Source organism: Callorhinchus milii, unplaced genomic scaffold (assembly GCF_018977255.1).
Source record: "Callorhinchus milii isolate IMCB2004 unplaced genomic scaffold, IMCB_Cmil_1.0 Scaffold1, whole genome shotgun sequence".
Lineage (NCBI taxonomy): Eukaryota > Metazoa > Chordata > Chondrichthyes > Chimaeriformes > Callorhinchidae > Callorhinchus > Callorhinchus milii.
Genome location: NW_024704742.1, coordinates 80720121 through 81008478, shown reverse-complemented (window position 1 = coordinate 81008478; position 288358 = coordinate 80720121). Strand labels below are relative to the sequence as shown.

The 288358-nt window shown below is 41.3% G+C and overlaps 2 protein-coding genes across 4 annotated transcripts; one reads left to right on the top strand and one right to left on the bottom strand.

Moving 5' to 3' along the window:
* The first annotated feature begins 57176 nt into the window (after nucleotides 1–57176).
* Nucleotides 57177–122088, top strand: plppr1 (phospholipid phosphatase related 1). 3 transcript variants are annotated; one of them, XM_007892025.2, is made up of 9 exons: nucleotides 57177–57387; nucleotides 61585–61700; nucleotides 91494–91682; nucleotides 103727–103859; nucleotides 107156–107406; nucleotides 111178–111354; nucleotides 112392–112523; nucleotides 120781–120802; nucleotides 121727–122088. In XM_007892025.2, exons 2-9 carry the CDS (start codon nucleotides 61635–61637, stop codon nucleotides 121780–121782), a joined length of 1026 nt encoding a protein of 341 aa, XP_007890216.1. In that variant the 5' UTR covers nucleotides 57177–57387; nucleotides 61585–61634; the 3' UTR covers nucleotides 121783–122088. The 3 variants fall into 3 exon arrangements, with proteins under 3 accessions (XP_007890216.1, XP_007890218.1, XP_007890217.1); XM_007892027.2 differs by lacking the exon at nucleotides 120781–120802; XM_007892026.2 differs by lacking the exons at nucleotides 57177–57387; nucleotides 61585–61700 and having other exon boundaries at nucleotides 91378–91682.
* A 14002-nt stretch (nucleotides 122089–136090) lies between these two features.
* On the bottom strand, nucleotides 136091–193992 carry LOC103177718 (glutamate receptor, ionotropic, N-methyl-D-aspartate 3A). The gene is given in 10 exon segments (XM_042345749.1): nucleotides 136091–136962; nucleotides 138301–138374; nucleotides 140720–140884; nucleotides 144920–145071; nucleotides 149508–149623; nucleotides 151228–151373; nucleotides 167238–168279; nucleotides 175967–176565; nucleotides 193445–193527; nucleotides 193530–193992. Coding segments are annotated over 10 exon segments (3177 nt in total). The 3' UTR covers nucleotides 136091–136625.
* Nucleotides 193993–288358: the final 94366 nt, after the last annotated feature.

Here is a 288358-nt window from a genome sequence, read left to right as displayed (position 1 = left end):
CCAACACTGTACAGAATGATTCAACTCTTTAGTTGATCGATATAGTATCAAGGACCGAGTTGATACAAATTGCTTTTTCAAATAAGATAGTTGCAAGTATTATATCATGGATTCAAGTACTACACCTTTTTTTGGTACAGCACCTTTCACATTAGAAGGATGTCCGAAAGAGTTTCCCAGATTATACTGTAAAGTGCAGTGACAATGTGTGTCTTTTGTGGATAGACACAGCAGCCAATCTGCATACACCAATGTCCCACACACAGCCATGAAGTGAATGATCAATTTTATTTGGGGGATTGTTGGTCAGGCCATCGGAAGAAACACCCTTTACTTTTTTGAATAGTACCATGGAATCTTTAACATCCACCTGAACAGGCAGTTGGAGCCTCAGTTTAATACCTCACCCAAAGATTGAAACCACCAAAAATTGTAATACACCCTGAGCACTGCATTGGAGTGCCAGCTTAGACAACACTGGTTCAAAGGCTGATGTGGGTCTTGAACCTGCAACCTTCCAACTCAGAGGCGAGAGTGATACCAACTGAGCCACAAAAGGAATACATGTCAGAATGTGACCCAGTAACATTTCAATGTTTATTGTGTGGAACACAAACAAGAAAAACAAAATGAAAATAAAAGCAATCAATGAAAACCAGGAGAGTCTCACTGAAAGAAAACACTCAAAGAGAAATTTGCCAAAAAAAAGTTGCTGTGCAAGCAAACACAATATAATTTTTGTCATCTATGACAGGCTGTAACTCAATCCAACTATGTGTCTTTGAAATTATTTTAATTGTAGTGCAAGACCTGTCCAACTGAATGGAGTATATTCAACCTCAACCAAGGAGAGTAATTTATGAACTTGGAAAGATAATATGGTATTAATCATGCTGCCTTGTGTGAGTGGTGAGAGTACATGAAGAAGAGACTGCTCCTGCCTGCAACATGACAACTGACAACTTAAAGAGATTGGTCAGGAAAAGAGAATTTTTTTCAGCCGATTGTCTGATGCAGAAACCCATAACCATGCTTAAAAGTATCCAAACCAAAATAGAATTCAATAAGTCTCACCTAAAAATTGAAGTTCCAAAGAGGATAGTGGTTCAAACAGCAGCTAAAACTGTGCTTGCACAGAATCTAAAAATAAATCACATTTTCTTGAATGAATCTGTTAAGATATCTGTTACTTGTTTTCATGGCTGTATGTGGGATATCGCTGTGCAAAAATGGGCTGTCATGGTCGGTTACAAATACAGTTACTCTACTTCACAGTAAATCCTGTGAAGAGCTTTGAAACATCCTCCCAATGTCAAAGGCGCTATACCAAAAGCAAGGATTGTTATTAGTAACTTTAAAGATAGTTTTCATTTGGAGCTTTATTCAATTTTTAATGAAATGTGTAACAGAGAATATCACCAGCTCAGAAAGCACTGAATATTGTATGGTAAGGTCTCTTGCCATGGGGATAGGGCTGTCTGAATTGTCGTGAAAAGCGCTATATCAAATGCAAGGATTATTATTATTATTATTATTATTATTATTATTAAATGCAGCAAGTGCAAAAAACAATGGAATAGAACCCATTTCAATGTATATAGCTTTCTAGGGCCACTGGCGAAACTGATCTAACATACTGAACTAAACGGTCAATTGCGTACTTTCATTACAAGGTTTTCTATTTATTAATTCACAAGTAATTTCCCATCTTACAATCTCAACGGGCATTTTGCTTAATTTTTCCGGTGCTGCCATGTTTCGATCTCTTAAAGAAATGGGCAAATAATTGGAACATGAAAGAAAGTATGGGTCGACTTATTAGGATTCTTTGAAATAAATCGTTACATACAAGTCAAATATTTCACTAGACAATTTAATTGGGGTCCGTGGGGTCCTGTAGCTCAGTGGTTAGAGCACTCGCTTTGCAAGCGAGAGACCTGAGTTCAATTCCAGGCAGAGGGCGAAACCTTGGGCAAGTTTCCTTACTCCACACAGAGCCTAATAATAATCCCTCCAAAACCAAAACAATAATAAATTGGTCATATTCAATCTACGACTGTTTGTGGGACATTGCTGTGCGCAATTGGCTGCCGCGTTCGCCCACAAATATACAGTCAATTCACTTTACAGTGTGTTCTGTGAAGCGCTTTGGGACGTCCTCCTGACGTGAAAAGCGCTATATCAAATGCAAGGATTATTATTATTATTATTATTATTATTATTATGTGTGAAGTCTGTATAATTAGAAATAATATTCTAGCATGTTATTCTGTTCCATTTCCATAGAATTATATGGAATGATATGGCACGGAAACAGATTTGCAAACTTTAACCTTGTGAGTAGTGAATCTTTATAAGCACAAGCATACATTGAAAGATTCCATAGATAAGTGACTGGAGCAAAGTACTCTCTTTGCTAATGACACCACTGCTCTGTGGGTTTTCTTGCTGGAAAGATGTAGAAACAGTCCAGTGTGCTTGCTGCCTGTGGTAGGATTGCTCAGTAATGTAACTAGATACTGATCCAGCACTCTAGGGACTCTGGGGTCTTACTTAGTCGTTTTGTTTGTATTCTTGCCGCTGTTTGCTCTGACAATTTTTATTTGGAGGAATGTGGGCCAGGATACTGGGAGAAATTTCCTTCTCTTTTTGAATAGTGCCAAAGAAACTTTATCAGCCACCTAAATAGGCAGACAAGATCTCAGTTTAACATCTCATCTGAAGGACGGCACCTCAGAACAATGCAACACATCCCCAGCACTTTATTGGAGGGTCAGCCTAGACTTTGAGTTCAAAGTCCTGACGTGGGACTCAGAGGTTAGTGTGTTACCAATTGAGCCAGGCTGCCCTTTGTCTGTTTGAAGGAGCTGTGATATTTCATTTAAATCAAAACAGAAAGGGCTTGTTTGTATAATGTCAGTCTGTATATATCCAAAAACAAAACCAACAGTCTTAATATCTCAACAAAATAAATGTTATTGGTGAAAATAGAAAATAATGAATGTAGAATAATGTATCCTGGGAGTGAATGATAATAATAATAATAATAATAATAATAATAATAATAATCCTTGCATTTGATATAGCGCTTTTCACGTCGGAAGGACGTCCCAAAGCGCTTCACAGAACACACTGTAAAGTGAATTGACTGTATATTTGTGGGCGAACGCGGCAGCCAATTGCGCACAGCAATGTCCCACAAACAGTCATGGATTGAAAATGACCAATTTTATTATTGTTTTTGGTTTTGGAGGGATTATTATTAGGCGTGTGGAGTAAGGAAACTTGCCCAAGGTTTCGCCCTGCCTGGAATTGAACTCAGGTCTCTCGCTTGCAAAGCGAGTGCTCTAACCACTGAGCTACAGGACTCCACCATGATAAGGTGACAGCCTAAACTGAGTAGGTAAGTGAAATTAAATCATTATGAATGACATCCAAAACTTAAGAGTAAGTGACAGCTTTTAACTTGTTCTATAGTATTGAACGTAAAGTACCTATAATAAATGTTACCTTCCCCTTATCACGGTACTCGGAACTCCGATATCTAAGCTGACATAAAGTTATGAGCTGACAGCTGTTTAATACAAAGCAAATGGAATGATTTGTGAGGTTGTGAAGTCCTGTAGCTTAGTGGTTAGCACACTCACCTCACAAGCGGGAGGACTTGGGTTCGATTCCCAGCAGGGCGAAACGTTGGGCAAGTTTCCTTACTCTACATGCCTCTGTTCACCTGGCAGTAAGTAGAAACCCAGTTGTTAGTCGATTGGCAGATCGCTTTTCCGGGGGTAATAATCCCTTCAAAATAAAAGTAAGATAATAATTTGGTCACTCAATCCACGATTATTTGTGGTACACTGCTGTGCGCAATTGGCTGCTGCATTTCGTCCATGAAATACACAGTCAATTCACTTTGCAGTATTTCTGTGAAGTGCTTTGAGACATCTTGAAGATGTGATGAGGCACTATATCAAATGCAAGGATTATTGTAATTATTCTTACCTTAAAAGAAACATCCATCCACTTTCCATTGTTATCAGAAGCATTCCAGTTCTTCAGCACTGTGTGGAACTGATTTAAAAAGATTTGCATTACTTGTGAATTAGTAACATCATGAAAATCCTAAAAATCGCAGGTTCAGATTATTTGCTGTAATACGTCTAAACCAATTCCATCCATTACCTATTCCTGAGCATTATAAACAATGGAAGTGGATAAGGAATACTGCCATATTCACCCCACTGTTTTAACTTTATAACTCTTATTTGTTCTCTTTACTGCACTAGCGCAATAGGACTGCTGATGGACATAATAAATAATAATACAACTTGCATTAAATATCATCATTATTAATGTCTGTCCTTTTGTGCCACAAAGTATTCCAAATGTAGGGATAATGCATCTTAGCTTGTGTTACTCAATATTATCAACATGTTGTTGTCTGCAGAGGAATTGATCATATCAAATGCCAATTCAAGGCAAAAATCATCAGAAATACCGAATTGAAAAAACATTTTAAAAAATGAATGGGATTTTAGAAATATTTTATCCTCAGGAATAAAAATCCTTTAACCTAACAAATGCCAAATTCTTAATTTGTATCAAGTTAAATCCCTATTTATGATCTCCAGCATAAAATTGTAGTTTTATGCCATGCAAAAGAAAAGAAAATAACAAAATAACAGAAAGGATTTTGTAGTCTCTACTTGCTGATCTTTGTTTGACAAGTTTTATGCTGTAACAGAAAGTGACAATTAATAGCAGAACATGATGAATGATGACAGTCAGGATACTCCTTATGGTAACATTATTATAGATGTCAGCTCAGCTTTCTACAGAGTTTGGCACATGTTTTCTCGCCCCTTCCCTTTTATTACAAGTCAAAACTTCTGTTGTTCTCTGATTAAGCAAAGGTCCCTGATGGGCATGCTATACGTTGTAATAGGATACGAGGCATATAGACTCAGTTGGTATCAGTGGCCCGATATTTCTGACTATAATTTATTATAATCCTTTTTTATAAATAATTAAAAATAATAAAATCTATGATGTTGCAAGCCAAGGGTAAACATTACAACAAACAGATGGTGGTGTGTGTGTGTTTTGAACCTTCACAATGCACTGTTGGATCTATGTGTAATTAGGAGCTGTCCGTGATCTCAATCCCAGGGAGCTGGATCTGTATGTTGTATTCACAGGGTTGGGGTCTGCAGCCTTGGATTTGGGGGTTGTCCTCCTCTGCACATTTGCTGCTTTGCGCGCTCTGTTAGGCAGCTGGAGCTGATTGTGTTTGATGCTGAGGAGTTGCTGAGATGGCCCTATCTGCTGTGGAGAGTAGCGCTGAGGGGCAACCTCAGGAAAGCTATACAGTTTTAGCTGGATGGACTCCAGTACCCCAACGCACACTCTGGAGTCCCCAAGCCTTAGCTCTTGCCAACCTGCGCCTAATACTTTCTGGATTTAGGTAAGCATGAAGCGTCCCTCCAGAGAGAGAGAGAGTGCGCATTCCATTCCAACGATCTATCTCTGGGATTTCTACGTGTAGGTGGGATGTATGGAAACCTTAGTTTGGTTTGGATACTCTTAAGCACGGTGATGAGTTTCTGCATGTGTCAAACACCCGGCTCTCCAAAAAAGAACTCAGGAAAAGGAACAATTCTAAAGCAACCGCTCCTGATAGGAACTGGCATTCACTCTGAACAACTGCAGATAACCTGCAAACCTCAGCAGTTTATGATGATTTAATTTTCAAGGATACAACAGTCACTTTTCCCAGTGTTGTGTGGTCGCCACCTCCAAGATACAAAACAACGGCCACTGGCCATGAATAAAAAGGGTCCTCAGCAACTTGTCACATTGCTAAGAAAGAAGAACATAAACACATTTGAAAAAATTATAATGAACTTGTTTTTTCCAGTTTAAAATGTATTTAAATTTATTAGATAATAACATTTTTTTAACTGGAAGGCTGCAGCAAGAATACAATATATTGGACATTGTTATCAACAAACACGATATCCAATGTACTACCTCACACTAACTGAATATCTACACTGGGTTCTACTGGAGTCCTGTAGCTCTGTGGTTAGAACACTGGCCTCGCAAGCGACAGACCTGGTTTTGATTTCCGGCAGGACGGACATATTTCCTTACTCCACCTGCCACTGTTTGCCTAGCAGTAAGTAGGAACCTGGTTGTTTGTCGATTGGTGGATCACTTTTCCAGGGGTAATAAGTCCTTAAAAAAAATTAGGTCACTCAATCCACGAGTGTTTGTGGGACACACCTGTGTGCAATTGACTGCCGGGTTTTACCCACAAAATATACAGTCAATTCACTTTACAGTATATTCTATGAAGCGCTTTGAGACGTCATGAAGACGTGATAAGGCGCTATATCAAATGCAAGGATTATTATTATTACTTTCAAAAGTTTATTGATGTGCTAATTGAGTTTAGTCATAACATGCACTTTTTTCCTTCTTCAGGGTTCCCCATTAGACTGAGGGGATTCTTTCACAGTTCTGAGAGAATTTATACTGGAATTATTTCACTTCAAACATTAATCTACCTTGCATTGACTTCTCTGAGGCAGAAGGAGCTGGTTTTTAAAAAATTAAGTCATGTTAGCCATGTAATATTCTCTTACCCTTCAGTGAATGTTTTATTTATTTTAGTCATGTTGTATTCCCCTTTCTTTTATTGCAATAATTGAAAGTAACAACTGCGCACACCCACTCCGCATTGGCAGAATGATTTATTATGCAAAATGGGATCTTATGAAGGGCATAATATTACACAATTGTCCTTCATCCAATGCAGAAAGTGATATTATACAGCAGAGCACAGCTCACTTGTGTACAAATCCAATTTGTTTGGGGAATTGAGGATTGGAATGCAACCATTACTTACTGTATTGTTCTGTTGTAAGTGAGTCATTTGCAAGAACATCTTATTTGTATGCAAATACATTTCCAGGCTGTTGATGCTGATTGCTGGGCCCAAATTTTTGACTTCTGTAACAATGCAACAACAACAGCAAAATTACATTTGTAAAACATCTTTCATGCTGGGAGGATGTCCCAAGGTGCTGGACAGTCAGAGTTTTGGACCTGGGCTGGGGGTCGGGATTGGGGATAGTGGAGGGCAAAGGGGGATGCAGGGTGATTGAAAGCACGGTTGAAGAGGAGGGTCTTGAGATGGTTCTTGAAGGAGGATAATATACAGTCAATTCACTTTACAGTATGTTCTGTGAAGCACTTTGAGACGTCTAAAAGATGTGAAAAGTGCTATATCAAATGCATGGATTATTATTATTATCAAGTCAGCCCTCTGTGGCAGTCTCGGTAGTCCAGTTCCTTAGCCAGTTCTCATCGACAGGACCTGAATGGGCAGATCAGTCACTGGGGGCAGGGAGTCATCCCACTCAGCTCCTGTTAAGCCTGCAAGCCAAAGTCTGAATGGGTGGGGTGGTCCGAGCTGGACAAGCAGCAGGAAAGCTTGCCAGACAGCAATATCAATGGCAAGCTATGCAGTTTTAGCTGGTTAGACTCCAGCAGTACCCACAATGCACACTCTGGGGTCCCCAAGCCTTGGCCCTTGCCAACCTGCGCCTTATACTTTCTGGATTAGGTAAGAAGGATGAATCCCTCCAGGGAGTGAGTGCGCATGCCATTCAAATGATCTATCTGGGATTTCCATGTGTAGGTTTGATGCATGGGAATCTTCAGTTTGGGTTGGATACTCTTAAGCATGGTGATGGGTTTCCTTATGTGTCAGACACGTGGCTGACAAAAACAAATGTTTTATTCTTACTGTTTGTAGTTGTTTCTTAAACCATAACCTCAGCTGATTGTTATGTGCTTAGTGAATGCATACTAGATTGGTATAGCGTCTAAACTACATGTAGAAAAGGGCAATGAAATTGAGCCTTATTGTGAAAGTGATATGCTATGAGGACCACCACCACCAACAACAACTTGCATTTATATACTGCCCTCTCGCCAGGCAGCATCCCAGGGCGCTTAACATTGGTGGAGCCCAAGCCAAGGGGAGGGTGAAGGTGACTATAGGCGCGGTCGAAGAGGAAGGTCTTCAGGCAAACCTGAAAATGAGAAAAGAGGGGACAAGTTGAAGGGATTGAGGGAGGGAGTTTCATAGCTCCGGGGCGTAGTGGCTGAAGGCACAGCTGCTGATTACGGAGCAGAAGATTCAAAGGAGAAGGAGGAGACTGGAGCCAGTAGAGCGGAGGCAGCGGGTACTGCTGTGGGGAGAGTGGAGATTGAAGAGATAAAGGGTTTACCAAGGCATAGAGAGATTTAAATACTAGAGTGAGGATCTTGAAGTTGATCCGCTCTGTGACATGGAGCCAGTGAAGTTTGGCAAGGACTGGGGTAATCAGGGTGCAGAGCTTAATACGGTTAAGAATGCTGGTGGCGGAGTTTTGGATGAGTTGAATTTTGTGAATAGTGGAGGAAGAGAGACCGATGAGGAGGAAGTTTGAGTAGTCCAGCTGAGAGGTGAGAAAGGCTTAGACAAGAATTTTGGCTTCTTGTAGAGTGAGGTATTGTTGGAGATGGACAATGTGGCGGAGGTGGAGGAAAGCACTCCTGGCTGGGACCGGATGTGGTGGAGCAAGGATAACTGGAGTTCGAACCTGATGCCTAAGTTACGCATGGGTTCAGAGAGTTTTAAGAATAGATCGGGTAGGTTGAAGAAGTTGGAACTGAAGGACAGAAGACGTCGACAGGAGCCAAAGACCATGGCTTCTGTGTGGTTGATGTTTAACTGCAAGACATTTTCACTGATCTAGGCCTTGATGTGTGTCAGACAAGCTGACAGAACATCAGAGGACTGGGAATCGCAGTTGGAGGAGCAGAAGTAGAGTTGAGTGTCATCTGCATACATTTGGAAATTAACCCCGTGTTTGCAGATGGCATCACCAAGAGGGAGCAGACCTGAAGATAGGGAAGGAAGTGACAAGGCAGAGGTTTAGAGGACGAGTGTTCCAGAGTTTCGGGGCATAGTGGCTGGGCAACAAATGGAGGGCATGAGGGAAATGCGGAAGGCCAGAGCCAGTCGAGCAGAAGCAGTGGGTTATGGGTTGGGGATAAGCAGGTTGGAGAGGTAGGGAGGTGCCAGGGCATGGGGGGATTTGAAAATGAGTGTGAGGATCTTGAAATCGATCCATTCGGTGATAAGGAGCCAGTGGAGCCTGGCTAGAACTGGTGTGATGGGGGTACAGAGTTTAGTATGGGTAAGTATGCAGGTGTCAGAGTTTGGATCAACTGGATCCTGTGCATGGTGGAGTTGGGGAAACCATCAAAGAGGGCATTTGAGAAGTTGAGTCAGGAGGTGACAAACGTATGGACAAGTGTTTCGCTGCATCTGGGGTAAGGTACGGTCGGAGGCAGGCAATGTGGTGGAGGTGGAGGAAGGCGGTCCTGGTCAGGGACTGGATGTGGGGAAGAAAGGATAGATGTGGGTTGAACCTGATGACTAGGTTGCGCACTGGTTTGGTATGCCTGAGTGATAGGCCGGGGAGGTTGAGGAGGTCAGAGCTGCAGGATAGAAGATGTTGACGTGAGCCATCACGTCAACATATAGCTTCCATCTTGCTAACATTGAGTTTGTTGGGATTTCCGATTCCGTAGTTCGAAATATGACCCGACAATCCAAAATGGTGCAATAATTCTTTTATTATGAGACAGTGGGCTGAACAGTGTGTAAAGAAAAGCATACTACCGGTTAATCTGCGTAGAACAAAAGTGGAAGAAGATTTCTTGGCTGTCGTCCCGCTCTTGCCCTGGTTTCTCTGGTGTGAAAAACCTTGCTTCCCTCCTGCCAGTCAGGCCAACTGACTTCTCTCTCTTTCTCTCCACTAACTATACCCCTTTCTGAACTCTTATCAGATACCTTTCCCCCCCTTACCGCTCGTCCTGCACATACTCATCCTAATCAATCGTTGGCCTGGCGCCAGCCCAACCGGTATTGATAAAGTGAATCTCCATTGTCTTGTCTATTCCTTATCTTCCTAGACCTAACACATGATGTTTTGCAGACCTTTCCTCCAAGTCCAGCTGGTACCCAAGGTTACAATATCACTTAGCAAAGTGCATCTGAAGAGAGGGGAGATAACGGGTACCATGGTTCCAGCCTGTGCCACATTGCATTAGTAAGAAAGCTAATTTGTCGGCCATTTTGACCTGTTAATTAAACATCTCTTAAAATGAATATATATATAAAAACTTGTTCTATTCTAAATGATTATAGGGGAATCCCTATATCCCAACAAGTTGTAGGAGGTTTTCGCTCACCCAGGCCCAGATGTCTGCCAGACAAGCCAAGAGAACAACAGAGGACCTGGAGTCCCAGCTGGATGAGGAAAAATAGATTTATGTTCATCACATACATGTGGAAGTTTATCCAATGTCTACGGATGACATTGCCAAGAGGGAGCATATTAGATGAGGAAGAGAAGGTGGAGTGGGGGGCAAGAATTGAGCCCTGAGGTACACCTGGATATGCTTGGGATTTACAAACTTGGAAAGAGATATCTCAGAGAGGACCTTATTGAAGCATAGGTGATCTTTAATAGGATATAGAAAGTAAATTAAGAATAATACTTTCAGCTACACCAAGTTGCAGACAAGACAGGACAAGAGATTTGAAATTTAGGGATGTGAAGGGCAATTTTTAGGATGGACACCCAAGATCTTTATTTATGGAAACAGTAATCATTGTCGGAACCAGGTAATAGGGTAAAGTTGAGGATGTTGGATTCATGTAAGAAAGGAAAGACGAGAAGATAGCCAGGTAGATATTCTGGAAGGATGAGATAAAATGGGTCAAAGGACTGTGTTTACCTGTGCCTCTGATATTAACTTAGGAAGTTATGTTAACTTAGGAAGCAGTTACACAGTTTAAAGGAGGATGAAGTTAAAGACAGACAAGTAAATTTACTGGTTATTCTTCTCTTGGGTAATTTTTTCAAAATTGCATATTAAAATTATTTAGAAACAAATGCAATCACTGTCCCAAGGTAAACACAAAAATGAAAGCAGCTACTAATTGTCTACACTGTCTGATAATTGCTGCTTATCACATTCACATGACACTTAACAGGAATTGCAAACCCAGGAGTTTGATTGTATAAAAAAGATGATAGTGAAAACCTGCTTAAGGGCTATGGGATATGGGCTATGGTTCGCCCACAAATATACAGTCAATTCACTTTACAGTGTGTTCTGTGAAGTGCTTTGGGACGTTCTCCCGACGTGAAAAGCGCTATATCAAATGCAAGGATTATTATTATTATTATTATTATTATTATAAGAGCAGGGGAGTAGGACTAGTTGGTAGCTCTTTCAAAGATTCAGCAAAGGCACAATGGGCCGAATGGCCTCCATTTTTATGATTCTATGAATATACTTTTCGGCATACTGCTTGTTCGTTAATAAGAGTGGCCATTATAACGTGGGTTTTACAAGTCCATGCATGGACAACGTGGCTTCAGAAATTGAGAATATCATGTAACTTATACTGTTTATCACATTTTCCTTATTAGGTAATAAAATTGCATCATCAGAGGTAGTCAACACTTTGAAAGTGATACTGCTCCAATCGTGTGTTAAGATTTGGCTGTCAGCATGTTAATGACTCATTGATTGTTCAGGTTCACTGTCCAGCTGCTAATAACTTCAAATATCTTGGTGTTTGTTTTGAGACTGAAATACCAGAGGTACACCACTAATAAAACAAGATCTACATGAACAGATCATGCTTGTGTTAATTACAAACCATCATGAATTAGAAAGGTAGTTTAGATAATATGGTGGAACCAAGCAAAACATTTGTTTACATTAAATTAACCAGCACCCCGTCCAGATGTGCATATCTTGCCTGATATACTGAGAGTACATCTGTGATACAGTAAATAACCTGCCTTGGCAGGTTGTCAATACATCATGTATTTATAGGTCAGCATGATCCATCGCTTTATGTCAAACAGTTTAAAGTCCCATCGGTTTTCCTGGTCTTCAAAAGTTTCACATTTATGTAGTTACTATTCCAACAATGTTTTAGATAAGGAAATGGGGCTCTCAAGGATTCCGGTAGGATATTGGTTAGAGCACTCACCTTGCAAGCGAGAGGACTTTGGTTAAATTCCCGGGCATGGCAAAACGTTAGGCTAATTTACTTACTCCACACCCCCTGTTTGCCTAGCAGTAAGTAGGAACCTGGTTGTTAGTCTGGAGGTAATAACCCTATCAAAAAAATAAAATAATGAATAATAATAATTTGGTCACTCAATCCACAACTCTTTGTGGGTTACTGCTGTGCGTTAATTGGCTGCTGTGTTTTGCTCACAAAATATACAATCAATTCAATTCGCATTATATTCTGCATCCCTTCAGTGAAGAGCTTTGAGACGTATTGCAGACATGATAAATTGCTACATCAAATGCAACGCTTATTATTATTATTATTATTATTATTATTGCTGCTCTTGAAGGAGGTCATTTTTTTGGTGCTGCAGGAAAAGCGTCTCGAAATATCGGAGCAATTCTGATGTAAGTCAAGTTTCCTTGTAGGCTTTTATCCCAGAGTAAATGTATTGCAGAAGAGACATTCCAGATCTTATTTCATTAGCCACCCTTCTTTCAGTCTTAACCATGATAACTATAAAATCTACTTTGGTGGTTTTGAAGTACCATTTTCACCAGTATTGCTTCACCCTATAAATTGTCTTCACCAACTAAATTAATTAAACATGAAATGATATATAATTTTTTAATTCCAAAAAATGCCAACAGCATAGATACTCGCATTTTTAGTTTGATATTGTAACATGCTACTTTCCAAAAAAATCAAACGACAAATGCAACTTGTCTTCTGAGATTTAAATTTTGTTAATTACAGAACAAATCAAAAGAAGTCCTTTTCCCTTCTTGTTTCTTATCTTAAGGCAAGGAGTTGGGTGTGGTACTTGTGTATTTGCTGGCAAAAGGGCAGCCAATTTGCACACAGCAATTTTTTGGGGGTTAGCTGAGTATCTAACACATTCAGAAACCCATCAACATGCAAGTATCCAACTCAAACTGAGATTTCCACCTATCCCACTAACACATGGAAATTCCAGACATAGATTGTTGGAAAGGAATGTGCACTCTTTCTCTGGAGGGACGCATCGTGCTTACCTAATTCCAGAAACTATTAAGCACAGGTTGGCAAGGCCAAGGCTTGGGGTCCCCAGAGTGTGCGTTGAGGTACTGCTGGAATCTAACCAGCTGAAACTGCAGAGCTTGCCATTGATATCATTGTCTGGCAAGCTTTCCCATTGCTTGTCCAGCTAGGATCACCCTACCCATTCCAGCTAGGACCACCCTACCCAGGACTTTGGCTTGTAGGGTTAACTGGAGCTGAGTGGGATGATTTGCTGCCCGCAGTGAATGGTCTGCCTGAAGCACGCAACCATGAAGTGAATGACCAATTGTATCTGTCCTTTACAAGTCAAGTCAATGGTGTTCCTCATTTAGCCATCAGGAGGTACCGTGGTGTCCATGCTGTCTTTCTTTTTTGCCACCCATCCATTGCCGTGGCTCGGCATCTTACAATGCTTGGTGCTACCCAAATTGACTTAACCAATGTTTATAACAGCAGTTCAGTAGGATTCCGATCACTGGGACGGTCTCTTGTGCTATCCTGACGCCATGCTTTTCTGCTTGCTGGCTTCGACTGTGAGTGTTAATTGATTCAGGTTAAGCCCTTTGGATAAGTGACTTTAAACAGCATTTAATGCAGTGTCATCCTACATTGTCACTAGAACTGTTACAAAGCTATCTTTGACAGCATTAGCGGCATATTGCATAGTGGCTGTTTTAGATTGGTTATCAGAGATGTTCAATAATATAACATATGTCCATTCAGAGCTTTGGAGTTAGAGACTAAATATAGTCCTGTATTAAGATTTGACATAGCATAGAGCTACTATTACTGTATTATGTTTCACCCACAAAATATACAGTGAATACCATTTGACAGAAAGCAGAAAGAGGGCTCTGGTGGGTGGGGTGGGGGGTTGTGGAGAGAATATCATAGCAAAGTTCATGCTGTCTTTATTTGGTATCTGTACACACACATTTTCATATTTTTCAACAGGATGTATTCTTGCCATTAAAGGCACTATATAAATATAAATTTGTTCTTGTTGGAAAGCGGTCAAGATTGGAAACCTTGGGTGATTTTCCACATTCCCTTACCCGACAACAACCACAACTTGAATTTATGTAGCACCCCTCATGTAAAGTAGCATCCCAGAGTGCTTGACAGTGGTGGAACATGACTCCCAGCCGAGGGGAGGTGACTGTAGGCATGGTCGAATAGGAAGGTCTTCAGGTGCAAACAGAAAATAGGGAAAGAAGGGCCAATGCAGAGGGCTAGAGGAAGAGTGTTCCAGAGTTTTGGGACATAGTGGCTGAAAGTGCATCCACCAATGGTGGAACGGAAGGCATGAGGGCCATGCAGAAGGCTGGAGCCAGTCAAGATGAGGCAGTGGGTTGTGGGTTGGGCAGTTCGGAGAAGTAGGGAGTTGCCAGGACATGAAGGAATTTGAAAACGAGTGTGAAGATCTTGAAATCATCCCATTGGGTGATGGGGAGCCAGTGGAGCTTGGATAGAACTGGTGCGATGGAGGTACAGAGTTTAGTATGGGTGTGTATGCGGGCAGCAAAGTTTTGGATAAGTTGGATCCTGTGCATGGTGGAGCTGGGAGACGGACAAAGAGGACATTTGAGAAGTCCAGTCGGGAGCTGATGAACGCATGGACGAGTGTTTTGGTTTCGTCTAGGGTAAAATACAGTCAGAGGCAGGCAATGTGGCGGAGGTGGAGGAAAGAGGTCCTGGTCAGAGACCGGATGTGGGAAGGAAGGACAGCTGACACCTAGGTTGCGCACTGTTTTGATAAGTCTGAGAGATAGACTGGGGATGTTGAGGAGGTCAGAACTGCAGAATAGGAATATGACATCCATCTTGTCAACATTGAGATGTAGGAAGTTTTTGCTTGTCCAGGCCCTGATGTACACAAAACAAGCTGAGAAAACATTGGTGACCTGGAGTTGAGGCTGGAGGAGTAGATTTGTGTGTCAGCTGCATACATATGGAAGTTTACCCCATGTCTGCGGATGACATCGCCAAGATGGAGCATATAGATGATATACTAACAAAGTTACTGAGGGCATCTTTTACTTTTCTACTGCTGCCTCAGTTGCGAACCAATAACATACAATGAAAAACAAAGGTTGAACGTGAACTTTCCTGGTCTGAATGGATCATTGTTTTGCTGGATGCAACCTGAATTTCTTCGAGTCCAAAATTGAGGGGTTCCATTCAGTTGCCCTACCAACCGCCACTCCCTCCCCATCTCCCTCCACATTCCGACCCCTACCCCTCCTTCCCTCCACATTTTCAAAACTGTTTCCCCCTCCTTTCTTATCACCACCATATCCAGCATGAAACACACCACCTGCTCCCTTGACCCCATCCCCACCCCTCTTCTTACCTCCCAGCTCCCCTTTATTGCCCCTTTAATCTCCAACACCATCAATCTCTCCCTTCCATTCCATCCTCCTCCACCGCTTCTCCTCTCACCTCAACCTTCAAGGTTCTGTCCTTGAATGGTTCAGGTCTTACCTCTCACTCCAATTTGTCTCCGTCAACGGTTTCTCTTCCAGGCTCTGCACAGTCTTGTGTGGTGTTCCTCAGGGCTCTGTTCTTGGTTCCTTCCTCTTCAACCTCTACATGGTCCCCTTGGTAACATTATCTGCAGACATAGGATCAACTTCCACATGCATGCAGATGACACCCAACTCTATCTCTCTGCCTCACCCCTCAGACCGCCAAAACCCTCATACACGCATTCGTCACCTCAAGGCTCGACTACGGAAAATTCCTCCTTGTCGGCCTCCCCAACTCTTTCCTCCACAAGATGCAGATCATCCAGAACTCTGCAGCTCATGTCCTCTACCGCCAGCCTCCATGATCCCATCATCCCCACCCTCGCCCAGCTCCACTGGCTCCCCATTCCTCAGAGAATAGAATTCAAAATCCTCGTCCTCACTTTCAAGGCCCTCCACAGCCTTGCCCCCTCCTACATCTCAGACCTGCTGAGCTCTGGCCTGCTCCAATTCTTCCACCTGACCCACCCTACCATCGGCGACTGGCCTTTCCCCACTCTTTGGAACTCTATCCCACAATCTCTTCACCGTTCTCCCTCTCTGCCTCCTTCAAGGCACGACTCAAGATCCTTCTTTATGGCCATGACTTCAGCCATCCTCCTACCCTCTCTGTCCTCCTTCATCCCAACCCTGCCCCCCACACTCGGGTCCTGATCCCTGACTGTTCAGCGCTTAGGGATGTCCTCCCAACATGATAGGCGCTTTTTACAAATGTAATTGTTGTTGTTGTTGCATAGTAGTACATCAGTTGGCATGTAGCTGAATGTAGTCAGGCATGAGCTGGAAAAATCCTGACTGCTAATAACAAACTCATCCTCTCTATACATTGGTGCTTTCGTATAAACCTCTGATACCAGCATAAACCATTTAGAAATCTAATGGCTCATTTATCAAGGTTCAATTGTCTTCATCATATTGTCATATCCTCCTTCACTACTTCCAGCAAAATGCATTCATACAGTAGATGGTTGTTTGACAGTCAGTTTTGGGCTCAAATGGCTCTTGAGTAACAAGAGAGTAAAATGATTGTGGTCATTAAAACTGAAGAGGTTACATTGACATTTTTAATAGGGATGTGCAGTGGGTAGGCATTTCCAATGAATTTCAGTGTAAATGAACTGCAACAAATTTTGCACAATCCGATTGACATTTCGTAGTCTGATGAAGCTATAAGGTTTTGTGTTAATTGTGGTATAACTTTGTGAAGCGCAGCCATTGTGGTGCACTTTAACATCATCAGATCCAGGGAAAATATTTTCAGTGCCAACCTGTGCAACATTAGGATGCCAGAGGTTTCATCTGCAAGCTTACTAAGGACCCAGCAGAAAATAGATAGCCAGAATGATTGATGCTTCGTAATGTTGAAACTGAAACATCTCAGAGCGATGGATGTTTTATAATTCACCAATCAACCTTTTTAGTGTAATTGTAAAGATTGTGTTTTGCATCTAAACAGGGAGGTTTATAATTGGTATTGGATTGCAAGAACGTCTTGGCCTCATGATCTTGATGTAATTGTTTTACACTTAGCATTCAAAACACATGCGTGTTTGCCCGTATCCACAGGATGTATCTGTTTGTAGCAGACAATTAAAGCATTTCAGCCTGTGGATGAAATCAAGCAGAGCACATTTATCTGCAAGCCTCTGTGAAGGAGTGCAGGTCTATGAAGAGGTGGGCATAGAGGTGGATATCCTTTGTGAAATGAAAGGCTGGTCAATGCTTCCCATCTGGGAGGAACAAATTACGTATTAAAAAAGAACTCCTAATAAAGGACACCACACCAATAGCCCTGGTAAATCTGTGTTATCTGATCTTTTTACAACAGATTTGATGATATATGCTGTGCAGTTTAAATTGAAATTTCACCCACAAAATACAGTCAATTCACTTTACAGTATATTCTGTGAAGCACTTTGAGACGTCTCAAGGACATGATAAGACACTATATCAAATATAATTTGATATGGCCGAATGGCCTCCTTCTGTGCCGTAACATTCTATGAATCTATAAGGATTATTATTAAATACAGTGGAGTCCTGTTTACACAGATATGCTTTTATCAGAAAAAGATGGGGTTTCACTTTAACAGCCCTCCCTTTCTCTGACTCTAAGAACTTAAACTGGCAATAGGTAAGTGGATAAATGAGGGTGGGGTTGGGTGGGTAGGAGGGAAAGATCATTTGACTGTACAGCTTAGCTCTGCCGGTTCAATGAGAGTTAGGTTGAAAGTCTTAATCATGTTATTTGGATGCTTTTAATCTGAAAGGGGAACATTTTTCCATTGGCATGTCAAATTATTATTTATAGAGTGAATATTGCTTTGTATTATGACATGCAAACAGTGAACGCTCGAGCCCTGTAGCTTTTTGTTTGAGTGAAATAACTAAATTGTTTTCTGTTACAGGCAACAACTGACTGTCTGGACCCAGAACAAAAGTGAGACAAGGCATCTCAGGGTTCAAGCAACTCAGCAAATCATTCCTACTCAATCTTTATGACAGATTCCTCTCCTCATTGAAGTTTATGACAGATTTCTCTCATCCTTCCTTCACTTGGTGGCAGATAGATCTTCTTGTGATCTCCAGTTGCTGCCTTTTTTTTCCTTTTCTGGACTGCTTCAATGTTATGCAGTCCTGATTTGATGTCTGTGCAATCCAGATTTGATCAGCCTCTTTGCTTTGGGAGAAAGCATTTACTTTCTGGCAGATCTCCAGCCCAATACTGTTACAATGAGTTGCTACTACAACCTAGATATGCCATAAAGCATTCCCTTGATGGTTGGTCTCTACTTTGTAAGGAGTTTTTTGGTGAAGATTAGTTTCTTCTTTTTTAACACTACTGCATAAAATACAGGTCGAAATTTGCAGCAGGAAAGTATGTTTTTACTCAACTTCCAGGAAGTGCAGTTTTGTGTTGGCAACAGTCTCGATCATTCTGTAATGCCTCATCTGAAAGCCATTATTATGACTGTTCCAAATTGACAGCAGCTGGTATTGTTATTTAAGCTGGATGCTCCCAGTTCTGTTCTGTTCGACCCTGAGCTGTCCTTTCTCCCTCATATCCGCGCCACAACTGGCACCGCCTTCCATCACCTCCGGAACATCGCCAGACTACGGCATTACCTCACCCCTCACGCTGCTGAAACCCTGGTTCACGCCTTTATCACCTCAAGGCTGGACTATGGGAACTCTCTCCTCGCCGGCCTTCCCGCCACCTCCCTCCACAAGCTGCAGGTCATTCAGAACTCTGCAGCTCGTGTACTGTCCCGCACCAGGCTTCGGACCACATCACTCCCACCCTCGCTCGCCTCCACTGGCTCCCCATCCCCCAGAGGATCGAATTCAAGATCCTCATCCTCACCTACAAGGCCATTCACGGCCTCGCTCCCTCCTACCTATCCGACCTACTATCCCCCTACCTACCTGCCCGTACCCTCCGTTCCTCTGGCTCCAATCTGCTCCACGTCCCCCGCCCCAACCACCCTACCATTGGTGGCCGGGCTCTCAGCCCCAAGGCTCTGGAACTCTATCCCCCAGTGCCTTCGCCGCCTCCTCCCTTTCCTCCTTCAAGGCCGGTCTCAAGACCTTTCTCTTTGACGGTGCCTTCAGCTCCCCTCTCGACTCTCTACCCCCTCCTCGCTCCCTCCCTTCCCTCCCATCACCCTGACCATTTCCCCCCTGCTCGGGTCCTGACCCAACTGTACAGCGCCTTGGGACGTCCTCCCGACGTGAAAGGCGCTCTATAAATGGAATCTTGTTGTTGTTCCTTCTTATGCATTCATTTTTTGCTCTTCCATTAGGTAATGTGCTGTTGTGCCTTTTTTCATTATAACCTTAAATCCTGGCCATCAATCCCCTGATAAATTTAGTCATTCACTTTATAACTTTTAGTGGGACATTGCCACAGTGCCAATTGGCTGCTGCGTTCACCTATAAATACACAGATACTACACTTTGAGGTAACTCCTGTGAAGTTCTTTCAAATGCTTTGATAACACGATAAAGTAGTATGTTAATGTAAGAATTATTAACCATGTTTCTTGTCGCAGAACCAGAAGATATGTGCAGGGTTGAAATAAAAGTCCCATGTAACGCAGGCCTTAAATAACACTTCATCAGACTGTAACCCACATCATCTCATCGTCCTAACAGCCAAGCATCTTGGTTACAAGCAACAACAATATCACCCCCGGAAAGAGATCCGCCAATCAAATGGCAACCGGATTCCTGCTAGGTAAACACATGTGGAGTAGGGAAACTTGCCTAAGGTTTTGCCCTGCCCAGGAATCGAACCTTGGTACTCTTGCTTGCTTTAACCAATACACTACAGGATTCCACTGTACTATTTGAACAGAGAAAAAGTTTCTCCCAGTGTTTTTGCAAAAAGGATTCCACAATGAAATTTAGCATTCAATTAATGGCTATTTGTAGGACATCATCACAAACTACATTTCACCCACAAAATATACAGTCAATTAATTTCACATTATATTCTTGAAGCGCTTTGAGATATCTTGAAGATGTGATAAGGCACGATATCAAATGCAAGTCTTATTATAATTATGATTGTGAAAATTTGTAGTTGTGTAGGCCCATAAAATACACAGTGATTACACTTTATTGTGAATTTCATTTGAGGGATTAGTTTGTCAGGACACTTGGAGAAATTCCCCCCTATTTGATTAGTGCCATAGGATCTTTAATGTCCTCCTGAACAGACAGACAAGAGCTTGGTTTATCATCTCTTCCAAATGCGGCACCTCTGGCATTGCAGCGCACTCCCAGCAATGCACTGGAGGATCAGCCTAGAGTAGCGGTGGCTGTTACAGACTAATAACAACAATAATAATCCTTGCATTTAGTATAGCGCCTTATTATGTCTTCGAGACGTCTCAAAGCGCTTCACAGAATGTATTGTAAAGTGAATTGATTGTATATTTTCCTTGCATTTGATATATAGAGCCTTATCACATCTTCGAGATGACTGAAAGTGCTTCACAGAATATACCGTAAAGTGAATATACAGTGAATATACAGTGATTGTATATTTTGTGGGCAAAACGCGGCATCCAATTGCGTACAGCAGTTCCCACAAACAGTCATAGATTGAGTGACCAAATTATTATTATAATTTTTAAAAAACAATCTGAAGGGATTATTACCCCTGGAAAAGCGATCCACCAATCAACTAACAACCGGGTTCCTACGTACTGCTAGGTAAACAGAAGCATGTGGAGTAAAGAAACTTGCCCAACGTTTCAATAGTGACTTGGGGGTATTGAAAAGGGAATTAGACAAGCCCATGCAGAGGAAGGATACTAGAAGGTATAGGGGAAAGAGCTGGGAATTGATTAAGAGGAGCAATTGGAGGAGGAAACACTGACACCAATACAGTGGTTGAATGGCCTCCTAGTGCATCATAGATTTGCATATACTGATTTACCTTTACTTTCTCTGAGCTTTGTGACTTTAAAAAAATGGTCACTCAATCCACAGCTGTTTGTGGGACACTGCTGTGTGCAATTGGCTGATGATTTCACCCACAAAGTATACAGTTAATTCACTTCACAGTATATTTTGTGAAGCGCTTTGAGACGTCTCAACAACATGATAACGCGCTGTATCAAATGCAAGGGTTATTATAATGGGATCTTTAAGGTTCACAGGACATTACAGTCAGACAGGACCTTGGTATAATGTATCATATAAAGGAAAGCACCTTTTTACAATGCAGTACTTCCTCAGCATTGAGTGTCAGCCTAGACTATGAGCTCAAAATCTCAAAACTTGACGCTTGAAACCTTCTGAGGTAAGAGTGCTGCCAACTGAGCCAGGCTGACATCATTTCCTTTGACACTCTACATTCAAAAAGATATTCATATGGAGATTCAGGCAGATTTTCAGATTATCTCAGACCTCCAGAACTACCACTTTTAATTGCAGAAAAAAAGGATTGCGATGACATATAATCCATGCCTGAAATGCAGATGTCGATTTTTGGTCAGATCAAAAATAATAAATTGGCCATTTTCAATCCACGACTGTTTGTGGGACATTGCTGTGCGCAATTGGCTGCCGCGTTTCGCCCACAAATATACAATCAATTCAGTCAACACTGTCAGATCTTACAGTATTAGAAGTATGCCGCACAAGTGAACTGTTCGTGTATTGAATAGTTATTAATGTGCAATTAATCCGAGCTTTGCCAAAGAATTCATCAATTTATTCAATCTGATGAATTATTGCCAGAAAGCCAAATGTAAATAGCAAGGTGTTGATCGAAAGGGGTCCAACAAACAGTCCTTTGCTTGCATTGGTGAGATTTACTTGCCATACTTATAACAGGAATGAGGATTGTGAAATTCAGCAGTGCTAATGAAGAGCATGTGGCTGGTCTCCAAAGAATAGGCTCCTTTGGGAAATAGTTATTTTATTATATAGGTCAATTATTTCAGAGAAGAGAAATTCTACTCCTTGTGTGTATGTAAGGGATGGGTTTTCTCATGTCCATGCTCCAATTGAAAGTACCACACTTTTGTATACAAATTCCATTCCATCACCTTTGGCAATGTTGGATTCTAATGGGATTTCTCATTATAATCACTCTGCAGAATTTTTTACCATTCTGTATTTAACAAGAACTCTCAACTGAGCATGTGCAGCTGTGGAGTCATGTAGCTCAGTGTTAGAGCATTCACCTTGCAAGCGAGACACCCGGGTTCAATTCCAGGCAAGACGAAACCTTGGGTAAGTTTCCTTACTCCACATGCCTAATAATAATCCCTCCAAAACAAAAAATAAATTGGTTATTTTCAATCCACGACTGTTTGTGGGACATTGCTGTGCGCAATTGGCTGCCGCGTTTCGCCCACAAATATACAGTCAATTCACTTTACAGCATATTCTGTGAAGCGCTTTGAGACATCTAGAAGACGTGAAAAGCGCTATATCAAATGCAAGGGATTATTATTATATTATTTAAATATCCTGTTAGAAACGGGTAAATACCTAGTACAGATGTTAGCTTTGATATTGCAAAACGTTGTCAAGAGCTTTGCTGAAATAAAGAAAAGTATTTTCAATGTAAATTTTCAAAACTTTGACCTGCGTAATAATTGGGTTGTAAATAAAATGATTTCAAAGCTATTTTAAGGTTTATCTCAAGGCTTATCTCTTTAACTGAGTTTTGGTCATCTTTGGCCTCCCACCCACTACAGCTTCCATCTCCAGCTCAGGTGCCCAGCCAGCAATGTTAGGAATTTTGAGACATCCTTCCGACGTGAAAGATGTTATATCAATGCAAATTGCATTAAGTTAATTTCTTATTGAAGACTTCAAACTGCAAATGGGAAACGGAAATAATCAGATATAACAGAAATAAAATAAACTGGTCGATAGTGTGGTTGAGAGTAGGCAGACTCCAGTCGTGTTCAAACCTCGCAAATGTTGTCTGTGCAATACAACCAATCAGGATTGGATCATGTGTTGAATTGATCTATTGACGGTTTCATTTGGTTATCTTGAGCAGTGAAGGAGAAATTAAATTTCATCTTCTTGAAGTTTCAATTGTGGCTATTCATCTTTCTCAGAAAATTAAACACTTCGGCCTGGAGATTGAAACTTGCATATGACCTATTAGAAGAAGCTGGCTCAGTGATCTTTTGATCCTTTGTTTATCCTGCTCCCCACAGACGGCTGAACATTGGACATGTTTCCAATTATTTTAATGTCAAAGATCTACTAATGTGCTTTGGAATTGCAGGTCTTTTCCTAAGTTAAACTGCCTCTAGGGTTATGCTCATGCTTGATTGCTTTTCCTATGCCGGTATTGTGGTCAGCCTCAAAATATTTTGTATATCATTTAGGACTGAATGCACATTTTCATTTCTCCATTATTCATTTTTACATTATTCTCAAAATGACTTGTTTTATTCACAAAGCCCTTTAAGACCAAGATTAGCCCAGGATAAGCCCAAGATCCATCCAAATGTGAAGGGCACTAGAAAATGTAAGCTTGTATTGGATTGTAGGATTGCCTCAGGGAGCCTGTGATGGCAGGACTTACAGCGACAGGCAATGTCTAGGTCGCACACTTATATTGAAGGCCTGCAGCAACCAGAAGTGGTTGTTTAATATTCTGTTTGCTGGTAGTCTGGAAATTACTTATGCTATAAGATGGATTGCACAGCACTGGGGATACCCTGGGAGAACTGCACCTCTGTACATTTGCAGTGTAAAGTTATTAGGCAAGCAAGGGTGAATCATAATTTAATTTGCTGTGCTTCAGTTGTAATCCCTCCACTGTTGACTAGGTGTGTGTCTAAGATCACATGAAGAATGGACATGTGCGCAAGAGGATGTTGGGTGCCAGTGGAATCACGCCCAAGGGAACATCAGCATCTTCAGGAGGGAAAGAAGGAAGAAAAGTTCTTGTGCTATATGAATGATAAACTCATCCTCCTTTCAATACAATTTTCATGCCTGGCCAGTTGGTAGCACTCTCATTTCTGAGTCAAAAGGTTGTGGTTTCAAGCCCCATGTGGGTACTTGGAATCCAGGTAGTCCATGCTGACACTCCAATGCAGTACTGTGAGTTGTGAAACATTGTTTGAAGACCCGTCCTTTGGCTGAAACATTAAATGAGGTCCTGTCTGCCTGTCCAGGTGGATGTTTAAAATCCCATGGCACTATTTAAAAAGAGAAGGGAGTTTCTCCCGATGTCCTGGCCAACAATACCCCAAATAAAAATTTGTGGGACATTGCTGTGCCCAAGATTGGCTGCCGAGTTCACCACATTACTGTATATTGTGAAGCACTTTGAGATGTCTCAACAACATGATAAGGCGCTATATCAAATGCATGGATAATTATTGTTATTGAATAATCAGTTCATTTTCTCTATAAAAGCAAAGCCATTGTCCCAAATATTTCAGTAACAGAAGTAACTAAGTATTAATTTTCTGTTAGTCATTTATCCAGCCTTTTGTGGCACACACATTTGTTAAAGGAATAAAGGTTTAATTAGAAAGGTGCAATGAGTGTGGTCATTGAGTGACGCGAAGATCTTTTGTTGGGAGAAGAAGGAGGTAGTGGACCCACTGAATCACAGAAATTTACAGGAAAAAAAGCCTTGTGGCCCTTCATGTCTGGTCTGGCTGTTTGAAAGAACAAATTATTCAGTCCCATTTAGCTGCCTATTTCCCATCGCCCTGCAATCTACTCATTTTAATACATCTGTCAAGTTCAATCTCTTTACAGATAATGTGAATCCTGCCTCAAATGTCCACAACGAGGCAGAAGCCAGAGATACAGTCAGCAGCATGTTACTGCCAAGCTGAATCTCGTTTCTGATGTTCCCCAGGAGAACAGTAGAAAATATATAACTTAAGAAGTGGTGTTAAGTTAAGCCACAAACTCAAACGTTATCATGCTGGAAGAAGCCATGAGTGATGAGTGTGCTAGGAATAAAAATACACACTGAATTCCACATTGTAATGGCAAATACCCTTAGGCCCATCATGGTGACACATCATATGTGTATTACAGAAGCTGCTGCTGTGATAATGGATTAATGTAGCATGCTGATGGAATAGTTGAGGTCCGCAGGCAATGTTTTTGCAACTGGTAGATGTGAACAACCACTGATGGTTCACAAAGTACAAAAGAGCTCTCCCTTCTCCTCTCTTGGAAGAGGTTATTGTGCAGTTGTTTTGAGAGAGAACTTAATGGGTGCATGCACTGTTGATGTCGTTGGACCCCACTGTGCTGATGGTATGCCCTACTGTACACAATGTTTTCCGGATGAAGAGAGATGTCACTGTGAATCTAAATACCTTTTATGTTAATGTATCATCGCGTCCTTGTTGGATGGGCAGCTGAATACTGAATACATGCTGGAATGTAGTTTTTGAATTTATACGTCAAAATACTTTTTGTAGATTTGAACTTTCTCCAAGAGGCTGTGGTGAAGCATGAAATGAATTATCGCCAACCCCACCCACCCAAAGCAAGCCAAAGCACCGCCATCAACGTGAACACAGATACTGGCAGATATTTGGCACATTGTATAAGGTGAATTATAGGCCATCAGTGAGTCATGAGCAGTGCTGAGTGAGTGCTGCATCTAGCAGATTAAGATGTGCTGGAATATATGTGATTTTTGAATGTACATAATGCTAAAATTGCCCATCTATTTATTTTATCCACAATTGCATCCAGATGAAAAATAAAGTAAAATCCATGCTCCATGCGACCTCCCGATTTATGTTATTATCATTTAATTGACTGCTGAATCACACATTGCCACTGAAAGATAGTTATTGGAGCTGGAACACTTTGTTGTGAGTGGCTATTGAGGCTGAGGCCACAACCACATTTAAAGGGAATTTGATAAATATTTGCAGAGGAATAAAGTATGCCCTTCACTTTTGGAACTCTCTCTCTCTACTGCTCCATCTCATCCAAGCTATTTGTGTCTTAAAGACCTGTCTCAAATCCTATGTTTCATTTGTAGCTAAGGCCACTTCCTTCCCCTTATCCATAGTCCAACTCGTCCCTGTAAAATGCTCAAAGATGTTACCCCGTGGGAACGGTGCTATATAAATGAGAACTGCTTTTGAAAAAAATAAAAAAATGTTTTGGGGGTAAGAGCAAAGAATACTTTCAGATGTAAAGTGCAAATGAGCTAACCATAGCATAGGTTCAATATGCTGAGCAATCTCTTACTACAATGTCATTTCCATGATTTATAGAGACTTTTTTTTTTCCCGGAGAATACGGCACTATTTGTGATTCTCTTGTACGGTCAATTGCTTTCGCCATTACAGCTTAAAAGAATTAGGAGAAATTATAAATTGTTAGCAGTAAGCCATTTGATTCAGAACAGAAGTTTAAAGTTGGAGCCAGTTAGGCTCTGATCTTCAGGCACTGTACAAATGAATTGATTCTTTTGTGATCTGGATAGCTTGTCAGAACGTATTGGAGAATATGGTTTTAATTACACACATAATAATAGACTGGAAAAGGTCCACGAATGTTTCATCACTCTCTTCATCTTAACCAACATTAAATTACAGCTAAAGCTTCTAATCACCAGCTGACATGTGTATGTCTTTAAAGAACACAGGTTTGGCTCATTCAAATGTCACAACTTGCGTTTCCTTTGAAATAAGTTTATCTTTTAATGGCTGACAGGCATAAAATCATAAACAATAAATTGCTTGCATTATGTGCAACAATCGCAAATGTTACTCCCCTGTACAAAAAGGGGTAGAAGGATAAACAGCCTAATATCGCTAGTGGGGAAACTTCTAAAGACTATAATTTGGAACAAAATTAATTTTCACTTAGAAAAATATGGGTTAATAAAGGATAGCCAACACGGATTTGTTAAAGACAAATCATGTCTAACAAACCTGATAGAGCTTTTTGATGAAGTAACGGAGAGGGTGGATAAAGGTAGTGCAGTTGATGTAGTTTATATGGATTTTCAAAAGGCGTTTGATAAAGTTCCACATAAGAGACTTGTAAGCAAAATAGAAGTCCACAGTATTAAAGGGACAGTGGCAGCATAGATACAGAACTGGCTGGGAGACAGAAAGCAGAGAATAGTGGTGAACGGTTGTTTCACTGGAGGGAAGTGTGCAGTGGTGTCCCCCAAGGGTCTGCTGTTTTTGATCTATATAAATTACTTGGATTTAGGTATAAGGAGTACAATTTTCAAGTTTGCAGATGATACTAAGCTAGAAAAAATAGTAAACAGTGAGGAGCATAGTAGCAGACTGCAAATGGACACAGACAGACTGGTAAAATGGGCCGACACGTGGCAGATGAAGTTTAATGTGAAGAAATGCGAAGTGATGCATTTTGGGAGGAAGAATAAGGAGAGGCAATATAAGCCGATGGTACAATCTTAAAGGGATGAAGGAACAGAGAGACCTGGGGGTCAGATGAGTAAATCTATGAAGGTAGCAGGACAGGTAGATAAAGCTGTTAAAAAAACATATGGGTTACTAGGCTTTATAAATATGAACATAGAATACAAAATCAAGAATTTATGATGAACGTTTATAAAACACTGGTAAGGCGAGAGTACTGTGTTCACTTCTGGGCACCACAGTTTAGGAAGGATGTCAAGACATTGGAGAGGTGCAACGGAGATTTACCAGGATGGTACCAGGAATGAGGGATTCAGTTATCAGGAGAGGCTCGAGAAGCTCGGATTAGTCTCCTTGGAGCAGAGAAGGTTAAGAGGCAACTTAATAGGAGTTTTCAAAATTATGAGGGGATTCAATAGGGTGAACAAGGAGAAACTATTTCCACTGGCGGGTGGGTCGGTAACCTAAGGACACCGATTTAAAATAATTGTTAAAAGAAACAGAGGGGAGGTGGGGAGAATTTTTTTTCCACAGCCAGTTGTTCGTATCTGGAATGCATTGCCTGAAAGGGTGGTGGAAGCCAATTCGATAGCAGGTTTTAAGAGAGAAGTAGATAATTATTTGGGGAGGACAAGTTCGCAGGGCTATGGGGAGAGAGCGGGGTAGTGGGATTGAATTGGATGGCTCTTTTCAAAGAGTCAGCACAGACACGATGGGCCAAATGGCCTCCTTCTATGCTGTATAATTCTATGATTCTAATCACTAATGCAAAACAATGGATTATGTAGATTTGCCACAAATCACAGTTACTCCACTTTGCAGAATATCTTGTGAAGCGCTTAAGAGGTCTTCCCAAGGTGAAACAAGCTATACCAAATGCAAAAAGTATTATTATTAAAGTGGTAGGATTATCTGAAGTATAATAATAATCTTCAACTGTAAGAATTGTTGCTCAATGTTTCCTCATTTTCATATGTTCTTCATAAATTGTTAGACACATTTATAAATTGCTTAATTCTGGGCAAATGACATGTAAGGTCCCCAAATTCTCCCAGCCTTAGCCTTAAGAGCACTGTTTTAAAATTAAACATTGGGCAGAATTTTGGAGAACTCTCAGATTGAGCCTTAATTTAGAAGCCACACACATTTTTCTAATGTGCTGTATGAAATCAGCTTCCAAATAAGACTGAATGGAAGAATTTTCAAAATGATAACAATAATAATCGTTGCATTTGATATAGTGTGTTGTCATGTCTTTGAGATGTCTCAAAGCTCTTTGCAGAATATACTGTATAATGAATTTACTGTATATTTTGTGGGCAAAACACAGCAGCCAATTACGCATAGCAGTGTCCCACATACAGTCATGGATTGAGTGATCAATTTTTTAAAATTTAATTATTATTAAAAAAATATTACCCCCCGGAAAGCAATTGACTAATAACAGGGTTCCTAATTATTGCTGGAAAAACAGAGATGTGTACAGTAAGGAAATTTGCTGAAGGTTTCCCCCTGCCTGGGATTCGAACCCAAATCCTCTCACACATGTGAGGCGAGTACTCTAAACAATACGCTACAGAATTTAAAATTTTGCAGAATCTGAATTTTGAGATAATTATCTCAAGCCTAAAGCCTAGGAGAAATTCAATGTTTAGGTGGTGTTCACATGAAGGTAGAAATTCTGTATAAAAAAATTCCGCCTGGCTCTGGATTTACAATACAATAGAGATTTATATTTATGTAGCGCCTTTCATGTCAGGAGGATGTCCCAAGGTACTGGACAATCCAGGATTTACACCCTGAACTATTTAAATAAGAATTTAGTGCACGCAAAATATGGCAAATTGTTGAATTGAATCTTAACTTTGAAGTCAGCTTTTGTCGTTCATGAAAGAACTTGGATAAAACTTAAGATTCAATTCAATAATTTGCCAAATTTGAAGCAGCTTCAAAATTGAGGACGTAATTAAGAAATTTGCAAATCCTGAGCAGTCCAAAATGGTACATAAATAGACCCAGGTGGAATTTCTCCCAACTAGTACCTAATCTACCACATTTGTGACAGTTCTACAGCTGACCTAATCATATAAATGGCTTTTCCAGATGTTTTCCTTCACAAGTCTGTCCGTGCACCTCATGCCTACATCTCAATATTTCTTTTTATCGAGTAGTTAGAACTTGAAAGAATACAATGATTACAAACAGAAGTTCAAGTACCTCGTCAAGTCCCACAGTCTATGTGGACACTCGAATTGAGTGCTGGAGTCAATGCTGTGTTGTTGGAGTTGCCGTCTTTGGATGAGACATTAAACCAACATTAGACCAGTCCTATCTGCCTGGTCAGGTGGACATTAAGGATCCCATGGCACTATTCAAAAAGAGTTTCCCTCGGCATCCAGGCACACGAACCCTGAGGTAAAAGTTTTACTCTCTTGAGAACTCCATCTAAGTATCCCTCTAATTTGTTCACTCTCTCCCTCATCTCATTCACGATCCATCTGAAAACCTAACTCTTTGACTGCGTTACTGATTATCTTTCCCCTCTCCCCTCAGCTCCCACCCACAGTTTGGGTGCCAAGCCAAATTCTTAAGCCCCTTGGGATATCCTCCTGACGTGAAAGAAGCTATATTACTTAAATATAAATTTGTTTTGTATTGTATTGTCATGTACTTCATGACTGTGGGACATTGCTGTGCACAAATTGGCTGTCGTGTTCACCTACAAGTACAGTCATTGCATTTGACTGTAGAATCCTATAAAGGGCTTTCAGACTTTCTCCCAATGTGAAAGGCACTTTATTAGACACAAGGATTTTGAAAGATTATTACTACTTTCTGAAGCTAAATATTCTGTGTGGCTACTGGTAACAATTCTTCATGATATTGTTACCAGTAGCCACCCTCATAGGAGTCATGTAGTGTAGTGGTTAGCACGCTCACTTCGCAAGAGAGACGCCCCAGATTCGATTCCCAGGCAGAACATAACCTTAGGCAAGTTTTATTATTCCACACGCCTCTGTTTGGTTCGTGGTAAATTGGAACCCAGTTGACAGTTGATAGTCGATTGGTGACTGGCATCTCATTTTCTGGGGGTAATAATCCCTTCAAAAAACAATTTGGTCACTCAACCCACGACTCTTTCCGGGACACTGCTGTGGGTGACTTGTTGCACATTTCGCCTGCAAATGCCGTGGAAGAACTCATTAGTCAAGTTACACCTAGTTATAGGGACTTGCAGTCATTAATGATTGAATACAGAGGCCACCCAGCACACTTCGCGAGGATGAGCAAGCCATATTGTGGGTGTACATATAGGGGTTAGAACCGTCTTATATACTGCTTACCTAATTCTTGGTAACCTTTTGCAAAATTACCCTTTGGGTAATGAAAAACGCCCTGGTCATAAAACAGTTGCTTGCAACCCTAAACCTTTTCCCTCTTGAATGATGCCCATGAGATTCAAGGCACATGTGATCAAAATGTCAGAGAGCTGCTGAATAAAATGGTCTGAAGGTGATAAACTGGATGAATGACGCTCAAGCCTTTTTATTGTTGTCAAAAGAATAAATTCATGGGCTTGAACTTCTTTTGACTAGGTTTTATTTTCCATAAACTGCACTCAGCTTGCGCTTACATCTGGCTATATTTTCCATGTGATTGGTGATCCCACCTGTACTAAACTCCGTACTCTCATCATCACAGGCTCCATTGGCTCCAGATTTGACTGATTTCAAGATCTTCCCACTCACTTACAAATCATTTCATGTTCTGGTCCTCTTTAACCTGCTCACACCCCACTGCTCTACCAGCCCCATCATTCTGCTAGCTCAGGCTTTCTGCACATCCCCAACCCTTCTACTCCACCACCAGTGGCTGTGCCTTCAGTCACAACCCCTTGAATTTCTGTTGCTCCCCACTCAACCCACCTTGTCACCACACTTTTGTAGGAACAGAAAATAGGAAAACAGACAGGTGTATAAAAATATTTTGTATATGGGTGTTGTGAATTCCCAGAACGACCAGCTTTGATTTATTTCAACTCTTAAATTGATTTACTGTACAACAGTCTATTAACTTCCTGCAACAACTGAGCACTGAATGTTTTTTCAGCTGCGAATGACCTTTCTTTAGTTGTTTTGAAATCAAAAAGAAATATTGAACTGTTGCAAAACCGTGGGCTCAAACTCCATCTGTCCAAGCACCATTTTGCCATGCACAATTAGGGTGTGTATGTCCATCACCATTGCTGGTAATTTACTTGCTCAAACAAATGTTTATTTGTCAGTTAAAAAATAAAGTTTGTACTTCACAAATTGATTGCAGCAATAAAGGCATAATATAATGCTACGTTTCCAGGGAGAGCTTTAGATTGTCACTTGTTCTGCTATCCATTCAGTTTATCGTTTTTGGAAAGAGGAAAACATTCCATTCTGTTCTTTGTGGTGTCCTTCTGATGTGAAAGGTGCTATATAAGTGTAAATTGTAAATCCTATTGTATAGTGCGATATTTATTATGTTGGCATACACCAAGGACACTTGTGGAGTTTTAAGGAGTCTTTCCTATGTTAAAGTGCCTCCAAACATTTTAGGATTCACCTATAAAAAACACAGCTACTATACTTTGCAGTAAATTTTGTTAAATGATTTGATATGTCCTCTGAACGTGAAAAGCGTTATTTCAAATGCAAGAATCGTTATTCATCTGAATGTCTCTAACGACCTTGGAATCCGAAATAGTGCCTACGTCATTCAAAAGGTCTCAAAGTGCTTCACAGGGAATTGCAGTGACTGTGCATTTGTAATTTTAAACAAAAAAGTAGCTTTGAAAGTGGGCATTTTTGTAAAGAATTTCAGCTTCATCCCAAAGTTGTAATGATCCTTTGGGAACCATTATGCCAACCTTACAGAACTGTAAGAATAATTTATAGACATATGCTGTTTTAAGTGCATTCTGAGATAAGCACAGGGCAGAACCTTCACCAGAACGGACCTGAAAGGATCGGGTTTCAAATTAAAATATTTTTTTTGATAGAGTTAATTCCTATATATGAATTAAACATTTAAAAGGTTTGTGTCACCGAATTTGAATAGCTAACCCAAATGAAATATTCTGGCAGAGCATGGTTTTCATTGTTAAATATTGGATTTCAAACCATTTGCCACTAGAAGGCAGACATCATTTGATTCAGGTTATTGTAACTTTCCATGAATGTACTTACAAACCTTGCCATGGTATGTTTAAAGGAAAGTTGCATCTTGTTAAAAAAAGGGATGAGATGATAAAACTACTACTGACAAGTTAGCTTCTCTAATGAATGGACTGCTTACACAAATTGCAGTATAAATGCAGAGACAAACAAACTAAAAATGCAGTGTTACTATCATTGATTCTGCTTTTCAATTCAAATACACAAAGAAAAAGTCGAATAATTTTTACATTGAACCATGCATCCTTTGATGAGTAACTTCAAAAACTACACAGCAGAAATCGTTGGGTAGTATAAAAGACCTTGATCAGGGGTTCCCAGCTCGCAACCTTTTAATCAATACTAAGTGGCCTCATTCACAGTTGGAAGCTCCCTGAAGATATTTGCCCACAGGCAAATTCTAAATGTCACCAGCTCAGTAAATGACTGTCAGTATCTTTCTAAAAGGGTAATTTCTACCATCAGTGTCCACCTATGTGTAGATTCTCTGGAATTCGCTCTGCTAGAAAATCTATTTTCAGCCTTGGAAGAAAAAACAAATATTTTCCAGACCTCATTTCAATCTTTCTAGTATTGTCGGCAGACCAATGTAATACAATTTACATTTATATATATCACCTTTCACATCGGGAGGATGTCTCAAAACATTTTAAAGTCTGATAAACTAGCTCAGTCCATCATAGCTTCACCAACAGATGTATTTAAGTGAGAATACGCATCAGGTTCAGACACATCTTCCTCATGCCACGTGATCCCTCTACCCTGGGCCTTCATTGTTCAGCCTCAGAAAAATGATTCATTTTGGTGGAATATATATAGAATCATAGATATTACAACCTACAACGAGGACATTCAGTATAGGCTAGTGCCAGTTTCCCCATTGACTTATTTACTGTGTTCTCAATTTTCTCTTATTTTTCCTATACTCTCTAATATTCTGAATAATACATTCACTATCTCTTGCAGCAAAGTCCATTGTAATTCCACAGTATATCTGTTACTACTTGTTGGGAGATATTCAACCTGGGTCAAGATGTATTCGTTATCTCAGCATTTCAAAGAAAGTCTCAAAGTGCTTCACAGGAATTAGCGCAAGTTGCAATGACTGTGGATTTTGTGACGAATGTGGCAGCTAATTTGTGCACAGCAACGTCCGACAAACAATTGTGATCTCTTTTGGGTATTTTCTGAATAAAAATTTTCTGAATAACCAAGGAAACCCACTGGTTCACAAGCTGGAATCTATTATTCAGAATGTTGGCAATAAGTGTCAAATTCAGCTTTTATTTGGAAGCCATTTTTCTACAGTTCTGTTTCCATACTGCAGAAAATCAGCTTCCAAATTGAAAACAAATTTTAAAAAATTCCACAAGATATTCAAACTTAACTCAATTGCTATTTCCATCCTTTGGTCTTGTTTCTTTCAGGCTACCATTCAAAACTCCATCCAGACAACTGTTCAACTGCATTATTTATGAAGCTACTGTACAACTTACATGTTTTTCAAGCCCAATTGTAGTTCTTAACCCTTCTTTTGCACTTCCAGCTGTCAATCCACCTCTTCTGTTCACTTTACATATCTTTACTTATTCATTCATATGTAACAAACACTCGTCAAACTGACAGCAGAAACATCAATTTAGTAATCCAAACAATCCCAATGAAAAAATGTTTAAATTTCAAACTGTGCAGGTTGAACTAGATATAAATGTTGTATGTCAGCCTGACTTAGTAGCACTCTTACTTCGAGGCAGAAAATGATGGGATCAAGCTCCCCGTGGGAACTTGAGATTTACGGTGTTGCCTTTCTTTTCCCTTGTTGCTGCCTATCGGTCTTTTTACATAACTATGTCCCCCCGCACTGTGTAAAATTACTCCAACTTTTCTTAAAACAATATAGTTGTACCCTTGCTCACTTGGTTACCAAAGCATTCGATTCAAGTAATTAACTTCGAAAACTAGATTTCTTTTGCCACTATCTAAAATCCACTTCAAAGGCCTATACACAAAACAGACATGCAGATAATTGGTATGCAGATAATCGGTATTCAAAAAGAGATGGGACTTTCTTCTGATGTACACAGAAACTATCACCCTAATAAAATTGATCATTCACTTCATGGCTGTTTGTGAGACATTGCTATATAAATTGGCCCCAATATTTTGCTTCAAATTCACAGTCACTTTATGTTACAGCAATTATCTATGAAGCAATTTGCCATTACAGGCACTAAATCAAATGCAACGATTCTAATATTATTATCCTACAAATTACAACTGATTATTTATTCCCATAATTTCACCCAAGCACAAATTTTCACTGTTAAAGATTTGTGTACATAATCTTATCTAATCACTGAGATCAGAGAAATAAATCCCTTTTTGTCTTATTTGCACTATTGTATGTATCATTGTTATTACGTTCAACACTGAACAACAATTCAGCCCTGTTATTAAACTGTGGTTTAAATATATATTTCTGTGTTGACAATTTAGGACACCTATCACTAAGAATATTTAAACCAGTCAGAGAGTTCCACATATGTTTATCCCCCACACGTGGGGATTTCCTAATGATTACTTAATTCAAACAATTGAGTGACCAAATTATTATTATAATTTAAAAAAAACAATTTGAAGGGATTATTATCCCCGGAAAAGCAATCCGCCAATAAATTAACAACCAGGTTCCTACTTACTGCTAGGTAAACAGAGACGTGTGGAGTAAGAAAACTTGCCCAACATTTCACCCTGCTGGGAATCAAACCCAGGTCTCTCACTTGTGAGACGAGCGCACTAACCACTGAGCTACAAGACTCCACAGGATTACAGGATTAATAGAAGATGGATGGGAAGAACCCTCCCCCAGTGATAGTCTGCACATCCAAATTCTGCCAGTGAGCCAGGTTGGCTGGTTTCTAGTTGGCAATGCACTGGAGGACTGTGGACACACCTGGCTCAGAAAACTAGACTGCCAAGACCACCACAGATGAATGACTTGATTCTGACGTTCCATTATCAATCATGTTAAGGGGGACAGTCACTGTGTGATCATTTGACATCCGACAAGCACGGGTTTGAGCTCTCACTAGATGGACAGCAGGAACTTCCTGTGAGCTTTCTGGTGGGAAACACAGCTTAGCATGATATACGTGAGAGAAATTCCACCATCTTCCTGCCCGCAGCTGGGACACACATCCTTTCCCATTGAGTGATGGTTCCACTAATTGGAGGTGCAGAGCTTGAGCAGCAACTACTTATTTCTCTGCAAATCAATCAAGCGAGATACCAAGCCCTGGACTCATCAACTATCTGATGGACGTCTGTCTTCAGAGTGGTTGAAGGATCATTACACAACCTTTCGGGAAGTGCTAGCCACCTTGATGTTCTAGAAGTAGCAGTCGAAGTCCAATGCCACATAGAAGGCTTACTCAACACAGGTCTAAGGGAATTGTAAAAGTTACATAGAGCTTAAGGAATCAAGGTGAAGGAGGGAGAGGGAGGGAGTGAGAAAGGGAGAAGATAAATAGAAAATAACATATTCCAGCAACATTTCAGGCATTTTTGACAGAAATAGTTTGATTAGAATATTGTTATGTAAGTATAATTTGATCACCTTGTCTCTGCTCCATCCCTGACATATAGACATCACCAAGACAGTCATCAGAGGTTTGACAAAGATCATCAGGGATTCCACCCCCCGTCTCTCAGGAACACTAATGCGTCCACCTCATTCCCAGCTGAAATCAGCTAATTCACTGACACCAGTGACTAAATTTATGAATTTGTGACCATCCTAGTCCCTGTGGTATAGCAGAACACTCAGTGGATTGGACTACAGTGATATTCTTCAATGAAGGTGTAGTATTAATGTTTAGTAGACCTTTTCTGTTGGTTACATATGACGTGCGATTGACTTGCTTCATTTGCACCTTTTGCATTACCTTTATAGGAGAATAATTACAGAAGAATAAACCATACATAGGTGAAAACTGCACTCAGCACAAGTAAAACGGAAAGCAAAATGTTATGACTCCAATGTTGATTGAGACACGGTCATTTCTCACACAAAATTGCTCAGTAGATAGGCTTTTTCCATTTGGTGTTGAGTCCAAAAGAAGAGGGCAGAAATATAAATTAGGTGGCAGTAATCTGAAAAGGAGTATTTCACACAGAGGATGGGGAAAATGTATAACTCACTGTTGGAAACTGTGGATGAAGTAAAAAGCAACTATGTTTTTAATACGAAATTTGATGCAAACTTAATAATAAAAATAATCCTTGCATTTGATATAGCGCGTTTTCACGTCTTCGAGACATCTCAAATCGCTTTACAGAGTATACTGTAAAGTGAATTGACTGTATATTTTGTGAGCGAAACATGGCAGCCAATTGCACACAGCAGTGTACCACAAAAGTCTTGAGGGAGAATGGAATAGAATAAGGGGCTTAAGAGGGGTGGAAGCACAGACTAGTTAGGCTGAATAGTCTATTTCCTTGTTGTTTGAATGCTTCACATTTTTATGGACACATTTGGAATTTTAGCTTCATTAAAAACAATATCTATTTTGGGAAAAATAAAATAGCATTTTCAGTGTAATATATTACCTTCATGTGCATCCTTCACTTCCATTAAACTGTAGCAAATACAGGGATCTATAAATACTGTGGCCTGAAGCGGTTACTATGGCAACCACATTGCTTCCACCTTCATGTGATTTATACTGATGGCATATTTTTGATGGAATGATTGAAGCTGGAAACTCCTCACTGTAAAAACATTCATGAAAAGCAAACACGACTAGGTGATTCCCAAGGATCTGACAGTGTATCTCCTTGATGTATTCTCTTGGTAACCCAGCCAATAATCCTTCAAATAAATTTGCCTTTCACTTCATGGAGTTTATGGGTTTGCCTATGAAATTATGTATTTGCCTATGAAATGCACAGTAATTACACTTCAAAGTAACAATCTATGAAGTAGTTAGAACAATTTCAATGGTAAAGGTGCCATATTAAATGCAAGGATCACTTTCTATTATTCGTAGAAGTGTCTTTCTGTGATACAATAAGAACAACAACAACAAGATTTCATTTATAGAGCGTCTTTCATGTCGGAAGGACGTCCCAAGGCGCTGGACAGTTGGGTCAGGACTCGAGCATGGGGGAAATGGTCAGGGTGAGGGGAGGGAAGGGAAGAAGCGAGGAGGGGGTAGAGAGTCGTGAAGGGAGCTGAAGTTATTTTGAGAATTGTAGGAATTCGGCTCTGTTAAACGATGGACTGTTGACTTGATGCCTTAACTTCTGGAATGTACTGAAGATTTTTTTTCCAGGTTTTCCATTAAGACGTTCACTTCAAAGTGTCAGCCTCCGGAAACAGTAATCGTCTATGAAAGTAGGCAGATAATCAATAGATGGAAAGGATCCTCAGAAACCACTTACTTTTTACCACTGGAAATTCAGATCTGTCAAGTGGTTCTTGATTGTTCATTGCATGTGTAGCTGGGCAAGCTGTGCAAGACTTCACGCTTGCCTCAATCTTCTTGTTATTGCCAGGGAACTAGTGTTTTCTCATGCAGCAATGACTTTGGCTTCACATTTCCCTGATGACCCACTATGGGGACCAATTTGGGTCCCGCATTTGTAGAGCGAATGATGGAGTCTGGAGAGTAAAATATCGCAAAACATGCCAAAAACCCAGCAAAATTCTCTAGGCGTTTATTTTCCAGCATTAAAGTTTGCTTTAGTAATGCAAAAGCTTTATTTAATGGGTGAATTGCAGACCAAACTAAAGCGCTCCGGATTGCTACCTCATATGAAGAGTGCTATATAAGTGCAAGTTGTTGTTGTTATTGATTAACCTTCATTTAATCTGGGAACTGAATTGTTTTAGATTGCTTTTAGATCAGTGTTAGTTTATGGCTGTCAAGATCTGCCACAAACATGCAACCTGCTGATACTGAGGGCCTGAACAAAGTGGTTTGGAAAGCAGGTACAATGGGTAACTTGTAATTAAAGCATTCCAGCTATTGCTGCTCCCCCTCACTTCAGCAGTGACAGAGCTCACCAACATGTCTAGATTCACGTGGAAAGATTGGCCACTTGTGTACATGAGGGTTAGCAGCACCCGTAGAATATCACAATGATAAATCCATAGCTTCAGCAGAAGAGAAGAAGAAAAACAGCAAAGAGGCACAAGATTGATTCAGATGCTTTGTTTAGCATTGTCACTGTGCAGAAATAATAATCCTTGCATTTGATATAGTGCTTTTCACATTGCGAGGACATCTCAAAGTGCTTCAGAGGATTTTCTGTAAAGTATAGTGACGAATACTTACAACTTGTTGTAGCAATGGGCACGTTTTTATTATTTAATTCTCTCAGGAGCTTTTCTTTGGAAACAATAGTCTTCAATGGTTCATTTAAACTCCAATCATTTACAATAATGCAGGTGGAATATTCCCATTAGCCTTGTATATGAGCATGCAAAGCAGTCTCTCAAGATACTGAACTACCACAGTTCAATAAACACTGAAAGGCTATTTCGGGTTTTAAAAATGATCTCTGCTAAATTGGAATCCTAAATGGTGACACCAGGGCTGAACAGCTAGATTTGAGTGGTACAATTTAAGCGTTTGTTTTGGTCAGCCAGGTGTCTGAAAAGCCATAACCAAGAATATCCAAACCAAACTGGCAGTTTGACACATGTATGCTACCTACACATGGGAATTCTATGTCTGCAATGAGATGCACACCCTCTCTGTGGAGGGATGTGCCCTGTTTACTTAATTCTGGAGTCTATTATGCATGGCTTACCTCTACCTTCTCTTCCTCACCCCTACCCTGTAGACTATCAAGGGTCATGCTATCTTTCCCCCTCACACACAGTGCATATGGGGTGCACTATGAGTCAGACTAGTGAGCACGCACAGGGAAGATGGCGATAGAAAGTGGAAACATACTACATGGTACACTGATGATAGCCACGTTGTGAGGGATTGAAATATTGCAAATATTTTAGTTTTCCTGTTTTTTATTATTAGTTAATAAAATTATTGTTGACATCTAATATGCATTTGGTTATTTTGCATGTTTATGTTTCCTTCATGGATATATTTCTCTAAAATATATTTTGAAATATATTTTGCTTTTGAGTTTACAGGGTTATAAAGAACTGCATATATGTATAATATATATTCTTGCTGTAAGGATGAAAATAATGCAATTTCCAAGGAGGGTAGAGAACCTGCTCTAAAATTGTGGAAAACTAAAATCTTTATAGTGGTTTTCACAGGGATACCATATCTCCAAGAAACAGAAGCAGTAACCTTTTGGTATTTATGATATTCAATTAACACATGCTTTATATATAGCACCACAAATAACTTCAGCCACCTTAATTTCCAAAAGTCGTGTGTTATAAAGAATTTAGAGCTCAAAATTTGTTTTGGAATATTACAATTTTGAACACATTAAACAGTATAGATAAAAGATAAAGATCATCATTGCATTTGATGATATAGTGCCTTTTGTACTGAAAGGACATTTCAATGCATTTCACAGGATTCACTGTGAACTGTAGTGCCTGTCTATTTTGTAACTGAATGTTGTAGCTAATTTGCACACATCTCTCAGACAGACATGAATTCTTGTTTTTCTCTGGGGGATTGTTGGCCATGAAACCGGGAGAAACTCTCTTCTCTTTTCGATTAGTCCCATGAGGTCGATTACGTCCTCCTGAAAAGGCAGACAAAACTAGCCATGAGGACTGTAAGACCTTGTCCCGTACAATAGTAATAATAATCCTTGCATTTGATATCATGCCTCATCATGTGTTTGAAATGTCTCAAAGCACATCACTGTAGCATGGGGATATTGTATGTGAACCCATGCACCTATTTTCCTAAGATGTTTCCTACTGCTGCTGGGTTGCAGGCAGGGTGAAACCTTGCGCAGGTTTCCTTACTCCACACGCCTAATAATAATTCCTCCAAAACAATAATAAATTGGTAATTTTCAATCCACGACTGTTTGTAGGACATTGCTGTGCGCAATTGACTGCCACGTTTCGTCCACAAATATACGGTCAATTCACTTTACAGTCTATTCTGTGAAACACTTTGAGATGTCGAGAACACGTGAAAAGCGCTATATCAAATGCAACGATTATTATTATTATTATATTATTATTATGTGTGAAGAAGGCTGGCGACAAATAATTTGTCAGTCTTCAAACGTGATGAAATAAATCTGATTGTCAATGTTTGATTAATGCTGGGAGATTGATGAGATGGTTGGAGGCTGAGATGATTGGAGGAAATGTANTTTTTACTATTCATAATCATTAAATATGCAATGTTGACTATGTTTGATTTACCATTATTCATGTCTTGGAGTTAGGCAATCTGTCAAATGCTGCACTTTTTGTCCATTGCTACAGTTGTATTGCATTGTATTGTATGTACAAGTGACTGTGCAGGGCCTCAAGGCTGACAGTGCTGCAGACTCATTCTGTGTAGCCTGCAGGATGGAGTAAACAACATGGCAGAATCATAGAAACCACTGGCTGTGTGTGAATTCACAGATCAATGGAGTTATTTCTAAAGCCATAAACTGTGGCATTTCCCAGGCTTGGATTTTCCTAGTGAATAACGAGGGTCCATTCAAGCCAGTGGCATCAATGGCCTGCATAGGTTCCTGGGAATCCTAAATGATGGAGGAAGCCAGTAGTCAGTGATTCTGGAGACAGTGTCACCACCACTAACACTGCCTCATGTATATGTTCTATTAAAGTCAAGGCTACTGTCATCAGCACCATTGTTATTTAAACACAGCATCTCTGAGCCAGCAGCATTTATCATTACTCCCACTCTGCTTTTATCAGTGTTTTCTACCTGTACTGTAGATTGGACTGTAGATAGGCACACGTTTGAGGAAGAAGAGTATAAAATGGTATAATAATAATCCTTGCATTTGATATAGTTAGTGCCTTATCAAGTCTTCAAGACGTCCCAAAATGCTTCACAGAATATACTGTAAATTGTAGTCACTGTGTATTTTGTGGGTGAAACGTGACAGCACGCAGCAGTGTCCCACAAACAGTCGCGGAGTGGATGACCAAATTATTACTTTTTTTGAAGTGATTATAAAGAAAGAGCAGGGAATCAGGGATAGAATCAATCATTCTGGTGAAAAAACTAAGACAGCAAAAATTTAAAGGGCCAAATGATCTCTTTCTATAGTTGTACTTTCTTTGATTCTTGTTACCACCATCTTGTTGTTATATGTGAAAGGTACTATACAAATGAAAGTTGTTGACATCTTTAGTATACACAATAAGAATGGGAACTGTATAGTAAACCATTGATGACAGGTAGGCAATTTTTAAAATTAATTTTATCCCACCTCAATTTTCCTCTAANTTTTTCTCCCCACCTCTCAAAAGTTCTGATCTCTACAGTGTGCAGTTCTGTTGGTTTCCACAAGCCATTCAATATCTCAGCTTGGAGTCAATCTTTTCTTTAGAGAATTTGTAATTTGCGAACATTATAGCCACACCTGGTCCTTCTGTGTGGGGACGTCTCATTTGATGTCTAGAGCAGAATCTTAGAGTATGCGCAGTAGCGTGAATGCTTGGCAATTCTACTGTGAGTTTGAACTGTTAATTTTCTCTCCAGTTCAATTTGGTCTTAAATTTAGTAGTTGGCATTTGCATTCAAAAATACTTATGCGACGGGGAGGGCAAAATAAATTCTCTGTGAAATAACATTGTAAAAGGTCACATCATTAATTGCTACTGAAATAAAGTGTCCAGTTTCAAACACATGCTGAAGAGTCTGTACCGTATTAAGCTGTTTAATTTAAGAAGTCTCCAATCTGAATCATTCAGTGTGAAATTGAACAAGTGGGTAGACTGGCATGACAGAACAGAAAACAAGATATCTGCAAGGTTAACACTGAAGGAAAATTGTGTTAGTGACTGTTCAAAAACAATTCCTAATGTTCTTGTAATCCGTTTTGATTTGTATATAAATGTATAGGTTTGTGGGTGGTGGGGGAAGGGGGAGAACTGCAGTGGATGATATGATAATTTTCACCAGCAATTATCATAGCACATATCACATTCTTCCCCCTTCCCATATCGGGCTGTTTCAATTAATGTTCCTTAATAACAACAAATATTTTCAAACAAGTGAAGTTTCTAAATTTGTTAATTGCTATTGGTATGTTTTGAATTATTATCTTTCTGTTGTGATGTTGCATTCATTCACAGTAACAATTTAAACAAATGAAGCACATGCATTTACTTGGCATCCATCGCTATTCCAATGTGAAGAATATAAGCATTCATAGGTGTTGAAGACTGTAGACAGTAACCCTCCCGATAACTCAACCCCGGCTTAACTTGTCACTGCCACTTAAGTCATCATGTTGTCAATATCCAGGCCACATTTATTTATATTTTATACATATGCCTAATTCGCCAGTCCAGATAACTTGTCACTGAGCCTTTTTCCCTTGGAGTGACCCTTTATCTGTAGTTTCCTGTAATTACAACATTCACATCTAAAATATCTATTGTGCACTGGAGCATTGTAAATTTGCACTACTTACATCAAAATATATTTTTGTACAACCAGATTAAAAGATTTTAGGAGGAAATTAAAGTTGAGGTAACTGACGTATCTGATTACATTTTTATAATCAATGTGAATGATTTACATTCTTATCAACTGTCTTGCAACATCACTGGCTTTTTTTATTGATACTATTTTTGAATACAAAAAAATGTAGCATTTAGAATGATTCATTTTAATTCTGCATATTAGGTATTTCTCTTCCACTCATTCTTCTTTCCCATAAAGACGGGACTGACAGAGGATGATGAGGAGGAGGATGCAGTCCAAGAAGCAGCTTGCTTGGCGGACGCAGTGATGCAGTTACAGAAGTGTCAGCTTTTCACCTGTCATCAAAGCCATCAAAGTTGGTTGAAGGTAACTAACAACATCATCGCTGCCAATGCCAGCAGGTGATCCTGCCTGAAGATGAGGAAGGTATTTGACAGACTGAAGAACAATGCCAAGGTAAGACCTGCACATTAAGTTGCTGTAATGTGCATCTACTTCAATTGCATGTATTTGAAATGCATTGACAGGGCTTTGTCCCCTCACAGATATGGGGGCCGACACAACGGACTACTTATGACTGTGCACTGTTTCCTTACAGAGGAAGATTGTGCCCAACATTGGCAGCAGGTGGGGATAGTTCATATCTGGCTATCAGTTGATACGGTAGTGGAGGAGATCATAAATCCTCCAATCCCCAGGTAGAAAGAGAGAAATTTGAATCAGAACCAATTCATCTTTGCAATAATCATGTTATATTAACCAATGGTGTACAGGCTATACAATGAAGTAGAATAGGAAATATACGCTTAGATACATTTCCTAGCAAATAAACTTCATGGTTGTATCTTCCAGCTTCCCACCATACCTGCCACTTGATCTCCTGAACTTAAGCCCTTAAGCTGCAGCATTAGCAGCAACGCAGGTACCATCTCACGAAGAGAATGACTTGTGGAGTCCTGTAGCGTATTAGTTAGAGCTCTCGCCTCACAAACAAGAGGACATGGGTTCAGTTCCTGGTTAGGGTAAAACCTTTGGCAAGTTTCCTTAGTCCACATGCTTCTGCTTACATAGCAGTAAGTAGGAACTCAGTTGTTGTTTGATTGGCAGATCGCTTTCCAGAGGTAATAATCCCTTCAAAAAAAAAGAATAATAATTTGGTCACTCAATCCACAACTGTTGGTGCGACATTGCTGTGGCCAATTGGCTGCCGTGAAAAGCCCACAAAGTGCACAGTCTATTCACTTTACAGTATATCTCCCTGACTGTCCAGCACCTTGGAATGTCTTCCCAACGTGAAAAGCACTATACAAATGCTATTTTGTATCATATTGTATTTTATGAAGCGCTTTGCGACATCTCAACGATGTGAGAAGGCGCTATATCAAATACAAGGATAATTATTATTATAAAGACGAGGAAAAGAGACTGATTGATTAGGTAAGTGTTCAATTCAGTGGGACACTGCTGTGGCCAATTGGCAAAACTTTATTTCCATAATGTTTGGGTGAAAGTAACCCAAACATTATGGGAATAAAGCTACTCAATCAATGCCAGATAAAGCTTTATTACCAAAGATTTAGGAAAGGATATAAACCACTGTGAGACCTTGCCCACTGAGGTTAATATAAAAGCGATTAAAATAAATCCTCTATGTTTGTAATAATCCACTGTTTGCTATATGTTGTGGTCGTCAGGCCAGTTACAACAAGAGTTAGTTGTACTCACAAACCTCAGTGCCACATTGCTGTATTTGATGTCTGATGTCTGTCCTCTCCTTGTGTGTCATGTAGCTAGAGAAATAAACTGACTCTGGTGGGATCAGCCCATTTATTGGACAGCAGTTTTGCTAGGGATATAAATGGAATAAAATTGCACATTGGGTATTCAACTCAAAGCTGGCACTCTTTCCAATTTTTAGCAGAAATAGATTAATCTGCTCAAGAGCAACATTTATATCAGGGCACAAGTGGGCTAAAGTCATTCATTTTAGGTGATAGAGCTAAACTGAATAGAATGACACAAAATATAAAGGACTGTCGCTTTTCCATTTGTCAAATGATATGGTTGAATGAACTGTTAAGGGACTATCCTTTTTCCCCACTGTGTAAAAAGAAAATATATCCAACACTGAAGACTTCATTGATTCTGTACCGTGTTAAAATCTGCTTAAAGTATTCTAAATTCAGACAGTTTGGATGAATGCTGGAAGGGAAGAAATAAATTACCATCTTTATCAGGGATGTTGTGGTCCCTGTAGAATAAGCTAATCGCCCTCTCTTTTTCAAGGTTATGAGATATTTAAATACTTATCCGCCCTATAATACAAGTTTATTTTAAGTGCTGGAGCCACAGTGCCAGATGTTTCCAAATGCTAAACTTTTATCTAAATATAGAAAAACACTATGTTTTGCTAAAATACTGTACCAATAACATTTTAAGTAGCTGGCACATAGGATTATCGAAATATGGGTTTGTTTAGACCAGAAATTCACTGAATTGTGAATTCTGGACTGATTCTAGTTTGGTTCTTGAGAGGCATCTCTGTAAGGAAGGGAACACATCAACTTTGCTCAATTGGTAACATCCTTGCTTTCAAATTAAAAAGTTGTGAGTTCATGACTCACGCCAGGACCTGGAACTCTATGCTGACACTCCATTGCAATGCCGGGGGGGTGTTACGTTGACGATGTTGCTGTCCTTTGCATAAGTACTCAAACTGAGGCATCGTCTGCCTACTGAGGTGGGGACTTTTTGAAAAGAGATGGGTGTTTCTCCCGTTGTCCTGGCCAAAAATCCCTGTTTGTCCCCACAGAGCATCCGTTATGATCTGACGCAGAAATGCTTGGTGGTACCTTGGCGAGTAACGTTGCATACTATGCACATTTAATTTTAGATGAAAGGTTATTTAAGTACTATATTTAATATGATCGTAATCGTAATGAGTACTGGTATTATTGGCACTGTAATTAGACCAAATTGTTTCTGTAAATGCCTATTTGTAATTGGAGATGAAGGTTTTTAGCATTCATCAGAAGGTTCAATCACAGCAGTTCTGTTGGACACAAGCCATGAGGCTAGATGCTGTATAATGTTTAAAATATTCCACTTAAGCACCTACAATATAAACACAGCTGTATTTGTAAACTTTGGAAGTTCATGTTTTTATGTGTTCTTGTGGCATTGCATGGAATGTAGTCAATTCATTTTTCCTTCACTTTAAAATGATCTCCTGTAAATGTGAATTCCTGTTGCTCAGTGGTTAGAGCACTCACCTCACAGGTTAGAGACCTGGATTTGATTCCCCGGCAGGGCAAAATGTTAGGCAAGTTTCCTAACTCCACACGCCTCTCTTTACCTAGGAGTCAGTAAGAACCCGGTTGTTAGTCGAATGGCAGATTGCTTTTCCAGGGGTAATAATTTCTTCAAAAAAAATTGGTCACTCAATTCACGACTGTTTATGGGACACTGCTGTGCACAGTTGGCTGCTGTGTTTCACCCACAAAATATACAATCAATTCACTTCACAGTATATTGTGTGAAGTGTTTTGAGACATCTTGGAGATGTGATAAGGCGCTATATCAAATGCAAGGATTATTATTATCTCTGTCAATGTTTGTGGCCCAGAATAGAATTTTGCTGATAAATGGCTTCCTGTGTACTGAAATGAATAAACCTCAACCTCATTCATTGCAACACAACCCCAGGAATTGTGAAGCCAAACAGGTTTCAGCGGAGATGTGGGTCTCCTATTGAATAGTAACTTTCAGTGTAAAACATCAATGCATTCAATTAAAAATTCACACAGAGTTTCGGAGATGTTGTGAGGTAGAACTCTATTTTTTTCCTGGGACTGGATTGGAATTCGGAGGGACAGGAATTCTATCCCTGGTGTGGAGAAGTTTAAGTGTAGTTAAAATGCCATCACTATTTAAAAACCCACAAACAGCCATAGCAATAAAATAATAATCATTGAATTTGAATTTAAACTCATAAAGTTAAAACATGTCCACCTAAAAAATGCACACACTCTGCATTCTGCACTAAATCCTGTGGAGCAGTTTGAAACATCCTCCTGATGTGAACGGCACTACATCAAATGCCGGGATTATAAATTACTTCTGACGTACCTTAAAGTGCTTCACACTTTATTTGTTTCAAACTCTGGTGATTATCTATTTGCAGGCAAATACAGCAGGCAATTTGCCCACAGTAGGGTCTTATAATAATAATAATAGTAATAATAATAATAATTGAGTAATAAAATAAATGACCAAATTATCTGGATGGATGTTGTCAGGATTCCAGGAGAAACTACCTTTTTTTAATTGTATCATAGGTTATTTAATGTTGAAGCAGATGGGATCTTCGTTTTTTTTATCTAAAGGACAGTAGCTCTGACATGGTAATGCCTCCCCCAGTACTGCATTGGAATGCCTAACTGGACAGGGGGCTCAAAGTCCCAACCTGAACACACATCTTCCGGATCCAGAGGCAAAAATGTTACCAAGTGACCCAAACTGATACCGGGATGCATTGTATTACATGCATAATAATAATCCTTACATTTACAATATGCATGGAGTCCCATAGAATAGTGGTTAGGGCACTCACATTGTAAGCGAGTGGACCCAGGTTCATTTCCCAGGTGGGGCAAAACCTCAGGCAAGTTTCCTTATTCCGCACGTCTCTGTTTACTTAGCAGTAAGTAAAAGTCCAGATATTAGTCGATTGGTCAATTGATTTCCTGGGTGATAATCCCTCAAAAAGCATTTGATAACTAAATCCATGACAGTTTCTGGTACACCGCTGTGCGCAATTGGTTGCTGCGTTTCGTCAATCCATTTTACAATATGTTGAGGCGATTTGAGATGTCTAAAGACATGATAAATGCGTTATATCAAATATCATAGTTCTTATTTGGCATAAGGCATTTCGCATCAGGAGGATGTTTTAAAGCTTCACAGGGTATAATGTATAGTGACTGTGTGTTTTGGTACAGTAGTGTCCCACAAACAGTCATACAATTTTATTTGAACTATGGGAAAATCTATTTCTCACTGGTTAAGTTAGTATATGAATGTAATTTATCCAAGCCTGTCAATCAGATATTTGTCCTCTTTCATTTGGTTTTCCTAAAACGTTCGTAGCACCTCTTGAATTTTCCCATATGGCTACTCAGCTCAGATGCAATTTGTGAACTTGAACTTAAAGATGCAGTAATGCAAAATGTTTCATATCCTCAGTGTCCTAACTCTAATGTCATGCTGATTTTGAGACAATGAAAAAGCCATTTAAAATAATAATAATAATCCTTGCATTTGATATAGTGCCTTATCATGTCTTAAAGTGAATTGACTGTATATTTTGTAGGTGAAACACAGTGGCCAATTGCGTAGTGTCCCACAAACAGTCGTAGATTCAGTGACTATTATTATTAGTTTTTTAAGGAATTATCACCCCCAAAAAACCAATGCGCAAATTGGCTAACAAGCGGGTCCCTACTTACTAGTAGGTAAACAGAGATGTGCGGAGTACGGAAACTTGCCCAATGTTTCTCCCTGCCTGGGGAATCGAACCCAGGTCCTCTCGCTTGCACTACAAGACTCCCACAAAATAAGTTACAAATTAATTACAGTTTCTGCAACTGAGGGTTGTGCGATGTGAAATTCTCTGCCCCAGAAGGCTATAGAGTGGGAATCAATAGGAATATTTAAAAGAGAGATAGACAGATTCTTGGGTGGTAGAGATATTAAACATTAATGGAGAAAGGGTGAGGGATTGGATTAAAAGATTTACCAGTATCAAACAATGGGCTGAATAAAACGCAAAGTACTACAGATGCTGGAAATCTGAAAGTAAAACGGAAGTCCCTGGGAGCACTCAGCAGGTCAGGCAGCACATATGGAGAAAGGAAAGTGAGTCAATGTTTCAGGTCCATGACCCTTTGTCAGAATTTCGTCAGCTGACTATTCCCAGCGACTTCTGTTAATGGACTGAATGATCCTATTTATGTTTTTCTAGGTTCCAATGAACAGTGGGAGATAAAAGAAAGGTAGGAGATCAACTTCAAAGGTAGAAAAATTAGTATTAAAGGTTCGAATAGATAGAAAAGAGGAAAAATACATTGTTAATTGTTCAAAGTAAAGTGTATAATTTTTTTTAAAAAAGAGAGAATTAGGGAAGAAAACAAAAGTACAAAATGATGACCGGGAACATTTATAATTTTCATATTTGACTAATATTGCAGTCATAATGCTATCTGATATTTGAGTAACTTAAAATAATGTTAGTATTTTGTAGCGTCAGTGTATGTGAACTGAATGTAAACAGAATTGGTCATCCCAGGAACTATAATAATAACTGAAACATTTCTGTACATATGATAGCAATATATGATAGTTAAACTATCACAAAATAATTGCTACAGAGGAAGTGACAGAATGACCTTTTACTTTATGGAAATGATATGTTTTTATTTTATAAATTATTGATGGTAGAAATACGGTGTCATTTCTTTATTGTCAATCGTGCTGATGAAATAAAGGTCGGCAGTATACATTAGCAATATACAATTAGGCACTTCAAGACGCTAATCGTGAGAAGGCTAATATATAAAAGCAAGTTGTTGTTGTTGTATTCCCAAGGAAACAAGGCTAAATGAAGAAGAGAAGAGCTTTTGTTGAAATATTAAAGGGAAATTAAAGAATGGGAAATAAGTGAGAATACATCAACATTTGTTATTTTTCTATATTCATCTCTAGGGCTTCTTTACAAACAACCCTGGACATTTCATAGATTGAAATGTGTACTGTTTACTAGCAATCATGGTGAATTAGTGACTCACTCTATTTCCATACAGAAAATACCATAGAATTCTCAGGTTTGGATACCTTTAAGCATGGTGATGGGATTCCCCATGTATCAGACGCCCAGCTGACCCCCCACCCCCCAAAAAAGAAAAAAGGCCAATATTGTAATTTTGTACATTGCTGTTTATAATAATGATCCTTGCATTTGATGTACTGTCTGTGCCTGTAATGTTAAAACGTCTCAAAATATTTCACAGATAATTGCTGTTGAGAGCAGTGATCCAAACAGATTGACTTCAAGATCTTCACTCTCAAATACAAATCCCTTGGTGCCCAAGTACCTCCCTATCTTTCTGATCTCCTTGCACACCACTTCTTTGCTCGTCCCTAATGTCCAGTTAATACAGAGCTGCTGTACTTCCCTCGCTCTTTCTGCATCATTATCAGCGGCCAAGCTTTCAGTCATTGATGCCCCCGACCTCTGGAACTCTCTGCTTCTATCCTTCTGCTTCACACCCTCTTAATCTACCTTCAAATCACACCTTAAAATCTATCTCTTTGATCAACCCCATCCTTCTCCCTTTCCTTGTAGCTCTTTGTCGAACTGCTAGGATGTGAAGCATTCTGAGATGTTATCCAATGTGAAGGGTCCTATATGAATACAGATTGTTGTAGTGAATGACTTTCTTTGTTCCTTTACTTGTCCAAATTTATGAGTTCCAGTTAACATTTCCAATTTGAGGTGATGATGGATATTTTAAAAAAATCAATTAAATATATTTTGAAAGTACATTTACTTAGATTTCTTTTTAAAAAATGAGGCAAATGAATGTATTCCAAGCTTAACCTAGTTTTTTGTTACCTCCAAATAACTTTCAATAAATAATGAAAATGAAACCTACTTTTTATCTAGAGAATAAAGCACCACTTAACCCAGAAATGTCTACTTGCCAGGGAGGCAACTTAACCAACTCAGACAATGATAGTAGATGTGCAGTTCATTCCAAGGTTACGGTACAATTGAAATGTTCAAATCACTTTACAAGCCACAAGGGATGAATTTAAATGTTTTACGAACTGCCCGTAATATCAAAGCTGTGTTACAGATTGTAAATTTAAAAACCAAATGGTGTTCAAGCTCATTGATGCTGTCAGAAAATGAGAGGAGGACATCGGACAAAGGAGGATAAGTTTCATAAAGGATGAAAGTGCTCAGCAATAGCCAGAGTTTCAAAATAGGTTTGCAACGGTAATACCAAATGTTATAATAATTTGGTATAGTGCCTCATTACGTCGTTGAGACGTCTCAAAGCGCTTCACAGAATATATTGTAAAGAAGATAGACTGTGTATTTTGTGGGCAAAACACGACAGCAAAATGTCCACAGTAGTGTCCCACAAACATGGATTGTGGATTGAATGGGTTCACAGAGCTAACTTACGGAAAGCTCTGGGTTTCCAAATGAAGAAATGGCACCTGCAATAAAGAATAATAATAATTCTTGCATTTGGTATATATAGCACCTTATCAGGTTGAAAGACTTTTCGAAGTGCTTCACAGGATTTACTGTGAAATAGAGTGACTGTATCTGGAGGCAAATGCGGCAGCACAATTGTGCACAGCATTGCCTCACAATGTCCACAAACAGCCATGAAACAAGTGACAGATTTTATTTAGTGGATTGTTGACCAGGACTCTGGTAGAAACTCTGATCTCTTTCCGAATAGTGCCATGGAATCTTTAACATCCTCCTGAACAGACACCTTGGTTCAATGTCATATCCAAAACACGGCAACTCTGACAATTAAACACACCCCAGTGATGTACTGGAGTGTCATCTTAGACGGAATGAGTTCAAATCCTGAGTTAGGATTTGAAACCCCAAACCTTCTGACTCAGAGGCAGGAGTGTCACCACTGAGCAAAGCTGGCGTATCAGGATCTCCACCTTCCATTGAAGCACTAAGATGCCTGAAATGTAATAGGGTACAAAACCAAAACGAGTGACATGTATTATCCCACCTTGTTCTGCTTCACTGGCTCCCCACGTCCCCCACCTCCACCTCCCCAGGAATTGAGAACAAGATCCTCATTCTTACATCCAAATCCCTCCATCGTCTCAGCCTCCACCTCTCCACTACCCCCCACCACCCAAAAAAAACGCTCTGCAACCTCCTCCTACCATGCCAGCCAGGCTGCTCACTTCGCTAAGTGAGTGAATATTGATCTGCTTCATTTCTCCTGCCTTATCAACACCACTATTGGTGGGCAGCCTTTCAGCCATTCTGTCCCCACCCTCAGAACTTTATCCTGGAGTCCCTCTGACTAGCTCCCTTTCGGCTGCACACTCAACCTCACTAAGCCAGTCAGAAACCTGGTATCTTGTTTGATCCTGAACTGTCCTTTCTCCCCCAATCTGCGCCATAACCGGCACTGCCTACCACCATCTCTGTAACACTGCCAAACTCCGCCACTGCCTCACCCCTCAGGCTGCCGAAACTCTCACTCACGTATTCGTCACATCAAGGCTCGATTATAGGAACTCCCTCCTCATCGGTCTTCCCAACTTTTCCCTTCACAAACTGCAAATCATCCAAAACTCTGCAGCTCGTGTACTCCCAGGCACCAGGCTCCGTGACCCCAACACTCACACCCTTGCCCGACTTCACTGGCTCCCCATCCCCCAGAGGATCGAGTTCAAGACCCTGATCCTCATCTTTAAGGCCATCCATGGCCTTGCCCCCTCCTACCTCTCTGACCTGCTGACTCCCTGCCAACCTGCCCGCTCCCTCTGTTCAGCGGGCTCCAGCTTTCAGCCTCTTTACCCCCACACACTGGAACTCCATCCCACACTCCCTTCGCCTCATTTCCTCCCTTGCCTCCTTCAAGGCTGGTATCAAGACCCTTCTCTTCGACTGTACCTTTGGTCTCCCTCCCACCTCTCTGCCTTCCCTCAACCCTACACCACCCCTCCCCCATGCTCCGTCCCTGACACCTGACTGTTCAGGACTTTGGAACATCCTCCCAACGTGAAAGGCGCTCTCTAAATGTAATTTTGTTGTTGTTGTTTCTCCCCTCTTTCAAGGCATGTCTCAAAATGTACCTCTTTAACTGCGCTTTTGGTCAGCTTTCCCCTCCCCAACCTGCTCGGATTCAACTCTCAGCTTGGGAAGCACTTTGAGAAGCCCTGCCGATGTGCAAAAGTGCTATAGAAATGTAAATTGTATTTATTCTATACATGGGGAGTGGCTTTATGATTAATGTAAAAACAATTAGTGAACCATTTCCTTTGTCTCTGTGCCCCAATGTAATCTTGATTCATTATTTAATGCATTCACAGTTGGGGTTCTGCAATGAGAAGCTGCAAATAATCTGAGCACTCTTCATTAACTCAATCTTTCTTGCAACTTTGCGACCTTGTGGTCAATTTGCCCACACTGTGCAATTTCCATTTATCCCACACTCTATCTGTAAAAGCCAGAAAATAGAGGGTGAAGGCCCCTTGTTGGGAAACTTTTGTGTGCTTCCTAACAAGAGATATCCGAATGACAACAATGATTCATTTGGATGAAGGCCCTTCAGCCTTCATTTGATCTCATCCTTCCACAACACCATAAGATTAGTTTGGATGAACGACATGAGTGTGTTACCAGCCCCAATTACCCTTTCAGCCACATATGACGCATTTAAATAAGTAATAAATAAATAATCTTTCGATTTGATACAGTGCGTTTTGACGTTGTCGAAATATATTAAATCATTTCACTGGATTTTACTGCAAAGGTAGTGACTGTGTATTTTGTAGGGGAATGCAGAAGCCAATTTGCGCACAGCAATTTCCTACAAATGATCAAGCAAATGACCAATTTTATCAGGGGAATGTTGGCCAGGACACCAGGAGAAACTCCTCTCATGCCTCCTGTGGGACAACCTCCTGATGTGAAAGGTGCTATCTAAATGTAAATTTGTATTGTTGTATTGTTCATGCATTGCTTGATGAGACCATTAGAAGCTCTGCAAGGAAAAATATTCAAGGGTTCAGGCATAAAACATTCTTTTGGAATACCCTGGTGGAAAATTTATTATGGCAATTAAATGTGCATGTGAGAATCAGTGCTAGAGCCATAGTGCTATGCCTCACTAACTGACATTTTTATTCTATGCAAACAACTAACTCTACATTATTAATTAGCCAGTGCTACATTGTCTTATTGTATATACGTGATGTAAAGCACTGCAGCTACAAGATTTCTCAGGCAGCGTTTTTTTCTTATCAGTGAGGTCTTTTTTACTCATTGAAAAATCAACAGCAAGTTATATCTATATACCACCCTTCACATAGAATAATGCATGTGCACTTTATGTCTGGAGAGCTTTACAGAGAAGGTGCCAGATTCGAAAATAGGGTTTGGGGGAGGAGGTAGGTGACTGTAGATATGGTTGAAGAGATAGGTTTAATGGCAGTATATGTGTTGGTTTTGTGCTCATCATAAATTAATAAATTCTTTCATTTGATACCTTCCTATAGCCTTGAAACATCTTGTTTGGTTCACGGGTAATTGTTGTCAAGTGTAGTGACTGCAAACTTGTTGGCAAACAGCAGTCAATTGTAAACATCAAGGTCAGGGCATAGGGTACGTGGAACTCAGAACACACGAAAAAGGAGAAAACATGGCTTGGGTGAAATGTGGCAGTTTGGTTAGAAAGGCAGCAATTTGTGTGGTTTGTAAATAAAATAAACTTTGCATGTGATGCAGCGTTTTTCATATTGAGAAGATAGCTAAAAGTGCTTCACACTGTAAAGGCAGTGACTATGTATTTTTGTAAGCGAATATGTTTCTACTAGCACTAGAGAATCCTGCTTTATCTCTTGCAAGTAACTATTCTTTGTTTGCAGGATGGACAGTAGGTCTCAGTAGACGATTTGATCTATGGGGATATCACAGCCAAGCACAGTTCAACAACAACTTGCACTTATATAGTGCCCTCCACGCAGGGTAGTGTCGCAGAGCGCTTAACAGTGGCGGAGCCTGACTCCAAGCCGGGGGGGGGGGGGGGGGGGGGAGGAGGGAGGTGACCTTAAGCACGGTCGAGAGATAGTTGCAGGATAGGAAATTGCATTGCAAGGAGAAAGAGTCAGTGAAATAAAAATGTTTGCTGATGCTTTGAATATATTTGCTGGGTATTAAGGAACACAGCAAATCCTTTCTACACTACTGTGGGAGCATTTCTGACCTGAATCCAAAAATGTAAGAAGACTGAAATATTTTAGTTCATCATTTTTAAAACTACTACAAAATCAGAAACGTTATGACATTCAATACACAAAAGATAACATTTTTTATTAGTGCTCAAAGTTTTAAAGTTACTAGAGCATAGCAGAGGTTTAATTCTTTCAATACTTTGTGTTTTCAGTCATGCTGAGACTAATTCTCTGCATATTTTTCTTTAGACTTTTTTGGAACCTAAGCTTGCTGTACTGCTGTGCAATTTCAGTACTGTTAGTGTCAGGTCTGATATATCACTTCGCATTTTCACACTTTAAACAGGTTGGACAGTGTAGAGCAATTACAGATGAGCATTTTAATAGAACCAAATCTTTTCATTTCGATAAACACTCAAGTCTGTGCCCCGTGGAGCCAGTTTGAGAAAGACACAATATTTCTAAAAGAAGAATTCTGCTGACAGAAAAGTGAGTGAAGGACATATTAGGCTTCCAGGAGTATTATTATTAATAATAATAATCCTTGCATTGATGTAACACCTAAATCCATCCAGTCTGCCTGTTCAGGTGTATATTAAAAATCTTGTTGCACCATTCAAAAAGTAATGGGAATCTCTATTGATGTCCTGGCTAACAATACCCTGGATAAAATTGGTCATTCATTTTGTGGCTGTTGGTGGGATGTTGCTGGATGCAAACTGACTGCTGCATTCACCTAAAAAATATGCAGTCAGGATACTTCACAATAAAGTTGATTGAGACAAACTCCTGATGTGAAAGGCATTATATAAATGTTATTTATATTTTATGGTAAATCCTGAGAAGCACTTTGAGGCATCCTTCTGGCATGAAAGAAGCTATCTCAAATGTAAGGATTGTTCTAATTATATTATAGAGGCTAAACTGTTATTAAAATCCAAGTGTTGTTGCCTTTCTTTAGATGTTACGGTGTAATGTTCATCCTAGTTACCAGCTATTCCTGGATTTGTACAAACATTGTATAAATTAACTTAAATTGCTAAAATTCATCACGAAACAAAAATGCAGGAATAGCTTTGAAATCTATCAAACGTAAGATGCAAGTCGAACGATACCAAAAATTGTTACATAATAATAATAATCCTTGCATTTGATATAGCGCTTTTCACGTCGGGAGGATGTCCCAAAGCGCTTCACAGAACACACTGTAAAGTGAATTGACTGTATATTTGTGGGCGAACGCGGCAGCCAATTGCGCACAGCAATGCCCCACAAACAGTCGTAGATTGAAAATGACCAATTTATTATTGCTTTGTTTTGGAGGATTATTATTAGGCTCTGTGTGGAGTAAGGAAACTTGCCCAAGGTTTCGCCCTGCCGGGAAATGAACTCAGGTCTCTCGCTTGCAAAGCGAGTGCTCTAACCACTGAGCTACAGGACATGCCTTTTTACATCAATTTAAAAAGAAACGAAATGCCTAAGTCTGATCGGGATCGTCTAACGGGATCAGAGAGCAGGGACTCGCTCCCTTTTATCGAAGCACAATGCAAGGAATAATTCTATCTTCAGCAACTTCTGCAGACTGGCTGTTTGGCAACTCCACCTCTTTTTCTCTCTCTCTCTCTCTACCACCCCCACCCCCCCCCCCCCCCCACCCCCTGCCTCCCCTCTCCCACAGGAAGTGAGACGTGAGTGGCAGGAGAGAGAGAGAGAGAGAGAGAGAAAGGGGAGGGGAGAGGAGAGGGCAGATGTGTGCATGGTGCCCTGACTGCTCTGGATGGTGATGGTGGTGCTGAGGATGAGCTGCTGGTGGCATCAGCAAAGGGAAAGGGAGTCCTCCTCCTCTTTGCTGGGGCTGTGGGCTGCCTGATGGTGCTGCTCCTGGCAGGGCACTGGCAGGGTTGTGGCAGCAAGACGGTTGCACAGACACAGGTAGGGATGATGGGGCTGTCCTGGCCGCTGTTCCTTTTGTGTGTTGGGAGCTGGTGTCCTCCTCCTTTAAACCAGACCCAGGTCCCCCCCCTCTGTGTGCAGAGCTGAGCACTGGGATCTGACACTGGGATCCCTTCTCCCTCCATTGTGTTCCCCAGGAATCAGCCTCTTACCATTTCTCTCTGGGTTTTTTTTTCTTTCTTTCTTTCCTCTTTTTCTTTCTTTCCTCTTTTTCTTTCTTTCTTTCTTTCTTTCTTTCTTTCTTTCTTTCTTTCTTTCTTTCTTTCTTTCTTTCTTTCTTTCTTTCTTTCTTTCTTTCTTTCCTTCTTTCTTTCTTTCTTTCTTTCTTTTCTTTCTTTCTTTCTTTCTTTCTTTCTTTCTTTCTTTCTTTCTCTCTTTCTTTCTCTCTTTCTCTCTTTCTTTGAACACGTATGTGTATTTTTTGTTGACTTTATCTTTTTGTTATCTGTTTATAATTATTGTTATTATTTGGTGATGTTCAACGCGGTTTATTTAGCTGTGTAACTCGAGTCCACCGGTTGTTGCCCAGAACAATGTATGTATTGTTTGTGAAGGACCATTTCTGCTCCCAATCTCCCCCCGAAAAAGCCTTTAGGAATTGCCTTCCCCTTGTTTTCTTTGTAATGTTCAGCCAATAAATCAAGTAGCAATGTTCCCCTCCATTAGGGTGGGGGGTTAACTGAGAACCCAACCAGTTTTTCTTTTAAGTTCGTGAGAAACTTATCGTCTCTCTTCACACTCATAGCTTCCACCTCCCTGAAATAATGGTGAAAGTAATATTATTGGCCCCAGTTCGCAGTTGGCTTTGGACTTGGAGTCGATCATTATCAGCCGAGCTCCACGTTTGTAATTCCTAAAGACTGAATCGTGCAAGTGATGGTCAGTCGTGCCTTTCTGGGTTTAACCTCATGCTTTTTTCTCTATCTCCCCACCCCTAACATCAAGAGATTGCAGAGATGAGAAGTGTCAGATGCCATCACATCTTTAGCAAGTCAGTTTCAATCCCCCATGAAGATCAGATCAGGGATGGCAGATAAACAATAGGGTGGGTGGGTGGTGAGTGCTTTTACCCATTGATTTCACCTACACTTTGTTCGATGGGTTTCCTCTATTTCAGAAATGGAGGCTGTGTGTGTGTGTGTCTGTGTCACTAGAATCTCCCAGGGCTGTGTGTATGTTATGTGCGTGAGGGATTCTCTCGCAGAAATGGACAATAAACCAAACGGGAGGGTAGAAATAGTACATCATCTCTTTGCACAACAGTTCAAGCTCTGCAATCCTGCATTTTGTTACTCCGTGGATTTAAAAGATGAATTCAAATCATGTTTTCTCAATACATGTGTATCAGATCTTCTCTTCTAACAGAAGATCTGCCGTTTTGAAAACAATACTAGATTTTAGAACAATGAAACACAAATCCTATTTATTGAAAACATTGTTTTTAAACAAATTATTTTCTTCCTCAAATGTAATTTTGTTGTTTTGTACTGTAGGTAGGGTGAGTGACTGGGTACCAGCTCAGTGGGAATGTTGATGTTGAGAGCAGTTATTAAATTAAGCAATCGCTTAATCAGTCACATTATTGAGTTATACATGTGAACGTTTAGTTGTTGGTGTATTTGACTGGCTCATATCTGCTAAGTCTATAGATAAAGGAGGGGAGGAGGGTGTGATTCTCATTTAAACAATTAACTGATTTAATTACCAAAAAAAAATTCTGATTCAAAGACAGGCTCCTAAAATAAAAGAAGGTATCACATGGGTTTGAATTCAGGTTCAGCAGACNAAAAAAAGTGTGTTTAGCTTTCAGGATCCCAGTCAGTTTAACTTGATTCTATGATTAATTATTCACAAATGCCTGCTTCCACACTTCCAGGTTTTTTTGTTTTCACATTCAGTAAATCACTTCTTCTGATTTTTTTTTGTAGAATAACAAATGTGTTTGGGTATGGAAAGCTGTAGCGGATGCTGTGAGCTCAAAGAATTTTCTTAGACACACCTCTTACTACGACTTGTACAATACCCACGGTTTGCTGAGGCACGGATTTGAATAATTTAGTTCATGTACCTTGAGTGTATGTAATGGATGGGAATAGATATGGAACACTTTCAATTTATTTAGAGGGTAGTGGAGACTTCATTTTAACTCTTTTAACTCTGTTACTGGGCAGTGCGTGCAATAGTCCACAGAATTTCAATTTACAAGAGATAACTGGTCTTGAGCACCAGCAAAACAAATGAGCACTGATAAATGAATTTTGGATGAAACATGATTTATTGTGTCCCTTTCTGATCGTAAGTGGCAAACACATCATCCCGGACACTCATTCTATTTCCTTTACCGTAATAAAGTGTCCCAAGACATTATTGGACGTGTAGGATGCATCATAAATGTTGCGGGATTAACAGTGACTGGTCTGCCCTTCCACGTCCTGCTGATGAGCCAGGTTGGCTGCGCTGTCATCAGCAGAGCCCTGGGGTCTCCTAGGAGCTGAACTGGCTCCAAGGTGACATGCTTGGCAACGGAATGGAGTCAACCCTCTGTGGCGGTCTCGGTAAGCCGGTTCCTGAACCAGGCGGATCCTCAGTATTCCAGGGCACTGCTGATGACAGCACAGCCGGCCTGGCTCATTGACAGGACCTGGGAGGGCAGACCAATCACTTGGGTCAGGGCGTCAAACCACTCAGCTACTGTTAACTCTGCAAGCCAAAGCACTAACGGGTGGGGTGGTCCGAGCTGGACAAGCAGATGGAAAGCTTACCAAACAGCAATATCAATAACAAGCCATGCGGTTTCAGCTGGTTAGACTCCAATGCCCACTCTGGACTCCCCAAGCCTTGACCCTTGTCAACCTGCGCCTAATAATTTCCAAAATTAGGTAAGCAGGATGCATTCCTCCAGGGAGAGAGTGCACATTCCTTTCCAACAATCTATCTCTGTGATTTCCATGTGTAGGTGAAATGCATGGAAATCTCAGATGGTTTGGATGCTCTTAAGCATGGTGATGGGTTTCCTCTTGTGTCAGACACCCACCTGGCTGACCAAAATAACCCCCCCTCAAAACAAATTGTTGTTGAAATGAAAACCATCACACTGTCTCCATTTCAGTGGTGATTTTACATTCTTCTTTGGGGATGAACTCTCTTCTGAAGGAAAAGCCCAATATAAATGGCTGGTTGTCCCGGTGCCAATCTTTCCCCTAACCCCGATTGGAGTCAAAACACCCGTTGCCTCTTCACATACAAGTTCCAGTTCCACAATGAAAAACTCACTGGAACACTGAATCCATTGATATACTAGGCATGAATAGTTGTCTCGACATCATTGTGTCAGTATTGCAATGCTCTCAGACTTTCATACTTACAAACCTTGTGAAGCTCTTTGAGACATCTCAATGACTTGATAATGCACTATAGCAATTGTACGTATTATTATCACCCTTATAACAGCAGCAGAAATTGTGAATAGGACCAAGAGTAAAGTTATCCAGTATTCAGACACATCTCCCGATCTCCACTGCCATGATTTGGTCAGTGGAAGTTACAAATATAAATTTTGAATGGCCGATTGCACACATGTGACAGTCTGCTTGGAACCTCGTAGTGGCATAAAGATATTTGTGCATCAAACATCAGTTGTCACAAGAGCCCTCCAGAAATTGGGAGACACATTTCAGAACAGAAGAGACATTAAATGTAGCACTTTGTTCCAGTTTGTTGCTGCATTTTGAGTCTCTGGATTAATGATATAAAGTGATCCTCACTAGGGTTGACAAATTGTCAAATTCCTTACTTTTTCTGCTTTCTCTGCATCACGTAATCCATAGTTTTTACAACCCAAACCTGGCTTCATCTAATCATCATTTGATTCATCCTATCCACTCTCTTGTTCTTTTCAGCCTTGTTGGTGCCTGCTTTCTGGAATTTGCATCTTCAGTGCCTTAAAAAAATGCAAGCACTGTAGACTGAACAATTAAACTTTACATTTCCACTTAGGCCTCTCTATCCTAAAGGTTGTATAACAAATTAAGTAGTGGGATATGGAGGCATACTTGTTGTAAAAGTACCAAGGACAATTGTTTTTTTTCTCCCTTGGGTTATCATACTTAGAATTAGTTTGGATCCGTATAAAGGAACTAAAATAATGTATTTAGTAATAGACGTTCTTTTTTGCAGGTCTGTAAGACGTTTAAACCTTTCTTGGAAGAGTGATCTGATGAATCAGAATGGCAACAGAAGTGAACAATATTCAGAGGAGTTACTCCATCATCCCATGCTTCATATTCGTGGAGGTGAGTGGGTGACTCCAGATGGAACATTGGTACTCTAGTCATTTAAAGTACTTGTGTTTTTATTCTGCTCATACAGTAAGCTAAGACTGGGTGGAAATTGAGGCATATAATGCTCATAATGCACTCCCTAGGCCACCAATTAATGCACAGTTTTACTCCCAACATCTGTTGAAAGCATGGATTTTGCTAGGTGTTTAATTTCCTCTTTCTTCCCAGGTGTTCTTTACCACATGTCACTTCCCAGCTGAGTCAATGTGCCAATGACCTGCTGCTTCCCCTCAGGCAGCTGGTAGCACATAATAGTGACCTGGAGCAAGTCACAAGTCTCTTTCTGACTTTTCTGCTCTTCATTTTCAATGCATTGGGCCTTTTTCCAGAAGTCACCTATCCACTGAGTGTAGCAGCTATACTTTTGCTGCATTACCCACATTTAGTACCTTATAATAACCCATGTGTTCGATGTGACACCTTTCATATTGGTGTGTGTGTAGGGAGGTTTGTCTCAGGGCATCTTGTATCACTGCAAACTGCAGTAGCTGTGTATTTTCTATGTCAATCTTTTCAGCTGAGAAAGTCCATTCTTAAAATACCATTTAAATGTGACGTTGACAAAGGAAAGATAATGGTTTAAAGAAAAGCTATCTAGGGTTGGTCAAAGTGCCAATCAAAGTGCCAGCATAATATGCAGTCAATTCACTTTACAGTATATTCTGTGAAGCGCTTTGAGACGTCTAGAAGACGTGAAAAGCGCTATATCAAAATGTAAGGATTATTATTATATTATTAGTAATAGTACTGGAGGGTAGGTGGGTGGCCGAAGGCACGATCGAAGAGGAGGGTCTTGAGACGTGCCTTGAAGGAGCAAGGGAGGGATTGAGGCGAAGGGAGTGTGGGATAGAGTTCCAGAGGGTGGGAGCAGAGAAGCTGAAGGCCTGACCGCCGATGGTGGGGCGGGCCGGGCGGGGGACATGGACCAGGCTGGAGCCTGCTGAGCGGAGGGAGCGGACAGGTTGCAAAGGTGTTAACAGGTTATTTAAAGCAGGCTGTTTTGTTTATGAAGGGTTAGCACAGGAAGAGCTTGTCATGGTGATATGCAAAGTTAATACCCACATGCTTTCGAGGTCAGAGCATGTCTGTGTTTAAGCTTTGGTTTAGTCATTGGGGACATTGTTAACCTGTGTGTTGTCTGAACCATTCTTTCTTTTGAGCTGACATGATTCTTGGTAATGAAAGTGCTAACAGTGGTTAGTTGCTTAGATTTTCTTCATGTCTTTTTATAAGGATGAGCCAATTTTATGGTTGTAGAATAAGATTAATGGACTAACCTCGTCATCAAACTGAGCCCCTTTACCTTTATTGGGCATTCGATATGGAGCTATGCTGTAAACTAATAATCCTTACATTTGATGCATCGTCTTTCGCATCAGGAACATGTCTCAAAGTGCTTCATCCAATTTATTGTAAAGTGTAGTGATAGTGTAACTGCTGGCAAATGCAATAACCAACTTGCACACAGCAGTGTCCCACAAACAGCTATGGAGCGAGTGACCAATTTTATTTAGGTGATTATTGGCCTGGATACCAGGAGAAACTCCTGGCATTTTTCAAATACTGCCATGGGATCTTTTACGTCCACCTGAACAGGCAGACGGGGCTTTGGTTTAATCTTTCATCCAAGGGACATCAGCTCCAATAGTGGTAGTGCTCCCCCAGTCATCCTAATGTCAGCCTAGTCTGTGAGTTCAAGTTTTGGAACAAGTTTGTTGGGCTTAATGGCCTCCTCTTGCTGCTTTGTTCTTGAGTCTGTGTAAGTTTAGTGGTTGGCGTTTCTGTTTCTTATAGATCTCTGATATATTTACTAAATGGAGTTACATAGAGTGATACGGCCATTCAGCCCAACTTGTCTGCGCTGCTGTTAATACTCCACATGAGCCTCCGCTCTACCTATTCCACTCTCAGTCCAACCTCAAAAAAGCATCCGCTACTGTGACATTATCTTTCCCCACACCGATGCGGGTTGTTAAAAGCCACTTGCTAGTGTGACAGCTGTCTGGGCTCAGGAGGATTCATGCGTCTAATCGCTGTTCAATGACACCTCCTGAAAATGTGCATGTGCTTCAACCTTAATTGAGGACATAATCAGTCTCCACTGTGATGCCTTACCATAGTCAAATAACCTCTTCACACTACTTGGACAGACATGTAATTTGCTGATGGAGCCAGCTGTCTTTTTGCACGAAGGAGCAGTAAATGCAAAAGCACCGATCGCCGATTGTGCCCCTATTAGAATGCTGGTTGGGATTTTATGGACCCCAACTTCCAGGTTGTAACGGGGCTCCACTGTTTTGTGTCAGTACATTGATCCAAATTGCTGCTGGAGTATTGCACTTTTTTGGATGAAGCTAAAAAGTTCAGAAGCTGTAACATTGCTGCCATCTGCTGGCTGCTGAAGCTCACGATTCCTCATGCTAAGGAGTCGAGGGACAATTCATTTCATATTAATGGTTGCGCAGAATTTTGGAAAATCCTTTAATTCAGAAGCTGAGTTTTTGCAATTTCTAAATGGAACTGATGACAACTCGATTTCAAATTAAGACTCAATTTAAAGTTTTTTTAAAAAAAATTCTGCACAATCTTAAATTTTAAGACAACTGTCTTGAGGCTAAAATGATAAGAAAAATGGGTGCTCTGAAACATAGGTTGTACAGAGACTCATTTAATGAAAGTGTCTGAATGTATGAGTGTGTGTGTATGTAAATGTATGTGTGTGCATGCATATGTGGCTGTCTGTGTTTGTGTTTGCATTTGTGTTGTATACCTATGTGTGTCTACAACTGAAGTGTGTTGTATGTGTATATAAATTAATATGTGTAAATGTATGTGTATTTTTGTGTGTCTGTGTTTGGGGGAAAGGGAGCACAAGGTTTTGCCCATGGATGTGAATGTGTGTGTGTCTGTATGGATGTGTGCATTTGTAAATGTATGTGTGTAATGCATGTATGTATATATGTGCATTTCTATGTATGGGAGAGGAAAGTACACAGTTTTAGTCAGTGGATGCACTGCATTTTCTCTCCACTCTAGTACAATCTGCAGACAATCAGGTTTCTATATTTGTAACCGTTTATTACAGTAAAGGATGGGATACACAGCAGTGCAGCCACAGCTCAGACACATTTTACCTTTGTAATTAGTGCCTTCAATTATCTCCATTCAACATCATTGGTTCATGCACCCCTTGACCTACACTGCTAGGACATATGATTAATTTTTTCACAATCCTGCTATCAATCCTGCTCCACTTTACTGTAAATGTGCAACCTCGACTGTGTGACAACACATTGTACCATCAGTGACATGCTAAGATCATACTTCCACCCCCTTTAAGGATCTTGTGCAATATTCACTGTTTTGTTATGGGAAGATACTGGGAACAGATTTCTTTAATGGGGGGGGCGGGGGGCATATATAGGAATATACGAAACAGGAAAAGATCTTTGGTATCTGCCTAGTTCTACCTTAAACAACGTTCTATTGTCCATTAACATTAACTTTCATCCTTTATTTTTCAAATCAAATTCTCTTTCCTGAATTTGTTGACCGAATCTGTATGCACTGCCTCCCTAGGTAGTCAATTACACATATTCATCTGTTTCTGTGTAAAATAATTACATCTGAACTGTTAGTTTTCCTTTCTCTGATTATGATCTTGAGTCTGTAACTCTGTTCAATACAGTCAAAAGCAAAAAATAATTTACATTATTAGGGTTCAGTTTATAATAATAATCCTTGCATTTGATGTAGTACCTTTAAGAATAGAGATAGAAACATATGAAACAATTTATGTTTTGATGATTCCTAACAGATTCACTGAAACATTTGATAATTCTTGTAACTATTATGAAACATTGTATTTCCACCCAAAATCAATTGACTGGTAAAAGTTTTTTAAGGAGATATTTGTTGGAAGAAAATATTTTTCTCTTCATTCCAATTGCCCACAAGGTACAGTCATTACAAGTTACAGTATATCTTGTGAAGTGCTTTGAGACATCCTCCCAATATGAGTGGCACAACATCAAATTGCAATGATTATTTTAAATAATGTATATTCTAGCACACAATTCAATATAGTGGTCCCATGTCCAAAGAAATCAGATTCAAACCTCAATTCAGTTCATGACTGTATGGAACCTTGATTTGGACAACTGGCTACTGTGTTTGCCTACAAATGGCACCAATTATTCTTGAAGCTCATGAGCTGCAAGGGTTATTATTATTAAATCAGTCCATTGCATTGCTTGTCCCCTTCGCTCCACCGTTGTTGGCTGTGCTTTCAGTCACAACAACCCAAAACTCTGACACGTTTAGCCTCTGCCTTGATCCCTCCTTACTTTTCAGAAAAATACATCTGACGACCTTCCTCTTTGACCGTGCCTACAGTCACCTCCTCTGTCCTCCAGGTACAGCATCAAAGTCCGCCACTGATAAGTGCTCCAAGACCCTGCCCTGAAGACATGCAGCATGTCACCCACAGTTAGCAGCCTGAAAACACTCTGCTGAAAGGCTGGTAGTTGAGGCAATGAGATTGTAAAGCAGAAATGTTCTATCTCGGGTTTTTGTCCTGTAGATGGCATGCCATCACAAAGAGACATAATGCATCTCCAATGTCCCACTCTTCCATGGAGTAGCTAATATTTCCTTTACTTTTACGGCTGTATTACTGGGTAGAACAGTCTGCCCTGTAGTGATCCTCCTTATATTCCCATCCTCTCAGATGGGTACGTTCAGGTCAATATTCAAGCTTAGAAGCTGCAGCAAATTTTGCGCTTTGTGTTGATAACAAGTTAGCCTTTGAAAGGGGAAGCAAACAGAAGAGACCCAAAAAGAGAAAGACGAACCTTTATATTTTCCAGTCACAGGTTCTGCTTTCAGGCTTCTGTTCAGAAGATTGTGGGTTTCAGCCCGATGTTTTTTGAACTCATCATCTATGCGCTTCCCGTCAACATCTTCATTCCTGTGGCTCTGAACTCCTCAACCTCTCTGGGCTCTCCCTCAGACTCACTGAACCATTGCACAATCTCAGCATCCGGTTCGATTTCCCGCTGTCCTTCCTCCCCCACATCCGGTCCCTGACCATGACCACCTTCCTTCACTTCTGCCACATTGCCCACCTCTGACTGTCCCTTACCCCAAATGCATCCAAAACCCACATGCATGCATTTGTCACCTCCTGCTTGGATTACTCCAGCAAACCCCTCACCTGTCTCCCCAGCTTCACCATTCACAAGATCCAGCTCATTCAAAACTCTGCCGCCCACATACTGACCCAGACCCAGACCAAACTCCGTACCCACATCTCACCAGTTCTTCTTCTTGTTGTTCTGGTCAGGCTCCACTGGCTCCCCATCACCAAACGGATCGACTTCAAGATCCTCACACTTGTGTTCAAATCCCTTCACTGCCTAACACCTCCCTACCTTTCTGACGTCCTCACTCCCCAATCCACCACCCGGTGCCTGCGTTCGACTGCCATCGGCCTCCTGCTCGTCCCTCGCACACTCCGCCCCACCATCGGAGGTCGCGCTTTCAGCCACTATGCCCCAAAATTCTGGAACACTCTCCCTGAATCCCTCCGCCTTTCCACCTATCTCCCCTTTTTCAAGACCCGTCTGAAAACCTTTTCGACCGTGCTTACGGTCCCACACCCCACTCCCAGCCCCCCACGACTCAGAGTCAGGCTCCGCCATTGTTAAGCGATCTGAGATGCTACACTGCTATATAGATGCTATATAAGTGCAAATTGTTTTTGTTTGTTGTAGGCTCCAACACTGTGCTAAGAGTGAATGGTATTGTTGGAGGAGCCATTTTTCGGTTGAGACATTAAACCGAGGATCCATCTACATGTTAAAGATGGATAGCAACAACTGAAAAGGAAAGGAAATTTCTCCCAGTGTCTAAGCGATTAATCCCGCAGATAAAATTGGTTGTTTGCTCATGGCTGTTGGCTGTGCACAAATTCCATGCAAATACAGTCCCTGAACCCTTCGGTGAGCAACCAATTTTATTTGGGGGATTGATCACTTAGCCACTGCAGAGCACTTTGAGGGGTTTTGAATGACATGACGAAGTGCTGTATCAAATACAAGGATTATTATTATTAAAATCCACCACCTCTCACCATCATTGGATGAGAAAACCCAGGGAGAAAACACGTAAAAGTATATTTCCATTGGGTTGCCCTTGCCACCTGTCAGGGAAAAGGGAGTTTCTTCTCTAGATGGTTCAATTGAAGAAACAACTAGGATTGGAGTGGAGAACCTACACATCTCAGAAATTGGTGCAGATTAATAATAATAATCCTTTATTTACTTTCACGATGGGTAGTTGTCTCGAAGCGCTTCACAGGATTTTACTGTAAAGTGCAGTGACTGTGTATTTTGCAGGATGCATGAAAAAGAAAAAAAATAATCTTTATTAAACTAATGCGAGCAGGGGAGTATTTGATTCTTTGCTGGGATCTTTATTATGGGATTTTCCCATTGTTAGTTCAACGCACCCAAGGTCAGTAAATTTACTCACGCTTGGAGAATTTTCTCCAGCATTGTCGTATGTGTTTTTGATGAGGGCATATTTTAGAGTGCCATTGGCGCTCAAAAACAGTTAGACAAATACTTGAAAAGAAAAATCCCGAGAAAGGTATGGGGAAAAGGCAGAGAAACGAGGCAGACGGCTCTTAATACAGAGAATCGGCACAGGCACGATTGGCCAAATCGCCTTCTTCGGTGCTGAAAAATGCCTTGGTTCGTTGATGTTCAAAGCGACCTAGCTGTCATATAATATGCTGCCTGAGGTGTAAAAAATTTTTTTTTCACATGTCCTTCTTTTAACCTTTGATTGAGCTCCAATAAATTCCCAAGAAGATAAATGCTTGGCCGTGCAATGAGCTGCCTATTCAGAAAGATGGTGGCTCCTCTCTGTCACAAGAGCAGCTACACTCAAAGCACTGACATCTGGAAACAGCAGCTTGACCATGTATAGGAATGAGACAAATACTATATTTATCACAGCCTTGTCTCATGTGTTGCTGAAGAGCTGCTTTGTTATGTGTTGTATTTGCTGGAGGATTTAGTCTGAGCTCTGATCTCTTACATTTCACACTGTGCTATGGACGAGGTATGTGCTCAAGACCATTGACGTTTCGTTATTTTTGGAGATAAAACCTTGTTTATTTGTCAGTGATCCACTGCAGTAATGTTACTGTATAACCATGGCAGTTTTGGGGGTTTGATGCGAGTGTGGGTTTGGCAGTGTGAGGAAGTGTGCATATTTGTGCTTGACATTGTGTACAAGCATTTGTGTGAATTTGTATGTGTGCGCATGTTTGTGTTCGGCAGTGTGCCTGCGCGTGTGTTTGGCAATATGTGAGTGCACACTTGTGTGTGTATCTGGCAGTGTGCAGTCTGCAATTTTATGTAAAAACTTGAGATCAGGGGCTCATTTGGCTAGAACCTTCAACCCATCATTCTGACATGGTGATTCTCAAATACGTGAAGGCACCTAAATGCTGTATTTCTGCCATCTCAAAGTGAATCCTCAAAGCTTTGGGTTCCCAGAGTCTATGTTACTAGCGAGAGGATCTGGATTTGATTCCTGGGCAGGTTGAAATATTGGGCAAGTTTCCTTACTCCACACGCCTCTGTTTACCCAGCAGCAAGTAGGAACTCAGTTGTTAGTCGATTAGCAGATTGCTTTTCCAGGGGTAATAATCCCTTACAAAATTTTTTTTAAATTATAATTTGGTCACTCAATCCACAACTGTTTGTGGGACACTGCTGTGCACAATTGGCTGCCGCATTTCACCCACAAAATAAACAGTCAATTCACTTTACAGTATATTCGGAGAAGCGATTCGAAGACGTGATAAGGTGCTATATCAAATGCAAGGATTATTATAATTAATTGCTCAGTAAAAGAGCAAGTAAAATGACTGAAATAGGATCTGCCGTGATTTATTTATTCACTTAAAATATGTACAATTTCAATACTTTATTGGAGACTCAGACCTATTGTATCTGTAAAATTACAATGTTTAGAGCTGAGATTTTGAAAAGTCTTTTGGAAGCAGATCTTTAATAATATATTTTTCAATTACATTTTTATTAAACATCATCAGTCCATTGCTCCTTTGGAGCATCAGTGATCAATATTTGGTGGAAACTCAATTTAGCATCTAATCAAATGTTACATTCATCAAATCAAGATATGTTTCTTCCAGGGTTAGATCAATGAGAATTTTACAGAGATCAAGCACTAAAAATATTGGAGGTCAATATTTTTGGATGGTTGATTAAATTTCAATGCTGGAGTTTACAGTACTAATGCAGGATCTATCTTCTGTTGGACAAAAACTAGGCACATGTCTGAAGTGTATCATTCTTTAATTTTGTTCTTGAAGTATCAAGGTTAACAAACAACAAATGACCAATATCAGTACTTTGAGTTCATAGTCCAAACTGACACTTCATTCAGTGCAGTGTAATTTGAGGTCCTCTCTTCCTGTTCAGGTGCATGCTAAAGATCCCACGGCATTATTTGAAAAGAGACACTGCTTGTCCAGCATGGGCCCCCCTACCCATTAGGGCTTTGGTTTGCAGGGTTAGCGTAGTGAGTAGGAAGAGTCTCCATCCCAGGCTCTGCCAAGTTCTGCCAATGAGCCAGGCTGGCTGTTCAGTCAGCAGCAGTGCCTCCTTGAAGCACTGCGGACCTGCCAGGCTCACAAACTGGGTTACTGAGACCACCACAGAGGGTTTGCTCGATTCTGACGTTCCGTTGCCAAACAACAACAACAACAACATGGAGTTTTGTGGAGTCCTGTAGCTCAGTGGTTAGAGCACTCGCTTTGCAAGCGAGACACCTGGGTTCAATTCCAGGCAGAGCGAAACCTTGGGCAAGTTTCCTTACTCCACATGCCTCATAATAATCCCTCCAAAACAAAACAAAAATAAATTGGTTATTTTCAATCCACGACTGTTTGTGGGACATTGCTGTGTGCAATTGGCAGCTGCGTTTTGCCCACAAATATACAGTCAATTCACTTCACAGCATATTCTGTGAAGTGCTTTGAGACGTCTAGAAGACGTGAAAAGCGCTGTATCAAATGCAAGGATTATTATTTTTATTATTATTAAGATTACCTTTGTATAGCGCCTTTCACGTCAGGAGGACGTTCCAAGGCGATCCCAAACGTATCACCTTTGAGCAAACTCAGCGCTTGCCTCATACTTTCTTGGATTAGGTGAGCAGAGTATTTCCTTTGGGGAGACAGTGTGCACTTCAATTCAGAAAAATGGACATTTTCATGTATACAAGGAACTGTAAAAGTTTGGATCCCAAGCACAGTAATGGGTTTCTGTGTCAGACACCTGCCTGATTGAGAAAAAAAAGACCTGTTCAAGAGGCAGAATCCTAATTTTCCCATTGTGTATTACTGGAAACAGCTAATTAATCCCTTGTTTGGTTGATAGATTTTTTAAACAGTCTTGTTTAGCCTTGATATGATAAAGGCATTTGATCAGCTCTGAGACTAGTTTGTAATTTTATTTAAGCATCACTTGTTTTCTGTGTCAAGATTCTTTGATGCCAGTGATTCTCTCTGGATTTCCCATTGAATACAAATTTCTATTTTTACAGTTGCAGAAACCCCACATTTATTGATCCTTTTCAGATTGAATAATAGTAATAATTATTGTATTTGTTACAGTGGCTTTTCACATTGTCAGGAGCCTGACAATGTGATTCACAGGATATTTACTGCGAATTGTAGTGGCTGTGTAGTTGCAGCCAAATTCTTGTTTTCATCAGTGTAAGAGTGTAAAAAGAGCATATTCCTGCTTTTAAAGTCTCATCTCAAGGTGTATCTCTTTCTTACACTTTGGTCAATTTTCCTTAGCCCCCTGCTTGGATACCCAACCAGCAGTGTTAAGCATTTTGGGACAACCTCCCAACATGAAAAGTGTTATCTAAATATAAATTGTATTGTGCAGTGCTAATGTTTTTTCAACAAGATACCTGGGGATTGCTTACATTCTTGTATTTGTAAAGAGCTGTGATTCACTCACTGTTTCGATGTATTATGTGAACCGGTTTTAGCGAGATTCTTATTTTAGCTACTTCAGAGGTTTGAGAAACTTTGTGAATATTTAACCTGTTAGCAGGCAGACTTTTGTCTGCAAATATACAGTCAACTCACCTCATTGTAAATCTTGTGAAGCATTTTGAGACATTACCACAATGTAATAAGGTGCTGTATCAAATGAAAGGTTTATTATCATTTACTATATCTTGGAATGATTCTTTCTAAATCTAATCGCAATCACTTATCTGCACTACTGAACATTGCTGTCCAGGATAGTTTCTGGAACCAAAACTGAACAAAAACACCAGTTTAAAAGTTAGCCTATAAAATGTAAATTAGCCCTAAGTAAATCCCTGGAGCAATTTGTTGGTTGTCTGATCTCAAGGTTAGGATGGAAATTATAAAACTTTCCCTAGTTAAAGACATTGAAACCTCTTTGATTAGATTCACCTCAGAGAATTCTTCAGATGAGACGTTAAACTGACATCTGTCTACCTATGAATTTTGAAGATCCCATGGCACTTTGTAGAAGGGAGTCTCTTGGTCTAAAATTCTCCAAATGAATTCACTTCATGACTGTTTGTGGTAGATTGCTGTGCACAAATTGGCTGCTGTGTTTATCTATAAAATACACAGACTTTTGACAAAGTACCACAAAGTGCTTTGAAATCCTGTGTAGTTATAGATGGTATATCAAATGCAGATAATAATAAATAATCCTTGCATTTAATGTACGCTTTTTACGTCTTCTAGACATCTCAAAGCACTTCACAGAATATACTGTAAAGTGAATTGACTGTATATTTTGTGGGGGAAATGCGGCAGCCAATTGCGCATAGTGGAGTTATAGTGGAGTCCTGTAGCTCAGTGGTTAGAGCACTCGCCTTGCAAGGGAAACATCTGGGTTCAATTCCAGGCAGGGTGAAACCTTGGGTAAGTTTCCTTACTCCACACACCTAATAATAATCCCTCCCAAAACAATAATAAATTGGTCATTTTCAATCCACGACTGTTTGTGGGACATTGCTGTGCGCAATTGGCTGCCGCGTTCGCCCACAAATATACAGTCAATTCACTTTACAGTATATTCTGTGAAGTGCTTTGAGATGTCTAGAAAACAGTTAAAAAAAGCGCCATATCAAAATGCAAGGATTATTGTTATAGCAGTGTCCCACAAGCAGTCATGGATTGAGTGACCAAATTATTATTATTTTTTTCTTGATGGATTATTATGAGGCATGTGGAGTAAGAAAACTTGCCCAAGGTTTCGCCCTGCCGGGAATCAAACCCAGGTCTCTCGCTTGCGAGGTGAGTGCTCTAACCACTGAGCTACAGGACTCCCAAAATGCTATTATTGTGTTGTCTATGATGGTGTTGTGTGGCTCAAAGGAGAAAACATTTGCACCTGAAGTGCACTGCAATGGAAACAGCATGGATCAGGTATTAGCTGCTGGGGTTCTATCCTGGCTTTAGTTGTTAATTTGGAACAGAGATGGTTCTACTTAACCAGCAAATAAGTTAGTTGGTTTCTTGTTGTAGAGTATCTTCATATTAGCATCTTATCTAGTTCTAGAAAATCCCTCTGAGACAACTTGTTGAGCCCTAGCTCTTGTATCTAATGTGAGTGATCAGCCTTGTTGTCCTATTCTGAACTATCTCCAGAGTCTGGGCAACCCTTTATAGTGAGATGACCAGAGTACCAAATTCACACTGATGTGAGTAAATCTAGCATTCAAAAATTTGCTTCCAATGTTTTCAATGTTCTGAATCTTCAGTTGCACTTGGAAACATAATAGGCTTATGCTTACAAATATTGAATATCCTAAACTCTGCTATTTCTGTTGAAACTCAGCTGTAGTCAAACATTACTTCAAATTCTCAGAGCGTGCTTCTGGCTGTATTGAGCACATTACAGATTAATTGTAGTCTTTGTGCTATGGTGAGCCCCGATTATCACCTATTCTGCAAGTACTTATTGCAATTGTTACATTGCTTCTGGCACATTGCACCATGTCGTGTCTGATGCTATTCAAACATTTTGTGCCACTCAATGCGGAATCTTTCTACAAGATTGCTCATTTGTTAACGGTGTGAAGCCTAAAGGATTAGGCTGAAAAAAGCTACTGACAATTCAATCCATGCTGCACATAACTCAGAAGCAATAGATGTGCCAGGTATTTTTGGTGAGTTTTATTTGACTTGAAAAACTAAGCCTATTTTGGTGACTGGAATGAAAAAGTGATGATACAGTTGGAATACAATACAGTAGGGCTTTGCTTATCTGCACGCCAGATAAGCATATGTATGCTTTTCCACATTTGTTAGGTTGTGCTGAAATGTCAGTAAAAATCTTTAGTTCTGAGCGTACACGTGATGTTCCCCAGTACCTGATTTTACCCACGCCTGAACCAGCAGAGCAAGGTAGCAGTCTGATACAAACATGCAGAGACATGAAAAGTTCACAATATAACTGCTGATGGAAGAACGCTTTGGTTAATATTGTACATTGAGTTCCACAAGATGACCTGATTTCCATACTATTTTCATGTCTATAAAAAGGTTGATCCTAATTAGTGTTGTTGTTGGACTCAATTGTACAGTCAACTCTAATGATTCCTTCTTTCACTTCCTAGTGTTAAAGAATCTAGTTGGGAAGGAGGGAGATGGTGGGCATGGTTGCTATGCATTCTTTCCTTTTCACAACATTATAAGATTGGTTTGGATGAAGAAGGCCCTTCGGCTCATCTGATTTTATCACATCAGAATACTAACCCGCCAAAATAGCACCCTCCCATTACAGCATTAGGGTGCATTTTAATTAAAATAGTCCAGTGTCCTGACTTCAATCACCCTTCCTGGCAACCTGTTCCAGTCTATAATCATCATGTGAGTAAAGAAAAACGTCCCACTATCTGTCCTGAAATTGTCTTTTACAAATGTAAAGATATGCTGTCTTGTTGCCTTCTAAATAAGGATCACTCGGTTTATTTGTTAAATCTCATTTAAAAATGTATTCATCTCTATGAGGTCCCCTTGTGTCATCTTCTCTCAAGACTGAAGAACCCCAGCTTGTCTACATTACTGGAGATCATCCTCATGGCATAATTTGAACCTTATCTGAATGGAACTCAGACTGACTAAATGGATGAAAGTCTCATCACCTGATCAATGATAAAGGTCCTCTTTAAGCTGTATTGGCATTGCCCTAGTCTGTCCGACAATGAGACTAGGGCAATACCAATACAGCTTATGATGGAACATGTTGGACAAAACTACCCTTAATTCAGCTTGAATTGGTTGTTTTACAAACTTCACAGAATAAGGGGAAGTGCGCACCTAGATAGCTATGCTGAAGCTGGAGGTGTTTTTTCTGAAGAAATGTTTTCAAACACTACAAACATTATACCCTGAAACTTTTCAAGTTTACAATCCATGCAATGCATTGAAGAGCAATGCTTGCCTCCACATAGAGTTGCAAAGGATGTTTTCAACAAGGTAAGGTCAGACATAATTTTGTTTCAAAGACTTTGTTTTCCTTTACAAAGGTAGAGTGTGGTTTGAGTACTTTAAGATCTTTCTTCTACATGAAAAGTGATGTACAGGTCCACTCGTTATCCCATGTTGGGCTTCAAAGGGCTTAGATCGGGTAAAGATACACTTCTCTGATCAGAGAACCTTTAAGAACATAAGAATTAGGAGCAGGAGTAGGCCATTCGGCCCCTCAAACCTGCCCCGCCATTTGACAAGATCATGGCTGATCTTCAGACCTAACTCTAATTACCTGCCCTATCCCCATATTCCCTAATCCCTCTATTTTTAAAAAATCAATCAGTCTCAGCCTTGAAGATGGTCAAGGACTGAGCATCTACAGCTTTCTGGGGTAGTCAATTCCACAAATTCACTACCCTCTGAGTGAAGAAATGTTTCCTCAACTCTGTTCTAAAAGGCTGACCCTTAATTTTAAGACTGTGATTCCTGGTTATAGATTCTCCTACCAGGGGAAACAGACCCTCAGTGTCTACTTTATCAGCCCTTTAAGAATCTTATATGTTTCAATAAGATCTCCCCTAATTCTTCTGTACTCTAGAGAATACAGCCCTAGTTTATTCAGCCTATCCTCATAGGTCAGTCCCCTCATCGCAGGAACTAACCTAGTGAATCTACGCTGCACCCCCTCGAGGGCAAGTATGTCCTTTTTTAAATAAAGAGAACAAAACTGCACACAGTACTAGTACTCTAGGTGCGGTCTCACTAAGGCCCTATGCAGTTGCACCAAGACTTCCCTACTCTTGTACTTTAAACCTTTTGCAATGAACGCTAACATGCCGTTCGCCTTCTTGGTTGCTTGCTGCACCTGCAAACTAACTTTTTGAGACTGATGTACAAGGACACCCAAATCCCTCTGAACACTAACACTATCTAATCTTTCCCCCTCTAGAAAATAATCTGTTTTTCTATTTTTTCTACCTAGGTGAATAACTTCACACTTCCCCACATTAAATTCCATCTGCCACCTACTTGCCCACTCCCCTAACCTATCTATATCCGTTGCAATCTTTTTGCATCATCCTCAGAGTTTACTCTCCCCACCTAGTTTAGTGTCATCCGCAAATTTAGATACGTTACATTCAATGTCCTCATCTCGATCATTGATGTAAATTGTAAATAGCTGAGGCCCAAGCGCTGATCCTTGTGGCACTCCATTAGTCACATCCTGCCAATTCGAGAATGACCTGTTTATCCCTACTCTCTGTTTCTACCCGTTAGCCACTCTTCAATCCATGCTAATATGTTCCCATTAATCCCGTGGGCCTTAACCTTGTGCAATAGCCTTTTGTGTGGCACTTTTGTCAAATGCCTTTTTAAAATCTAAATATATTACATCTACTGGTTCCCCCCTATCTAACCTGCTAGAAACATCTTCAAAAAACTCTAAAAGATTAGTTAAGCATGACTTCCCTTTTGTAAAGCCATGTTGACTCTGCCTAATCTTGTTATGGTCTTCCAGGAATCCCATAACGACATCTTTAATTAAGGACGCAAGAATTTTCCCTACCACTGATGTCAGACTAACTGGTCTATAGTTCCCTATCTTTTCTCTCCCACCCTTCTTAAATAGTGGTGTTACGTTTGCAATCTTCCAATCAATGGGAATCGTTCCAGAAACCAGAGGATTTTGGAAGATCAAAGATAAGCCATCCACTATCTCAGTAGCCACCTCTTTTAAAACCCTAGGATGTAGGCCATCAGATCCAGAGGATTTATCAGTTTTAAGACCTGACAATTTACCTAAAACCATTTCTTTACTAATATTAATTTCCCCAAGTTGCTCTCTAACATTGTCTTCTTGGTTCCCCTCTATTCTTGGTAGATTTTCAGTGTCTTCTAAGGTGAAGACAGTAGCAAAGTACTTGTTTAATGACTCTGCCATGTCTTTGTCCCCTATTATAATTCCCTCCGTCTCTGCCTGTAGAGGACCCACATTTACCTTTGACAGCCTCTTCCTCTTTATATATTTATAAAAACTCTTGCAGTCTGTCTTTATGTTCCTCCCTAGTTTGCCCTCATATTCCATTTTCTCCCTCTTAATCACTTTTTTGGTTCTCCTTTGTTGATCCCTAAAGTTCTCCCAATCCTCGGGTTTACTACTCATCTTAGCTGTTTTATAGGCTTCTTCCTTTAACTTTATACTTTCCCTGACTGCTCTAGTTAGCCACGGTTGGGCCACCTTTCCCATGGCATTCTTATTCCTCAAAGGAATACGTGCTCGCTGGGAATTCTCCTTAAAAGTCTGCCATTGCTGGTCTACTGTCAAATCCTTAAGTCTAATTTCCCAGTTTATTTTGGCTAAATCCTCTCTCATACCAGCAAAATTGACTCTACTTAAATTTAAAACCTTTGCATCGGACTTAACTACTTCTCTCTCTAACTTAATGCTAAATTCCATCATATTATGATCACTTTGCCCTAGAGAAGCCTTAAGTTCCAGTTTGCTGATCAGCCCTGCTTCATTGCACAAAACAAGGTCTAATATGGCTTGTTCCCTGGTTGGCTCCTTGGCATACTGATCTAGATAATTATCCCTAATACATTCTATGAACTCTTCCTCTATCATATTTTTCCCAATTTGGTTGTCCCAATCTATGTGCAGGTTAAAATCACCCGCAATTAATGTTTTTCCTTTACTACATGCTCTGCTAATTTCCTGATTTATACCTTGAGAGATACTGTGACTGCTGTTCGGGGGTCTATAAACTACTCCCACTTTTCTGCCCCTTGTTATTACGTACCTCTACTGATACTGACTCTACTTCATGCATTTCTGATTTAAAATCTTTCCTCTATTGTTTTTATCCTATCCTTTATTAGCAGGGCCACTCCCCCTCCTCATTGCCTATCTTTCCTATACACCACGTACCCTGGAATATTTAGCTCCCACCCTTGATCTCCCTGTAACCATGTCTCGGTGATGGTTACCAGATCATACCCGTTTGTTTCTATTTGTGCATTTAACTCATCTATCTTGTTTCGAATGCTTCGCGCATTCAGATATAGCATCTTTAATTCTGACTTCGGGCTATTAGTCCTATTCACCAGTACCGTATCCCTGGGCTTCCTTTCCCCGCTTGACACCCTTAGCTCATCTCCCTGGTTAATCTGCTCTCCCACTTTCATAGGTCCTAATTTTAATTGTAATGGATTACATGTGATTGAATTTACCCACCCCCCATCGTAGTTTAAAGCCCTGTCTTCCTCCCTATTTATTCGTGTTGCAAGGACATTTGTCCCAGCCCTGTTTAGGTGGAGTCCATTCCTTTGGAATAGCTCCTGTCTCCCCTAATACTGGTGCCAGTGGCCTATAAAGTGAAACCCCTGCCCTCCGCACCATTCTTTTAACCAGGTATTCAGATCTTTAATTTTTTTTTGTCTGTACCAATTTGCCCCTGGCTCAGGCAATAATCCCAATATTAATACCTTCGAATTTCTACTCTTTAGCTTTATTCCCAATTCCCGGAACTTGCTTCTCAACTCGTCCCTACCTGTCCTACCTACATCATTGGTCCCTATGTGAATCATAACAATTGGATCCACTCCCTCCTGCTTCAAATTTTTCTCCAGCCGGAAGTGACATCCTTCACCCTGGCCCCAGGAAGGCAACAGAGTCTTCTTGTCTCCTTGCTGCGGCTGCAGAAAAGTATGTCAGTCTTCCTGACTGTCTCATCCCCAATTACCACTGTATTCTTTCTGACTATTCCCCTTTGTGTGGCCTCCTGTATAGGGGTGTTGGGGTAAGTTTGCTCATCTTCCTCACAGACTTCTTTGTCCACAGACATTGCAAGTATTTCATACCTGTTGGACAAGGTTAAAGCCTGGGGTTTCTCTGCCCCTCTCTTTCGGGTCCCCTTACGCGCCTGTCTGACCGTCACCCAGTCCTGTCCGTGGCTGGCAACGGAATGTTCCCTGGGACTCGTGGGAGTGTCTGGCTCCAGGGTGAAACTGTCCAGGAAGCTCTCCCCATCTCTAATGCTGCGCAGTGTCTCCATCTGAGACTCCAGCTCAGCTATTCTAAGCTGGAGCATCTTCCTCAGTTGCAGACATTTGCTGCAGATGAAGTCGCCCGGGCTCAGGTTGCCCTCCATCAACTTCCACATACCACATTCCTCACACATCACCTGCCAGGTCATTCTCTCCTCTCACTCTAATTATCCCTGTATTATTGTCGTTTAGAAGATATACTTCCCCCTCTGCACCTAATTCCCACTCTCGCCCAATTCCTTCTCACTCTGGCCTCGTCTCACTCCGGACGTAGCTCACTCTGGCTTCTCATACTCCTCCCTATAGGATCGTGTTTTAAAAATAGAAGCGGCAGAAAGCCTGGAATATGAAACAGGAAGCTAGTGTGTCCATTTGCAGATGTCAACTGTCACCTTTAGCCAGGCAGTGCTCTCAATGGCAAGCTATCAGATTTTAGTTGGTTAGACTCACTACCCCAACACATACTCCCCAAACCTTTCCTCAGTGTTAGCCAAGGTTGTGAGTGTCCACAGATAAATTGTTTCCATTTCTATCTGTTTTGCTTTAAAGTCTTTTCCAAATTGAAATAAGATTAATTGTAAGATTTCACAGATATGTAAATTAAACCATATACAATAATGACGCACCTTGATTGGAAAGTAGTTGACATATAGGCAGAATCTTTGTACCCTTGAGTCAGATTCAGACTGTATTTGTAAAATATTGAATTATTTATGAGCCTGGTTGCTTTCATTTATTATTGCTGAATTGGAAATAGTTTTAAGGTTAGCACTTTAAAGTCAACAATACTCTAATGTCAAGAGGTTGAGTAGATAGATATGTTTCATTATCACCTTCAGATCATTCCACAGAAACTGTCAAAAATGATGAAACATCTCTTTCCATGATTGTATTCTGCATAACCTCATTGAAGTCTTGTACTTCAACTTGTGATTCAGAAATAACTTTTACACNAAAAAAACCTTGGAAAGTGCTGTGTGGGAGTGGATCAAATGCAGGTGAATCACTTGGTAATGTATCCAATGGTTTTAATAATTCTCTACAGTTGATTTACTGAGCTGTGTTTCACAGAATAATCAGAATTTTAAAGTGGAGATTCTCATCAGTTTGCATTTGCAGCATTTGTTTGGATGCTGTTACTGAGGGACTGCACTGAGGAGGGGCGAAGAGCACTCTGGTCTCTTTTTAAAGTCAGCAAGGTCCAAATGGAAGTTATGTTTTGTGGCATAAAAGACATGTGTCCAAATATGATTCTGAGCTCCTGGAGATGAACAGTACGGGTTTCCTATGACCCATCTGCAAAGTCCAGTATGAAGCAGTGAAGTTTTTTTGTGGTAAACAGGGGAAGTGGATGCAGGTGAATCACTTGGAAATGCAGGGAGAGAGGGCTCTGGTCTATCTGTCACTGAGCACTTGGAGTTGGATGCATCTTCACAGTGGGCATATCTTTTTGCTGAGGCCCTTCGTATGATGACCTGATTAAGCATCTGATGCTGAGTAAACCTGCTACACGATATTGGATTTGGATCTTGAGACCAAGGTGGCTGTCACATTGCAAGCTGGCCTGCAAAGGTCCTCCCACCATGCTGAAGGAACATGTCCATCAGATAGCTGACGAGGAAACTCTGAGACTTGGGCCGACAGCTGCTGCAAGGCGTAACCTGGAGTCCGAGTTTGTAAACATGTTTGTACACCCAGCACATGGAATCCACCTTAATAATCCTTGCATTTGATATAACACTTTTCACGTTGTCTAAACATCACAAAGCACGTCACAGAATATACTATCAAGTGAATTGACTGTATATTTTGTGGGTGAAATGCGGCAGCTAATTGCGCACAGCAGTGTCCCACAAACAGTCATGGAATTGAGTGACCAAATTATTATTGTCTTTTTCTTCTTGAGTGATTATTATCAGGCGTGTAGAGTAAAGAAACTTGCCCAAGGTTTTGACCTGTCGGGATTCAAACCCATGTCTCTCGCTTGTGAGGCAAGTGCTCTAACCACTGAGCTACAGGACTCTTGACTAGTTTGCAGAAATGTAAACGGCTGCTGCTCAAGCTCCACATTCTTATTGGTGGAACCAGTGCTCGATATACAGGTCCAATATGCCACATTTCATTCTGAGCTGTATTGTCCCCCAAGAAGCTCACAAGGTGTTCCTGGTCCCTGTCATCCATTCAGTGAAGGCTCAAATCCATCCGTGCTTTTTGGATGTCAAATGACCAGCTAGTGACTATCCTCTTGGGGAGGGGGGCTGGGATAAGCAGGGTCTCTTTGGAATTGAACTGTGTATCCAAGTGACTTGCTTGAAAAAGGACTGTCAGATCGAGCCCACCCTCTGTGGCAGTCTTAGTAGTCTGGTTCCCGAGCCAGTCGAGTGCGTAGTATTTCAGGGCACTGCTGAAGACAGCTCAGCCAGCCTGGCGACTCGGAAGGGAAGATCAATTTCTGGTCAGATAACAACAATAAACGGAATCCCAGCACCCTGAAAACTAATTTTGGGGCTATATGCGAACATGCACAGTTGTATTGGATGCCGATTCTATTAAAATGTAGTGATTTGGATTAATAAACTCAGACCCCTTGTTATCATGTGGCATGCAAAAAAAACTATTAAAGTGCTTCCGAGTCTTTAGGTCATCAATGACGTCATTGGGACACTGCTGTGCGCAATTGGTTGCCGCGTTTGGCCCATAAAATATAGTCAATTCACTTTACAATATAAACAAAATGCGAAATACTGCAGAATGCTTGAAATTTGAAACAAAAACAGAAGTCGCTGGGAACACTCAGCAGATCAGGCCGCATCTATGGAGAAAGGAAAGTTAAGTCAACATTTCGGGTCCACGACCCTTCATCAGAACGGTTACTGTATATTCTGTGAAACGCTTTGAGATGTCTCAAAGACGTGATAAGGTTTTATATCAAATGCAAGGGTTATTATTATATTTACTCACATATTGCACTGTGGATTGGGACTACAATTGAGTCTTGCGGCGTTAGGACTGAGCACTTGACTTCCGCCAGAATTCTTTGGAGAGTTCACATCACTTAAAACGGCCATGTATTTATAAATTCGGTAGCTAGATCCAATTATGCTTCTGGTCCTTTACAGATCAGCACATCTGTGGATCAGAATCGTTTTTGAAGAAGATTCCATTGGGGACATACTGCTTTATGTATGGATGAAAAATCCTGATTTGTGCAGGGAAGCAGCAAAGCAGACATTCACTTCAGTTAAACTCATTTGAAACAATTGGAATGGTTTTAAATTGCATTGAAACATCTGGAGGCTAAACATTTGCTTAAGAAACCCTGTAATGAAGAAATGCCCCAGGACCCTGAATGTTTCTTGCAACTCAGCTTTACAGAACAGCTTGTAACAGGCCAGGCGCCTTGATGTTCTCAAGGTCCAAGTCCAATTCCAGGCTTCCACAGCACCAACTGGTTAAGTTAGGTCCTCATGTGAGGGGCTTTGGCAAACAGATGTGCCCATTGTGAAGCCGCCTCAGTCTACAGGGTGCGTGGCGACAGCATCCCCTCTCTCCCTACAGCCACTTCCTGTGTTTGCTGCAAATCCATCCTGGATTTTGCAGATCAAGCCTCTTCAGTGCATTTCTAGGAGCTCAGATCGTAAAGGAGGACTATATGCACATAGGTCTTGGGATGTCCTCCCGACATGAAAAGTGCTATACAAATGTAATTTTGTTGTTGTTGTTGTATGCCACAAGCTGGACAAGCATTGGGATCTTGAAGAGAGGTTAGCATGACCAGTGTGTCCTTTGCCCTTTTTCGGTGTGATCCTTGGTACAGTGTCCAAGCAAAAGCTGATGTCGGGCTCCGCCCTTGTTAAGCGCTCTGAGACTCCGCCTGGCATGGAAGGCACTATATAAATGTAAGTTGTTGTTGTTGATGGTGTCGACCACAAACCCCAGGTATCCATAAGAATCAACAATTGGGACTGATGCCCCTTGTATCTTCCAATCAATTCTCTCGATACCTTCTCTCGAGGTATGTCGAACCATGATTCCACAATGGTTGGCCAAGGGTTCAAGATGGCAGGTGTAAAGCAAAAGGCCCCCAAGGGAGTCCACCAACAGGACAATATCAACCCCAAACCGGAGTGGCTGAAATCCTGAATATGTTCCTTTACCTGGTTGCAACAGGAGAGATTTTCTCTGGGTTTTATTTGATCAGCTGGGAGCCTGAAATATGCAGAAACTCGTCACCAAGCATAACAATATCCAAACCAGACAGACTTCTACATATGCATACCACTTACACATGAACATTTCCCTGCATCTGAAAAAAGAGAGCGTAAGGCTTGATAAGAATCAGAAGCCAGAAGAGGTGGGTCTACCTTCATTTATAGAACTGGAGAAGTGTAGATCTACTATTCCTGATTGCAGAGCTATATCTTCCGATACATTTATTGATTTGCACAATGGTTTGGCTATGTTAATAAGAAATTATAGCATTTCAGAAACACACCTAAAATCTTGGGTACTTCAGAGTAAACATGCAAAATAAAAACTTGTGTCTAAAAACTGCTTGATGTTCTAGTTACCAGGTACCAATGCAGTATATCGGCAAATTATAATGAAATTGCTTTCTCCTTGTAATTGGAAGCATCACTGTGTATTTAAGTGACGTCTGGTAATAACTGTTGGACTCACGTCTCTGAACAGTTAATTTGAAGATGTGAAATGGTAATTGTACTTGTTGGACATCAATAAATGAGAGGAGCCGGTTTTGAAAAAGCACAGCATGGGAATTTTGACTTAAATTAATCTTCAGCAGTTAATGGTTGTAATATTGACATCCACAGAGGAGAAAATTAGTTCTGTTATTAAACCTAATTGGAAGCAGTTTTGAAAATGTTTCTCGTATTGTTCCAATTCAAAATATTGCTCTATTTCACATTTTATGAAAAGATGTGAAGGAACTATGTTTTCCAGCACCCTTGGATCTTTGCTGAGATTACTGCCTGTGGCTATCCGTTATTCCTCCTCATTTATTTCTCCATCTTTACTTTTTATTTCATCTTGCCTTCACATACACTTCTGTCAGCAAGAGATGTCAGCATGGCTCAGGTGATAGTTTTTTTTGTTTCAGAGTCAGAAGGCTGTGGGTTGAAACCTGTGTCATCTTGGCAAGGACTCCAGTATAATGGGGAGTGCTGTCTTGTCATCCTTTAGATAAAATGCTAAATTGGGGTCTTATCTGCCTGTTTAGATCAACTTCAAAGATCCCATCGAACAATTCAAAAAGAGAAGGGAATTTATTTCAGTGTTGTGAGGATAAAATTGGTCATTCACTTCCTATTGTTTGTGGGACATTGCTGTACGCGAAAGCAGCTGTTGCAATATAAAAACATTCACTACATTTTGCCGCAAGCTCGGAAGGATGTCATTTATGCTATTTTGCCTTTATAAGTGCCATATCAAAACAGAAGGACTGTATTATTATGAAAGAGACATAGCTAGTATCCAAAATTATAATCTTTTCATGTTATATAGAGATGTTGTCTGTCATTGAAACATCTCAAAGTGCTTCACGGGAATTACTGTAGTGACTGTATGATTTGTAGGTGACAGTAGCAGCCAACTTGTGCACAGAAGTGTCCCACAAACAGCCACAAAGTGAAGGTACAACCTTATTTGGGGGATTGTTGGCTGGTACACTGGGAGAAACTTCCCAAATGAACCAGGCTGACACTGAGCTTTGTGCTTCACCATTTCCTAATGGAAGCTATGCCTTTTTGGGGGGACGAGGTGAGAAATGATAATTTCTGTATTTTATTCTCCTTAAAACTCCCAGGGAGACTAATTACTTTGTTTGTAACCTGGTTAGGGATTGAAACATCTGAGCAACAGGAGGCCTTTCAACCCAGACTCACTTTTCCACAGCAAAATTGTCTCCACATCCAGCTACATCCTATTTCCAAACTATCAAAAACTCATTTTCTTACACCAATGGGAAACCCTGCTGTGGTTTATATATTAGGTTTATTGTTTTTCCCGTGACTGCGAATACATTTGTCTGCTGCTTTTACCTTCTACACATCACACAGACTTGTGTGGGTGGCAGCTGTGAATGGAGGAATCACTTGTTTTTAGGCTGAAGATGACCTAATGAGATTTTGCTCAGAGAATGAGATAGTGTGTTCTGATCTTCCAAAATTCCTTGGATTCTGGAACAGTCTCCATGGATTGGAAGATCGCAAATGTCACACCACTATTTAAAAAAGGTGGAAAGGAAAAGATGGGGAACTATAGGCCAATTAGTCTCACATCAGTGATAGGAAAAATTTTAGAATCATTGATTAAGGATGTGGTAGTGCTGTACTTAGGAGAGCACAATATAATTATGCCAAGTCAACACGGCTTTACAAAAGGGAAGTCATGTTTGACAAATCTCATAGAGTTTTTTGAGGATATTTCGAATAAACTAGATAAGGGTGAATCAGTGGATGTGGTCTATTTGGACTTCCAGAAGGCATTCGATGATATGCCGCATAAAAGGTTAGTCCAAAAGATAAGGGCCCATGGAATTGGGGGGAGCATATTAACGTGGATTGGGGAATGGTTAACGGGTAGGAAACAAAGAGTAGGGATAAACGGGTCCTTTTCAGATTGGCGGGATGTGACTAGTGGAGTGCCACAAGGATCAGTCCTTGGGCCTCAGCTATTTACCATCTACATCAACGATCTAGATGATGACATCGAAGTTAATATATCTAAATTCGCGGATGACACAAACTAGGAGGAAGTGTCAACACAGAGGACGACATTAAAAAATGCAGCGCGACATAGATAGGTGGCAGATGAAGTATAATGTAGGGAAGTGCGAAGTCCTCCACCCAGCAAATCAGTAGAGCTGGTTATTTAGAAGGGGAGAGATTGGAATGTGTTAGCGTCCAGAGGGACTTGGGTGTCCTTGTACACCAATCACAGAAGGTTAGTCTGTAGGTGCAGTAAGCGATTAGGAAGGCGAACGGTATGTTAACATTCATTATGAAAGGATTAGAGTATAAGAGTAGGGAAGTCTTGCTGCAACTGTATAGGGCCCTGGTGAGGCCACACCTGGAATACTGTGTGCAGTTTGGGTCTCCTCATTTAAGGAAGGATGTACTTGCCTTGGAGGGGTTTTAGGGTAGATTTACTAGTTTAGTGCCAGGGATGAAGGGGATGAGTTACGAGGATAGGCTGACCAATTTGGGCCTATATTCTCTAGAATATAGAAGAATTAGAGGGGATCTTATAGAAACCTATAAGATCATCAAAGGGCATGATAGAGTAGATAGTGGGAGATTGTTTCCCCTGGTTGGAGAAACTAAAACCAGGGGTCACAACCTTAAAATCAGAGGCCAGCCCTGAGTTGAGTAAGAACTTCTTCACTCAAAGGGTGATGAATGTATGGGACTCGCTACCCTAAAGGGCTGTTGACGCTCAGTCCTTGAACATATTCAAGATTGAGATAGATAGATTTCTTATTGCAAAAGGTATTAAGGGATATGGGGTAAGGCAGGGTTAGGTTATTAGCTGGAGTTAGATTAGAAGATCAGCCATGAATGAATGGCGGGGCAGGCTCGAAGGGCCGAATGGCCTACTCCTGCTCCTACATGTTATGTTATGATCATTCATTCTGAAGATATGGGCATTTTAGAGAGCGTGTTGATCAGGTTAGCGAGCAAACAAGGAGATTACGAGAGCGTGTTTTCACACAGAGTAGTTAGGATAGGGAATGCCCTGCTGAATGCATTGGTTAAGGCAGAATCCATATTAGCTTCATAAAGGGGAGTCAGATAGAAATCTAAAAAGGAGTCAAATACCGGATTAAGGGTAGAAGGCAGGCAAATGGGATTGAAAGGATTGCTCTTTAAACAAGCCTAGACATGACAGAATGAATGGCCGTCATCTGTGTTGGTAATTTCTCTGGTTCGATACGGCACGCTTGTCTGTAAATGTGCATGACATTCCTGGAAGTTGTTATCTCAGTGTTCAGTAATAACTGAGTGGGAACGTACCTCTATTCCAGACGAAAGGAAAGACGTAATGATTAATAGTGTGTGCAAGACCTCTGTATTTACTGATGACAGTCGGTCTCTGAATGCTATACTAAAAATAGCAATTGAGTTAAATGCTTACAGTGGCAGTAACTTTTGGCACAGATGTTGAAGCTAAATATCCCGACGGCGATTATTTCTGCAACAACGGGAAATGGTGAGATGTGATGTGATAATTATTATTGCTAATAATCATGACCGCCTCAAAATTGCAGTGGTGGTCAAGCTAGAATCCATGCCCCCATCACAGTAATTGAACCTGAGGTTGGGCTGTGGGGCGTCAGTGGAGAACAAATGGGTATGACTTTTCTTCAATTTCTACTTTCTGTTTGAAAACCTTAATTGCTGAACTCATCAGGTCAATGCATTTTATATTTCAACGTAGCCTGACATTTAAATTCCTTAATTTGAAATGCTTGGTGAAGTGCAACAGTTCCCATGGCAGTGTGCTGGGGAAGCGGGAAGAAAGCATAACAATAAAATAATAACCCTTGCATTTGATATAGTGCCTTCTTGATCGGGAAAGCGCTTCACAGGATTTACTGTAAAGTGGCAAACACAGGAGCCGATTTGCACACTGCAATGTCCCACAAATAGACATGAAATTAATGATCAATTTTATCAGTGACAGCGAGAGAGACACACTTCGAATTATGCTATGAGATTTTCAATGTCCTCCTGAACGGGTAGATGAAAACAGTTTAATGTCTCATCCAAAGGATGGTACCTCTAACATGAGGCACTTCCCCACCGGAGGGAAGTGTCAGCCAAGAGTAGGTGAGCTTAAAGTTGTGGGGCTTGGACCGTCTCACTCAGAGGCAAAAACTATAAACTAAGCCAGGCAGCCTTAAGACATGTTGAATATGGAGTGTGTGTGGGGGGGGTTTACAGAAAAATGGTTTTAAAATTAAGAATGTAGACTTTTCCAAATTCTAATCACTTTGAAATGCTAAGAAAATAGTATAAATATAAACCCAGGTGGAGGTGTTCCCCAAATTCTGCTCTCCAGCCTGAAGGAGTGTGATCGTAACAAAGAGAGAGCATTATTCTCACTGGAAGAATTGAGGATAAATCTGTTCAATCAGGGAGTTATTAGAACATGAAATGATACTTTGCCTTAAGTGACTACTGATGCTAACACTATTTAAAATGGAATTGGATAAATATTTCAAAAGGGAGGAACAATATAAGAGAGAATTGGGATAAGAGGTTTGGTTTGATGGATGAGATGGCATTCTTAAGTCTCAATGACCTGACAATACAATACAAAATTACATTTGTATTGCGCTTTTCACGTCGGGAGGGCATCCCAAGGCTCTGGTCTCAAGAATGCTGTAACTTTTATGATTTCACAAGATTACAAGAGATATTTTGATGAAAAAGGCCCCGCAGCCCATCTGATGTTATCCTTCTAGAGTGTCCAGCCTACTGTCTCCCATCATGACATCAAGTTTATTTGCAACCCTTTATCCTCTGGGAACACAAATACATTCTGGTGTTGCACTTTAATTTAGATGATATATTTTGATTTTTGAATCTTAGGCTCCAAAGGGACTTTTTAACTTCAAGCTTTAACCTTTGAAGTTGTTTTTTAGACCGGTATTTGGCGGAGAATCATGAACTGCAAGGTCTTTTGTTTAGAAAGCATTATCTTAAGGTTAAATAATAATAATTGTTGGGTATATAGTATATCCATTGACAGTTATATTATATAGCTCCCCCCACCCCGCTCGGGTCGTAATCCCTGACTGTTCAGCGTCTTGGGACGTCCTCCCGATGTGAAAGGTGCTTTATAAATGTAATCTTGTATTTTGTATTTGTACTGTAAAGTGGATTGACTGCATTTTATGGTAAATGCAACAGCTAGTTTGCACATAGTCATGAAGTGAACAACCAATTTTATCTGGGAGATTGTTGGCATTTCGAATAGTGTTATGGGGTCTTTAACATCCACCTGAACAGGCAGATCGAAGGATGGCATCTCTGATTTTCCAGCACTCTAGTATTACGTTGATGTCAGCCTAAATTGTAAACTCAAAACATGAAGTGGTGCTTGAACCCAAAAACAAGGAGCAAATTAAGGCCATTCAACCCATCAACCCTTCTCCTTCCATGACCGACAAAAAAAAATGCCTATCACGGATTCGAATAGGTTAAGTGAACGACATATTCCCACTCACTGAAGCAAGAACCATTTTTCATGCAATGTTAATTCGAATGAAAGGCCCCAGAGGCTCACTATCATATCTGTTGCTCTACCTGATCTGCATACTTAATGAAGGAGAAGGACTAGCATTAGAGGATTGCTTATCTATTAATTATAGAAAAAAAATTATTCTGATGATGGATGTTCTTCAAACACACTATTGTCTCGAAGACGTGATAAGGCACTATATCAATTGCAAGGATTATTATTGTTTTCCTTCTCCTAATTCTCCCCATGCCCTGTTCCTTGGTCAAAAGGACCTCTGGCAAAGCTCTGAAGCTGGCCACTAAGAGATGACTAGACAGCTTGACCTCTCCACGTTCAACAGCAACTTGGTACATGATGTATTGCGGAGCAGCGAATCCTTTACAGAGACTCCAACATACTGTGACACAGACAGATGCATTTACTTTACAAATAAAAGTTTCCAAAATAGATGAAAGCACATTAAAATTTAATTCTAAAAAAAGCTTTTCGATTCATGTGCTCTCTTGAAGGATATATAACCGAACAAATATCACCTGGAGTGGATTTAATTTGTCTCTGGGGTTGCAATAGAAAATATTGCCCCAAAGTCAAAAAATAAAATCCAATAACAGTGGAAATTGTTGTTTGGAATGATTTTCTGGTATTTTTCTCTTTAGTGCGGGCTGAAGCCTTTTGTGTGTCAGCCTGGCTCAGTTGGTAGGACTCTCGCCTCCGAGTCAGAAGGTTGTGATTTCAACCATCCCATCTCAGACACTGGAACGTCAATAGTCTAAGCTGACATTCCAATCAATGTTGGAGGTGCCATCCCTTGGATGAAACAATAAACCGAGGTCTGGTCTACCCCCTGAACACTTCAATATTAAAGATTCAATGAGTATGTTTGAAAAGAGGAGCGAGTTATCCCCAGTGTCTTGGACAACAATCCCCCAAATAAAATTTGTCACTCACTTCATGCTTGTTTGTGGGAGTTTGCTGTGCACAAACAGCCTGCCATGTTTTCCTACAAAATACAGTCACTGCACTTTACAGTAAATCCTGTGAAGTGCTTTGAGACGTGTTACCGATTTAAAAGGCGCTGTACTAAATGAGATTGATATATATTTATCATGGTTTTGGGCAAGACATTTTCTTGCTGTTAGTTGACAAGCAGCCAGTCAAACTTGGATAATATTAGTTTGTTTCTTAAAAAAAAATGAAGCACAGGGAAGAAAATACCCAAATGAGACCAGTGAAATCCCTTTTGTCATCTGCTGCAGATAATTCCATGACTGGGATGGAAATTCCAGATTTTGGAACATATTCAGCAGTTGCTGTCCTTGTCCAGCAGTTCAGTCAGGCACGTTGCTTTTATTCAATGTCAGGATGGGAAGTCTGTCTTGCTCCAATTGATCTGTGATTTAAAGCATGAGTGAACGAGTCCAAAAATACAAAAAGCCGGCAACCAAAGCTTGCCGACATTTTGCTCTGCCCTGATGATTGTGAAACAGAGGGCCTGGCAAAAATTGAACTGTGTCGGTTGTCTTAACGCTTAGATATGGTCCTTTTGTTAATGGCCATTGATCACTTGGTGATTAGTGACACTCTGTTGTCTTTTGATAAAGTTGCAGCTGAAAGCACCAGCCCTCAGAGCAGCACAGCCTGGCCCCACTTCAATCCGAAACATTCATTAGTGTCGTCTGCCAAAGGATTTATGTAACAGTGGATCAAAGGGGACGAGGCAGTAGCTCAGGAGCTGAATAACTGTTGGGATGCTGGAGGGAGCATGTACTATGGGACCAAAACAATCTGAGGTTTTGCAGTAGCTTTTGTGGTGACGACAGCTAATCTCTATGTTAACTATGCTGTACTTTCAGCTCGTCATAATGGCTGGGACTGTGCTGCTCGCCTATTACTTTGAGTGCACCGACACTTTTGAAGTGCACATCCAGGGCTTCTTCTGTCAGGATGGTGATCTTATGAAGCCATACCCAGGACCAGAGGAGGACAGTTTCATCTCCCCGCTCATACTGTACTGTGTGCTGGCAGCAACCCCCACGACCATTGTAAGTAAAAACTGCTTGCCTCTCTGTGAGCATCTGTCCTTCTTTCTCAGCCTTTCCTCTGTCGAACTGTCTCTCACAGTTAATTTACTGACCTGCCTTCTCGGACATCTGCTTTCTTTGGTTTGTGCATGTTTCCTTTCCCCCTCTCTCTCTCCTCTCTCTCTTCCATCTGCCCTTGAAAAATGTTACCTTCTAAAAACGATTTCAGTATCTCAGAACACAATCTCGCTGTAGTTCTTTTTTAAAAGATCCTCAGGAATACAAACTACAGGAATTAATCTGTAGAGTTGATTAAAATCCAAATCAGGCATCATGCAACTTTAGAAATTGTGCTCTCATTCTTGAATCTTAGTGTTTCTGTTATCAGACCCAGATACACAAGTACTGCTGCTTTTTCCCCATTTAATTGTCACCCCTCACCCCTCCCCCCCCTTGCCATTTAAAATAGTCTCTGTTAGGCAACCAAGCTGAAGATCTTAACTTTTATCAACCTGCTTCTGTTGCATTGAGTCTATGTACTGATTTCTGATTATACAGGAAAGTGCATGTTTCAGCAACTGATGCAGCTCCTACTGCTATTTTATTTCCTGGAGTTTGCTACAACAGTGAATGAGGCATTGATCATTCTCCTGGATATTGGGGATTTATCCGTAATCCCAATTTGTAAACGAAGAGCAAAAGGCGGGATTGGGATTGTCAGCTTGGCCTTTTTTAATAATTGATTATTCTTTCAGGCTCATTCATTATTGACTGCATTGTGTCTGATGTTTCTATATTTACCAAAAATTGGCTTCAAGCCCTTTTTAATTACATTTTTTTCCAGAGGAACTTTAAACAGGCAATTTGGTTAAGACTAGCAAACCTTTGGCTGTCCAGCGACAATGCAGCCAGTATAAAAAATAACTTGTATTTTTATAGTGCTTATGATATCAATGTCTCAAAGCATACTGCAGCCTGTTGTAATGTGCTTCTTTATCACGCTGATTCAGTTATAACCCAGTTGGGGTCTGGTCCCATTCACTGTGCATGCTTAGAGCTGCCTCACTTGGCTCTCAGGTGCTGCATTGGGTTATGGCCGACGTCACTTTCTGTGCATTGTGCATGTGCAGGTAGCGAGCTGACCAGCTGCCAACATGCAGAGTGACCATTTGTCACATAAAAGGGGTTGGGATTTTACAGAACTCCCAAGTATCACAACAACAACACTGCCAATCCTTGTATTTGATATAGAGCCTTATCATTTTGTTGAGATGTTTGAAAGCGTTTCACAGAATATACTGTAAAATACAGTGACTAATTTGTGGGCGAAACACGGCAGACAATTGCGCACGGCAGTGCCCTACAAAAAGTCGTGGATTAAGTGACCAAATTATTTTTTATAAAGAGAAATATAGACAGAATGAGAGAGAAGGAGAGAGAGAGGCACACACACACACAGACAGAGAGAGAGAGAGAGAGACAGACAGAGAGAGAAAGAGACAGGAGAGAGACTGAGAGAGAAAGAGACTGAAAGAGATAGACAAAGAAACCGAAGAGAGACAGATAGAGAGACAGAGAGACTGCAAGAGAGACAGAGAGAGACGGAGAGACTGAGAGAGAGACAGAGAGAGAGATTGAGAGAGAAAGAGACTGAGAGAGATAGACAAAGAAACAGATAGAGTAAGAGGCAGTGAGAGAAAGACTGAGACTGCCACAGAGGGCTGTCTCGATTGTGACATTCCATTGCCAGGAACAAGTTCAGCTCCAAAGAGACCCCAATTACCTCCCCCCAGGAGGATAGTCACTAGTTGGTCATGTGACATCCAACAAGTGCAGGTTTGAGCCCTCACTAGGTGGATGGTAGGTACCAGGAGCTCAGATCCATAAAGGAGAACTGTTTACACACAGATCTTGTATAAGACAAGCTTGACCTGCTTTGGGATCTTGAAGAGGGAGGAGCATGTTCTGAATATGCCTCTGAACCAGAATGTCCTTCGCCCCTTCTCAGCGTAGTCCTTCAGAACAGTATTCAGGCTGAAGTTGGTGTCCACCATGACGCCGAGGTACCAATAAGAATGAACAATTGGGATTGATGCCCCATGTATCTTCCAATCAATTTCCTCTATGCCTTCCTTTAGTTTGTGTGTGGGAAAGAGAGTGAGTAAGACAGACAGAGACGGGGGAATGGAGTGGTGTGAGAGAGCGGGAAGGAGGGCAGGAGAGGGGGTCAGGAAGGAGGACCAACAACTCACCTTTTGCTGAACAAATTGACTGAGATACTTTGTTCAGAAAGCTCTCTAGCTGCTATAACCTCATGGCAGGTTCCGACCAGATGGTGTCAGGCAACCGAGTAGGAGAGAAGACTCCAGTGACTCAGTGTAGCTCTCCTCGTACTTATATAGCCAAGAGAGAGAGACACTGTCACAAACCTTGTTTTGAAAAAACTGCCCCACTTCCTATAAAATGGCCACAGGCTGGATGCCACTTCCTGTAAAATGTCACCATGTGGCTCTATCCACATTGTAACAAGGCTCCACTGTACTTCACGGTAATTACTATCACAATAGTGACTGTTATAGTAGGCAGTGAAAGCAGCAGGTTTGCTCACGTCAAAGTCCCATAAAGACCCTGAGTTGAATGACTAATTGAACTGGAGAATTGTTGGCCAGGACACTTGGAGAAACTCCTCTGTCTTTCAAATAGTGCCATTGGACCTTTGACTTCCACTTTAACAAGCAGACAGGACTTCAGGATGATTTCTAAACGTTTATACAAATCATCGGTTAGGCCACAACTGAAGTGAGGTGCCCAAAATCCATCCAGTTATGGGCACCTCACCAAGAAATAGTCCTTAGGGGAGGTGCAGAGGAGGTTCATAGACAATAATTCTGGGCATGAAGGGCTACAGTTATGAGAAGAGATTAGAAAAGCTGGGTCTGTTTACATTGTAGCTGAGGAGGGATCTGATAGAGGTGTAGACAATTCTGAGAGGTTTTGTTAGGGTAAAAAGGGATAAGTTATTTCAATTGATAGGGAATCAGTAACTAGGGGACATAGTTATAAGATAGCAACAAGAATAGCGAAAGGAGAACTTAGGAGGATTTTTTTTTACACAGAGAGTTGTTGCGGTGTGGAACTCCCTGCCTTGGGATGTCCTCCCGAAATGAAAGACGCTATGCAAAGGTAATTTTGTTGTTGTTGTTGTTGGTGAGGGCGGAGTATATTGTAGTTTTCAAGAGGGAAGTAGACAGGCATATGAAAGCGAGGGGATTGAAGGGGTATGGGTAGAAGGCAGGGCAGTGACATTTAATTGAAATCTTTATTCTGTGAGCTGATGTGGACTCAGTGAGCTGAATGATCCCCAGCTTTCACATTGTTCTCCCGAGTCTGTATGAAAGAGCTGTCAAAAACAAAAAAATTGTTTCTCTTTCCTTTTTCAGGGAAATTTTGTTATTGCTGGAAAATGGAACATTTCATCAGTTTGGATGCCTAGTGTCAGCAATAAAAACTCCCAGGACAGATATAGCCCAGTTCTGATGAAGGGTCATGGACCCGAAATGTTGACTTACTTTCCTTTCTCCATAGATGCGGCCGACCTGCTTTTTTTTTCCCAGAGACTTCTGTTTTTGTTTCAGGTATAGCCCAGTTAGATGAAGAGTAATGCTCCCCCACTTGATTCCAATAATGCCTTTAAGCCCAATTCTCAGTAGAGTTTCCCCACTGCACCTCTTTAACTTTTAATACTTTCTACATTCTTCGACTCTGAATAAGAATGCCAAGTTGGTGTCAAATTAAGAGCAAATTTATGCTGTGAGCTCACACCCACAAGGATGTGGGTCAGACTCACTTGGCATGAAGACTTTTACAGTAAACAGACAGAGGAGAGTTTCATCCAAAAATCTGGACTGGATTCAAATTCAGGTCCTAGAGATTAAAGCTTTATTAAAATTTAAGTTTGGGTAAGGCTAATAGCATCCTCAGAACTACCTTCAAAAGAGAAGGGAACGCAACCGGGCAAGGAATGGGATTTGCTAACGCAGATTGGAAAGGACTAACCCAATATCTTGGTTATCGTTAAGTATCCCGAAAGCATGACTTTGTCGTGCTTTGAACGCAACCATATTGGAGAATGGGCATTCCTGTTGCCTTTATTTGCTTTCAATACTCCTAGCTGAACATTATGATTGACCTACATTAGCTTTACTGCAAACCGAGACTCTTTCACGATTAAGAAGCAGGTCTTTGTCTTCCCTGTGGGAAGGAATTTGCTACTTCATTAACATTTTATCAAATAGACTTTGGACCACTTCATGTATAACTTTACATAGTTTTGCATAATACATTATGTTGGATACCATCCAAAAACATATTAACATATAATTAAATATTAAACTGTTTAAAAATTTAATTAGGGCTCCGTACCTTTTTTATTACAGAAGGATGCCATGCAAAATTAATACCATTTTAACACTATTATGAGGCTTATCATAGCTTCTTTGTCAATGTTTCATTTGTTTATGGAATCAATGGTATCAGTAAGTGTCAGAGTATTAGAAACAGAGTGACACCTCAAATATCAGATTGAGGATTTTTCCCCCGAACTATGAATTGGTTGGTTCCTGAATTGGTTTGCCTGTTAACTTTGCAAATACAGATAAGGGATTGAGTAATTTACCAGTTTAGTGCATGGTGCGTGTTCCAAGTTAAAAAGTTACAGGATGATAAAGTTACCATCCATACCAGGGTACTCTTATAAATGGGGACATCGCTCCAGTTATAGTAGCGAAACTGCCAAGGTTGGTAACTACTGACGAGCGAAAGGTTTTGCTCCAATGTGATTCTCTTCCACTTATAGTATATTGTTGTGATGCATATTATTTTGGTAACAGGGTAAACTGGACAAGCCATGTCTACCTATACACTTTAACATTTCTCCTCTCTCCTCTCCTCTTACAACCTCTCCCTCCACATCCACATGGGGCCTCAGCATCTCGGATCTCACCATCAACGACAAACCAATCTCGGACCATTACTTCATCTCCCTTAACTCCTCAATCCCTCTCCCGACCAACACCCAACCCACCTCCATCTCCTACCGCTCCTGGAAAAAAATCTCCCCCCCCTCCCTTTTCCCTACCTTGGAGTCATCTGAACTCCTCCCCCTCTGGGCTTCCTCTTGCAATTACCTATCCTCGGTCACTCTCCTCCACAACTCCCTCTCCACCATTCTCAATGCCCTTGCTCCCCTCATATCCCGAACAGTCTGCTACTCACGGAAGTCACCCTGATACACCACCTCCGCTCCCTCAAGGCACAGGTGCATGCCACTGTACGCACCAGGCTCAAATCTAACTTAACAGTCCCATTGGCAAATCTGGATGGACCTTATCAGAATTACTGCTCTGCCCTCACTTCCGCTAAATTCGTCCTTCTACTCCAAGACAATCTTGGAGGCCAAGGACAACCTAAGGCTCCTCTTCTCCATCACCAGCCGCTTCCTCTGCCTACCCTCTCTTATCTCGCCCAACCTCTCCTCCAATGCCAACTGCGAAGAGATGCTGGACTTCCGAAACCAAAGTTGAGGCGATCTGCTCAGTTACCTCTGCCATTCTGAATACTACCCCCTCCACATCTCCCCTTCACACCCCACCCCCTACGCATCCCACCCTCCACACCTTTGAACCTCTCCTACTCCTCTCTCACCACTTCTACAACCCTCATGAAACCAACCACCCACTCCCTCAACCCTAACCCTACCTTTCTCCTAACCTTCCAGCTCTACCTACTTACCCCCCTTACTCACAGACACCATAAACCTCTCCCTGCCCATTGGCACCATTCCCTTTTAAAAACGGTGATCATCACAACTATCCTTAAAAAACCCGCCCTGGATCCTTCCCTACTATCAAACTACTGCCCCATCTCCAACCTGCCTTTCCTTTCCAAGGTCTTGGAACAACTCATTGCTTCCCAGCTTCGATCCTTCCTCTCCTGCCACTCCCTTCACAAACCCCTCTATTTGGGTTTCCGTACCACCCGCAGCACAGAAACAGCTTTGCTCAAAGTGACTAAAGACATTTTGTCCATCTGCGACCAGGGCTCACTCGTCCTCCTTGACCTCTCTGCTGCCTTTAATACCGTTGACCACCTTCAAAATCCTCCATGGCCTTGTTCCACCCTACCTTTGCAACCTCGTAACCCCCTACCATCCTGCCCGCTCCCTCCGCTCAGCCTGCTTCACGCGTCCCGCCTCGACCTCCCCATCATCGACAGTGAGTCTTTTGTCACTCTGCCCCCACCTTCTTGAACTCCATTCCACAGTCCCTCTACCTCCCTTGCCTCCTTCAAGACCCATCTCAAGACACTCCTCTGCGACCGTGCCTTCGATCACCTTCCTTCCCCCACTGCCATCCACCCTCCCCGATCCCCAGCTCAGGTCCGAAACACTGATTGTCCAGCACCTTGGGATGTCCCCCGAAGTGAAAGGTACTATACAAATGCAGTCCTGTAGCTCAGTGGTTAGAGTACTCGCTTTGCAAGCAAGAGATCTGTATTCAATTCCAGGCAGGGTGAAAACTTGGGCAAGTTTCCTTACTCCACACGCCTAATAATAATCCCTCCAAAACCCAAAACAATAATAAATTGGTCATTTTCAATCTACGACTGTTTGTGGTACATTGCTGTGCACAATCGGCTGCCGCGTTCGCCCACAAATATACAGTCAATTCACTTTACAGTGTGTTCTGTGAAGCGCTTTGGGACGTCCTCCCGACGTGAAAAGCGCTATATCAAATGCAAGGATTATTATTATTAGGATTATTAATGTAATTTTGTTGTTGTTGTCTCCCCGACCCACTCTCCAGTACTAAAGGTCAGTTACAATAACAATTGGGACAACACAATGATGGTGAGAATGCTAATTATGGAGAGAACCAAATGGAGGACACCTGTCGCAACCATTGGTGTCCTCTACTCTTCTTGCAGTTTGTTTTTATGGGCTTTGTTTGATTAAAGATGATTGTTTCATCCGTATTCTTGGCTGGATCTATTTCTACCTCCATGGCACTGGTGTAGCTGCTACATACTTTATGACCCTTTCAAGGTAACAAGACAAAATTTGACTTTCTCATGGAAACATGTCCTTTGGTAATGTGTCTATCGTTGAGATGAAACAAAAGGTTTTTTAAAACAAAAGGGGTAAATTGTGAGTTGTCCAGCATAATCCAGTCTCGAACAAAGTAAGCTTGAGCCTTTGTTAAGGAAAGAGTGATGGGTAGAATGCTGAAAACTTGTGTAAGGCAACTGCAATTCTATTGTTAAATGTCCTTTGACATCAACAGGTGCTTTGACAGGTGATGTCCTTATGTCTACATACACATTGCTGGTACTCAGCTTTGTTTATAGGGAGAATATGTGCCGTTGTCCTCAAGTCTCTTGATATAAGGGTATTTTGGTCACTCAGATCACTTAGCAATAGATTTGCAATCACATATCTGGCATGTATTCATTTTTGTTATATAAAAATTGTTACCATCTAGCTTTTTCAGAAGAAGAATGAATAATAATAATTCTTATACATGTATTTGATATAGCACTTTTCACATCAGGAGCAGGACTTATTGAAAGTGTAATTACTGTGTGTTTTGTAGGCAAACACAGCTGAAGTATGTGCACAGCAATGTCCTACAAACAGCCATAAAGTGAAGATCAATTTTATTTGGGGGCATTGTTAACCAGGACACCAGGAGAAATTCCGTTCTCTGAACTGATGATATGAGCAGAATGCAAGTTCTGGAGCCAACTCGAAAGTAAAGCTGTAGTGATATATGGAGTTTGTGTGGTTTACTTCCTCCTTTTATCATTGCAGATAACACAACTCTCTGTTCTGACTCCTTGATTCTAATTTTCTCTCAGTGAAAGTTCTACAAAGTCACTATTTCTTGAGACAGTTTGCATTTGTTCTTTGTAACATCATCATTTAATTTCTCGCCCCCTCCCCAAAAAAATTCATAGTGACACCTCCCCAATCACTGTCTCATTGGGAATGCCTTTGTGCCATTAGTTTCTCCTGTCAGTGACAATCTGCTTCAAGCACATGAACTCCACAGATGCTGGAATTGAAGCACTGACCAAATTTGCCAGTTCTGTCACTGCTGAATGACAGGCTGCAGCGGAGAGATACAACACAAATGTCGTTCAGCCTGGGACTCCACCACCACAACAACAACAACAACCACCTGTATTCATATAGTGCCAATATCCTGAAGGCAAATAAAATCCACAGCTGTTCACTTAGTGTTGATTCCCGTAACTTGGGCAGTGCTCCAATAAACACCATAAGTATGCAATAGGATTGCTTATCTGTGGTGAACAGACTCCAGTATCATTGATTTTGTGTGATTTAATCAGCTTTGAGCATTCAATTTGTAAAATGTCTTATACACATCATCTTCTGTAACAGTAAAGCATCTTCCTCAAACACAGGTAGGACAGAGCACCGGTTAGTGGAAATGTGTAATAATTACAATAATAATATACAGACAATTCACTTTACAGTATATTCTGTGAAGCGCTTTGAAATGTCTGCATGGTGTAATTAGGCTCTATATCAAATACAAGGATTCTTTTCATAAGGCAATTGTAAGGGGTACTTCCTCGCCTCACAAGAAACCATTGATCCTGGACACAGTTGCAGCGAGGATGCTTGCCTTTGCCACATCACACGGAGATTTCCAGCGCTATCAAAGAATGAATAGGTAGGTGAACACCAACAACAACATCAAAATTACATTTGTATCACGCCTTTCAAGTCGGGAGGATGTCCCGAGGCGCTCGAACAAAGAATACTCATGGTCTCTATCGAGTTAAAAATTATCATCCTCACCTTCAAGGTCCTCCATGGCCTTGTCTCCTCCTACCTCTCTGAACAGTTAACTCCTTATCAACCTGTCCATTCCCTCCACTCAGCAGACTCTGGCCTGCTCCATTAACCCAGCCTGGCCCGCCCCACCATTGGCGGTCAGGCCTTCAACAATAACAACCACCACAAAATTAATTCAGAGAGTGCTTTTCACGTCTGAAAGATGTCCCAAAGCGCTGAACAGTCAGGTATCAAGGCCCAAGCATGGGGGAGGGGTGGTATAGGGGTGAATAAAGGCAGAGAGGTGGGAGGGCGACCGAAGGCACAATCGGAGAAGAGGGTCTTGAGACTGGCCTTGAAGGAGGCAAGGGAGGAAGCGTGGCAAAGGGACCGAGGGACGGAGTTCCAGAGTGTGGGGGCAGACAGGCTGAAAGCTCGGCCACCGATGGCAGGGCAGGTCGGGCGGGAGACATGGAGCAGGCCGGAGCCTGCTGAACGGAGGGAGTGGGCAAGTTGGTAGGGAGTCAGCAGGTCAGAGAGGTAGGAGGGGGCAAAGCCATGGATGGCCTTGAAAGTGAGGACGAGGATCTTGAATTCTATCCTCTGTGGGATGGGGAGCGAGTGGAGTCGAGCGAGGGTGGGAGTGATTGGGTCATGGAGCCTGGTGAGCGAGAGTACATGAGTTTTGGTTGATCTGCGGTTTGTGAAGGAAAGAGTTGGGAAGGCCAATGAGGAAAGAGTTTCCATAATCGAGCCTTGATGTGTCGAATGCGTGGGTGAGGGTTTTGGCAGCCTGAGGGGTGAGGCAGTGGCGGCGTCTGGCAATGTTGCGGAGGTGGTGGTAGGCAGTGCCGGTCATGGCGCGGATGTGGGGGAGAAAGGACAATTCAGGGTCAAACAAGACTCCCAGGTTCTTGACTGGCTTAGGTTGAGTGTGCAGCTGTGGATGCTGATGCTGCCAGCGCCTGAGGTGCGGAGGGCTACGTGAGCCAATCAGGTGGCTGTCGGTCTTGCTGACGTTCAATTGGAGAAAGTTTGCCCTCATCCAGGACTCGATGTCGGACAGGCAGGCTGTCAGGATATCGGTGGTCGGGGAGTTGAGGGTAGAGGAGGAAAGGTAGAGATGGGGGTCATCAGCATACATGTGGAAATTTACCCCATGTCTGCGGAAGATGTCACCCAATTGACTTAACACCACCATCAACGATTCCATTTGTATAGCACCTTTCAAGTTGGGAGGATGTCCCAAGGCACTGGACAGTCAGGTATTTGGACTCAAGCAAAATAAGAGCATACGCATGGCCCATCTGTTCCCAAAAGGCCTTATTCATCTGACTTCTCTTGTGATATTGTGAAGGTTTTCACGGCTGAGGTGAACACGTTTGTTCTGTGCTGCTGGCAGGATGACAAAGGTTGCCAAAGGCAAGAGTTGCCAAGATTCTGGAGATGTAAAAATGTCATGAATGTCAAAGAATGAAAGGATACTCTGGGTCTCTATTGTTTGCTACAGCCAAGGTCTCAAGACACTCTTAACTATTCTCGCCTGGAATTGCATGTCTCCTTCAAATTGCTATGTCTCTTGGATAACAGGAAAAACACTTTGTCGTGTGAATGAAGTAACAGATGCCTTAGGATGGGTAGTTCTGTAAAAGAACATACCTTGCAAGTGTGATTTGGACTGCGTCTTTGCTGATCAGAAGAAATTTTTTAAAAAAAATTATTCAGCTGCACGTTGGACTAGATTACAAATGTTCATGCAAGTGCAGTAACTAGAATGTGGAATAGTTAATACTGTGGTGATGATGTTCTTGTGCAGTGCACATGTTGAAACAAATGCTCTGTTAAGCGAGCATTCTGATTCCTCGGGACTCATTCCAAGATAGTAATTTCATCGAGACAGAATCCATAAGAGCGAGCTCTTGAGAGGTGTATAGCTGTCATATCAATCTCAATTATTGTTTTGTATTCACTCTAGGGTATCTTTTAGATTGCTTAAGAAAATAATTTACACATTTGGCAATTTATGCCAATCATTCTTAACTGACAGTGGTAGATTGTGACTCCATGCATACAGTGTACTACTGATGTCGGACAATATCTATATCGAAAAATCTATGATTATGACCTGCTCCCTGACAATGTGTATGACTGGTAACTATACTCCACTCAATCATAAAGTCATAAAATATCCAGGACATCTTTGAGACAAAATAAAGTAAGATACCTGTTGCAATACTAATTCTCTGAGATTCAATTGAAAGGATGAATATTTTCCCCAGATTTTTCTGGTCGGGAGCAAAATGATGCGTGTGGGTCTTTGGGATCCCAGATCTTTGGAATTGGGATTGTTTTCCTCTTTTGTTGAAACTGAACTTGCAATTTCATTTACAAACTGTAAAGTCACTGTTTACCCACTGATGTCCAGCTTGCAAACAATAGGATTTTCAGTACCATTGTCAACATTGCTCAACTTAGTGGCAAGTTGAATGTCACTCTCCCTGATCTGGTTAACATTTAACCATGAGGAGCACAACTCAATGTCCATATTGTATCTATTTGTGTGTATACACAAGTGATTATTAATAAGAATCATTTTGATGTTGTCATTGTATTTTATCATGAATTCGAGTGTCGCAAAGCGCCTCTCAGGATCTACTACACTGTAGAGTGCAGTGACTATATATTTTATGGGTGAATGTGTTGGTTAGAGGTCTTGCAAACTCTTGAATTGATTTCACTTAAAAAAGACATTTTTTCGTAAAGCTGCTGTCACTCTTCAGTCTCTTGGCTCATTGAGAAGCACTTGGAGCTCTGCAGCTCAGCTGTTATTTTGTTATTTGATCTATCACCAACAAGATAAGTGTCATTCTCAACTTCCATTCAACAAACCTGCAAAGAGTGCTACTGTGGCACTTTTCAGACCAATTTTTAAGATTTGCAAAGAATTAAAAAAATTTCTGGCACAATCTTCTTCTGTCTGCATCAATCTTCATGGAATTCAAAACCAAGAAAAGAAACAAAGCAGAGCTCCAGTGTTGGCCTAAGACACATCAAGGAATCTGCAGCTTTGTTCAGTATTTGCATTATTTTGCCAATCCTGTATGTTAGGTTGCTCTATGTGCGTGTCCATGTGTTGGTGTGTGTTTGTGTGTGTGTTTGTTTTATGTATGTGTATGCATCATATGTATTTTTTAATTTTTTGCAGATTTTTATTGGTGAGATATCGATGTATTTTATAAAAACAACCAGGGAAAACCTCCTCCTTCAAGAGAAGACAATCGTAACAGGAGAGTGCTGTTACCTGAGCCCACTTTTCCGAAGAATAATTAGATTTATTGGTGAGTTATTTTAAAAACTTGCCTTGATTTTTGGGTGGTAAACAGTTCACAAGTACATGTATTTGGAGGGGAAGTGTTAATTGGATGGTGAGGGTACGGAGAATTCTTTCAGTGGCAGGATGAGAACAGCACACCACACTTCTGACCCTACTATATAAATCAACGAGAGATCTTACATAAAGATAGTGAATGTAATGTTCCTTCAGAAACTTTATCTGTCTCTCGGGAAGAATGATCATGTAATGAAAGAATCAATCGTGGTTCACATGAGTAGAGTGTCTTAATGATAGTTTTTATTATACTAGCCTTGGAGAGTGTCCAGTGATGGTTCACGAGATTAATACCTTGGGAGAAGGGCTTATCTTGATGAGCGACTGGGAGAACTGGAGTTATAAACACCATTCTCAGGTTCCTCTGATTTGCTCCTTACCTTCTTGCCTCTTTTCAGGTACATTTTAAAGTGTATCTCGTTGACGGTGCTTTCAGAAAGAACTAACACAGGTGGGGGAAAGCATTAGTTGGAAGCTGACTATCGCTTATTGTGACTTCTGCTCTATCCCTTCACAATACCATACAGCATAATTGATATGGTGTCTTTTACGTTGGGTGGTGGGGGGGCGATCGGGGTCATCTCAAAGAGCTTCACAGTGCTGAATGGGGCACCCGAGTTCAGGGTAGGAACTGAGAGTGGTGGGAGGGGAATAATAAGAGATATCTTTTCAGATATACCTTGAAAGAGGAGAGAGAGCGATTCAGAGGGAATCTGACATGGAGTTACAGAGCGGAAGGCAGAATGGTTGTAGGTTTAAGCTATACATCAGTGATCATGTTTTTACTCTTTTTAACCAGATCCTTTTCATAATGCCGTACCCTGTAGATTACTAATTTATCTTCCAATTCCCCATTCTCAGAACTCTGCGTTTGTTTGCTTAAGTGACATCTTAATGTTGTCAGCTAAAGGCCTTTCAGTACTTGATGTGGTTTACGTCAGTGTGTTCTATGAAACTTTGGCTACATTTCCCATGAGAGCAGTGCTGAATTATTTTCATTAAAGTGGGATCTTACATTGTTAATTCAACTGTTCTAAAAGGATTTGTGGCATAAGCATCTAACCATTCAGCCAGAGCCAAGTTGCTGCAGCTAAGCCCAAATAAAAAGTGACACTCTTACCCCTGGGTCTCTCCTGCTCTTAGCTGCATCAATATTATGAAGCTACTGGAGGTTAGAGAAGGCTTAGCTGTTGCAAAGCTTGCAATGAAGGCACTGGGTTGTGGTTTCCAGAGCAGGAGAGCAGCCCCTGCACTGCTAACTGAATCATTGTGCTGTGTGTAGGTGAATGGCCAGGAACAGCCACTGGGGTATTTGAACGTGACAGAAAAAAAAACTTGCCTTTGATACAATGCCTTTCATGTCAGGGGGAACTCTTTGCCTGAATCCTCACACGAGTATTCAGGGCACCTCACTTCCGAGAATATCAGTGTTGAGACTTCACTGATGTTCACATTATTGTTCTTCTGTTATTTTAATTGGGAAAAATAAGTCTTTCAAAAGATATTACAATTTTTCCAAATTACTACAGGAACCATTTCCTCAGTGTAAACCAACCAGAAGAACCAGATTTTTGCTTCGGATGTTTGCAGCACTAGATTGTTACCTCTGTTTTATGCCTTTTGATGAATGTTGCATGAGTGCTTGATGCCACAGGCTGTTCAATTTGCTGTGGACAGGTTGTGGCTGATATCTGATGGGATTTAGCAGACTATTAGGTAGCGTTGGCTGCACATGACTTCATATTAGCAACCTTGAGGTCAGTGTTTGTTTATCAGGTTACTGATAGGCTTGGAGTTACATTAGAATCAACAGTGTGTAATTGGGCTTGCCTGTCACACGGTCCGTGTTGGTAGCTGTACTGGTGACTGTCGGACTGCTCTCAGTGGGATGATTGTTGCAGCTGAATTGAGAAATCTGTTCCTGTGTTTAAAATGAAATCTTGTGTCATCCCGACATCCACTTTGGGCAGATGGGTGAAACCGGCTAAGTAGCACTCAGGCTTGTTGTAGCAGTCAGCAGCAGTCAGAACCTGCCTGGATGACTTCCCATTCCAATCTACGACACGGAGAGGCTCTGCCCTGGCAAAACACCCAACACTACTTCTTTATTAATCTCGTCCTGCCAACTCAACTTGGTTGCATCTTGCACTTGCACTTAAAGTAGATTTCTCAAGAATTTCATCCGAAACACTGAAGCTCCGACAATCCAGAACTCCCCAAGACAGTAAAACTCACCATAAGTTGTATCAGTCGGGAACATAACATTTAATAATTTTAATATGACTTAAGTGAAGTCTGAGTTGCAGGCAAACTGTATAAATCGTATAAAATCCAATTTAATCAATAATCTACACTCCACATGTGTAATTCAATGAATCATAGAATCATAGAATGTTACGGCACAGAAGGAGGCCATTCGGCCCATCGAGTCTGTGCCGGCTCTTCGACAGAGCAACTGACTTTTATTAACCCCACTCACCAGCTTTCTCCCCATAACCCTGCAAACCTGTCTTCTCCAGATACCTATCCAGTTCTCTCTTAAAAGCTGTTATCGAATCGGACTTCACTGCCCTTTCAGGCAGATCATTACAAATTCTAACAACTCACTGAGTGTAAAAAAAAATTCTAACCTCCCCTCTGCTTCTTTTGGTAGATATCTTAAGACTATGACCACGAGTCACAGACACACCTACCAGCGGAAACAGCTTTTCCCTTATCTAGCCTGTCGAAACCTTTCATGATCTTGAAGACCTCTATCAGGTCCCCGCGTAACCTTCTCTGCTCTAATGGGAAAAGTCCTAACTTTTCCAGCCTGTCCTCATAGCTAAGCTTCCCCATTCCTGGTATCAGGAATGAAGCTGGTAAGTGCACGAGGTAGTTTGTCACTGCAGTCAGTAAGTACACATGTCCTGACGGATCAAGACTCTGTTTCCTGTGACTCAATAGATAAGTGCAGGAGTAATGAAGGATAAAGTAGCGGTGTTACAAGTTAGGAGAGGATTAGTACAACTAGTGCAAAGAAATGTGAGTGGTTTTGATAGAAAACTGAATGGGATTCGGTTGCAGGTACTTCTTAGGTGATTGTACGATTTATAAAGATAACTTATGTGAGTTTTACTGTACAACAATTTTACAATTATATGGCATGTTTCATGTTTGGAGAGCAGTTGTTGCAGTTATATCTGAAACTACAGACAACACTACAAGTCGTCTATTCCTAAATGTTTTTCTTCTTCATTCCGACAGGTGTATTTGCCTTCGGCTTGTTTGCTACCGACATATTTGTGAACGCAGGCCAAGTGGTCACAGGAAGCCTGACACCGTACTTCATTACTGTTTGCAAACCCAATTACACAGGATCTGACTGCCGTTCCCACACTCGCTTCATAACTGGTGAAACCATTTGCACTGGGGATCCTGATGTTGTTGCATTGGCTCGACGATCCTTTCCATCCAAGGATGCGGCGTTGAGCGTGTACTCTGCTCTGTATGCGACGGTAGGTGCTCTGTTTCACCATAACAGGGCTCAAATATACAAAGCCACCTTCTCACTAATTAACCCACATTGCTATGCCATCATAGCCTTTTGGCTGTGCTTCTCACATCAGGTCACTCTTTAGGATCACAAGATTAGTTTGGATGAAGCGTATGTTTCGGCCCATCTGATCGTATCCCTCCAGAAAACCCACCAGACCATCGTATCATCTCAGCTTCAAGCTGCTTTTTTAAATGAATTAAATATCCTGGTTTTAACTACCCTTACTCACAACCTGTTCCATTCGAGAATTATCCCCCGGGTAAAGGAAAACTTCCTGGTGTCTCCTGAAATTATCTCTTGCAACTGTAGGTTGCACCAAGACAGTAGAATAAGCAGGCATAGTTTTAAAGCAGTGCTGCATTTATTTATGGAATATATCAAGAAATATTCAATCAAGAAATTTATTTTGTTGGCCGACCATAAAGACGGTGGGAGCTGAAGGGCGTGAGGAGAGGAAAGATGGAAGAAGAGAGAGGTTGAAAATGTTGCCCACCGTTGTGGGTGAGAAGATGGGAGGTGGGAGCCGGTGCTTGTTGAGCAAAAGGAGCAACTGTGTCGGGAGGGTTGTAGGAAGTTGCAGAGTTTAAATGGGGTGAGATCATAGGGGGAACTTGAACGCTGAAACATAAGAAAATTAACAAGGTTCTAACATAACTGACATAACTGAGGGCCCCAAGTGCAGTGTAACACTTCATCAAATAACTCATGAAATAGAAAAAGGTTCCAGAGTGAGGATGAGCTCAGAGTGGCAGGTAAAGTAAGGTAAACAACAACTTGTATCAGAGGGAAGTGTGGTGTAAGTGGCGGAATAACAGAGTATAATACATTGAGTGTGATGTAAGGAAAGATATCAGTATACAATAATGCTGAATTCGGTGTAGCTGCAACAGCAACGACAAGATTACATTTGTACAGCACCTTTCACATCGAGAGGATGTCCCAAGGAGCTGGACAGTGAACAGCATTTCAAACCCGACCAGGGTTCAGGGGGGGAGAAGGGAGGGGAGGGGAAGGGGGGTGGCCGATGGCATGGTCGAAGAGGAGGGTTTTGAGGCGGGACTTGAGGGAGGCTAAGGAGGGGACGAGGAGGAGTGATTGGGGGATGGAATTCCAGAGGTTGGGGGCAGAGTGGCTGAAGGCTCTCCCGCCAATGATGGGGCTGGTGGGTCGGGACGTGGAGCAGGCCAGAGCCGGTTGTGCGGAGGAAACGGGCGGGTTGATAGGGGGTTAGGAGGTCGCAGAGCTGCAATACATTTGAAACAGTCTTTTCCTAAGTTTGCGCTACTTAAACAAAAGTAGCAGAATCAGGAGTGGGGGACGTGGTGGCGGGAATGCCGGGAACAAATTACAGAAAGTTCTACACATTCATCACATTGTTGTTTTCACTGTTAGACATTTACTCCCCGCAGCATTGGCAACACCAGAGGTCAATCCAGTGGAGGAAGTGATCCAAGAGGGATAAGACTCTCCTTTCACACTGTGGTCCGTCTATGAATGGCAAACCTACAGAGTAAAAAGGTAGCAGAGGACAATAAAGAGGGATGACAGGAATTAATGGAAAATATTAGTTTCCACATATTTTATTGGATTTCAAAATCCTCACAGCAGTGTATAACTTCTACAGCTTGGTGGAATAATATTACCAAAGTCTTGTCTCAGCTAATTATTTCATTTATTCATCATTCAGAGGCATGTCACGTGGTAGAGAATATATTGTTTCATATTAAATGGAAACACAGCAATATTTAATATTTAACACGCATCCTGGAGGCAGTGCAGAGAAACTCATGTTTCTCCTTTTTGCATTCTACATTAATAAACCCCAGTTAGAATCACACTCAGAATTAAACACAAGCATGTTATTGGAACGTCAGGCAGTATAAGATTGATTTTGCTGCTCATGACCGTGGTTTAAATGAATGTTTGACATTTAATGAAATGGTTTTGATTTGGTTGTGAAACAATTACTGTTTTAAACCTTACTTTTCATGAAGTCATTTCCTTCTCATGCCCTCACTTGATGAGTGATGCCTGTCTTACTGTAGACTTTGGGAGACAATCCAATGTTTCTATACAGTAAATAGGTGTAACCTTGAGGACAAATTGCATCCTTCAGTGAATCAATTGGATCAAGATAAACCCAACTGATAATCTCGCTTCATCTCACTGTGCTGCAATGACATGATTAACGCTAAAAGAGCACAGAAGAGCCATTGATAAAATGATGTCTGTATTTGAAAATAATTAGACTAAAATATATCTTGGAGATGGATTAATAAACAAATTGCAGTTTAAGGTTTTACTTTAATATTTATGATGTGGACTTAAACAAGTTTCTTTCTATGAGGTTAAACTCCACATCCTTGCTGTCCTCATGAACATGTCATGGACTTCCTGCATTTTCAGACGTCTCCAAACATCACTGTTAGCGAATTAGTAAATATAACAGATCAAAATTCTGGTGTTACATCAGCATTGCAAAATGTTTGAATGTATTGGAGGCTGTTCTTTGGTGTTGACTTATGCACACTCCAGAAACGAGTATTCATGTGGTGAACCGGGGTTGCCTTAATATTCCCATGTTAAAAAAAAATCACACTCTTTACTTAAAAAATCATCAGTGCCTTCCAGGTAAAAACACTGGAATTTCAATCCTTAGATCCCTTGGGGCAGAGTTCATATTTATACTTCAAAGATGCTCACACTAACAATTTTCAGAAGCTCTGTTGGGAAATGATCAAACTGTATGTGCTTAGTGCCCGCTAGCGGTCAACTTGTGTTTGTTTCTTAATATGAATGCAAAGTTCACTTCTTATTGTACGACTGTACTTTTCACTGGATCACAATATTTGAGTAAAAGATCCAAACAAAAGATGAACAGTGTATTTGTAGAATAATATCTGCTATCCTTTATATCCACCTTACAATTAGAGTAAGTGAGTGTTCCAAAGGAGGATTATTGAGTCTCAGATAATAATAATAAATAATAATCCTTGCATTTAATATAGCGCCTTATCACGTTGTTGAGATGTCTCAAAGCGCTTCACAGAATATCCTGCAAAGTGGATTGACTGTGCCTTTTGTGGGTGAAACCCGACAGCCCGTTGTGCAGAGCAATGATCTGGACCAAAGAAAAAGTGTGGAAATATTTGCCAAACATTGCGGGGCATTTGACAAATTTTGCGGAGAATTGGGGAGAAATTTTCCAGTTAATTGTGGAGGATTGATTGATGCTACGGAGAGACGCATTTTGTGAAACAACTCAGATTAAAACTATAGGCATATATTTCCTGAACATGTAGCTATGTTTAAAATAATAAAAATGTTAATTTGAATAGTACAGCACTTACCAAGAATTGGTCGCAGGAGCCCAGTTTAGGCCTCGGACGCCGGGCAAAGTCGATTTCAACACTCCCCCTGCCGCGCATGGGGAACCAGAGCTGCTCCACCCACGGTAGCAGCGTCGAGCAAACAGCGCGAGAGGTACAGGGCCTAGCACACTGTGGACAGGTTAGTAGTGGAGGGGGTGTTTTTTCCGTGGAAAAACTGCAGCCGCACTTTTCTGTTGGTCCAGTGAATGACCAACAAACAACCATAGAGTGAGTGACGAATAGCCAGATCAGGGTTCCACGAACCTCCCTAATGTTGCTTGCATATTGCCATGTTATTTATTTCTTACAGGACACATGTCCATCCAGTTAATTTCTGATGTGTCTCTGTTCTGTTTCAGATGTACATCACAAGCACAATAAAGACTAAAAGCAGCAGGTTAGCAAAGCCGGTCCTGTGCTTGGGAGCACTCTGTGCTGCCTTTTTAACAGGACTAAACCGCGTCTCTGAGTACCGGAACCACTGCTCTGATGTGATTGCAGGCTTTGTCCTGGGCACCACAGTAGCTCTGTTTTTGGTAAGTCTGTTGCAACTTAAGTGTGACGCGACTTGGATCTAGTCTGTCAAAGATTAAAGAAACACAGGTCAATTAGATCAAATAATTTAAATTGCAAGTACAAACATCAAAATTTTAGGAGCAGAAAAATGTATTTACTGTCCCCTTTCAGATTCTCAGACGCCTTGACCTGCCTTCTCCATGTCCCTTATGAGCTCTACAGCCTTTGGCTTCACCATTGAGCTGCAATCTCAATCTAAATATAGGCAGATGGTAGATCGGTTTAACATCCTATCCTAAAGGCAGCATCTCTGAGAATGCAGTGCTGTCTAGTAATGCACTGGATTGTCAGCCTAGACTGTGAGACCTTGTGCACCTGCCTCCCATGTTCAAGCACAGTAGCTCCAACATCAATAACTTCAAGACCCTCCTCTTCGATCGTGCCTTTGGTCACCCTTTTACCCCTACCATCCCCGCCCTGCACCCCACCTGACGCCAACCACCAGCTCAGGTGCGAATCCCTGACTGTCCAGTGCTTTGGGACGACTTCCAGACATGAAAGGCGCTATACAAATGTTAAGTTTGTTGTTGTTGTTATATAGTGCCATTCATGCAGGGCAGAGTCTCAGAGCGCTGGGGAGGGAAGAGGTGACCTTAAACAGAGTCAAAGAGGAAGGCCTTCATTCGTCACTTAAAAGAAGGAAAAGTGAGGGCAAGGCAGAGGGATTGGGGGAGAGAGTTCTAAAGCTTTGGGGTGAAGCAGCTGAAAGCATGGCTGCTGATGGTCGAGTAGAGGGCCGAGCAGGAGGCCAGACAGCCGAGCAGAGACAGCGGCTAGTGGAATGGGGGACACAATTAATTATAATAATAATTATAATAATCTTTGCATTTAGTCTAGCACATTTCACAAGATATACTGTATAAAGTCATTAATCATTATGACTTGCAAGGGTCCTTCTTAGGAAAATGATTGCCTCTTCCTTCCTTCCTCCCCACCCCTCACTTGCAATCAAAATATTTTTAGTCCAATGCTATCATAAATGTCCCATTTGTGCCAGGGAATATGTGTTGTTCACAACTTCAAAGGATTGCAGACCACCGCGCCTAAACCTAAACCTGAAGACCCCCATGGACTACCATTGATGACATTCCCTCGGGTGGAAAGCCCACTTGAAACGTTGAGTGCTCAGGTAAGCCACTGAATCTCACCTCCACTTTGTGGTCCTGTATTAACACTGCAAAGATGCCTTTATTCTTGATGTCCAAGCACTTACATACAAACTCTATACAGCTGAGTAACAGTTAAGACAACTAGAAATTCTCACAACACTAAATATGATCACATAGAAACTTTAGCACATAAGCAGACCATTCAGCCCACCATGTCTGTGAGTGTGGGTACTCCTTGCTCTAACGTTATCAAAGGCTTGATTGCCCATTAAGAGAGAAGTCCCATAAAGGGCCAAACTGAAAGTTTTGTCCAACATCTGATCTTTATTGGGTTTAAAAATGAATGATTTCAGGTAGACTTCAGCTGAAAGTGAGTTACCCTGATAGCGCAGTAACTAAAATCTGGGTATCTGAATGATACTGACTGGCTTGAGACTGATATTGAATAATATCCAGTGTGAGCGATATCTATTAATAACCAGGTGAGAGATTTCTATTGACATCAACCATTGATACCCTGTGTGAGACATAACAAAAACAACAGCAGCAACTTGCACTTTGCATTTGTGTCACATTTTTGAATTCAAGATTTGGTAAATTCTTAAGGGCAACCTTAATTTCATAGCTGGATTGTTGTAAGTTTGTATTATAAACTTCAGGCACCCGACTTCAAAGTTAAGACTGAATACAACAATTTGCCAAATTCTGTACGCTCTGAAATACCATGTGAATGAAGTAAATTCAGACCCAGGTGAACATTTTCCAAAATCAATATGCAAATTTATTTACTTAAGTTTTATTATTATTATGGAGGTCTCTGAGTTCACCTTAAAAATAGTAGACTGTTTTACCCCCTCAATTCCTAATTCAATTCATGGTTTTTAATTTTTTTCACGAGAAAATTAAAATAAAGTAAAAACTTAAAAGGAAAGGCCCCAAAGTGTTGCACGCTTTATACTATGTTTTCCTTTTTCCTACCTTGCTATGTTAGGGTTTATTACTTCACTGTCTGTCGGCAATGCTGAACCTATTGAGTTGGCCATCGAGCCTGTTCCACCGTTTAATTAGATCATGGCTGATCTGTACCTCAACTAATCTTTTAAATTCCAATTTCCCACTTTCTCCCCATATCCCTTAATACCCTGACCTACCAAAAATCTATCAACCACACTCTTGAAGGTGTGGATGGATCCAGCATCCACGGCCTTTTCAAGGTGAGAATTCCAGATTTCTACCACCCTTTGAGCGAAAAAATGCTTCCCGATTTCACTCTTAAAATCGTAAAAATCACTCCTTACCCTCTACCAACCCGCCCATTCCCTCTGCTCAGCTGGCTCTGGCCTGCTTCACATCCCGCGACCCACCCGCCCCACCATTGGTGGGAGAGCCTTCAGCCACTCTGCCCCCAACCTCTGGAACTCCATCCCCCAATCACTCCACCTCGCCCCCTCCTTAGGCTCCTTCAAGTCCTGCCTCAAGACCCTCCTCTTCAACCATGCCATTGGTCACCCCCCTTCCCCTCCCCTCCCTTCTCCCCCCTGACCCCAGCTCGGGTCTGAAATGTTGTACTCTTTCCAGCGCCTTGGGACGTCCTCCCAACATGAAAAGCACCATACAAATGTAATCTTGTTGTTGCTAAATGGCCTGGTTCTAGTTTTAAGACTATGCCCCTCATTTCGGATTCCCCCCACAAGAGGAAATTGCTTCTCTGTATCTACCCTATCAAATCCCTTTATTATCTTAAATACCTCAATCAAATCACCCCTGAACTTTCTAAACTCAAGGGAATACAATCTAAGTTTACGCAGCCTTTCCTCGTAACAACCCTTTTAGGCCTGGTAACATTCTGGTGAACCTGCGGTGCACCCCCTCCAGAGCCCATATATTTTTCTTCAGGTGTGGTGCCCAAAACTGAACGCAGTCTCCAGATGGGGTCTGACTAACGCTCTCTACGGCTGAAGCATCATTTCTTCCCCTTTGTATTCCAGACCTCTTGAGATAAAGGCAAACATTCCATTCACCTTTTTGATTACTTTTGCACCCGGGAACTAGTTTTTAGTGATTTGTGGATATGGGCACCCAAATCCCTTTGCTCCTCCACAGTTCTTAACTTCACCCCATTAAGAAAATATTCTGCTTTATTTTTTTTGTCCATAGTGGGTAACTTCACACTTCCCTACATTGAGCTCCCATCTGCCACAGCTTTTCCCACTCACTTAATCTGTCCAAGTCCCTTTGTAACGTCCTACTCCCATCTAAATAATAATAATCCTTGCATTTGATATAGCGCTTTTCACGTCGGGAGGACGTCCCAAAGCGCTTCACAGAACACACTGTAAAGTGAATTGACTGTATATTTGTGGGCGAACGCGGCAGCCAATTGCGCACAGCAATGTCCCACAAACAGTCGTAGATTGAAAATGACCAATTTATTATTGTTTTGTTTTGGAGGGATTATTATTAGATCTACACAACTTACTGAGCCTCCTAGCTTAGTGTTGTCTGCAAACTTGGATATAAAACTTTCTATTCCTTCATCCAAGTCATTTATATATGGCGAATAGCTGAGGTCCCAGTACAGACCCCTGGGGTCACCACTTGTCACATCTACTAATCAGAGAATGGTCCCTTTATCCCTACTCTCTGATTCCTGTCTCCCAACTAATTACCAAGCAACACCATAAGGTTACCATCGACTTGATGCACTTCCATTTTCGTTTATAATCTTTTGTTTGGAATGTTATTAAATGCCTTCTGAAAATCCTTATAACCAATATCCATAGATACCCTTTTATCCACCATTTTAGTGACCTCCTCAAAAAATTCAACAAGATTAGTCAGACATGACCTATCCTTCGCAAACCCATGCTGATTCTCTTTGACTAGCTCATACCTGTCCAAGTGTTCAGTCACTCCCTGTTCATCGTCCCTGACGATGGATTCCAGTATTTTCCCTACAACCAACGTTAAGCTGACAGGTCTGTAGTTTCCTGGTTGCTGTCTCCCTCTCTTCTTAAATAAAGGGGTGACATTCGCAATTTTCCAAGCTAAGGGCATAATTCCCGAATCTAGTGAGATTTGGAAAATTATTACGAATGCATCCGCAATTTCCTCTCCTAATTCGTCTCATAATTCCTTTAACAGGTGGAAACAATCAGGTCTTGGAGATTTGTCTATCTTGAGTCTGATTATTTTCTCCATTTCCTTTTTTTATTTATATAAATTTTATTAAGCATTTCTCTTTGACTTGTCCTCATCCTCTACTGTAAAAATAATAGCGAATATTAATTAACAAGTCGGCCATTTCCTTATTTTCCGTTATAGTCTCACCTACATCTGTCTTTAACCCACGTTCCCCTTGACCATTCATTCTCTTTCTTTTGGTATATTTATAAAAGCTTTTGCTATTGGATTTAATATCCCTTGCAAGTTTTTTTTCAGACTCCCTTTTTGCTCCTCTTATTACTTTCTTTGTATTCCTTTGATGCCTTTTGCAGTTCTCCCAGTTCTCTGCATTCCCACTTTTTCTTGCATTTGAGTAAGCCTTTTCTTTTAGCTTGATACAGTCTCTAACCTCTTTTGTCCACTATGGTTGCTTAACTACACTATTGGAGCTTTTGCATTTTAGGACTATGTACTTGTTCTGTATTGTATCAAATACTTTTTTGAATACTTTGCATTGTTCATCTGCAGGTTTACTCACTAACAATTCAGCCCAGTTTACCTTGGTCAATATATTTCTCATCCCATTGAAATTTGCCTGACTTAAATTTAAAACCTTAGTTTGGGACTCTCCCTTCTCCCTCTCAAATCTAATATATGATCACTATTTGCAAGATGTTCTCTTACTGTTGGATTGTTAACTCGTTCTGGCTCATTACTCATCAAATGCAGTATGGCTTATTCCCTTGTTGGTTCTAAAACATATTGTTCCAAAAAGCTGTCCTGAATACAGTCTAGAAATGTGTTGCCTTTACTACCTGAGGTTCTTCTAGTTCCTTAGTCCCAGCCCTGTTCATGTGCAGCCCATCCCAGCAGTACAGCTCATTCCTGTCCCAGTACTAGTGCCAGTGTCCCATGAAATGGATCACCTCCTTCTCACATCAAACTTTATCTCTGCCAATTTGCACGTGGCTTGGGTAGCAATCCGAAGATTACCATCTTCAAGGTCCTGTTTTCTACTCCTGACTTCACTCTCCGATCTCCCGCAGGCCCAGAAAAGACTCCCGCACTGAGCTCTCTCATTGGTTCTGTTTCTCCTTTACAAAGAGATCGAAACAAGTTCTCACCTGCACCTCCTTCCCCCTCTGCACCAAATTCCCACTCTCACCTAATTCTCTAACAGAATTCTCATTCTGTTCCACCTCATTTAGTTCCTTCTTCACTTTGCTGGGCTCTCTGCAAATCTATATCAGTGTCGTCCAGTAAACAACATTGAGGGCAGAAGCCAATTCATTTGGATTTGGGTTAAATTTGTACGATGAGGAGAATTTTCATACGGGATAACTGGGAGTACGATTCTACATTTCTTTCCAGCAGCAATGGTTGAGAAATCCCTTTACGTCCACATGAGGCAGACCAAACCTAAAGTTATACATTTACTTGAAATGCCATTCACGTTGCAGTCAATTCCCACCAAGCATAAGTTATACAGCGGTGACAGCTGTATTTGCTGTGAATGACTCCTTGCTTCTCTTCGAACAACTGTGCCTTTTATGCTTTAGACTCAATTCATGAAGCTTTAGTGGATCCACACTCTCGTATTTCCCTGCAGATGTATAACAAAGCTACTGTGAATATGTTACGCTGATTGACATTGTTTGGATTTTGCTAAGCCCAGTGCTGTGGTACCGGTGTATTGTGTTGTTGCCAGTTTGCAGAACGTTGCCGATCACAGACGGAGGCGTGAACGGCTCTGAGTGGAATTTGAACATAATTGTTGATCGATCTGCCATAATTGAACTGGCAAACCTTGAACCTCCTGGTGTTGATTCACAAACAGTATAAGTACCATGCTATGTTCATGCTGATTACAGTTTTTTCACAACATGGCTCTTCTTTCCTTAATGCCTGCATGACAGCAAAGTGGGAGACGTCGTCAAACCCCCCGAGAGAGGGTGTTTCGTCCCAGGGTAATATTTCAGGACCAGACAGACACCCAACTCACCAGGAGGTACACACTCAATCACCGTGCAAGGATGGACCTCGCTCACGAGCTAAAGGGGGATGATGAGTCTAACACTGTCACAGCTTGAGCTGCCTCTGCTCCCTCTGTTACTCCTAGGTGCATGGTTTCCTCCAGTCGCCCACGTTAATCTGGCAATAGTGTAACATTCATGTCGCATTTTTATTTCTCCACTTCAGGTCGTCCCAGTTTAGTTGATGTTTGTGGTGGACCTCTTTTTTTTGGTGTTTGTGTTCATTTGTTTCTGCTCAGAACTGCCTCTCGATTCCCCTTCGAGTGTCCCCAGACAACACTAGACAAGGAAGCGGCAATCCACAAATGTGCATTGTCCATGCTTTAAAACTTTGTTTCATTCGTGCTTTACTAGCATCGCCTTATTTTTTTGTGTACTGTTTTGTTTGTAACATGCCAGAAGGGCCCTGTTATAAACCATCACTGTTGAGGTAAAATTGGACAACACCTAAACATTATATGGGAAAATGGTTGATGTTCAGTGTTCACAGGGAATCTGCACTCTATGGTTTTCATGATGTCGCCCTCCCTCTGAATGTTGTGTTTCAGCACACTTTCCGATCTACAAATGTGCTTTATCTCTGCCAAAGGTTTAGTGAATAGTGTCTACCCAGTATTCAATTCAGCAAAGTTCCTGCAATTCAAAGTATACTGGAGCAATGTTGCAGTCAAGTTGCATTTAAAGCTCAGTGGTGTCACCATGGTTTTGTAAAATGATTTCTTACTGGGACTTTGGTGAATAAACATAGTGAAACCCAAACCCTGATCCACGCAAGACTCTGGACTGAGTGGAAGCTTCTAAACTCAACTGCAAGTACAACAATATACATTTATAAGGAACATTTCATATTGGGAGGATGTCTTAAAGCACTTCAGGCAACTGAGCTATGGGAAGGTGGGTGGGGGAGGCACTCAGGAGGTTGCGGGGGAAGGGGAAGATGACCCAATGAGTGATCTAGAAAAATAAGTCTTAACACAGGATTCGAAGGTGGGGAGAATGGCTGAAAGCTCACCCATTAGGTGGATCAGGTGGGAGCAGATCTGATTTTGCCGAGCAGAGGGAGCAAACTCAGTTCAGATTGCCAGCAAATCTATTGTAATTCTTTGCGCTACATTATTTTGGATTGATCATTTTAAAAAAGTAAACGTAGTTCAACAAGAGAAGTAGGCAGTATATTAGGCCAACACACTGTCTTTGAACCATTGGAAGTGAGACTTCAACCTGACCCAGACTGATGGGATGAAGGTCACTTCTCTCTGCTGGTGTAGGAATCCAATGTGAAATGAATTGGGGTAATCTAAAACACAATTTCTATACCACAAAACTTCCCAGAAATTGGCACTAATGTGGCGAACACCTTCAAAAGCTTAGCTAGTGTGGGAATGGAAATTCAAACAAATGCAGTGCAGGATGCTCAACAGAGAATAGGGGCCAAGGCACATTGCAGTGATGAAATACTGGAAATTGGAACTCTGTTATTTGTAGCCAACATGTTGGTGCTAAAAAATCACTAAAAATCATTTTACAGTAATTGCTGTGAAGCGCTTTGAGATGTCCTCCTGACGTGAAAGGTACTATATCAAATGTAAGAATAATTATTATTATCCTGCACCTTAAAAAACAAATAGGGGTGATAAATGTGATGTTTCTTATAATATTTAATGTTATCCCATTGAATCTGTTATGAAATGTCACATTTTTCCCATACGTATACGCAAAAGTTCTACACTAAAACCGTTCTTCTAAATGAGAAACACACATAAAAGTGAAAAATCAGGTAAGTGGTTAACCAACTCATCTTGCGTTTCATCGTTTTGACTTTTTCTTTTTCATATTTGAGGCAGGAACTTTTTCTGTTTCAGGTGATTAGGTCGCAGAGGTGACCTGCATGGCTACTTTCTTCTCCCAATGAAAACAGAGGGAGCGTGAGTGTGCATGGAATGACATGTTGCCCCAGTTGGGCAAGATGCATTATTTTTTACTTATCCCTCCCACCCACCCTGGCCCTTTTTGGAGTTCACATTAGTCCATGGGAGCATGTGCCAGGTTGACGTATGGGTAGAAATTCCCAGCAACCCAATGACAAATTCTCTTGGAAGTGCCTTCCCGTTCACCCGGTGGTGCGATGCTCAGTAGTTATAGCCTTCCTGCTCGTATTCCTTTCTTCCCCATTCCCCCATTACACAATAACCTGGGTAGCACTGGCTGAATGACAACATGCGAGATTATACTTATTCTTTAAAAATACACCTGGGACTGTGGGGTAAAATATTCAAGATATCCGAATCAATTCAATGTGATAAAATTGCCTATTACGCCATGACTATAAGCTGTTTGATAGTTATAGCCCAGTGATAATAAAATGCTCGAGCCTCACTTTTCTGATATAGAACAATGACCAGCACCCATTCCTTTGTGCCTTTGACTAGTTAGTCATTCTTTGTCTTTGAGATATCTGAAAGCGCTTCACAGGATAAAGTGTAAAGTCGATTGGCTGTATAATTTTGGGGGTGAAAAGCGGCAGACAGTCTGCGCTCAATTTTCTCCCACAAACAGCCGAGGAGTGAGTCAACAATTTTATTTGGTGGATTGTTGGCCAGAACACTGGGAGAAACTCTCTTCTCTTTTCGAATAGTGTCACGGGATCTTTAACGTCAACCTGAACAGGCAGACTGGACCTCTGTTTAACATTTTATCCGAAGGACAATGCAACACACGCCCTATATTGGAGTGTCAGATTAGACTATGTGATTCCAATCCCAATGAGAGCTTGAACCAACAACCTTCTGAACAGTTCCTGTACATTTCCAACTGATAAACTGCATAAAATGACAAAATGCATTTATTATTCTAATATTAACCTTAAGCTGCTAAAATCAATTAATAAATACATTTTGAATAAATCCAAATTATTTAAAAATAAATGTTTCCTTCCCTGCTGTGGCTTTCTTCACATCTTTCCTCTTGGTCACTGTTTGATTTGTACTTTTTTTTAACTACTAATTTCTAACCTGTTCTGTTTTTCTAACTATTTCTAATTTGAAGTTCATTGCCTTACTTTTGCTCTTCTTCCTTCCAGCTTCCACCCTCCGCTTTGGAAGGTGGGAACAACTTTTCTTTTCAGTGATTTATCACTAGCTCCAAATGGGCAGGACAGGCAGCCAACCAAAGAGGGGCGAGAGATGGATGATTGACAGGGCTGTGGAAAATAATTGCCGCCCTGTTAATCAATTGATGGACTGCCTGAGTCTAAGAGAGGAACTTATAAACATGCCTGTGGCACTCCAGGGGTTAAGAAAATGTCTACCTGGTTTGTCTTTGCTGGATTCTTTTCCTGAGCTCAGTTTGACACCTCGGCAAAAGTCTCACCTCTTCTCGTCCCACTTGTGTCTGATTTGCTTACATGTACTTGCATTGGTTGGAGCCGCTGGTGCTGGGGTTACTGATGACACACACCATGCAATTTACTGTGAAACCGCTTGATTTCATGTCGTTCGTCTTCTTAATAACTTGCTCGATTCTGTTGTCATTTTTGTTACAAACACCTGACCTGTCTGTTATTGTATTGTACAGTATACCGTGATCCCTTACCCATTCCCCACACCTACTCCCCCTTTACAGGCTGTTCGGTGCACTATATGTCTGAACAACTACAACCTTTTTTTCACCTGCACACTGCAACTGATGCATTCAATGGGGACTCTTGTCTGCTGGCAGTGTGATTGTCACTGTTAACAAACAATGCAATTGTACATTGGAGTTGCATCTCAGTTGTACACAACATTGAACTGACAATTGAAATTTAATTCATTTGGATTGTTTTTAAAAATCTAAAAACCAAAGCAAAGTGAGGTAAGAATTGGACTTAACTTGGATGTTGTTTTAATGCTTACAAATAATTACATTGAAATCCCAATGAAGTTGCATTATTTTGCAGTGTGTGTGTTATCCCCACGTCTGTGTTTTTGTTTTTGTGAATCATCTGTAATGTTCTTTACATGATCTCTTCTTTTGTCCTCTTACAGAACCACTCCGCATCAATGACAGAAGTGACCTGAAGAGAAAAACCTTTTCCGTTTAAAATAAAACACAAATTGGTACTTTTATAATAAGTGTTAAAACTGTGGAAAGAGCAACACAGGAACTTGTCTAGTTAGCATCAGATGTTTTGTACATTTTGTATGAGAAAGTGCTGTAGCTTACCTTGACTTTTTGCCTGTTTTGGTATGTCTCTCCCAGAATTAAAGCATTCCATGTAAAAGTTTCTGATTTCTAATGTAAATGCAGTTGGTGTTCCGTGGTATTTGTACAATAAAGTGCGTTGTCTGGTTTACATACACACAATAGGTGTTGAAATTCCATGCATCTTTTTTTAAATAAATATTAATGAGACAACTACCTAAAATGTGTTTTGGTCAACTACCTTGCTGAAGGATACTCAGTAAATAAAATATGATCAAGAAACTTGTCAGAGTGGGCTGAACAACAACAACAAAATTACATTTATATAGTTCCTTTCATGTTGGAAGCATGTTTCATGGAGCTGGACAGCACCCGAGCTGAACCTTTCTGCTTTCACCTTTGGGACCTGTATTCTTATTACAAGATTACAAGAAAAATTTGAATGAAGGAAGCCCTTTGGTAAATTTGATTAATGCTTCCAGAAAACATACTCTAGTGGCCTTCCACTGTAGCATCAAACTGTTTTTAAAGCCTCAATCACCCTTCCTCATAACCTCTTCTTGTCTTTAACAATCCTACGGAGAAATAAATACTTCCTGGTATCTGTTCTGAAATTGTCTTTTGCAACCCTAAACTTGTTTCCTGGTGTCTGCTGCGTTAGTGCATCCTAAGTGTCGGTCTGGGTTTACTTTCTCAATTGCATTTAAAACTTATATACTTCTACACGGTCCTTTCTTGGGTGCATTTTTTCAAGACTTGAGTCCAAGCTTGTCTAATTAGTGCTCATAGCTGATTTGTGTTCCAGCCTGAATTGATTGAATTTAAAATCTCTTGTATTTTAATTGCCAGATTCCTATGAAGGCAAGTACAATTCAGCACAAAATGATCACTTCATTCAAAGAGGCTGGAAGGATGAGTGGCAAGAGTGAGAAATGTAGCAGAGCAAGAGGCACTGATTGCAGTTGACTGTTTTGCACTGTTGTAGAGTGTTAATCAGTGCAGCTTTGATCTGCATCTACTTGTGCTAAACCAGACTTGGGAATGCTTGAAATGATAGTGAATTCCAGCCTGAAATTGTGTCCACTTACCAGTGCTAAATGCCCAGAATTAATTCTTTACATACAATGTGGCTTCAGTTACAGACAAAATTGCACAAAGAATAAAATGCATCTTATTACAGCTAAGATGGTATTACCTCCCTCACTGCAATTACCTACTATAATACCATTCCTCTGCTCTTTCCCCTATCCTTTAATATTCCACTTCCAGTGTAAGCGATTCTACTTCTTGTGGTTGGTGAGAGAAGGAGCTACTATTTGAGCACGGAGGAATAACACAGAACACATGTAGCTGAGTAATGTAGTAAATAACACTGAAGAGTTGGGGGAGAGGGGTTAAGCATTTGTCTGTAGCCATGTTGCAGTGCAAATTTGATTAAAAAATAGCCTGTAAAGTAGCACGTAACGATAATAAACTAAACAAAATGCAAAACACTGCAGATGCTGGAAATCTGAAAACAGAAACAGAAGTTGCTGGGAACACTCAGCAGGTCAGGCAGCATAGGGTCATGGACCTGAAATGTTGACTCACTTTCCTTTTTCCACAGCCTAACTTGCTGAATGTTCCCAGTGATTTCTGTTTTTGTTAATACACTTTAAATGTGTTCGTACTTAACAGAATGGGGAAAGGTCTCATTCAGACAAACTGCAGAAAAATTGGGAACATTTGTAAATTGGGAAGTTAGCACAAATTTGTGGGAGAATTGTGTACAAGGCCAGATATATCGTTAGTTGAAAACCGTAATTTCAACCATAATTCAAAATGATAACATAAGAAGGTTAAGTCTTTCTAGATTTTAGTTTTTAAGAAGGGTGACAAAATAAACCTGGCAACTACAGAAACATTAACGTGACTTCAAAACAGGAACACCATGTATCAGTCTGGATAATAGGAACAATTATGGAGTCAATCACCAGAAAGGAAGTGGAAGATTAGCTATAAAAAATAAGCTAATCATTTACAGTCAACACAGGTTCAGAAAGAGTAGGTCTTTATCAGACCAGAGCAATCACATAGACTTTTTTGAGGAGGTGATAGCCCAAATTAACTTTGGGAAGCAGATAACGTAGCATACTTCCAAAAGGTGTTTAACTAAGTACCACATCAAAATCTCCTCAATAAACAGTGGTTGCTGGATATCAAGGGTAAGATATGGACATTGAATCAGTAAGATCTGAAGGGAAAGTGTTTTCTTCACGTAGAGGGGAATCAATAATTGGAACAAATTGCAAGGACAGAAAATTGGAGCCAGGACACTAGACTTAATTAAAAAATAGCTGGAGGCAATGATGGTATGATCAGTGTTGTGGAGGGATGAGATTGAATATGCAAAGTATTCTACATCCAGACCAATCTCGTGATCTTGTGAATATTGCTAACAAACCCCACTGGCCTGTAATATTTTTTTCCTTGCTCCAGAAAACAGTCAATTCACTTTACAGTGTACTCTGTGAAGCACTTTTGAGACAGATCAAAGACACGATAAGGCACTATATCACTTAATCTCCCTTAACTCCTCAATCCCTCTCCCCACCGCCACCCAAGCCAACTCCATCTCATACGGCCTCTGGAAAAAAATATGCTCCCCTCCCTCTCAGCTGCCTTGGAACTCCTGAACTCCTTCCTCTCTGGGCGTCCTCCTGCAATGAACTATCCTCATCGGTTACCCTTCTCCACAGCTCCCTCTCCTCCACTCTTAATTCCCTCACTCCCCTCTCTTTCTGAACCGTCTCCTATTCATGTAAGTCACCCTGGTACACCAGCCACCTCTGCTCCCTTAAAGTTGACGTGCACTCCGCTGAGCAAACCTGGCTTAAATCAAACATAACTGTCCAGCAGCAGATCTGGCTGGACCATATCAAATTCTACTGCTCTGCTCTCACCTTTGCTAAATCGTCATTCCACTCCAAGACAATCTTGAATGCAAAGGACAACCCCAGGCTCCTCTTCATCACAAAATGGCTCCTTCAGCCACCCTCTCACGACTCACCCAGCCTCACCTCAAATGCCAAATGCGAGGGGATGCTGGACATCCTCAATTACAAACGGAGTTCCAGAGCCTCGGGGCATAGTGGCTGAAGGCACAGCCGCCGATGGTGGAGCGGAGGACTTGGGGGACAAGGAGGAGGCCAGACCCAGTGGAACGAAGGCAACAGGTACTGTTGTGAGGAGAGAGGAAGTCAGAGAGGTAGGGGGGTGCAGATGAGAGATGAGTGGAGGGATTTGAAGACAAGGGTGAGGATCTTGAAGCCAATCCTCTCTGGGACAGGCAGTCAGTGCAGTCTGGCAAGGATGAGGTAATTGGGAATCGGAGTTTGGTGCGGGTAAGAATGCAGGTGGCAGAGTTTTGTATGACCTGGATTTTATGGATGGTAGTGGAGGGGAGACCGGCAAGGAGGGCATTTGAATAGTCCAGCCGAGAGGTAACAAAGGCATGGACTAGGGTTTCAGTTGCTTTTGGAGTGAGGTATTGGCAAAGACAGGTGATGCGTCGGAGGTGGAAGAACACGGTGCTGGTGAGGGATTGGATGTGGGGGAAGAAGGATAATTGGGGGTCAAACCTGACACCTAGGTTGCATACGGGATTGGAGAGTTTTAGGTGGAGGTCGGGTAGGTGGAGGAGGTGAGAACCATGTGATTTTAGATCACGCCTATCTTTAAAAAACTCTCCCTGGACGCTTCTCTACTCCTTAACTACCGCCCCAACTCTAAACTCCCCTTCCTCTCCAACGTACTGGAATGAGTTGTTGTTTCTCAGATTCGCTCCTTCCTCTCCCGCCACTCCGTTCTCGAACCCCTCCAATTGGGTTTCCGTGCTGCCAACAACACAGAAACAGCCCTGGTCAAAGTGACAAATGACATTCTGTCCATCTGTGAGCAGGGCTCCATTTGCCTTCTGATCCTAGTTGACCTCTCTGCTGCTTTTGACACCGTCAATCACTGTAATCTCATCCACCGCCTCTCTCACCTCAACGGCGCTGCCCTTGACTGGTTCAGATCGTACCTCTCACACCACCTGCACTTCATACCCACAAACGGCTTCTCCTCTAGCCCCCGCACTGTCTTGTGCGGCGTTCTTCAGGTCTTTGTCCTTGGCCCTCTCCTCTTCAATATCTATATACTCCCTCTTGGTGACATCATCCGCAGACATGAGGTCAACTTCCACATGTATGCGGATGACACCCAAATCTACCTCTTTGCTTCCACCCTTGACTCCAGGACCGCTGCTGTCCTGACAGAATGTCTGTCAGACATCAAGTCCTGGATGAGAGGTAACTTTCTTCAGTTAAACATCAACAAGACCGAGGCTCTCCTGATTAACTCCTGTCAGCGCCTCCTCACCTCAGGCACTGACAGCATCACCATCCATGGTTGCACACCCCACCATGCTAAGTCCAGAACCTTGGAATCTTGTTTGACCCTCAACTATTCTTTCTACTCCACATCTGTGCCATGACCCGCTCTGGCTTCCCCCACCTCCGCACAGCTCCACTACTATCACACCGCAGCCTGACGAAACCCTCATGCATGGTTTCATTACATTGAAGCTTGACTATGCAAACTCATTGCTTGTCAGCCTCCCCAACTCCTCCCTCACAGGCTGCAGATCATCCAGAACTCTGTAGCCCGTGTCCTCTCCTGCAATAGGCTCCACGACCTTGTCATCCCCATCCTTGCCCAAATCCACTGGCTTCCCATCACACAGAGGATACAGTTCAAGATCCTGTTCCACACCTTCAACGCCTTCAACAATCTTGCTCCCCCCTACCTCTGCGACCTCCTAACCCCCTACCACCCTGTTCGCTCCCTCCGCTCAGCGGGCTCCAGCCTCCTTCACGTCCCCCGTCTTGCTCACCCCACTATTGGGGGGTGGGCCTGCCACCATTCTGCCCCCACCCTCTGGAACTCCATCCTGTAGTCCCTTCGCCTCACCCCCTCACTGGCCACCTTCAAGACCCACCTTAAGACCCTCCTCTTCAACCTGCTTTCGATCTCCCTGCATCCCCCACTGCTCTCCACCCTCCCAAACTCCGACCCTAGCTTGGGTCCGTAATTCTGTCTGTCCAGCGCCTTGGGACATCCTCCCAACGTGAAATGCGCTTTACAAATGTAATCTTATTGATTTTGTTGTATATCGAATGCAAGGATTATTATTATTGAATATCAAAAGTTTAGAAAAGATCTGTTTGCCATTTAGCTTAAGAAATCCAAAAGACACAGCATTCCTTAAAACAACTATGTTTCATTTCTAGTATTTAACAACAAATCACTCTTTGAAAGACAGAAACCAAAAACTTATAATAAACCATGAATGTGTGTCCATAACTAACCAGGTGATAAGTTTCCTTTTAGATAGCATTCTGGACAAACACATTTTGTATATTTGAAACATACTGCACATGAATTAGTGTGTTCATCAATCATATTATATAGTTTGGGGTATCTGGAATATACTTGTATAGTATTTGCAAGGGGTACATTACATTAGAATACATTAGAATACACAGCATAGAAACTGGCCTTTCGGCCCAACTGGTCTATGCCGGTGTTAATGCTGCACATTAGCCTCCTCCTGCCCTTCCTCAACTAAGCCTTCAAGCATAACCTTCTATTCCTTACTCACTCATGTACCTATCTAGCTTTCCCATAAATACATCTATGCTATTTGCCTCAACAACTCCCTGTGGTAACATGTTCCACATTCCCACTACTCTCTGTGTGAAGAATTTCTTCTAACTTCCCTATTTGATCTATTTGTGACTATTTTATATTGATGGCACCTGGTCTTGGTCTTCCCAACAAGTGGAAACATCTTCCCTATGTCTACCCTATCAAAACCTTTCATCATTTTAAAGCCATCTATCAGGTCTCCCCTTAATCTCCTCTTTTCAAGAGAAGAGTCCAAGCATGTTCAGCCTTTCCTGATAGGTATAACCTCTCAGTTCTGGGATCATCCTTGTGAATCTCCTTTGCACCCTCTCCAGTGCCTCCTCATCCCTTTTATAATGTGGGGACCAGAACTGCACACAGTATTCTAAGTGTGGTCTAACCGAGGCTCTATAGAAGTTTACCATAACTTCCCTGCTTTTCATTTCTATCCCTCTAGAAATGAACCACAATACCTGGTTTGCCTTTTTTATAGCTTTATTAACCTGTGTTGCTACTTTTAGTGAATTGTATATGTGTACCCCAAGATCCCTTTGCTCCACTACCCCATTTAGGTTTTTATTTTCCAGGATATATGTGACCATGTATGGACACAATGACATTTAATTATCTAAACTGAACAACCAAGTTTTTAAAAAAATATGTTTTCCCCTCATCTACCTATTCCATTGGATAGTCTATTACAATTGAATAAGATTCTATAAGAATGTTAAATGTACAAAACCCTTACTGATCCCAATGAATAAACTTCCAATTGTGTAGGATTTTGCTTTCTTTCCCATTTTTATGTTGACACTGATATGATCAAAATTTCAAGGCAATGAAAACTAAACGTGTGACTCGAGAATCGGTGGACACAAGAGAAGTTAAGTTTGAAATAAACAGCGGATCAACTGTAATGTTTCCTCCCCCTTCCCCCCAAACGTATCACACAGACTGTAGAATAACCCGCTTTATATTTTGGTCAGCTGGTTGACACCTAGAAAACCATCATCTTGCTTAAAGGTATCCAAACCAGACTGACTTTTCCATATGTAAAGTAGTCCACTGAGAATCAATATCGAGGGGCTGCAATGACCTTTGGAAACCTATCTCAACTTGAGTCCCTGGCTTCTGAAAAGGAGAGGGAAATATTGTGGGAAAAATGTGTCTGAATCAACTACAGCTGCTTTCTGATAAGTTGCCAGTTCAATAATTTTGCGGAATTGTATCTCAGCTCAATTCCAACCTGATTCCACACTGCCCTCCATTTCATGTTGGCAAATGGTTTCTCCTCCCGCCTCCACCCGGTCACCTGCAGGGTAGCCCAGGGCTCTATCCTTGGCCCTCTTCTTTTCCTTATCTATATGCTCCCTCTGGGCAATGTCATCCGCAGACATGGGGTAAACTTCTACATGTATGTGGATGACACACAAATCTACTTTGCCTCCTTTATTACCAACTCCAGGTCCGCTGATGATCTATCAGCTTGTCTGGCAGACATCAGAGCCTGGATGAGTGCAAACTTCCTGCAGCTGAATGTGACAAGACAGAAGCCAAACTCCTTGGCTACCGTCAATGTCTTCACTCCTACGGTTGTGAACCGCTTAACTTCCCTGGGCTTTCCCTCACGCTCACTGAACCAGTGCGCAATCTAGGTGTCCGGTTCGACTCCCAACTCTCTCTCCTTCCCCACATCCGGTCCCTGACCAGCACCGCCTTTTTCCATCTCCGCCACATTGCCCACCTCCAACCGTACCTTACCGCAAATATAGCCAAAATCCTCGTGCATGCGTTTGTTACCTCATGCCTGGATTACTCAAAAGCACTCCTTGCCAGTCTCCCCAGTTCCATTATTCAAAAGATCCAGCTCATTCAGAACTCTGCTGCCCGCATATGTATCCAGACCAAACTCCGTACCCACCTCTCACCAGTCCTCACCTTCCTCTTTGATCTCATGGCCACTTCCCCCCTCGCTCAGAGTCAGGCTCCGCCAGGGTTAAGCAGCTCTGAGACCCTACCTCTGTGAAGGGCACTATATAAGTGCTTGTTGTGAATTGCGTTAGGTAAATGCTCACCCACTGAATGAACCAATGGCACTCCCTGACTGTTTTCAAATATGAAATTGTGTCATTTTTATGGACTTATTGGCTTGGAATCTCAATTTTAATGTCCATGTCAGTTATGGATGAAATTTTACTTCTGAATGTAACTTCATAAAATTTGTTGTGAATCCTTAAAACTTATCTATAAAAGAAAATTGCCATACACCAGTATGATTATATCTACTCAGGACTGGCTTCATCTGTTTCACTTTCCAAAGCTACAGTGACTTGCCCAGGCCAGCTGTCAGCAAGATCAAGCTGTTTTCAGCTGAAAGGCAAGCACAGTGGTGGAGAACTATCCTCTGCTAATGTACCGACACAGATCACATCAAGTCTAGATTACATCTAAAAGGTGCTGCTTTACAAAACCATGTATCAGGTTGATGTAATTGAATTCTATGAAAGTACGATCTTCAGCTATTCTCATCTACCTCTCCTGAATGACTGGTTCCAGAGGTCTGAAAGTTTTCAGGAATTCTACATATTAATCTTTCCCTTAAAATAGTACCAATTTGGGTTTTAAAATAAATTTGTTTCAGGATAAAATATCAGATTGTGAAAGCTTCTCAGGCAGAATGTCAATAATCTGGTACAGTCCTGTAGCTCAGTGGTTAGAGCACTCGCTTTGCAAGTGAGAGACCTGGGTTCAATTCCAGGCAGAGGGCGAAACCTTGGGCAAGTTTCTTTACTCCACATGCCTAATAATAATCCCTCCAAAAAAACACAATAATAAATTGATCATTTTCAATCCATGACTGTTTGTGGGACACTTCTGTGCGCAATTGGCTGTCGTGTTTTGCCCACATATATACAGTCAATTCACTTTACAATCTATTCTGTGAAGCGCTTTGAGACGTCTAGAAAACGTGAAAAGCGCTATATCAAATGGAAGGATTATTATTATTATTACATCAAATGCTGCATCCAAATTCATAACTCAAACCTCATCTTTGTCAAGATAAAATTGTTCAGACAAAAGGGACTCAGAAGACAGGAAATTTAACAACCCTATAACATGGAAGCGAATAGGTGGCTGCAAATAGGTGGCTGAAAGTATGCATTGAGCAACATGCTTCTTGTTGGCACAATATACACGTGACACAACATCCATGTCAGCCTGGCTCAGACAGTTATGGGTTTGAGCCCCATACCAGGTCTTTGAACTTACTGTCTTGGCTGATGCTCCAATCTAGTGCTGGGGGTGTGCTGCAATATTGGAAGTGTGTCCCTTGGATGATAGGTTTAACAGAGATCCCATCTACCTGTTCAAATTAAAGATCACATGCCACTATTCGAAAAGATAGGGGAGTTTGTCCCGGTGTAAGGGCCAGCAATTCCCCCAAATAAAATTGGTCACTCACTTCATGGTTTTTATGGGACATTGATGTGTGCAATTTGGTTGCCACATTTGCCTTCAAAAACACAGTCACAGCACATTACAGTAAAATCCTATAAAGCACTTGGAGACATCTTTACGACATATTAAGGTGCTATAATAATTTGGTCACTCAATACATGAATGTTTATGGGAGACTAGTGTGCCCAATTGGCTGCCACGTTTCGCCCACAAAATATGGTAAGGCTCTATATCAAATGCAAGGATTATTATTTATTATTATAACAGAGCAAGGATTATTATCATATATCAGGATGATGTGTTGTCACCAGAACTCACATCATCTTTCATTCCGGATTTATTGCAGCAGGTAAATCCAGATCAGTATTTTGTGAATGGCTCCAGTTGACAGTTTGATCAATATCAAAGTGTCCCACAAGCAATTGATCCTCTGCCTAATTGTCCACTTATGGAAGCTGACGGAAATTTTCCCACTGCCCACATGAATAATATTTCATGAGAGAAAATAAACAAAATGGTCAGCAGTATATATATCACAAGCAGAAGGCATATCACAATCAATAATTGTACAGCAGGTATTGATTACCTCTGAATATTACAGGAAACGGAACCTGCAGACACTGTAATGTGACTTATTTAGGTCAACATCACTATTTAAGGGGAAACAAATTGTGAATGATCAACATTCTCCCTCACAAAGGCCCTCTTGTGCAAGAGGGTCCAAATGACCATGCGTAGAGTAGTGCCACTACACTCACATAGGGTGTACAAGCATTGCTATAATGGGGAAGAGAGTAGTGCCAAACTTTATGTACAAAATGAATGCAAGTGAGATACCTGGGTTCGATTCCTAGCAGTAAATGGGAATCCAGTTGTTAGTCGATTGGCGGATTGCTTTTCCAGGGTAAAGAATTCCTTCAAAAAAATACATTGGTTACCCAATCCACGACTGTTTAATAATAATAATAATAATCCTTGCATTTGATATAGCGCTTTTCATGACGGGAGGACGTCCCAAAGCGCTTCACAGAACACACTGTAAAGTGAATTGACTGTATATTTGTGGGCGAACGCGGCAGCCAATTGGCACAGCAATGTCCCACAAACAGTCGTAGATTGAAAATGACCAATTTATCATTGTTTTTGGTTGTTATTGTTATTATTATTCTTTATGCTACACTGCTGTACATATTTGGCTGCTGCGTTTCACCCACAAAATATGCAGTCAATTCACTTTACAGTATATTCTGTGAATTGCTTTGAGACTTCTCGAAGACGTGATATGTGCTATATCAAATGCAAGGATTATTTTATTTATCATCATTAAAATGACAATGTAAAATCCTACAAAAGTAAGTTTTAAAAATGGATTGGTTATCATCAAAGAACAAAGGAAGAAAAAGTCCTCATATCACTAAGTGAAAATGAAATGCAGGAGACACCATGTTATCACACAACAACAATGCATTTACATTTAATAGAGACATAAAGACATTTTTTTTACCAAAGATTGTTGGAAGTGTTTCTATCCTGAGAAGCGAGGGATACTGTTTGCACATTATTACATAGTTCAGGCCGTTAAGTCAAATCGTATGCTTTGGGCAGACATATCTGTCTTATTAAAAAAAGTATGCACAATTCAAATATGACTTTCCATTGAATTTTTAATGTCCTCCTGTTCAAAGATACAAATAGATGTTCTGCTGTGGCTCGTGCATTTACCAGTCTAACAAGGGTTCCTGGTATATTCTTTAACACTACTAAAAGATCACATGGAGAAAAACATAACAGTGTCACAATGATCATCGACGATAAACTATCGCTGGTGTTACTTATTGACTGGTTGACAATTGCCACCTGCCTTTAACAATTTGTGATTAAACACTTCCCAAGTTCAACACAATGGTTTTTAACAAAGCCACTTTTCAAAATAGTTCATCTGTCATCTTGAATTCTCGATTCACGATAGCAGGCAATGAATACTGGTTGAGTTAAGCAGGTGCCCAATTTTTCACTGCACGTAAACACCATTCCTTGTGTTTGAAAACAAGAAACGGAAATCTGAAATCTCGGGCCACAACCATTATGCCGAGATTGGGGTCGGTCTTCAGCACAATGGAGAAAGCTACAGATTCTTGAGCTCCACTTGTTTCCAATCCGCTCAGCTGGCACCAACCTGCTTCATGCCCCCCACCCTACCCACCCCACCAGTAGCGGGCAGGCTTTCAGCCCATCCACCCCTATTCTTAGGAACTCCATTCTGGAGTCTCCCTCCGATTTCCTTCCTCCCTTACCTCATTCAAGGTCTATCTCAAGACCTATCTCTTTGAGCGTGCTTTTGATCATCTTGTGTCTTCACTCTGGCCTTCCCCTCCAGCTCGGGTGCCAAGACATGAGCGCCTTATGATATTCTCCCAACCTGAAAGACGCTATATAAATTTGCTTTTATATTGTCATCATGGATAAAGGCATTTGTTTATGAGAATTCAAATTCTTGCACCAGCTGGTCTTACTGATTTTGGGACAACCCTTCATTCATCATGAATTTACAGACTTGGTGGAAGAGTCACATTTGTCTCAGCCGATGAATACACTTATCTTGCTGTTGTCAGCTAAATGTGAAAGAAAACCCAACCAATTCAGGATTCAGATGTTCTTATCTGCCCTGCTCAGCATATTCAGTTTGAGTCTGTATCAGCCCGTTCATGTCAGTTGACAGGAAGTTTAGTAGTGGAGATACATGCTCACTGGAGGCTGAGCTGATGGCTTAAAATTCATGTAATTTTAAGATCCAGAGAAAATCAGAACAGAGTGAGAAAGAGAGAGAGGGAGTTCTGTCATTCTGGGCTGGACTGAAATCCCAGAAATGAAAGACACTGTTCTAACTCACTGAGATATCCAGACCATTATTTCCCATTGCATAAGCACTTAGAGCAATGGGTTTTGATTGTTGCTTTCAAATGGAGTTCTTTTCCTAAAATGTTTGAATTTTTTAAATCTCCCTCTCCCATCCCCCAGAAGGTTTTGACTCTTTTTTGACACAGTTCCTAAAGCACTGGTAAACATCCAGTGCTGTTTGCCTCAAGGGCCATTCTTTATGTGGGAGCTTTGATACTACATGTTTCCGGTAAGGCAAGCCAGCTTGAGCATGAACCTGTCCAAACCCAACATCTACGTGACCCCACCTTGCTGCAGGGAACTCTGGACAACCATCAAAAGGAGGGAAACCTGGCTGATTTTCTCCTCTTTAAAGCTATGGTGCTGAGGCCAATGGTATTGCCCTAACCGCTGCCTTGGCTGTGATCAGAATTAATGGCTGATTAATTCCATGCAGAATTAATTGCTATCAACATCTCAATTATTGCAACATGCAAATACCAGGACGGTAGAAGGCAAACTCAATGGACCTAGGTCTTTTTTCGTCTAGCAATTCTTATGTTCCTATCAGCGAACTCATCATAGGGCGAGATTCAATCTTTTAACCATTCGGTCTGTGTGGAGAGCTGAACATTTAACATTAAGTGCTATAACAGAGTTACAGAAAAGTACCGAACTATAAAAAGTTCTTTTCATTCACAATAACCTTGAAATAAACATAATAACTGGATTCCATGTTTCAAAGAATTAAAAGTGAGACCAGCATAGTGCTTCTTTCTGCACCACCTCATATACACTGTCACAGCTTATCTTTTTGAGATAAGATATCAGGTGAAAAAATATCAGAAGCATAACCTGTGTTCAAAAGTCAGCAAATAAAGTTTTCTCTTTGCAGCATCACTCAAATTGCAGCAGATGCTCTGAGACCAGCATATAGGTGATGGTGGACCTAAAGCAGCTCTGTACTCTGTACATGGAGTCCTGTAGCTCAGTGATTAGAGCACTTGCTTTGCAAGCGAGAGACCTGGGTTCGATTCCCGGCAGGTTGAAACCTTGGGCAAGTTTCCTTGCTCCACACGCCTGATAATAATCCCTCAAAAAAAATAATAAATTGGTCATTTCAATCCACGACTGTTTGTGGGACACTGCTGTGCGCAATTGGCTGCCGCGTTCCGCCCACAAATATACAGTCAATTCACTTTACAGTCTATTCTGTGAAGCGCTTTGAGATGTCAAGAAGATGTGAAAAGCGCTAAATCAAATGCAAGAATTATTATTATTATTATAAGTACTGGGCTGTAGATTAAAAGATTTCCAGTTCTTGAATTCATGGCAATTACCTAATCTACACCTCAACCGATCTGTTGCAAGTCACTTCTGGGACAACTGTGCATTACGAATTGAGTTTACTTTCACAAGAATTTACAGATGGCACAGTGTAAGTTATGGTTTCAAATAAGACTCTGGAGAGTATCCTGTTGTATTACAAAGTAACTGCAAAAACATTAACGGGCTAAATATCACAAAAGGAATTAACATTTAAGCTATCTATACCCCCACCATGGGGTAGGTCTATAAAAAAACAACTCTGGAACACTTTAGATGGAACACTTCCACTCTTCAAAACAGAATATTCTGTACAAAATCTTGAACTCGTTCATTAGTTCCATCCCCTTCTCTCTGGTGTATCTCCAAAAATAAGGTTCTCTAACCCAACTTGCAGGCTGTTGTAGTGTCCTCAGTTAAGACTGAGGTGCACAAATCTGTCGTCATTTGCTACATACCATGAAACAGTCCATGGTGATTGTAAAATTCAATGTCAGCCTTTCTCAGTTGCTAGCGCTCTTGCTTCCATGTCAAGCCCCACGTCAGGACTTTGAACTCATGTTGTCTCAGCTAATACTCCAATGTAGTCTTGTGGGTGGCATCCTCTGGATGAAATGTTAACACGAGGTCTGCTTGTTCACGTGAATGTTAAAGATCAAAAAGAGAAGAGAGTTCCTCCCCTTGTCTTGGTCAACAATCCCCAAATAAAATTGAATATTCATTTCTTGGCTATTCATGGGACATTGCTGTGCACAAATTAGCTACAGTGTTCACCTACAAAAAATACACAGTGACTACACTTTACAGTGAATTCTGTGAATCGCTTTGAGACGACGTGAAAGGCGATATGTGAAATGCAAGGGTTATTATTATTTTTATTGAGATCTTAGGTTTAGTTCTGGGGTCATTCTCCGCCTGTGTGTCCATGTGTGTTGATGCGTACAACGTTGTAGGAAGGAGTTCAGGAAAGACAACAACAATTCTTGAGTCAGCTAAATGAACAACTTTAACATCAATACTACTGAACAAATCTCAATGGTTCCCTTTAAATAGTACTGCCTTTGTTTTATCTATAGCTGAGATCACTGCACATCATCTGTTGTATTAAGAAATATAAACAACCAACCAAAAAAAGCTAGTTCAGACTTAGCCCAAATCTGTGCAGAATTCATCTTTCTCAGCGGGGATGAAACACGATAGAAACCAAATAGTTCGGAGAGAATGGGGGAAGGTGGGTGGGGGGGGCGAGGTCATCTTCACATTAATTCTTCAATGTTAAAAAGAAGGCAAGTGAAGGCAAGAGATGAAATGAAGTATTTCCAACCAAACTATTTCTTTTGCTTTTTTCCCTACAAAGTGTCGGTAATACCTTTATGATTCTGTTTTTTTGACTGTTCTCTGATACTCTTCCAACTCGTTTTTCCTGCTCATAGCTTTCTGCAGTTCCTGCTTAATAAACTGAATCTGTTTCTCCAGTTCTGATAGCTCGTGAATGACTGAATTCCGGGCTTTAGTAAGTGGTTCAGATTTCCCGTTGGAATTGATGGCTACAGGGAGCTCCTTCGCCATTTGGGGTAGGTGTTCATCCTTGCAGTGCTTGAAATCAATTTCAGATTGCTGTTCCTCTTGGAAAATGCATTTTCGTTTGCTCCAGTTTACTTGACTGGCAGTATTCCACACAACCTGCTGGTTATTTCCTACATTGCATCTGATAACAAAAGAAGATGGAGTTACATAATTTTGTTTAAACTGGACACTGTCATTCTTTTCTGGATGGTTATGCTCCTATAGAAAAGAGTGTGCTATTCACATTAATGTATTTCTTCCTTTACTTGAAATAGTAATTGTACAAGCAGAGGTATAATACATTATAAATTACATTTCTATAGCATCTTTCATGTCAGGAGCCCTCTGTAGCGGTTTTGGTAGTCTAGTTCCTGAGCCAGGTGGGTCCTAGTATTCCAGGGTACTGCTGATGACAGCACAGCCAATTTAATGACAGTACCTGGATGGGCAGACCAATCACTGGGGATAGGGAGTCATCCTACTCAGCTCTAAATAACACTCCATAGCCCAAAGCCCTAACTGGTAGGTCTAGTTGGACAAGCCACAGGAAATGTCTGAAAGTGCTTGGCAAGAGCTGAGGAAAGTGAAGAGAAGGATAACTGAAAGAATGACCAAAGATGTATGTTTTCAGATGTATTCTGAAAGAGGAGAGATGAGGAGGCAAATCGGAGGCACCTGGGAATGAGAGATGAACACTTGGCTTCCGCTCAACAGATATGTAGAAGGCATAGATTGTGCACCTGTGCATGTGTGTAGTATGGGATGGGGGGAGGGTCTGATGCATGGATTGTTTCATGAACTTAGCCCACTAAATATACAGTCAATTCACTTTACAGTATATTCTACAAAGCGCATTGAGACATCTCGAATGATAAGGCGTTATATCAAATGCAAGGATTATTATGATTTGGTTCAATGGAACCAAAGATCTCTCCTTGTTCTAGACTTTTTTTTATAGTCTTACAACATGTGTGCACCACACCACCACCCCCCCTCCCAACGCCCCACCCCCACACATTCACACGAGCAGTGTATGATGTTATAGATTTGCAGGACATGTCTTAAAAGTGTCTCAAATGTGTTCTTGTTCTGTTTCTTTTGTGCATTCAAATAAAGCAGAACTCCATTGGGTAGCCTGTTATAACATAGTAGTTGGGGGTAGGGGGAAAAGGGCAATCCAGAAAATCCCAACCAGCTTTATAACAGGGCTCGATTGCTGGTCAGTGCTTCCCCACAAGGCTGGTGCATCCAGACAAAACACCAGCTGACACATGGGAGGCCAAGGTCGCCAACTTCTGGGACATAAGGTTACTGCCAATGTCACTTCTTATGGTACAGTGAGGATGACGGGGATATTGTTGAGATACTTTGTTAGCTTACTGTGGAGTTACTGGCAGATAAAATTGGGCAGAAAGGTTGAATTATTTATTTAGCTACTAAAAAGGTTTGCAACATTTATATGGCAATCAAGCTTCCTTACCTCTTTTCCAGTCTATTTACTTTCTGCTGAAATTTTTCATCAGCGATAGATGCATTTAAAGCCCGGTGAAATCTCTGGAAACGAATACACAAACAGTTTTAGTCATATCTAGTGAATAAAACTTTAGATTTCATTAAACATTTATGAAGCTCTGTCCTTACTTGTTCAACTCAAAATACATAACGTGAATTCATTTTCTAAATGAGATTTCATTGTCAACACATTTTTGTGGCACAACAATATCAATTTACCAGATTTACCAATTTAACAGATTTTTTTCAAGTAATCACCTACAAAATACACAAACACTTAATTTTGCAGTAAAATTCTGTGAGGCGCATTGAAACGCCTTCCTGATGTGAAACACTCTCTATCAAATTCAAGGATTAGATTTTTTTTAATGTTAGCTCATTGTACTTGTGCAACTCCATCTACTCCATTGATTAAGGTTGAGACTCGTTTTTTTTACTTCTATAGAGGGCACATCTCTTTGATTCCAGTTTAATCTCAAGGACACGCCGCTTTCCTCCTGACCCCGACGTCATTTATAAGATGTCTATGAGACATGTTAACTGATCTGAAATAATGTGAATTGGCAAAGAGCTGAGAGGACATCCCCATCAGAACCTTCAAACTCAGAACTTTCTGTGCTTCTTTGCTGAACCAGTTGAGTGGCCTGTGACTGTGCTCAATCACTGTAAAAGGAATATCAGGAAATGCAGACAACTTGTAAATTCCATGTTGCAGTCAACTCCAATCATCTTTTCAGCTCACAATGTGACAGAGGCCCAAGAATCTGCTGGGCTGACAATTCCTATCGCACTGCATGTGTACATTATGAATTCAAAATGTGGATCTAACGAAATCTGATTTTGAAAGGGTTGTGAATACACATGGCAATTTTCAGAACAGTTTGGTTATGCAAATTAAGTAAGTGGAATATTCCTCCCCATAGCTACTTTGTGTAAGTGTTTTTATCTGACACATGCAGAAACCTGCAGAATCACAGTACTGTATAGACTTGCTCAAGAATATCCAAACCAGATGGAGCTCTGCATGAACATTTGAATAACATTAATCCGATATTGAATCCTTATTCTGATGTGCGCAAGTTTCATGCAGTTTCCATTGCTTTTCACTGTACTTAAAATGCAGATGTCACAATCTTCACCAGGAACGTTAACTAGAATGGATTATTGCCAGAGATGTGCTGAGTATACCACTCTTGTGCCTGTCTGCAATAAATCTCCAATTTATACGCGCAAGCAATGTTTTGCATTGTGAAGTTTTCTGGTGACAGGTTATTATCAAGGCAATCTGGTTAATGGAGCAAATTCACACTTTTGCAAAAGGTCAGCATTGAGCAACCCTGCATTGTGTGCCCTATCACTAGTCACAGAGCTGGGTCAAATTAGCTCTCCTGTCTGCATACAAAACATTTGTTTAATTTTGAATTAATCTAATTTTGTGAAATGCTTGGAGAAGTTTTTTTACATGACCCAGAATATAAACAATCTGTTGCCAACCTCTACAAAATACACAATCAGTACTATTTACAGTACGTCCTGTGAAGTGCTTTGAGACGACCCCCTGACAGGAAAGACACTATATCAAATACAAGGATGATTACTATTGTTGTTAGTAAGCACAACTTTACCTACACTGTCCAAAACAATCTACGTTAATCCCAAGGTCAGGAAATACCCTTTACTGTATCAGTGTGACTTTTCCATTTCCTACAACAGCAGTTCTTACAACTTTTCTGAAAAGGTTAAATTGTTAAATTGTGAATGCAGAGTATGCACATATTTGCATGCAGCACATGGGGTTGTTCAACAGTAATGGAGCTGTCTGTACAAAAGTGTCTGGTAAATATCTTGAAACACTCTTATTTATAAAAAAAAACTTGCAATTTTACAGCGTCTTATCACTTTGAATTGCTTCAAAACATGTTCCAGGTAGTCAAATGTTTACTTGAGAATTAAAAAAAAACATGCAGTGATGTATTTCCAATCACTAAATGAAATAAAACAAGGAAATTGGAAAATCCAGCAGCTGATAAAGGTGATGTTGGAAGCTTCTTTGCCACATTTTACTAATCTCATGGAATTGATACACAAAAGAATGGATAAGGGATTCATTTTCTGTGTCCTCCCCATTTCATGTTGTGATAGGAATATTTCTGAGTTAGTTTGACTAGCTTCTATAGGATTCTGATTGCTCTTCGTATTATATCTTACAGTCTTTTTCTGTGAGCGTACATTGATCGTAACATTGTTAAGGATGATAAAGGTCATTTTTAATTGTTTAAAGTTAAAATCTAAATATATCCATTAATAAATGTACAGAGTTATTTTACATTGCAGTGCTTGAATGTTGATGTATTCAAGTTATTTTATGTCCTCATATGCACTCATACCTGACTTGTATGGAGCCAATACGTCAGTTTAGGTTTTCTTTTGATTCTCGGAAGCACCAGTCTATAGATGATGTGCTCACCAACTGTTGCGAGGAGAGAACCAATGATTCCAACACAGAGCATCACAAAGAGTCCTGAGAAGTGCATGATACCCATTTGTAAAGTCTGTGAATATAGAGAGAATTAAAAATATGATTGAAACTTGGTTCTCAGAATGGAAGGGGGACAATGTAATTGTGTTATAAGATAAGTCATTAGCTTAGCTGAGTGCTGAGCTAATCTTCATTGAAATGCCTCATGTGAATACCAATAGGTTTTGGGAGCTATTAATGAGTATGCCAGTTCATAACCCACACTTTGTCTTGAGATACAAGAATTGTACAGCGCTTCGAAGCGCAAGTCTGTATGAAGGGCACTATATAAATGCAAGTTGTTGCTGTCGTATCAGTCAGTAATCTCAGTATCCATGTACCACCATCTCAGTGTTAACTACAAGACTACAGACCTGTTTCTGCCATAATTAGAAGGTTAGCTGTAATGTTGCAAGTAAAATGTTCATAATAAATATAGATTGTTTGAATGGATGAAGTGCCTATTTGTCTTATAAGTGCTTATTTTAGATTTTGTCTGCCTTGTTCAGTGCTTTCAAGAGGTGGCAGCAGAGGCTCTCATCACTGACGACCTGGTTATTTCTAATCTCAGACTCTCACAAGCACAAATAGGCCAAACCCATCAGGGATTCTTGTCTTAAAGCTGTGGAATTGCTGTGGAATTGGCATTATAACAAAACAACTTGCATTTATATTGCACCCTTCACATGGGGCTGTGTCTCAGACGACATGAGGCTGCTGGTGGGGCTTTTATTCCAACAATCATCTCATCCTGGAGCATGCTTAAAAGGAGCTTTCAACCTTATCATTTCTGACAGACATTGATGAAAGATATGAGCCATTGTGGCTGTTTTGTTTTTACAGACATTGAAAAACAGTGGAGCCTTTTTCCAGCACTACTATGCTTATCAAAATAATCATCATCAGAACTGAAAGGGAATGGCAGCAAATGTGAAAAGGTTATGTGATGTTTTTCCAAATCTAATTCCTCGGGTTGACAACAGATCATTATCATCATTATTTACAATTAGTTTTTATTTAACACTGTATTTTAAGTTACTCCAGATTCTCTTGGGTTCCATGGATAAGCAATCATTTTCATTAAGGAGCAGAATAACTTCTGAGGCTTTTTGTGCACAAATATTTCCTTTACTTTTACTACCCTAGATTCATAGAATCAAAGAATTACAGCACAGAAAGAGGCCATTCGGTCCACCGTGCCAGTGCTGGTTCTTTGGAAGAGCTATCCAATCAGTCCCACTCCCCCGCTCTTTCCCAATAGCCTTGTATGTTTTTCCTTTTTAATTTCCTATCCAATTCCCTTTTGAAAGTTGTTATTGAATCTGTTTCCCTCACTCTTTCAGGCAGTGCATTCCAGACGTTAACAAATCCCTGTGTAAAAAAATTCTCCTCATCTGTCCTTTGGTTCTTTTTCCAAATATATTGAACTTATGTGCTCTGGTTACCAACCCACCTGCCATTGGAAACAGTTTCTCCCTATCTACTCTATCAAACCCCCTCATAATCTTGAATACCTCTGTCAAATCTCCCCTTAACCTTCTCTGCTCTAAGGAGAACAATCCCAGCTTCTCTAGTCTCTTCACTAAAGTCCCTCATCCCTGGAACCATTCTGGTAAATCTCCTCTGCACCCTCTCCAAGGTCTTGATATCCTTCCTAAAGTGTGTTACTCAGAATTGGACAAATATTCCAGCTGATGCCTAACCAGTGACTTATAAAGGTTTAGCAGAACTTGCTTGCTTTTGCACTCTATATATAAAGCCAAGGATCCCATATGGTTTTTAACAGCTATATCAACTTCTTCTGCCGCCTTCAAAGTCCTGTGTATGTGAAACCTGTGTTCTCCTGTAAAAGGAAGATGATTTAAGCCTTATTGCATGGCTTTGTCCCACTTCCCTTCTATGCTTCGATTCATCTTCCACTTTGGACAGCTGCCAGGAGACCAAAGTGTGCAGGGGAATGCTCAAATTAATCTCAAGGTTCATTAGTATGCAGTTTTCTATTCTAAACATAGGATTTTCATATGGGAATCAATCGACAATCGCGATCTGTCCTGAAATAGTTTGTCTCATTTTAGTGAGGAAAGCATGGTGAATGGTGAAGCCAGATTGAGTTCCGGAGAGGCTCCTCGGAGATTAGTGCAGTTTTACTTGCCCCATAAAAGTAAAAGTTGGAACTTGTATTTTATATTTTTTTTCTTAAATATATTAAATGCATTTAGTAACTTTACTTTTTTCAGTTTCAAAACATTCAAAACAATACTTGTTGCTATCCTGTGCCTGACTGGAAAGTATTTGAACAATATGATCATCAATTTGCTAAAAACTGGCTTCAATGCCAGATTTAAAACCTCTAATCATTGAAACTTGAATTGGTCAGATCATTTAAATCATTGGGTAAAATGTATTACACTTTTGTAGTATGGTGGTGGGCATGAAGCTTTGTTAGTTATCCCAAGAGAGTTATTTCAGTTAACGTGCACTATAATTTAAAGGAATTTGCTACAAAGTAGTATAAAGTAACTGGATTAGCATCAGTAAAGATATAGTCAATATCGCAAAGTGTTTCAGCTGTGTGTGTCAATTCAGCTTCTTCAAACTGTTGGGCACAGAAGTTACATTGAAATTGGGATCACCACTGGGTGTATCGCTCTTGCAGTGTAATTCCAAGTTGCCTCTAAAGTCTGACACAGACGACAAGAGAGTACTGTTGAAAACTTGTAAAAACTGAGCAATTTCAAGTTCATGCCCTTGCAATTGCTCGTATTAGAATTTGCCAGCTGAGCCTGTAATGAGATATGCTAGCTGAAAAGCTCACAGCAACAGAACTTTTTCACTCCGGATACTAGTTTTGAAGCAGCGTGGAGGAGAATGTAGCTCATCTGAGCTGAAGTTGCTTAAATGGAGGCAAGAGAGGGTGGATGACAGGAAAACGTTTAAATACTCTATAATTCTTTAGGCTTAATAACACATTGATTTAGTGACAAAACAATATCCTAAGCAAGCTTACCAGGCATAGTTTCAAAGGTCCAAAGGAAAGCGTAGGACAATGTACTAGATCAGTGTTCTTTCACTTGTGATTAGGTTGTTCAAGAATTAAGCAAACTGAACATTAAAGGGTTATAAATGGAATGTGTTGTGCTGTGGTGCTGTAGGATGTCAGCCTGATGTGAAAGGTGCTATATAAAAATATTTTTTGTTTGTTTGTGCTCCGCAACTCTGTGTGGCGGACTTTAAACCACACCAAAGGCTATTTTCCAATGCTACCAGTCGACTCTTTACTAACCATGCGATGGGTAGAGATATTCAATAGAAAACAGTCTCTTTTTCTTCACTGGCTGTAAACTAAGTATTTAACAAGATTCACATGATTGTGATGGCCTAAAGGGGCAGCAACACTGAGTAACAAAATAAACTTACTTAAATGACTGAACTACTTTCATCTTATTTATGGTTTGTAGAATACTTTGTACTTATTTCAAGTTTGTGTTTTTAGTTAACATTCTCAAAATGCACCAAAATACCAGAGAAAATATTTAAAATATGCTCACAGAAGGAATTTTGTTTGAAATTGGTGTGTTTACAATTGAATGATTAAAGACTATGCATTAAACTTTAACCACAGTCCCCTAATCCAAATTAGGGGAAACGTTCCAAGTCAGATAAAAAATATGGCTGTGTATTACGCAAATATTATGCATTTCTTTCAATTTAATAGCTTCAAAGAGCATCACCACAAACCACAAATAGCAAAGCTCCCTCATTAAGTAGGTCAACTACTGTCTTTTTAATACTTACCTTAGTTCACAAAGTTTATTTGGATAAAGAAGAACTTTTGGCCCATCTAATCTCATCTTTTCAGTATATCCAACCTCCCATCACAGCACAAAGCTGCTTTTTAAATGAGTCCAATGTCTTTGCCTCAACCACCCTTCCTGACAACCTGTTCCAGTTGTTAATTATCCTCTATGTAATGAAAAACGTCCAGTGTCTGTCCTAAAATTGCTCTTTGTAATTTTAAACTTATGTCCTCTTGTTCTGCTGTCTTGGTACATCCTTAAAGAGTTCTCACCTCTGTCACTGCAAAACTTCTTTTGCCGCACGGAACAACTTTATACCATTTGTCGTGAAGCACATCCATAAAACCATCGGACTTGTACTGGCTAATCAATTCAGAAACATTTGAAGTCAATGGAGCATTCTGTGGAAGGCCAATACCATATCCTACAACGTGTAACATGGGAAAAGAAAACAGTGAAATTAGAAACAACAGTTTCTCATTAAATAACCCGCTGAGGGTCGTCTGTATTAAAAAACAAATAACGCTTACATGATAATTATAGTAATAATAAGCCTTGAATTTGATATGGTGCCCTACTGTTGAAATTTCTCAAAGCATTTCGCAGGATACTGATGTAAAGTATATTGACAGTGCATTTGTAGGTGAACATAACAACAACAGACAATAGTTTACATTTATATAGGATTGTTTGCGTCAGCATAACATCTCAAAGTGCTTCACATAAGTAACTGTGAGCTCAAGCTGGAGGTGGCAGGCTGCAGAGGATTGATGGGGGAGGAGGGGGAGTTGACAGAAAGCACTGTCTAAATGGCAGATATTAAGACAAGGCTTGAAAGGTGGGAGTGAGGTAGTAGGATCCCAGGATTTTCCGTGGGGCATGTCATCGGAAGAAACTCCCTTCTCTTTACGGAAAATCCCACGGGATCTTTAATGTTCACCCGAACAGGCAAAAGAGATCTTGTCTCATTGAAGGACAGCAACTCTGACAAGGCAGTACACCTGTAGTTCTACACTGCACTATCAAAGCCACAATGAGTTCAAAGTACCAATGTGAGGTTTGGACCTACAACCTTCTGACTCAGAGTCAACAGTGCAATCAAATGAGCCAGGCTGACACACTGCCATTTATGTGGCGTGAACATCTTGTTCATCATCCAGGAAAGTATTGATATCCTAGACTTATTACAAGGCAGCAATTGGATAAAGGTACTCAGAGGAGATTGTAAAACTGTGAGAACAAACCTTAGCCTGTAGAGTTATATGAACCCAGAGGTGGAAATTACAGGCTTCAAATCACTTGAGAGTATTGTCTTTCATTTCAACATCTACTGTAGACTTTTATTCCATTCAGAACCTTATCTTCTTGTCTTTGTTGTACAGGCTGTCATGCTGGACACCGACAATCAGTATGCTCCAGGTAGCTGACATGTAATGATGTCAACCCTGAAGGATTGACAACAGAAAGGCAAACACTGCAAGTGTCTTGACTGATAAATAGCAGTGTATTACCAGGTAATGTCACTATCTATACACATCATTGGTCGATTGCCCAAAACAGTTACCAAGTCAACAGGAAAAGAAAAATAAAGGTATGTAATAAAGAGTGGTGCCAAGAAGTATACAGCTCAAGCATCCAGTAGGTTACGTCCCAATGGCACAAGTTGAATGTTTTTTGCATATGCTCTGTTCATCAAATTTAGAGAGCACGAGAAGCAACCTGGATTCATCAACTGTCACTGTGTCACTAAAGTTGTTTCAAATACTTTTTTGAAAGACATCAACATACTTAGACCTCACCCATTCTTACTGACAAGCAAATCAGATTGTAATGTTGCTGCAATTCATCAATCTTGCTCAGTTGGTCTCAGTTGCAATTCATCAACCTTGCTCTCACCTCTGAGTCAGAAGGTTGTGGGTTCAAGGCCCATGTTGGGATTTTGAGCTAATAATCTGGGTTGATACTCTAACTGGGAAACACTGCATTGTTTGGGATTCTGTGCTTCAGATGTTAAGATGAGGTCCAAGCTGCCTGTTCATATGGACGTTAAAGAACCCATGGCATTATTTGAAAAGAGAAGGTAGTTTTTATCAGTGACTGAGCCAACAATCCTCCAGATAAAAATTGGCCATTCACTTCATGGCTGTTTGTGGGACATTGTTGAGTGCAATTAGCTGCCGTTTTGCCTACAAATACAGTGACTTCACTTTACATTAAATCTGGTAGAGCGCTTTGAGAAATGTCTTTGGTGTGATAAGTTTGGTGAATCAAATACAATAATGATTATTATTAATAATAACCTATCAACAAATAGAAACACATTTCTTGAAATGCTGCTGATCATAATTTAATAGTTAATGCAATAAAGTCAGACTTTCATCATGTGTGACCAGGGCTCCCTCTGCCTCCTCATGCTCCTCAACCTCTCCGCGGCCTTTGACACCGTGGACTATTCAATCCTCCTCCACCTCCTCTCCTCCCACTTCAACCTTCAAGGTGCTGTCCTTGACTGGTTCAAGTCCTACCTTTCACACTGCCTCCACTTTGTCGCAGCAAACGGTTTCTCCTCCAGCCCCCGAACTGTCTTGTGCAGTGTTCCTCAGGGCTCTGTCTTCGGTTCCCTCCTCTTCACCCACTATATGCTTCCCCTTGGTGACGGCATTCGCAGACATGGGGTGAATTTCCACATGTATGCGGATGACACCCAACTCTACCTCTCTGCCTCCACCCTGAACTCCAGGACTACTGAGGTCTTGACCGACTGCCTGTCCGACATCAAGTCCTGGATGAGGGACAACTTTCTCCAGCTCAACGTCAGCAAGACCGAGGCCCTCCTGATTAGCTCGTACCAGCGCCTCCACACCTCAGGCGCTGGCAGCATCAGCCTCCATGGCTGCACATTCAACCTCACTAAGCCAGTCAGCAACCTGGGTATCTTGTTTGACCCTGAACTGTCCTTTCTCCCCCACATTCGCGCCATGACCGGCTCTGCCTACCACCACCTCCGTGAAATTGCCAGACTCTGCCACTGCCTCATCCCTCAGGCTGCCCAAACCCTCACCCACGCATTTGACACCTCAAGGCTCGATTATGGGAACTCCCTCCTCATTAGCCTTCCCAACTCTTCCCTTCACAAGCTGCAGATCATCCAAAATTCTGCAGCTCATGTACTCTCGCGCCCCAGGCTCCGTGACCCCATCACTCCCACTCTCTCCCAACTCCACTGGCTCCCCATCCCCCAGAGGATCGAGTTCAAGATCCTCGTCCTCACCTTTAAGGCCATCCATGGCCTTGCCCCCTCTTACCTCTCTGACCTGCTGACTCCCTACCAACTTGCCCACTCCCTCCGTTCATCAGGCTCCGGCCTGCTCCATGTCTCCCCCCGACCCACCCTACCATCGGTGGCCGGGCTTTCAGCCTCTCTGCCCCCACACTCTGGAACTCCATCCCATGGTCCCTTTACCTCGCTTCCTCCCTTGCCTCCTTCAAGGCTGGTCTGAAACCCTTCCCTTTGACCGTACCTTTGGTCTGCCTCCCACTTCTCTGCCTTCCTTCACCCCTACACCACCCCTCCCCCATGCTCGGACCCTGACATCTGACTCTTCAGTGCTTTGGGACGTCCTCCCGATGTGAGAGGCGCTCTATAAATATAATTTTGTTGTTGTTGAATGGATCGGGTAATTTCAAAACTCTGGACACAATTTAATCTACAGCAATGTTAACATTTGTTGATATTACCTTGTTTTTGACATAAAACTGCAATGCATATATTGTTAACACTTTCACTTTATTCATTTTGTACTCTGTGTTGACCTCATTACAATTTTTCTCTGAAATCTATCAATACATAATTACATAAAAGATTAGTGCTGCTTTGACTTGAACACCTGGTTTAGCTTTAAGCAAGTCTCTGTGTTTTAAAATTGACAACTAAATCATCTGACATGTCTCAGCATCCAGCTGAGCAAGCAGTTCATTTAACGCAACAAATTTACAAATTATACCCAGTGAAATGATACAAAACGTGAGCATTTAAATTTCTGAACTATACAAAATTAATGAAGCACACGTGTACACCTAACCTCCAAAATGTGGCATTATTGATTGTTACCTATGATGGAATTAAACATTGCAAACTGAAATGCTATTATGATTGGTACTGTTGTTTAGTCAGCTTTGCATTAGTATATTCCTAAGTGTATAATTCTGCAATCAAATTAAGAACTTCTCAGAGGAAATTAAAAAAGGGAATAATAACTGGCAGTGAGTAGCATTTACTAATTTGCAAAACAAAATCTACAGGGCTGGTAACATCACCTATATTGTACTATTGAGATTCAATTCCGGCAGTCTCCAGATTGGAATATGGCAGGAGACACAAAGGAATGAAAATGATGAAGGCTGCAGGGATTTCAAACCAAAATATTCCATTGGATTCCATCAATGAATTGAAGCGTCCATGCATCAAATAAATGAATTAAAGTGGTTATAGCATAAAGAATGATATCAGATCTCAGGGTGGTCAGCAGGTGCAGATGCTCGGGAAAGCTAAGGGAATGAAACCAATATGAAGAACACAAAGAACATGAGCCAAGAGTATTTGTGACTGGGGTTAAGCAGATATTCTGCTAACAGTTGGATCCGTAGAAATAAAATAAACCGATTTAAGGAACCAAGACTATCCTTAATAACAGTGTTGAAACATTTGATCTCATGTTACTTGAAAAGCAAGCCTAATGTTACACTATTAAATTGTTTCTTAAAATATTCTGGTTCTCCAGCCTTTCTGGCAGAAGATAATTAATTTGCGGCACTTTAAAAAAACTTTTGCTTTATCTTTCAGAAAAAAATAATGCATACCTTCAATAGCAAAAGGCTTGCCAACTGTTAGTAACTTGCACTCGGCATCAATCGAGACCTCATAATCCAACAGTGCTTTGTCCATTATAAAAGCATCAAGTGTTTCTGGATCGTGCCTAGATTGAGAAGTCAGAAGATTCGAATCAGAAATTCAGATTTCATTTTCCAATTTCATAACTACTTTACAGCACATGCTCCCTTAGGATGATATAATCCTTAATAACAGTGTTGAAACATTTGAGAACTACTACACAGATAGCAGTTTTCAGGATCCCGGTTCACTAAATAAGGCACGCATTTGTACATTTTCCAAATGTATGTATGCTTTGCACAGCTAAACACAGGTCAGTATATCAAATTATTATGTAACACTGCTGTACCCTGCATAATCCAAGGATGTGGAATAGGTGCAGGAATCCTCAATGTCAATTTGAGATATCTTTCCTTCGCAGTATTTAAATTTCACCAATCTCTCAAAATTGTATGATTCGTTTTTTTAATCCATAAAAAAAGTACACTTCTGTTTTTTAAACCAACAGTACTTTTTGGAAAAGTAAAACTGCCACGTTCAATGCCCTTTGCATGCTGGGCTGTCCTCCTTCACCAACATACTCTCGTCTTTTCTGAACCATGTCCATCAAACCTTGCAGAGACTCCTCACTGGAACAGGTTTTGCTCTGCTGTTGTGAAGCCATTTTCCACCACAATCTGTAAGGTACAACTCTCGAACTTCTTAACATTTATCGGACTCAAGTGGCTATTTAGTTGCTTCAGAAAAGCGGAGGGTGAACTTTCAGGCAATTGGGCCGATACTTTGTTTTCATTGAAGCTTCATAAATTTGGATTTCTGCTCAAGCCTGCTAGTCACTCAGTGGTTTTTGTCAACCAAGCCCTTAAAAGTTTGAAAAACATGCCCTGTACTTAATCTTAACACATTAAAATAGGTACTTGGGAGAAGTGCGAAAACGATTCCTGAATATGGACAAGGGAGTTTCTCCCAGTTTCCTGGCCAACAATCCCCAAGATAAAATTGGTCATTCACTTCATGGCTGTTTGTGGGACATTGCTGTGCACTAATTTGGCTGCTGTAATCGCCCACAAAACACATAGTATCTGCACTTTACGGAATAACCTTTGAAGCACTTTGGGACGTTTCCCTGATATAAAAGGCGCAGTACTAAGTGGAAGGATTATTTATTATTCTGTAACTTGACACAGGCCTGTTACCTTCAGAAGAAGAATAAGGTAGAAAAACAGCTTTAAACTCTAATTTAACGAAACTGCTTCTGTAAATAGTGCAGTGAATTTCCACGTTCGTACCTGATATTACATCACTGTAGAACAGCTTAGACTTCACTGCCCTATTCCATCATCCATGAATGATGCCACAAACAATTAACTGGCACCATTTCTCATGAAATATAAATTGGCAACAGTTTGGGGGGAAGGGAAAACAACTCAAGAAGAGGAATGAGCTGCCACTGAAAACAACAGGGTATTGTCACCGTATAATCTTGTGGAGGTCATTCACTTACTGGGACTGACTGTACATGTGACACACGTGATGGACTGAACATTGCACATTTCAAGATTTGCAATCTGACAAAACCGGATAGGTACCTGGCTAATCATGCAAGGAGCAAACCTGAGAGGAGCTGTCAATGTTGGGTATTAAGAAATACATGGATCTGACAATGCGCAAACAGGAATCACCACTTACTTTAAATATTCCACCCCATCTGGGGTTGTTGGTACATTGTACCTTCTCATATATTCGTTCATCTCTGGAAAACTCTTCTTCACATAATCCTCTGCACTGCTTTCTCGCACTGTTCCAAAGCGGAAACCTTGTGATGGATGATGAAGCTTGAAAAGAATAAAGATGGAAATCAAGAGCATAGTATATTCCTTTTAAATTTCACCATAATATCCCCAAGATAGGTACAGTTATGAATAATAATGAACAGCGCAATACAAATGTGAATTATTGTTCCAGTTGCAAGTTGTTCTTTATCAGGAGATTCCAACAGCTGACCACAAGTAGCAGTCCAAAACCCAGCCAGCCCAAATCAGCTGGATTGAATCTTACAGCGTAGAAGAAGGCCACTTGGCCCATCATGCTTGTTCCAGCTCTTTGAAAGAGCTACCAACTAGTCCCACTCCTCACTCTTACCCCATAGCCCTGCAATTCTTTCCTTTTCAAATGCCTCTTCCAATCCCTTTTGAAATCTACCAACGGAACTGGTTATGCTACCTCCCTCTCCCCCAGCCTCCGCCACTGTTAAGTGCTCTGAGACGCTACCCTGCATGGAGGATGCTATATAAGTGCAAGTTGTTGTTATACCGCCTTTACAGGCAGTGCATTCCAGACCGTAACAACTCACTTGGTAATTTTTTTTTTTATCCGGGACAGAATAAATCTCTACTTAGAGGAACATGAGGTAATTAGAGACAGCCAACATGGATTTGTTAAAGGCAAATCTTGCCTAACAAATCTAATAGAATTTTTTGAAGAGGTGACTGCGAGGGTTGATGAGGGAAATGCGGTGGATGTTATTTACATGGATTTCAAAAAGGCTTTTGACACAATACCGCGTAAGAGATTAATAAAAAAATTAGAGGCCCACAGTATTAAGGGGACAGTGGCAGTTTGGATTAGGAACTGGCTGAGTGACAGAAAGCAGAGGGTGGTGGTTAATTGCTGTTTCTCAAAATGGAAGGAGGTGTGCAGGGGTGTCCCCCAGGGATCGGTATTGGGACCACTGCTCTTTCTAATATATATTAATGATCTGGACTTGGGCACAGAGAGCACTATTTTCAAGTTTGCAGATGATACAACGTTAGGTATGGTAGTAAATAGTGAGGAGGACTGTAACCAACTGCAAGCAGACATACACAGAATGGTGGAATGGGCTGACATGTGGCAGATGAATTTCAATGTGGATAAGTGTGAGGTGATACACTTAGATAGGAAAAATGATAGGAAGCAATATAGACTTGGTAGCTCAATCTTAAGGGGGGTGAATGCACAAAGAGATCTGGGTGTTCAAGTAAGCGAATCATTAAAGGTAGCGGGACAGGTAGATAAGGCAGTAAAAAAGGCATTTGGTGTACTGAGCTTTATTAGTAGGGGCATAGAGTATAAGAGCAGGGAGGTTATGGTTAATCTATACAAAACACTGGTTAGGCCTCAGCTGGAGTACTGCGTCCAGTTCTGGGCACCTTACTTCAGGAAGGACATTAAGGCACTGGAAAGGGTGCAGAGGAGATTCACGAGAATGATACCAGGAATGGAGAACCTTAGTTATGAGGACAGGCTGGAGAAGTTAGGACTTTTCCTATTCGAGCAGAGAAGGTTACGCGGGGACCTGATAGAGGTCTTCAAGATCATGAAAGGTTTCGACAGGCTAGATAAGGAAAAGCTGTTTCCGCTGTAGGTTTGTCTGTGACCCGTGGTCACAGTCTTAAGATATCTACCAAAAGAAGCAGAGGGGAGGTTAGAAGAAATTTTTTCACTCAGCGAGTTGTTTGAATTTGGAATGATCTGCCTGAAAGGGTAGTGAAGTCCGATTCGATAACAGCTTTTAAGAGAGAACTGGATAGGTATCTGGGGAAGACGGGTTTGCAGGGTTATAGGGAGAAAGCTGGTGAGTGGGGTGAGTGAAAGTGACTTGCTCTGTCAAAGAGCCGGTACAGACTCGATGGGCCGAATGGCCTCCTTCTGTGCCATAACATTCTATGAATCTATGAATCTCCTTTCTGTTTCTTCTGCCATTTATCTTAAATCCGTGGCCTCTGGTTTCTAACCCACCCACTAGAGGAACCAGTTTCTCCCTATCTACTCTATCAAAACCCCTCATAATTTTGAACACCTCTCTCTATTAAATCTCCCCTCAACCTTTTCTCCAAGGAGTATAATCCCAGCCTCTCTTATCTCTCCACATAACTGAAATCCCTCATCCCTGGTATCATTCTGGTAAATCTTATCTACACCCTCTCCAAGGCCCTGACATCCTTCCTAAATTAGACACAATACTCCAGCTGAGGCTCAACCAGCAATTTGTAAAGGTTCAACATAACTTACTTGCATTTATTTTATTTTATGCCTCTATTTATAAAGCCAAGGATCCCATTTTTTTTAACAGCTTTGTCAACTTATCCTGCCATCTTCAAAGATTTGTTCATGTGAACCCCCAGGCCTTTCTGTTCCTGCAACACCCTTAAGATTATACCATTTACTTATATTGCCTTTCCTCATTAATGCTACCAAAATGCATCAATTCACAATTCTCTGGTTTCAATTCCATCTGCCACGTGTCTGCCCTGTTCACCAGCCTGTCTATGTCCTCCTGCAGTCTGCTACAATCCTCCTCACTTGAAGCGCAATACCTTTTTCATAGATCTTTATGGAAATAGGACCAGTGTTCGAACACGAGCCCTAATGTTTCTGAAGTATTGTTAATTGAGCGCCAAAGTGCAGTCCAATGCTGCGGGCTTAAAGCCAACCAGCCAGACTCAAATTCTATAATACTTGCCTCCAAGAGGTGCATGTGTTCACATATATGTGTGTGTTTTATTCTTTGCATCAGTTTTGCTTTGAAGTGGCTGGCTGCAATTTAACTCTACCTGCCTTTGATTTAGTTCCATCCAAATCCTCAGTGAACTATTTCTGCTGCCCTGTCACCTCTGTAGTGACGAGATTGGCAGGGCAGGAGGCCAGTGAATTGCACTCTATGTAAGTATATAGCTGCCTGTCCCCTTCTCCCTCCATAATGCAGGGAGCAGTCAATGTGGAGTCCTGTAGTGTATTGGTTAGAGCGCTATCTTTGGAAATGAGAGGACCTGTGTTTGATTCCCAGGCTAGGGAAAACCTTAGGCAAGTTTCCTTACTCCGCACTCCTCTGTTTATATAGCAGTAAGTAGGAACCTGGTTGTTAGTTGATTGGCGGATCCCTTTTCCAGGTAAAAAAAGAATAATTTGGTCACTCAATCCATGACTGTTTGTGGGACACCTCTATGTGCGTTTAGCTGCCGAGTTTCACCCATAGAAATATACAGTCAATTCACTACAGTATATTTTGTGGAGCACTTTGACACGTGTCGAAGACATGATAAGCTGCTATATCAAATGCAAGAATTATGATTATTACTAATACAGGCCTATGATTTTCAGCTGGTTATACACTATCAGGCAGTTTTAAGTCACTGTAGAAGCATTACTTTAAATGATGTTAACATTTTCAGAAGAGTTTAACATTCAGGTGGCTGAAACTCATCAATGTAATAGATTTATGCATATCATTAAGTAGTTCTGAGTTTATATTTTAATTATTTTTTTATTCAGTAACTATTTGAAGGTAAAATAATCTATTGTGGACTTGTGTTCCAAGGAAGCGCAGCTGCCTGAGGATTAAATTTCTTTACAAACTGTCATATTTTATTCAGTATTTTTATTCTTTATTTCTTTAATATAAATATGTCAGAAGGTGGCTTGCTTTCTCCCAGGCAATTCTTCAAACTAGTACACAAAGCCTATTTTCAGCTATATGATATTTCTGACCGCTAAGTACGGAATATAATATGCTTTGACCTTTGTGGCAAATCTGTAAAGAAACAGATTGCTTAAAAAAATGCTGAAGCTCTTTTGTGATGGGCATGGTTAATTAATTCCAACAGTTCTGGTATTCACAGTATTTTGATCTGTTGTAGAATTTTTTTTCGGCAAATTTATGACAACTACTTTTTGACCTTGCACATTAGAGATATAAAACAAAGATTCAAATGCGCCTGAACTGCAGGCATAATTTTCACCTAGAAACAAAATAGGGACTATGTTATTTCAATCATTTCTACCCTTTGGTTGTAGATTAGATTGATGATTTTCTACTTGGGCTATGCCGTTTTATATTTGAAATTAATTTCACAATGCAAAGTGCCTCTCGGCAGGCTGTAGTAATAAAGAAGCAGATTTGTCTTCTCAAAACCTAATTACTGAAAGGTGCTAATGAGGGTAAAACATAACCACAAGCAGGATGATTTCAAACCTAATTTCCCACAGTTTTCAAAGCTTTCTGATTAACTGCATTTACCCAAGAAAGAAACTTGCATTTTTATAATGCCATTTATGTCAGAAGCCTCAAAGCACTTTATGATAATTATTGTCAAGCGGATTGAATGTTTTGTACCCAAACGTAGAAGCTATTTAATGTGCAGCAAAGTCCTATTGACAGCCTTGAGATGAATGATCAATTTATCTGGAGGATTGCTGGCCAGGACCCTGGAAGAAACAGCCACATCCTTTTGATTTGTGACATGGGATCTTTACTGTCCCCATGAAGAATAGGATGACCAGACATTAGCATTTCATCTGAAAGATGGCAACCCCGGCAATGCAGTGCTCCCCAGTGTCCCCAGCTATTTCTAACTAGATGGAGACCCTTAACCGGATGGATATAGTTACATATATATAGTACTTTATATTAAACAAAAGAACACCCAACTTACACACAAATGGGAAAACTGCCATCTAAAACAGATATAAGTGGTGTATAATGATATTTCCTGTGGAGAGACATTTGAGTAGGATGATTATATATTGGTGATTCTCTCTGTTGATTTGTCGGAACAACAACAATCTGCAAATTATACTTTGGTGCATGTACATCCTTGATGTATAGATATAGTCAAAATGTTCCTGTTTTATCTGCATATCGGCAGTTATACCAAGGATTTCCTTCAACCCATTTGCAAGATCTAGGACCAAGTGGTCAGATGAATTGATGGAAAAGGGGAAATGACTGCAGGGAGGGAAAGGAGGACCCCAGCCACATTGGCCAGTTCTTGAGCCAGGTACGTCTGCAGTATTCCAGGGCCTTGCTGATGACAGCACATCTAGCCTGGCTCATCGGCAGTATCTGGAAGGGAAGACCAGTCACTGGAGGCAGGGAATCATCCTACTCAGCTCCTGTTAACCCTGCAAACCAAAGCTCCAATGGGTAGGATGGTCCTAGCTGGACAAGCAATGAGAAAGCTTGCCAAAAAGCAATATCAATAATAATAATAATTTTTGCATCTGATACAGCGCATTATCAAGTCTTCGAGATACCTCAAAGCACTTCACAGAATATATTGTAAAATGAATTGACTGTATATTTTATGGGCGAAATATGGCAATCTATTGCGCACAGCAGTGACTAAATTATTATTATTTTTATTTGGCAAGGATGCCAAGTTATGTGGATTTAGCTGATTAGACTCCCGCAGTACCCCAACGCACACTCTGGGGTCCCCAAGCCTTGGCTCTTGCCAATGTGCACCTAATTCTTCCAGAATTAGGTAAATAGGATGCGTCCTTCCAGCATGCTAATGCTAATCTATTAGATTTTTCATAAAGACTCTTGAAACCACTGGTGTTGTTATTTCATTGGCCAGCGAATACATAGATAGATAGTTACCCAATTATTTTTACTCAGCAACACTGCAAAATAGAATTCACAAGCTATTTTGTTTCTATTTTGCCTGAAAATAACAAGCTCACTGTTGCCTTGCCGCATTGCTTCAACCATTTGTTTATAAATTGATGAGTGAACTGAAGGAAAAGTATCAGTAACAACAAATCTGCTGTTTTTTAATTGCAACATACAACTGTTGAAAACCGCGGTTGTAAGAAGATGACTTCTGTAGGATGGATTCAATGTCACCCGTACGATTTTGTGGAATTTGCATAGTTGAATATTCATAGGAGCTACATTCAAGGATGAACAATTGTGCTATTTGCAGGGTTGACCGGCAAATTATTGAGAGCACATCCAAACAGTTATAAAAACATTAAACCATGGGTGTGATCGCTATCAACATATCTTTCTTACGAGACAATTCAAAAGAAACTTTCAAAAGATGCTTTTGATTAATCTCTCTTGATCAAAAAATCTGACATATTCCCACAAAAATGCTTCCCTTTAATATAACACCACCCCATATCCTTCTTTTCATAACTCTGTTCCTGAAGTTGTTGCTCTATACATTCAGACTCTGCTATAATGCAGTTTTTGGGTATATTAAAATAAGCCTGCATTATGATTGTGCAGTGCATAAAGATGTAGTTTATGAACTCCAAGCTCATTGATTTGAATTACGTTTTGCATTCGATCTACTGATCTCAACCAGTGCTGCATGGAGAGGCAAAACCAGCCCTGGCCTACCCTGCGTTAGGGAGGTTCAAGTCAGACAGGTTTCCTGTTCCTAGTCCCAGTCCCTTCTTGGCAGCATTTACTGGTAGTGCACATGTTTGGCTGAAGAGAGGTGAGGTTCAGCCCTGTATGGTTGAGTAGCCTATCAATATTCATGATCAACGTTCACACCCTGATGAACATTGGCCGCTTGGGCAGGGAACTACTGGAGGGCAACCAGCACGTGTAGAACTGCACCCCAGCATGAGGAAGATGTGGACCTGGCACAGAGGCATGTGCCAAAAGGGATATCATTGGAAACATTAAACTTTGTAAACAAAAATAGATATTTGCCACTTTTCAACTTAATGATCTCATTTGTACAGGCCCCTCTGTGTTCTATTCCCTTACTCCTCATTATTGGTGTGTCATGTGAAACCCACGTTGAAAAACAGATATATGTGCAAACCATGTCTAAATATGCCTACAAATGCTGATAATTATATAATCAAGTAAGGAACGGGATTTGCTTTTGCATTTCATATCTAAGAACACCTGCACTTACACATGGCTTACGCACAGCATTATAATAGACTCCAATAGACACCATGATCATGAACCCTGACAGGAGCAGTCATCAGTTAGAAAATTGAGAGGGAAAAATGTTAGGAAAAATGGAAAAAAATCGTCAGCTTCCATTTTAGTTTGAAAATGCTGGACAATTATTTCCATCTGTACCACATTACAAACATTTCAATTTCCTATGGCAGAACAATGAAAAGGATTCTGATTGTATGAAGTACGGTTATAATATAATGTATTCAACAAAAAGCAAACCAACTACAATACATGGACAAAAAAAAGCAAAATCCCTATGTGTTCTCTTTGGGGAGAAACAACAAGTTGCTTTGATGATGAAAATTGAAATGCTTATCATCTTTTAATATCAAGACTTCCAAGCTAAGGGTAATCCCTGATTGAAAGAAAAATAAAACTAGAACATACTGGAAATCCACAATGTGTTGATCAGCATCTGAAGAATAAAGGCAAGTTAAAGTTTTGGGTCTTCCTAAGAACTGAAACGATGGACTGTGGTGAAGGAGACCCTGTAATCTTTTTCAAACTGCTTCCCAATTTATTTTTTCTTGACATGCACACCTCTATCCTAATATAACTGGCCACACACCACCAGAACCTGACAGGTATTGAATGCTAATGGAAACAGGCTGGTTTCACAAATCACAGCTCATTAGCGCAGGAAAAGACCAAAGCAAACTATAATATCCCTGGCAGAGGCAGACAAGACTTGCCAACTCCTAACAGACGCTGTGGGACCCTGCATGCACCTGGGTTCAGGAATGACTTGCTGTGAATTTCCAACAGCATTTCTTGTTTTGTGTCCACGAGAGAGATCCTGTCAAACAGTGGGTTCCAAAAGCTTTACGTCTCTTTTGATCACCACTGACTATCTTTAGTTGTCGGGCAGATTGCTCGCTGTGAATAGATTCAGAACTTTTGGTTTTCTTTTCCTGGCTGTCTGAGTAAAACTAGCTGAGCTTTGAAGAGATTGTTGTAATTGAAATGTGTAGGACAAGTAAACAACATAACAGTCTGACTGCTCTATATGCAAATGCCATTCCTTCCTGACTTGCACCAATCCGTCCTTCCCCATCCCCTTTGCAATCAGAAAATATGTCCAATTCTCTCTTGAAACTACCTGCACCATCTATCTCCCCTGGGCAAACCATTCCATGTGTTAACCAGCCTCTTAAACATAGAAGATGCAGGCTTCAGGCAGTTTTGATGTTATTGTCCTCTTTCACTTCACTTCCTCTTCTCTCACCTCAACCTTCATTGACCTGTCCTTGACTAGTTCAGATCCTATCTTTCACACTGTCTCCACTTTGTCTCCACAAATGGCTTCTCATCCAGCCCCCACATCATCTCGTGTAGCATTCCTCAGGGCTCTGTCCTTGTTCACCTCCTCTTCAATATCTACATGCTCACTCTTGGTGACATCATCCACAGACATGGGGTCAACTTCCATATGTTTGTGGATGACACCCAACTCTATCTCACTGCCTCTATCCTCGCCTCAAGGACCAGTCCTGAAAGAATGTCTGGATGAGAGCTAACTTTCTACAGTTGAACGTCAACAAGACCGAGGCCCTCCTGATTGGCTCCATCAGTGTCTCCACACTTCAGGCGTTGACAACATCACCATCCATGGCTGCACACTTCACCTCACTGAGCCAGTCCGGAACCTTGGCTGCTGGTTTGACCCTCAACTGTCCTGTGTCCCCCACTTGTGTGCCATGACCTGCTCTGACATCCACCACCTCCGCAACATTGCCTGACTCCGCCACTTCCTCTGCTCTCAGGCTGCAGAAACCCTCATCCACGCATTTATTACATCTAGGCTCGACTGTGTCAACTCCCTGATTGTCGGCTTCCCAACTATTCCCTCCATAAGCTACAGATTATCCGGAACCCAGCAGCTTGTGTTCTCCCTCTCACCAGGCTCCGTGACCCTATCACCCCCATCCTCGTCCGGCTCCACTGGATCCCCATCCCAGCAGAGGACAGAGTTCCAAATCGTCAAAGCTCTTCACAGCCTTGCTCCTTCCTGCCCCTATAACATGCTAACCCACATCAATCTGCTCCACATCCCCCGCCAAGCCCACCTCACCATCTCCACTTCAATCTCTCTGCCCCACCTTTGGAACTCTACCCGATAGCCCTTTAGCTTGCTCCTTCCTTGCCTCCTTCAAGGCACATCTCCTCCTCCAATACCTTCCCTTCAACTGCGCCTTTGGCCATCTTCCTACTCCTGCCAAACCTGCCCTCCACCTCTCCGATCCCATACCCTGCTTGCATCCAAATTCCTGACTGTCCAGCGACTTGGAAAGTCCCCCTGATGTGAATAGTGCTATACAAATGTAATTTATTGTTGTTGATGACTACTGTAGAGACTGTTTCCAATGTGGAACAGTTTGACTCAGGAGGCAGTGGAGGTGGATGATCCAGGTATTTTAAAGAGAGAACTGGATAAGATTTTGATTGTAAAGGGAATAGGTTGGAGGAGTTTGTGATTTAAGAAGTGATAGTATTTGACAATATCTAAATTTTCAGAGAAAAAGAAAATATGTAATGAATGTACTGACCTTTTAAGGTCATACTGCTTTTAAGGCATTATCTTCTGAAAGGCTTTGAGACATCCTCCCAATGTGAAAAGTGCTGTATCACATGCAAGGATCATTATTCCAATAATAAAATATTGTTCTATCATAATGTAGTTTTAAAACCTAAGACTGTGGCCCAAAAACTTTCGTCCTCCACATCTGACTTTCTCTTTTTGGCTTGCAAGCTATCGGATGATGCTAATGCTTCAACACTTGTCATTGTATAATTTTTGTAAGAATCTCCTCAAAACATCTGGATGATGAGCCCATCACTTTGAACCTACAAAGCAGGGAGTTAACTTGAGTTCATCGCTGCTCTTGCAAATTGGTGGCTTCTTCCTGAGCAAATGTAAGCAGGCTGACAACGTGGAGAAAGCTGCACACAATTCCCTTGGGAAATGATTTCCAGCTTCTGGCAGTGTTATATATAAGCAGAAGACACAGTAGATACTTTTAGGAAGCCATGGGCTTAATTTTTTGGGAAACTATTTATAAAAATAAAACACGTTAGATGGAATCAAAAATGTGTGTACCTATACAAACATTCAGACAGCTGAGAAAAAAGACTCCCTCTTGTTAAAATTATGGAGGGGTTCTGTCTAAACATGGGTGGTAATAAATTTAAATAACAGAATCTACCAGCACCATGCAGGTTTCTTTCTACATATAATAATAATAATCCTTGCATTTGATATAGCATCTTATCACGTCTTTGAGACGTCTCAAAGTGCTTCACAGAATATACTGTAAAGTGAATTGACTGTATTTTTGTGGGAAAAACGCAGCAGCCAATTGCGCACAGCAGTGTCCCACAAACAGTCATGGATTGAAGTGTGCAATTTATTATTTTTTTGAAGGAATTATTACCTCCAGAAAAGTGATCCACCAATCGACTAACAATTGGGTTCCTACTTACTGCTAGGTAAACAGAGCCATGCGGAGTAAGCAAACTTGCCAAACATTTCGTCCTGCCTGGAATCGAACCCAGGTCTCTCGCTTGCAAGGGGAGTGTTCTAACCACTGAGCTACATGAGTCCACATAAAAGGACATATCTACATAAAAGAAACATGGAGGGTAATATTGGCAATATTTCTTATTTAACATGAGTATAACCCAGCAGGTGTCAGGCTGGCTGAAATTGATAGCTCTCTCATCTCTGAGTCAGAAGGATGGGTCAGAGGGTGAGCTTTTCCTCCATATTACTCCTTCACTTTCTACTTCAAAAATTACACCTTTGGACATCTGCACTCATCTCCACTTTAGCCCATGCTATCAATCTGACTTTGTAAAGACCTTTGAGAAGTTTATCTCATGAAAGGCTCCAGATTGTGTGTTAGCTTGTCTCAGTTGGTAGCATTCTTGCCTCTGAGTCAGAAGGTTGCAGGTTCAAGCCCCATGTCACAACTTGGAACTCTTATAGTCCAAACTGACATTTCAATGCAATGTTGGGGATGTGTTGCGTGCTGCATGTGCTGTGCTTCAGATGAGACCTTAAACCAAGGTCCTGACTGCTTGTTCAAGCTGACATTAAAGATTCCATGGCATTGCTCAAAAAGAGAAGGAAGTTTCTCCCAGTGTCCTTGCCAACAATCTCCCAATAAAATTGGTCATGGTTGTTTGTGGAACATCTCTGGGTGCACAATTGGCTGCCGCGTTTGCCCACAAAACATACAGTCACTCCACTTTACAATTTGTTCTGCAAGGCACTTTAGGGAAATCCTCCCAACATTAAAGGATGTATTAAATGCAAGAATTATTATTATTATTAATAAGTGCAAATTGCAGTTGTATTATCTTATTAATACTGAACTGAAAGACCTTTTGTCAAATTTTAAACTGTATCTTTTCGAGCAATACAATGAGTATAGAATGAATAGAATGAAAAAAAATGAAAAAGGGAGAAAATAACCAAAAATATTGTGATGTGAAAATTTAGACCTCATTATTATAATAACAAGTTAAAATTGCAGTTCAGTGCCTGATTCATGCTGATCCTTGAATTACAACTAAGTTATTATAAACTGGTATGTGACATGTTTCCAGAAAGGCTTTCCAACACATCATACTCCTGGCTTTACTGTGTCGAGATGTCTGCTACAATATAATTTTTTAATATACAGACGAGTCAATGCTAAAATTGCTGGGAAAGGTGCAGAATAGTAAAGGTATGAAATTTAGTAAATGTGCAGAGCATCAACAAGAAGAAGCAAAATCCTTATCCGTTCTCCTCTCTGCCTCCTTGTTTATTTTAATCAAACCTGTTCTCAATTAATCTTTTCATCTTCCAACCATTGTCTCCAGCTAACGCCCCAGCTCCAACCTCCCAGTCATCTCCAAGGCCCAGGAATGAGTTGTCGCGTCCCTGCTTTGCTCTTTCCTCTCCTGCCATTCCCTCTCTGAACCCCTCCAATCGGGTTTCCATGCTGCCCATAGCATGGAAACAGCCCTGGTCAAAGTCACCAATGACATTCTGAACATCTTTGACCAGAGCTCTCTCTGCCTCTTTGTTCTCGTGGACCTCCATGTTGCTTTCAACATTGTCGACCACGCTGTCCTCCTACACCGCCTCGCCTCTCAGCTCAATCTTTGCATAGATACCCTAGTCTGGTTCAAATCCTACATCTCCCACCATTTCCAGTTTGTCGCCAGTATTGGCTTCTCCTCCAACCTCCGCACTGTCACGAGTTGCATCCCTCAGGGCCCTGTCCTTGGCCTCTCCTCTTTAATATCTACATGCTCCCCCTTGGTGACATCATCCGCAGACATGGGGTCAACTTCCACATGTATGCGGATGACAGCCAACTCTATCTCTCTGCCTCCAACCTCGATGCCAGGATCACAGACTGCCTGTTGGACATCAAGTCGTGGATGAGCTAACTTCCTGCAGTTGAATATCAACAAGGCTGAGATCCTCCTGCTTGGCTCCTGTCAGCGCCTCCATACCTTGGGTGCTGACAACATGGATACACTCTACATCTCATGGAGCCAATACGAAACCTCAGCGTGCTGAGCGACCATCAACTGTCCTTCATCCCCCATATCCGTGCCATGACTCGCTATGCCTTTCCCCACTTTGCAACATCGTTCGATTCTACCGCTATCTCAGACTGCGGGCTTCTGGGATCCTCATACATGCATTCATAACATCCAGACTCAACTCAACAAACTCCCTGCTTGTCAGCTTCCCCAACTCCTCCCTCCATAGGCTGCAGATCATCCAGAACTCTACAACCCATGTCCTCTCCCGCGCTAGGCTCCACAACCATATCACCCCCATCCTCGCCTGACTCCGTTGGCTTCCCATCACACAGAAGATACAGTTCAAGATCCTGATCATCACCTTCAAAGCACTCCATGGCCTTCCCCACTGCATCTGCAACCTCTTAACCCCCTACCAAATTGACCGCTTCCTCTGCTCTGCAGGCTCTGGCATGCTTTACGTCCCCTACCTTGCCCACCCCACTACTGGTGGGCAAGTCTTCAGCCTCGCTGCCCCCACACTTTGGAATTCCATCCCGCAGTACCTCCGCCTCCTCCCCATCCCTTGAATCCTTCAAGACCCATCTCAAGATCCTCCTCTTCAACTGTGCCTTTGGTCACGCTCTTTCCACCCCTGTTCTCCATACTCCCCGATCCTAATCTCCATCTTGGGCCCAAAGCACTGATTGTCCAGCACCTTGGGATGTCTGCTCAATGTGAAAGACGCTATACAGATGTAATTTGTTGTTGTTGTTGTTGATGTTGTTGCCTCTGTAAGAGCAAGACCCAGATGATGGATGTCAATTATATGGGAGGGACTAGACATAAGGGCATGATGGTATCAAAAGGACAGAGAGAGTTAAAGTGATCAATGTGTGGAATGAACTCACTTTAATTATAACTATTTCATTATTTGGGGAATTAAGCTTCAGGAAATGAGTGAAATAAAAGATTGGAGCTTAGACTAAAGAAAGTAAAAGAAGCAAAGAAGCTAACGGCAGAAGAGGAAGTAATGAAATGCGAAGAACCAAAAATAATAAAAAGCAGGCAGAGCTAGAAAAGAACAGGGACAATAATGGAATTGTACTCCATAGTTTGCATCAAATCAAAGTGGTTGAGACAACCAGCTCTTTAGTATTGTTAAAAATGAACTGGTGTTTGACATATGGATTATAGCAATATTCAAGTTGTACGTGAAAGTTGAATATATCAGGAAGAACGGATGAAAACCTAGTAAAATACAATTGAATTGTCAAATTTCCAGACATTGCAGACACTGAGCAATTCAAAGAATTGATTTAAGGTCACAAAAACATCATTTTTGTTGGAAGAACACGATCCGGAACACGTTGCATCAGCGTATGTACATGTAGGAGATTTTTATACAATGTGATTTCTAATTATTTCCAAGATTCAAACACAACACACTCCTCTCTGTATAACTGAACAATCATCACAATACATTTAAAAGCTTTGAAAGCTTTCACCTGTATTCAGATGAACAAAATACAATATTCTGTAGAGAAGTATAATGTGATACATTGTCGGGACAAAATCTTCAATTTGAAGACTTGTTGGATGGGATTCCTCTCAAATTGGTTGACCATGAAAGAAGTGAGATCATTGATCACACCATGAAGCCTAAATTGTGACTGGACCAACCAAAAGCACGGATGTACAACACAGACAGTATAATGCAAATCAAAGGAGGTTATTCTGTACTGTGTTCTGTACAGGTTATTAGTACTGTGTCCACTCTGGGCACCACATCTGGTGAGGAATATTGAAATATTGGACCAAGTGCTAAGGAATAATAACAATAATAATTCTTGTATTTGATATATATAGCATCTTAGAGACGTCTCAAAGTGCTTCACAGAATATATTGTAAAGTGAATTGACTGTATATTTTGTGGCCGAAACGCAAGGAAGTCCGACATCCTGATTCCATTCTTCAGAGGGTGTTGCTACAGTGAAAAGGTTAGGGATGGGAAGCTATTCACGCTGCAGCAGAGAAAAGTTAGGAGCAATCTTTGCGAGTTCTTGAAGATCTTTCAAGGAATCGATATTTGGGCAGGTGGCAAGATCTACATCATTATGTGACCCAGAACTCAAGGTCACATCATCAAGCTGGAGAGAAGTCACTTCTGGATGGACGTGGTGAAGCACCTCATCACACAGGTGGTGATGATCTGGAAGAGCTTTCAATTTGACAGTGTCTGTGCAAATAGCATTCACTCATTCGAGAGCAGTCCGGACAGATTTTGCAAGGTAGACCAGATTGTCAACTACTGATAAACCAGCCTAACTATGGCAAGCTGACATTACTAATTGTGGTATGGTAGGGTTTGTCGGATAGGCTCTTGATAGCCCTCCCTTGGAGCTCACTCAACTGCCATTGGGAATCTGGGAGAAATTTTTAGTGACCTTTTCCCTGGAATTGGCTTTGGTTTTTGGGGGGTTCTCTCTGGTTGTTCCCTAGAAGCTGGAAGAACTTCGTGGCTGATAACTCTTTCAAGACGGAGATATATATTTGTTAGGTTAGAGTACTAGGAGTTTTGGGGCAAGGGTGGGTAACTGTACTTGAGGTACAGATCAGCCATAATTGTATAAAATGGCGGATGTATGCTCTATGATGTATACTCTATATAGTTTCTATGTTTCTCTGTTAACAGGAGAGAAGTAGTTGGAATTTTAGGTGGGGTAGACTGTGGGAATTATCTCAAGAATGGACTCATCCTCTAGGATGTTTTCTATTCTGTCCTTTCTATGGATCTGTTTATGTGTCTAATATTCTGTGACAAAGAGTGATGTTGGAGTGATGATGATTGTGATGCTCCCCAATTGTTATTTCAGGCAGAAAAATCCAACGCCTCCTATTATAAACACCAAATACTCCTTTGGAATGTGTAAATGAAAATGTTTTTTGGGTTGTAGAATAGTGCAACAAACATCACACTTTAAGGAAAGAATTGAAATAACTGAACATTGTTTACCAGGAATGTGCCTCCTGATAAGGAGAATTGGAAAACAAACTTGGATGAAAATATTTGAGTTGAAATCCATCATATGGACATCTGGTGGTTTGAACACTGCTGGTAAACATGCCCTGCAGTATCAGGCCTATGACCTTTAAACACACAGTGTGTATCCATTAATTAATTGGTCTGGGCTTTACACAGCAACAATTCAGTCATAAAAATAGATAGTTCTGTCAGGAACAATGAGATGGAGATCTGATCGACTCCCAGCTGTTTGCTGGTCTCCCAGAGGTTGATAACTGATCAATACTTTCTTTTCTGAAACCTGCTTGCTACCATTATTGTATCTAGTGATAGAGGTTCAATACTCTCTGTGTAACTATTGACTGTTGAACTGTAATAAAGGAAACATCTCTTACCTTGGGATCATGAATTCCTGAAAGTTCCTCATACGTTTTCTCTCCCACCATGACAGCGGCCAGATTAGCTGTGTATGTCGACAAACAGAACAAGCAAAATATAGCCCACAGGTTCATCAGGAACCTTCCTGTCCAACACTTCGGGGTTTTGATGGCAGCGGTCCGGCCAAACAAAATAGCATAACACACGTTGAGGGCTGATGAAAACGAAAAGACCTTCTTCCTGTTTCTCCCCTTAGGAGTCATTCCAAATGGACTTTTCCATTCGTACAGAGTCAGAAACAACGCAGTTATATGAAGAGCCACAAAGATCCCCAGCCACATTGACCAATGCAATGGCCACATAAAAGCTCCTATAGGAGCTGCTGTATCTCTCGTTCTCACCAGAATGCCCAAACTAGTGGAGAAGAAAGGACTGGTGAAATCAACCACTTGGCTTCTCGCCGAGTTAATGCTGAAAGATGTCACAGCCAAGTCTGCAGCACCACTGAGAAGATCACCCACCAGGCCTGTCCAGCGACCGCCCTTCCATGCACCGTATTTTCCGTCACCCACTATGTATAGGTCGAAGTCGAAATTCATATCCTCAGCCAGCTTCTCTAGGAGATCAATGCAGTAACCGTAGCAGCACTTTTTGTACTCTATAGGCACAGAATCATTTCCCGACCGCAGGTTTTCAAAAAGGCTTGCAATGACTTCACTATCATTTGTGAGAACATCCAGGCACAACTGTCCCGCGGGACACCGTCCGTCTTCATCGGTATTGCGGGTGAACACAAAAGGGTGTTCAATAAGCGTCACTACTTTCAATTGCAAGCGATACGCCCCACTGTTCCTTTGCTTCTGCATCTTGTTGGGCCAAATCCCATGGTCTATGACAATTGCCCCTCTGTGCCACCTCCCAAGTCGAGTCCACATGGGTTTTCCAACAGGGTCATTTTGCAGGTTCCAGATGTAATAATGACTGTCTGAAGTGATGATGAATGGCTCATTCACTTTGATGTAACCTGTTACACCGTCAAAAGAGGTGTTTGCTAAAAATCTGAGGGAGGAAGAAAATTATTTGGTTTAGTCCTTGCTTTTCCAAAGTGGTTTGCAAACTACCCAAATCTGCTCAGAAATCAGCTTTCATGCAACTAGACAGTAATTTGATTTGCATGTTACTCCCTACCAAATTACTTTATTTCAGCACCTCACTGACCTGAAATTCCACTTAATTTTAGTCAATTAAGACCATTTTTGTTCAACCTTAAGGATGTGTAAATTTATAATAATAATAATAATCCTTGCATTTGATATAGCGCTTTTCACGTCGGGAGGACGTCCCAAAACGCTTCACAGAACACATTGTAATGTGAATTGACTGTATATTTGTGGGCGAACACGGCAGCCAATTGCGCACAGCAATGTCCCACAAACAGTCGTAGATTGAAAATGACCAATTTATTATTGTTTTTGGTTTTTGGAGGGATTATTATTAGGCGTGTGGAGTAAGGAAACTTGCCCAAGGTTTCGCCCTGCCTGGAATTGAACTCAGGTCTCTCGCTTGCAAAGCGAGTGCTCTAACCACTGAGCTACAGGACTGCACGCTTATGAAAAAGTCTTCAATTTACTTCTGAAGAACTGCACGGAAATTGGTTTCCAAAATTGAGAATGAATTCAAGAAATTTTCTCATTTCTGTACAAACATAGGTTTTAGAACAAAATGGTATAAATGGACTGAGATTAGATGGAATTTTAGGTCTCATATATGTGGTGTATGAAGTAAGTACTGTATTGGAGTCCTAAATAGGCTTCTAACATCTTCATATTGTTACTTCTACTTTTCTAATTTCTTTATATTGTCTGTGCCATTGCACAAAGCAGGTGTAATACAGTTTAGACGACACCAAAAAGGTGTTGACAAAAAAATGTTTTGAAGTTTCTATGCTACAGGGAGAAAGATTAAATACCTGCATTTAGAAAACAATTATAAAAAGTGCAAATGTGCTTGAATCTGATTTCCTAAATAAAGCTGGATCAATGCAAACTGCAAACTTGGATAAAATTGAAGAGACACCGTTACCCTCTACCGCCCATTGATTTGATTTTCGTGGCTGTGTCATTAACTTTAAGTGAGTTTGAAATTACAACTTGCAACCTGCCAATATTTGTTTCAGTTAATAAACTATAGGGTAACAGGTGTGTTGAAAAACACTGCTTTGCTGTCTAAACAAGTGGAAGGAAAAAAAGAGAAATGCAATTAAATTGGATTCAATCCAAACTGAAATGTGTTTTTCAACCAGTCATTTTAAAAAAAATACCTAGCAATTTAAAGTCAGTTCTTCTTACTTAACATCCAGTCTGTGTTAACAGGCGGTTCAAGAGATTTGTTTACAGAGCTCACAATGATTTTTGATTGAATCACCAGGATAAGTGGCAATGGTAGCCACGCTGCAATTTCATGCAGCATCAAAATTATTTCATACATATTTTGTTTATCCTTATTGTTAATCATTTCTCTCCATCTACAAAAGCTTCAAGATTGTGATGATACCTTTACAATCTACTTTTGTTTAATTGATCACATGTCTTAACATATGAGATAGCTGTTGCCAGTCCCTTCAGAGTTCAGGTGGACGTGAAAAATTCCATGGCACTGTTCGGAAAGAGAAGGGAATTTCTCTCTGTATCCTGGCCAGCAATTCCCTAGATAAAGTTGATCTTTCACTTCATGGCTGTTTGTTGTGCATTATTTTGCAAACATCAAGTGATTTGAGAAAGTCTCCAGTGTAAATGGCCCCATATCAAATATAAAGACTATTTATTAATTGTATTCGAATAGAGGTATTGTACTATACAAATTATATTGAATTTGACATGGCCTTCCCAACTCTTCCCTTCACAAGCTGCAGATCATCCCAAACTCTGTAGCTTGTGTACTCTCGCGTACCAGCCTCCGTGACCCCATCACTCCCACCCTCGCCCGCCTCCACTGGCTCCCCATCCCTCAGAGGATCGAATTCAAGATCCTCGTCCTCACTTTCAAGGCCATCCATGGCCTTGCCCTCTCCTACCTCTCTGACCTGCTGACTCCCTACCAACCTGCCCGCTCCCTCTTTTCAGCGGGCTCCGGCCTGCTCCATGTCTCCCGTCCGACCGGCCCTACCATTGGTGGCCGAGCTTTCAGCCTCTCTGCCCCCACAGTCTGGAACTCCATCCCACACTCCCTTCATCTCGCTTCCTCCCTTGCCTCCTTCAAGGCCGGTCTCAAGACCCTTCTTTTTGATTGTGCCTTCAGTCGTCCTCCCACCTCTCTGCCTTCCCTCACCCCTAACTCACCCCTCCCCCATGCTTGGGTCCTAACCCCTGACTGTCCAGCGCCTTGGCACATCCTCCCGACGTGAAAGGCGCTCTACAAATGTAATTTTGTTGTTGTTGTTTGTTACATTAAAATACTAAAAACAATAGTGCTACAGTCTCTGTGTTGCAAAATGAAAGAGAATGTCAACAGCAGATAATTGTATCCATTTAATTTCAGTTTACACATTACCCTTCTGTGATGTTGTAAGCTTTGGGTTGAAAGTACTTCACAAGAATTCGTCAAAAAAGGCTTAATTTTTTCTTCTGCATATTTTTCGATTTCCCTGGAGCTCATGTATCCACGGCATACAGACAAAAATTCTCTACTCATACTTCAATTTGTACTCTTAAAGCAACACAATATAAAATTACTTCTCTGACATATAGCGAGCAGAATCTGTCTTCTGCAAACTGACTGCAATAACTGTTGAAGTGTCTCCAAGTGCTTCACAGATTAATTGCTGTTAAGTACAATGCCTGCCTGTATTTGTAGGCAAAAGTGACAGCCAATTTACACATTACAAAGTCCCATCAACAGCCACAAAGGTTATCAGAAAAAATATTGGCCTGGATACTGGAGAGAAATTCGCTTCTCTTTTTAAATTGTGTCAATGGATTTTTCATGTCCACCTGAAGAGGCAGAAAAGAATACAATTGAACATTTCATCCAAAAGACATCACTTCTGACAATGTGCTGGCGGCACTCCCTCAGTACCAGACAGCAATGTCAGCCTAGACTGTGAACTCATAATCCAGTCCTGGAACGAAATCTAATCTTCTGACTTAGAGATGAGAAGGCTATGACCCAGCCCAGCTGGCACATGGAACTAGCACAGATTCAACATCAATTAAGTCATAGGTGTAAATTAGGAAAATGCAAAGTATAATGTGAACTGTAAACCAGGTGTTCCATTATAAGGATGAAATAGAACTTCCCAAGTGAGAAGCTGAAAGAGATATAGCAGCTGTTAGTTTATTCAGTGCTCACCATGTCGAAACAGTGCAAGGGCAGCAATGCACAAGGCAAACAGGCTGCTGGGCTACACTGCCAATCCGTTGAAATCACACTCTAGCTGTACATACAGTGTTCTGGTAAGACCGCACCTAGAGTTCTGCATACAGTTCTGGTCACTGCAACATAAGGAGGCTCCCAGGGTCGAAAGGCAATGCAGAGAGCGATGAGGATGAGTGAGAATGATTCTTCCGATGTTGAAGGAATGAGCTACGTATAACAATTTAACAAGCTAGGACTCTTGAACAACAACAACAACAAAATTACATTTGTATAGCACCTTTCACGTTGGGAGGATGTCAGTGCCTCGGACCTGAGCTGGGGATTGGGTTTCAAGGAGGCAAGGGAGGGGCGAGGCAGAGGGACTGCGGGATGGAGTTCTAGAGCCCCTCCCACCAATGGTGGGCCGGGTGAAGTGGATGACGGGAAGCAGGCCAGAGCCCGCTGAGCGGAGGGAGCGAGCACGTTGATAGGAGGTTAAGAGGTCGCAGAGGTGGGGTGGGATCAAGGCCATGGAGGGCTTTGAAGATGAGCACCAGGATACTGTATCCTCTGTCTGATGGGAAACCAGTGGAGTCTGGTGAGGATGGGGGTGATAGGGTCGCAGAGCCTGGTGAGGGAGAGGACACAGCCTGCAGAGTTCTGGATGATCTGCAGCCTACGGAGGGAGGAGTTGTGGAGGCCAACAAGCAGGAAGTTTGCGTACTTGAGCCTGGATGTTATGAATGCATGTATGAGGGTCTCGGCAGTCTGTGGTGTGAGACAATGGTGGAACCGGGTGATGTTGCGGAGGTGGGGGAAGGCAGACTGGGTAATGGCACAGGTGTGGCGTAGGAAGCATAGTTGAGGGTCAAACAAGATGCCAAAGTTCCAGACTGGCTCAGTGAGATGGAATGTGTATCCTTGGATGGTGATACAGTCAGCGCCTGAGGTATGGAGCCAATCAGGAGGGCCTCGGTCTTGTTGACGTTCAACCGTAGAAAGTTAGCTCTCATCCAGGACTTGATGTCTGACAGACATTCTGTCAGGACAGTAGTCTTGAAAGAAGACATAACAGACTTGTTCTTAAAAAAGTTGTATAAAATTTTAAGTGAGATTGAAAATGTAATCCCCCTCCAAAATACTTTTAATACATCAAGACATTTGAACAAGAGGACAGAGGTTAGACACAGTAACATACAAACAGAAATAAGCCATTCAGCCCTTCAAGTCTGTTCCCCCATTCTATTAGATTATGGCTGATCTGTAACTCAACTCCTGTATGACCTATCTATCCACCTCAGTTCTGAAAATTTGAAAGAATTCACCATCCACAACTTCTTGCGGGGGTGAGTTCCATATTTCCACTACACATTGCGTGACAAAATGCTTCCTGATTTCACTCCTAAATGGCCTAGCTCTAATTTTAAGATCATGGCCCTTTGTTCTGGATTGCCCAACCAGAGCAAATAGTTTCTCTGTAGACGCAGAGAATTGGTAAGCTTGGCACTGATGGTGGGGTGGGTTGAGCAGGGATTCACAGCCCAAATTAGCTGATCAGAGTGGGGCAGGAGGAGGTCTGAGAAACAGGGACTTGCTAGGACTCAAAGAGATTTGCTAGTGACGGTAAGGACCAACAACCTGTGTTACTCACCCATATTAATCATTGTCCAAAAAGGACAGTTTATAAAATTTTATAGACAGTGAGATGAGAGTAATTACAGGCTTTATTGCATAGATAGTTGCACTGCAATTACTCCCTGCTACGTAGAACAATTGCCATTTTTATAAACCGCAATTAAAAGACATTATAAAGTCATAAAACTCTGTACTAAATGTTAGTACAGAGCATATGAACATTTATATAACAAACAAATGGTCTGAGACGCATGTGGAAGACGTTATACAAATGCAAGTAGCTGTGGTTGTAAACAATGAAAGCTAATAATACGGAACACCGAACACTAATCAAATAAAACACAATATATCTTGCTCACATTTTTTTATCAAGAAAAATCAAAGAAGCTTCAGTCGTTTAAGACATTGTGACTTAAGGACATACCCAAAGATGTGACTAGAGAAAAAGATGACGTGGGGGAGAATGGTAATGTTGCTATTAGTTTACACAAAAGATTGGTTTCAACTTTCTTCTTGTTAAAATGACATTATCTAGTTCCTCCTAGCTTCACCTGGTTGGGAGAAGGCACATCTCCAGTGATCTGAGTCGATCCTCAGTTACCTTTTCAACCTCATATTCAGTCCTTGACTCAGACTGTTTTTTTCATCTCCACCACATTACCGATCCCATCTCACATTAAACATCGCCGAAACCCTCATCTATGCTTTGTCACCACTTGGCTTAATTTCTCAAATGTGCTCCTTACTGGTCTCCCCAGTTCCACCATCCACAAGATCCAGCAAATCCAAAATTCCATCATCTTTGTCCTCACCCCCATCAAACTCAGTACACCCTCCAACCCAATCCTTACCAGGCTCCACTGGCTCCTTCTCTCCAAATGGATCAATTTGAAGATGCTCTCCCTCACAAACAAATCCCTTCCCCTTCTAGCACCTCCCTATCTTGTCACCTGGTCATACCCCACCCATCACTCAGCTAACCCGAGCTTCTGTGCATCCCCTGACCTCTCCATGCCATAATCAATAGCTGGGCTTTATTCACCATGCCCCAAATCTTTGAAACTGCCTGTCTTAGTCCCTCTGCCTCATCCCTTTTCTATCATTCTTGAAATCTCATCTGAAAACCTCCTCTTTAACCGCGAAGTCACCTCCCCTTCTCATTCTCCATTACTTGGCGTTCAACCCACCACTGCGCAATGCTCCGAGATGTTAGCCTTGTGAATTGTGCTACATAAATGCAAGTTGGTGTTTGCTGGCCCAGGTGTATGAGATCAAAATGGGAAAGTCATAGCATAAAATCATTTACTAATGATCAAGCACCTGGTTGTTGTTCTTGTCTACCTTCTGACATGAAGGACACGATGAAATGCAGATGTCTTGATTCTCTTTCTGTCATTAATAGGCATTTCACAAAAGAAAATTACCGAAGCTTAGGTGTCAGCTTGGCTCAGATAGCAAGACCTACTTTGGAACTTTGAACTCATATAGTCTAGGCTGTCATTCCAGTACAATGCTGGGGATGTGCTATCTTTTCAGTTGTGTCATCCTTAAGATGAGACGTTAAACTGAGCTGCCTGCCTGTCCAGATGGATTTTAAGGATTCCATGACACTGCTAGAAATGAAAAGGGAGTTTCTTCCAGTCCTGGTCAACAATCCCCCAGATAAATTGAGCATTCATTTCATAGGCTATTTGTGAGCATTGTTGTGGGCAAATTGACTTTCTAGATTTTTGTATTTTGCTTACAAAATGCACAGTCACTACCCTTTGGAGGAAATCTTGTAATGCATTTTGAGATGTCCTCCTGACATGAAAGGCACTATACCAAATGCATGGATTATTATTATTATTATTATAAAATGGAACTGTACATTCAGCAATGCCATGTTAATTTGAATTGTTTTAAATTAGAATATTTGAAAATGTAGAAACAGTTGCCCCAACTTGGATTGATTTGAGCTATTGGTTAGTTTCAAAATGTATAATAATAATAATCCTTGCATTTGATATAGCGCTTTTCATGTCGGGAGGACGTCCCAAAGCGCTTCACAGAATATGCTGCAAAGTGAATTGACTGTATATTTGTGGGCGAACGCGGCAGCCAATTGCGCACAGCAATGTCCCACAAACAGTCGTAGAAAATGACCAATTTATTATTGTTTTTGGTTTGGAGGGATTATTATTAGGCGTGTGGAGTAAGGAAACTTGCCCAAGGTTTCGCCCTGCCTGGAATTGAACTCAGGTCGCTCGCTTGCAAAGCGAGTGCTCTAACCACTGAGCTACAGGACTCCCCCCTCCCTGCATAGATATTGTGTTAACACCTGGATGGCATCGCTGTAGAACTCACAAGTGACAATGTAGTAAACAAAATAATCTTTCACATGATCATTGCAGAGAAATTCAACCTGGATCTGAATATATTGATTTATGTTACCATATCAGTAAGTCAAAATTTGCAAATTCTTAAATACAACCTCAATTTTTAAACTGGTTTTCAGTAAATTTCTTTTAAGAACTATAGAAAGCTGACTTCCAAACTCAAACTAAATTCAACAACTTGCAAAATTCTGGATGCTCTGGAATGTTGTATAAACAGACCCAGGCATAATTTGATGTTTATCCCCATAGATCTGGTCATTTCTTAGAGAGTAACCTCATTTCTCACTTTAGTTCTTGTAGCCATCAACATGTTATGCAAAACTACCGTATAATTATTGTGTACTGATGATCACAAATATCTTCAGAATAATAAAGCTTACCTTGAAAGAAACTGGCCTGATGATGCATTCATTGTTTCCCTTTGCATGCAGTTTGTTGTAGTTGGAATAAGAGCCAACTCTGGTTTGACATAGGTTGCAGCTGCAACTGCTCTGGCTATCAGCTCCACTGCATCCTGCACATAATTGCGGAAAACAGGTTGTGTAGTTTCACCATGAGCCAAAAGACCTATTGGTAATCCTTCAGTTCTTAGTTCTTCCACATTCTGCGAGTCGCCAAGAATCCAATGATATTCTGGCAATGTTAATCCATATTTCATGGCTAATTGAAAAATCCTTCGGAATTCTTCAACGTCACAGCCGAATGTGATGATGGTCAACAAAACGTCTTTTTCTGTGTCCGAGCGCTCTTGTAAATAATTCAAAAAGTCGTCATCATCTTTCTCTGAAGTGATATTTAAAATAGTTTCAAGGTGAAATTTAGAGTTATTGTGCAAAAGGTTGAGAAAGTTGGTAACGTTCCATTCTTGGCACAAAATCAGGCTGACATCATACCAGCTATTCATTGTCAGGAGGAAGATAAGTATATCCACATGTGAAGGGTGAAAATTGTTTAGGCTCATCTGCAGATGGAGTGGATTCTGTATTAACAGATAAAAAGAAGAAAAAAATCAGTACAAAATGTCAAAAAGAATTATACTTTATAAATATTGGCCCAACTTTCCTAAATATATGCAATTAGCATTCTTGCAGTCTGTTTTTGTGGAAATCCTCATGACTCCTATTTTGAAAGGAGCTGGAAACATTTGCCCTCTATATTAATTTGGCATCTATGTTATATGCAGTTCCTCCTGGGAAGTCAAAAGCTGAAGCTATTCAGCAAATTGCTGCAATTGCAATTTTTCAACATGGAAAATTCAAAAGTACAAAATTAATCAAATGAGAAAACCTGAGACAATTGGGCAATGTTAGATTACTTACCTGATGTATCGTCTTCCTCATTTATTTGAATGAAATTGAACATACTCCTAAAAGCGAATAGGACACAGTGTATATCTGAACAGGGGATAAATATTGGGACAATGTCCCTTGAAGAGTTTGATGGTATATGGGGGTCATGATAGTCATTTGGTCATTCATGTGCTTCTCCCCCATCTTCCTACCAAACAAAAACAAACAACTAGATTGGTGAATGCCCTTGATTTTATTTGAAGGGAAATGTAACATTCCAAATTTATTTTCTTATTTTCTCTCCATGGCTGGCACATGCACGACATTCTGAATTTCTCAAATGTAACCCACGTAAAGCGTCAGACATAAACATCCAATTGAACTGATTTTTCTGAAGCGAAGCTACATATCCTGAAGATGAATGGTTTCTCATCAACATCTGGATGTATTACTTGAATTATGCAGTTCGTTGTGACAAAAATCTGGAACATGTCTTTCAAAACAAACAAGCCCAAGGCCTTGGTGACGAAAGCCAAGTCATATGGAAGAGTTTGCCTTTAGATTTTGCTTTTGCATTTCTAGGATCAAAATGCCTTAAATAAAAAGATCTCACTGACTAGCCTTGGAAAATTATTTCCTTAAGAATCAAAATCAAGTCTACAAAACAAAAGTATTGGCATTCCCTGAGTCTCCTTCCTCTCTTAAAAGAATGTAATTTCCCTTAAAACTTGAAGCCTAGTCAAGACAGATTCTTGTCAAAGATATTTCTTTCAAATTTATTCTTATTTTTTACATTTTCCAGTGTGATATTTAAATCCTTTTGCTGAAATGAAAATTTTGCCATATTTGACTTTCAGGACTAATGGAAATCTGAACATCTCAGCCAGGAATATCTGTGAAGCAAAATTCCTCGGGTTGCAGTTGCTACCCAATCGTTGTAGCAGTGTCGCAACATCAGTAAGAGTGACAAGTTTGCACCAGAACTGTCACTGATAGTTTGACAGAAAGGAACAAGTCTGTCCCACTGATTAGTGTTGTTGGTTTATCGACAAATACAACTCAACAAGCCTAGCCGGATGCATTTCTCATCTGCCAAATGCCTGTGGGTTGTAGCTATTTTTTTAGAGTTGTCTTAGCTTTTTGGATACTTTCAAGCTCTGGGTTGAGTAGCCACTTTGTTTAACATCGAGAATATCATGAGTCAATGCGAAGCTAAATGAGACCTTAAACCATTCCTTAGAGTAGACTATATTTGATTTTGTTGCATAAAAACTGAGGAGGGGGCGAGGGTGGGTGATGGTATTGTGCCAGTGACTGTAAGGATAGAGCATTTTCATGATATGTGCAGATTTTTCATTTTAAACACATATCGGCAAAGATTTGTATATTTATACAGCAATAGTTGAGGAGGCCCATGAATGCCCTCAGTAAAAGATAAAGCAACTTTGACTCTCTTCTCCCACCCAATGTTAGGATAATTTATTAATCATATGTAGAGTTCAAATGAAGAAGAAAGTCTTCTCGACTATCAGTGATTTTCCAAAGTGACCACTCTACCTCAGAAAAATAATTACGTTTCAAATCCTTTAATTAAAATAGGTGCAAGGCAAAAGGCAACTTTTGATGCTCTACTGGTGTGTCAGCTTCAAGTTAATGATAATGGTAGGTCAGCGCTAAGGTCCGTTCTTAACAATACAGTTTAATATTTCTCAATATTTAATAAATTATAGAAAATAATTCCTGGTAATATCCTAAAATGCAAAATAGTGACAAATTCCCAAGTTTATTTGCCTTGGTATGTCACTCAATTATACAATTTTCTTTGATTGTTCTATATTAAATGGGTTTGCAATTACAATCACTCATAATAGTGTTAGAATTTACACTTTTTGTATAATGTTAGAATCATGATAGATGTTGCGAACGGGTTAACTTTTAAGTTAAGTGTGTTGTGGGCAGCTGGACTGAAACTCCCTACACGTACACGAGATAACGGACTGACTCAAGGACAGTGTGTTTGTGTGTGTGAGGCACGTACACCCCATGAGGTGTTCACGTGAACCCAGCATGATTTCGACAGGTGATCTAATATCCACACCATGATTGGATGAATATTGGTATAAGAGTTCCGATAACTTTGTGTACGGGGCCGTCCTGGGTCGCGGAGACAAGGATACGGGAGATGGAGCCATCCCGGGTCGCGGAGACAAGGATACGGGAGATGGACCGTCCCGGGTCGTGGAGACAAGGATACGGGAGATGGAGCCGTCCTGGGTCGTGGAAACAAGGATACGGAGATGGAAGACTAAGAGCTGGAAACACTAAGACTGAGGATATCAGATGGAAGATTGAAAGCTGTAAGCAAGAAGACTGAAAGCATGAAGAATCAAGCTTGTGTGCTGGAAAGACACAGTGTTGAACTCTTGAACTCGAGATATCTATACTGGTGTTATTCTGTTATAAGATCTGTTGATTGTACCGGCCTTTGGTCTGACCCATCGGGATATTGGGGAATAACGAACGAATTATAATAAAACAGTCTGATATCTGGTTAGAGGAATTAGCGTTATTTCCTTGCAGATTTGGCTGATTTTATTTTCTAACAATAGGAAGAGTTTCAAAAGGGACAATTGAGAGAATTCCTCCTTTGCGCCTTTCCCAAAAATGGGCAGATACAAAGAGTTGTTTAGGAGGGAATGAATACCAGAAATGGGAAGATATCATGTCTTTGATGCAAGTTAAAAAAAAGCCAAGGTAAGACAGAGGTCTGAGATAACTAATGAAAATAAGTGAAAACTCCAGAAGACAAGAAGGAATCAGCAACAAGAGAGAATGGAAACAGTTTGCACAATGTGGGAAAGAACATGATTGAAAGTGCAAGTGGATCTGCCTGTGCAGATCAAAGATAGGCAGAAAATATCCTGACAGAACAAAGATGCCACAAACGCACATCAGGAAGATTTTGAACAGACCAAACACCATCAATACGGAATGATTGTTCACAGAGTTGAAGGAAGAAGTGGCAGAATTGTATTTAAGCATTGAACCTTAACAAGGAATGAGATCAGTAAGGCCACGCTAAAAAAACGTTGACAGATGATTAATGACTGGTGGAGCAGATGTCATGTCTTTGAGGCCCAAGATGGCGCACCAGAAATACATATATTGGATCACATTAGTTTTGATCGAAATTTGTTGATAGAGGACATAGAAAAATCATTGAATCGCTCTAAAAAAGGTAAAAAGCAGAAGGTATCAATATTATCTGTACCTGCAAGGTACATCCGTACATGTGAACTGGAAACAATCAAAAGAGTGATCAATCATCAGGAAAAATATCAAAGTGGATTTCACCAAAACAAATTCAGCAGATCTTTGTAATAAGGAAAGTTACTAAAATACCTTTTAAAGACCATTTGATTTTAGAAATGAAGGAAACACATGTTTTTATGGCACCTATATTTGAGAAAACATCTCAAAGTGTTCCAGAATAATTCATGTCACCTGTAATCCCATATGATTGGCCTTTTTTAATGGGAACATTTTGCAAACATTCACCAAGAGGTTAACCTGCAAGCGAAATGAAAGTAGAATATAGAAAAAAACTTGGTATCTTGAAAAAACATAGTCTCTTATTATATTATTATGAAACCCCAATATAAATTCAGTTACAGTTTTACAATCTAGATTTCAGTTAAATGTAGACCCAGGTTGAATTTGTCCCTGTATATTTCATATTCAGAACTCATTAGGTGAGGAACTTTAGGATAGAGTTCCATGTCTATTAACATGTAACAAAAATCGGGTATTCCCGCATAATTGGAGCATGAGTCCAATGACTTTCATATTAGCCTTCATACATCACTGTTAAATGATCCCAACACATAAACCATAAAGATAGCAAAGGAAAGTATAACTTATAAAATCCTGAAGCAAAAACGCTTTCATTCTGCCTCAGACAGGATCATGCTACATACCGTTTGAAATCTCGTATTCATGGGAAACTGATACGACTGTGGAGTTTGAATTCATTTTGCTGAGTAATTACTGTCAGTTTGATTCTCATAAAGAAAGGGAGAGTTCAGAAGAGACAAAGGCATACACAAAAGATGAAACACAATGAGCACAGCATGAATAGGATGGTAACATAAGATCTGTGTATAAAGTGGTCATGTTCAATGAGAGACACAGCGATCATCTTTTTTTTTAAAGTGTTGGAGCATATGAATATGAAATATGCGGGAAAAAAATCAATCTGATTTGCTCAATTTTGACAGTATCTAGAACTTGGTAAATTTATAAATGCAGGCTTAAATTTTCTGGATTTTTTTTAAAGAACTACAGAAAATTGCTTCAAAGCTGAGACTGAACTCAGCAATTGACCGAATTCAAGATGCTTTGAAATGCTACACAAAGGGAATAATTCTAGACCCAAGTGAAATGTCTCCCCAACCTGTCTTGAGCTTTTTGAGATTCGGTAATGTCCTTTCTTCAATGGGGCAGCTCCAAATCCATGTACTCAGAGGACACAGTTTCATGGACAGGCAGGCAAGTTATTGTTTTGATGCCAAGAAAAGAACCACATGGTTCCAAGCTAATGAGTTTGCCATTCCCCCTTCGCCCCCCACTCCCCAACCCGCTCAAGTCCTAATCCCCGACTGTTCAGCACCCCTTGGGACGTCCTCTTGACGTGGAAGGCGCTTTACAAATGTAATTTTGTATTGTGTTGTTCATGTATTGATAAAATCACAACCCAACCTTATCTCCAGCTGCTGTGGTCCTTTTCGATGGATCTTAGAAAACCAATGAGAACCACAGCATATACGTGAACACTTTACATGATTTGTTGAACAACTGAAACATTTCTATCGTCTGTTGCAATGATTCTATTGCTTCACAGCTGTATTCATGTAAAATCTATCGCTCGAATATGCAATTCGTTGGACCATTGTTTGAATTAGGACAATCATTTGGTTGATGTCTGTGAACTCTATAAATGTAAATTGCTGTTAGCCCTGGGAGTCAGCTGTCACCGAATGCCTTTTGTACAATTGTAAAGGGTAGCACAATGATGGAACTATATCGGTTTCATAGAAACATAGAAACAGGAGTAGGCCATTCAGTCCCTCAATCCTGTTGAGCTATTCTATAAGATCATGGCAGATCTGTACTTCAAGTCCAATTACCTGCCCTTGCCCCATATCCCTTAACATCCTGACCTAACAAATAGCTATCCACCTCAGTCTTGAAGGAGTGAATGGATCCAACATCCACAGCCTTTTGGGGGAGAGAGTTCCAAATTTTCACTACTCTTTGGGTGAAAAACTGTCTCATAATTTGACTCCTAAATGGCCTAGCTCTAATGTTAAGATTATGTACCCTTGTTCTGGATTCCCACCAAAGGAAATAATTTATCTGGATCTACCCCATCGAATCCTTTTATGATTTTAAAAACCTCAATCAGATAACCCCTCAAACCTCTAAACTCAAGAGGATGTAGTCCAAATTTATGCAACCTGTCCTCATAATTTAACCCTTTTAGCCCTGGTATCATTCTAGTGAATCTATGTTGCACCCTCTCCAGAGCCAATGTATCTTTCCTGAGGTATGGTGCCCAAAACTGAACGCAGTACTCAAGATGGGATTTGACCAAGGCTCTATATAGTTGAAACATTAATGTCTCCCCTTTATATTCCAGCCCCTTTGAGATAAACGCCAACATCCCATTAGACTTTTTGATAACTTTTTGTACCTTTTTTTCACTTCACTTCAAATTGTCGCAAAGTCTTTAAGTCTCGTAATGCTCATCTGTGTTCATTGGCAGAATATCTGATGCTACATCTGAATTCTTAAGTAAGCAATTGTTTGCGCAGTTAAGTCAGTGCTGTAGGGCACAATATAACAAATGAGCACATTAAAGAAGATGTAATGATTTTACATTGCTTTTGATTCCCTTGATAAAAGTTCATTACATTCCAATGCATCACGTTTTGTCTTAGTACAGAACTGCTGTTACTCAGAGGAGCTGCTATGTAATGATTCTCATCACGTTCTTCAATGCCTTACACTGTACATACAAAGGTGACTCAAAAGAACTGTTCATGTGCATTACATTATAAAGGTTCCGAGGTTCTCTTGATTTTTTGGAGCATCCACCCCCAAAACATTACAGACCAGTGGGAACACATCTCTATTAATGCAAGAGATTTGTGATGTCCTACATGCCATGCCCAACTACTGCTCTTTATCCTGATATCTGCTTTTTATTTCTAATAAACTGAAAGACTTGCTTGCTTGCGCCCCAGACATTACTGAGCACCTTTAAATCAATAACAGAAAAGAAAGGAAATCCCCATTGATCTCAGTCACAAAAATCAAGATGAAGGTGAATTAGGCAAAGTTGTCACATAAATGGCTCTTTTCAGTCTCTTCTGATAAGGCAGGTCTCCATGGGAGCCCTTTATGGTAATAAAATAGAAGACTATTTCCTCTTTCGAAAGGAGACATTCTTACAATAATGTTTCAGCCATTTTTCTGAATTCTTCAAATTACCTTTGAATCGAGAATGGGAGTGAAGGACTCGCACATGTTTAGTGCAGTGAACCATTAATGCTGAAAATAGCAGCAAGATGAAGTCAAGAACAAGTGTTTAGACAACCCTAAGGTTGGGTCTTAAAAGCCTGCATATTGCAAGCTGAAGGGAAGAATGAAGGCACTTACCCACCAGGATTCTGATATGTATTGCAACATTCAAAGTTATTCCAGAGGATTTGAGATCCTGGAAAAGATTTGATTAGTGGAGGAGGCAGTGTGATGAGATGTTTCAATTCCAACAAAGACTGAGAGAGAAAGACCCAATGATGTGCATAGAGTTTGGGAGAATAAAAAGATAAGCATTGGGGGTTGCAATGACCATAGCAGTTTTAGCACAAGAAAGAGAGAGAGAAAGAGAGAGACAGTAAGAATTCAAATGGAAAGAGAAAGTATTGCTCTCCCGTGAGTACTTTTCTCATTTGAAGACAGAATGCTGTGCTGATTTAATCAGGGTTGAGATTTAATGGACGATTATTGCCTGAACTTGACAAAATAGTATATAATTGTTTTTAACGTGAAACAGAGTTCTGAATACAACCTGTCAAAAAATGAGCTATAACCTAATTAAACAGACACACAATCTGACAGCTTGCTTTCAGCACACGACTCCAGTGTTTAAGAAAAGTTGGCATAGACTAAATGTATTGAGACACTTACCCACCAGAATTCTAATATGTGATGCAAAACTCACACATTGTAATGAAGCATTTGATGCCTCACTTTGATGCCTCAGTGGTATTTTTCAAGAATTAAATTTTTTTGCTTCACTAACATTTAGTACGGTTTTACATTTTCATTGACTTTTTGTTACCAAAAAGCAGATGCTCAAAAGTAATCTCCCCAATATACTGAGGAAAAGAGGACTGGACTGAAAACCAACAGTAAGTACACCAGTGTCTTAAATGAAAGAGTTATAATATGATTAAACATTGAGGTTTTTTTTTCTTTTTTTTATTTGATATTTAAATTGAAACAGTGTAATCACTGAAGATAATATAGGAATTGACTGGCAGGATAATTTGTCTTTGACATTGCAAGAGAGATGTTTCATCCACAAAATATACAGTCAATCCACTTTATAATACATTCTGTGAAGTGCTTTGAGACATCTTGACGTTGTGATAAGGCAATACAACAATAATAAATAATAATAATCCTTGCATTTGGTATAGGGCCATATCATGCCTTTGTGATGCTTCAAAGCGCTTCACAGAATAAACTGTGAAGTGAATTGACTGTATATTTTTGTGGACATTGATTTTGTATGTTTGTTTGTTTGTTTGTTTGGACGGAGGGAGGGAGGGAGGGAGGGAGCGTTATTATTATTATTGTTCTTCTTATTATAAATTAGCATTAATGTGATTACAGTTATCAATCCAGGACATTTCAACAATTGAATTATTTCAACATATTTGAGGAAAATAGTTAACACTTCTGGGAAACTACACCAAATCTAATTCTTGAATCAGAACAAACTATATTAAACAAATATATTCTCAAAATCAAGAGGCTGTTAAAATTAATCATTCCCTCTGGAGTAGTACTCATGGTGCAGTGGATAGAGATGAGACTTACAGACCAGCATCTTGGACCATGCTGAAGTTACTCGTGGGGTCATGGGAAGGCTTTAGCCTTACCAGGGTGAGTAAGGGTAAAATCAGCTGGGTTAGTGTGTATATAGAAGACGCCCCCTACACTAAATGGTCTGCCGACACTAACTGCAGCAAGAACAAATGCCAATTGTTAAGAAAAATAATCAGACGTACTAAAAATATTTTAAATATTATACTTCTGACATTGATTTTATTCCAATAAAAGGGTCCTGATCCTTTGACACTCACTTTAATTCAACAAGATCAACATAAAAGAAACAGCAAAGTGGAACTTCTAGTTAATAAATCAGAATGAGAAAGATAAACTTGACTGAGATTTTTCACCACGCAAATGAAATGAATGAAATACCACATTGTGCTTGTATTGGACCACACACTCTTTCTGATTTGGAATATTTAGTTAGGACAAGTTTTTTTTGGTTATTGTATGTGTATTTTATGTGTCAAAAGCAAGATTTAAAGAAAATAAGAAACAGAATGTTTGGAATCAATTTCTTTAAAAAAATCGCTAACAATGAAAAATAAAGTCTGTAGATTCAAGACCTGTTCTTTTCACACATCAGCTAAAACCACATTTTTGTACTAAACTGTCATATTGTTAATAAAATATTCTATCATTCATGCTGCAGCCTCTAAGTAAAGCCCAATGGAATTGTGAGTACTGCAAAGTCAAAACAGTTAAGGTCATATGTTATTCTACTCAAACATGTCTTGCTCACCAGTTAAAGCAGTCAACTAATCAATAAGCTGTTACAGTTAAATTTCAGCAAAACGCTAAGCTACGGATTATGTCAAATCTCTCATTCCTGAGTCCACCAAACAATTGAGTTTCCTAAATTTCCTAAACATGAGCCAGAATGTACAGAGTTTTATGCTGTGGGCCTGCACTTGTGAAAAACTGCGAGTTGAACCCATCCTTGCATAACATTTTTTATTTGGTCAGTTACGTGTCTATCACCAAGTTGAAGAATATCTAAACCAGATGGAGGTCTAAGTATGTTACTGGCACATGGATATTTCCATGTCTGGAATGGAATGTGCACTCTCTTCTTGGAGCAATGTACCTTGCTTTCCTAATTCTGGACAGTATTATGCATAGGTGGCAATAGCCAAAGAATGGGGATCTCAGAGTGTGCTTTGAGATACTGGAGATGCTGGAATTTAACCAACTAAAAACTGCTGATAACAGCGCAACTAAAAACTGCTGCTGGTGATCTTGCTCATCAGCAGGATCTGGAATTTGAAGATTTAGGTCACACTAAAGCCTTGAGAGCTTCATTCTTGCAATTTGGTATCACTTGAAATTCGTGATTAGATTTTTCTCCTGTAAATCGCTGACAGTTATCATGAATCCTCTACATGCTGCAATTTATAAAAGTCACTGCATAACAGTAGCAAACTGTAAAATAAATAAGAGTGGACAGCCAGGAAAGATCATTGAGACAATAACGCAGCAAGTATAACAACAACAACAACAACACAACAAAATTACATTTGTATAGCGCCTTTTGGGCGGGAGGACATCCCAAGGCACTGGAGTTTAGATGATATCAAATCAGAAAGCAAAATACTTGCTGTGAACCAACACAGGAAGTTAGTTTAAATCCTCACCAACATTCTTCCCAGATAAAATTGGTTACTCATTTCATGGCTGCTTGTGGTACATTGCTATGCGCAACCTGACTGCCGCGGTTGTCTGCAAATGCAAGGTCACTACACTTTATAGTAAAATCCCGTGAAGTGCTTTGAGACATTTGACAATAAGATAATGTGCTATTTCAAATACAATAATTATGTTAGCATTATAAAGAGCTTATTGGATTTCTTGTGCATGAGATTCTGAAGCATTTCAGCATAAATTCTCTGCAAGACGAAATTCAACATTTGCTTAGTCCTAACATTTTAAGGTCATGTTTCCTTGTATCAAAATATTACCTTAACTCCCAAACAATGTGTTTGTTACCCTGTTTAAACACATCTTAATGTATATCTATAGGAATACAAAAATATTTGACAAAAGTAATAACCAGCATTTTTTACCATCAGAAATGTGATTTTATAAGAAATAGGTAACAGAGCCAGGAACTGTACATACCAGCTGCATCTTAATCTTGTTTCTTTCAGATGTCAAGTATATTATTTATATCTTATGATGCAACTGGATCTTTAGGATTAGGTTATTCCCTTGCAAATCCATCCTAACTTTCTTTCGATATAAAATTAACTACAAGAATCAATATATTTTGCGAATACATTGAAACAAATTATGTTTTGTTGCAGTCTACGTGTCATAGATCCTACATTTTCGTATTCCAGCACCTTGGGACATCCTCCCGACGTGAAAGGCGCTATGTAGATGTAACTTTGTTGTTGTCGTATTTCTCAAAGTGCTGCAATGCTTGTTTATTTGGTAGATCATTGCATCCATAAAGTATTCAATGTGTTCAATCATGCAAACAGCACTTAATGTAAGAATTGTTTTTAAATGTTTGCAAAAGAAATAAAATAAAAATAAAACAATTACTACCTTCTGTGCAAGCTGTGTTAAAAATGGCCTTCACTGTAGAGATCGGATCCCAAAACCACCTTTACCCCAACAAAGAACTATTGCAACTAAACATATTTAATTTGTTTATTTGTAAAACAAATCTCCAACTCTTGTCTCTGGGTTCATGACCCACATCAGAAGTTGGACTTTTTATTTCATCTAAGCTGACTCTCCAATGCAGAGCCGGGGGTGCACTCCTTCATCGGAGGTGCCTTACTTCAGATGAGATGTCAAATCGAAGCCCTATCTGCCTGTTCTTCAGGTGGATGTTGAAGATCACATGGCATGATTCGAAAAGAGAAGGGAATCTTTCCCAGTGTCCTGGCCAACAATCTCCCAAATAAATTTGGTAACTCACCTCATGACTGTGCGCAAATTAGCTGCTGTGTTCATGCACAAAAAGTGCAGTCACTACACTTAACTGTACAACAACAACTTACACTTATATAGCACCCTCCACGCAGGATAGCATCTCAGTGCACTTAACAAGGGTGGAACCTGAATCCGAGCCGGGGGGAGGTGGGCGAAAGCGCAGTTGAACAGGAAAGTTTTCAGGTGGGACTTGAAAGAGGGTCAGGGACCGGATGTGGGGAAGGAAGGCAGTTTGGGGTTGAACTGGACACCTAGATTGTGCACTGGTTCCCCTAGTCTGAGGGAGAGCCCATGGAGGTTGAGGAATTTAGATCCGCAGGAGTGAAGACATTGACGGGAGACAAGATGTATGGCTTCTGTCTTGTCCATATTTAGCTGCAGAAAGTTTGCACTCATCCAGACCTTGATGTCTACCAGACAAGCTGACAGAACATGGGTGGACCTGGAGTTGGTATTATGAAGCGCATTGGGATGTTCTATTAATGTGAAAAGCACTAAACCAAATTTAAGGATTATTATCATTGACACAATTTGGAGATTTAAAAGTCTAGGTGTAGATTTGAGCAAATATGACTGATAACACGTCATGGATACTTAAAAAAAATGTATGATATCTAGGTGGATGTGAGGGATGGGTAACAAATATCTGTTAAGAATATAGGACTGACTACATTTCAGTTTATAAACTGCAGTGTCACTGTTACTGTAACAATGTCTCATCATCTGAATTGAATACTTAGCTACTTGTTGCCTGGTATTTTTAAACATATATACTGTATACATACAGTATAGATAACAGAAATTATATGAATATTTAGGATTGCATTGGTACAACATCCTCACAAAATATATTGTAATACAGCAACAGTGTTGATGCAAAGCAAAGATAGCACGTTAACTGCAGTATACAGAGGGTTTTGCAAGGTTAAACAACCAATTTCTTGATACATTTGATAGGTCGTGGTTTTACAGGGTGACCAAAAGTCGTGATACCATTGCAATGTCTAATAAATCTTAAAGAAATGATTTTTTTTTTGGAGATAATCGAGTAGGTATCACAACTTTTTGGTCACCCTGTAGTCAGTTCCTGGTTGAATCAGAGAAGCATCGAGGCTTCCCATTAGATGGCGCTCCAAACCTGTTTGTAACTCGAACCAAATGACAATTACAGGAACTGAGAGGGAAAATATTCCGCATGAAATCACTCGGAGAACACTTTGCTCAACAGCCTTATTGTCTGTGTGCGAAATCTGACTGCGATAATGAATCCCACCTAAAGTAATGCTGCCCACTCTGTGCCACAAATAAATAGGAAGCAAGAGTCTGCGAAGGCGATTAAATCTCTGGCATGCCAGAGAACATTGGATGCTCGTTCAATGTGAATCCTCAGAAACCTTGTGATCAATAATGTCATGATGTCGAGAAACTGCAAGTTTACCTCTCACTGGAGATGTACTGGTGAGGAGACAGAATGGCATCTGCCTGTGACTGTGCCCAGATTGCTCCACACTCAAATGCCAATGTATTCACATCAAGTGAACCCCAAACAGCACACACACATATTGTAACAATTGCACTTCAAAGAGAGGTCCCCCCCCCCTTCCCCCCACCCCACCCCCCCCCCCCCCCCACACACACACACACACTTCTTTACAATGCAGTTTCTATCAAAAGCTTTTCTTTAAAAAAAGCAACATTAACGACTCTATTTCTTCATCAAATCAGCATTTTGGTAAACGGCACAGAGTAAAATATTTGCTATATATTCAATAGAAAGAGTTCGATAAGGGATCTTGAAAGAGGAGCCAACATGGGCACAGACAGTGCCTGCACATCCCTGGCGTGTCTGTCTGTCAGTGCAAAGGGGTCTGTAAGGTAATGTATTGCACTGAGTTGCCTTTGCCCACAATGGTCACTAAATACTGAATATAGGTGTGAATCTGCGCACCGCTCGGTGAGACCAAGTCAATTTCCCAACCAGAATCCCCACTCGATCGGGACAGCTTTTCGTGGAGGGATTATATCTTCCTGGGAGCGGTAGGTTTCCTCCAAGAGTCATTTTTAGTCCGATGTCCCCTTAAGTGCTGGCGACCGATGTGGATCAGATGGGGCTGGGAACTCACTGACCTGATCAGTCTGCACCATCTGAAGAAGTGGAGCAGACAGACAGACAGACAGACAGACAGACAGACAGACAGACAGACAGACAGACAGACAGACAGACAGACAGACAGACAGACAGACAGACAGACAGACAGACAGACCAGACAGACAGACAGACAGACAGACAGACAGACAGACAGACAGACAGACAGACAGACAGACAGACAGACAGACAGACAGACAGACAGACAGACAGACAGACAGACAGACAGACAGACAGACAGACAGACAGACAGACAGACAGACAGACAGACAGACAGACAGACAGACAGACAGACAGACAGACAGACAGACAGACAGACAGACAGACTGCAGCTCTTACTTTTCTCAATCGATGCGTAAAAACGGCATTTCGGGATTTATGCACAAGTAACTTTAGGAAATCGGAAGCCTATTTGCTTTGCCGGTGCAAAACCCCCTCACCTGGTCACTGAGAATCCAGCAGATTGAAAGATGTGCTGAGACCTGATCCTACCATCACACAGCCTGGAATTGAAATAATAGAACTATTCTCTTTTAAGCCACACATTGACTATCTCCAGCACCAACCACTCGGCAAAGTGTGAAGCCTGTAGGTTTGTATCTTAACTCTTACAGTGTTCAGCAAATTGGTCCTCCATTTGATTTGCGGAACAGAAGTTGCATCTGACACTTCTCAACCACTTTATCAAAAAATGCACGACCTTCCCCTTAATATTGTTCAACATGTTACCCCACAGGGTCCTCCGACTTGTTTCTCTCTTTTTCACACAAAGCTACGTGTAGATCATATGAATGTGTTTTCTATTTAACTGCAGGTAAAACTGCTCTCCAGTTTGACATGGTGATATTTATTTTGCAGTGTGGCACGAATAGCAGCAATAATAATCCTTGAATTTGATATCGCGCCTTATCGCGTCTTCGAGACGTCTCAAAGCGCTTCACAGAATATGATGTGAAGTGAATTGACTGTATGTATTGGTGGGGGAAACGCAGGAGCCAATTGCGCACAGCGGTGTCCCGCAAACGGTCCTGGATTGAAGTGACCAATTCATATTTTTAAAATAATTATTACCCAAGGAAAAGTGATCCTCCAATTGATTAACAACCCGGTTCCTACTTACTGCTGGATAAACAGAGGCTTGGGGAGTCAGGACATTTGCCCAACATTTCGCCTTGAATGCCCCCAAAGGGGATTTTGCCCCCGAGATGAGGGAAATACTCAGTGCTTCGACGTGGACGTTGATGACATGAATCAAGAACGGTGGCAAACAGGGTCTGAGCCGACGTGTTTCTGCCCCAAAGCGATCTAAAATTCCCTGTTTGACTGCGAATAATAACGATCGTACGTTTTAGTCTTTTCTTCTCTTAGTTTGCCAAATCAAGTGAATGCTGGTGTGGTCTTGCGGTGAAGCAATGTGTGTGTGGGGGGGTGGGGGTGGGGGGGGGAGGAGGTTGGGGGATAATATCTACGAGGTGTAAGGTGAGGAGGAGATTAATCGTATATCAAGACGAGCAAAGACTTTTTTTTTTGCAAAGGCAAAACGTCTGATCTCTTAATAAATCTGTAATCACAGGTCCCACTGTTCATGGCAGTGAGTGGATGGTGAGATGTCAATCAGGACCTCCACTGCGAGATTAGGGATCGCTTTACTTTGCAACTAACTGTCCGGACGACCACAAACTTTTCCTTCTCTGCTACAAACCAGTGGGTTGTTACACTTTATCCCGAGGCAGCCCGACACCGACACCCTGCGATGCCCTGTGCTGTGCTGTGCTGTGCTGCACCAAACCCCAGAAACACCCCCTTCCCTCAGGATCCCCTCCTCTGGTGTCCATCCCCGAGCAAGTGGGAGAATCGCGATCGAGTGCCTCGTGGGAAACACCGACCGCGGGTTTCTGCTTTAGTCCTTTCAATGAAAGAGTCGCACGAAATCATTGCCATTTGGAAATATTGGTGCTCGTCCCCTCCCCCACTCCCCCCCCCCCCCCCAGTCCCCTCCCTCCCCCCACTCCCCAGTCCCCCCCCCAGTCCCCCCCTCCCCCACTCCCCCAGCCCCCCTCCCCCAGTCCCCTCCCCCCCCACTCCCCCAGTCCCCCCCTCCCCACCCCCCCCCCAGTCCCCCCCCTCCCCCAGTCCCCCCCTCCCCCCCCCTCCCCCGCCCCCCCTCCCCCAGTCCCCCACCCCCACCCCCCAGTCCCCCCTCTCCCCCCACCCCCAGCCCCCCCTCCCCCAGTCCCCCACTCCCCCACTCCCCCAGTCCCCCCCCCACTCCCCCAGTCACCCCCCCTCCCCCAGTCCCTCCCTCCCCCCCCAGTCTCCCCCCCCCCCCCCCACCTGTTCAGTGTAGTTCGCGGAAACATCTGTCACTCCCCAAAACAATATGAACTCTCTCATTTCACACCTTACTGTCCTTCCAGTTATTTCCACCCAAACGACTCCGCTGAACACTTCCTAATCACAAAGCCCCACATTCCTCACTTACAGAGTTGCCATAGTCAGAACTATTTAAAATACGCCACAGTGCACACCCCCGACCCCCACCCCCAGAGTCCTGGACCTATTTCTAAGCTATAAACCATGTTGGTATCAGTCAGTCCCTTCGGGTGAGCGATTAAGCATTTGTTTTGGGGGAATCAAAGTGTCTCGGATTCTGCTCCGGGAGTTCGCGCGAATACTTTCCGATGTAAAGGCGATCCATTCCCCCCTTCACCATCGCCGAGAGACGAGAGCGAGTGGCACTTAATCTGATAGAGTTAAAGTGAGCGATCCCCCCCTCCCCCCCCCCCCCCCCCCTCAGGCTGACACATTAAAATCATCTGCTGCGTAACTCCGGGTGTAGGAGAAGGCGATTTTGATGATAAACTTTTTTTTAATATAAAACAACGCCGTAACTTCACAGAGTGCGGTTTGTTTCCCTGTTCGGCTGTGACATAGACTTTAACAATCTCGAACTTCATCAAAACCAATATATATATATCCACTCACACACACACACACACACACATATATACACATAAATAGCGGTGTACAGTTGCGCTGTGGAAGTGTTTACAGATAAAAGATCAGTGTGTGTATGTACACCTTAACGACTGAATTAGATATTTATTTTCTATTAACACCTACAACACAACTGTACACCGTTATATATATATATCTATATACATACACTATACATAACTTTATATATATATATCTATATGTATATTCACAGCTTATTTTCGCGATCATTTCCCTTGTGCTGGAGGTGTCTCGCGGGGGGAGAATCCCGGGGCGGGAGGGAGGGGCTCCTTCCTTACCTTGGAATTCCTGGGATACTCCTCTTGGACGAGGCTGACGACGGGGATCCGGATGGTGGACGACAGGAACTCGAGCTGCACTTCCCTGTGCTGAGCGGGAAGGCGAGGATGGCGGCGACCCCCTGCACGACCACCGTGTGACACACGCTCTCCAGAAACGACTGGGGGTCCCTCCGGGCCAGAGGCGAGGAGCTGAAGAGCGGCAGCTCCCCGAGCCCCACCTCCATCCCCATCACCAGCTCCACCGACAGGTTGTAAGGCAGGAGCCCGCCCTTCCCGTTCAGGTGCCGGGCGGCGCGCAGGAGAGCCTCCCGGGCACCGAGGGGCTGAGCGCTGCCCTCCCCCACCCCCACCCCCTCCACCCCCCCCACCCCGGGGCCGGGGCCGGGAGCCCGGGGCTGGGGTTGGGGCAATAGCAGGACGGCCCCCAGTCTGACCGTGTGCCCGATGCGCTTGAGGATGCCGCAGGGCTGCGGGTGGGTGCGGGTCGCGGGCAGCGGACTGAGCAGCAGCAGCAGCAGCGGCAGCGGCAGCGGCAACACCCGCATCACTCCGGGTGCCGACTGGGCTGATCTTTAGAGATATATATATATATATATATTTATATTTATATTTATGTATTATATATATAGATATATAGATATATAGATATAATAGTTCAAAGGAGAAAAGGGAAAAAAAAAAGGTCACTTTGCAAACTCGACCCTGAAGAAATCCCCGGTTTAGCGGCAAACTCTAACCCCCTCCGCAAAGTCTCCGCAAACTCCACTTGAAAAAGAGAGAGAGGGGGGAAAAAAAAAGGAACAGCAGATCCCGACGATTTGCAAAAAAAAAAAAACTGTTCCCGGTTTTCCGAGTGATTTCCTTGGGCTGTTGCTCTGCTGGGTGGATGCTCCTGCCTGTCCTTGCCTGTCTCTGCCTGTCCTGCCTGTCTCTGCCTGTCTCGCCGCGGTGTAAAAGTAAAGAGAGCAGCTGCCTTTGCTCCCCCCACCCTCCACACCCCCCCACCACCCTCCACACCCCCAGAGTGGTTGCTGGCAGGAGTGGCAGGTGGCTGCAGCACAGGCGGGCAGGGCAGGGCGGGCAGGGCAGGACAGGGCAAGGCAAGGCGGGCAGGGCGGGCAGGGCAGGGCGGGCAGGGCAGGCAGGGCAGGGCACGGCGGGCAGGGCAGGGCACGGCGGGCAAGGCAAGGCGGGCAGGGCAGGGCAAGGCGGGCAGGGCGGGCAGGGCAGGCGGGCAGGGCGGGCGGGCAGGGCAAGGCGGGGCAGGCGGGCAGGGCGGGCGGGCAGGGCAGGGCGGGCAGGGCAGGGCAAGGCAAGGCGGGCAGGGCGGGCAGGGCAGGGCAGGGCAGGGCAGGGCACGGCGGGCAGGGCAGGGCACGGCGGGCAGGGCAGGGCGGGCAGGGCAGGGCAGGGCACCTGTTGCCGGCTCCGGCAGGAGCAGTGTCAGCGCGGCGCTGGGCAGCGCTACACCCCCGCGGGGCAGTCATGGTCCCGGGAGCGGCACTGCGGGGGGAGGCGCGGCATCGCGGCTCCGGCGCCTCTCCTCCTCTCCCGCCTGACCAGGTCCTCCGGGAAACGTCCTGCCAGTGGTCTGGGCGTCGCTGCCTCTCTCTCACACTGCCTTTCTCGCTGCCTCTCACACTCTCTCTCACTGCCTCTCACACTCTCTCTCACTGCCTCTCACACTCTCTCTCACTGCCTCTCACACTCTCTCACTGCCTCTCACACTCTCTCACTGCCTCTCACACTCTCTCTCACTGCCTCTCACACTCTCTCACTGCCTCTCACACTCTCTCTCACTCTCTCTCACTGCCTCTCACACTCTCTCACTGCCTCTCACACTCTCTCACACTCTCTCTCACTGCCTCTCACACTCTCTCACTGCCTCTCACACTCTCTCACACTCTCTCTCACTGCCTCTCACACTCTCTCACTGCCTCTCACACTCTCTCACACTCTCTCACTGCCTCTCACACTCTCTCACTGCCTCTCACACACTCTCTCACTGCCTCTCACACTCTCTCTCACTGCCTCTCACACTCTCTCACTGCCTCTCACACTCTCTCACAGTCTCTCTTATTGCCTCTCACACTCTCTCACTGCCTCTCACACTCTCTCACACTCTCTCTCACTGCCTCTCACACTCTCTCACTGCCTCTCACAGTCTCTCTCACTGCCTCTCACACACTCTCTCACTGCCTCTCACAGTCTCTCTCACTGCCTCTCACACTCTCTCACTGCCTCTCACACTCTCTCTCACTGCCTCTCAGTCTCTCTCACAGTCTCTCACACTCTCCCTCACTGCCTCTCACTCTCCCCACCTCGCTCCCTTCCTGTGTCACTCCCTCCCTCTCTCCCTCCCTCTCTCTCCCTTGCTATCTTTCCCTTTCTCCCTGCCTCTTTCCCTTGCTATCCCAGTATCTCTCTCTCACTCACTATCTCTCTCTCCCTTTGCCATCTCTCTCTTTCTCTCTCTCTCTCCCCCCTTTGCTATCTCTCTCTTGTGTAGTCCCCCCCCCCCCCCCCCCCCTCTCTCTCTCGGTTTCTCTCTGGCTGTGCCTGTGTCTCTGGCTGGCAAGGAAGGCTGGGTTGTGCTGGTGATCAGCAGTGCCTGGTTCCTGCCTTTCGCCCCTGGCTGTGCACTCTCTGCAGGACACTGAGAGCAGGAGAGGTGAACGGCAATAGCTACCGTGTTTTTTTTGACATGTTTTATACACAGCGTTTAAGTTATTTGATGTGTCGATGCTTACGTGTATATTCTGCAAAAGGTGCAATACATTTCAGTCAGCTTCCAAGCATCATTTTTTTTTTGTAGGTGGGATGGAGGCAGTGTTTACTGAGATTCAAGTGATTGGACTTCCAGCCAATTTCCAGCCCAAGGTGGGAACTGATCCCAACACTTGGGAATCACCAACATGAAGTGCAGTGAGATTCCCATCTCTGTGTGTGTGTGTGTGTGTGTGAGAGAGAGAGAGAGAGAGAATCCTGTACCATTTGAACTCATGGACCTGTGGTTATTGTAATGACTGAGATCTCGAGTAAATCGATGATTTACGTTTATTTTAAATAAATTAAAACGGATCATTACGAATGAATGAGACTCGACAGGAATACGAATTCACACCGGAATAACCCGGGGGGGAGGAAAAAAACATCAGCCTTGTTACAACTGAGCTTTGCATTCTTTATTGGGTGATATAGTTTACAGTGAAGTGACTGGATTTTATACATTTTCATGAATAATGTTTAGACTGCAGAAATGCAAAACGGTACAGTGTTTGTGGAGTGCGCGATGGTGTGGAGGAGAACATTAGCTTCTGTATTGCTTTGCTTCTCTGTCTTGGATTTCCCCCTTTCGTCCAGCTTCAAGTCCTAGTCATCCCCCCAGCTTTGCCATTTTCTCAGCCTTTCACTTACAGGGAAGAGTTATCTTTAAGGGTTAGGTTTGTGGGAGGAGGGAAGATGAGAGTAAGGTGACAGAGATGCAGGGCTAAGCCAGGCTTAACAGTGGTTACATGCCAAGTCAAACTCCCTTTACACTATCTCAGAACAGTGCTACTCCAACACTTTCAATAGGACATTGGCATTTCCACACCAGTTATCTGTGCTGGTCAAATAGTGCCACAAATATTTACTCATTCCCCCCCCACCCCCCCACACACACCCCCATTAATGCCCCTCCTAACTTAAGACACGCCCAAACTCATATTTTTCAGGATATAATAGAAATTACACTTTTGTCCACCAATTGTCTGGTTTGATTTGAACCTGGGTGATCGAGATGCAAAACAGCATCTAAACTCACTCTCTGGCACTCTGTTTGTGATTCGTGAATCTGATGTCCTTAGGTAAGGGAACCATTTTAGTTCATCAAATTTCAGCATTTGGTTTATTTTCCTTTGGTAAGCATTTACAAATGCGTGTTTAAATTAATAGGTGCTCACATTCCACTGAGAACATGCTGATTGCCAAAAGTTGTTTCCTTCTCCATCACCCACTTATTCAAAATGATTTCTCCTTATCTCACCTTCAGAGGTATTTGGGAGCTGTCTTGGCTATGCTCAAAAATGGTTTATATATTCTATCAGCTTGAATGAAAATGGACTGATTTCAGAGTGAGGGCTGCGAGGATAACTTGATTATCAACAGGAATGTGACTCAATGGAAGAAAATAGAGCAATATCCAAGTGTGTCTATCAGGTGACCAAGAGAGAGAATATGATGCAAAAAATGACTGCCCTTTTCACCTACAATACAGTTACCATGCTTTACAGTAATCCCTGTGAAACGTTTTGAGATGTTTCAGTGAATCGATTGAGTGCTTATATCAAATTCAAGGATTATTATTATCATCTCTGGTATGTGTGTGTGGGTAAGTGGAGGAAACAACGAGCCAGATGGTATTGAAAGTATCTGTGCCAGCTGGAAAAAGATAGTTATGAACATCTCTAATAATCTTGTGAAATTATTGGCTTCAACATTTTGGATCTACGTTCAGATCAATTTTGCGAGGCAACTGTGTTAATCCAGAAACCATGATTCACCAAAACAACATAAGGTTCATTGCAGCCATTAATTTCCAGATTACTGCATTACTTTTCATGCCAGTTGTTTCTCAGCTAATTTCATTTTCAGCAAAATGATTACAAAACAATCTGAACATAGTTGTGATTGTTTATGAGTCAGATAATAATTTGGATGAACATCTGATGTATGAAATGAGTGAAATAATAAGAGATGGGGCAGACGAGAGCAGGAAATATGAAATACTGTCCTAATTTGGGTATTTTTTTCTAAGATTTAAACCCTGGCTCCTGTTCATCTGTAATGTTGGAGTACATACACTGTAGCCCTGGGTTAGCAAAATAACATAGAACTGATCAAAACCTGTGCTTTAACCGGTTGGTTGAAATAAAATTGGAGGCAGTGATATTTGTATCATTTAAGTTCCATTTGTTGCCAAGTCATTCATAAAAGGTTCAATAACTTTGACAGGTAAGACAGACATCCAGTCATTGAAAACCGCGAGATAAAAGCTGGTGTGGAACTTGTTAAAGACGTTTGTGTTCTTGCTTTTAAAATAAAGATTTAGATTGAAACCTACAGTATGATATTTTTTTAACAAAGATTGTACACATTAAGCATGCAGGAATTTAGGTATGAGTCTCGCATGAAATGAAATGATTGCATTTACAGTAAGGAGTAGGTTGAAAAAAGGAGTTGTTTGGGGTGAAGCCTGGTGTTATTTAAAATTACTTTGAAGATCATTGTATTCCAAAACTTCAATGCAAATTTATAAGGACAGAGCAAATAATTTTACGAAGCATTCTTTAACATTTGCCAAATACCTTGTTAAAATAAAATCAACATAATTATCCATTAAACAGTCTCCATTTCAATCCCCGTACAAAAGAAGGACATAACTGAATTCAAAGTGCCATAGTGCTGCCATCTATTTTTTGAAGTATAGTCAAGGACTGGCATCAAATGGGCACCCCACCAAAAGATGATCAACACAGAACCTCACAGAGAAATGAAGATGAAATAAAACAGAATTGTTTCAATAAGGATAGCTGGGAACACATTATTCTTAAGCAATGATAAGCCTATTTTGGTAAACATCGATGTGAGGAGCAGTCAGCTATGCAATTAAATCACGGCATCATCAATCATTTTATTATAAACTCCTTTATTTACAACCCTGCTAAAGTATCTGAAAAGTATGAAGGGCTCTGCATACAGATTAGTTTGTGTGATGTACATGTTGAATGTTTACATTTCCTTCAACATGAAGGGGGGTGTATTTCCCTTGCCTTATTTCACCATGCACATGCATCCTTTTTTGATGTTTTACAATTGTGACTGAGATAACATGTCGTGCATAGTTGCTGTATTTTGGTCTGGATAACTGCTGACATTCCTGCTGTATCCACTTAGCTTTTTTATTTGCGTGTATCATGCATGCATGCTCTCATTTGTGTTCCTTCACTGTCTTTTTAGTGCTGATTTCAGCATTTCACGCCTCTTTTGGGTTGTTTCGTTATGTGCCTCCCTCATGTAAAGTCTTTATGTTGAGCGGTGCTGAAATCTTTGGAGTGCAAGTAATAATGAACCTAAAAAGCAAAACAATGAATTATAAAGTTTGTGGGCACTGCAGAGAGAGAGAGCATTTGCTGAAGCATGAAGTTACTCTCTGGCTGATGGATTTTGAGCTGAGTTTTCAGAATATTCCTGGCTGTTCCAGAAACATTGACTGCCAACATTTCCTTGGTAACTTTTTGACATAAAATGTAATTGATTAAAATTCAGTTGGCTTGGTACTAGTCGTTCGGATCNTTTTTTTCTCTTTCTCCTGGAATCATAATTGCAAAATCACGCTTCGCCTACAATTGTCCCTTTCTGTTTGTACAGTGTGTGTTGACTAAAATCAGATTGAGAAACCTGGAAATTTAACATGATAAATCCTGCAGCTGGATTACTAACTTGACACTGTCGCAGTTGGTGACTTCGAAAAATAAAATACACAACAACAACACATTGCATGTAGATAAAACCAAGTGAAGTAAAAGCGCTCCATCACATTTAACTGTAGGAGCATAATAAAGGCAAATTACTGTCAGTGGGTTCACAAGAATCCTACCAATCACTTAGACTTCATTGACACCGCCTGACCTCTTGTACATGAGTTGAATGTGAAAGAACACGAGCCATTGTTTAATGCTGAATGTTAATTTTCGGCTTTTATCTATTTTCGGCACATTTTGCACACAGACTTGCACTGAAACACACACACTTGCCATGTAAATCAATGGAAGAAATAAAGGAATTGTACTTGAAGATGATTTTCTGTCTACGTGATTTTCCTTTGGTGAGTCAGGCTGTCGTATAAAACAATTGAGGTGTCAGGTACCAAGTGATGCAGCTAATTACAACATTGCATTTTTGCCTCTGGGAAATGGGATTGAATTCAGAGACCAGATTGATGGAATGAAAGTCATTCAGTGCTGGCTGTAGAGGTCCTAATGTTACATGAACTGTGTAATTGCGACAATGCTGACACAAATCTACAGCACCAAATTGCCCCAAGTGCAGCACCACACGATACTAATTTCAGCAATATTTTAGAGCCATAAATGTGGCTGGTGCAGGAAGAGAAAACATTCATCGTAGTGTGGTTGAGGGTATTCTCTGGTGATGACCACAGAGAAATCACATCCAATAGCCTTGTGACTAAATATTTTGTGTGGTGTGGCAGTGAGCTGTATGGACAAGGAGATTGCCTCAGTTTCAAGTGGGGAGCAGTGGGGATGTTGGAGGTACTATCAATGTGCCTGAGGTCAAGAAGGTAAAAATAAGTCAGAATGCTTATTTCGGGTTGCTCATCTGGGTAACATCTGGGTAAGTGTTTGTGAGTAAACTCTAGTGAGGAAAGGACAGGGAACTCTGATTTGACCTTTCTTGCCAAGGTTAGAGAATGTCAATGTCACCCAAACACATGCTCTCCTCGTTCTCACCATTCTGATTTGATGCTTTTCAGTCTGGCCTTCAACCCACCCATAACAAGGAGCACACTCTAGTCAGAGTCATCATTGATATTCTGTCCAAATGTGACCTGATCCCACTATCTCTCCTCATACTTCTCAGACACCCTTTTACATTGTTGACCACTCTATTCTCCTTCATCGTCTTTCCTCCATTCCTGCCAGAGCCGCATTTATGGCATCATCAGGGATGAGGGACTTCAGTTATGTGGAGAGACGAGAGAGGCTGGGATTGTTCTCCTTAGAGCAGAGAAGGTTAAGGGCAAATTTAATATAGATATTCAAAATTATGAGGGGTTTTGATGTAGTACGTAAGGAGAAACTGTTTCCTCTGGTGGATGGGCAGATAACCAGAGGACACAGATTTAAGATAATTGCCAAAGAAGCAGAGGAGACAAGGAGAAATGTTGTTAGAATTTACACTTTTTGTACAATGTTAGAATCATAATAGATGTTGCGAACGGGTTAACTTTTAAGTTAAGTGTGTTGTGAGCAGCTGGACTGAAACTCCCTACACGTACACGAGATAACGGACTGTCTCAAGGACAGTGTGTTTGTGTGTGTGAGGCACATACACCCCATGAGGTGTTCACGTGAACCCCGCATGATTTCGACCGGGTGATCTAATATCCGCACCATGATTGGATGAATATTGGTAAAAGAGTTCCGATAACTTTGTGTACTGGGCCGTCCCGGGTCGCGGAGACAAGGATACGGGAGATGGAGCCGTCCCGGGTCGTGGAGACAAGGATACAGAGATGGAAGACTGAGAGCTGGAAACACTAAGACTGAGGATATCAGATGGAAGATTGAAAGCTGTAAGCAAGAAGACTGAAAGCATGAAGAATCAAGCTTGTGTGCTGGAAAGACACAGTGTTGAACTCTTGAACTCGAGATATCTATAGTGGTGTTATTCTGTTATAAGATCTGTTGATTGTACCGGCCTTTGGTCTGACCCATCGGGGTATTGGGGAATAACAAACGAATTATAATAAAACAGTCTGATATCTGGTTAGAGGAATTAGTGTTATTTCCTTACAGATTTGGCTGATTTTATTTTCTAACAATGTTGAGTTGTTACGATTTGGAATGCATTGCCTGGAAGAGTGGTGGAAGCAGATTTGATAGTAGCTTTCAAAAGGAAATTGGATATGTACTTGAAAAGGAAAATTTGCAGGACTATGGGGTAAGAGTGAGGGAGTGGGACTAATTGGATAGCACTTTCAAAGAGCCAGCACAGGGGCGATGGGCAAATGGTCCCTTCTGTGCTGTAGGATTCTGTGATTCCATGCTATGATTTTGTGAAACATTCATGCTTCCATTCTTCACTGTCCTAACAATATCACTACTTCCTCTCTAGTAGCTCTTGACCTGTGTCTACATGGGCTCTGCTCTGGTGTTCGCCATCAGTCACCATTAGTCACTGCTGAAGAGTGTCAAAGAGAGAAAATTATAGGAGGAAAAATAAATCTATCAAGAGATGATTTATGGTTTCCATTGTCTTATCATTGGAACAATAGTCAGCATTACTAAACAGTGTACAAATGTTTTTCTACACTCTGATTTTCAAAACTTCTTGCTGGGGCTCATATATTGAACTACAAATGATCTATTCTTTAAGTTATATTTAAAAATTCCTTGATAAGGTTTTGTATCAAGAAAATAAATCCATCTTAAATAATTGCAAAGAACATGATGTTCAAAATTGGTTGCATTGGATCAACATTGTATTGAACAGCATCACTTTGAAATGTTCACATTAAACCTCTAACAGAATAAGAACCGATACCCTGCAAAATGCAACATTTGCACTGTATTAATCAGCCATTAACCTTTAATACTTAATAATGCAAATGGAAAGTCCACCTGTGTGCGGCTAACTCAATAAATTATTAATCTTACTAATAAGGGTGCAAGTAAATTAAATGTTTCTCTTAATTCAGTAAAATATATTTACATTTTAACATGTCCTGGAGTGCTTGACAGTGGCGGAGTCTGACAATGAGCCAGGGGGAGAGGGAGGGGGCAGGGGACCATAAGCATGATCAAAAATGAAGGTGTTTAGGCGGGATTTAAATGCGGAGGAATTGAGAGAGTTCTAGTGTTTTGGGGCGTAGTGGCTGAAGGCGCGGCCACCAATGGTGGAGCCGAGGGGACAAGGAACAAGCAGGAGGCCGGAGTCAGAAGAGCAGAGACAGTGGATAGTATAATGGGGATAAACAGGTCGGTTAGGTAGGGAGGTGCGAGGGCATGAAGGGATTTGAAAATGAGTGAGAGGATCTTGAAATTGATTCCTTCGGTAATTGGAGGCGAGTGGAGCCTGGCAAGGACTGGTGTGATGGGGTTACAGAGGTTTGTGTGGGTGAGTATCGGGCGGCAGTGTTTTGAATTAATTGTACTTTGTGTATGGTGGAGCTGGGGAGACCAGCGATCAAGGCATTGGAATAGTCCACCAGGAAGTGACAAAGGCATGGAAGAGGATTTCAGCTGCATTGGTTGTGAGGACAACCATCCATTGCAAAGTGTTTTGCAAGCCTTGGACAAAGCATCTCATTCATCACAGAAACATAGATAATTACAGCACATAAATAAGACCATAATTTTGTGCCTGTCNTTTTTTTCCCTCTCATGAGTCATGCAATGTAATCCCACTCTCTTTCTCACTGTCCATACCCTTTCCATATTTTTCTTTTGCAAGAATCCATTTCTTTCTCTTTTAAAATAATTATTGATCATTCACTTCAAGGCTGTTTGTGGGACATTGCTGTGCACAAATTGGCTGTTTCATTTGCTTTCAAAACATACAGTTGCTATACGTCATGGTATATGAATCTTAAAAATAAAAATGGTCAATAACTAATTGACTGTTTGTGGGACATTGCCGTGTGCAAATTGACTGCCTCGTTTGCTCACAATGCAGAAGTCGTCACAGAACTTTACTGTGTATCCTGTAAATCACCTTAGCATGTCCTCTCAATGTGAAAGGTGCTGTACCAAATGTAAAGATAATGATTATTATTATTATTATAAAATCCTGAAATGCACTTTCAGCTGTCTTCCTGATGTGAAAGACATATTAAAATAAAATTATGTTTTATTATTTATTACTAATGTATGGAACCTGCGTATGCAGCTGTCAATGTCAGATATAGAGGGGAGTATCCACACCTTGTTAAAATGTCACTTCTTGGACCTTCATGGAGGTTTTGTTAAAACGAGCATCTGAGCATTGTCCAGCAACGTTTTATCTGGCACTACATCCTGAGGAAGCAAAGCCCATAAATTCTTTTAAAGGGAATGAGACAGACGTTTGAAAAAAGGAAGAATATTAAAGGGATTACATTAGAAGCTTCATGCAGAGAAAACTCCCAGTATGGCCTTAACGAGAGTAGCCTATTTCTGTTCTGTAACATCCTATAATTATGAACGTATGATGAAAGAAATTATCAGCTCCATGTGCAGGCTATCCGGATTCCTGCCAAAGCACATCACAAAATGATAGACACTTTCTGAAAAATTATTATGCACACACAAACATCACTAAAACAATTATGTATACATTTAAACACTTGAACGGAATACAATTGAGTAAATTTAATTATCATCATTCTTTCACATGTCTCAGTTGATAGTCAGTGCAATGTAAAAAAAAACTGGGGTTAACAGATCTTTCTGAACAACCTGTAGATTGCATTATTTCAACATTGACTGGATACAAGGAGTATATTGTATACTGTTATGTTTTTGGTAATAACACTGAATACAAACAGGGGAACAATCTGCTATTCTGTATATACAAGCATGCCTTTAACATGCACAAAAAAATAAAGTCACATCATAGGGAGAAACAGTGAATTGCATGGGATACTGAGAAACTAAGCCTTCCATATAAGTGAAACAGGTTTTAAAATTATTTCATTTTCCTTTGCTTTCTGTTCACTGTCCATGGTCACATGTACCATGGAAAACATTTTCTCATGGGCCAATGGTTGATTGCTGATAAATGCATGAGAGCTGTTGAAGGTAAATTTCCCTTCAGTTCCCCAGTGGGGAAGAAGCTTAGGTTTATTCTGTGTCTCTGCAATGAGATGGCTGAAAGTGACAGCTCACTATTGTGTGGGGCATCACATTTTGTTCACTTGACACATATTCTACAGTGCACTTATGATCTTTGATTTTCTGGAATCTGCTCTACTTTGTAGAAAATGGTGGATTGGCCATGACAATAGTATTTGTCCATTGTGGAGCATTATTACAGTTTTAATAATAATGATAATAACACTTATGTTTGATATAGCACCTTTCCCATTGAGAGCACTTCACAGTATATAGTAAAAATAAATTGCATTTGATATAGTGCCTTATCTAATCTCCGAGATGTCTCAAAGCACTTCACAACAACACCAGCACCTTACATTAATAATAATAATAATAATCCTTGCGTTTGATATAGCGCTTTTCACGTTGGGAGGACATCCCAAAGCGCTTCACAGAACACACTGTAAAGTGAATTGACTGTATATTTGTGGGCGAACGCGGCAGCCAATTGCGCACAGCAATGTCCCACAAACAGTCGTAGATTGAAAATGACCAATTTATTATTGTTTTTGGTTTTGGAGGGATTATTATTAGGCGTGTGGAGTAAGGAAACTTAATATAGCTCTCTCCACACTAGGCAGCGTCCCAAGTGCTTAACACTGGTGGAGCCCGATGCCGAGCCACGGAGATCAGGAAAGTGACCGTAGGCAAGAGGGGAGTGCGCAAACCATTAAGCTAAAGGACTCCACATACTATAAAATATAATGGCTGTGCAATTTGTAGGCAAACATTACAGCACAGCGATGCCCTACAAACAGCCTGAGTGACTGAGTGACCAATAGTATTTTGGAGGATTGTTGACCAGGACATCAGGAAAAAATTCGTCCTCTTTTCATATACATATGGTGCCGTGGAATATTTAACATCACTTGAGCAGGCAGGTCCTCTTTTTAATGTCTCATCCAAAGGATGGCACTCCAACAATGTACTGTAGTATCAGCCAGTTCAAAGTCCTAATACTGTCCTTCTGACCCAGAGATGAGAATGCTACCAACTGGGCTAGGCTGACTCCACAAAATGTGTGGGGTAACTTCGGAGTTCCTGGCTATGTTGGGAATGTTGTGGTGCCCTGTCATGTGTGCGAGTCATGGTGTATGTTACATTTATCCCAGTAACTGCTGCCTAATTGACACTCAGATTCAATGGAGATCAATTTTCCCCAGAAGCCGACTTCACTTATGCTGATAGTCCAACTCTCAGCTTAGATGCAAGACTCGTAGTGCTTAGAATTATTTGCCCTTATTTCCTGTTTCCCCTCGATTAATGCTATAGCATCACCAAATGCTCAAAAAAATGGCACTTTCCCCAACTTCGAGGAGCAGGTGACTACCTTCAACAATAACACTCAAAACAGGCAGCCTTCTGTCAACAACAACAAATTGCATTGATATGGTGCTTTTCAAGTAGCATGGAGAAGCAGGATGTATTTAGGTGGGAAGATTGCAAGCAGTATTGATGACCACATTGCAGCTTTCCTGGCTAATGCAAGGAAAATTAAGCCTTTTCCACCTTACTCATGTTACCTACTTGAAGCTTATATAAGAATATAAACGGCCTCAAGTGAGACTCCAGCTCTTAGTTACCTTTTGAGTTACAAACTCTTTCAGAGTTCAATGACTCCAGACCTCAGTGTCTTGAGCATTGCTTTAGGAATCTAGTGGAAGAGAAACTGTGCCTATAATATATTTTATCAGCATATCAGCAACAGAAAACAAACCTTAAGTTTCAACTACAATTTAACAGTCTTCTTTTGGACTGATAGTTACACTGATTTTTGTATGTCATTGTTAAAATGTGGTAATTACTGGGCGTGTTTCTATTTCTCTGTATTTGTGCCACATATTCATTTATGTACGCATTTTAATTAATGCGAGGCTGCAGTGGCTTTCTTGGCATTGTTTGCTATGTACTGTTAATTTACTAGTATATTTTTCATGTCTGCGCAATAACTTTCAAATTGTCTTGCCTTTGCCCCTACCTTCCGAATGCTCGCTCCCACTTTCCCTCTGTCTCGCCTCCCATCAATCAGTCTTTAAATCCCTCACATGTCCAATTTCTGAAGCACTCTGAGACATTACACTGCAAGAAGGGCACTTATATAAGTGCAAGTTGTTTTTGGATGATTCTGGAGAAGATGTGTACCTCCCCCAGAACGTATTAGCACAACTGAATTGGCACAATCCCAACTTTCCTCCTCAAGTAAATAACCTAAACTCTTCAAACTACTTTTAACAGCCCCTTCATAGAATTGCAAGAAATGTTAGTATTTGATTAAGTCTCTGTAATTAAGTGTGCTGCAGGATGAATCATTGGTATTCAGTTTTCATATTTTTCATAATAAATGCTATAGTAGGAAGCAGGACATCTAATGGAGATATTTATCACAAATTAGCTCATTATACTGCACTTATCAACCCAATAAAATGAAAATGCATCTAAATCATTTCCAATGGAAAGCCATTTATTATTACTAATGATAACAATACTTGCATTTGATGTAATGTCTTTCACATTGGGAATATATGTCTGAGTACTTCATAGAACTTATTGTAAAGTGTAGTGACTGTGTATTTTTGCAGGCTCGTTTGCTTCATTCCCTGCTTTTGGAACAGTCCAAAAATATATGTTGATGCATTTAATGTAAATTCCGAAAAGAAAATTGTTATAAGTGGACAGCAGAATAGATTTGCCAAATCTACGTAAATGATACCGAAAGATTTCAATATTCCATCCGTGTGGGAGACAGGAAGTGGACCTGTGAAATATGACTTGATGTATCTCACATCTCCTGTCTGATCCAAATCCTGCCCTTGATAATAACATCTATTCCCAAGGATGTCTCAGTATCCTGCAAGTACGACAAGGTTTGAGAGGCAAATTATGATTGGAAGACCTCCCTTTCCTTCTCCTACATTATCTACTGCTTCAAGTGGCTCAATCCCTCCAGTCAGAATGGGCAGTCATGTCAGCAACAAGTAGCAAAGAAACTGTAAGTGTCAGGAGATATACTTTCATCCAGTCCAGTGGGAGTTATGATAGTATTCAAAACATTACTTTTACTGGAACTACGAAAAAATGAACCCAGCTATCCTCAGTAACATTTAGAAAAGACCACTGGGCACACTTGAAAATAGAAGTGTCTCTTGATGTGACCCGCTGCTAAAGTTTTCTTTCCATGTGGATTAACAAAAAGTAACAAACGATGATACAGAGCACTTACTGTATTACACACAGCAGAATGGAATGGACAGATGACATTCCACCCTTGCAGTTATGCCTCCAAAAACCCCTGACTTTCCAGCACCCTGGGACATCTTTCCGATGTGAAGGGCACTATACAAGTGTAATTTGTTGTTATCATTACCCAAGACACTAGACATTTCACATGTGACTGTGACCACTGTCTGTATGAATAAGGGCAGCAATAATCTACCTCCTCTCGAATTCTTTCACTCTCTGCATTTCTTCAGGTATATTTGATAGTATCTAGTGATGCATTTAAGTATAGAAAGTCATGTAACATTGCCTTTGGTATCTGATTCCTTACTTATTATTACCTTCCATTATTTATCACATAACAACAACAACTTGCATTTATATAGCATCCTCATGCAGTGTACCTTCCCAGAGCACTTGACAGTGGCGCAGCACGATGACGAGCCAGGGAGATGACCATAGGCACGGTTTAATAGGAAGGTCTTCAGGCACAATCTGAAGATGGGGTAGGAAGGGGCAAGGCAGAAGGATAGAGGAAGAGAGTTCCAGAGTTTGAGGGCATAGTGGCTGAAAGCCCTACCACCGATGGTGGAATGGAGTGCACGAGGGACATGCAAGAGGCCGGAGCCAGTCAAGCGGAGGCAGCGAATAGTGGGTTGGGGAGTAAGCAGGTTGGAGAGGTAGGGATAGAGTTAGAGGTAATAATGTATAAAAACATATACATTTTATATACTGTGTATTAAATTAACATGCTTAATGACGTAGCCTTTTATTATTCTTTACTCTTTATCTGTTGATTATGAAAATGGTGTTTGTGCTGTGTGGTGCGGAACATTTGTTGTTTGCCACTCTGTGTAGTTGAACCGGAAATTACCTCCATCTGACTGTCTGTGACCTTTTTAAGTTTTCTTTGGTGGAGGAGTCTGACATGATTGCGTTGAGTTTGGATATGCAAGATGTGGCTTTGTCCTGGGTCTGTGAGATCCTTCAAGACAGCCCACATGCGCATTATTAATAATATTCAGCAAATGTCGCTTGCCCTGACATATTTTTACACTCATATAATGATTGTTAGGAATGCAATATTGGAAGTGTAGGCATCATTGAACATTACTGGGAACAGAAAGAGAGCAAGAGATGGAGTGAGGTGGTGCAGAATGTTTCGGGAACATATAATCACTCAGCACAGAGGAATAGGATGAGTGTTGAGGGATGATATATAGTTAACCACATAAGGGATTCAACCACATAAGGATATATGGCAGAAACTATATAGATAAAAAATAGTATTGATAAAAAGCAACAAATTGAAAGCTTACAGCTAATATTGAGTGGCAGTACAAAGTAATAGATATGCAGGGGAACAGCTTAGGCAACAATAATGAGAGGCTGCAGAGAATCATAACCATGGCGGATTTCAATACTTCAGCGATACAGTGGGGAAACCGGGGACTGCTGAAAGGAAAGAGTCAAAGTAAAAGCAATTTCACAGCGGTAATAACTGACTGCATCTCAACACAACATCTGAAGGTTACCTGAAGTGAATTCAGTTTTTAACTGTTGTCCAGAAGCAGGTGAACATTTTACTTCTATAATTATTGATCAGTTTAACATTACAATAAAGGTCGAGACCAAAATGTAGAGGTGTGAGGCTTTAGAAAAGCAAAGTCAGGAGCCATGAGACAAGTTCTATGGAGAATTAAATGATTAAATGAATAGCAAACCTATGAAATAAGAGTAGAATTTTTTTCCTATAAAAAGGTTATTTTAAGTAAAATGGAAAGAAGGATATGTGCAGGACAAAGGAAAATTACATTTACACCAAGACCACAGCAACAAATTAGATCACAAGCTAGTTGTAATTTAAGCAGAAAAGGCAATCACAATAAAAGAATCAAGCCAAGGTACGGAAGATACTTGAGAATATCTGAAATGCATTAAAATTGTTAAGAAACAATAGAGTAGTAGATTGAAAAAGACAAGCCTTCTACCCTGCAAGAGCAAAACTGTGAAAAAGCGGACTGCTTTTCAAGGGATATGTTGGATTGAATTTTCATCACAAAACTGGACAGTGACAAATACGTGAAATTAATTTTTCACATCAGTTTTCATTAGTAACTCTTTATGAATAAGACTGTTAAAGCATCATGGATGTGTTACTCTTGACATATGAATAATGCATCTTGGGAATATATATATATACACACACACTATTTCTAGGCTTTGCTATTAGGAAACATATTTGTAATCACTTTAACATTATAGACCTTTAGACACGGTTAAATTGATTATAATTCTGATTTGTTATGCATTTCGCTTATTACGGAAGTTATTTAACATTTGTACTGCTATACTGTCAAGGGAAATTTTGCTGATGGCGGTACTTTGCAATTTTTGTAATCTTGCTAGGAATGTGACTTGCTAGTAATCATGCTAGAATTGTGTTGGTCTTTTCTCTATCCAATGTCTTTGCTCAGCCTGCTACTGGTGTACTTTCTAGTGAGGTTATACAGGTATTGATAATTGTGTGACATTTGTAACATAAACTGAAGGATATTTATATCCTTTCCTTGCTTGGTTGGGGGCATTCAATGAGGAGAAAGGGTACACCACCAGACCATGTCTTGAGGTAGAAAAATGAAACGTTGTTGGTGTGTGATAATGGGATGGTCTTCGTGTCCTAATCGGAGAAGGTTGAGCTTTGTTATCTCATGTCACTGTTTTTGTCAATGTAAAGCTGTGTTTTCTTATCTAAATCCATATTTTTACCAATGCGGTCACAATGAGGTCAGGAGTAGAAAGGATGTTTTAATGGGATAGTTTTTGTGGGATGAAAAAGTAAAATTGCTTTTACCAGGAAAGGGTTTGCTGCCGAGCAAGGTAGGGGGGCGGTGGGGGTGGGTGGTGGAGCAGGGGAGTGGGAGTCGGGGTGGGGGATTAGAGGGAGATGAGCATTGGCTCTTTGAAAGAAGTAGGATTTGAGGCAGAACTGAAAGGCAGAAAGAGGACAGTGAGACAGAAAGGTAGAGAGGAGTTCCGGAGGGTCATCACAGGAACTGAAGGCTCAGTCATCGATGGGGGCATGGAGAGGTCAGGAACACACACAGCGAGCAACAGTTAGCTGAAAGGATAGACAGATTCCAAATATGGCTTCACAAGTTATCTACAGGATCATTTATTTTGCCTAACAATTTAAATCTGCAACACTAATCACATACTATACTTAAATTTCACATTGATGGAAAATTTCAGTGAATGATCAATAATCACACCTAAATCTTTCCTCTTCTCCACCTTCACTAATTAATTTGTGTGTGTTGTGTTCACATTTTATGGTTTTTGTTGCAATATCTTGTATTTATTGGCACTAAAATCCATCTCCCACTCTTAAGCCCATCTGCTTAATTGTTTCCAATTTCTTTGAATGCTGTTCATATTACTTATACCGTGCCACCTGGTGAGATCTATTGTAGGATTCTGAAAGAATTGAATGCAGAAAAGCTTTTGCTTAACCTTTCAAGAAGCTTACTAACCATGATCTCATTTCTAATGAATTTTGTTCTTTAAAGTGATTGAGACATTTACTTTATAGCTGAATCATTTCTATACTATAACATCACCTCCACATGAATATTTGACGGAGGGCCAGTCGTGTATGCTGTAATTCAATGTGACCATCCTCAAAGTCAATGCTCACACATCACACACAGATTCATTGCCAAAGGCTTTACATGAAAGGTCCCAAATATATACAACAATTTACATTTATATAGCACTTTCAGATCAGGTCACCTCAAAGTGCTTCACATAGCTGACGGGAGCTCTAGCTGGAGGAGGGCAGAAGTGATATGCCAGCCACTTTGATATTCTTGAGGTCCAAGTCCAATACAACGTACCAGACTTACTCAGCACTAACTGCTTAATTTAGGTCTTTATATGAATGGCTTTCGCAAATAGACATGTCCGACAAGAAACTGATTCACAGAAGGAGCTGAGGAGGGTGAGGGTTTAAAGCTGACTGAAAGAACGGATGAAAAAGTAATTTTTAAGACAGGTTTTAAAGGAGGGGAGAGAGGTAAGAGGCAGAGCGTTCCAGAGAGGAGGGGGACAACGGCGAAAAGCTTGCCTAGCATTCGTGGGGTGGATCAAGCGGGATACATGAAACAGACTAGTGGAATCTGAGCAGAGGAGTTGCAGGTGATCACAGAGGAAGAGGCGATGGAAATAATGCATCAATAATAAATTATTTTTAACCATTATTCTGAGAAGTAGAAGATAACTAAATTTACTCTTCTATTCAAAAAGGAGTAAGATATCAATGATGCGATTGTGTATAAGTTAAACTGGTATTTATAGTGGGTGAAATGTTCAGATATATTTAAGGCATCCTTCTTTCAATGCTCATCTGAAGAACACAAAGGAGAAGAAATAGGAAATACTGTAGTTGAAGAAGTTTCTGTACTTATCGATCGATTGGAACTATTCCAGGATATAACCCAGTAGTGGACTATTACTTACCAATGGGTATAATGTGTTTGGATTCTCTAAAGGCATTTGATAAAATGACACTTGAGTGACTTAAGACAAAATTGAGGGTTTCAATGTTATGACAATTTAACCTATTGAATTAAAATTTGTCTTTTGCAACAGATGATCAGAATGGATAAGCTGGTGCTGGGGCGAATTTTAACAGGTGATGTTTACATGGTTTTGTTCTGTCCTCTGTTTATGCTATTTGAAAAGTGAAAGTGGCTGCAGGAAGGGAGAGCCCTTGTAAATAGTTGGGATTATAGTATAAGAATCATTAGTATTGATCATGTAATGAATAAATGAATTAAGTAGAATGAATTAAAGAAATAAAAACTGCCATGTGACACACACACACACAGTCTTAGAAAGGGGCACCGAGCTAGGAGTACAAGGGTTTGTGATCCATGGCCAGGGAAGATAAGGATAGCTGAATCTAGAGAATGGATGGTAGGCCATCTGCGCTTACAAGGGCATGTGACTTACAGGCAGGAGAGATAGGAACCTGGGATAATTGGACCAGGAGAATGGATAGGATGCAAACTAGCAATTAAAACTGAGGAAAAACTTAAAGTGAGCAGGTCACATGGACAGAGTTAGAAAAAGGACCGAAACTTCAGGGACATAGAGTCAGGTGGTTTGGTCAGGCTAGATATGATGGAATAAGAGGAGTATTGTTCTCTTGCAGAAGATACTACTAGCTGGTACAAGGAGAAACAACTTGAAGATAGGAAAAGAATGCCTGGGAAAGTGCAGAGAGTGTGAGAAAGAAGTCTTGGGAAAGAGTTAGAATGTAGAAAAAAGGGGTATGATAAAGGGTATAAAAATCGATTGCCAAAACTAGTTGAGAGAGAGGGTAAAAGAAGAAGAGGAAAAAAAGAGCTGCGGCAAGAGCTGCGGGAAGAGCCGCACGACGAGACTTGGAAGAGCCTCAAGAGGAGACTCGGAAGAGCCTCGAGAAGAGCCTCTGACGAATCTCTGGAGAGCCTTTGAGGAGCCTCTGAGGAGAAAGGTAGAAAGAGGAGAAAGGGAGAAAGAGAAGAAGCGGGTAGAAGGAAAGAGGATAAGTCCAGCTCTCACCAGAGAGTGGACCGCAAAGAGGACAAGTTTAGGCTTAAATGTTTGCAGCCAGCAGCAAGCCAGGGACAGTGTTTAATTTTTGTGCCAGCCTTATAACTTCGTCACGACTTCCTGCCTTTTTCCTGGAGAGATTGGTAGTATCTCTTCCACTTACTAAAACATGTACCCAACATGCATACAAAAAGTTAGAGATGATTTAGGCACATTTCATATATCACATAANTTTTTTATATATGTTTAGAATTTTAGTATTGAGTGTATTTTGGTAAGTAGTAATTTAGTAAGCTTTAGTAATGTATCTTGTTAAGATAATGCCTTAGTAGTCATTTAAGTGCGACGAGTAATGATTATGAGTTGGGTCTAATGTAATGCTTATGCTTGTGTGGTTTTATATTTGCGAATAAAACATTTTAATAATATCCTTGGTGTGATTTCTGACAAATGCTTGAACCCAAAAATTTCACATCCTGGTTTTCACTGACCTGTTATTCAGCACACTGGACACCGATGTTAATGTCTGTTTGCCAAAGCCAAAACATTAGGGCCGGGATTAAGCAGTTGGTATTGAGTCAATTTGCTAATGACAACTTGCTGTAGAACATCAAGATGGCTGGAGTCACAAGCTGTCCTGTAAAAGCCCTCCCACCATGCTGAAAGCGGGTGTCCATCAAATAGTTGATTAGGAAACTTGGAAACTTTGAAACTTCTGAGTCCTAGTTTGTGAATGTACACTAGGAAGCTTACAGGAAATTCGCTTGTTGGATGTCTAAAGACCAACTTGTGATTATTCCTCTGTGTGTGTGGGGGGGGGGGGGGGGGGGAAGGGGTGAGGTCTCTTTGGAGCTGAGTAGCTCCAAGGTGATGTGCCTTGCAATAATAATAATCTTTGCATTTGATATAGCACCTTATCACATTGTTGAGATGTCTCAAAGCGCTGCATAGAATATACTGTAAAGTGAATTTATTGAATTTTGGGGGTGAAACATTGGAGTATCAGAATCAAGCTGTTCCTCTGTTGTAGTTTCAATTGTCAATTTCATTTCCAAGCCGGGTGAATCCACTTACTCTTAAGCTCTTAAGCAAACCAAAGCCCGAAAACGTGAAGTGCTCCCAGCTGGACAAGGAAAGCGAAGTTTGCCAAACAGTGCATGCAATTTCAAGCTATTTGTTGGTTGAACTCCAGCAGTGCACTAAAACACACTCTGGGGTCCCAGAGCCTTGCCTTTTCACAAATTGCACTGGTCCATCTGGAAAGAGAGTGTGTATTCTATTCTATATTGGACAATCTTTTTAAGAAAATAAATAAGTATTTCTTTCAACAGGATTGAAGAGTACGTATAAAGATAGATGTCGAAATATAGATGAATAATAGTATATAAAGTACAATGGTTCTTATTTTCCTGAGACCATATGTGAATAATTTCCCTCCAATAATTTTTCATGTGTTTGAGAATGCATTTGTACCTTGTTCAGTGACTGATACCTTGTCTTGATACCTTGTCAATCAGTTCAGCTAAAACACATAATATTCTATGTTGAGACAAATAAGATGAGTTTCAAAAAGATGGGTTGGTGAATTGGGAGCCAGGAAGATTATTATAGGACTATGACTCAGGTCATATTATTATCCACGGTCTACTAATACTTCCAAACTCTGTATAGTGTAACAATTTGTTACTTCTACTTTTTTATCCATCTTCTTTCTATTTCAATCATCACTCCAGAATGTCATGTGGAATCAAATATAATGCAGCATTGAATTAAGCCATTTGACTACTTTGTGCCTGTGCTGAGCTATCTCCCGATTAAAGCTATCTCAGTTTTAATCCTGTTACCCTACTCTTTCTCCAGAATCTTTTATATCTTTATTCTGATAACAAAGGGGTAGAATTTCAACAAGAACGGTAACAACAATGTACATTTATTATATATATTTCGCTTTGCACTTTCGGAGACTGTCTCAAAGCACTTCACGCATCTTACTGGGAGCCTGATGTTTTGTGTGGGGGGGTGGGGGGAGGAAGGGAGGAGAGAAAGCTGAGGAGGGGAAGCTGATGAAAAGCACGGTCAAAAAGGAAATTATTAAAAGGAAGACTTTAATAGTGACAAGGAAAGGGGTAAGGTGGAGAGTCTGGCAAGCTTTCCCGCTGCTTGTGTAGCTAGGACCACCCTACCTGTTAGGGCTTTGGCTTGCAGGGTTAACAGGAGCTGAGTCGGATGACTACCTGCCCCAGTGACTGGTCTGCCCTTCGAAGTCCTGACGATGAGCCAGGTTGGCTGTGCTGTTATCAACAGTGCCCTGGGGAGTTCCAAAATGGCTGAAAGCTTAGAGTGACTGAAAAGAGCAGAAGGGCTGACAGTAACGCTGCAGATGGTGGGGTGGATCAGGCGGGGATATGAAGCAGGGCATTTTAAGGATGAAGATGCTGTTGCAGGTGAAAATTCTAATCTTGGTGCTTAGCTTGCGGTTTAAGCAGCTTTTCAGGATAATAAAACTACTTATCTTATTCTACTTAATAGTTACTTTCTAATTATTCTATCATGAGATGTCTGGCTTCCTAATTATAAGAAATACCATGTCTCCGGGTCTTTGTCATCAAGAGGAATTGCATACCTGTTATCAGCCAGAACTTCCTGTTTTTTTTGAAGATCACAGACTGCGAAAGACCTGGGTTCGATTCTTGGCAGGGCGAAACCTTAGGCAAGTTTCCTTACTCCACACCCCTGATAACAATCCCTCATGAAGAAAACCCAATAATAAATTGTTCACTTCAATCCACAACTGTTTGTGGGACACTGCTGTGCCCAATTGGCTGCCATGTTTCACCCACAAATACACAGTCAATTCATTTTACAGTACATTCTGTGAAGCGCTTTGAGATGACTAGAAGATGTGAAAAGTGCTATATCAAATCCAAGGATTATTATTATTATGTGAGCCTACAAAATACACAGTTACTGACTGCACTTTACAGCAAATCCAGTGAAGTGTTTTGTGATTCCCATTCTCGACCGACTCCATTGGCTCCCTATCCTTCAGAGGAACCAGTTCAAGATCCTGGTCTTCACTTCAAAGTCCTCCATGGCCTCGACCCACCCTACCTCTGTGACCTCCTAACCCTCTACCAACCCGCCCACTCCCTTCGCTCAGCCGACTCTGGCCTGCTCCATGTCACCTGATCCACCCACCCCCACCACTGGGGGGAGAGCCTTCAGCCACTCTGCTCCCAACCTCTGGAATTTCATTCCCCAAACACTCTGCCTCGCCCCCTCCTTAGATTCCTTCAAGTCCCACCTCAAAACCCTCCTCTTCGACCATGCCATTGGTCACCCCCCTTCCCCTCCCCTCCCTCCCCCTCTCCCCACCCCCTGACCCCAGCTTGGGTCTGAAATGCTGTACAATGTCCAGTGCCTTGGGACATCCTCCCGCCATGAAAGGCGCTATACAAATGTAATTTTGTTGTTGTTGTGTTCAACATATAAGACTTTCAATAACCACTTGTGGTTATCCCGATAGTGCTATCTATATAGATATTAAAAAAAACTTTCTTCTAACCTTCCCATGTGTAGGGAATTTCTTAGTCAATGAGCACTGGGAAAGAATCAGCAGCTATTTGGTACATCGTAAGTAACTCCATTGAGAACAATGATGTGCTGGGTAAAAGATACATTTCCCGTGACTGCAGACAAGAGTAATTTGTCAGTTGTATGCTTATTCTAGACATGGCATTGTGTTCACCTTTGTAGTGCAGGATTACCAGACCACTTGCTTGGCATCATAATGCTTGGCTTACCAAATGAATCATGAAATATATAAATGCCGCTCTCCACTTTGTTAATCAAAAGCTGCAACTCACAATGCGAAAAATTCATTTTTCTGCTCCAGGGAGAGAAAAAAAAACATTATTTCCAATTATATTTTATATTACAATCGAATTATTTGCTCAGACAAACTTTCTTGTCCCACCTTAAAAAATAATTAGGAGTTAGACAGAACTATATAGTTAGTAAACACCTGACTTACCAGTCTCCGAGTATCCGGAATTCCAACCTTTCCGCAGGTTCGCGTGTGTGTAGCCTCCCAACCACCACACGCCTAGCTTCCCCTACCTCACTATGCTTGCTGGCCTTCAGGAACCAGGGATATCGACTTTGATTCTGTTTCGATCCAGCAAACAATGACGGCTTATTTGCTATTCTTCTGCTATCAGGATTCAAACAATTACGATGCTAATACCAGCATTTGCCGGCATTTTACAGCTCAGAAAAAAACCAGTGCCAAAAACGCTGATTAATGCAGGTACTAGTATTGTAATTATACTGAGACAGAAATTCTGGCTCACTGTCGGATCTTCCCCCATTGGTTATGCCAGCCAGCGTTTCAGTCTATGTCATTAAGCTCCAACTTCATACTGTCCAGAACTTAAAATCGTTATCTACCATTTGACCGCTTCCCCACCCAGCTGCTGGTCACTCTCCCCCTTCTCTCCCCCCTGCTGACCAACATGATCAACCAGTCTCTCTCCTCAGGCTCTGCTCCACTCCCCCTGAAAACTGCTGTTATCAAACCTCTCCTCAAAAAACCCACCCTCGATCCCTCTAATCTCTCACACTACCATCCCATCTCCAACCTACCCTTCCTTGCTAAAGTCCTGGAATGCATTGTTGCAGGTCAACTTCGGTCATACCTTTCTCTCCACTCCCTCCTTGAGCTCCTGCAGTCTAGATTTGGCCCTGCCCACAGCACAGAGAGAGCGCTTGTCAAAGTCACAAATAACATTCTCTCTATCTGTGACCAGGGCTCCCTCTGCTTCCTCAACCTCCTGGATCTCTCTGCCATGTTCAACACAGTTGACCATGCTATCCTCCTCCACTGTCTCTCCTCCCTCATCCAACTTATTGGGATCGCACTCGCATTGTACTAATTAACCAACCACCTCCATTTCATCTCGGCAAATGGTTTCTCCTCCCACCCCCGCCTGGTAACTTGCAGGATACCCCAGGGCTCCATCCTTGCCCTCTTCTTTACCTCATCTATAGGGTGACCAAAGGCATGGTCGAAGATGAAGGTCTTCAGACACGACTTGAAGGAGGCAAGATAGGGGGTGAGGCATAGGGATTGCAGGATAGAGTTTCCAGAGTGTGGGGCCAGAGATGCTCAATTCCCGACAGCCAATGTTGGGCTGGGAAGTACGGGGGACCTGAAGCAGACTGGTGTCCGCTGAGCGGAGGGAGCGGACAGACTGATATGGGGCTTTGAGGTTGGAGAGGTAGGGGTGAGCAAAACTGTGGAGGGCTTTGAAGGTAAGAACGAGGGTTTTGTACTCAATTCTCTGAGGAATGGGGAGCCAGTGAAGCCAGGCAAGAACAGTTTTGATAGGATCCCAGAGGCTGGTACAGGAGAGAACACAAGCTGCACAAGTTCTGAATAATCCGGAGCTTGTGGAGGGAAGAGTTGGGAAATTCAGTGACAAGGCAGTTGGTGTCGTCAAGGTGGGACGTAATGAAAGCGTGGATCAGGCTGTCGGCGGCCTGCGGTGAGAGACAGGGGCGGAGGCGGGAAATGTTGCTGAGGTGTGGAAAGGCAGAACAGGTCATGGCACAAATGTGGGGTTTGAAAGATAGCTGAAGGTTGAAAAGGACATGAGGTTTCATATTGACGCGGTGAGGTGAAGAATGCAGCAATGGATGGTGATAGTGTCAGCGGCTGAGGAGAGGAGGCGCTGCCGGGAACCAAACAGGAGGACCTCTGTCTTGCCAATGTTGAGCAGGAGGAACTTGGTTCTTGTCCAGGACTTGATGTCAGCCAGACAATTAGCCAGGACATAAACGTTCCTGGAGTTGAGGGTGGAGGCAGCGAGATAAAGTTGGGTGTCATCCGCATACATGTGGAAATTGACCCCATGCCTGTGGATGATATCACCAATCGGGAGCATGTATAGATTGAAGAAGAGGGGACCAAGGACAGAGCCCTGAGGGATGCCACCAGTGACAATGCGGGGCTACAGGAGGAGTCGTTAGTGCCCATGAAGTGCAGTTGGTGGGAAACGTAGGATTGGAAGCAGGCAAGAACAGAACCATTGATGTGGAATTAAGAGGAGAGGCAGTGGAGAAAAATAGACTGGTCAACAGTATCATAAGCGGCTGAAAAGTTGAGTAGGATGAGGAGACAGTGAAAGCCTGGTCAAGGGTGGACAGAATGGCATTTGTCACTTTGACCAGGGCTGCCTCTGTACTGTGAGCAGCACAAAACCCAGATTGAAGGGGTTTATGGAGGGATTGCTGGGAGAGGAAAGAGCAAAGCTGAGAAGGGATGACTCATTTCATGACCTTTGATAGAAAAGGAAGATTTGAAATGGAGCGGTAGTTGGAGAGCAGAGATGGGTCAAGGGAAGGTTTTTTAAGGGTAGGGATAATGATGGCTGTCTTTAGGGGGATGGGTCTAGTGCCAGTGGACAAGGAGAGGATAACAAGGTCTGTTAGTAGTGGGGCAAGGAGGTGGAGCTAGGAGGTGAGGAAAGGGGTAGGGATAGGGTCAAGGGAGGACGTGGTGGGTTTCATATGGGAAATAATGGAGGTGAGCGAAAAGGGGGAGACAGGGTCTAAAGTGTGGAAGGAGGGATAGTGGGGGCCTGAAATGGGAACAGGAAGTGGGGATAGGGTGCAGGTAGAGGGGCTAGAGGCAGCAGAGTGTATCCGCTTGACTTTAGACTCAAGGAAATGTATCATCTCCTTGCATTTGGTATTGGAGGATAGGATGGCAGAGGCATGGGAGGGTGGATGGAGGAGTTAGTTTATGGTGGAAAAAGGAGTCTGGGGTTGTCCTTAGCTTCCAAGATGATTTTGGAATAAAAGGATGACTTAGCTGAGGCAAGGGCAGAGTGGTAGGTCTTGGTCCAGTCCTTCCAGATCAGTTAATTTGGATTTGTGCCAGGTGCATTTAGCAGAGAGCACCTGATATTTGAGGGAGCAGAGGTGGCTGTGGTACCAGGGGGATTTGTGTGCATAGGAGGCGGTGCGGGAAATGACGGGCAAGTGTATCAAGGCTGGCCGAGAGGGAATTGTTTAGAAAGGTGACCGAGGAGGGTATGTCATTGCAAGAGAAGGGCCAGAGGGGTAGGAGTTCAGATGCCTCCAAGTCAGCGGAGAGGGCGTGGAGGGGTATTTTTTTCCAGACGCAATAGGAGATACACGTGGGGTGGGTGGCAGAGAGGGGGATGGAAGAATTAAGGGAGATGAAATAGTGATCTGAAATGTCTTTGTCAGTGATGGTGACCTCAAAGATATTAAGGCCCCAGGTGATCACCAGTCTAGCATTTGGCCATGGATGTGAGTGTCGGAGTTGATGTGGAGGGAGAGGCTATGAGAGGGGAGGAAGGAGGAGAAGTCAGCAGATGTGGAGCAATAAGAGGTGAAGTGGAAGTTAAAGTCGCCCAAGATGATGAAGCGTTCAGAACAGAGGCAGAGGGAAGGAAGACAAGATAATGGAGTTGTCAGAGAGGAAAGTGGAGGAGGGTTTGGGGGACAATAGATGAGGAGGATTTTTAAGGAGACATTGGAGGGATGGTAGAAAGTAAGATGCTCAAATTAGGAGAAGAATCCAGAGGGGTAATAGGATAGATCTAGTGAGGATCTGGAGATGAGGGCCGTACCACTGCTACTATGGTTGGGTCACAGGGCATGATGGAAGGTATAGCCAGGTGGCGTGGCTTTAATAAAGGAAAAGGTATGGCCTGGAGTGATCCAGATTTCAGTGAGAGCAAGGATCGACTCAAAGCGCTTCACAGTATAATTATAAAGTACATTATAAGTATAAATTATAAGTTGGTAGATTGCAAAGCTGAACAAGGTAGGTTACAGGAGGATTTGAACATACTTGGGAATTGGGCAGACTGGTGGCAGATGAAATTCAATGTGGAGAAATGTAAGGTACTTCAGAAGGGGACAAAAAATCCAGGAAGGAACTATTATTTAAATGGAAAGGAAATAATATGTGTGCAAAAGGACCTGAGGGTCCAAATTGGCAATAAATTGAAGCTCTCACAACAATTCTCTGTGGCAGTGAATAAAGCAAACCAGATGTTGGAATGTATCAGAAGACCAATAGCAAGCCGAAATAGTGGGGTAATCCTGCCACTGTATAAATCATTTGTGAACTGTACTTAGAGTACTGTGTACAGTTTTGTTCACCGCAGTGCAAAAAGGATATGGGAGAAATCGGAGACAGAGGAGGGCAACTAGAATGATTGAGGGAATGGAGGGATTCGACTAGGAGGAGCAACTAAGTAAATTAGGCATATTCAAGCTGTAAAAGATAAGATTGAGAGATGATATGATTGCTGTCTTTAAGATTCTAAGAGTGCTCAACAATAGAGATCAGGAGAGGCTGTTTCAACTGCTACAGAATATTAAAGCCAGAGGCCACGGCCTGCGATTGAAGTGGGATGAATTCAAAACAAATCTACGAGAACGCAATTTCAGTGAGTAAACTTGTGGAATAGGTTCCCTTGGGAGACGGTTGAAGTAGGAAGTTTTAATTCCTTCAAACACAGATTAGATAGTTTACCTCACACTCGTGTTCAAATGCGCTTTTAACCACTATGCCTCAGAACATGGAATACTCTTTTAATCCCTCCGCCTTGCCCCCTCTCTCCTCTTTTTCAAGTCCTGCCTGAAAACCTTTTTTTTTGACCATGCTTACAGTCATCTCTCCCCCACCATCCACCCCACCCCCCGGCTGTCATGCTCCACTACTTTTAAGTACTCTGAGATGCTACCCTGTGTGGAAGGCGCTAAATAAGTGCAAGTAGTTGTTGGTTTATTTTTTAGATAATAAAATTATGGGATATAGTACATAGGTAGTTCAGGACATATGTCATGCGACAGTCAGGAAGGTGGAAGGCGAACTAAATGGATCTTTGTCTTTTTTTCATGTAGCATTTCTTATGTTCTTATAATGACTGGTTGTTTTGTAGGCGGATACAGCAGCCAATTTGAGCATAGCAATGTCCAACAAGCAGCCAGGAACTGAATAATCAATTTCTCCTGGGGGATTAATGGCTAGGACACCGAGAAACATTCTCTTTTTCAAGTCCTGCCTGAAAACCTTTTTTTTTGACCATGCTTACAGTCATCTCTCCCCCACCATCCACCCCACCCCCCGGCTGTCATGCTCCACTACTTTTAAGTACTCTGAGATGCTACCCTGTGTGGAAGGCGCTAAATAAGTGCAAGTAGTTGTTGGTTTATTTTTTAGATAATAAAATTATGGGATATAGTACATAGGTAGTTCAGGACATATGTCATGCGACAGTCAGGAAGGTGGAAGGCGAACTAAATGGATCTTTGTCTTTTTTTCATGTAGCATTTCTTATGTTCTTATAATGACTGGTTGTTTTGTAGGCGGATACAGCAGCCAATTTGAGCATAGCAATGTCCAACAAGCAGCCAGGAACTGAATAATCAATTTCTCCTGGGGGATTAATGGCTAGGACACCGAGAAACATTCCCTTTTCTTTTTGAATGGTTTGTCGGGATCTTTAATTCTCAAGCTGGCAAGAGGTAGGAAGTTCATTCACCATATACATAAGTGACTTGGATTCAGGTATAGAAGATGTGATGTTGAAATTCACAAATTACACCAAACAGTCTATGGTAAAAACTGAAGAAGAATGCAGGAAGACATAAAAAGGGCTAGCGAATGAGCAGACAGGTGGTGAATTTAGGAGGAACTACTTTATGCAGAGGGTATTGAGGCTGTGGAACTTGCTGCCTGAAGTGGTGGTTGAATCAGATTGCATAGGAAACAAGAGGAAACAAAACCTTAGAATGAGGGAGAGTGGAATAAAAGGGTATGGGAGCAAATATAAATGCTGGCACTGACTGATTGGGCCCGAGTGACCTGTTTGTGTGCTGTGCATGCTTTTGAAATCTTTGCAAATCTTTGTAAATGTCAACTTGAAGAGGCAAACAGGACATCTGTATAATGTGTCAACCAACAATACAGCACACTCCAAGAAGTGCACTGGTGTGTAAACTTAGACTATATCAGGTTTCTGAATGGGGCTTGAATGCACAACTTTCTGACTCTTCGCCAGGATTGTTATCAACCAAGTTGACACACAATGAGAGAAATTATGTTTATTTTTGGCCAGTGCCCAATGTTCTGCTCTCTGCTAACTGTGTGAAAATTGTTGACAGGAAACATAAATATTGTAAATTTGCACTAACAATTTATTTAGTGATGCTCACAAAATTTCTCCATCTTCAAATTCAGTCATAAAAATTAGATCAGAAAAATTCCTAAATTCAGCCTTAATTTGTAAGCCAATTTTCCACAGTTCTTTAAGAAATCTAGCATCAAACTTAAAAACAAATTTAAGAATTTAATTTAATTTCATTGCAAATTCTGCACAATCCTCAATTTTAAGACAACAGGGTTTAGGCTCCATATAATCATAACTAATTTCGGATTCTGAACCTTTTCATGAACAACAACAACAACATTACATTTGTATAGCGCCTTCCACATTGGGAGGATGTCCAAAGGCGCTGGACAGTCAGATTTTCGAACCCGAGCTGGGGGTTGGGATTGGGGATGGTGGAGGGCAGATGAAGAAATAGGGTGATCGATAGCACGGTCGAAAAGGAGGGTCTTGAGATGGTTCTTGAAGGAGGCAAGGGAGGGAACGAGGTGGAAGGTCTGCGGGATGGCGTTCCAGAGGGTGGTGGCAGAGTGGCAGAAGGCCCGCCCACCAATGGTGGGACGGGCAATGCGAGGGACGTGAAGCAAGCCGGATCCTGCTGAGCGGAGGAAGCAGGCAGGATGGAAGGGGGTTAGGAGGTTGCAGAGATGCGGGGGGGGGCAAGACCATGGAGGGCTTTGAAGGTGAGGACCAGGATCTTGAACTGTATGCTCTGTGTGATGGGAAGCCAGTGGAGTCGGGCGAGGATGGGGTGATATGTCATGGAGCCTGGTGTGGGAGAGGACATGGGCTGCAGAGTGCTGGATGATTTGCAGCCTATGGAGGGAAGAACTGGAAACGCCAACAAGCAAGGAGTTTGCATAGTCAAGCCTCGATGTAATGAATGCATGTATGAGGGTTTCAGTGGCCTGCAGTGTGAGACAATGGTGGAGCCGGGTGATGTTGTGGAAGAGAAGGCAGAGCGGGTCATGGCATGGATGTGCCTTAATGGAGTTAAGGATTTTAACTCTGGGTAAGTTTATTTAAAATCAGCTGAATATTAATACATACAACATTTTTCAGTTGAAAAGGCTCTTAAAAAGTGATAATAAAGCCCAAGTTCAGACCTGGAGCACTTGAGCAGAACACAAGATTTACAAGTAGAGGGACATGGGAAGAATAAGTGAGTGATGGAGATGGGGGCCTGGGAGATCAAAGATTAGCACATAAAATTGCAGACAGCAAATTATCTTCATAGGGTGAATGATCTTGCTATGATGAAGGAATTATACTATCCCTTAGCGTAGCGGTTAGTGAGCTTGCCTCATGTGAGAGGACCCAGGTTCGATTCCAGGGCCGAGTAAAGCGTTAGGCAAGTTTCCTTACTCCACACGCCTCTGTTTACCTAGCAGTAAGTAGGATCCTGGTTGTTGGTCAATTAGAGGATCGCTTTCCGGTTGTAATAATTCCTCCTCCCACAAAACAACTTGATCACTCAATAAACGACTGTTTGTGGGACACTGCGGTGTGCAATTGGCTGCTGCATTTTGCCCACAAAATACACAGTCAATTCAATTTACAAAATAATCTGTGAAGTTCTTTGAGATGTCTCAATGATATAGTAAGGCACTATAGCAAATGCAAGGATTAATATTATCTGATACACAAAGAACTTCTGGAAATTGGGTGGGAAAGGAAAATTGACCAATGAAACTCCCTGAAACTTTTTTGCATGAATTTGTGAAATAATTTATACACATTCATAAAAATAGAATCCTGCAAAGACATAGATATGGCTCACATTGGTCCACCTGAATTTTGCTCAGGTCCCGATCTTACTTCACTGTTTGCTGTTTCTTACTATCTAAGTATGTAACAGAGGCACCAAAAATACTGCACTGATTTGTAGATCCCCAGGCAAAAACCAACAGGTACAAATGTATCATCATTTATGATCAGATAGCCGTCTTCCCAAGACGGAATGATCTACTGAAATCATAAAGCAGATTTGATGCCACACAAAGCCAAGGGTGTACCCAAACCACAAGATGTATCATGGGATGAATTTGTAGAGGCTTGTGAAAGCCAAGGAATCCCACATTTTATCATCTCGACTACCTCAGCTATCCCACATTTGGCAAGACCAGAAGGAAGACTTGATGATTAGTTATGAGAGACATTGGCAATGAAGTTACTCCCTTGTTAATGGCAGCCCTATATAATTCCAGGCAAATCAGCTACATCCAGGCTGTGCAAAAGTCCTCATAGACCAAACAACAGAGGATGGAAATTTTATGTTGTTTTAGACTTCATAATAAATACTCCTTGCATTTGAGCATCACGCCCTGTTTTGCTTACTAATGGAGCCAGGCTGACTTAAAACTATTGTCTTATAATTCAGAATTGTGCAGCATATAATCATAGAATTATACAACACAAAAGGAGGCCGTTCGGCCCATCGTGTCTGTGCCTGCTCTTTGAAAAGCAGTTTGGAAATTTCTTCAATTCCATCTTAATTTGGAAGTTGATTTTCTACAGTTCTTAAAACTAACTGCAGAAAACTGGCTTCCAAGTTAATTTAAGAATTTTCCAAATAATGTTAACTTGCTTTGATATTGTACTTTAGTGAGTGTCCATCAAAAGAACATGTATTACTTGATGCTTGCCATTGGTGAATCTCACCCCTCTAAAATAACCATTCAAAAACTCAACAATGATAACTTGCATCGTTCACATAGAATAACATAAAATCATAGAATCATAGAATTATACAGCACAGAGAAAGGCCATTCTGCCCATTTTGCCTGTGACAGCTCTTAAAAGAGCTGTCCAAATTAATCCCACTCCCTCACATTCTCCTCATAGCCATGCAGATTTGTCTTCCCCAAATATTTATCCACTTCTCTCTTGAAAGTTGTTATCAAATCTGCTTCCACCACCCTTTCAGTAGTCCATTCCAGATCCGAGCACGGATTTCACAATCCGTGTGCAAAATGTTGTCCTCATCTCCCCTCTGGTTCTTTTGACAACTATCTTAAATTGGTGTCCTCGGGTTACCGACCCACCCACCAGTGGAAAAAGTTTCTCCCTATTCACGCTATCAAATCCCCTCATAATTGTGAACACCTCTATTAAATCTTCTCTTAACCTTCTCTGCTCCAAGGAGAACAATCACAGCTGCTATAGTCTCTCCTCATAACTGAAGTCCTCATCCCTGGTACCATCCTGGTAAACCTCCTTTGCATCCTCTCCAAGGTGTTGACATTCTTCTGAAAGTGTGGTGCCCAGAATTGAACAGTACTCTAGCTGAGTCCTAACCAGTCTTTTATAAAGATTCATCATAACCTCACTTTTGTATTCTAGGCCCCTATTTATGAAGCCAAGGATCCCGATCTTGGAGTGCTTCAGAAGGACCATACGCGTGCTGAAAGAGGTAGTTTTTAGTTGAGATTTAAAGACAGATAATGAGGGGATGAAATCATGAAATGGGTTTACCTACTCCTGAAATTCATGTGCTTTGTTTGGTTGTACGCTTCCCAACTTACTTGAAGTTTTCATTGAAGATGTACGTCCTCAGCTGGTTCTGGCCTTCTGCTTTTCCCTTGTCCCCTCTACTCCACCATTGGCAGTTGCGCTTTCAGTCACTACCCCCCAAAACTTTAGAACTCTCTCTCCCAGACCCTCCACCTTGTCCCCTCCATCCCCTCTTTTAGATCATGACTGAAGACCTTCCTCTTCTACTGTGCTTACTCCTCCTCCTCCTACTGGTTTAGCATTAGGCTCCATCATTGTTAAGTCCTGAGAGATGCTGCCCCGCGAGAAGGGCACTATATAAATGCAAATTGTTGTATGTCTTTCCAGGAATAGTTCCAGGAATAGTTGAACTCTACTGAACCAGTGAAATTAATATTAACTCTTTCAATGTTTGAGTTTGGGAATTTAGACATCACATGGCACAGTATTTAACAGCATTTAGTAGATTCCAACAGTGATGCTGAGCCTTCAAGTTAATTCAACTGTGTTGGACTCTTACATCTTCATGGCAGCTTGCGCTTGTAGCATTCTCCATAACTGGGATTCCATCTGACTGCACAACAGATGGTGCTTATTGCTGAAGATGTATTTACACATGCAGTTATCATGGCAAAGCCTTGTGGAACGACTGTCTCTGCCTCTGAGCACTGACCTCTTACCACAACTCTTATGTTGGGTTGCAACTCTCAGTCAAGTCTGTGGCTGTTGAGAGGACTCACTTCACCTGGACAAAACAAAGTCTCCAAGACGCAAGCATTATTATATATAGAAATAACAAAGCTGAATGAGAGAAGATACTGAGGAATTACAAATTAAACCTTTGAGTACTGATTGTCTTTGTAGCTTTCGTGCTCCATTGATGTCTCATGTTTTATAATATTTGCAACATTAATTTTCTGTTAATTTGTGGTGTTTAGAACAAAGGAATTGTGCAATTTGTGGATCATTTCACACAATAATCCTCTGAACTGCGATCTTGTTTGATATTGTATTTTGAATGCGTTTACATGACTACACATATAAAACCACATTAATTCTAATTACAAATCCCTTTTAAACATAAATAAGGAAACATTTCCACCAGAATTTAGGTTCACTCTATTAACACAACATTTCAGAGAATCCAGAAATTTGCAAATTCTCATATACAGCCTTAATTTTGAAGCCAGTTTTCTGTACGTTTCTTTTCAGAACTACAGAAAACTAACTTCCAAGTTAAGACTGTACGCAGCAATTTGCAAAATTCTAACATGGACATTCTATTATGCAACATCAATAATCTAAACTCTGGTGGAATTTATCCCTGCCCACGCTTAGCATGATTGGGAAGTAAGCTCTTTAGGATTGTGGAGTAAAATAAGAACAGATTGAATCTAACAAATTCATTTGTGGATCCATTTATTAGATCCGATACATTGCTCGCCTCCACCACTATCTCTACACTCAGGCTGCTGAAACCCTCATCCATGCTTTCATTGCGTCCAGGTTTAACTACGCTAACTCCCTGCTTTCTGCATTTCCCAACTCTTCCCTCCAAAAGCTGCAGATTATTCAGAATTCTGCAGCTTATATCCTCTCTCACACTAAGCTTCGCAACTGATCACCCCCATCCTCGCCTGGTTTCACTGATCCTTGTTCTTACCTTTAAAGCCCTCCACAGACTTGTTCCTCCCTACCTCTGCCACTTACTAAAACTTTACCAACCTGTCTACTCTCTTTGCCTGCTCCACATACCCTCAGACCCCTCACCCTGCCTGCTCCATTATTGGCAGTCATTCCATTCCAGAATCCCTCCACTTCGCCTCTCCCATTAATGCCTCCTTCAAGGTCCATCTCAAGACCTTCCTCCTTCACCGTGCCTTCAGTCCTCTTTCCATCCCCAGCCCAAGTGTTGTGAAACTTAATGGCCTGAAGTTGATCCATACTTTCATAGATTGTGTTATTCATACATTTAAGTCTTTAAGCACACCAAGACACTACAATGCATGAAAGCCTCCAAGGCTGCACTCTCCACATCTCAAAGCCGGTCAGGAACCTCGGTGTTCTGTTCGACCCTGAGCTGTCCTTTCTCCCTCATATCCGCGCCACAACTGGCACTGCCTTTCATCTCCTCCGGAATATCGCCAGACTACGGCACTACCTCACCCCTCACGCTGCTGAAACCCTGGTCCACGCCTTTATCACCTCAAGGCTGGACTATGGGAACTCTCTCCTCGCCGGCCTTCCCGCCACCTCCCTCCACAAGCTGCAGGTCATTCAGAACTCTGCAGCTCGTGTACTGTCCCGCACCAGGCTTCGGGACCACATCACTCCCACCCTCGCTCGCCTCCACTGGCTCCCCATCCCCCAGAGGATCGATTTCAAGATCCTCATCCTCACCTACAAGGCCATTCACGGCCTTGCTCCCTCCTACCTCGCTGACCTACTATCCCCCTACCTACCCGCCCGTACCCTCCGTTCCTCTGGCTCCAGTCTGCTCCATATCCCTCGCCGCAACCGCCCTACCATCGTGGCCGGGCCTTCAGCCTCTCAGCCCCGAGGCTTTGGAACTCTATCCCCCAGTGCCTTCGCCGCCTCCTCCCTTTCCTCCTTCAAGGCCGGTCTCAAGACCTTTCTCTTTGAGCGAGCCTTCACCTCGCCTCTCGACTCTCTACCCCCTCCTTGCCCCCTCCCTTCTCTCCCCTCACCCTGACCATTTCCCCCCTGCTCGGGTGCTGACCCAACTGTACAGCGCCTTGGGACGTCCTCCTGACGTGAAAGGCGCTCTATAAATGGAATCTTGTTGTTGTTGTTGTAAATAAATGCAAGTGTGTGTCAACCTATCCATATATTTCAACCAAGAATTGAAAAACGCAACACTCCCCTTTCATCTTCAAAAGCTGCCTTTTGACCTATTTCTTGGACTGTGCTTTCAGCTACCTTTTCCCTTATCCCACCACCCCTCCTTTCCTCAGTTCCCCTTCTCTGTGAATCAATTGCATTAGCATTTTGAGACAACTTCCCAACGTGAAAGGCACTAGAAATATACATTTTCTTTGTCGTTATTTCAAGTGTGTAGACCATCATTGGATTACTTCTGTTATCTGCATAACATAAAGAGACATTTCTCACTTGGAAGACTTTTTGTTATGGTGTTAATTTACTCTTGCATTGGTGAGCCTTCTCAATAGTATTATTTAGGCATGGCTAATTTGTTGACTGTAATCAGTTGAAAGACGCTCAGATAATTGATGGTAAACAGATAGGTGTGAATTCAGCATTTTGTACGGTGATGCACTAAGGTTGCACTGAACATTGAACAGATTTATTTGCCAGTCAATATATACCGACTGTCAACTACTTAATCAAAACCAAGACCTATCATATAGAAATAAATCGGTCAACTTTACACTGAGCTAGCCAGCTTGAACATAATAAAAAAGTGTTAAGTGTTTAGGTTGCACTATCAGATCCTGTTCTACAGGGAATTCATGTTCTTGTGTTGAAGCAATTTCTAAAATATAGTTGTGGTCTTGGTTTATTAACTAGAAAATTGACATGTATTGACTGAAAAATAAATCTAAAACAGCTTATGGGCTTGGTCACTGCAATATCAGTACAAGGCATTGATCTTACACTGAATCGGTAAGTGTTGTTTTTATGGTTGTATTATATGGTAAAGGAAGACCATGCGGCATGTCGCTCACAGATGATGTAAATTGCTGATATCCTCATAAATTGAGAATAAAGAGCCCAAACAATTGAATAATCAGATAAAAGGTCATTATTTTAAAACATAAATGTTAAACAAGAGCTAATTTGCTGAGTGACTGATTCCTAGAATTTATTATTGCTTTATTATTGCTCAAAAATTCAACTGGTCCAGCTCTAATTTTAGTACATTGATAGAAAATAGATACATTGCATTACAGGTTTTGTTCGAGATCCTTTAAACGAGCCAAGTGTCTTTCTTAAACTGTAATGAGCATTGCCAGATAGAATGCTCTATTTGTTGTTTCTTCAAAGCATCGTAGAGCATTGTATCACTTCCCTCATTTTCTATTCTATTGAACCTATAATGCAACAATCATTAAAAATAGCAATCTTTCAGTATGTGTTTATAATTCCATTGTAAACATGAACAAACAGAAACCAGTAGCCATTGATGAATGTATAAAGAGGCCAATATGTTTATTTTGTTTATTTTTTCATTTGCTGTTTGATGGCACTTTCATTCGTGGGTAACATGGCCTTCAATTGCTTTCTTGATGAATATTATGTTATCATATTCCTTTAATCTTATCGTATTTTGTTATTGTTAGTGCTGACAAATTATCGAATTTGCAGTATTTCATAATGGGATTCCTTCTTGATTAGCATTCCAGTTTTCCCACAAAACACAGTCACTGAACTTTGCAGTGTATCCTGTGAAATGCTTTAGGATGTCTTCCTGAAGTGAAAATTGCTATATTCAAAGTAAGGATCATTATTATTATTAATAACTGCTGCAGCCCTGAATATATAGTTGATAGAGATGCATCTTACGATTAGGAGTTCACTGATTTGTATCATGGTCCATGCTGAGTTTGTTTCTATCAGTCAGAGCTGCATGCAGCCCCAGCCATTCCAAGGTTGGGGAGAGGTAAACTGGGGGATTTTTGGGTTCTTGCGCTTGTCACTTAACAATACCTTCTGCTAGTTCTCTTGTGTGTGCATGTGTGTGTGAGAGAGAGAGAGATCTGGGTAGATAGAGGTCAAGCTCAACGGTGACAACAACAGCAACTTGCACTTATGTAGTGCCCTCCACACAAGGTAGTTTCTCGGAGTGCTAACAGTGCTTAACACTGATTCCGAGCTGGGGGGAGGGGGAAGGCGGCCGTAAGCACGGTCGAAGAGGAAAGTTATTTGAGGTGGGACTTGAAAGAGGGGAGACAGGGAGAATGATATGGGCATTGAGGGAGAGTGTTACAGAGTTTTGGGGCATAGTAGCTGAAAGCGCGACCTCCGATGGTGGAGTGGAGGGTGCGAGGGACGAGCAGGAGGCACCCTCAAATGGGCTGCTGTCATGCGCTGCCAAGACACAGACTTGAACAAAGGTCCCTTGGGCAGGGTACCTATTGTAAGAAAGTTGCTCAGCATATCCTTACAATTGTCAGAATATGAGATCATAACGTAGATGGTTTTATATTTAATACAACCATCATATTTGTGGATGATAAAAAATCATCAAGAACGGTGTTACATTGACCAAATTGTACAGCTTTATAGTTTTTCACAAACATTGACTTGAGCTGGACTTTTCCTGCATGGTGTTACTGCACCCCAGCAAGAGGAGGCCATAGCAGGAGCAGAGAGGCGTATGTCAGTGGGGAGAAAACTAACCACTAAGCTACACAACTCCAATCTCAATGTTGTGAAGCACTCCAACCAGCAGGTGATTCCGAACGTCTCTAAAGTGAGCAAGCCTGCAAAAAGAATGGTTGATAAAATAACAATAATCCTTGATTTTGATATATAGCTGATTGTTTGTGGGATACTCCGAGGTGCCACCTGCATGAAGGGCTCTATATAAATGCAAGTTGTTATTGTTTGTGAGACATTACTGTGCAGAAATTGGCTGACATGTTTTCCCACAAAATATACTCAAAAACACCATTTTACAGTATTTCCTGTGAAGTGCTTTGAGACATCTCAACTACATGATCAGGTTCTCTATCAAATGCAAGGATTATATTACCCCTTGAGTGCAGCTTTTTTTCCCCTAAGGTAATTTTTGCTGAACTCCTCCTACAGGCTGACTATTCTGAATATTTGCATTTCAGCTTCACGGCCCATCAATTCAAGTGTTCACAAAGTTTCAGTTTCGGTACCATGGAAAATAAATCTCTTGTTGCACCTTTGGTAGAATAAGTTAAATTAATACTTCTTCCCTGAAGTGTAATCATAGCGAATATTGGATAGATCTCTGCAGAATTGTTATAGACAAAATGCATGAGATGATGCGGAGAATTAAAAAATAGCTGCAGAGCTTGTAAAAGAAAATCAGTGGGATGTAGATTCTTTCTTAATGGAATTGAATCATTCATTTTTTCCATTGAATGTGTAATTTAAATTTTTTGTCCAAATGGACGGTAATTTCCATTAAGTAAGTTCCAGTAAAATTATCATTCGGGATTATCCAGGAAACAAAGCGACTGTTGACACCTTGTCCTAGGAATACAGATCATTGCCAATTGACAAAACTCATATTGAAGTTCTGTGCATTTGTTTGATCTGTTTTAGAAAACATATAAAACTCAAAACAAATTTCATCTCCAGTTACTACAAATATAAATTGTAATGAAAAAAACTTAAGAGTCCTCAGTATAGTAAGTGGAACATGTCTGAGTTTATCCTGTGTGAGCTGCTCACATTCATTTTATTGTTGGGTGAACTTCCATGCCTTCCAGGATTTGCAATAGCTTCAAAGCATCAACTGTCATTGAAGAAACTTGCATTTTTATAACACTTTATCACTTTGAAACTTCGCAAACCACTTCACAGGTAATTACTGTCAAGTGCAGACACTGTATTTGTAGCCAAACACAGCAGCTATTGGCGCCAGCAAGATCCAGATAGACATGAAGTGAATGAAAAATTAATCTAAAGGATTGTTGGCCAGAATAAGAGAAATAACTCCTTTCTTTTTTCGAACAGCGTCATGGGATCTTTAGCATCCGCATGGAGAACAGACAGATGCGACCTGGGTTTAATGTCTTATCTGAAAGACACCGCTACCGACAATGTAATGCATTCTGGACCAAATGTGCTAATGTGAGGCTCGAATCCACAACCGTATGAGTCAGATGTGAGAGAGCTACCAGTTGAGGAAAACAGACACTGGAGATGTGTTTGCCTAGAAAGACAGCCTATTTGTTGTACTACAGAGTATAGGGCAAGACAATTAATAGAGTAATTCACCTATTTTCTTTGATTAAATCATTACATATGGTGGGAACTGCAATGTTTTCCTCTGCAAAAGCTTGGAAATTAACATTGTAATAATAATCCATTTTTCAACAGTCCTGCTTTTGAATCAGCCTGAATACACAAAGATTTCGACAGAGCACCGATCAGTAGCTGATCAGTAAATAATCAGAACTGCATCATTTTAGTTTGTACACCCATAATTTGTCAATTGTACATCAGTGACAAAACAGGTTATGAAGCACTCAGTAAGTTGGAAAAGCAATCCAATATCTTAAAGGTTAAAATTATATTTTTCTATAGTGTATACTGCAAGAGACATGTTTATGTGATTACATCTTGTGGGAAGAATGAAAAATTAATTTAAGTGAATCAGTTGTCATTTCAAGACATTCTGTTCTCTTGATCAAATGCTTCCCAGTAATCCAGCACAGGGTTGACAAACTATTACAGTTTTGTGACAGTGCAATCTAGAAATCAATAAGGCGTGCATTGGTAGTTGGTAGCACTTAAACAGTAGACAGAAATCCTAATAGGAACCCATAACCCAGTGGAGTCCTGTAGCTCAGTGGTTAGAGCACTTGCTTTGCAAGCAAGACACCTGGGTTCAATTCCAGGCAGGGCGAAACCTTGGGCAAGTTTCCTTACTCCACACGCCTAATAATAATCCCTCCAAAAACCCAAAACAATAATAAATTGGTCATTTTCAATCTACGACTGTTTGTGGGACATTGCTGTGCGCAATTGGCTGCCGCGTTCGCCCACAAATATACAGTCAATTCACTTTACAGTATATTCTGTGAAGCGCTTTGGGACGTCCTCCCGACGTGAAAAGCGCTATATCAAATGCAAGGATTATTATTATTATTATTATTATTATTATAACAATCTCTGTTGTTATTTTACTGTTTCTGGCTTTGTGCAAAAATACATGGGCACATGTTAACACTATATCTGTATTCAGACTATTTGATTCAGCGAAAAGCATAATAGACATAATTATCCTTGCATTTGATATAGAGTATATGACATCTCAAAGCACTTCATGGGTCGTTGCTGTCAAGTATAGCAACTGACTGACAGAAACGTGTGGGTTCCAATCCCAAAATGGGACTTTTATAGGACTGGGAAAGCAAAGTCCCATCTCCCTGTTCAGTTGGGCATTAAATATCCCATGTCATTATTCAAAATAGAGAAGGGAATTTTTTCCAGTGCCTTGTCCAAAAATCACCCTTGGAAAATTGGTGATTTCACTTCATATTTTTTTGTGGGGCATTGTTATGCACAAATTGGCTGCCCCCATTACTATAAACTATTGTGAAACATATTCAGAAGTTTAGAGAGTAAGATGTTATATCAAATGCAAGGAATTGCTGTAATGTGTAGTGACTGTAATGTGTCTTTTGTAGGAGAAAATAGCAATGTCCCATAAATAACAAAAAAGTGAAAGCCCCAGTTTATCTTGGTGAAACTGGGAAAAATTCCTTTCTTGCAAGCATTGAGTTTCTGAACCATATAATGTTAACTGGTGAAATTAGACGACGTCCCAGTGATTAAGATTTGCCAACCTATTAATTAGCACAAAAGCCACAATTTGAGCAATGTTGCTATTGTTTGTGAAGTCCGACTGGAAAGTCATGCTTACTCAATAATCATTTTTTAGGTTAGATTAATTACGATTTAAATTGCATTTCTTCCACTGTTGCTCATTTATATAAAATGCTATTCAAGTTCTTCCGAGGTGAAATTAGGCCAAAATCAATGGTTCATGGGGAAAAGGGAAGGTTTTGCTCAAATAATTCTGGGTATGTCAAATTTTGCTGCTTTTGTTTTTTTGTCAGGCCAGTTTAGAGTATACGATGTCCACAAAGTCCTGTTGCCCCATGTGTTTTTTTTCTCTCCTACAGTGCACTGACCAACAATGAAAAATGTGGAAGAATTATGATAATTGTATTTCGAAGTACTACATTGTATTCTGTATGAATGTTTAACTGTATTTAGACAACCAGATGTCCAGTGTTCCAGAAGAACAGTATTAGCGTCATAATTTTCATGGCAGATAATGATCAGTTGCCATGTTCAGTGCGACACTTACGTAATATGATGGAGTGACTTTCTTTCAACTGCTCTGTAGTTTCATATCGCTGTTTTGTAACAGGACTTTGTGAACACCCTATACAACAACTTGCACTTATATAGCGCCCTTCACGCAGGGTAGCATCTAAACTGTACAGCAGCACTGAAGCATTTATCACGCTGAACAGCGAGGCAAAGACAGTAATGTGCAGTAAAAAGGCACAAATAGCCCTCAAACTGCCTCACAGTTTACCTGAAAAGGAAGCTTCCACATGGAGCTTGAGACGAAGCACTGCAGAGACAGAGTGAGTTTTGGCCTTCACTGGTGATTCCTGTCCTGTCTTGCTTGAGAGAAACATATTCAATTTGCAATCTTGATGTGGTAACAAATTTATCTGAAGTCTAATGCTCAGTGTAAAAAACACATTAGGATTGGCAATGATCTGTTGTCTGATCTATATAAAACATCATTGCTACCAGTTTTAGCTCTAAAACATTGCATGGCTTAAAGATCACAGCCAGTGTTTATATACTCACAGTTGTCTTCTGTGTGATAGGCTGTAATTCTCACCCAAACTCTTTGTATCATAGAGTCCTGTGTATCATGATACCTTTGTATCATAGAGTCGGAGTCCTGTGGCTCAGTGGTTAGAGCACTCGCCTTGCAAGCGAGACATCTGAGTTCAAATCCAGGCAAGGCAAAACCTTGGGCAAGTTTCCTTACTCCACACGCCTAATAATAATCCCTCCAAAACAAAACAATAATAAATTGGTCATTTTTCAATCCACAACTGTTTGGGGACACTGTTGTGCGCAATTGGCTACCGCATTTCGCCCACAAATATACGGTCAATTCACTTTACAGCATATTCTGTGATGCACTTTAAGACGTCGAGAAGACATGAAAAGCGCTATATCCAATGCAAGGATTATTATTATTAATTGGCACGAAGATTTTTTTTCCCAGGAATTTTCGTAAAAAACAATAAGGTATTGCCTTCAAGTATTTGTAACCAGCAAGGAGCACATTTGCAGTTTGGAAAGAGGTTCCTGTCTTTTCTCTCCCTCCCTCCCTCCCTTCCTGAAGTTAACGTGCACCAGAGTTCATACTACAGAACTGCGCTGGGTATGTGGCACAGATGGCATCACCGCATGTGCCATGAATAATGAACAAGAAGTCAAAAGCCTTTTAAGCTGGGTACAAGTTTCATTTTTTTTAAAAAATCTAATATTAAAGCTATAATTTTGTTAAGATCTCCTGCCATCAAATTACTATTGAATGCCCGTTTCTCTGCTTTCCGACTAATCACATTGCTTATTAAAACAATTCTAATTAAAATAATTATGTTGCCCTGACACGATAACGTGGGTCTTGATTCAAGCTGCCTCAATAGAGTTGAATTTGAACATGAATAATAATAAGACTCACAGGATAAACTGTAAAGTGAAGTGACTATGTATTTTATAGGCGAACACGACAACCAGTTGAACACAGTAAAGTTCCACACACAGCCATGAAGTGAAAGAGCAATTTTATCTGTGGGATTGTTGGCCAGGACACTTGAAAAAAATCTCTTCTTTTCTTTAACATTTAGTTGAGCAAGCAGAGGCCCTCAGTTTAATGAGCCTTAAGACGGCACCTCCAGTAAAGCAGTGCACCCACTGTAATACACTGGAATTGACACCTTAGACTACGCGACTTCAAATTTCTGATTTCGGCCTTGAACTCATAACCTCTGACTCAGAGAGGAGAGTGCTACCAACTGAGCCAGGCTGACACAAATGATCAGCAACAAACTTTAAGAGCTGATGATGGCAGACACACATCATTATATATAACAGAATCCCAATAGTCTTAAACTAAAGCTTTAGGAAAGTTTAATTTCCTAAAGCTGTACAACAACTATCTATAAACTGATAACACATTTCGGAATCACACCCATATGATCATAGCGATAGTTATTAATTGAGTGATATGTCAAGGTAAGGCATTACATTTTTATAATAATCTTTGAATTTGACCATTGCCCAAAACCTCAGTTCACTTGCTGTGCAGAAAACATTACCAATGTTTTGGTTAATTTTTCTCAAATTTCAGTTCCACAATTCAAGATTTGTTGCGTTCAGGAAATCTTTTCCTTTTAATCCAAGCAGCACAGTTTAGAAATGTACCTGCCATCATCAAAAGTATTTCTTGTTACCGTTTAATAAATCCTAATCTCCACACAACTTCAAGCTGGTCTTTCCTATTGTTGTGAAGCATGGACTTGAAATACATGAAACAAGTCCATGAAGAGATGGGAAAGTTGCAACTCTGTTTCATGCAGAGTATGCCAAGTGTCAAAAGTGGAAAACAGGTAAGTGATGGCACTGTCTTCTGATTTAGTATTTGTTCCTCACACTTGTCTTCCAATCCTTTCATGCCCTGGGATCTTTCCGACCTGCTTACTCCCCAAACCTCCGCTTGACTGGCTCCAGCCTTCTGCTTGACCCTCCTGCCCTCTGTTCCAGCATCGGTGGCCACACTTTCAACCACTATGCCCCAAAACTCTGGAACGCTCTTCCTCTATCCCTTTGCCTTGCTTCCTCCTTCCCCATCTTCAGGTCGTGCCTGAAGACCTTGCTTTTCAACCGTGACTACGGTTACCACCCTCGGCTCGGCATCGTGCTCTGCCACTGTCAAGCAGTGTGGGAAGTTACCATACATGAACGGTGCTATATAATTGCAAGTTGTTGTTGTTCTGCAGCTTCGTGCACCTTTGACAAAAATCCAACATGCTGTTCTTAACAATGCCAAACATTATTTTTGCAGAGCCTCATTGAAAATTCTATCTGAACAGAGAAAATCAAACAAAACATATGTAGTATTGCAGGATCAGATGCTGAACATTTAATCAGGTCAGATATAATAATTTAATGACTCCACAAGAATTCAGATCCACATGAACATTTCAGTTACACTGGGCATCAGGTTTGATTATTAATCAGGTTGCAGCACATTTCACTTGTCTTAAGGATGTGGCTTTTGAATCCGTCATGATTTTCCAATATTGTGTCCTTTTGGGCATGATTAAAAACAACAATGCTATACACATCTCAAGGCCATTTTTCTTCTGAAGCTTTATTAGTTGTGGGTATTGAATAAAAGACAAATTTGTCTCTCCTTTGAGGCAGCAATGTTGAAAATTCAAGACAGTCTCCATCTCTACCCTATATTCTTCAGCAGAATATGACTGTCAGTCGTCATTAATTTTCCCAAAGATTTCTGTTTATATGTTTCTCCAGGGCGTGCACTGAATCTCAGAAAAACACTGAACCTTTGACAAATAAAATGAAAGTATTGTAGACTGTGAGAAAAGTGATAACTTTGATTTGTAATATACACAATCACATCCAACAACAAATGTCCTTAGTACTAGGTATGTGTGTATGAGAGAGATTGAAATCAATAAATTTTCCTTGCCACTTGTATCCTTCTACTAATAAGTGTATATTTTCAGGAGGTAAAAATTGTCACTTTTCATAATACATTTGATATAATAATTATGAAATGTTACATTTTTCATCTCATTCTTTCAGTATGTTTTCACTTTAGAAGCAGTTAAAGAACCAAATTCAGTACATAACCTGATGTGATGTTTTTAAAAAAAATGTCACAGTATTTCATAGGATTTACTTATATATTTGTATATGAACACAGCAGCCCAAATCGGCACAACAATTCCCCATAAATAGCCATGAAATTAATGATCAATTTTATTTTGGGGATTATTGGCTAGGGCACAAGGAGAAGCTCCCTTGTCTTTTCGAGTTGTGCCGTAGGACTTTTATTGTCCACCTGAAAGGCAGACAGGGCCTTGGTTTAATGTCTCATCTGAAGGATAGCAATTCCGACAATGTAAAGCACCCTAAACATTGCATTGAAGTCTCAGCATAGATAGTGAGTGCAAAGTTCTAATGTGGGACTTTAACAACAAAAACAACAAAATTATACTTGTAAAGCACCTTTCGCATCAGGAGGATGTCCCAAGACGCTGGACGGACCCGAGCTGGGGGTCAGGGTGGGGAAGGGTGGAGGGCAGAGGGGGAAGCAGGGAGATAGAAAGCACATTCGAAGAGGAGGGTCTTGAGATGGGTCTTGAAGGAAGCAAGGGAGGGGGCGAGGCAGAGGTACTGCAGGATGGAGTTTCAGAGGGTGGGGGCAGAGTGGCAGAAGTCCCGCCTACCAATGATGTGACGGGCAAGCCAGGGACGAGAAGCAAGCTGGAGCCTGCTGAGCGGACGGAGCAAACAGGATGGTAGAGGCTTAGCAGGTCGCAGAGGTAGAGGGAAGCAAGACCGTGGAGGGCTTTGAAGGTGAGGACCAGGATCTTGAACTGTATCCTCTGTGTGATGGGAAGCCAGTGGAGTTGGGCAAAGATGGCGTGGTAGGGTCAGGGAGCCGAGTGCGGGAGAGGACATGAGCTGCAGAATTCTGGATGATTTACAGCCTGTGGAGGGAGGAGTTGGGGAGACCGACAAGCAGTGAGTTTGCATAGTCGAGTCTCAATGTAATGAAAGCATTTATGAGGGTTTCGATGGCCTGTGATGTGAGACAGTGGCAGAGCAGGGCAACGTTGCAGAGGTGGGGGAAGGCAGAGAGTCATGGTGCAAATGTAGGGTAGAAAGGACAATTGAGGTCAAACAAGACCCCAAGGTTCTGGACTGGCTTAGCAACATGGAGTGTGCAACCATGGATGGTGATGCTGTCAGCGCCTGAGGTGAGGAGGAGAGCCTCGGTCTTGTTGACGTTCAACTGAAGAAACTTAGCTCTCATCCAGGACTTGATGTCTGACAGACATTCTGTCAGGACAACAGTGGTCCTGGAGTCAATGGTGGAGGCAGAGAAGTAGAGTTGGGTGTCATCCGCACACATGTGGAAGTTGACCCCATGTCTGCGGCTGATGTCACCAAGAGGGAGCATATAGTTATTGAAGAGGAGGGGACCAAGGACAGAGCCCTGAGGAACGCCGCACGAGATGGTGCGGGGGCTGGAGGAGAAGCTGTTTGTGGAGATTAAGATCTTTAAAAAGAGGTTGAAAATAGATGAATTGCAAAGGTTGCTGATAACCTTATGAGTGACAGCTGCTGTGACACCATTGCAAAACATTCATGTCTTTTTAAAGTGGTCTTCTTATTCACCGTAGATTAATTATATATAATTACTTTTCAAATAGATGTTGGAGCACTGCTCTGTGCATTGAAGGCATGTTATCCAGGATATTGTAAAAGGCCCCAGTGAATTAAATTAATTCCCAGTGGACTGTGAAAATGTGTTCTGCATTTGATGCTACAATATATGGATGTGCATCTGAAACAGCCACAAATGTATCATAGCTATTAACATGAAACAAGGTAATATAAACAGACCCAAGTGGAATAATTTTACCATACACAATGACAACACTGACATTTTCTGTCCAAACATTAGGGTAGCGAGGGTGAGGGGTTAAGAGAGATAATTACCAATTGTAATTACCAATTACCAATCGGTCTTGTTGACGTTCAACTGTAGAAACTTAGTTCTCATCCAGGATTTGATGTCTGACAGACATTCTGGAGTCAAGGGGGAGGCAGAGAGGTACAGTTCAGTGTCATCTGTATACGTGTGGAAGTTGACCCCATGTCTGTGGATGATGTCACCAAGAGGGAGCATATAGATATTGAAGAGGAAGAGACGAAGGAGAGAGCCCTGAGGAATGCTGCACAAGACTGGGAAAGCTAGAGGGGAAAGGGCTTGTGGAGAAAAAGGAGGTTTTCCTGTGGTTGGTCCCATCCAACCCATCGGCTTTTCCTCTAGCCCCCGCACTGTCTTGTGCGGTATTCCTCAGGGCTCTGTCCTTGGTTCCCTCCTCTTGCGTATCTATATGTTCCCTCTTGGTGACATCATCTGCAGACATGGGGTCAACTTCCGCACATATGCGGATGACACCCAACTCTATCTATGTAGCAACCAAATTGCACACAACCATGTTCCACAGTCAGACATGAAGTGAGTGACCAATTGTAGTTTGAGGGATTGCGAACAGACACATATTTAACATCTCATCCGAAGAAAGCAACTTAAAAAATGTGGCACACCCCAACACTACATTGGAGTGGCAGCCCACACTGTGAATTTGAAGTCCCAATGTGGAGCATGAACCCACAACATTCTGACACAGAAGAGAGAGCTTCAACTGAGCAAGGTTGAACACCGAGAGCAATAAATAGCAAAAGCTTTATGAGCACCAAAGACAACCTGCTAGAAAGACAATATGCCCATAAATAAAGCTAATGATAAATCGAAACAAATCTGGAAACCCAAAGTCAGTGACAGGAGGGGAAGGAAAAAATTTAACACGGTTGATCGGAGTTCATGTGTTGAAGATCAAACAATGCCTTTTTACCTCAATTATGAGGGATTCTAACATTGATCAATCATGACAGTAAAACATTGACAAATCCTGTTATACCCACTCTTCAGCAGGAGTAAACATCACACGTCAGACTCCTGAGCATCATTACCCTAGGATTTAATAAAAGGAAAGCTCTGCACAAAACGTTTCTCCAATATCTGATTCCCCACTTTCACACAATATATTTATCGTAATCTCATCGATAAGGGCAAGACCATTGGGAGGAATTTTTGGTGTTTCACATTGTGTGTGAACATTGCTAACTACCTTTATTGCCAATGCGCATTCAACAACAACAACAGAATTACATTTGTATAGCGCCTTTAACATCGGGAGGAGATCCCAAAGTGCTGGACAACTCATTCCAAGGCCTTGGAGAGGAAAGAGAGGATGGAGGATGGAGATGGGGAGGTAGTTTCGGAGTAGAAATGGGTGTATGGAGGTTTTTTAAGGATAGGAGTGATGACGGCCATTTTTAATGGGCTGGGAACAATACCAAAGGACAGGGAGAGGTTTATTATGTCACTGAGTAGAAGGGCAAGGAGATGGAGCTGGACGATAAGGAGTGGGGTAGGGATGGGATCGAGGTAGCAGGTGGACCTGTTCATGCAGGTTATAGCGGTGATGAGATAGGAGGGGGAGATAGGTTCAAAGGTGAGAAGGGAAGGATAGGTAGGGGCCGGGGTGGGAGAGAGAGATGGAGAATCACACAGCCCCCGCACCAGTGTGTTGTGGATACCATCTTGGATTCCCATTGCCATAAGCCATCATTGAGGGAGATGTTCAGTAAAAATAGGAGAGAGAATTGATGGCAAATCTAGAAAAGTTCCAGGTTTTCAATGCCCATTTTGCAATCTTAAACCTCTCCAATTTTATTTAGAGGTTCAGTAATAGAGGTCAGCTAACACAGGGTTGTTACATGTTCTCCAACCCCTCTGCACCACCATCAGCGACTGTGCTTTCAGCCTCTTTTAACATTTGGAACTCTCTGCCTCAATCCCTCCACCTTGTCCCCCCTTCTTCCATTTTCAAATCTCACCTGAAGACCACACTTGCGGTCACCACCCCTTCTTTCCTATTCAAAACCCAGCCCCACTGCTTTGCAATGGTCCGAGATGCTATTCTGCATATGATGGGCTATATACATGCAAATCAGTTTAGTTTCAGAATCGGATGTTTCAGTGCTGATTATTCACTTGCTGCTGCCTGTTTACTGATCAGAGAGACAGGCAGAGGTAGCAATTTTGATTTGAACTGATTTGTGGACCACTGTGTTGTGGTACAATGGTCATTTTATTTTCTCTGAAAATTATTCAATGCTGGTTTGAAAATGATCCATCCCTATTCACAAACAATTGCCCAATCTCCAACCTCCCTTTGCTTTCCAAGGTCCTTGAAAGAGTTGTTGCTTCCCAGCTTCACTCCTTCCTCTCCTGCCTCTCCCTTTACCAACCCCTCCAATCATGTTTCTGTGCTGCCCACAGCATGGAAACAGCCCTGGTCAAGGTGACAAATGACATTCTGTCCATCTGTGACCAGGGCTCCGTCCACATCCTCCTCGATCTCTGTGCTCCTCCAGGCTCCACTCCATCTCATGCGGTGTTCCTCAGTTCTCTGTCCTCAGCCCTCTCCTCTTCAACTTGTACATGCTCCCTCTTGGTGACATGATCTGCAGACATGGGGTCAACTTCCACATGTATGCGGATGACACACAACTCTACCTCTCTGTCTCCAACCTCGACTCCAAGACCAGTGCTGTCCTGACAGAATGTCTGTCAGACATCCACTCCTGGATGATAGACGACTTTCTACAGTTGAACATCAGCAAGACTGATTGGCTAACACCAGCGCTTCCACACCTCAGCCACTGGCAGCATCCATCATTGCACACCTCCACCTCACCAAGCCAGTCAGGAACTTTGGCATCTTGTTTGACCCTCAACTATCCTTTCTACCTCACATCCATGCCATGATCCGCTCTGCCTTCCCCCACCTCCGCAACATTGCCTGACTCCGCCACTGCCTCATTACATCCAGACTCGACTATGCAAACTCCCTGCTTGTCGACCTCCTCAACTCGCCCCTCCATAGGGTACAGATCATCTAAAACTCTGTAGCTTGTGTCCTTTTCCGTTGCAGGCTCAGTGACCTCATCACACCCACCTTCACCCGACTCCACTGGCTATCCCTCAGAGGATCGAGTTTAAAATTCTTGTCTTCACCTTCAAGGGCCACCATGGCCTTGCCCCCTCTTACCTCCCCGACCTGCTAACGCCTTATCAACTTGTCCAATCCCTCCGCAGGCTCCGGCCTGCTCCATGTCCCCTGCCCGGGGGTAATAATCATCTAAAAGTAATGTTAACTAAATGGGGTCACTCAATCTACGATTGTTTGTGGGACACTGCTGTGTGTAACTTGCTGCTGTGTTTCGCCCACAGATTACACAGTAAATTCACTTTACTGTATATTCTGTGAAGCACTTTAAGACGTTTCAAAAGCGTGATAAGGTGCTGTATCAAATCAAAGGATTATTATTATTACTATAGGAACCCCAGCTGGTATCCCACTCCATTTTCCCCCCCAACTCTGGGAAGGCAGGAGGTGGCAATTTGGACTTCCTAAACTGCCCCAGCCCAGCCCAGTAAACTCAGCATGAATTAGGATTCAAACCAGTGAGTCTTTTGTCTGTAAACTGCACCACCACCCACAGAGTTGCCCTTGAATAACATTGTTACTGTTTTAATTTGTTCACACTGATTTTTGCACAATCCAGGTAATACTCCCACTCAGATAATCTGATTTTTTACTTGTACTGTATTCATAAGATTGAGAGTGAACACAACTCTAAGTCTGTTCCACTATTTATAGCTACTGACCCGTTAAGTTTTGGGGCTTGGATATTTTTCAAATACAAGCTTGCATTGTAACACAACAGCAGTAACTTGTATTATATAGCACCCTTCACGTAGGATAACCTCTTGGAACGCTTCACAGTTGCAGGGCTAATAATCTCCCAAATAAAATTGGTCATTCACTTCATGGTGTTTGTGGTATATTGCTGTGTGCAAATCAGTTGCCGCACTGACAAAGTACACAGTCACGCCACTTTATAATATATCTTGTGAATCACTTGAGAGGTCCTCCTGACGTGAAAAGCGCCATATCAAATGGAAGGATTATTATTGGTTTCATGTCATCTATACCCTCTGCTAAGGTTTACATTTAATAATGACCACTTTAGGTGAGGTACTATAGGGTAACCAAAACCTATGAAATGGCACCCTAGCAAGAGGTATTCAGATCAGAAGGTGAGAGGCAAGCAAATTGATTACATTCAATTTATTTAAAAGAAAAGGAAACAATGCTTCTAGTTGGGCACATTAACTGAAAGCTCTGATGTGAACAAGAACAACAACAACAACAACAAGATTCCATTTATAAAGCGCCTTTCACGTCAGGCGGACGTCCCAAGGCGCTGCACAGTTGGGTCAGGACCCGAAGTGTAGGATCTGAAGGGAAGGATCTCCACTTCTGAGGGAGAACTTTTACTGTGGAGAATTGCAAGGTAACAAACAAGTCTAAAGAGATCCTGCCTTATGTTGTCATTGCTCATTATTAGATGTTATCTAATAATGAACAATAAAGTCCTGTAGCTCAGTGGTTAGAGCGCTCGCCTCGCAAGCGAGATACCTGGGTTCGATTCTCGGCATGTCTAAATCTTGGGCAAGTTTCCTTCCACCACACACATGCCTGATAATAATCCCTCAAGAAATAAAACAATAATAAATTGGTCACTTCAATCCACAACTGTTTGTGGGATGCTGCTGTGCGCAATTGGCTGACACTTTTTACCCACACATATACAGTCAATTCACTTTACAGTATATTCTGTGAAGCGCTTTGAGACATCTAGAAGACGTGAAAAGCACTATATCAAATGCAAGGATTATTATATAATAATTATGATTATTCATTTTTCTTACGGAAACAAAATTTTGAAACCACTTTACAAGAATTTTACTGTGAATTGGAGTGACTGCATTTATTTGTCTGGCGAACATGCCCTTTGAAGACTGATCAGCACATCACTAAGTTTTCTGTCAGATGCTATTGAGCAGTTTCACATTACGCCTACTCTTTGGATAATTTGCACCCGATATATAGAGGTGCTTTTTCAGTGGTGGGGGGGAGGGGGGGCATGAATAGGAATTTTGTGTATATAGGAACAGTCGATATAATCAATTGAACAACATTATAATTAAAAATTGATCGCTGTGGCTCTTTTTTTAAAAAAAACTTTGCGTCTGCATTAATTAGCCAGTTTGTCCCATTAAGTTCCATGGGATGCTATCTCTTGGGAAATCCATTGATCAGTGTAGTGAACGATCAATGTTTTATTTAACAGTTCAGGAGCAATGTTGCCTTTGAATACTAACTATCGAAAATTTGTCTTGAAATAAAAAGAACATTCAACTGCTATTGCACCCCCAGCTTCTCCTCATTCATTTCCAACTCAATTCAGGTATAAGGACACTTGCTCTGTTTCTCGCTTGACAGGCTATTCACACATGGTTTGCACAATCTGTAATTTTGCATATGGATTGTTAACTCAATCCTCAAATTACTTCCAGGACAGATCACATTAAAATATCGTCTGGAGGTTAATTACTGAAACTTACCTGGAACGTTTAATTTTCTACTGTAATTATACAGTAGACAGAGATATCAAAAGCTATCTTGCTACAAAGCTGCAATTGTGTTATGTAAATTCTGTACAAATGCTCCTCGTCCACTACCAGTGTTCTCCTTGATCATCAACAACAAGATTAACATTTATATAGTGGTTTTCATGTTCCTCAAGCACTCTAATCCTCTACCCCTCCTGAGGGGTGCTAGATAAACACAAGTTATTGTTGTTGTTCATTAGTCATCTCAAAATGCTTCACACAGCTGACTGAGAGACCTAGCTCAGTGGATGGGAGAGGGGGCTGGCCAAATACACAGTTGAAAAGATAGGTCTTAAGGCAGGTTTTGAAGGTGAGGAGGTAGAAGAAAGACTGGGATGATCCAAAGCAGCCCAATAATTACATAAAATTTCATAGACTGAGCAGCACCAAAATAGGCTGTTCAGCCTAACTGGTCCATACCAATGTTTATACTCCGCATGGGGCTCCACCTCTCCTCATTCACTCTCCCAATCCCCCTCCATACTATTCCCTTCTCCCTCATGCATGCATTAGATTCCTCTTCAAAGCATTGATGATTTCTGCTCCAACCACGGCTTTAGGCAGAGTTCCACATTCTCACCACCCTCTGTGTAAAGTTACAACAGAAACAAATCATTTCAGAAATGCCTCATAAAATCAGAATGGGAAAATAATCTTAACACAACATCACAAAATGTTGGTGACCTTTTCGAAAAGCAATGTCTTTTAGAATTCCTCTACCGCTTTGAACAAAACAGTCAGATTCTTTTCAATTTGCCAGTGCAACAAATCCTGTTTGACAACCTGCTGTGAAAAGGCTAATTTTGTTTAATCTAATAAACTGTTTTTAAAAAATTATTTCAGGATGACTTTACAGCAAACAGATCAAAGTGAATAAATTGCGTGCTGCAGAATGTTTTGCTCTCTTGTCAGCAATTGAACGTAAAATATTAATAGTGTTTTGCTACTGGACCATTTCATAGGTTTTTCACTATAATGGACGGTTTTTCAAAATACAAGTCATTTCAAACTGTTGCTGCAATTTATTAGCCGGGCTCTTAGCAGGGTCCTGAAACTTTTTTTTTGAAAAAGGCCAACAACACATTAATGTGAAGGTGATTGTTGAATTTTGATTTGATATTTAGTGGAATATTTAATCTGTTAAAAAACAATCTCTTATTGGATTTAAAGCTCATTTTCTGTCAAAAGGAACAATCAAAATAAGTAATCAGGGGAATTTTCTGATTTTATTCACCTACAGAATTCTATTTCTTCCATCGGTCACATAATTATTATTTATATATTATTATTTGTATAACTAGAAATGCCAATCAAGTGCATCAACTAGTTGGCAAATATTGACCTTACTTGGAATTCTCCAAGGTTTATATAGTTATGTCTGCAGGTTTATGCTTTCAAGATAATTTTCTAATTAACGTCCTGTGATTTATGGAAATGTAATCTAGTTTACATGATTAGCATTTTACCCCCAGTAAAGTACCATTTAATCCCCAAGTTTCAGAAACAATGCACTTTGTGCTTTTGTTGCAATAAAAATCTGGTTTGTAATTAATACAATTTGCATCTGCAAGCAATGCAGTTGAGCACCGTTCTGCGATGTGATACCCTTCATGGTGTAAAAGTCATCCTCAAAACTTGCCTTGCAGAGGTAGGATTTAGATAAGTTTGAGTTATAACTGAACATTCATTTTCTCATTATCTCAGCTGGTGTGTAGAAATTGGGCCTAATTAGCACAATTAATTCATTAATTATGCTTATCAGAGTATTCCGGAGGGAGAACAATTTCTAAATTATAATGGAAGTCCTTACTTTTCAGGAAAGTACATGTTAATTAGCATAATTTATAAATGATGACATTCCATCCTATTTTGGGACAGAGGTCAGATTATTGCCATTTGACTGTCTTCCCAAGGCTTAGCTTTCTACAAATGGATAACTCCTTTTATTAATCCTTCCTTGGTATATTCAATTCCTGAATGATTTAAAGCCCATTTGAAGGTCAATTTTATTTCATAAAACATAGTGGAAGTGTTTAAAATCCTTCATCCAAAGCAGTCTACATTTTTAATTCAAGCCTCTAGTTCTCCATGATTTTGAAAGATAGGAATAAGGGAAGGCTATTCAGCCCATCTTAGTTTATTTAGATTATTATTATTATTATTATTATTGTAACTGAATATCACTTGCCTGCCTTTTCTCCATATGCCCGAATGCACATAATCATCAGGTACTTATCCACTTCCCTCTTAAACATTCTGACTGACTCTGGCTTAACAGTCTTTTAAGAAAATGAATTCCACAACCCACAGCTCTCTGAGTAATGAAGTGTCTTCAGGTTTCACTTTTGCCAGGTCTAGATCTAATTTTTAGTTTATACATTTTTTGTTCTGGATTCGTCAACCATACTAAAGCATTTCTCCTTCTCCATTCTATTAATTCCCTTTGCTCTCCTTATCCATTTCCTAGACTACATTTCCTGGACTCATAGGTTTACAAATTCCGATCTGCACCTCCAGATTACTTGAGGAATTTGGTGTTATGGAGGTAGGGGAATTTTTTTTGCTTGCAAAGAGGCTTAGCTGTGATTATTGTGAACTGTAATAGGATGCTTATATTGAAAGGCAGGTATCACACTGTTGCTGACTGCTTGCATCTTGAGAACTTGCTTGGCAAGCTCAAAATCTTGTTTTGTTGAGGCTTCTTGTAAATACAACCCAGAAATGTGCTCTCTTCAGAGATAAACAGACCTCATCAATAAAATGCTGTGAGCATTGAACAACATGCTGGTGCAAGTAACCTTTTCAGGACAGTCAACATGACAATCATTTGGTCACATGTTCCTGTGATTTTATTCAGAAAGCACATTGCCCACTGATTTCAGATTCTCACAGCAGTACGCTTTGCAGGCTAGAAGGATAAACATATATTTAAAGTTGCTTTCTGCTGGAAAAAGGATACATGTTATATGTTGAGCTGCAGTAGGTTGACTAATTATACTTTTGGCAGTCGTGTTTCTTAGACTTGCCAACACAGAACTCTAGCTGAATATAGTGTAATGCAGCTTATCATGCAGTGAAGTAATTTTGTATATCATAATAAAGCGGAGCCCATTTTTATTCCCAGCAGCCACCTCTACCTTCTTGGTCAACAATTCTCTCTTTCTGCCTTTAATGTATTCTGGGCTACAGCTTCTGGGTAACATTTTTGTACCTTACCCAAGTGGCTTTACTTTTCACATGTGAATCTGGAAAGCGAATGGTGGCACAGTCTGCAAATATCTAGCTGAGCCCAATTGACATCAACACTCATACAGCAAGGGTTACTGGATGCAAATCAGGAGCTGGAACAATAGTTGATTTGTCACTTCACTAGTTCAGAGACAATTAGTTCTATCCCATTTATAGAGGGAATATGCCATTTATTCCCTAGTTCTATCCCACTTAGCAACCTTTCACCCACAAACTATAATAATAATAACATTACAGTAAACTCTGTGAAGAGCTTTGAGACGTCTCAATACCATAAGGTGCTACATCAAATTAAAGTATTATTATTATTTTAAATGGGCACAAATTGAATAATTAAGCTCATGATCATACGACTTTCAGGTCCTTGGCAAAGCCAAGGCAGGTTCATGTTGTGCTTTACAGGTGCTATGCCTGACTGAGGTGAGCTTGATGCTGACACTGAAGGCCAACGTAAAAAATACCTCTCCATATGCTTACAGGTCCAAAATACATTTAACATTATTCTGTATAACAAAGATACTTTATTGCTTAAAAACTGTAGTGGTAATGCATGCTCCATTTATATAATAATTGGTTATACAATCGTACATGCAAAAAGTACTGAGTGTTATGTTCTCACAACTCAAAATGTAGAAATCACTATTTTACTCTCAGCTCTCAAAACACTATCCAACACTACAACCAAAACCAATGCAGTCAGTTACCCCTGCATCCTGTTTGATATTTTCTGATCCCCTCTCATTGGTTCCCAGTTAATTTGTCATTTCTTCTTTAAGGGTATTTGGTTTCTTCTTTTATATCTCTGTGTCTCAGTCATGTTCAATTAGTCTTCGTATTGGTTTCACTAACCTTCCTGAACTGGTGGTTCTGATGTTTCTGTCACCCCTGGATCTTCCTTCTGCTCTTTGTTTTCTACATCTGTTCTTCTTCGATGTATTTCCCATGATGTTCTTTGATATATTTTTCCTGTATCACTTTTAATCTCTATGATCTTGGGTTTTTTATCCTCTTGTAAAGGTTTTCTCCTTTCCTGGTTCGTTTTGTGGTTTCTCTCCATTTCTATTGTGTTGTACTTGTGATCTCAATTTTTTTCTTCCGAGATTAACAAATCTCTTAAATGTCTTGACTTCAGTATTTGTACTGATGAATGTCCCGCATTGTCTTTCGGTGTGTTTCTACAGGTCAGAATTGGCAGGTGCTTATCTGGCTTTGTGTTGTCTGTTTTCTTTCACATTTTCTTTATAGTCTATTTCACGCTCCACCATACCATTGATTTGGAGATACCCCTGTGATGTAGCTTTGCAATTCATTTCCCACTGCTTTATGAATGTCTTGTATTCCTTGCTTGAAAATTGGGGCCAATTATCAATAATTATTTCCCTTGGTATTCCATGCCAGGCAACGATTTCCTTGGTTTTGTTCATTATAGTTTCGGAAGTTATATCTTTCAACTCCATATATTCACTATATCTTGATGTATAGTCTTATTATTATTAAGTAGTGTTTGCTATTAAAGTAAAACAAATCAGTTCCTATTTTGGTCCAAGCTTTACTTAGTGTCTCGTGCCATATAATTTCCCAGTTTCGAATTCTCGCACGTTTCACATTTTCCAATGTAGTCCTCCTCTATCTGCTTATTTATGTCCAGTCGAAAAACTACTTCTCTCGCTTTTTTCACTTTTTCTATTCCCCAATGTCGTTCATGCCGACTGCTGTACTTGTGGCAATTTCTTCACATTTGTGGCTAGCGCAAAATTTCAAAATCCCACTCAAATCTTTGCCAATTATGTTGTAAGTTACATTCTAAACTCAATGTAGTGGCATTTGCACATATTTTGGTATGGCATCCGTTTCTGCTTTTCCAACACTCATTTTGTCTTGCTTATCATCCCTGTTCAATCTCGTAGACTTTTCTGATTCAGTTCAGTTTCACTTCTGACGCCATGTTGTATTCTCACAACTCAAAATATAGAAATCGCTATTTTATTCTCACCTCTCAAAACACTGTCTAACACTACAACCAAAACCCCTTCAGTCAGATCCCCTGCATCCTGCTATATATTTCCTGACCCCTTTCATTGGTTCACAGTTAATTGGTAATTTCTTCTTCAAGGGTATCCAACACTGAGATTCAATTTATAGTATTTAGCAGGATTCATTTATTGGGAATCCAAGTGGTGTAAATGACAACTTTTTGTGATAACTGGAATCATGCTGACCGATAGACATTCCTCTTTGACCCAATCTTTTTCTGGATCTCAGTTGCCATCAGTCGACAGGAATTTCTTAGTGAACAATGCGATTAATAATTGTTGCAAATTAGATCCCGCTGCAAGCTGGGAAATAATACTCAAAGAAACTTGTGCACTGTATATTATTACAATGGAAAGTTCCTGCTTGTAAAGAACAATCATTAAAATGAAGTGAATGGGTAGAAATGAAGCTTGCAGTATTTTCTGTAAAAATTGTGAAATTAAAGGGCTGCCCTTTTTTATTTCTCCTTTTCTTTAATAGAAAAATTCTTTAAAACACAACACATATGTATAATAATAGCACTCTAAATTCAGTTTTAACTCCACCACTTGCATGCCTTTTTGTGCCTAGGGAAACTTGTATCAACATTCCACCTGGGTCTATATTTCTTTCTTTTTATGTTGCATTTCAGAGCACCCAGAATTTGGAAAATTCTTCAATACAGCGTTAAATTGGAAGGCAGTTATCTTGGCATTCTTTGAAGAATTTAACAATTATTGAAAAAATAAATGTAACAATTTGCCAAATTCGGGATGCTCTATAATGCAATATCTAGTAAATGTCGATCCAGCTTAAAGATTGTTGTGCAGCTTTCAAATTTTTTCATGATCCTGCTCCCTCTTATCTCTCCTCCAGCTCTGTCCAGAGGTCCACTCTAACGTTCAAACACTCATCGTCTGCTCATACATCAGTCCCTCCATTTCTTCCCATATTTCAGTTTGGAGAAGTAGGTCAGACAAAACGTGTCCCCTTGATGTGGCCCCAGCGCCTTGGGGTGTCCTCCCGACGTGAAAGGTGCTATAAAAAAGTAATATTGTATTGTATCGATCACCTCCAGGACATATTGAAAGCCTACTGTTTGTGTTGATCATTGTGGCTGCTCATCTGCCTTAGGGACCTGAGACGTGCAATACGACTAGAAATGTCCTGTTCCTTTCCTCCACCCCTCCCCCACCAAAAACAGCAAGGTTAAATAAAACCAGTAGCAGAAATGTTGAATTTTACTGTCATCTTAAAGAATAAAGCTTAAAGATTGTTGTGCAGCTTTCAAATTCTTTCATGATCTTGCTCCCTCTTATCTCTCCTCCAGCTCTGTCCAGAGGTCCACTCTAATGTTCAAACACTCATCTTCAGTTCATACATCACTCCCTCCATCAAACCCTATTATTCACTTAACTTTTATGCACTGCTCCCTGGACCTCTCTCCCCAACTCAGCTAGCTCCTTCTGTCCCCACCAATGCAGAGATTAAATCTGAGCTAGAAACTCTTGGGCAAATACATGTACACCTAATTCCAAGAAAGATGCTTTAGGCAATCGTCTCTTTGGAAACGGGAGGTGGCATTATGGTCTGTTGGTGTCCTGTAGATCAGTAGTTGGAGTACTCGCCTCGCAAGCGAGAGACCTGGGTTTGATTCACGGCAGGACGAAACCTTGGGGAAGATTCTTTACACCAGACGCTTGTTAATAATCACTCAAGAAAAAAACCCAATAATAATTTGATCACTCAATCCCCGACTTTTCGTGGGACACTGCTGGGCGCAATTGGCTGCCACGTTTCGCCCACAAAATATACAGTCAATTCACTTCACTTTTCAATTCTGTGAAGCGCTTTGAGACATCTAAAAGACGTCAAAACATAATACAAATGCAAGGATTATTATTATATTATATATATTATATAGTCACACAACTTGTTTTTTGTATCAATTGTTAGAAATATAATTGTTCTCAAAGATAGAAATTTCAAACCAAATTTGGAGAAGTATTATACTGCATTTCCCATTGCACAGCTCTCGTCAGATTATTGCTATTACACAACAAAATTATTGCTTTTGCAATTTTAAGACTGTATTTGCATGTTACAGCTGATAACTCGTCTTTTTATACTCATCTTTCAGTCGCTAAGTGACAATTGTTTACCAGTCTTCCTCCAAGTACAGATCACAAATCCCATTTTGGTTTTCTCATCTGTCCCACCACATAGAGTGTGAAATATAATCCATTTTTGTGGCTGAATGTGAGAAATAATATGCAATGTCCCACTAGATATCTTTTACATTGGATTTTGCACAATTGAACACTACACAGATGTGCACAGTGTTTAGATCTGAATCATTCAATTGCGAGATCCTACACTGTTAAGTTAATTAACAGATAAGGAATTCCTTTCAGTGCTTGAAGTCAAAGTGACAAAGTATTATTCTGTTTATTGCCATTATCATCATAAATAAAAATAAAACAGACTTTGAGACTTAGGGGTCCAGAAGTACAATTTTTTGCTGACTTTGAATTGGCGTGGAAACCTAATATTTTGCCTAATAAAAATTGTGGAGATTGAAGCTCTAAAGGATGTTTCAAGCGACACATTAGTGTTTTCATAACTCATAATGATAATCTTTTGATATAGTGCCTGTCACATTGTGAGGATGTCTCAAAGTGCTTCACTGCACTTGAGTGAAACACTAGATTAGGAGTTAAAAGTCCTGATGTGGGGCTTGAGCCCACAACCTCTTAACTCAGAGCAAGAGTGCTACCAACTGAGCCAGGGTGATGCACAGATTTGCATTTACAAAAGTTGCAAGTGAAAAATGAACCTCTCAAAGTGCTTCACAAAATATAATTGGTCATTACAAGGCATAAATCGCGTTAGAATTCATTATTCCATTTCAAAATCTCTTGGCAGACAGAATCTCTTGCAAAAATTGCTTTGGTGAAAATGATGTGGGCTCATCTTCTGATTTAAAAAAGGCCTTCTGTTAAAAGAAAATGGATTGAAAATTGTCTTTTGTGTTCTTGTGACGTTGCTCTTCTGACAAGGTCTGAGTCAATAACTGACCCAAGGTGAACATTTCTTTTGCTTTTGATCTGGAGTCTGCAACTTGAACATTTCACCTTTGTTCAAAGGGTTGCATTGAAGTTATTTGCTGCAGCCATTGAGTCGGTCAGCAATGCCATTGAACAAATTGTTGTGCAATTCCAAGCATTTCAGTGCTAGTTCAGGGAATAACAACTTAACTGTTTCGCAATGGCAATGTGGCTTCTGAAGGTGACTTCAAGTCTAACTATTATCATGGAATTGGAGGGGCAGTGGGAGGTCATTAGTGATAAACTCCCTCGACTGCATTACGATCAATAGATTAATTATCTGGAGATACATTAGTGTGGCAATTTTCAACTATCATCAGATATCGGCATTAAAACCTCAAGGCATTTAAACTCAGGAACTGACGGCAAGTTTACCAAGGACACTAAGAAGTCAGAAAATCTTCCAATATAAATTTTCCGTTCGACGCTTCCTGCATTTAATCAAATAAAATGGAATTGGTAGATTAATTTTTCTATAAATGATAATGTGTATCACTTGCATGCACACCTGAAGCTGTAGTACTGGGACTATGGAAGATAAGATAAGATGCAAATGAATGGCAGATGCACAGGGATCAGACGCAAACAAGACAGATGAGTTGAGTTGATTAAGTTGAGTTGTGCTTGTTACCTGGGCTGAAGAGAACAGTTACAAGACTAGTGGATGAAGAAGACCACAGGCTGATAGACAATGCAAAGAGGGATCAAAGAATCATAGCAGCCTGCAGCACAGAAGGAGGCCATTCGGCCCACCATGCCTGTGCTGGCTCTTTGAAAGAGTTATCCAGCTAGTACCACTCTTCCACTCTTACCCCAAAACCCTCCAAATTTTTCCTTTTCAAATGCTTATCCAATTCCCTTTGGAAAGCTATTTTGGAATCTGCTTCCACCACCCTTTCAGGAAGTGCATTCCAGATCGTAACAACTCGCTGGGTAAAAAAAAATCCTTCTCAACTCCCTTCTGGTTCTTTTGTCAATTATCTAAAATCAGTCAGTTTCTCCTTATCAAAACCGCTCAGTATTTTTACCATTTGCGTTGCATCTGTGCAATAGAAATCGGGGACAAACCTAGGACCGAGGAAAGAGGGTCAAGACCTACACTGGTGGTGGACTGCAGTTCTGCTTGCTTTCCTTTCAGTCAGTGGCCTTTGGTTCTTGTTCTGCCTAAGAGAGAACGAGAGATAACGTGGCATATTATACTATATATTTACAGTGGCCAACATGGAATTGAATAGTAGGTAGGATGACTTTTCTGGGACATTTGCACACATTGCTGTTCTATTTAGAATCTTGTTATATACCAGGAGAGTTGATCTCATACACTGCAGTCACTGTACAATATCAAATCAGCATCAAAATTCTACATTTCTGCTTTCCTTTAAGCTGTTATTCCCTGAAAAGGTATTGAAATAATAACTCTTGCATTTGATATAATGCCTTACCATGTTGTTGAGACATCAGAAAGTGCTTCACAGTTTACACTGTGAAGTGGTGTGAATGTATGTATTTTGAGGGCAAACATGGAAGCCAATTTGCATATGTAAGCAGGGTCTCCTTGGAACTGAACTGGTTACAAGGCCAGGTGATCATCAATAGATATAGAGTCTAGCCTCTGTGGCAGTCTAGTTCTAGTTCCTGAGCCAGGAGGGGTCACAGTACTCCAGGGCACAACTAATTGTAGACCAGCCAGTCTCATTTGTTGCCAGGACTTGAAGTGGCAGACTAGTCACTGGGAGCAGGATTCTCACGAATCTGCTCCCATTAAATGCACAAGTCAAAGCCCTCACGGGTAGGGTCATTTTTGTTGGACAAGCTGCTTGAAGCTTGCCAGACAATGGCAATTGCTTTCAATGGCAAAGTGCTTCACTGTGTACACTGTGAAGTGGCGTGACTGTATGTATTTTGAGGGCAAATGTGAAAGCCAATTTGCATTCAGAAGTAAGCAGGGTTAGTGCTCCCATTAAATGCACAAGTCAAAGCCCTCACGGATAGAGTTATTTTTGTTGGAGAAGCTGCTTGAAGCTTGCCTGACAATGGCAATTGCTCTCATTGACAAACTATGAGATTTTAGTTGCTCCAGGAGTGCCCCCAACAGACACTGCAGTTGTCAAGCCTTGGCTCTTGCAAATCTGTGCCTAATACGTTCTGGGAATAAATAGGGTTCATCCCTCTGGAGCACAGAATGAGTACTCTGTGCTACACAAAGGAGAATTGTCATGCTTACTCTTTAGCATGTGATGGGATTCTACGTGTGTCAGATAATCAGTCTAACTAGGCAAAAAACAACCAAATGAGCAGGTTTCAGATTCGAAAGGGAGTGGAGTTTCAAAGCAGGAGAGGGATGAGAATAAAAATAGTTGGGTTGGGTTGACAAACTCAAAAACCTTTTTCATTCCTGCCTCCTTGTTATCTTTTGTCTGGATTATCTGTATTATAATTTACACATATATTAGTGTTTTTCAAATCAGGACATTTTGATGGCGTTGTGATCTTTTATACTGAAAATATTGATAGCAAAGGTGCAATTTTGATACTGACTAATGAATGAGGCTAAGGGACATTATTGGAGCAAAGCAGAGGCTTTTTTCTATCCTGCATTTGAACTGGTATACCTAACCTAGGAGAACTTGATGTTCATTGCATTGTAGTTTTAGACATAGAGGGAGCCTTGTAGTGAATCAAATTCTTGGTAATAGGAGGAAACGCTCCTCTGTGTCAGATGACAATGCATTTGGATAGTTGACCAATGGACAGTTGCTTTTGGGCATCAGTCCACAGCACAAAACTGCTTGCAATTTTGCATTAATTGGCAATTCTTTGGAAATTTCAACCAGAAAGGTGTCAGGAATGGGTATTGTGAGAAGCTGAAATTTCCTAATGAGAAGGAAAGAGATAACCTTCTCGGGATGAGGCTAAGGGACATTGTTGGAGCAAAGCAGAGGCTTTTTTCTATCCTGCATTTGAACTGGTATACCTAACCTAGGAGAACTTGATGTAAGTTCTGTGTGTAATTAATTGAAAAATATTCAGTTCACTAACACAGACATGCCTTCACATTAGTGAGCACAAATGTGTCATCCAAACGTTAAGGTCCATTTTGAAGATTCATTGTAATATTACAACCCCACAGAGAACAGAGAACTTTATATTTCTTACGACTCAGCACAAATGGCAACGTATCAGTTGGGATTACGGATAGCTCATAATGAACCTCTGTGATCAATGCAAAAGCTCCTGGGATATTTCTAACATTCTCAAACTCATACTTTCAACTGGAAAAGTTCATCTTTTAACTATAAAAAGGACAAATCTTTACAAGGTCCCCAGATACAAGGACAACGTTTCTTAAAAATGTAAGGCTTCTCACCAGATTTAGCATATCTTTAAAACACATTTGAATAATATATCACTGGAAACATTTTTGATTTTTTTTTCATGTCATCTGACTTTATTGTACTCACTTGACAATAAATTGTTATTTGTAAATCACAGTTCATGACGTTGTTATTTGTACAATTATGAATTATAAAAAATCTCACCTCCAGTTTATTGTTCTCTGTTACTGGCTGCCTCTTCTCTTTGACCGTGCCTTCAGCTCCCCTCTCGACTCTCTTCCTCCTCCTCGCTCCCTCCCTTCCCTCCCCTCACCCTGACCATTTCCCCCCTCCTCTCTCCCTCCCTTCCCTCCCTCACCCTGACCATTTCCCCCTGCTCGGGTCATGACCCAACTGTGCAGCGCCTTGGGACGTCCTCCTGACGTGAAAGGCGCTCTATAAATGGAATCTTGTTGTTGTTGCCCAAGTTTATTAAGCCTATGCAACACTAACAAACCCTTTCAATGATTGTTTCCCTGAATTTTGACCCCAGAGAGAGGGAGTTTGGAGTGCAGAAGCAATTGAGGTGTTCAGATATGAAAAAAACATAATTGCAAGCAGGATTTATTTACAGTTGCATTGAATATAAAAGCAAGGAGGTGATGCTAAATAAATACAAGACATTTGGTGAGACTGCAGAAAGAGTACAACATTGAAGTTTTGGATTCGATATATTTATATAATCTGAAGTTGCATTTATTCAAAGTTTTATCATGAACATATTGTTACATTTTATTGTATTAGACTTAGAAATGACAACACATTACATTTTCACATCAGGAGGATGATCCACACAGCGACTGGGAGCCCAAAACAGTGTTGATAACGTGAAAACATTTGAATCTAAACATGGTGTTGTCGGCCTGGTTCAGTTGAGGGTGAGGGGGAAGTGACCGTAAGCACAGTTGAATAGGAAGGTTTTCAGGTGTGACTAGAAAAAGGGGAGAGAGGGGCAAGGTGGAGGGCTTGAGGAAGAGTGTTCCACAGCTTCGGGGTGTAGTGGATGAAAGTGCAACCTCCCTTGGTGGGGCAGAAGGTGCGAGGGACGGGCACGAGGACGGTGCCAATTGAATGGAGTGAGGAGATTGGAGAGGTAGGGAGGTGCCAGGGAGTGAATGGAGTTGAACACGAGTGTGAGGATCTTGAAGTCGATCTGTTCGGTGATGGGAAACCAGTGGAGCCTGGCCAGAACTGGCGAGATGTGCGTACGGAGTTTGGTCCGGGTCAGTATGCGGACGGCCGAGTTCTGAGTGAGCTGGATTTTTTCAACAGTGGAGCTGGGGAGACCGGCAAGGATTGGGTTTGTGTAATCTGGGTGGGAGGTGACAAACGCATGCACGAGGGTTTTGGCTGCATTTGGGGCAACGTACGATCAAAGGAGAGCAATGTGGCGGAGGTGGAGTAAGGCAGTCCTGGTCAGGGACTGGATGTTGGGGAGGAAGAACAGCTGGGGTTTGAACAGGACGCATAGATTGCGCACTGGTTCGGTGAGTCTGAGGGAGAGCCCAGGGAGGTTGAGGAGTTTAGATCCGCAGGAGTGAAGACATTGATGGGAGCCAAAGAGTATGGGTTCCATCTTGTCCATATTCAGCTGCAGGAAATTTGCACTTATCCAGGCATTGATGTCTGCCAGACAAGCTGATAGAACATTGGCGGACCTGGAGTCAATGCTGGAGGAGGCAAAGTAGATTTGTGTGTCATCCGCATAATTGTAGAAGTTTACCTCGTGTCTGCGAATGAAATCACGAAGAGGGAGCATATAGATGAGGAAACGAAGAGGGCCAAGGATGGAGCCCTGGAATATCCCGCACATGACCGGACAAGGGCGGGAGGAGAAACCATTTGCCGAGATGAAGTGGAGGCGGTTGGTTAAGTAGGACTCGAACCATAAAGTGGATGAGAGAGGAGAGGTAGTGAAGGAGGATGACATGATCAACTGTGTCGATCATTGCAAAGAAAACCAGGAGGATGAGGAGGCAGAGAGAGCCCTGGTCACAGATAGAGAGGACTTTGTTTGTGACTTTGATAAGTACTGTCGCTGTGCTCTGCGTAGCGCGAAAAACAGACTGCAGGGGCTCGAGGAGGGAGTGGAGGGAGAGGTGTGACCAAAGTTGATTTGCAACAATGGGTTCTAGGACTTTAGCAAGGAAGGAAACGAACATGAGAACAGCTTAGAAAAAACTTCTTTCTTTACACTTTCAGCACAATCCTGAGTTGATGCCTCCTTGTTACCGATTTACCAACCAGCTAGAATAATCTTTTCATACTCTTCGGCAGGCTTTCAGAATGCCTATTAGATACACTTTAAACCTTCTCATTTTCTACAAGGGGTATCAGACACTAGAATGCCCTACGCCATCTGAGTCTTAGCAATGTCTTGCATAAATTTAACATTACCTCCTTTTTTTAATATTTAATGACACTATAAATAAATCCTACTTACAATTATGTTATATATATATATACATGAACGCCACATTTGAAGATCATTTGTTTCTGTACTCTGAAGCTCCCTCTCTCTGAAGTTGAAATCCAGGGAATCAAGAATTTGAAGGAGTCAGAAATATATTTTTTATGCGCTCAGTAACACTCACATATTATGGGAAAGGCACACAGCTTGCAAGAGCTGGCCAGCAAAGTGGGAAGCAGAGAAGTCTTTCACAGCTTGGCATGGAAGGTGTTCCCTAAATATCTACTCTTCTTGCCATTAAACTATGCATTTACTTAAATGTTCTGAGATGCAACTGCACGTCATGGAGCTATGTAAAATGCAAGCTATCACCTGTTGTTGTCGTTTAGCAAATATAACCTGCACATGTCATCAATTTAATTTTTTTGTTAGGGGATGACTTATCAGTAGGAGAATAAACTGGTCGTTTACTCCTCCATGTGCATTGGGTTCTCAAGGCCGTGTGCAATTGTAAACTGTAGCTCATGGCTGAGAAATACTCATGGCCAAATCAATGTTCCAACACGGATAACCTGCCAGATCTCCCACATGTTTTCACTTTGGGCAAGTTTTGTTCCGTTTATCTAATTTCCCCAAATGTTCACATAAACTGTGTCTGTGGAGTCTAACCCACAGACACAGGATCTGAGAAGTAGTCAGGTTCTGCATTCCCTGACACTGACACCTCTTGCTTTGATAAGTAAATGCATTCATTGCAACAGACATCTTAATATCTTAACATGGAATGATTGCTTTTTTAAACATTTTTTGTAACTTTATCTTGCTAATTGATCTTCGCAGTCTAGTTGAAGCTTTGTGCTGAGGCATTGAAATAATCAATTTTATATGTATACAAACATCTTAAGAATGAAAAATATAGTATCTCTTCCAAAGCACCATTGCACAGCAACAATGATGCGGGAGTTTGTTTTAGAAATGCTGAATATTACTTTTCCTTTTTAACATTATAAAACAATTAGTTCTCCATCAGGTTTGTCATAGCTACGCTGCAGAAGTGCAGTATTGTGCAGAGTGTTCATAAAGCCCTGTTACCTACTGTTTTGTTTGGCTATTATTTTTTATTTTCCGTTGCATATGAGTCAAGTGTAATAGTATCTGATTCGAACAACTTCCTTGTCATTCCATCCATGTTACGGAAGATGTTATGGCAGGGCGAAACCTTGGGCAAGTTTCCTTACTCCACATGCCTAATAATAATCCCTCAAGAAAAAAGTAATAATAAATTGGTCACTTCAATCCACGACGGTTGTGGGACACTGCTGTGCGCAATTTGGCTTCTGCATTTCGCCCACAAATGTACAGTCAATTCACTTTGCACTATATTCTGTGAAGTGCTTTGAGAAGTATAAAAGACGTGAAAAGCACGATATCAAATGCAAGGATTATTATTATTATTATTTTTGCACCGAACATTGCGACAGATCTTAATCTGCCATGAAAATGATGGCACTGACACACACCAATCCTCTAGATATCTAAATATAGTTAAACACTTGTATTGCATACACTTGTATTTCAAGTAATTCTATATATAATTATCATCATTCTTCCACATGTTTCAGTTGTTGGTCAGTGCATTGTAGAAAACAAACATGAGGGAAACAGGACTTTGTGAACACCACAAAAAATAAGTGATTATATGAACACGACAATGCAGAATTGATTTGAGTCATTAACATCTGATCTTGATAGGCAGAATGAATAACAGTTGCACAATTAGGATCTGACACAGTGCAAGGGAATAGTTGCAGGAACCTGTCAATGTTGATCTGAGGGATAACTCCAGTGTCGTGTCTGGAAAATGAATAGGGCACAGGGGAGGTCAGCAGATGGAGATGACCCTGATAAGTTTAAATCTCTTTCATGCCCTAAGGTGCACTAAGTGAGCTAATTGGCATATTGCAGTTTCAGTTCACAGACTCACTCCTGTAAAGATGACAGCCACAATCCCATCACTGAAAGAAACTACAGTAAATAGATTTAACACTGCATCACCCATCAAAAATAGGATGAACATTTCTGTTTCAGGCCAGTTGTCTCAAAATGATTATCACAGAATAGATTTTGGTAGAAAGAATAAGGGGAGGCAATATGGGCTAGGTAATACAATCCTTAAGGGGGGTTGAAAGAACAGAGACCTGGAGGTTCAGGTAATTTATTCCTTGAAAGTGGCCGGACAGGTAGATAAAGCTGTGAAAAGAGCATATGGGATACTAGGGTTTATAAATAGTGGCATAGAGTACAAGAGTCAGGAGGTTATGATTAACCTATATAAAACACTGGTTAGGCCTCAGTTAAATATTGCGCCCAGTTCTGGGCACCACACTATAGGAAGGATGTTAAGGCATTGGAAAGGGTGCAGAGGAGATTTACGAGGATGGTACCAGGAATGAGGGACCTTGATTATGAGGAAGGGCTAGAGAGGTGGGGATTATTTTCACTAGAGCAGAGAAGGTTATGAGGAGACCTAATAAGGGTCTTCAAAATCATGAGGGGATTTGATAGGTTAGAAAGGGAAAAACTGTTTCCATTGGTGGGTGTGTCGGTGACTCGAGGTCACAAATTTAAAATAGTCTCTAAAAGAAGCAGAGGGGAGGCGAGAAGAAATGTTTTCACGCAGCAAGTTTTCGAATCTGGAACCCATTGCCTGATAGGGTGGTCGAGGTCGATTTGATAACAACTTTTAAAAATGCGGTGGACGGGTATTTGAGGAGGACGAGTCTGCAGGATTATGGGGAAAGGGCTGGGGAGTGGGATTGACATTAATTGCTCTATTCAAAGAGCCGGCACAAACTCAATGGGCCGAATGGCCTCTTTTTGTGCTGTAAGATTCTATGATTCTATGCTGAGAATAGTTGTCTCATTTCTGAACAGTCTTTCCTATTTTGGGACCAGGAGCAGAATCTCAAATCAGTTCTAACATGTTTTGATGCAATGGTAGGATATACATTCCATTATTCAACACACCTCAACCTGAATCTCATAAGTGTGAACTCTGCTACATAAGTGGGACACTTTCCATTTTGAAGCACAACCTTGATGTAGCCTCCAATTTAAATTGTCAATTTAATGCCAAGTTAAAGGCAGTTTTGCTCTATGAGTACATAGCCACTTATTCAGGTTATAAATATTACAAAGGCTGAAAATTTGACCTCAGTATTTGTAATGGGAAGCAAAAATGAGTTTTCATTTGGGTTCTGAACTTGAATTTGGCTTCAGAGAATTTAGAAATAATAAGAATGGAAAGCACAATTGATTTTCACTGATGCTATTTAGGGACATCAAAGAGAAGTAAAAAGATTAAAATGTTTCTCATGTCATATAACTATGCTCAAACACACTTGGTTTTTCCAAATCTCTGAACTTCTTCAGATCTCTGCTCCTATTCTCAAGGTTTTTCATTCGCTTGTCCTATTTATTGGAGAACTGTTTGTTGGTTTATCGGTTTAGTGACGTCCCAAAGCATAGTGGTTGACGAGCTTGCCTCGCAAGTTAGAAAACCCGGGTTCGACTTCCAGACAGGGCAAAATCTTAAGCAAATTTCCTTACTCTACATGACTCTGTTTACCTTGCAGTAAGTAGGAACCTGGTTGTTAGTCCATTGGCAGATTACTTTCCAGAGATAATAATCCCTCAATTTGGTCTCTCAATGCACGACAGTTTGTGGGACATTGCTCTGTGCAATTGACTGCCACATTTTGCCAACAAAATACAGTCAATCCACTTTACAATATATTCTGTGAAGCGCTTTGAAATGTCTCAGGGATGTGATAAATGCAAGGATTATTATTATTATATTGTCTCTCCCATTGCCCTGTTAGAAATAAAAGAACAGACAGAATTGAACTAACCACTCTGCTGTGCTTGTCATTATATGTGGTCAGAATAGAAGTAGCTTATACTGCTGTGCCAATGCTGTACCAATACATGAAGCAGGAAATCTGAGAACAGAAGAACCAAAACCACCTTTTATGCTTAACAACGTATTTATTACTGAATCAGAGACTCATTGTGAATCATAGGCAGTATCATGCTTACTGAGTCAGCCATATAGACATTTCCACATTGATGCAATAAGCAATATTTGGCTAACTGAGAATACATCACCATGGAAACAATATAAAATTTTGAAGGCAATGGACAAGGATTCTCTTGGCTTGAAAGTGTTGTTAATGGTTGTTGAATTTAGTAATTTTGAGAGTTTGTAAAATCCATAGAATTTATACTTTATAATATTTGTAGATTGCTTCTCCTCTTGTAAAGTTTGTAAAGTCCGCAGAGTTTGAAGATGGCTTCTCTTCTTGCTTGAACCTCAGAAAGAAAGAGTGGGTGATGTGCATTTTGCATTGCTTTTGTATCCCAGTTGGTTACTCCATTATTAGCAGCTGTTTATCCTGTGTCCAGCAGAAGCATTTTTTTTATCATATTCTTGCAGACAACTTTGCCTGAATCCACATTCCCATAGCATCCTTTTATCACATTTCACCAAATAACACTGTCCAACTCCACTTTCTCAAGTTTCCACATCTAACATACCCATTTTAGTCAAAAACAATGCACCTAGTGGACAGCCACAAACATTTTGAATAATCTTTGTCCTATCACATCAGTGGTGGCCAACCATTATGGTAGACCAACAAAAAAATTTTTTTGATTGAATATTTCTTGACTTATGGCATAAATCAAGAAAAAAATGTCAATGTAAACAGATTTGTGTGAAAATTCAGGGGTTTGATTCTTGACAGCCGTGCCACGGTCCACTTCCGCCCCGCAGGCTACAGGTTGGCCACCACTGTGTTACATTCTCTACTATCGGCACTACTTTGCAAAAATAGCAGGCTACATTCCACAAACATTCAGCAGATTGTTTTTAAAAACAATCCCACTGAACCATTAATTTGCCTTCAACCAACACCAAAAACTCAAATGCAATAATTAATTTGATTAATATAGCTGTTAGAACCATAGAAATTTATGTATCCAAAAAAAATTCTCCTGACCTCCCCATTTGCTCATTTGATATCTTAAATTGTTGTCCTCCAGTTACTGTTGTAACTGGATTAATTGTAAGAGGATCAAATTCAAGATCCTCGTCCTCACTTTCAAGGCCATTCATGGCCTTGCCCCCTTCTACCTCTCTGACCTGCTGACTCTCTACCAACCTGCCCGCTCCCTCTGTTCAGCGGGCTCCGGTCTGCTCCATGTCTTCTGCCCGACCTGCCCTACCATCAGTGGCCGGGCTTTTAGCCTCTCTGCCCCCACATGCTGGAACTCCATCCCACAGTCCCTTCACCTCGCTTCCTCCCTTGCCTCCTTCAAGGCCGGTCTCAAGACCTTCCTCTTCGATCGTGCCTTCAGTCATCCTCCCACCCCTCTCCCTCACCCCTCCCCCACCCCTCCCCCATGCTCGGATCCTGACCCCTGACTGGGACATCCTCCTGACGTGAAAGGCGATCTATAAATGTAATTTTGCTGTTGTTGTTGTAAAATCACAATGCCCCAGACACAGAAAGACCAACAGTCGTTGATTTTAAAGCAATTATTCACCATAGACAACATGAAAAATATCTCTTGCTAATTCAAGGAAAACAAGCAACATGAACTGAACATAAACTAATCTGGTTCTAGTAAATGCCCCTAAAGGCATGTGTCAAACCCAAACCTTTTTGTCCATCACAAACACTGTTCAGAGTTATCATGTGAATCCTGCATAGAAGAGCCTGACATTTTTCATTCTGTTCCGCTGTGAGACCTCAGTGACAGGGGAACTGGTGGTGAAAGAATTAGAATGGAAATTAAATTGGCATTGACAGCAAGATCCAGTCCAAAGCCTTCTGGGAATTTCCTGATGTCAGTTTTGAAGGGCTGCCTGCAATCCTATTCCGAAAGAACCTTTATCATATCCTCTGCTAACAATAAAGGAGTATTGGAGTTTACTGCCAAAAGCATGAAAGGTCTTATTTTAAAACGTGCCTCTCCTGCCTGGAAAACAAAGTGTTCTCCCAGTCTTAAACAGCAAAGGAAACCTGATCCTGGCCTGTAATATCCAACTCATAGCACACCAGCTGAATGCTCCTGGTGGTAAAACAAAGGACAGTATTACCGAATTTCCTAATATAAAGGCAATAATCTGTCCAGACAAACACAATGAACACAACAAAACCTGTAAACAAATGGTTCCTGTACAGGCCCAATCCTACTCCTGGTCACTCCTGGTGAAACATCAGATTGCTCCAAGTCCACCAGCCAACTACTACTGGTGCTTTGGGTAGTCCCTGCATGTTTATCTCTTTACTCCCAAGGTTTCCAGTTTCACCATGAGAACTTCATGAAGGATTAGGTCAAAAGCCTTGCAGAAGATGCTGAATACAATGTAGGTGGGTTTCCTTTAGCCATATGACGTTTTGCGATCTTATACAGAGCTACAACCTATACCACACATTTCTCACAAGAAGAACCCAGCTTCCTACATTCTCATGAAACAACGAGCCTCCAAAGTGTGCGATAAATTTGCAATGACTACTCAAAGCACAACTTTACATGCCACTGAAATCAGTGAGACCCTCTGTATTTCTCAGTCTCACTAGTGTTACCCTTCTTGTGAATAGACACCACAATTGCACTTTGGAACATTAACAGAGTCGTGCCAGAAAGAGTCTTGCTGACTAGCGTTAGGAGGGCAGCTCCGAGGAGAGTTGGAGGCTCCTGGCTTGGATCTAGAACAACATCCCTCACAATTCTCCATCCCCGCCCACAGACTAGTTTATAGGAACTCAGCATTAACGCTGTCCACACCAGCTGCCTTGCTATTAGCAGTGTGCGGAGTCCACCTCCTCCTAACAGATTGGGTCATTAAGGCCCTCAATCAGTTCCACACCACCCACAAGCTTTTCTATCCTCCATGTAGATGGATCTTTGCTACAGCCTGTTGCAAGCTTCGCGTAATGTTCCATCCAGACACCAAGGATACCCTAATGGGCCTTTTGTAGATCGTTGGACTTGTCCAACGTTGGCCACAAGCCAGAGGACCCCCTCAGGCCCTGACCGACGGCAGACTTCACCCAACGGAAAAAAGATTTGGGATTGTTCCTGTGCAGTTGCGCCTCCTTTAGGAGTGACACAACCCATTAATCCCAGATCATTTCTCTAATAACCTTTCTGACTTCTTGGCATGCTTGTTCATAAATTGCCTTTATTTCAGTTTTAGATTGCTCCAAGGAAAATTCCAAAAATGCTTTAAAAGCCGTCTGATTTCACCTAATAGATCTCCTTGCCTTTGTGCTTACCTTGAAAGGGGTACAGGCTGTAGCTTCAGTTTCCTTACAACCTCAGCTGAAGGAGCAAGACAGTCCTTGGCGACATCATCAATCATCAGGTCCACGCTCAGACTCGATCCCAGACTTCATGGTCATCAATACCCCTCACATGGTGGAGTATCTTGGCATGATCAATGATAGCTCAAGGCACACTGATGGCTCTGCTAATTTTGCCCCATTAATTCTATAAAATCGACTGCATATCTTGCCTAATAGTTTCTATAAAATCCACTACAAATTGTATACCTTTGTGCATTAAATATAGCTGCAAATTTTATCTGTTTTAAAACCTATTGCGATTTTACCCCATACCATTTTTCAAAGCTCCGGTACATTTTATGTTAAAGCTGCTTTAATACATGCAGCAAATTTTGACCCATAGTTTTTATAAAATTCACCGTAAATTGTACACTTTAGCTGGCTGGAAACCTGCTACAAATCTTACCTCATACCTGCTTTAAATTTTTATCATATAACTGCTTTAATACCTACTGCAAACATTGCTCCATGGCTTGTGAAAATACAGAGCAAATTCTGCCTTCACTGCTTTAAAACCTGCTGTATAGTTTACCCCTTTTTGTAAGCCCACTGTAAATTGGCTCATATCTTTAAAATCTACTGCAAATTTTACCCATAGCTTCTTTAAAACCTGCTTTTACCCTATACCCATTTTCAAACTTTTTGCATATTTTACCTCGAATTCAAGATCCTCGTCCTCACCTACAAGGCCATTCACGGCCTCGCTCCCTCCTACCCTCTCCGACCTACTATCCCCTTACCTACCTGCCCGTACCCTCCGTTCCTCTGGCTCCGGTCTGCTCCACATCCCCCGCCCCAACCGCCCTACCATCGGTGGCCGGGCCTTCAGCCTCTCAGGCCCTAGGCTCTGGAACTCTATCCCCCAGTGCCTTCGCCGCCTCCTCCCTTTCCTCCTTCATGGCCGGTCTCAAGACCTTTCTCTTTGACCGTGCCTTCAGCTCCCCTCTCGACTCTCTACCCCCTCCTCGCTCCCTCCCTTCCCTCCCCTCACCCTGACCATTTCCCCATTGCTTGGGTCCTGACCCAACTGTCCAGCTCCTTGGGACGTCCTCCCAACGAGGGTGGGAGTGATGTGTTCCCGAAGCCTGGTGCGGGACAGTGCATGAGCTGCAGAGTTCTGAATGACCTGCAGCTTGTGGAGGGAGGTGCCGGGAAGGCCGGCGAGGAGAGAGTTCCCATAGTCCAGCCTTGAGGTGATAAAGGCGTGGACCAGAGTTTCAGCAGCGTGAGGGGTGAGGAAATGCCGTAGTCTGGTGATATTCCGGAGGTGATGGAAGGCGGTGCCAGTTGTGGCGCGGATATGAGGGAGAAAGGACAGCTCAGGGTCGAACAGAACCCCGAGGTTCCTGACTGTCTTTGAGAGGTGGAGAGTGCAGCCTTGGATGCTGATGTTGTCAGCGCCTGAGGTGCGGAGGCGCTGACGCGAACCAATCAGGAGGGCCTCAGTTTTGCGTACATTGAGCTGAAGAAACTTGTCTCTCGTCCAGGACTCGATGTCGGACAGGCAGCTGTCAGGACATCGGTGGTCGTGGAGTTGAGAGTAGAAGAGGAATGGTAGAGTTGGGTGTCATCCGCATACATGCGGAAGTTAACCCGATGTCTGCAGATGATGTCACCGAGGGGGAGCATATAGAGGGTGAAGAGGAGAGGACCGAGGACAGAGCTCTGAGGGACACCGCAAGAGACAGTGCAGGGGCTGGAGGAAAAGCCATTTGTGGAAACAAAATGGATACAGTGGGAGAGGTACGACCACTCAAGGACAGGGCCTTGAAGGTTTAGGTAGGAGGACAGGCGGTGGAGGAGGATAGCGTGGTCGACCGTATCGAATGCGGTCGATAGGTCGAGGAAGACGAGGAGGCAGAGAGAGCCCTGGTCGCAGATGGTCAAGATGTCATGAGTGACCTTGTCTAGGGCGGTTTCTGTGTTATGGGCAGCACGGAAACCCGACTGGAAGGGATTGAATAATGAATGGGCGGAAAGGAAAGTACGCAGCTGGGAGGCGACAACTCTTTCAAGGACCTTGGACAGGAAGGGGAGGTTGGAGATGGGCCGGTAGCTTGATAGCTGCGACGCATCAAGGGAGGGTTTTTTCAGTGTGGGAGTGATGGTGGCAGTTTTTAGGGCAATGGGAACAGAGCCAGAGGAGAGGGACAGGTTGACGATGTCTGTGATATGTGGGGCAAGGAGTTGGAGCTGGGAGATAAGGAGTGGAGTGGGGATGGAATCAAGGGAGTAGGTGGTGGGTTTCAGGGACAGGATGAGGTTGGTGACAGAGGATGGGGAAACGGGTTCGAAGGTGTGTAGGGGAGTATGGGTAGGAGTTGGAGTGTGGGAGGGAAGGGGTGGTGGGTGGGTGGAAGTTGGAGGGGCAGTGACCGCGGAGTGGATTCCCTTGATTTTGGATTCAAGGAAATACAGCATCTCCTCGCAGTGAAGGTTGGAGGAGATGACCTGCGCGAGGTGGCGGGGGGGACGGAGGAGTCGGGATGTGGTAGAGAACAGAAGCCTGGGGTTGTTCTTCACCTCCAGGATTATCCTGGAGTAGAAGGATGACTTGGCCGAGGCTAGAGTGGAATGGTAGATTTTGAGGAGGTCTAGCCAGATTTGTCGGTGGACTGTTTGACCAGATTTGAGGCAGGTGGGTTCAGCGGCCCGCACCTGGCTCTTCAGTGAGCGGAGTTGGGTGGTGAACCAGGTGGAGGAGCGAGTATAAGAGACAGTACGGGAGGTGATGGGGGTAAGAGTGTCGAGTGTGGAGGAGAGGGTGTTGTGGAGGAGGGTAAGAGCAGAAGAGGGCAGTGATGGTTTTTTCACTTCAAGGGCAGTGATGGTTTTTTGTTTGGCTTCTTCGGGTTCCAGGGTGCTCTGCTTGGCTCTGAGGGTGATTTTACAATGTTCAGAGCACATGATGTAGATTTGTTGTGTATTTGTGATACTTTGCTTCATTGTGTGGAAGACTGTTATGTTTTCTTGTGGAGACATAGCACACCAGCAGCGTATCAGAACCTTAGCAAATTGTCCACAGGTAAAGTTGTGCCATGTCTCTTCTGCCCCTCCCCTTTCCCGCTCATTTAAAACATAACTATTTCCTATTCATTATCCCTTCCAGCATGTATTGGGTTCTTGACTTTGACGTGGGAAGTATTCGGGACAAAAGGATGACTGTACCAGTCATTTAATAAATTAAGTACCTTTATAAATAAGATAACCTGCTCCCTTCCAACATAACTCAGTTCTGATGAAAGGTCATCGACCTGAAACCTTAACTCACTTTACTGTCTCCATAGATGCTGGCTGACCTGCTGCATGTTCCCAGTGACTTCGATATTTATTTCAGATTTCCTGCATCTGCAGCATTTTGCCTTTTCTTCATAAATAAACTTCGGAAATGGAAATTAATACTATCTGCTTCAACCTCCAATTTGGGTGGTGAGTTCCACAATCTCACAACCCTCTGCATAAAGTAGTTGTTCTTAAATTGTCTTTTAGATCCCCTAATTGCTATCTTATACTTGTGACCCCTGGTTATGGACTCCCCACCCAAGGGGGACAACCCATTTATGTTAACTTTATTGAATCCTTTTATAATTTTAAACCCTGTCAAATGTTCAGTGTAATTTGCTATATTTTCCAATTTTCTCTTTACAACGCTGATTTTCTATTCATCCCTCAAGACTTGTAATAGTTCTTTGTATCAATTGTGCTACATGGTGAACAAAAAATGCTGCCTGCAGGAATGCTGCTACAATTATTGTCTGTCACCTGATTCACGTTGAAGCTGTGAAATGTCCTTTCACTGAACTTCTGTTTGTGCCACTGGATTAAATTTGTGCACTGTGATTTGTTCGCTTCCATGTCGATAACTAAAATTGTTGATTGGTCATCGGCAATGTTGGCCTTGGCAGTTTATGAATTACGACAGAGTGCTATTTCAGGGGATGTGACTTTATTTTGTTTGGTTTAACTGTGTCATGCTTAAATGCTTGAAGTCTGCAGCTCAGTGGTTAGAATACTCACCTCGCAAGAGAGAGACCTGGGCTCGACTACCGGCAGGGCGAAACCTTGGGCAAGTTTCCTTACTCCACACGCGTGATAACAATCCCTCAAGAAAAAAAACAATAATGAATGGGTCACTTTAATCCATGACTTTGTGGGACACTGGCTGCCGCGTTCGCCCACAAACATACAGTCAATTCACTTTACAGTACATTCTGTGAAGCGCTTTGGGATGTCCTCCCGACGTGAAAAGCGCTGTATCAAATGCAAGGATTATTATTATTATTATGTATCGAAGACATGAAAAAGCGCGATATTAAATGCAAGGATTATTATTACTCATTGCAATGATCTTAACTGAGGTGATGGGAGGAGGTACATATCTGTTTGTCAATCGATGTCTTTAGTTATTTATTCGGTAATTTGTTTGTACAATGTAATTGAGATATCTTTTTAAGAAAACCCTTCCACTCTTTTCTATTCTTGAAATTCTACTGACAAGACCATTTTGTTATGAGCATGGTGTGAGTCCTGAGGCTCTGGTATGACCCTGTCAGGCTTGCTCTGTGTTTACTGCCCGCTCCTCATATGTCACATCCAAGGCTGGTACAGCTCTCACTGCCCTTTGCAAGGGGCACTTTCCTTCCCTGCTCCCATAACTACCACAACAACCTCAACAACTTGAGGTTTTTGTGGAGTTTTGTGGAGTGTCGTATTTTGTGCACTTGCCTTGCAAGCGAGAAAACTCAGAAATAATTCCCGGCAGGGCGAAACCTGAGGCAAGTTTCCTTCATCTTCATCTTCTTCATTCCCTGTTTACCTATAATAATAATCCTTGACTTTGATATAGCACTTTTCACGTCTTATAGACCTCTCAAAGTGCTTCACAGAATATACTGAAAAGTGAATTGACTGTATATTTGTGAGTGTAATGCGACAGCTAATTGCACACAGCGATGTCCCACAAGCAGTCATGGATTGAAGTGAAAATAAACTTCAGAAACCAATGTGTTCTCTGTTTGCACCATGTACGATGACTTAACAAAACATCTGTACACATGTAAACCCATGAAAATTCAAACCTTTATTTAAAAGATTTTTGTTTAAGGCAGCAAGAAACCTGGTAATATGTCTAACTGTCGTTCAGGTATTGCACACTATATTCATATTCATTTTCTCATCACTGCAGAGACTTAAATGGCAGAATCCACCAAAGTTTGTTTAATCACAAAGGAATTATTTCTTATGTGGCTGTGCTGCAGATGTTCTTTATTGCTTTTCACTGGAGTTGGCCCAGAGTAATTCTGGGTGCATTGGGAATTGTTGGTGCACTGGGAATCTTAGGGGAAGGGATACTTAAGCTCATTGTTCTGTTTAACCTGGTCAAAGAACAGAACAACTAGCAAAAAGCCAATGCTTTTCTAAAGCAGTTTCAGATCATCTTTGAACAGGATATATCATTGTAAATGCCAGCTGAAAGCACAAAAAGATACAAAATACAACGGAAGAGGTAATGTAAATTATTTACAGGGAGTTATTGTTCAGATTCCAGACAGTTTCGAGAAAGAAACTCCACTTTGCTTTCTCTGAATTTTCATCCAAGAGGTTGATCCAAACTTTAACACTTGAAGAAATGTTTTGGTGGCAGCAGAGGATAAAGTAGATTACATAAATGATCATATCCAGCTATCACAATAATATGGAAGTTATAACCTCTTTGGAGCTCTGTGGAGATCCATAATGTGAAGATTCTTCATCTAATCATACAGTTGGAAAGATGTGTGGCACAAACAATGGGGTTGAAAATGTGGCATACTATTGCAATGCAGAAGATGCTGCGATCATACCAACTCCTGGTTTGTAAATAAATTGCTCTCAGAGAGGGAGATAGAGAAGAAAGACAAATACATATCTGGCACAAAGTATGCCATGTGGACAGGCTTCAGATTAGTATGTACACTTATAATTTAGAATGGAAAGCAATATTGAAGCATTAATAGCAAGATTAATTTATGCTTGATTCTGATCTGACTTTGGTAGTCTTCAACTCAAGACAAACCTTGACTATTCTCTGTGCAGAGTTCAAGATATCTTGCCTTGATGTACTGGACAGTCAATAGATGTGTATGTTACCTACACTTGAAATTTTGTTCACAAAAATGTAACATTCTCTTCTTCATGCGATTCCTTCCTGAAACACTACTGTCCAGAATGGCATCAGGGTCACAAACCTCTGCCAGTGGGCATTTAATGCTAACGCTGTAAGGGAAATTTCCCCTCCTTGCTCAAGTATACCATATTTCATCAATGAATATTTATCACTTAAATGTACATTTCTACTTCAGGAAGTGGGAAAATCTGAAACTACTGATAATAAACAACATGAAATGTCTTATATTTGGAAGTTTTTCTTTACCTAGAGGGTAATTAATGACAAACATGTTACGAAGGGTGATTGATAGCAGGATACTGGACTCGCTGAAAGAACTTGATGTTGCGAAGGGAGGGCAATAGGTTGGGTATTACACTACAACAACAACAACAAGATTCCATTTATTGAGCGCCTTTCACGTCGGGAGGACGTCCCAAGGCGCTGTACAGTTGGGTCAGGATCCGAGCAGGGGGGAAATGGTCAGGGTGAAGGGAGGGAGCGAGGAGGGAGTAGAGAGTCGAGAGGGGAGCTGAAGGCACGGTCAAAGAGAAAGGTCTTGAGACCGGCCTTGAAGGAGGAAAGGGAGGAAGCGGCGAAGGCACTGGGGGATAGAGTTCCAGAGCCTAGGGGCTGAGAGGCTGAAGGCCCGGCCACCGATGGTAGGGCGGTTGGGGCGGGGGATGTGGAGCAGACCAGAGCCAGAGGAACGGAGGGTATGGGCAGGTACGTAGGGGGATAGTAGGTCGGAGAGGTAGGAGGGAGCAAGGCCGTGAATGGCCTTGTAGGTGAGGATGAGGATCTTGAATTCGATCCTCTGGGGGATGGGGAGCCAGTGGAGGCGAGCGAGGGTGGGAGTGATGTGGTCCCGAAGTCTGGTGCGGGACAGTACACGAGCTGCAGTCGAGCTGAGGTGGAGAGTGCAGCCTTGGATGCTGATGCTGTCAGCGCCTGAGGTGCAGAGGCACTGATGTGAGCCAATCAGGAGGGCCTCAGTTTTGCGCACGTTGAGCTGAAGAAAGTTGTATCTCGTCCAGGACTCGATGTCGGACAGGCAGCTGTCAGGACATCGGTGGTCGTGGAGTTGAGGGTAGAGGAGGAAAGGTAGAGTTGGGTGTCATCCGCATACATGTGGAAGTTAACCCCATGTCTGCAGATGATGTCACCAAGGGGGAGCATATAGAGGGTGAAGAGGAGGGGACCGAGGACAGAGCCTTTAGGGACACCGCACGAGACAGTGCGGGGGCTGGAGGGAAAGCCATTAGTGGAGACAAAGTGAACACGGTGGGAGAGCTACGACCTAAACCACTCAAGGACAGGGCCTTGAAGGTTTAGGTAGGAGGACAAGTGGTGGATGAAGATAGCGTGGTCGACCGTATCGAATGCTGCCGATAGGTCGAGGAGGACGAGGAGGCAGAGGGAGCCCTGGTCACAGATGGTCAGGATGTCATTGGTGACCTTGACCAGGGCAATTTCTGTGCTATGGGCAGCATGGAAACCCGACTGAAGGGGTTTGAGTAATGAATGGTTGGAGAGGAAAGAGCACAGCTGGGAGGCGACAACTCGTTCCAGGACCTTGGACAGGAAGGGGAGGTTGGAGATGGGCCGGTAGCTTGATAGCTGCGACGCATCAAGGGAGGGTTTTTTTAAGGTGTGGGTGATGGTGGTAGTTTTTAAGGGAATGGGAACAGAGCCAGAGGAGAGGGACAGGTTGACGATGTCTGTGATATGTGGGGCAAGGAGTTGGAGCTGGGAGATAAGGAGTGGAGTGGGGATGGGGTCAAGGGAGCAGGTGGTGGGTTTCAATCTATTGAGTGCAGTCCATAATGGTAGGGCCCACAAATATCTCTTGTAAACAGGGGAGCATATTTGTTTAGAAGTTCCCTTGAAGAATGTAATTGCTCTCTATAATAGGAAGTTTCTTGTCCAAGGTTTTTATTCTATCAAAGGCTTTTTGCCTTTTCAGTACAGCTTCAATGAGTACATTAATCATTATCTGCAAATGTACCCTTTAGTTTCTTGTTTTTGCTTAAAAAAAGCTCTAAAAAAACTATATTCACCCTCTATTAGACATGAAGACAATTCAAGGGTTTATATGGCAATTGAGATTATTGATGCTATTTTCTTTTATTGGGTGTAATACTTTTCAACTAATTCATGAATCAATCACTGGTAGCTCTGGGAGCTCTTTCTGAAGCCTGTTTCACAATCTGCTCACTTTTTACTTAGCCAGATGATTTTAATACACAGCCCACATTTTTCTCCCTTTTGTTCACCCCAGATCTTGCATGCTTTTCCAGATGATGAAGGCACACTCACAAGCCTCATCCATTTCATTCCATTATGAGCATTGTAATTTTGGTAAACAGTACAGAAAAGAAAAGGAAATCACTTTGACAAAATTAGATTCTTCATGTGAGGTATTTTCCCATGGTAATAATACGCAATCTGAAACCCGAGTATGATAGTAAGTTTCTTTATTCTCAACTGAAAGAAACCCAAACCACTAACCATAGCCACATCGCTTTTTTTTCCAATCCTGGTGATTTTTTTGTAATTTGTCTTTTTCTCATTGGCTCTTTTGTATTTGATTTTAACTCTTAAAGTGATACTATATCTTCCTTTATCTAGTTTTTTTTCTTCAGCTTTTTATTAACTTTGCTGGTCGTCTAATCTCTTCTTAATTTTGTGTGTGTTCTTACTCTTTCATCTGGTCTATTTGTTTTTTGCTTCATCTCTTTTTTGTTTGTTCTTTTTGTCCGTGACCCTTTTTCATATCTCCCTAGATGTTGTTCTGTATTGGTTTCCTTTGTTGTCTCCTATCCAATAGGAACTTGTGTTTTTAAAATCGTTTTTCAATACCTTCCCTTCTATCCTGATATATTTCTTTCTGAACCATATTTTCTCGTTTGTTTCAAAACTCTTTTCCTTCTCTGTTTCGTCTTTCATTTATTTCCCTCCTCTGTACAGCTATGATTTTCATCTTTTTTCTCTGCATATTAATCAATTCCATAATTGTTGCGACATCAGTATTTGTGCCCAGTGACCTCTCTTTTTTTTCTGATGGCATGTTTCTGTATGTTAGAATTGCTAGGTGATTTTTATTAATTGTCTATACTATTCTCTTTGTCATCCTGTTACTCTGTGGATATCCCAGGAATCCTATCATGTGTTCTATCCCCCAATTCTTTGTAAATTTTCCATATTGATCACTCACAAAATGATGTCCATTATCACTTATCTCTGGTATTCTGTGCCTTGCAAAATCTCCTTTTTTATCACTGTTTCTGCAGTCTTGTCTTGTATTTGCATATTCAAAATAACTTATAAAATAATCCTTGCATTTGATATAGCGTTTTTCATGTCTTCTATACATCTCAAAGCGCTTCACAGAATATACTGTAAAGTGAATTGACTATATTTGTGGACGAAACATGGCAGCCAATTGCATACAGCAGACTCACACAAACAGCTGCAGATTGAGTGACCGAATTATTATTGTTTTGGGTTTTTTTTTTCTTGAGGGATTATTATCAGGCATGTGGAGTAAGGAAACTTGCCCAAGGTTTCGCTCTTCCGGAAATTGAACCCAGGTCTCTCGCTTGCGAGGTGAGTGTTGTAACCAGTGAGCTACAAGCTCAGTGGACTAAACTTGATGTGTAACATATGATTGGTTACTGCCTCTCCTGGTTTTGGTATCTGGCACATGTGTTGCACTTACCAATGTAATCCTCTGTTTGTTAATTTCAAGCCAAAACACTACCTCTCTTGCTCTTCACTTGTCTCTCTCCATTCCCCAATGTCCCTCATGAATGTTCTGAGAAATTTAATTCTCAATTCTTTTGGGATTATTCTCTCCTCTCAATATTCCCCTTTTTGTTAATATAATTCATGTCAATATGGTTTAATTTCCACTGGTGAATCCTTTCTGTCAACCATTTCATAGCATATTATTAATGACAGCACTTACTCCATCTCTTCTGGTAGCTTCCCTGATTCTTGTTTTGTTGCTTTTGCCGTATTTCTTTTTTTTATTCTCGTTTCCTTCCACTTGCTGCTTTTCTTAATGTATCCACTGCATATAGCATTTTTCCTGGTTTTTATTTGAATTCCATATCATATTTTTGTAGTTGTATATGTATTCATTGGAGTTGGAGGCATTTCATTGTCCTTTCTTAAAATTGCCTCAAATGGGTTGTGATCATTCTCCACTGTTATCTTTCCAAACACACATTGTTTGAATCATCCACATCTAAACCTATTGCTGAACACTTTTTCTACTTCTGCATATTTCTTTCCTGTGTCTGATAATACTCATGATGCATAAGCTAATATATTCTCTCCTTGTGTTAATACCGTACCTATCCCTGTTTTGTTTGGGTCTCTTGATATCTTTACTGGAGCATTTATATCATAAAATTTTAAAACAGGGCCCTTTTCAATAACTTCTTATCTTATTAAATATCTGCTACTGTTCTTTCTCCCATATAAAATTCTGCCTTTACCAATTCTTATTGGCCCCATGATCTGTCACTTCTGGTATGAACCAGGCTATCCAGTTCACCATTCCAATTGGTTCTTTTAGTCCTCTCTTGTCCTGAGGTGCTGGCATCTTTGTTATTGCTTCAGCCATCTTTGAATCTATTTTCAACCCTTTGTCCTAGATATTTGTCCTCTGTCATTTCTATATTGCACTTTTCCTCATTTAACTTTACATTTTCATAACCTGTGTTATGCTCTTCTCTTGTCTTTCTGAATATGATGTAATCTTTGTAATCCCTACCAGCATTTGTGCTAATTTCTTCTGGAATATCTCCTGTGCTGACTTTGTGGCAAATGACATTCCCCGAAAACAGTATCTTTCAAATTATTTGGGGAGGATAAGTTTGAGGGCTATGGGAAGAGAGCGGGGGAGTGGGATTGATTTAGAAAGCTTTTTTCAAAGAGCCAACACAGACAAAATAGGCTGAATGGCCTTCTTCTGTGCGGTATAATTCTATGATTCTATGAAATGGTGTTAAGAACGTTGTTAAGTATGCACTACTTTGTCAACTAACCTTACCAAGAATCCAAGGAACAATCTAGTGTTGAGAAGCATTTTGCTCCATGCAACATTGCATGTATACCTTCAAGAATAGGTAATGTATACTATTCTCTTAGAATTCCGGTTTAGTTGCTTTGGGTCTAAACATATACTTAATGATTTGCCTGGCTTTTCTACAATCACTATTGCACTTTTTCAGTCAGTAGCTTTTTTCTACCTTAATGACTTTCTCCATTTCCATTTTTTTAATGTGTTTCTTAGTCTTTCTTTGATGACTTCTGGCACTCTTCTTAGGGGTCGTATTACAGGATTGTGTGTTTCTATTAGCTTTCTCATTCTCCCCTTCATTAATCCTCTTTCCCTATAAAAATGGTTTGTGTTTTTTCACTATTTCCCCTGTTCTAATTGTTTATTTTCTTCCTTCACATTTTGTATTCCTTTCAACAATCCGATTTCAATTATGTCTTGAAGTCCCAGCAGGGTATCCGCCTTCCCTTTTACTATGTGAATTGTATTTTATATAATCTTTTTTTTGCTTTGCTTCTATTCCTACTGTCTCAATTGAAAATCAATTTCCAGTTTTTATCTTATCTTCCTGGTTCTCACAGCCTTAAATACTCTTCTAATGTCATCACACGTTCCTATACTTCTGTGTGTAATTTACATTGTGTTTTTTTTTCCCTTTTGTGCACCTTAGCAGTACTATCCTTTCTTTCTCTTCCCTTTTTTCTGTGTCAGATTTCTCTATGAAGCTCATCGGATTAATATTGTATTCTTCTTTCTTATCACTAATAGTGGATTCCACATCCGAGCTGCCCAACAATTCATCTTGCCTTGACTGCATTTGTGCAATCTTGGTTCCCGGATATTTACTTTTCCTTTGTATTCCCTTCTTCCTGGTATTCTTCTCTTTTGTGACCTCTCTATTGTTTTCCATCCTTTGTTCATTTGGGGCCTTTGTTGTCTATTTCTGCATTTCCTTGCATAATGATTATTTAGTAAGCAGTATACTAGTAATTTTTCCACCTGTTTACAGACGTATTTATGGTATCACACAAGAAGCACTAGGTATTGAACAATTTACCCTTTTCACTCCCCAACCAAAAAGAATGCAAGACATACATCTTCAGTGTACATATAGAGAAAAAGGTCCAATAGAATAAGTACATTTATTTTCAGAGTTGTGACATTTCAGGAAAATATTTAAGAAATTGTTCCCATAATAAATATTTGTTCTTGGATATTACATAGAGTTGTGGATCCCCAGACTCTCTCGTCTACAACTGGCAAGAACAATTAATTTCTCAATGGGCAAACTGAGATAAAGACTGCAGCAATATACAAATACAACTATTTCTGTAAAATGTCTTTAACCTCAGACCTTTAACTTCTTTTTACCTTCATGTATGTTATAATAACAGAAAACCAATCGCTGTTATATGCAGCCCTAAACTGAGCTCTGTTTAATACCAGGGGAATGCCTACAAAATAAATAGGTACTGCACTTTACAGAAATTCCTGCGAAGCACTTTGAAGGGTCCTCCTGATGTGAATTATTATTTGTATTATGATTATTATTTATTAATGCTGTTGCTAGTTGTTTTAATATAGCGTTAACCAATATATAAAAAAAATAACTTGTCAAAATCGCATTCTTAGCCAGTAAAAAATATTTTGTCTTAAACTTTAAGATGGCACAGATTGTGAAAAATTCTTAAATTCAGTCTTAATTTCGATGCTGAATGCAGAAAATGAGTTTCCAAATTCAGACTGAATTTAGGAATTTTTCACAATTTTGATTGCCTTAAACATTAGGACAAAATGGATTTACGGGCTGATTGCAAGTGGAATGTTTAGCTTTCAGTGCTACAAAAACATAAGAAAAATGGCACAGGGCTTTTCAAATAGGATTTCTATAGCAACAGAAAAAATAGAATGGTAAACCGTGAGTTAGAGGTTCTTGTTTTCTTACCTCTGCAAGGGTATTATGAACGGTAGGAGTTTTTTTCCCTCACAAATACAAATGATTATTCTTCCCCTGGGATCCTTTAATGCATCGCAGCTTGCAGCGTTCAGCCCAATATTACAGAAATACTATACAAGCCGACATTTGCCTGAAACTACTGCAGTTGTACCACTGGTGTAATTTTACCATCTCTCGCTGCATTGTCTCCAAGTTTCTGAGCAAGTGACAATGCTCAGGGGTAATAGTCACACAGGTCCAAGGAGAAAGATAAGGAGGAACATGGGTTCCATGGACTTTTGATTGCCTGTTTTATTGCTCTTGTAATTTGAGGTATGAGCACAGTGAGATGCACTCTTACCATTCAGTACACATAGGTATGTCCATTGTGCACTTCTGTATCCCAGCTGCACATTTGCTCACTAAATTGTGTGTATTATAATGAGTTTGTGTTCAATCTTTGTGATAGAACTTAATGTAATTGCAGACTGATCACAGTACAGGGATCAATTAATGTCACCGCAGTTTCTTTGTCAATATCTCCCCCACTGATATACCCTGATTTACATTGAACAAATCAGATTGTCTGAATAGACAATGCAAGAAGCCATCCCTGAACACAAGCAGCACTTGCAGTGCTTAACTCTCAGTTGCTAACAATCCAGTAAACGTTCTTTATAAAGTAATGAAGCAATGAAGCAACAATACTAATGAAATATGATACTGTCATCATCTAATGTGCAAATTATCATAATATTGGTATTTGTTAAAGATCGGAGTAAAATGTTAGTGTATGTTAGGATGTCTTACACAAAGAACATTCTGCATGATTTTGTTCCTGTTCATTCTTTTGTTGTTGCATTTCAGTGAATTTACAATGCAATTATATAGAGACCAGCAGATTCCCAGCCCCTCCTACCCTCAGCTAGCAAGAATCATTAATTTCTCAATGAATAAACTGAGATAAAGACTCTATTGCAATACCAGGCTTGAAAAGTTTGCGAGCCATGCAGATTCGTACCAATGGGAGAAGAAACATTCTGTATTGTTTCCATCTGCACTGTTGTTAACAGCTGCTGAGAGCAGATAAATTCTTGATGGCTTTACGTTGAGGAAGTGCAAAAAGAGCTATTGTATCTGTACTTTAATTGTACTGTTAAGCCTGGAACTAGGATGCAACATTTTCCAATTAGAAAGGTGTTACTTCTCTAATTATATTCCAGTGACTTTTAAGATACATGTTGGTGAACAGCTTCAAAGAGTTGTGCTTCTTATTCATGTCAGCTACCGTGTGTGATGCTGTTCTGCAAGGTTTTAGAGAAACCTTACCCAAAACAAATTTAATTTATGGTAACTTTCATGAAAAAATAATGTTTGACAAATGCATTGGTTCACAATGAGCAGCGAAATGAGGCAATTTAAGATGTTGCTCAAAGGCATGGTTCAAAGATCATGTGTTTTTTAAGATTTGTTTTAATACATTGAGAAGAGGGAGGAAGACAAAGAGATTTTGGAAGAGAGTTCTAGGAGACGAGAATATGATGACTCAGGGCTATTCTTCATGAATGCATGGATGAGGGCCTAAGCGGTAGTGTGGTTGAGGAAAGGGCATAAGTGAGAAATATTCCAAAGGTGAAAGGAAACTGCCTCGGCAATTGACCCAATGTGATTCTTAGCTACACTGAGGAGAAGAGGTAACACTACCTGCCCTTGGGATTCCTGGGCTCATTACTCATTGATTTTCTCTAAGTCTCCTCTCAGGATTAGATGGCTATGCTACCACCACAAAGCTGTTTGCGTATAAATACATAGTCACTGCACATTGCAGTAAATCCTGTAAAGCATTCACCCAATGGCAAAGATGCTATATCAAATGCAAAGATTGTTATGTTATTGTTATAAAACCTGCTCCTCGTTCGATGGAATAGATCAGAGCTTACTTTTGTGAGGGAACATTCCCTATCCCCAAATGACCTCCCTACCACCAATTGTGCAATTCCCCTCCCCCTATTTGTATTTTTCTTTATACTTGTTTTCATCTCTTGTCTCCCACCTTCCTCCTAAGGGCAGGAGGTGCTGGCGGTGTTCTGATGCATTGAAGAGGAGCAGGCACCTCAACCAAGTGGCCATTCTTCATGTGCAGTGGCATTGGTAGTGCGTGAAAGTATCCTATTCAACTGATACTGTTCTCATCCAATTCCCCTCCCTCTCACCCCACCCCAACACACACACACAGACAGTTAAACACACACATTCAACATGTCCAGCAGGGGTCACTGGAATCATATTGTTCAGCAAATGAATTAAAATCTTACATACCTATATTAATATGACTCTGGCCACCAGTGAGACCTGCTCACCTCTCAAGTGATACAAAAGGATTGCAGGATAAGTGAAATACAGATTCTTACTTTAGTTTTTTAATCAGTGTTGATTATTGTGGGACTTCAAAAAAGAATCAAATATTTTATAATAAAATAATAATCTTTGCATTTGATATAGCATCTTTTCCAATAAAACCTTACAGGATTTATTACAACAGGTAGTGATTAAGTATTTGTACACAAACAGCTTTGTGGCAGTACAGTAGCTTTACTTAAAAGTGGAGATACTCAACAACAGCATTTTGCACTTATATCACACTTTTCACAAAGGATGATGAACATCTCAAAGTGTATCACAGGGTCCACCCGCAGCGACCCTGAAGCAGCCATCAAGCTTCAACTCCCTCGTCCCTCTGAAATCCAGGACTGTCTCCAAACCCACCTGATGCCCCAAGTACAACTGCCATTTCTGCTCCCTAAAATCCCACACCTGGCTGCTCGAGTGCAGATGGCAGAAAAACAGCTGGTTCATGGTTCATCACCAGCTGTGGCTCGAGCATCTTCACACCCACTGCCATTTCCTGTTCGCAAGCAAATAATGCACACTACTGAAACATCATAATGGAGGCCAACAATAACTCCAAAATTATTTTTCCCACTGCCCACCACCTCCTCCATGCGCCACTTCAAGCAATCTCAATCATCACATCTAACGCCAAGTGTGAAGAGGTCATGGACTTCCTTACCTCTAAAACTGACAACATCAGCCTAGCAGCTTTATCTTTCTACCCCGTGTTACCTACCACCGCCCCCATTCCATCTCCCTCACCCACCCTGACCTCAGCTCCTACCACGGCCCCCATCCTACATTCATTTGCCCTCATCACTCCTTCCTCCCTCTGATCCACCATCACCACAATGAAACCCACCACCTGCTGCCTCGACCCCCTCCCCACTCAACTGCTGATCACCCAGCTTCCCCTCCACTGCTCACTGCTGGCAGACACTATTAACCAGTTTCTCTCCCCAGGATTAGTCCCACTCACCCTCAAAACCGCGGTCAACACCCGCCTCCTTAAAAAACCTACCATTAATTCCTCCAACCTCGGCCACTACTGTCCTATCGCAAACCTGGCCTTCCTTGCCAAAGCTTTGGAATGCATTGTTGCCAACCAACTTCGTGCACACCTCTCCCTCTACACCCTACTCGAACCCCTCCAGTCCGGTTTCCGCCCTGCCCACAGTACAGAGACAACACTCATGAAGGTCACAAATGATATCCTCTCTATCTGTGACCAGGGCTCCCTCTGCCTCCTCGTCCTCTTGGATCTCTCCGCCATGTTCGACACAGTCAACCACGTCATCCTCCTCCACTGTCTGTTATCCATCATCCACCTCAGTGGGACTGCATTCGTTTGTTTGAGTTCTACCTTACAAACCGTCAGCACTACATTTCTGCAAATGGCTTTTCTTCTCGCTTCCACACAGTCACCTGTGGGTTACCCCAAGAATCCATCCTTGGCCCCTTTCTCTTCCTCATCTGTATGCTCCCTCTCGGTGCTGTCAACCGTAGACACGGGGTTAACTTCCAAATGTATGTGGACACTGAACACTATTTTTCCACCTCCAGCTGCGATCCCCAGTCCCCTGATGTTCTCTCAGCTTGTCTGTCAGACATCAGGAACTGGATGAATGCAAATTTCCAGCAGTTAAACGTCAGCAAGATGGAAGCCATACTCTTTCGCTTCCATTGACGTCTTCTGTCCCACGGTTCCGACCTCTTTAACCAACCAGACCTGTCCTTAAAATTCTCTGAACCCATGTGCAACTTAGTCATCAGGTTCAATCCCCAGTTATCCTTCCTCCCCCACATCTGGTCCTTGACCAGCACCGCTTTCCTCCACCTTCACCACGTTGCCTATCTCCGACAATACCTCACCCCAAAAGCTGCCGAAACCCTTTTCCATGCCTTTGTCACCTCTCAGCTGGACTACTCTAATCCCCTCCTTGCCGGTCTCCCCTCCTCCACTATTCACAAAATTCAGCTCATTCAAAACTCCGCCTCCCGCATTCTCACCCGCACCAAACTCCACACTGCGATTACCCCAGTCCTTGCCAAACTCCACTGACTCCCTGTCACAGAGCGGATTGACTTCAAGATCCTCACTTTAGTGTTTAAATCCCTACATTCCTTGGCACCCCCCCCTATCTCTCTAACACCCTCTCTCCCCACAGCAGTACCTGCTGCCTCCGCTCTACTGGGTCCGGCCTCCTCCGTGTCCCCCGAATCCCCGCTCCACCATCGATGGTTGTACCTTCAACTGATACGCCCCGAAACTTTGGAACTCCCTCCCTCAACCCCTTCACCTCATCCCCTCTTTCCTCATCTTCAGGTTGCGCTTGAAGATTTTCCTCTTCAACCGCGCCTACGGACATATTCCACCACCCTCTGGCTCAGCCTTGGGCTCAGCCATTGATAAGCTCCCTGAGATGCCGCATTGCCTGGAGGGTACTATATTGCAAGTTGTTGTTGTTGTTGTTGTAGTATTCCTTGTGTTAGAAAGATATGGAACTTTCCAAAATGTCATATTGAGGCATTTGGTGCAGCATGAGAGTCAGTCCAATACAGGGCCATTTTAAGATTAGAATTCAGTTTACTGCACACTGCTGTGGATTACTGATAATGAATGACAACCTGTGATGCACTGGGATACCCCTGTACTAGGAGGTTAATTGAAGGATGAGGCAATCTACTGGTCAACCGTCCTCCATTGCCTGCCACAGTACGGTCAGGTTCCATTGCTAGCCTTGTTCTTTTGTGTACTTCAGTGGCAAACTCTACACATGAATTATTCCTGTAGGTTGCAATAATGTTGACACCAACTAAGTGGAACTGGCATTTCCAGTATAGCCTGTTTACTGATTGCATTCTTTCATGTAGGTGTACATTTGCTAGACATAANTTTTTTCAAAATGTCAAACACTTGGGGAAGGTAAAATTAATCTATTTCCTTTGAAGATACATAGGGATGTGCAGGGGAACCTGCTGAGTTTTCGAGCATGGAAAATAAAACTTTAATGGAGTAGAATGTGCTTAGGTGGGTGCTTGCATTGGTTTGGTCATTGTTTTGCAGTAGCTGTGAAATTGTTTTATTAAGGTTATCCTCAGTTATACTGAGGTCGTCCTTTACATTTATATTTTCTTTGATATGTTTTGTAGTTATTTGTTTTTTTAAGGTTATCCTCAGTTATGCTGAGGTCATCCTTTATATTTAAAGTTTCTTTGATATATTTTGCACTTATCAGGGTGAGGGGTGTGAGATGTCAGCATTTCTGCATTTTGTCACCTAACATCAACACCAGAACATCAAATCTAAAACTGAAGAGTTTCTTCTATATGTGGTATTGATACCGCAAGGAATGGGATTAATAATAATCTTTGCATTTGGTATAGTGCCTTTCGCATTGGAAGGACATCGCAAAGCACTTAACAGGATTTACT

What these genes read in the sequence shown, in the direction of transcription:
- plppr1 (XM_007892025.2), top strand. Translation starts at nt 61,635, where the DNA reads ATGGCAACAGAAGTGAACAATATTCAGAGGAGTTACTCCATCATCCCA. An exon ending in CATGCTTCATATTCGTGGAG is followed by an intron (nt 61,701 to 91,493) that starts GTGAGTGGGTGA and finishes CTGTACTTTCAG; the next exon opens with CTCGTCATAATGGCTGGGAC. An exon ending in CCACAGTAGCTCTGTTTTTG is followed by an intron (nt 111,355 to 112,391) that starts GTAAGTCTGTTG and finishes CATTTGTGCCAG; the next exon opens with GGAATATGTGTTGTTCACAA.